The 288,358-nt window shown below is 44.5% G+C and overlaps 2 protein-coding genes across 3 annotated transcripts in view; one reads left to right on the top strand and one right to left on the bottom strand.

Moving 5' to 3' along the window:
- ADA (adenosine deaminase) overlaps window positions 1-97,250 on the top strand; it is a 211,460-nt gene extending 114,210 nt beyond the window's left edge. For both annotated transcript variants that reach the window (XM_082271886.1, XM_082271885.1), the window contains exons 2-11: window positions 46,246-46,307; window positions 47,054-47,176; window positions 48,968-49,111; window positions 49,508-49,623; window positions 70,848-70,972; window positions 80,270-80,341; window positions 81,513-81,614; window positions 86,026-86,093; window positions 88,499-88,628; window positions 96,680-97,250. In XM_082271886.1, coding sequence (XP_082128012.1) covers window positions 47,163-47,176; window positions 48,968-49,111; window positions 49,508-49,623; window positions 70,848-70,972; window positions 80,270-80,341; window positions 81,513-81,614; window positions 86,026-86,093; window positions 88,499-88,628; window positions 96,680-96,784 — 876 coding nt within the window. In that variant the 5' untranslated portion in view covers window positions 46,246-46,307; window positions 47,054-47,162 and the 3' untranslated portion in view covers window positions 96,785-97,250. The remainder of the gene's footprint in view (window positions 1-46,245; window positions 46,308-47,053; window positions 47,177-48,967; window positions 49,112-49,507; window positions 49,624-70,847; window positions 70,973-80,269; window positions 80,342-81,512; window positions 81,615-86,025; window positions 86,094-88,498; window positions 88,629-96,679) is intronic.
- Window positions 97,251-103,506: 6,256 nt separating this feature from the next.
- PKIG (cAMP-dependent protein kinase inhibitor gamma) lies at window positions 103,507-257,424 on the bottom strand. The gene is made up of 4 exons (XM_082271887.1): window positions 257,297-257,424; window positions 160,337-160,395; window positions 106,727-106,904; window positions 103,507-104,362 (listed from the first exon to the last, which is right to left on the bottom strand). Exons 3-4 carry the CDS (start codon window positions 106,872-106,874, stop codon window positions 104,283-104,285), a joined length of 228 nt encoding a protein of 75 aa, XP_082128013.1. The 5' UTR covers window positions 106,875-106,904; window positions 160,337-160,395; window positions 257,297-257,424; the 3' UTR covers window positions 103,507-104,282.
- Between the last annotated feature and the right edge of the window lie 30,934 nt (window positions 257,425-288,358).

Below are 288,358 nucleotides of genomic sequence, written 5' to 3'. Positions count from 1 at the left end.
CTGGGCTAGTATATAGAGAGAAGGTGGATACAATTCCCCTGAAACGCGTTGGCTCTACTTGTATACTTTTATCTTCAACACACTGTGGACTTTTGTAGTCATTAGGCGCTCCTCTCCAATCACCCAAGTGTCCACAACCACCAATCAGAGTTAATTGCGCTCTATATTTTTAATAACCCCCCCTTTATCATGTTAATTGGCTTCTTTATGTTCACATTCTGGTACTGCATAGACAGGGAAAACCAGCAATCTTCATATTTCCCTGCTCACCCTTTTTCTTTCCAGAGACTGCTTTGAGGTGCAGTGTGCATGCTGTATGTACAGTAATATGGAGGCTGCTACCAAAAAAACTACTAGTTGCCTGGCTGTCTTTGGCCTATTCAGAAACCAGCATGCAGAAGAGTCTGAAGTTGGAATGCTTTCATACATCCTTGATTCCAACTCAAAAGCTATTAAAGCTGCTGGATCAGAATGATAGCCAGGCAACTTCTTTTTATAATAAGGTCACCGATGGCAGACTACACATCTCTCCTTGCAGGTCACTCATGCCTATCATAGTGGGCTTTCTGTTCCATAGACGTACTGTAGTGGCGTTTTGTGGATGATGACTGTTTGTTTTTTTCCCCAGTCAGTTTGGTTTTAGGAGGAGGACGTAGTATGTACCTTGTACAGAGGTAATGTGGATGACCTTGTGTACTTGTGCTGTGACCAGGCTATTATTAGCTGCCATGGTGATAATAAGCACTAGCACTTAAACTCCCATTTGGTGATCATTGTTGGTTGATTGTGGAAAAACTGCTTTGTCATAATCAAACTTTACTGACCAGAAGCAGAAAAAGGTTACTACAGTATGGACAGGTTTGTAACCATATGAGAAGAAGAAACGGATGTTAGGAGTTCTTTTCCCACATAGACTATATTACCAAAAGTATTGGGACGCCTGCCTTTCCATGCACATGAACCTTAATGGCATCCCAGTCTTAGACCGAGGGGTTCAATATTGAGTTGGCCCACCCTTTGCAACTATAACAGCTTCAACTCTTCTGGGAAGGCTGTCTTTCAGGGGTTTGTCTTGGCCCCTCTTTATGGACCTGCACTGGTGCGCAGTCATGTTGGAACAGGAAGGGGCCATCCCCAAACTGTTCCCACAAAGTTGGGAGCATGAAATTGTCCAAATGTCTTGGTATGCTGATGCCTTAAGAGTTCCCCTCACTGGAACTAAGGGGCCAAGCCCAACCCCTTAAAAACAACCCCACACCATAATCCCCCCCTCCATCAAACTATTTGGATCAGTGCACAAAGCAATAAATAAAAAGACACGGGTGAACGAGTTTGGGGTGGAGGAACTTGACGGGCCTGCACAGAGTCTTGACCTCAACCCGATAGAACACCTTTGGGATGAATTAGAGTGGAGAATGCGAGCCAGACCTTTTTGTCCACATTCGTGCCTGACCTCACAAATGCGCTTCTGGAAGAATGGTCAAACATTCCCATAGACACACTCCTAAACCTTGTGGACAGCCTTCCCAGAAATGTTGAAGCTGTTATAGCTGCAAAGGGTGGGCCAACTCAATATTGAACCCTACGGACTAAGACTGGGATGCCATTAAAGTAAATGTGTGTGTAAAGGCAGGCGTCCCAATGCTTTTGGTAATATAGTGTATGATACATGTTACATTGTACAATGAATGTGGCCAATGCCTAAAATCCCAAAAAGGCTTTCATGTGTTAACGTTGTGTTTTAGGCTGGGTTCACACTATTGCGAATTAGATGCGAGTTTCCCCGCATCCAATTTGCATGTCAGGAGGTTGTGACTGGCTCCCTATAGAGCCGGTTCCCATATCTCCGGAGCGGCTCCAGTGCGAATTTCACAGGAGTCCTGTGTGCGTCTTTTGGTCTGTTTCAGGTCCGAATTCAGCTAAAAATTCGGACTGAAATCAGACCTGAATCTGTTAAGAGACGCACCGGACCCCTGCTGTGAGGTGCTTCGTGCGGCAGGGTGAACCCAGATTAATTATATCTGATGATCCTGCCATGAAGGTTTGTGTCCAAGCCCTTTATTGAGTGGCAACGCTCTGGCCGCACCACCTGATTGTGCTCCTGCATTGTCAGCCTGTCACATAGACTTCTAATGGAGACTGTTCTATCAGATTTCCCTACCCCGTCAGATTTCCCTACCTACGTATTTTCCGGATGAGATCAGCTGTGGATTCGTCATGCAGCAGCTTGCAGCTGCGTCACACATCCTATTGGGCATGCGCAGAATAGGTAGGGAATTTTGATAACATCGTAAGGGTCAGGCAAAAGTCCTAGTGTGCATGCGCCGGCGCATGCGCATCAACCGGTCGGGCAGCGGGATCTCTTATAACAAACATCCATCCGATCTCCATGGCCCACACTGCGCTGACCCGACACTGCACCGAGCCAACACTGCACCGACCCGACAATCCGATCTCCATGCCCCACACTGCGCCAACCCGACAATGAGACAGTGGGCGTGCGCGTGTGGGTAGGGAATAGGATTGTCCCATTGTCGGCTCGATGCAGTGTATGCCATGGAGATCGGATGTATGTTTGTTATAAGAGATGCCGCTGCCCGATCCGTTGGTGCGCCCGCTCATGGGCAGTAGGACTTTTGCCTCACCCTTTACGATGTTATCAAAATTCCCTACCTATTCTGCGCATGCGCAGTAGGACGTGTGACGCGGCTACAGCTGGTGCATGACGAACCCGCACCGGAAATGACGTAGGTAGGGAAATCTGATGGGGTATGGTTTTCTGATAGAACAGAGACTACAAATGGCTGTTTTAACGCACATTACATAGACATGGTCTACTGTTGTCACCATCCGGAAACCAAGTCAGCAGTTTAACTTCATCTCCTTGCCCAAACTCCACCGTCTCATATCTGTGGAAGCGACAGAAGTGAGGATGGCTTACTTGGCAGATTTGATCTGTTTTGTGGTGTAAATCAAGGGCATTGCTGTTCTGAAGAATCCAGAACTGTTCACTCATCATTAGACCCCCAACTTCCTCTATCTCCAGCAGAAGTGAAAATGCTGATGTTCTCCTATTTTCACATGGTACCCTGTGTCCATACAGCCCCAGCCAAAAGTCATATTAGGTCAGTTAGCAAAACGCCTGCTTGTGACTTTTATGTCTTAAGAGTACAAAGATGAGATCTTACTTGAACTGGCCATACACTTTACAATCTGAATGTACAATCCCTTTGGTAGGAAACAAAAACTGTGTAACCTGAACAGCCCATGCAGTTTGCATGAAGTCAAGCTGGCCCTTCTACTACATACAGTATGTGTTGTAGATGTAAAGAAGATTGTACAATCACATTGCAATATTAAGCAATTTTCTTTATCCTACATACTATTAATTATCCTACTAATAATTACTATCTGGGTTATACGCCACCTATAGGTGAATGGACACTGGCAAACAAAAAGACAGGAAGTCCCCGTCTATATAACCCCTCCCATACAGGAAGTCCCCGTCTATATAACCCCTCCCATACAGGAAGTACCTCCCTTCTTTTGCCAGTGTCTTAGAGGTGATGGTCATGATTGGAGAAGCTCTCCATATTTTTAAATTGAAGAAAAAAAATTATACTACAATCCCGGTTAAGATCTCTGTATCAAGGGGATTGGCAATTAGATCCTTCCGAAAGTGGAAGACTAAAAGGATGGTACCTGAGCCTCGGTAAAGGGAAATGAGGTATTGCCTGTAATGCAGCCTCTTGGGCGCTGAACCTTGGGATCCGGACCCTTGGTAAGACTAACTCCAAAGGCTTTCCGGCAGGATGCCCTACATTTCCAAGGGAGTGGCCCCTAAAATTAGGGGAACCCGGGTCCTTGAAAGTTGACAAGTGACAGAACCCGCCGTTATGGGTGAAGATTGGATTCTAGTTATAGGCAGAATCCTGGGGTGGGAATGGTAGGTTCACTTTACTTATGATGCACTGTTACCTTCTAATGTGCCAGATACCGGGTGCCATGTTTTATGTCTCCACTAGAGGCAGTATGTGTGTTCAGCTGGGGCCTGCATACCTTGGATGCTTTACATTTTTCTGCTCCCAATCCCCCTGATGCCTGGCGGGCAGCGGGACTTCGTGCATCCCGCCCGCGCATCCGCTTACCCTCTGTAGCTAAGCTTCAGGGAGCACCTTCAGTGGCCATCCATGCGGCGGTAGAGTTCAGCCTGTTTACATGCACGAGTGTGCACGTGGAGGCGGGAGGGGGCGTGTCCATGACGCGTTGGCATGCACGTGGCACGCGGACGTGCACAGAGCACGCCACACATGCACAGTAAGGGGCGTGCATTTGAGGAGTGTTCCCGTGGTCTGAGCTTCTGTCAGAGGCTGGAAGGGACACAGCGGGGTGCGTGAGTCACTGTGGGTGGATGTTTACAGGCACTGACAGGTTCTGTTACTATGGGATAACTGTGCTATGTGTGATAACCTGTTACAGCTTGGCACAAGCTTTGAGTACACTAAAGAGTACCTCAAGTTTTCTTGTCTGGAGCAATGTCCTGCCGGAAAAGAAGTGGTGGGTGGACACAGCGGGAAGGGGCACAAGTGTGCCACCATCCAAATTGGAAGATCCTAGCCATGCATCCTCTGTGTAACCTCCCCTGAGAGGCCAGGAGCTACTGGCCAATCTGAGCCATTACAGTTGTCAGGCATAGGAGCCACATCTAGGACGATTTGGCATGAGCTTTAGTCAGCTTTGAGAGAAAAATTGCTGTCATGATTGCTTCAGTGTCACAAGTAGGGAGGAAATTTTGATCAATCCCCCTCACCTGAAAATGTCCGCTCAGATTCAAAAAACCAACCTTTTGTTCGTGCTGCCAGAAGGGCCCAGGGAAGGGCAGGCAAGGCAGCATCTAGGTCTAACATTTCTCACTGGATTCGCCCGGTCATTATCCAGGCATATGGTTTAAAGGGAAGGTTCCACCTTTTCCAGTAAAGGCACACTCTACCAGAAGAGTAGATGCTTCTTGGGCATGTCGCCATCAAGCTTCTATGGCTCAGATTTGCAGTGCTGCTACTTGGTCTTCAGTACATACGTTCACTGGATTCTATCAGGTGGATGTTTGGACCCGGGAGGATTTGGCCGCAGTGTGCTACAGGCAGCTATGTAGATCTTTTCCGTCTGATGGCGGTTTTTCGTATTTAGTCTCCACCCTCCCCTCAGGTGCATTGCTTTGGGACATCCCAGATAGTAATTAATATGGCTGCTCTGTGTCCTGAGATTTACGTTAAAGAAAATTGGATTTTTCCTACAGCTTACCTGAAAAATCCTTTTTTTGGAGTACATCACGGGACACAGAGGTCTGGGATGTTCATTGCTTGCTACAAAACTATAACCGCTTCCATACAGGAAGTACATCATAGAGGGGGGACTTCCTGTCTTTTTGGTTGCCAGTGTCCATTCACCTATAGGTGGCGTATAACCCAGATGGTAATTATTATGGCTGCTCTGTGTCCTGTGATGTACTCCAAGAAAAGGATTTTACAGGTAAGCTGTAGGAAAAATCTAATTTTTCTGAACCTCCATCCCTGGTGATCTGCTTGCAGCGTGTGTACTGTGAGGCCAAAGTGGTTCCAGTCCTCCCCGCACACTATTGGTCAGCTTGGTGTATAGATCACACTGTGTATGGGGACCTCCCTCCTCTCCCTGTATGACCTAGACTGAAATACAAATGGGCTCTTTCTAGTGCTGTATTTTCCTGTACTCTACTGCAGCTGTGTACATAGTCCTGTATTTACATATCGGAGGACTGAACAGACCCCACTGTGCACTATATATACCGTATATTATACCATGGACAGAGAGGGCTTGTGGAGGGGGAGGGGGAGACCATTATGGATTTGTATGGCATTGGACCTCTCTCCCCCTTTCTGTCCCTTACCCTATCCCTTCTTTCTCTTCCCCCTAACTCTACCTTCTCTTTCTCTTTCCCCAGCTCTTTTTCTTTCTCTTGCCCCCGGCTCTTTCTTTTCCCCCAGCTCTTTTTTCTCTTTCTCCCAGCTCTCTTTCTCTTACCCCCAGCTCTCTTTCTCTTACCCCCAGCTCTCTTTCTCTTTACCCCCAGCTCTCTTTCTCTTTCCCCCCAGCTCTCTTTCTCTTTCCCCCCAGCTCTCTTTCTCTTTCCCCCCAGCTCTCTTTCTCTTCCCCCCCAGCTCTCTTTCTCTTCCCCCCCCCGCTCTCTTTCTCTTCCCCCCCAGCTCTCTTTCTCTTCCCCCAGCTCTCTTTCTCTTCCCCCTAGCACTCCTTTCTCTTCCCCAATCTCCCTTTCTCTTTTCCCCTTCTGCTTCCCCCAGCTCTTACTCTTCTCCCAGCTCTCGATTTCTTCCCCCAGCTCTTTTTCTCTTTCTCTTCCCCCTTCTCCCTTTTTCTTCCCCCAGCTCTATATCTTTCTCAAACTCCCATTTTTCTTCTCCCAGCTTTTTCTCTTCTCTCAGTTCTTTTCTCCAAGTTCTTTTCCCCCCAGCTCTTTTTTTCTTCCCCCAGCTCTTTCTCTTCCCCCAGCTCTCTTCTTTTCTCTTCCCCCAGCTCTCTTCTTTTCTCTTCCCCCAGCTTTCTTCTTTTCTCTTCCCCCAGCTCTCTTCTTTTCTCTTCCCCCAACACTCTTCTTTTCTCTTCCCCCAACACTCTTCTTTTCTCTTCCCCCAACACTCTTCTTTTCTCTTCCCCCAACACTCTTCTTTTCTCTTCCCCCCCAGCTCTCTTTCTATTCCCTCATCTCCTTTTTCCTATCTTTTGTTCTCTTTCTGTTCTTCTTTCTCTCGTTCTTTTCCCCAAACTCTTTCTCCTCCCTTATTACGCTTTATTTTTCTTCAATGCTCTCGCTCTCTCTTTCTCTCTCTATTTCTTCCCACCTCTCATTCTCCTCCACATTTCTTCCTCCCCACCTCTTTTTTCTTTTTCTTTCTTTCCACGTTTTTTTTCCCTCCTCCACCTTTTTTTTTCTTCTCCCCCACCTCTCTTTTCTCTTTTTCTTACAGTTCATTAGTGTTCCTTTTTCCTATGGCCATTCATCACTATAGTTCTATATATCTATCCATATATATCCTTTATCTATCCATTCTTTCCTCTGAATAGTTTTACAGTTGGGTACAGGAATGCTCCTGTAATAATGGTTGGCTGATGCTGATGTTCACATACACTTATTTAATTCATGGTTGAGAAATGTACTGAACCTTCTATCACAAAGCTTAGTGACCTACATCCTCTTGGCATCATAAGCTGTGTGTATATCATACACAAACCTGCCGTCTCTGCAAAGTATACCAAGGTCTGAGTCTGCTTTATGATTTATTTATTTATTTTGTGCGTGTTAAAATGAGTTTTGAAAAAGATGCATAAAGATGCAGGGGAAAAAAAAAGCGCAATACAGTAAAACAGAAAAGACAAATAATACAAACATACGAATGTGCAAACGTACCAACAGGTCGGCAGTAAATGGGTCACACAGGATCTTACTGCATGAAAACCTGTAACCCCCCATTTTCTGTTTTCGTTTTCTTTATTATTACCACTGTGTGTGTGTGTGTGCGCATGTGTGTGTTTTTCTCAATAGTTTTGCTGTTCCCCTTTCTGGTGTTCACCAATTGAGAACACATGCCTTTACACACACATGAGCATTAATGGCATCCCAGTCTTAGTCCGTAGAGTTCAATATTGAGTTGTCCCCCCCTTTGCAGCAATAACAGCTTCAACTCTTCTGGGAAGGCTGTCCACAAGGTTTAGGAGTGTGTCTATGGGAATGTTTGTCCATTCTTCCAGAAGCGCATTTGTGAGGTCAGGCACTGACATTGGAGAGTCTCCACTCTAATTCCTCCTATATGTGTTCTATCGGGTTGAGGTAGGCCAGTCAAGTTTCTCCACCCTAAACTCGCTCATCTATGTCTTTATGGACCTTGCTTTGTGCACTGGTCCAAATCATTTGGTGGAGGGGGGATTATGGTGTGGGATTGTTCTTCAGGGGTTGGGCTTGGCCCCTTAGTTCCAGTGAAGTGAACTCTTAAGGCGTCAGCATATTAAGACATTTTGGACAATTTCACACTCCCAACTGTGTGGGAACAGTTTGGGGATGGCTCCTTCCTGTCCCAACATGACTTCACACCAGTGCACAAAGCAAGGTCCATAAAGACATTAAAGAGCGAGTTTGGGGTGGAGGAACTTGACTGGCCTGCTCAGGGTCCTGACCTCAACCCGATAGAAAACTTTTGGGATGAATTAGAGCGGAGACTGCAAGCCAGGCCTTCTTATCCAACATCAGTGCCTGACCTCACAAATGCGCTTGTGGAAGAATGGTGAAACATTCCCATAGACACACTCCTAAACCTTGTGGACAGCCTTCCCAGAAGAGTTGAAGTTGTTATAGCTGCAAAGGGTGGGCCAACTCAACATTGAGCCCTAATGACTAAGACTGGGATGCCATTAAAGTTCATGTGTGTGTAAAGTCAGGCGTGCCAATACTTTTGGTAATATAGTGTATATGACACAGAGTGCATTTTCTCATACTTTCAACAATGTCTCCTTCTTGAACTTCTGAAATTCCAAAATAAGAATGTAATGTTATAAACACAAAAAACTTAGATTTAGATCCACCTTAAGATCCTTCAGTTAAATTGTATCTAAAAAATATCTGTAACACTATGTGCATTGTCAAAAAATATCTTGCAATGGACAACACTCTAGAAATACACTATTTAATTCTTTGTGTTGTCTCTATTATGTAGCAAAGCCCACCAGGGCATTTAGGCTACATTCACACCTGAGCGTAGCGTTTTCATGCGTTTTTTTTACATCGTTATTTACCGCATTTTTACAGCGTTTTACAGGCGTTTTTTGTGCAGGTGTTTTTAGATTGAATAGAGACCAATGGAAAACGCCTGTAATCAAGTACTTTTTTGAGCGTTGGGCGTTTTGCTCACAGCGTCAAAACGCTCAGATGTGAACAGGGGCCATTGAAATGAATAGGATTTGTCTTGTTGGGCATTTTGAGAGCTGATCCTAGAGCAGAAAAACGCCCCAAAACGCCTACATGTGAACGGAGCCCTAATTGTGTAGACTACATAGCTACGTAAACATGTAAAAAAAAAAATTTGTCCTTGGTGGATGAATTTACATTCCGCCCTTGCTCATTTTGGAGCAATAGATAGAAAAGGGAAGCATCCTCATTTCCTGGAACCTAAAAAGGTTACCTTATTTTTGTTTCATAAATGTTGTTCCTATTATTCCACCTCGTATTGTTCTTCCTTTGAGATAGGCTTGCAAAGATGGCATCTGAAGCTCCCTAATCTGGGGATAATTATCTTTGAATATGTATAATGGGAAAAAAAAATCAATTTTTGAAATTGTCTAAAATTTTTTTTTTTTACCTGGCCTGAGAAAGGGCGAAATAGATGGCCAGCAACCATGGTATTTTAGTTTATTGTATGTGGTCTATATATCGCCCTTCCATTATAAAGCCCCTTTCATAGGCAAAAGCTAGTGAAGCTGCAAAAGAGGGTGAAACTATAAATTGTAACAGGAAAGTAACATCTCCTATTGAATAGCAAATAGGAAAATTCCCCTGATTGTGGGACTTTATAGGCACTCATATAATGTAATTATGCATAACAGTTTAAATTTAGTGGAAAATAACATTTTATTTAAAAAAATATACAAAAAGACATATAAAATATCACAAGCTAAGTATAATACATCACCTCAACAAGCAGATAGTGACCACATGTCCCCAGGGTAATGACCCGACGCGTTTCGGAGTGACAGTAATTACTCCTTCTTCAGGGGTGACCTTGGATAGTGGTCTGCAGATACTTAATCAGACACAAAATCATATTATAATGATGACACAATACATCTCCTATTGAATAGGCAAAGGATAACTTTGACTTGTACATGGTCTGTTCAGAGTTCAGCTTTAAGCCCAGGTGAGTGCTTTGGTGTGGAGTGACCATATCCTTAAAATTACCCATTGAAACGTTTAGAAGGTTAATAACAAATTATCTTATGGGCTAGATCCCAAACTAGTAAGTTGGGAAACCGGCATTACATCCAACATGACAGACAGGCAGCAATGGAGTTGTCGTTTCATCTGCCATGTCTGTGGCAACTAGTGAAGATAAAGGGGTAGGGGGCTCTTAAAATGAAATCAGTGTTTTGGTAAATGGTGGTTTTAGCTTGTCCTTCACATATTTATCTTTCTCAGCTTGGGTACCCATAACAGTAAGAGCTCAGTGGGAGCCCCTAGGAAGGATATGTCTTGTTGGCCTTTCGAAGGTCATATTGATGGATATGGCGGTGTGTTTTGTGTATGCTGCTTGAGGGGGTCCCTCTCCACATGACCATATGATTTATTTATTCATTCTTTTCAAGGAAAAACAAAAGGACATGGGCAATGTTTGCATAGCTGGTAGGTCTCCAAACATGCTGACTTGGAGATTGTTTTCTAGCATCTGGATACAAGTTGGATATTCTTATACTGCAGCTTTAAAGCTGCTGCTGAATATATGTTCTTTCAACTTAAACATACAGTTTTGCTCAAAAGTTTGCATACCCTAGGAGAATTGGTAAATTACAGTATGTACTATTTTTAAAGAAAACATGAGTGATCAGGCAAAACACTTTTTTTTCTTTTATTTCTTATGGGTTTCATATTCTGTTACTGTGGGTCATACAAGAATGGCACAAAATATGGCAACAAGTAAACCATGAAATGAGCCCTGTTCAAAAGTCTGCATCCTCCTAATTCTTAATACTGTGTATTTCCCTCTTTAGGATCAATGACAGCGTGCAGTCTATTGTAATAGTTGTCTATTCCCTGAATTCTAATGAAATTATTTGCAGGCATAGGGCTCCGCTACTTTCACACCTATATGTGTGTATGTGTATATATACATATATATATACGTGTGTGTATATATACCCCTATACAGAAGTTCAGATGCTATGCCTGCCTCCAAAGACGCCCAAAAAATGCCCAAAAAAACGCCTGCAACAAAAACGCCCAGGTGTGTTGTTGCAGGCGTTTTTTTGGGCGTCTTTGGAGGCAGGCATAACATCTGAACTTCTGTATAGGGGTATATATACACACACGTATATATGTATATATACACATACACACATATAGGTGTGATAGGAGCGGAGCCCTATGCCTGCAAATAATTTCATTAGCGCAGGCATAGGGTTCCGCTACTTTCACACCTATATGTGTGTATGTGTATATATACATATATGTGTGTGTGTGTGTGTATATATACCCCTACACAGAAGTTCAGATGTCATGCCTGCCTCCAAAGACGTCCACAAAAAAGCCCAATAAACGCCTGCAACAAAAACGGCCAGGTGTGAAAGTAGCAGAGCCATATCCCTGCTCTACTGCAATTCTAAGACAAATGATCTTTTTTTCTATGGCGGTCACCCTGACATGGAAGAGTTTGGTCACCCTGCCATAGCAGTTAGAGTCAGTTCACCCTACACTACACTACAGTCACCCTGACACTTAACACTTTCCCTACAGAAATTAGATTATTAAATCTAACTATAGTGGAAAATAGTACCCTAACTACACTAGATATCCCTTTCCTCACACTAATAATTGCTAAATGACACTTTTGAAGCAGGAGTAACAGAACTGCTTCCACTCTCTTCCACAGCCCCTGTATTACAGTGCTAGATATTTGGCAGGGCTATGTTCTATACTGGGGGGCGTATTCACTACTGATTGGCCTCTGGACCCCCTAGTCACTCCAATCACATTCCTAGCATCCTCCTGCCCCCTCAATTGGCTTTTAATGATGGTTCTGGTCCAATCACAGGCTTTTAAAGCCCAGTTCCTGTCCCATTGCATTTTGGTCGGTTCTGGTTGCCGAATTCCGAACTTTTTCCGCAAAAGGTTCGGAGTTCGGCCGAATTTCGAACAGTTAATGTTTGGGTCGAACCGATAGTCGGCCCGAACCGTTCGATCATCCCTAGTCAGAACATACCTAGGTTCATACAGAGTGCCTCCTGAGCCTTTCCGTACCACCCATAGGTATATATGAATATTTCATTGTCATTTTGTGGAGTAATCTAATTTGTGTTTTTTATACTGTTGATAGGACAACACTATATAGTACTAGGTCCTACTACTACCTTGCTTTTTGATTTGGAAATGTATTATGAAATGGAGATTGTGTGTTTTCACTGACTGGCAGTGTATGATTCCAACTTCTTCTTGATCAGAGAAAAACTACAAATTGCACAATTTTCAGCCACGGTCATACTCTAGCAACTCCCACCAACCATTTGAGAACATCCTCACCTTCCAAGTTCTCAAAGGTACCTCTGGTCTGTGCAGATCTTGGTGAAGGTGGCATTTTTTTAAGCACTTAAAGTTTAGGAAACATCCACCTTCTACATTACATTTGCCCTCCCCCAGGCTACCAGTAGCCTAGAGCATGGGAACCTACCTAAACTATAATCAGTTGTATGCAGTTAGGCAGGTCCTTGAACTACATAGTGGTTGGTAGATCAAGAGATTGCATACTTGGATTGTAATGTGTGATAAACTCTATGGTTGCCAAACACCTATCAATCATTGCATATTTGCTTTTAAAAGTACCAGCAACTTTGCAGTTGAATGGCGGTTGTAGAACAAGATGGTTATGCGTGTGGCCCGTTCTTCAGTAGAGACCTACAGATCTTTATGCATGGTTGTTGAATTGTCCTTGTAATTTCAGTTTAAATCAGCTGGATGGACAGAAATGGAAATCCTTTGGCAGGTAAAATAATCTTTCTGCAGTATGTATTTCATCTGTTCATTTAGCCCTTTACCAGGAATTCTAAGTGCATACAGTGTACAGTTAATTTTCTGTAGAACGCAGCCACAGTCTGTGCAGCCAAGCCTGTCTCCTTTCAAACATACTGCAGAGAAGGACCCTTGCTCTCAGTGCGGAAGCAGTGGTCTCTCTACAGAGGTCTGTTTAGCCTCATAGCAACTGTATAGTCTGGTACCGTCATGCCGGTTTATGACCAGACATTCATGGGGACATCTGTCATATGTGTCAGAGAATGATGGACACCAATGATAGTAAATGCTGAGACCTGCCCACCATGATTTTAATCTCCAACTTGGCTTGTATCCTTTTGTAGCACACATGGTAAGACTCCATTCACACTAGCGCGACTTGTCAGGCGACTTGGTCGCCTGACAAGTCGCGGTTGGTCGCCCGCCATTGAATAGTACAGGACCCGTTCTAATTGGAGCGACACAAGTCGCTCCAACTTAGAAAATGGGTCCTGTACTACTTTGGGGCGACCTGGAGGCGACTTGCATTGACTTCAATTATATGTCCGTGCATGTCCCGCGTGCACCGCGACTTCACAGGACGCCCCACCATGTCGTGTCGCCGCAGTCTGAATGGGGTCTTAGTCTCAATCCCTTTCCTGTTGATGGAAGGGAATGATCACTAAATAAATCCCCCCGTGGAGGAAACAAAATTGGGAGGTGATGTTTAATGTTGAGAAATTACTCTTGCACAACCCAATAGGTGGTAAATGGGTAGACTGGGTTATTGTGATCGTTTTGTAAGCCAAGAGGCTTTGTTACATCCGGAGACACACTGGCTGGATGTAGTATGAATTATCTATAGCTGGCATTAAGTTTCAATGTCTGCCGTTGAATAGGGAGAAGGGTTAACGTGGCGTAGCGTACTGCCGAATCTCTGTGTTGGGCCGGGAGGCTTTGCAAATTAGCCAAAAGGTCAAGTGGATCCCTTACTAGTATTACTTTGCAAATGGATGGAAGATCTCCAAGTGGAGGATTGGAGAGGGAATCGGAGAACATGGCCAATACTGAGAAAAAAATAAAAATTGCTGGCACCTAACTTCTGTGGACCTTTTTTCCGTATTCTGGTATGCTCTGTAGAAACGTGTAATCCTTGCCTTCCATAGAACAGCTTCCTAACCACTTGACTGACCGCACTCACCTCTAGACTTATTTTTATCTCCCATATTTGTCACACTGACAAGTTTACATCACAATTTTCAGAGAACGTAGAAGCAGTTGTATCAGTCCCTCACCTACAACAAGCTCACAGTCTGGTGTCTTTCCAGTGATCATACACAGATCGGCCATAAATTTATGACCACTGACCGGTTAGGTGAATAACATTGATTATCTCCTTACAATGGCTCCTGAAAGTGGGTGGGATATATTGGGCAGCAAGTGAACACGTTGTCCCTGAATTTAATGTGTTGAAAGCAGAAAAATGGGCATCGCAATTTGTTGTCTATGGGGCTCCGTAGCCGCAGACCAGTCAGGGTGCCAATGCTGACCATTGTCCACGGCCTAAAGTGCATACAATGGGCACATATGCATCAGAAATGGACCACAGAGCAGTGGAAGAAGGTGGTCTGCTCTGATGAATTCAAGAGAGGTCTGAGAAACACAACGAGTTTGATGTATTGACTTGGCCTCCAAATTCTCCAGATCTTAATCCTATCGAGCATCTGTAGGATGTGCTGGAAAAACAAGTCCGATCCATGGAGGCCCAACCTCCCAGCTTACAGAACTTAAAGCGGAGTTCCGGGCACAAAAACATTTTTTCAATAAACATATCCCTGGGATAGTCAGGGCTAGTACATTCCACAATGGCTAGCCTCTGATCTGTCCCGGTTCGCACTTACCTGCAAGAAGAAATACTCACTTATAAAATTTCTTCTCTGGCGTTGCCATCTCTGTTGTGGGCAGCTGAAGCCAGCGCGATCCTCTTCTGCGTCCTCTTCCATGTCTTCTTCTCCCAGAATGGGCCTGCACCGGCCCCTCTCGTCACTTCCGGTGCCCAGAAGCCGTATAGCAGGGAATGCGGCATCGCACCAGAAGTGATGAGCGGGGCCGGTGCCGTCGCATTGATTCCTGGGAGCGACTACGTTCAGCTCCCAGGAATCATTGCAAACCGGAAGTAACGAGCGGGGCCGGTGCCGTCGCATTGATTCCTGGGAGCGACTACGTTCAGCTCCCAGGAATCATTGCAAACCGGAAGTGACGAGCGGGGCCGGTGCCGTCGCATTGATTCCTGGGAGCGACTACGTTCAGCTCCCAGGAATCATTGCAAACTGGAAGTGACGGCGAGGGCCGCGGCCACAGAGGGAGGAAGTGGAGAATAGGTGAGTATTTCTTTCTACGAATACAAGGTGAGTAGAAAAAAAAAATAATCCTAACTATCCAATTCCTTTTCAGGTGAAGAAGAGCCAGCGGATGGGCACAAAATCGATTAGGTCGATTTTGAGCCCGGAACTCCGCTTTAAAGGATCTGCTACTATTGGCTTGGTGCTAGATACCACAGCATACCTTCAGAGGTCTAGTGGAGTCCATGCCTCAACGGTTCAGGGCTGTTTTGCTGGCAAAAGTGGGACCTTCTCAACATTAGGTGGGTCGCCATTACAATTATGGCTGATCAATGTTTTGGGAGCAATCTAATCATAATCTGCAACCTGCTCAGAGCAAACAAACTCCATTCAAATATTGTCCCTGCTGGCATGCCAGTGCAGCTGTATGGTAGATTGTTTTTTAACGGTTATCTGTAAATTCTCTCCTACACACAAGCTGCAAGTTAAAATCAGACTTTTAGGGCTTATTTAAAAGCAGGTTGTGCTTTGCCCATGCAGGGTAAAGCATCCGATTCACAATTAAAGCATAGACCCCCCAGCAGGCCTTCATTGGCTGACACACTGCTGTGTTTTTGAGGAATAGCCATTACTTATAGGCTTAAAGCTGGATACACATTATACATTTTTTGTTGTTCAATTTCTTTTAGATTTACCTTCAACTATATAGTGTAAAGGCCTGCCTGATGGCATACAATTTGAAAGTGTTTAGGTTTGACCTCATATTATATGGCTTTGGTAAATCGAAAGGAAAGTTGAACAATAATATTGTATTGTATAGTGTGTAGCCAGCTTTAGAGGAGAAGCATGTAACTTGGCCCGTGTGTCAAGTTTTATGCTTGTTGATTGGCCCAGGACTGTCACATGGGGCAGAGAGATTGTTATCCAGGTGTAAGCTCCTACTTGAGCTTACACAGGACTGTTTTTCCTTGCTTACTGTTGGAGGGAAAGGGGGCAAGTATACTCTACTGGGGAACGGGGAGGGAAAGGGGGAAAGTATATTCTACTGGGGAACAGGGAGGGGATAAAGTGAACCGGTTGCTTTGCCCTGCATGGGCAAAACATGGGTTTACTTTAAGATAGAGAGATGTTAGTAAGCTGGAGTGACTTCTTTAGTCCACCCACCCCTTTGTTTTTGTATTGAGGTGTTAAGCCTATCTGGTCTCCCACAATACACAGAGCATGGAAATGCAATAGTTTTAGTATATATAAATGGATAAATACCTTTTTCTTATCCGCAGTATATAGCAGCCTTGTGACTTCTATCAGTTCCTAGTAAAGCTTGTAGGAGGAGTTTTCATTCTCCACTGATCCTCTGTCTGGATATGTCTGGACAGTGCTGATTGACCCTGTGCTGATCACATGTGCTGAACACACAACTCTTCCAAGAAAAAAAACAACTCTAGCAATACACACCAAACTGAGCATGTGCAGCCCGTCCCCTGGCTCTGTAAATATCAGGTTATTTTTTGGAGACGGTGAAAGAAGAGGAAGATCAGAGAGACCTGATTACTGCATATACAGACTGATTTTACTGTTGTGGGTTTAGTAACACTTTAAGGCACTAGAGTTAAAAAAAAAAAACAAAAAAAAAAACAAAAACAAAAAAAGTTCACAGAAATAAATCCAGGCTCAGAAAAGAGGAGTGTTTTTTTCTTTATGGTAAAGTTAACCACTTCCGGACCGCCCGCTGCAGTTTTTCGTCGGTACTTTGACGTTAAATACTGGTGTTATGGCAGCAGACGGCTGCCATAACTTTGATATTTCCTTACAGGGCAGGCGGTCCTCTTTTACATAAAAGTGGTCCCAGTGGCAGATTCACTGCGGGATAATTTTTATGGGCAGCGGGAGAGGTGCACCCCACCCCCGCCGCTTCCCGGTCATTTTCCCCGCTTACTGGAGTTGTCGGTAGCAGGGAAAACGATCCAGTCCATCAGTGTCCTGTCCTTGGAGGACCGAAGCATGTCATAATTCACTTCCTCCCAGCGGCCTTAACCACTCTAGGACCGCTCACTGTGCTGCTACTGCGGCACAGTGGCTCCCCTGGGTCCAGCAACGTAGACCTACGTCGCTGGACTCCTAGTGTTCTCGGCGGCGCGCGAGCCGCAGGAGGCTCACTCCCGCTGTGTTTAGACACAACAGGAGTCGGGCCGGAGGAGGAGAGGCGGCGATTGCCATCTCTCTAACCTGATCGTCGGGGAAAGTGTGAGAAGATCTGCCTGCTTGTGTAAACAAAGCAGGCGGATCTTCTCTGTGACAGACAGGGAGAGATCACAAGATTCAGCATAGCTGAACCTGCGATCTCTGTCTTTGTCACAGAACCCCCTCCCCCCACACACGTCAGTAAGCATGAGGCATACATTTAACCCCTTGATCACTAACAGTGTTAACCCCTTCGCTGCCAGTGTCATTATTACAGTGCATATTTTTAGCACTAATTACTGTAGTAATGTCACTGCTCCCCCCAAAAGTGTCAGTTAGGGGTCTGATCTGTCCGCCGCAATGTCACAGTCACGCAAAAATCGCAGAGCGCCGCCATTACTAGTAGAAAAAAAAAACAATAAAAATGACAAATCTTTCCCGTAGTTAGTAAACGCGATAACTTTTGCGCAAACCAATCAAAATACGGTTATTGCGATTTTTTTTTTTTTTTTTTTTTTTTTTACCATGTTTTTTTTACCATTTTTTTTATTTGTAGCAGAAAACAAATTGGCCTAAAATGTTAAGAAATTTTGATTTGTACATATTTTTTTTTGGGAATGTTATATATCAGAATGTGAAAGATATGTTTTTTTTTTCAAAATTGTCGCTCTTTTTTTCAAAAATTAAAAATCGCACAGGTGATCAAATACCACCAAAAGAAAGCTCTATTTGTGGGGAAAAAAAGGACGTAAATTTAATTTGGGTACAGCAACGAACGACTGCGCAATTGTCCGTTAAATTAACGCAGTGCCGAATCGCAAAATATGGCCTGGTCAGGAAGGGGGTAAAATCTTACGGTCTTAAAGTGCATAAAAATACGCTCATTGAGAATTTTTTTGTCAAAGACATGTAGCTAAATACATTTTGGCCTAAATACATGACAAAAATTGAATATATTGGATATTTTTTAACAGAGTAGAAAATGTAAATTTTTCGCAAAATTTTCACTTTTTTTTTATTAACATCGCAAAAAATAAAAAGCACAGAGGTGATCAAATACCACCAAAAGAAAGCTCTGTTTGTGGGAAAAAAAGAACGTAAATTTCGTTTGGGTACAGCATTGCATGACGGTGCAATTGTCAGTTAAAGTCGTGCAGTGCCAAGTTGAAAAAAATGGCCTGGTCATTGAGCAGCAAAATCTGCCGGGGCTAAAGTGGTTAAAGAGCCCTTTTTTTTTTTTTATTCTGAAATGAAAAAATACTTTTTTTGACTTTTTAGTGTAGATGTGAGATCTGAGGTCTTTTTGACCCCAGATCTCACATTAAAGAGGACCTGTCCTGCTTATTTCTATTACAAGGGATGTTTACATTCCTTGTAATCGGAATAAAAGTGATCAAAAACATTTTTATTAAAGGGACAGTGTAAAAATAAAAGGTAAAATAAATAATAAAAAAAAGTAAAGCACCCCGTCCCTCCGTGTTTGCGAGCAGAAGCGAATGCATATATAAGTTGCGCCCACATATGTAAACGGTGTTCAAAACACACGTAAGGTATTGCCGCAATCGTTGGAGTGAGAACAATAATTCTAGCACTAGACCTCCTCTGTAACTCTAAACTGGTAACCTGTAGAAATTTTTAAAGCGTTGCCTATGAAGATTTATAAGTACCAATGTGTGTCGCCGTTCCACGAGGGTGCGCAATTTTGAGGCATGACATGTTGGGTATCTATTTACTTGGAGTAACATTTTCCTTTACATTCTAAAAATAATTGGGCTAACTTTACTTTTTACTTATTTTTTAATTTAAAAAAGTGTATTTTTATAAAAAAAATACAGTTTTGTAAGACCGCTGCGCAAATACAGTGTGACATAAAGTATTGCAACGATCTGCATTTTATTCTCTAGGGTCTCTGCTAAAACAAAATATATATAATATTTTGGGGGTTCTAAGTAATTTTTGAGCAAAAAATACTGATTTTAACTTGTAAACAACATGTGTCAGAAATAGGCCTGGCCCTTAAGTGGTTAAGAAGCATGATTGCACTTTACAGACTGGTGTATCATTATATTTAGTAACCCTTAGAAATACCATAAGCTAAGAAATATAAAAAAGAAAAACATTTAAATACAGATTAAATAGTGCAGTGTTCAATTAATAAAACTCTATTGTGTGCACAGCAATCAATTACCCTTTGGCTTCTCAAGGTCTTGCTTGATAACAAATCTTCCATGGTGTTCTCTTTTCTTACAATTCAGCATTCCTTAATGGGTGTTTAAATAAAAAAAAAGGATCATAGTCCATTGGAGGAAAAAGCTTAAATAAGCAAAAATCTGATTTCTAAAGCCGCCTACACCTCTGCAGAACTAATGAGCACCTGAAACGGGTGAAATTAGACTATTTATTATTGTTTAGCTACTACTTGCTGAGTAATATGTAGATAACAGTAGTAGAGTTGTGCTACGAAGTAGAATGGCCTAAAGAGCTTATGTATCAGTAGACAGTCCAAAAAGCAGCTTGGGGTGCAAAGTGACAACAGCTAAATTTACTACATTAGCAGCATCAAAGAATCCTAGGCAGGGTTTCCACACAAAACGCACAAATAAATCCTAGTCTTCTCTGTTATTTAGGGAAAAGCAGGAAGCGCCACCTGAGTGTAGTATTAGTGTAAATGGTTTAATAGCAAATTACAGAACACTCAGAGTAGAAGTTAAAAACAGCTCATATGGAAAATAGTGTCACTCATTTTACTGTGACATAATTTCCATGTGTTCCACGCTGGTTCCAATCAACTTCCTGGGGGCCACAGGACGTGCTACGGACCCCTCTCTACCCAGGCAGCTTGTGGATGCAGTTTGAAAGATTCCAGGAGATACCAGAGTGACACTGTTTTACCAGATGAGCTGTTTTTATCCTCTACTCTGTGAGTGTTATGTAATTTGCTATTAAACTATTTATACTAATACTACACTCAGGTGGCGCTTCCTGCTTTTCCCTTTCTTGCTTCATCCCACAGAGCCAGCTTTCTCTAAGGATAGCTGCCATCATTATGTTTTATTAGAGATATACACTTTTTTTATGTAGACTTATAGACTTTATACTTTAGTTGTATTACCTATGGACTATTTAAATATGCCTTATTATTTACAGATGCAATGTCTTTGTGCCAGTAGTTACTGTATTTTTTTGTCTTCTCTGTTACTTACTATACAGTTCAAGTTCCTTCCTGAGAGGAAAATTAATCTTCTGTCTAGCTCAGTGGTCTCCAAACTGCTGCCCATTAGCTGGACAGGGCCCTTTATCCAGGCCCTTTGGGCACAATAGGGGCATAATTCTTGCCACTTACACTAACCATAGAGCACTATTCCTCCCACTGACACCAATGATGGGCACCCTTCCTGCCACTGACACCAACGATAGGGCCTTTTTTTCCCCACTAATATCAACAATGGGGTACTATTCCTCCCACTGACATCGTAGATGGGGCACTAATTCCTCCCACCGACGCCAACAGTGGGGCACTGTTCCTCCCACTGACACCAGCGATTGGGGTACTATTTCTCTCACAGACACCAACTATGGAGTACGATTTCTCCCACCGACACCAACAGTGAGGCACTATTCCTCCCACTGACACCAGCGATGGGGTACTATTTCTCCCACTGACACCAGCGATGGGGTACTATTTCTCCCACTGACACCAGCGATGGGGTACTATTTCTCCCACTGACTCCAACAATGGGGTACTATTCCTACCACAATATTCCTCCTGACACCATAGATGGGGCACTAATTCCTCCCACTGACCCAAAAAATGGGGTACTAATTCCACTGACGCCAATGATGGGGCACTATTTCTTTCAATAAAGCTGTGGCGTTGTTTACCCCCACTGACACCAGGACATTTTCTACTCCCACTGCCCAAAGTCTGGTCCCCCTAAAGTCTGAAGGACAGTAAATCGTCCTCTGGTTTAGTAAGTTTGGAGAGTGGTGGTCTAGCTTCACAATAGCTTTGTAAATACAAGGCTGCTCTCACACGTTCTCTTTCTGTAGGCCAAGGTGTCTTTTTCTACCCATGGGATTTTGAGACTCCTTGTCACAGCACTTATCAAGACAATCACACCTGCAGCCCAGCTAAGCAAGATGAATCCAAGGTCTTGGTTGGCCTTTGGAAGGACAGTCTCACCCACGTCCTTGCTCTTGTATCAGTCCTGGGCCAATTAACAATTAATGGACACAAATCACAACTGTATTAACTACTTTGCGACCAGTCACGTTGACTGTACTGCGGCAAAGTGGTTAGTTATCGTCCAGCGGCGTAGACTTGCGTCGCTGGACTCCACCCCTTGTGGGCGGCGCGCGCGCCGCCGGAGGCTCGCTCCCACTGTAATCAGTCACAGCGGGAGTCGGGCTAGGGGAGGAGCGGCGGTGATCACTGCCGCTCTTCCCCGATCGTCGGGGAATCGAGTGTGGAGATCCGTCCGCTTGTGTAAACAAAGCGGGCGGATCTCCTAAGTGACAGGCAGTGACAGATTGCAGGGTTCAGCATAGCTGAACCTGCGATCTGTCCCTGTGTCACTCAGTCACCTCCCCCCAAACACGTTAGTAAGCACCAGGCATACATTAACCCCTTGATCACCATAAAAATTAACCCCTTCCCTGCCAGTGTCATTTTTACAGTAACAGTGCATATGTATAGCACTGATTACTGTAGAAATGTCACTGGTACCCCCAAAAGTGTCAAAAATGTCAGTCAAGGGTCCGATCTGTCCGCCGCAATGTCGCAGTCCTGCAAAAAAAATCGCAGATCACCGCCATTACGCGTTAAAAAAAAAAAGCACCAAAAATGACAGAAATCTTTCCCTTGGTTAGTAAACGCAATAACTTTTGCGCAAACCAATCAAAATACGCTTATTGCGATTTTTTTTTTTTTTTTTTACCAAAAATATGTAGCAGAAAACAAATTGGCCTAAAATGTTAAAAAATTTTGATTTTTACATTTTTTTGGGGGGAATTTCATATAAAAAAATGTGAAAAATATTGTTAATTTTTTCAAAATTGTCGCTGTTTTTTGTTTATAGTGCAAAAAGTAAAAATCGCACAGGTGATCAAATACCAGCATAAGAAAGCTCTGTTTGTGGGGAAAAAAAAGGACGTAAATTTCGTTTGGGTACGCCATTGCATGAATGCGCAATTGTCAGTTAAAGTCGCACAGTGCCGAATAGCAAAAAGTGGCCTGGACGTAAGACAGCAAAATCCTCCGGTGGTAAAGTGGTAAACTGCTGGAAAACCTAGTTACAAGCCTAACTAGGTTTTCCAGCAGTTTTACCACAAATACGAGGAAAACCTAGGAATAACCTGAACTTTCCACTTGTAAATATAATATTCGCCTCAAACTATACAGCTAACCTATGGCTATTTCCCCATATTATCCAGCTGTTGTGGTGAACCAGAGGGCTAGTCCCATCCATTGTCAAGATATTTGAAATATCTTCATCACTCACACCCCATGAAAGAAATCTTCATCTTTCTTTGGACATCAGCAGAAAAATATCATAACCAACATTTTGGGGCCTACGCATTGCCTTAAAAAGTCACCATGCATGTTCCTGGAAAACTGGTGATATCCTTTCACTAATGCCAGAGTAAATTTGAAGATTTCTTTCAAAAGGTGTGCTTGTAAAGATTTTCTATACCCTTAATGCTTGTATCTCAGTGTTTATTACGCAGTCAGTTCGTATTACCAGTAATGAAGGATTTTAGGTATTCTGAAGTTATGTTTTATAGGGATAAACTGGTGAATCCAGATTACTTTTGGGATGTTTTGTTTACAAGAAGAGTTTGACCGCAAAGTCAAGCCCCTAAGAGGTTGCTTTTTTCATTCCTCTAATGCAAAGTTAGCAAGTCCCAGTGGACTAGTTGTCATTATTGTTTGTGCTTGGAATGCTCAGTCTGATTAGGCTAAAGTGGGAAAGGATCCAGAGCATGTAATTTTAAGGTTGTGGTAGAACTAGCAGTTTTTAAAGAAAATGCAAGCAGGGTTAGTAATTGGTACCAGAAGACTTGGCTGTGCGGGGTGGAAGGGCGGTTCTGGCTTAGATTCTGATTTGCGATTACCTCTATAATTGCAAAATGTGCAATCATGTGTTTGTAATGTAGAGGCTGTCATGCTCACAAGCCTTGTGTAAGAAAGTGCTAAAGCCTCATACACATGCGTCGAAAATCATCAGGGAATTTTCGTCTGACGACCGATCTGCCGATTTTTGGCTTGTTAGTATGATGCTTCCGACAACCGACTCCGACTTTTCGGCCGAAAAAAAATCTGGTGTGCAGGCTTTAAAATTTTTGTCCGCCGTCAAAACACGTCCGATTTTCGTGCAGTCAGTACAGATTTCGACAGGAAAAAATCTAATAAGCAAGTCTGGGCATGCTCAGAGAAGAAAGAACACAAAGAAAGCAAACCAACACATGACATCACTTCTGAAGTAGAATTTTGTCAGGCGAGAAAATTTGTGTGCAGTCTAGAGCACATTCCAACCAACAAAACACCACTCTGGACAAAAGACGGGCGATCGGTCGGCCGATAATCGTTGCGTGTGTACTAGGCTTAAGATATTCCAAACTTGCTTCTGTAGATGCATCAATGGAGGCTTGTAATTTGTAATTTCACTCACCAAAGTCAGTGCCAATGCAAAATGTCAGGTGACAATTCGTTGATGTGTAGTGTTGGCTTGGCACAAAGCCCCAACAATTCTATAAATGCCTTTTTGTCTCCATTTTTTACATTTTAGCCATGCCTCCCAATTTAAAGATGGGGAAAAGGGATAACTTCTAAACAAAAAATTTTAGGTAAAAGAACATGTCTTTTTCACACCACCAATCTTGTAGACCATAAGGAATTAAGGAGCAAATATGACCCTAGCTAAACTCAAGGGAGACAGAGGGATTTGGTTCCCATTGAGGCACAGTCCTTCCAAATGAGGTGAATAAAGTACAATACAGTATCTAGGTAGAAATAGCAATATTTGCTGACGTCAGAAAGTTGTTAGTCTGTGTGGGGCACTTGTGTGGATGAAAGAGAACTTTTAATAACTAGGAGGTGTTACAGGGCATCAATTCACAGTTTGGACCTGGGCACAGTAATGTTTGGCTACATACCCATATCACAGTATACAGTTTCTTGATATCTTAGTGCTAATGTGATGACATTTAAAGAACCATGGTGATAGGCAAAGTACAGTTACCCAGTTGCAAGTTTTATTGTACCGGTTTACTCTAATCAAAAAAGTGGCAGGTAAATTGGTTCCTTTGGCCTACTGTGGTTTGTGTGCTGCTGTTTATGTTGCACATTGGGAAGGCATACAACCATGTGCTATACAAGCCTTCCTCAGCCTGAAAGTTGACCTGTTTGTGTTGTCAGTATTAATCAACCAACCAGGTTTTATCTCCCACTGTTCTAGGTTTAAATAGAAAAGGAAGAACCTGTTTGTCTGATTTATCCCCAGACAGGTCCCATTTCAAATGCTGATTTCTCTATCATTCATTAAGGACCTATTTCCTTGCTGGGATCATTGGTCCTGGCAATTTTTTCCTTTTTAGTGAATATTTCTATTTTTCCTGTGAGAATCTACAATCAACTGCTGGACTGGGCAACGGGCTAGATATTTTTCAAAATCCAGTGGTCACCCCAGTCTGGCCAGCCAACGCAGGCCTCAGCTCCGCACAAGGTCGGTCGTGACATAGCCCCACTTAACGGGGGGTGGCCTGCGAGTTAAACATCTTGCGAGTTTGCATACAACCTGGCCTCGGCCTGAGTCACAGCGTTACTCCTGGCCAACAGCCCCCCATTTTTATGGAGAGGAGGTTCTGTCTGGAGTTGTGCCCACCCTGTTCCTGGTATGGTAATTAGCTGTCCCCCCATCTCCCCCTAGAGGGTTTTGGGGTGGACATGGGCCCCTCCCTGGGATGGTTCCCCTCCTTTCCCCTCCTTTCCATGCAGCATCTTGATGGTCCCTGCAGACATTTTGCCCCTCATCTGCCAACCCCCCCCCCCACCCCATGGGGTGGCCATACCACCTTTTCAGGTCGGTCAGGGGTGCTAAACTGGCAATGGGGGGGGTGCAACCGGATGATCAGCTTTTCGGAGGGGGGCTATACCTGGTGGGGGCTCCTGCCAGGGCCCCCCTTTCTGCTGGTGTAGTTTTCATGGGTCTTGGGGACCCCCCTGGGCCCTCGGGAGCCGCCATTTTCTTGTAGCCTGTGTGCTGTTGATTCGGCAGTCATGTTTGTGTAGCCTCGGTGGCCATTTTCGAATGATTTCTCATTGCTAATAGCTGCGACCATGACTGTGAAGCATATATGGGTGGCGAATTCCGCAGTGGGAGCCCCTCCCTGGTGCTGACTCCCGGGTCTTTCTCTTTCTGATCACCGCATGAGTGTGCAGATAGCCTGGTGCTGCGGTGCCTGATCGGTGGATGGTGAGTCTGGTGGGGTCCTCTCCCTCTCTGCTATAGGATCAGTTTGTGCTCTGTGCCTGGCAGTCTTTTTACAGCCTTTTTTGTGGGTCCCCCTTTTTCATTTATGGAGTCCCTGGAGCACTTTTCCCCACCTGATCCCCTCTCAGTGGTTGCCAGGCCTTCCGGGTCCCAACAATCTATCATTGCACTGGAGTTCTTGGTGTCCAAGGTGGATTTGGTCCTGAGGAAAGGGGCTAGCAAAAAGCATCCCCTGCCCCATCTGTCTCATCAGATCCTGAATCTGATACGGCCGCTGTGGATGCGAGTAACCCTGCTGGGTCTGTTTCCACACGCCCTGATTTCGCAGATAGTGAGAATGATTCCTCTGCTCCTGTAGCTGCACATGAAAAGACGCTGGTGGATGCACTGATTGTATCTGTGCGTGAGACTTTAAAAAGAGAATGCGGCTGCTGCATCGGAGGCGTTGGTTCCTTTTGGCACCCACAAGCCCTCCAGAGCGGCAAGGGTTTTTCCCTTTCCCGCTTACTTTGACAAAATTGTCGCTAAACAGTGGGGTTGTCCAAAAACGCCCCCTTGTGGTCCCTAAGCATTTTGCTATGCCTCCTTTTGAGGACTCCCTATTTAAAAAGTGGACTGCCCCACCTGTGGTGGACTCTCCGGTTTCTAGGTTAAACAAAGCAACCATGCTTCCGGTTGAGGTGTTCCCGTCCTTTAAGGACCCGGCTGACAGAAAAGTGGAGGCTGTGGCCCGACTTATGTACACTGTGGCTGGTTCGGCACTCGGGCCAGTTTTTACTATTGCCCTTTGCTGGTTTCTGGACCCGTGGACCTCCCTGGTACAGGACAAATGGGTCCACAAAGTCATACGGTCCGGCTACAAGATCGAGTTTTGTTCATATCCAACTTGTACCTGTCTCCAGACTGCTTACTCTTTGGGGCAGTGCAAGACTTGCCGAGCCAAGGGGTGATTGTCCTGGTTCTGACTTTGGAATGTTTTCAGAGGTATTTTTACACCTGTATACAGTCCCCAGGAAGGAGGGAAAGGTGTGTCCAATTCTGGACCTCAAGGCGCAAAACTGCTTTGTGCGGGTGCAGAAGTTCTGAATGGAGTCCATTCACACGGTAGTGGCATCCCTGCATCATTCTTGCTTCTATCGACATCAAGGACGCTTCTCCACACATTCCAATATGTGTTGGTCACCAGCGCTTCCTCTAATTTGCCGTGGTACTCCTGAGGAGCATCCAACTCATGACACTTTCTCTCAATGGGACGCGGGTTACTATCGTAGTAGTTCCAATACTCTCTTGGGACTCCCTAGGTAACTTTTCTGAACTTGCCTCTGCACTAAATTTTTCCCCTCACTATATCTTTTTCTTTCTTAAGTCCATATTTCGTTATGGACTTTTTTTTTCATCCTCTATATTTACTTTACACTCTGGATTCTCTTGCTTCTTGCCATATTTCACTCATTTCCATTACAGCTTTTCACACATTCCTATGTGACTATTTATCCCTATTCACTTGCTAAGCCACTACTTTTACTACCTATCTTTGGCCTGCACATTGGGCACATTGGTTTTACTAATTATATGCATTCTTTTTTTGGCTATGTCTTGTGTTGACATGGGTTGGGCTCTTATTGCCCTTCCCTCTTTTTACTCTTTCTCTATCTGTGAGCACCACTTCTTTTCCCCTTTCCTTTGGGATGTTCACCCTTTTTCCTTTTTCTATTTCACCACTCTCATCATGGTTGGATTAGGTTCCCCATTTCTTTTCAGAAATTTATATTATATTAACATCATAGCAGCCTTAACATGATACTCGCTTTATATTACTTACTATATCATTTTACTATAATTTCTACAGACATTTTGTTTTGCTGCTGTGTGTACACTTTTCCAATTCTCTTTGTTGGGGACCTCCCATTCCTGAGTGATTTTGGTTGTGCTTTGGACTGCCGCTGGCCATACTCCCTCCCGGGTTGGACATCATATTTCTCAGCCACCTGCTACCCTTATTACCATTCCAATTCTGAGTATATTTGTAAGTCATCATATACTTGCAGGTTTTTCCTAAAACTTTTTGGAACAATTTTTATAGATACTCATGCATACACCTTTTTTTGTAGACCCCTGTCCTGGAAGTGCGTTTAACGCATGAAACGCGTCGAGTTTCCATTGATGCAGTTCTATCAATACTACATGATGTATTTTGTTTTTATTAATTATGATATGGTGCCATTTTTGGAATGATGTATTTATTTATCTGCTGTCATGTATTTTATATACACTGGCGTATATTTCTCTAACATGTATTTTTTTTCTGTAAATGCCATGGTCTTTTTGTCTTTATCAGATCATCTAATAAACACTACTGTTATACTTTTTATAAGCTGCATACCATTGCCTCATTTAAAGTCCCAACCCCCCCCCCCCTTTTCTCTTGGTTGTTTGCAGTGGTAGAGGAGCACTATCAGTTTGTGGCATTACCCTTTGATCTCTCCTCTGCTCCTCGGGTCTTCACAAAAGTGTTAGCCCAGGTGCTGGCATTGTTGCGTCAGCAGGGGATCACGGTACTGGGGTATATGGATGATCTTCTGCTGCAAGCGGAGTCTCCGACTGCTCTGGTGGACAACTTGGAGATTACTCTGCGAACTCTATGGGAGTTTGTTTGGATTCTGAACCTTCAAAAGTCTGCTCTGGTTCCATTCACAAATCTGGACTATCTGGGTCTGACTCTGGACTCGGCCTTAGCCAGAGTGTTCCTTCCTCTGGAAAAACTCAAGAAACTGCAGAAAGCAATCCAACTTCTTTTGTCCAGCAGATGGTCATCCCTTTGGACTTCCATGCGGGTGCTGGGCCTGATGGTGTCTGCCTTTGAGGTGGCTCAGTTTGGACAGTTTCACACTGCAAAGCGAGATTCTGGTCAAATGGGACAAGAATCCACAGTCTTTAGACAATCTGATCCGGCTGAGCCAGGGTGCAAGAGGGTCCCTGATCTGGTGGCTTTGTTCTCCGGTACTTCGCTAGGGCAAATCCTTTCTCCCCCTGTACTGGACGATGGTCACCACGGATAACAGCCTGTCCGGATGGGTAGGCTTCCTCAGAAAAGATTCTGCTCAGTGGGTCTGGACACTGGAAGAGTCCAGACTGCCGATCAATGTACTGGAGCTCCGTGCAATCAGACTTTGTCTGGATCATTGGATAGATCGTCTTCAGGGGTGAATTCAGTCAGACAATGCCACGGCTGTGGCCTATGTCATTCACCAAGGGGGCACAAGAAGTGTCCTGGGAGGTCAAAGTAGCCAGCATTCTAAGGTGGACAGAACGTATCGTCTTAGCCATCTCTGCTGTACACATTTCGGGGGTGGAAAACTGGCAGGTGGATTACCTCAGTCGACAGGCGTTGGACCAGGGGGAATGGTCACTTCATCTAGAGGTGTTTCATCAGTTGTGGCTCCGGTGGGGTACTCCCGAGGTGGACCTGTTGGCCTCTCGTCTCAACAAGAAGGTGCAGAGGTTTGTGGCACGGTCTCAGGACCATCTGGCGGACACCACAGACGAGCCGGTGGCCCTGTGGGGTTAGTATTGTCTGATTTACACCTTTCCCCCCTCTCAAGCTTCTGCCAAGACTTCTGCGCAGGATCGAGGTAGAAGGGATTCCGGTCATCTTAGTGGTTCCAGACTGGCCTCGCTGGTCTTGGTACACCTATCTGGTATGGCTGATCGCCATTGTTCCTTGGAGACTTCCTCTCAGGGACGATCTGCTGTCCCAAAGGCCAATCTTCCATCCTGCTTTAGTCGCTGGCTTGAACGGCTTGGCTGTTGAAGGCCAGGTGCTGTAAGATAAAGGTTTGTCTGATTCAGTGATTTCTACGCTGTTAAAAGCTAGAAAATCTACCTCTAGGGAGATCTAGCATCGTACATGGAAGTCGTACATTGCATGGCGTGAGTCTCTTGGGATTCATCCTCGCTCCTTTTCAGTGGTTTGGATCTTGACCTTCCTCCAATGGGGGTTTGAGCAGCGCCTGGCCTTGAGTGCCATCAAGGGCCAGGTCTCGACCTTGCCACTCTTGTTTCATTGACTATTGGCCACACTTTCCTTGGTGCGTAGTTTTATCCAGGGAGTTCGACACTTGGCTCCTCCGTTGGGGTCTCCATTGCCGCCTTGGGACCTCAATTTGGTGCTTTCAGTCCTCCAGAAACCTCCTTTTGAAAATCTTAGGGAGGTCCCCTGTTTACATTATCCCAGAAGGTGGCCTTTATGGTGGCAATCACTTGTGCGCACAGGGTGTCGGAGCTGGCGGCGTTTCACCTTACTTGGTGGTTTACAGAGATAAGGTGGTTCTTCGCCCCCTGTCCGTCGTTCCTTCCAAAGGTTTTCTATGCTGTTCATTTGAATGAAGACATTGTGTTGCCTTCTCTGTGTACCAGGCCAAACATCTTAAGAAAATTACCTTGCATTCCCTGCATGTGGTTCGGGCAATTAGGGTGTACCTGGCAGCTAGGGAGTCTTTTAGGAAGTCAGACTCACTATTTGTGCTCACGGACGGACCTTGGAAGGGGTTGTCCGCTTCCTCTGTGACCATTTCCAGATGGATCAGACAGACAGTGTTTCAAGCCTATTCAGTTAAGGGTCAGGTTCCTCCTTTTCCCTGTCACGGAGAACTCTACTAGGGCGCTTAGTGCCTCCTGGGCCTTCCATCATCAGGTGTCAGTGATGCAGGTTTGCAAGGCGGCTACCTGGTCGTCTGTGCACACCTTTAAACATTTTTATGAAGTGGATGTGTTCACATCTGCATATGCTTCCTTTGGCCGCAAGGTTTTGCAGACTGCTGTTTAGAGGACCTGGTCCTCTTTGAGGGTGTATTGTTTTTTCAGGTGAGCGTCAGTTGTTCTTGGTTGAGCTCCATGTTACCTGGTTGGCTATGTTTAGCCTTGGGGAATTTTTTTCTGCTGTTCCCACCCCTCATTTTTTAACACTGCTTTGGGACGTTAAGAAGATCAGGAGCTGTGTCTGTCAATGAACAATAGAGAAAACTGGATTTTTGGCTTACCTTAAAATCCTTTTCTCCAATGTTCATTGGACATTGGAGCACCACACCCCTCTGTAGAGTTTGATTTCTTCTGACACTGCTTGTAACCATTGAATGGGGGGAGGGGCAGAAGCGCTATCCCACGGTACATAGTCTACAATGTAACTCAGGCAGGCTTGATGGAAAACCTTGAAAAGTTTATTTATAAAAAATATATATAGTGATGATTAAAACATAATAGAATGTGTTCCAAACCAGATCTGTGGCATTGCTGGAGGTCACAGGATGACCGAGCCGCTGGGTGAGCCGGAACTGTGTAGATGATCACAACAGGGAACCAGGCAGGAGGGAGAAGGATCTTATGTGCCAAAAGCAGACCGGACCAGCCGGTAGGGTGGCGTGGCTTCCTCCCACCCGATAGTGTGACTGCTCGCACCGAAGCAGTGTAGACGTGTCGGGGAGCCGCCAACCAGAGATATCCACAGCGGAGGCCGCTCCCCCCATTCACTGACTTATGCTGAATCAGCATTAATTAGCAGCAGCACCACTCGGTAATTTGACTTTATTCATTCCTGAGAGATATCACAGTTAGCGCTGGAAGTCCCTTTGTTGTTCGATTTACTGCTTGTAACCATAGCTGAGATTGGGAGTATACCCCCTGGGACTACCCATAGGCGAAGTTCAGCGTTTTTTGCAGCATAACCCAATGGTTAAGAAGATCAGGAGCTGTGTCAGTCTATGAACATCAGAAAAATAGATTTTACGGGAAGACAAAAATCCAATTTTTTCTAGTGCAAGTTTGAAGGAGAAGTCTGAGAGGTTTCCATGGACCACAGAGTCTTATTAAAGACTAATTTAATTTTAGGCTAATTCCTAGTACACACAATCTGAAAATTGGACAAAAAAATACCACTTTCGGAACGAACGTAAGATAATCTAATCGTTAGTACACAGCTTTCGAGAGCCAATCATGACAGTTCATGCAAAATTATCCAAAGGGACAAGCACAACAATTTTTCTTGTACAATACCAGAACAAATTATTTTCGTTTTAATCAATGCAGTATTCGTCCAAAAAAATCTGAAGATCACACATGCTCAGAAACTAAAGAATACATTACAGTACAACACATTACATCGCTTCTGAAGTTGTATTCTGTTGTACGAGAATTTTTGTAACTTTAACCCCTTAATTTTTGATATGTGACTAGCATGCAAAAAAAAAAAAAACGGGCGATCTTTTATCTGATATTCTCATCGTGTGTGTATGAGGCTTAGGTGTTGTGTGTTCAGGACTTGTTCCATGCAGCCTTTCTCGTGTGATTAATTAACTGCACAAAACCTGAACAGCTAAATTCCCCTTTGTCCTCCATCCCCAAACGATATCATGTCCCAGCTGTTCTCTGTGAAGTCAAGCTGTAATTAATGTTTCCTCTGTGACACAGGCCAGCTGAATCTCTGCAGCATCTTGTTTATTGGCACAAATAATATTACCCATCTGGTTTGCGAATTCCAGCCGTTCCTTCCAAGTGTCAATGTTGCTTATTTTGTAATGTTTTTTTCATATATAACTTGAGAAATTATAAAAACATGTTGAAAGAGGTGGTAGATGTTAGTGACCAAGGGCCCCTGTGCAGATAAATGGTGCGGGCTAATTTTCAGGGCCCCCCAGTGGTTTCCAACTCTTGATATCATGCCTATCTGTTTCAAGATTAGTTACATGTCTCTTTTCCTGCTTTACAGACAGCCAGAGTGCCCCAGCAAACTCTTCCTAAAAGAAATAACCTGACCACCACGTGGTCAGCTATGTCCTAAATATTAGTTTAGGTTTTTATTTCTATGACCTATCTATGATCTATGTCTATGACCTAATTGGAGAAATGATCTCTTGCTTCCTGTTCCTGTGATGCCTTTATAAATGGAGGGAGCAATAGCCCCTTAGTTCCAGTGAAGAGAACTCTTAAGGCGTCAGCATACCAAGACATTTTGGACAATATGCTCCCACTGGGAACAGTTTGGAGATGGCCCCTTCCTGTTCCAACATGACTGCACACCAGTGCACAAAGCAAGGTCCATAAAGACAATGATGAGCGACGTCTGTGAGAGTCCTGACCTCAACCTGATAGAACACCTTTGGGATGAATTCGAACAAAGACTGCGAGCCAGGTCTTCTCTCCAACATTCGTGCCTGACCTCACAAATGCGCTTCTGGAAGAATGGTCAAACATTCCTATAGACATACTCCAAAACCTTGTGGACAGCCTTCCCAGAAGAGTTGAAGCTGTTATAGCTGTAAAGGGTGGGCCAACTCAATATTGAACCCTACAGACTAAGACTGGGATGCCATCAAAGTTCATGTGCGTGTAAAGGCAGGGGTCCCAATACTTTTGGTAATATAGTGCATTTTCTCACTTGCAACAACACAAAAAGTATCATTAATAGTAACCTAGTAAAAAATCTAGGTTTACCATGGGTATCCCTTTGTCGAAATTCCATTTTTGTTTTTTTCCGTCAATTTTTTTGTCATTTCATTACGCTCAATATGCTGTTCTCAAGTGTCAGTCTTTATAAACCCTTCAAAAAAATGCATCCTGAACTTTGAGGCTTCAATATTCAAAACTTTTGTCTTTTGAGCAATCTCTTGAGGTATGAAACTATTGTCTTAAAGAGGCCCCTTAATAAAAGTTTAAGGATGAAAATTATTTGCATGCATGTAGCAAGGTGTTGCTCACATTAGGCTTACGATAAAGGGGTGGCAAGATTATCTCCTTGTCATCTATGTAACTTTTCACATCAAAAAAAGTCATGAATCTCTTGTCTTAGCTCAACATAAATTTCAAAATGTATACTCACTATTACCCTGAAGCTCCACAAACCTAATCAATAGCTGTTTAGTCCCAGTCCTAAACTTTAAGACATCATTTATGTATTTGTCATATAAAAATAGTTGGCTATAGTAGAAGTACCACATCCATCTTATCTATTGCTTAAAAAAAAAAAACTTATTTTGATTTCACTGGTACCATAGAGGGACAACCACACAAAACTATAAAAAATAATACATTTTATTACAAGAGATTATAATTAAAATAGAATTAAAATAGTTAAAATCATGAAAGAACAATATTTTTTTTTTTTACGATAGAAGTCATAACTGTTAACCATACAAGCTTTGCTATATTATCCAAGAGGTTGACACATTTCACATCTACAAGCTTCCTCAGGACCTCCTTATTTTGGCAGCAAAGAAAATGGCCTAACCAAAAGAAAAAACATCAAAATCAATATATTATATATATATATATATATATATATATATATATATAACCACATCATTACATCAATACCATCCTGTGTTCTCTGTGTCAGCTGACACATTGCTTTCAAGGTATAGCTTGAGAATGGTGGTGAAGTATTCGGTGTGGACAAAAACACTTGCATGACTCGGTGGAGCGGCAATTAAAGGACTGTAGTGGTAGTATTTGGTGGTGAGATTAATACTCAAATCTACTGTATATAGAGATAATACAGAGTCCTAAATAACCAAAAACTATACAGGACCCAACCTACTTGAAGGCGGATACTAGAGGAGGTCCACTAGAGGAGGCCCATGTAATTATGTACTTTTGGAAGGTCATAAAAAATAAAGGTGACTGAATGTCCCAAATTTAAAATGCCACTTATCTATATTGATATGGTCTTCTGTGTATATGCATCAATAATCAAGTCAAACAGCTCTCTGACGATGAGTAATAGAAGTCTCTCTCTGATTCATTTTTTTTATACTAGCCTTTTCTGGCTAAAATTTTGTTGCACATTTGTTCATAAAAAGTCTTGCCGATTTATGTTGTTGCTTTTATTAGCTGGTTTTATCTCTGTTCTCATATGGTAACAATTTATCTAAAGCTTTATGTTGTTTTGAAATAAGATTATCTTTTCTTTCTGGAGGGACAAACCTATAATTTAAATCCTTGGCAACACAGCTGATAAAGCTGTAAAATGTACATTTAAAGATAAAGCTGGAAAAATGTTTTGATTTTTTTTCCCCTAAACTGAGTATCGTCAAATTTAGTTTAATTTTTCCCCATTTGAGACATGTCCCTCTTCCCAGAGGTCCATTACATTTTGTAGACCTCTATACTCTTTTCTGCTTGGTTCAGATCAGTCATTTAATGTGACCACCAGAATTAAATACTCCGTTCTTTAGTCTAAATCTGGGGCCTTTACACTTTCTAAAGTAAGGGCCAGTTTACTGTCCTTCAAGCTCTAGGGGGTTGAACTGTGGCCAGTGGGAGAAGAAAATGTGCTTTTGCGGGAGTAAACCCCGCCCCATCATTGGTATTAGGGGGAGTAATAGTACCCCATTGTTGGTATCAATGGGAGAAATAGTGCCCCATTGCTGCTATCAATAAGAGAAATTCTGCCCCATCGTTGGTATCAATAGGAGAAATAGTGCCCCGTCCCTGGTATTAGGGGGAGTAAGAGTGCCCCATTGATGGTATAAATGGAAGGAATAGGGCCCATCATTGGTAATAATGGGAGGCATAGGGCCCCATCATTGGTATCAATGGGAGGAATAGGGCCCCATCACTGATGCCGGTGAGAGGAATAGTGCCCCATCATTGGTGTCTGTGAGAGGACTAGTGCCCCATTGTCGGTGTCAGTGGCAAGAACTATGCCCCACTGTTGCTGACAGTGGGGGGTCTAATGCCCCAAGGGCCAGATAAAAGAAAGCAAGGGGTCAAATCCGGTCCTTGGACCATAGTTTGCAGACCACCGGTATAAATAATGTAGGGGAGCTTTACTAAGAGATCTTCCTTTATGGCTTCAAATTTTAGCGATTTTTTTTTTTGCTGTAGTGCAGATTAGAAGAACTTTCTCAAATTGTTTCATTTAAACACCTTGTGGTCCAATCTAGGTTTATTGTAATTATTCTCTCTTTGTAGGCTTTCCTTATTTACATGGCCTGTCCTTTTCCTTTCTTTGACTCTCCAATATGCTCTTACCAGTGTCAGTCTTTATAACCCTTCCTTAAAAAAACGTATTCCCATTTTTGTCGCTTCAACCTTTAAACTGACACCCAGGGTAAGGTGTGGTTTCCCCTGTTTTGGACATGCTTCTGTCTTTAGCGGGTCGGAATGAGGGATCTGCACTTTTGGTGTGGAGTGTGTGAATCCTCTGCTTCACATATGGTTGACTCATTGGATTGGAGGGGGAGCCAAAATGTTGCTGGATATTAATATAGAGGAAAAAGAATGAGCCCAACAAATGGACATGCCCTGCTGAAAAAGCCACATTAGCGGTGAAACATGTCAAGGTACATGGGTTTTTTCCTAGGGTGCTGCAGCCCTACAACTAAGCACAGTCTATCCACTTGGAAGTCTGAGTTGACCCATATGTACCAGGAGGTGGGAAGTGGCAAGTTGTGGTTGCCATCTCTTTATTATTCCAAACCACCTGCTGACTCTAAGCTATGTGGAAAGTTGTATGACCCATAATGGTGGATGTTTCCTAATTGAGCACAATTCTAATGTTGGTTTTTATGAGACTGATGAATGAATATGAACTATTTTCCAATATTTTACATTTTTGCACACTGAAAATACACGTTAAAAGCAGTGTGTTCGGAACTAAACTTTAGGGATACATTTTTCAGTACGGGCCATGTATTATGTGGATTCTTATATTCCCTGCAAAGCTATCTTTATGAACTGACGTTTCAAAGCTATTTGCCTCCGCAATTTACTTCAATACATGCAAATTCCATGTGAGATGTTATATTTGCAAAGAAAGTAGATTGCAAGCAATGTGTACCACCTTTCCTGTGATTTATACCATTTCTGTTTCATTTTTTTGATTGGCATCAGCATATGGCTCAATCTATTCAGAGTGCACAGGATTTCTTTATATGGGGGCGTGTGAAATGATCACCCCCCTCTAGACATGCAATCTTTCAATTGTACAACAACCCCACACTGGCTAAAGACTATGCTTTAATATATATAGAAAAGAATCATATTAAATATATTTCTAGTGTGCCTAAAGTTTGTCTCCATTACAGTAGATGTGATCTGGAGTATTTTATATGCACATCAAAGGATGCCGTGCAAATTGGACCTTTTATACAGAAACGTCAGTTCTACTTATAATGCAACAGCTATGCTGTACATTTTTAGGGGGAATTGAGTTTGATTATTGAATTTCCAAATTTGGACCAATCCGATTTCAGGATAGAAGGGATATTAATGTTCAATATCTCTAATACTGTTTTGAAATTCTCTTTCTTTATTTGTGATAACTATCTAATAATAATAATAATAATAATCTGTATTAAGAGCCGGTTCACATACAGGCGACCCGACTTCCCTGGGCGACCTGTGAAGTCGCGGTGCACAGCTCGCACCGCGACCTCGGCATGCACAGACTTCATATCCTTGAAGTCAATGCAGGTCGCCCCAAAGTAGTACGGGACCCTTTTTCTAAGTCGGAGCGACTTGTGTCGCTCCTATTAGAATCGGTCCTGTGCTACTCTATGGCAGGCGACCCACGGCGACTTGTCAGGCGACCAGGTCGCCTGACAAGTCGCCCCAGTGTGAACGGGGTCTAATAATAATAATCTGTATAATATGATAATTAATAATAATCTGTATAATATAATAATAGTAATCTCTATTAATAATAAGCTGTATAATAATAATAATAATCATAACAATAAAATCTGTTTTATGTAATAAAACCTAATAATCTGTGACTATCTCATTGATATGAAAATTATATTATTCGTTTTTTAGCAGGGCCCTGCTGGTTATTTTTTAGAAGTTAAATATTTTGTATTTTTGATTTTTCTTCCTTTCTTTATATCTACTGTACATATAAAGAAAGGAAGAAAAATCAAAATCAAACATACTAAATATTTAAAAACTTTTATAAAAAGATAAAAAAAAAAAAAATCAGCAGGGCTCTGCCAGTGTTAATTTTGGCAGCAAATTTCAATTTAGTTTTAGTCTTAGTCTTAGGACTAAAATGGCATTTTAGTTTTAGTCCTATTTTAGTCTTCTGCAAGTGTTTTACTTTTAGTCGCATTTAGTCGACTAAAACTCCAGTATATTTTAGTCGACTAAAACGCCCTACATTTTAGTCGACTAAAACTCATTTTAGTCATCTATAATCAAATGGGTGTAGTTCAATTGTAATTTGTAATGCATTATTTAAGCATTTCTCTACAATTTCCAAACTCATTATATACTACTGCTGGTCCTGGAGTGAAAAATCTAATATGTTATTATTTATTCTTTGAGCATGCACCAGTGTTAATTTTTGGCAGCAAATTTCGATTTAGTTTTAGTTATAGTCTTTTGACTAAAATGCCATTTTAGTTTTAGTCGTATTTTAGTCATCTGAATTGTGTTAGTCGACGAAAACGTTTTAGTCGACAAAATTAACACTGGGCTCTGCTAAACAAATTAATATTTTAATTTTAATGAGATAGTCAAAGCCTCGATAGTTTTTACAAATAAAGGAGAATTTCAAAAGAAGTATTGGAGATATTGATTGAACATTAATATCCCCTTTATCTTAAAATCTGATTGGTCCAAAATTGGATATTCAATAGCCAAATATAATTCCCCCTAAAAATGTACAGCATAGCTGTTGCATCATATTCAGAACTGACGTTTCTGTATAATATATTGGGATGCACCTGTATATGTGTCTTTAAATATGATGGGCTAATAAAGCATTAATTATTATTCTTGTAGCATATGATCTGTATTGGTAGCAACAGTATTATAGGGCTTTTTTTTCCTTGGTTTGAGAAATAAAAATCTGATTTATGATAGAATCTTATTTGTTTGGGGTCGGACTTTAGGAAGTACTCTCTGGGATAAAGTGCCATATATTTTTTTTCTTAGTTCTTATTTAATAAGTAGCAGTGCCTATCAGTAGATACTCAGGGGTGAAAATACCATTTGTGCACTTATAGAAGGGCCCTCTGGAATTAAGGCTCGGTTCACACTAGTGCCACTTTAAAGTCACGCCATTTCCAGTGCGACTTTAATGCGACATAAAGTGTTAGTAAACCCAGGACCCTGCATTCGCAATATCTGGTCTCTCACAGTACACAGAACATGGAAATGCAATTATCTTAGTAAATATAAACTGATAAATACCTTTTCTCATCAGCAGTATATAGCAGTCTTGTGAATTCTATTAGTATTGGTTAAAGCTTGTAGGAAGAGTTTTCACTCTCCCCTAAATGTCCCCTGACCCTTTGTCTGGACAGTGCTGATTGGCCCTGTGCTGATCACATGCACCTTCTCAAGAAAAAAAACTCTCTAGTAATACACACCAAACTGAGCATGTGCAGCGTGGAGCCCTAAGAGATTGCAACCTGTTCAGACAGGTGATGGTGATCCTGTATCAGTTATCAGTTACTACTTGTCACCATCAAACATGTAACCATCAGACAGGCATTGTGTATCAGTAGAACCCGCACACCTCATATGTAGCTCCCCCCTGGGTCTACTGAAGGCAGGGAGTCACCTCCAGAGGTCAGGAGCTAGCTAGCATTTACCCCAGGGCTGAGTCCATGGCTATAATGGGGAGTTTAGAACAAAAATTGGGCGCCAGTCACTTTAGATCTTTTCAAAGCCTTAATGTGGAACTTGAAAGAAGGTAGTAGGAAAGAGGGTTAGGGGTCTCAGATATCAGTAGCAGAACATTTACAGACTCCTTGGATCCAGAAAAAGTACAGCTTCACAGTACCAGAACCCAGAGCCGACCCAAGGCTCTGTTCTATCAGGAGATGGATTGGGGACAGTGGAAGAAGGGGAGGATCAGAGAAGACAGGATCAAACTGCCTTTTTACACAATGCAGAGGATTAACCCCCTAGGTTCCACAGTGAGTATAACGAGCATGGATTACTGCATGCACAGACTGATTTTACTGTTGTGGGTTTAGTAACACTTTTAAGTGTGGCTAATTACACTCTATGGCATTCAGGTTGCAAGAAAGTTGCATCAAAGTAATGCAGGAACCTTTTCCTTTGCAACTTAAGTCGCATGGATTGTAATGGGTGCCATTAAAATAAATTTCATGCTACTTTGTGTCGCACTAGTAATAATGGAGCCTTAGAGGACATTTCAGCTAGTGGGTCAGTCAGTTGTTTGTATCTCTGCTGTTGCCACTGCTGTCTTCCAGGGCAAGGGAGGAGGCACTCTTTATGATGATCAAATCCTTCTGTAGACTATGAAGTGGTATTTGTACAGTACCTGGATGGGGAGCCCAAAAATAGGGCCTTTTGGTACTTTGGTAACGAAGTCTGCCATTGATTCCTCCTCAATAGTCATGGTTGTATCAAACACACCCCAAAACCTGCTGTGTAACGCAATAGGAGCTCTCCTTTGTGTGCCAATCATTATGAGCTCAGGCTTAGACACAACATGAATCCCAATGATTTTGAAGCAAGAGAGGCACAGATAAACACTTATTCTGGGTATGTAGTCTTCTTGCCGTAAAACAAATATGATTGTCCTTCAATCACGCAAGAATGTATCTGAAGACTCCTAAACCTCAATATCCTGCAGGATTAGGCGTTTCGGCATGTAAACCAATCTGGGCTCATAGTCCTATTACAAATAAAGTGCAGATAGCCCAGGACTGACTTTTATACGCTTGGCTCTGTGAAGCTTCGGTTGTGTTGCTGCCAGGCACCTCAGTGATTTACATAAAGGCCAACAGACCGGAGGAAATGCCGGCTCTTTATGGCCCAGGGCACATCTCCAAAGGTCTTTTAAGAAGCTGAGAATCTTGTGTGCCATTTGGGAAGGTCTCTTGCAATGTGGTTGGGAGAGGAGACAAAGGAAGATATATAGTCTGTTTTATAGAGTAGTGCTCAGTTTCATTTTGCCCTCACCTGATTCAAACTTTTTTGTATGTTGCAGACATGCTGCCCACAGATACTAGAGGGCAATGAGAGGTGCTGGCACCCTTCAAACTCTTTTAGGCACTGGGTCTGAAAAAATGAAGCAGGGACAGAGATGGATGAAAGCAGAATGGGGCTCTAGCCAAGGCAGTAGCAGAGTTGTATAAAGTGCTCGAAACCCATACTTGAGTAAAAGTACAAGTGCTCAATCAAAAAGTGACTTGAGTAGAAGTACTAAAGTATTCAACATTTTTTGTACTTAAGTATTGCAAGTAGTTTTTTTAAAAATTTTGCTACTCAAGTACTGAAAGCAAAAGTACAAGTACTGTGTCAGTTTCATTTTGCCCTCACCTGATTCAAACTTTTTTGTATGTTGCAGACATGCTGCCCACAGATACTAGAGGGCAATGAGAGGTGCTGGCACCCTTTAACCTCTTTTAGGCACTTGTGACTTCAACTGGGTCTGAAAAAATGAAGCAGGGACAGAGATGGATGAAAGCAGAATGGGGCTCTAGCCAAGGCAGCAGCAGAGTTGTATAAAGTGCTCGAAACCCATACTTGAGTAAAAGTACAAGTGCTCAATCAAAAAGTGACTTGAGTAGAAGTACTAAAGTATTCAACATTTTTTGTACTTAAGTATTGCAAGTAGTTTTTTTTTTAAATTTTGCTACACAAGTACTGAAAGTAAAAGTACATGTACTGTGTTATGTAGTTATTAAAGAAAGAAGTCAAAAGTTTGAACATCATATTGTTTTTTATTATTTCAAATGCAGCTTTTATGTATACATACAGTAGCTTTTATTTTCCTATGCGCTGATAATACACATGTTTTGAGCTTCATGAAACCTGCCATCTACTGTTCTGGCAGTGGTAATTTTTTATAATAGTAACGAGTAACTATGCAGCACAAAAAAAAAAATATCAGAGTAGAAGTATTGAAATCATTGAAAAAATGTAGTGAAGTAAAAGTGGAAGTAGGAGAAAAAAAATTCTACTCTAGGAAAGTACAGATACCGCCTTTCAGTACTTAATCTCTGGGTAGCAGCTTTGGCTCTCACCATCCATATTGTTGACATTCGATGAGGATTACAATAGAAACAGAGAAGCACTTGCACTGTCTGTACTGACATGGCTCCATTAGACACCCAACTGTCAACAAGTCCATTCTCCCGTATGAAGTGACATTCAATTACACAGCTTTGACCAGTTGTATTATCCTCCTGGTTTATTGCAGGAGCATGAAGGTTGTAGCTGGGCCCCCTGGACATCCACAAAGACCCAGTCTCCTGCTTAGATTGCCTTATGGGTGATCTGTTGTGTTTATCCTGTTCAGAGTGGCAGGAGAGGGGTGACGTAAGCTCCAGGTTCTGCTTATCATGGGAAAAATGCAGAGTTGTATAAAGTACTCGAAACCCATACTTGAGTAAAAGTACAAGTGCTCGATCAAAAAGTGACTTGAGTAGAAGTGGAAGTGCTCGATCAAAAATTTACTTGAGTAGAAGTACTAAAGTATTCAAAATTTTTTCTACTTAAGTATTGCAAGTAGTTTTTTTAAAAATTTTGCTACTCAAGTACTGAAAGTAAAAGTACAAGTACTGTGTTATGTAGTTATTAAAGAAAGAAGTCAAAAGTTTGAACATCATATTGTTTTTTATTATTTCAAATGCAGCTTTTATTTATGCATACAGTAGCATTTATTTTCGTATGCGCTGATAATACACATGTTTTGAGCTTCATGAAACCTGCCATCTACTGTTCTGGCAGTGGTAATTTTTATAATAGTAACGAGTAACTATGCAGCACAAAAAAAAAATATTGGAGTAGAAGTATTGAAATCATTGAAAAAATGTAGTGAAGTAAAAGTGGAAGTAGGAGAAAAAAATTCTACTCTAGGAAAGTACAGATACCGCCTTTCGGTACTTAAATACAGTAGTGAAGTAGTTCTACTTAGTTACTATACATCTCTGGAAAAATGTAAAGATTTTTGCTTAAAACTGAAGCAATTAAAAAAATAATCTAAATGTCCCACCTTGATCTGTGGTCACAAAACATGCTGGGTCCTGAGTCTCCTCTTTTTTGGACTGCAGGGAGTTATGTGGATACTTTCTATTTTGTTCATTGACGGGGTGCTCACAGGGTCCTGAAAACTCCAGTGGTTGTGTAATGTCACCAGGCAGGTCGGTGACTGTCACAGAATGCAGGATCGCCAGTCTTCAGTCCTGTCATAGGTGTTGCTGAGGGTTGTGTGATATCAGTGAGTAAGAAAAGGGCAAAGGAAGAGTGGGGGCAATAAGACTGTGGTCAATTTGCATCAAGATTGGGTTTAAGCCTTTATACACAGGTGGTTTCTTGTATAAGAGTAGTGCATACAGCAAGCAAATGCATCCTATTTGTAATGTTATTTTAAAAATGCTGCCAGCCAAATTTTAATAGATTTTAGATATTGCCAATGTTTAAATTTAAAATATTATCCAATTTTCTGGAATGCAGGATATACAGGGAGGAACAATGTAGCATTGAATCGTTACAGTTTGTGAACCTATTAGAGTTGGCTTTAATTGTCCCTATAGATGTCCTCATTGTGCTTAATCATCGCTGCATTCAAAAGTAAAATCTTTGGGTTTCCGATTTGCAAAATAGTTTAAAGGGTGGACCTATAGACGTTTGTTAACCTAATGGTGAGTTATGCATAGCTAAAGAAAAAGGGTAATAGAGAGGATGAAATACTTTTCCAGGAGAAAATTCTGCATCGGGCTCCCTTGTGCTGATTTGTTCAATTTTAACAGCCTTTACTATATAAAATACTAAGCCTGAGATATACTTGTATTAGAAGGTACCAACATCCAGCATAGATAAATTAGAGGGGGAAGGGAAACGAGGACCATTCCTCCCCATGTTGGGTCCAGGGGGAATAGGGGAATGGGAAGATTAAATAGGACTTTACTATATACAGTCGGTAATCATTGTTAACCTGTATATACTATTGTAGGGGGGGGGGGGTTAGTATCTTTCCCATATATCACCAGTTTGGTCCTGTGCGTCAATGTTGGTCATAGTTAACCACGTGGCGGTCATACGTCTGTCATCATCACTACTTATCAGGCTATGTCATGTTGTCCTGCCCATCCCATTCAGGACTGGTGTGTGTGGACAGAGATAAGGCCATGTCAGGACTATGTACCCTCACTTGTAAATGGTATAGCTAGTTCTGTTCTGAATGTGAGGGTAAAGGGTATCGGTCACAAACAAAGCACTGCATGAATAAGTGGCAGTTTACTTGTTGCATTGAATAGATTTGCGACTGGGCAGGGAATATTTATAAAATGGCTAAATTTGATTTCTACTGTTTAATTTTGCAGCCCTTATCGCTTTGTCCAAATGTAATTGGGACGGTCAACTTTTTAAATTTGACGACTCTTTTTGTGCTCAGTCCTGCTCGCTAGTACTCATTCGGTGCCCTGTAAATGGGAATTTTAGTGTAAAATACTTGTTTGCAATGCGCTAGCTTCCCCACCGCAGAGTCTTGTGGTAAGAGAATATAGAGGGTGATTGCTGGCAAATATTGGCTATTCCCGGAACACAACCAAGCCTGCATTCAACTATTGTATGAGTATGGTCTTGTTGGAAGTGCTGGCTTTGCTAAAAAAAAAAAAAAAAAAAAAAAAAAAATCATTGATTGTTACAGTGAACCTTTCACTGGGAAAATGTCGCTTTTCCACTGCATGGAACCGAACGGTTCGGCTCGCTTTTGTGCTTTTCCACTGCTGGTACCGCATGGTACGGTGTAGGAACGGTTCGGTACGGCGGCGCTTTTCCTCTGCATGGAACCGAACGGTTCGGCTCGCTTTTGTGCTTTTCCACTGCTGGTACTGCATGGTACGGTGTAGGAACGGTTCGGTACGGCGGCGCTTTTCCTCTGCATGGAACCGAACGGTACGGCTCTCAAAAACAGTACCACCTTGATTGTGGTTCCAAGAGGTACCATACCGGTACCATATCCCACAATCCTTTGCATGCAGTCACTACTAGCCACTGATTGGTCAGAGAATCGTTGTTATCCCACCCACTTAACTTTAGTACTAATTTAGTGGAAAAGCAAACCATACCGTACCAAACCGTTCCAACACATTACCATGCGGTACCAGCAGTGGAAAAGCAAACCGGGCCAAGCAGGGCCGAGTAGAGCCGAGCCGGTACTTGCAGTGGAAAAGTGCCATTAGTCCAGGCAGAAGTCACACTGCTAGGGAAACAATTGTAGATTGCAAAGAGAGGTTTAATACTGTGGAAAAATGACTTTTGCATGAAAGTGGGCCTTTATTTTTGGTCTGGAATCTTTTTATATAGTATATTTATCACTGATAGTGCACTGTGTGTTGGTCACGGTACCTCAATGGTTGGAGCATTGATTTGGGCTAATTTATAGTATTACCACTTAAGGCATATGGTGGAGCTGCAGATGGTCAGGACTATGGAACCTCACCTCAGCTGTATTTTACACAAATTGTTTGTGAATTTGAATGGGTTTCAAACAACTGAATGTGTGGTCCCTGGAAGGCACAGCTGCTTTTGTGATATGAATTTCTTTAGAGGTCGGTAGCACCCAAAATTGATATTTCAGTTGTAAGCCTTTTTGTAGACAGTTGACATGCATACTAGATATTTATATGGCTTGGGGAATACAGTGGTAATATTTATCCACCAGAATCCATGCCAGTGCCTCATATGCAGTTATGCTTTCGCCCTCTTGCAGCAGATTCTGTATGATATTGTAGAATAAACATATCCTTGGGAATCCAGTTGTCAGAAATGACTGAAAGGAAATCTAACTACCCGGCATCTACAGAGGTATAGGAGGCCGGCAGGTGGCTCTGCTGACCGGTGGCCTTATGTTAGGTAGAGACGGTCTTTAGGTTGTTTGATTATTGACATCTCTGTTATGCCTCGTTTCCACTGAGTGGAACGGTTCGGGTGGGTACAGTTTGTAAGGGTTAGAATGGTCCGGTCTATTCAGGTGAGCGTTTCCACTGCAAGTCGGGCCACCAGGGACCATGCGGGGTTTACACCACATGAGGTGTTTGTTTTGCTCTTTCATTTGACGTGAGCATTGAAGTTTTCCTGTCCGCCAATCAGTGGAATCTATCGTGTGACGCCAGTAGCTCCGCCCTAACCGTACCGTACCATTTCCTATGGCCCTACATCTGAAGCAGGACCAGGATTTGGTTCGGTTGTATGGGCCACTTTCATAATGGAAACGCTCAAATTAGCACACCATACCGAACCGACCCGAACCGATCCGCTCAGTGGAAACGAGGCTTTAGAGAACACATGAAAACCATTCCATAAAGTTTCAGTTCACTTTCCAAACAACTTTATGGTATTGCTTTATTCCATCCATAAGGAACAGCTGGAGAGAATTCGATCCTCAGGAAGGTAGACACTAATTGCAAGTTCCGTTCTTCATAAATCTTCCTAATGTTGTTCTTCTTATTTTCTGCAGGTTGAACTCCACGTTCACTTGGATGGCAGCTTCAAGCCAGAAACAATCCTCCATTTTGCAAAGTAAGTAATTTTAGGATCCTGTCCATATAAATTATAGTCAATTTAAAATACATTAAAATGTATAAAATATATTGTGATTAGGTTGTGGGAAATCTGGAATTGCAGAGGTGGAGAGAGAGTCAGGGAGAGATGGAGCAGAAGAATGGGAGGGGGGGGGAGAGAGGTAAAAAGAAGTGAGGGACAGGGAAGCATGCATTTGTGTGTGGGGAGATAAGTGGGAGAGAGCAAAAGGTGGATGGAAAAGAAGAAGTTAGAGAGAGGGATGGAGATTGTTGGAGTTAGAACTTACACAGGGTTAATGACCTTCTTCCTCCCAAATGTGACACAATTCAGCTGTGGCATTTGGCTGCCCATGCCCAAGGACTGTTTATTGGGAGGAAGAGGAAAAGTTCACATGCTTCCCCATACCTGGAAGTACTGGGTATTTTTTAGGACTCTTACGGTGGGGGGGGGGGGGGGGGGTTAAGGCCAGCAAGAGAACCCTGAATGGTCAAAATGATAGATTTTCTTCAAGGGCCAGTCCACCCTAAGTTTCATTTACTTGGGGTGACCTGTTGACTTTCTATATAACGATATAAAACAAAAAGCCTCAGTTTATCCAAAATGAAATTTTTAGGAAGGAACAACTCACATTTGTTTGCCTTTCTGACCAGTGCTGGGGTGGGAAGTGTATGGATATCACGATAATGCTGTGCATTGGTGTCTTACTTCTCTCCTAATTCCAGCTCTTCTCTTGTTCTGTCCAGGAAAAGAAAGATCCAACTTCCAGCAGATACAGTAGAAGGCCTCCTGCAAATCATATCATATGAGGAACCTATCAGTCTTACAGAGTTCTTGGCCAAATTCAACCCTTACATGCCTGTCATTGCGTGAGTCACCCACCGGCTCTGCCAGATCCCTTTTTTTGCCAGACGTCAAGCAGATGTTTCCAGATTCCAGAACTTGGCTATGGGGTGATAAGCTGGGGTTGCAGGCAGGGAAGAGGTTCCTATAGTAAACTTTTGGCTGGGAGGACTCCAGTGTATTCTTTATCCTCTGTGTAGCTGTGAAAACAAAGACACAACTATAGTTGTAATAGGCTGCTTTGGGCCTGGAAGCATAGGGGTCTGAGTACAGAGGATATATTTTATTAAAGCGCCTGACCTGAAAAAATACATAGACTGGCATTAAGTCAACTCTCTTATTTATAATGCAATTTGCCTTGCTGTTATGTTGCTTCAAGGGCTTCAATACTTTGACTCTGTTTCTCAACCGACTTCAAGAACTGCTTGCTGGTTCTGGGTCATTGCCTAAAAAAGTATGAAAGTTGGGCAGATTTCCTTTAAAGTGGAACCCCACTATCTCAATCAACATCGACTATTTCTAATCCTTATGCTGCTAGCATTCGTAAATAGATAGAAAAGTATGTCATATTTACTTGTTTTAAACTAGGGTTTTTTTTACATTTCTTTAGTTCCTTTCTAGTTTCCATGCCTAGGCAAATGTCACACATCCCAGGAGTCTTCAGGAGGGGAGGAGTGGTGTACTCAGCTAAGCACCCCCTCCTGACTGCATACCTGAGCCAAGGGCAGATGGATTCCGGGAAGTAAATGCTACTTGAATCATCTGCCCTTACTCAAGATGGCCACGGCCAGAAATGCTAGGAGGGTGTTTTTCTAAGCATACAGACATGGATGAATGGGGGAGCTTGCTTTGATTATTCAAAATGAATTGAATAGCGCTTTTAGTGTGTGGTGCTCAGATACTGTGTAGTTCCGCTTTACGATGAAACTCCAGAGAAAATGAGAAGTCTTTGCTTCATAGATTCAGCTAGACCAGTCCACACATCTTAAAGGACAAGTACTGCAAAAAGTTATATTTTAGTAATAGGTGAAGTCTGGTGGGATGAGTCATTCTCCTTGCTTCTTATATGTCCAGGATACTCCAACAAAAAGAGATCACCTTTCTATAATATCTGACTCGGTTCTTGTCCACCTCTGAGTTTTTGGTGTTCATGCCTGGTTTTATGTGTCCAGCTCCTCGTGTTACATTATATAGAAAACTAAATCAATCAGGGATGGTGGGAGCCTTTAATAATGGGCAGAGCTGGTGTGAAGCCCTGGGAACTCAGCTAAGAGATCTCGCCTATAGAGTGCTCGAGGGATGGAAGAGACTGCCAATGTGGTTTACCATTGACATTTGGGAAGCCTTTACCAGAAAAAGAAAGCTGAGATGCAAAAACCCTATATGTGTCCGTGCTGTGGCCTACTCTAAGTCTCCATTCACACTGGTACGACTTGTCAGGCGACTTGGTCAGCCTGACAAGTCGCGCACCGTTGCGTCCCATAGTGTAGTATAGGACCGATTCTAATAGGAGCGACACAAGTCGCTCCGACTTAGAAAAAGGGTCCTGTACTACTTCGGGGCGACCTGGAGCGACTTGCATAGACATTCATTTTATGAAGTCCGTGCAAGTCGCGCCGAAGCCGCGCTGCACGCGACTTCACAGGTCGCCCCCTAAGTCGGAGCGACGTAGTGTGAACGGAGTCTAAGAACTGGTTGTACACAATGGGGGACATTTATGGAAGCAAGAAAAAAAAAAAGTGCTGTTTGTTTTTCTGTCTTTTATGCCACTGTGGCAAATAAACTGCATTGACATACATACTTGTTTCCCTCTTTAGGGGTGACAGGGAGGCAATCAAGCGAGTGGCCTATGAATTTGTCGAGATGAAAGCCAAAGAAGGGGTGGTGTACGTGGAGGTCAGATACAGCCCCCACTTACTTGCCAATTCCAAGGTGGACCCCATCCCGTGGGGACAGAAAGAGTAAGTGATATCCAAAAAAGGGACTTTAATCTGAGACCTATGCAGAGGGGCAGGCACAATTAAATCTGTCTAGTGTGTCAGTCTAATGAGCTGTCAATTATTGCAAAATAGCATGTAAGCAGGCATGTGTACTGGGGTTGTCAATGCCTACCGGACTAAATCCAAAACTAAACCAAATGTGGCTTTAGATACAATTTAATGCCCAGCAAAAAGTTGAATTATGGTCATGTTGGCCGCAGACGCCTGTACAGGCAGGAAGGATCAATGTTGCCATTACAGTGCTGATTGTGTTTCTGTCCTGTCTTACATTATCAAGAAGCTGAAATGAGCTTTTAGCTAATGTTGGATAATAGGATGTATCCCATGTCCTTTATGTAATGGGCTTTGTCTCCGCAGGGGTGACGTCACGCCTGACGATGTGGTGAATCTCGTGAACCAAGGGCTGCGGGAAGGGGAGAAAAAATTCAACATCAAAGCCAGGTCTATCCTATGCTGCATGCGGCATATGCCAAGTAATGTATTCCAGCCTCCGCTTGCCACTCTCTTTTAATTGTTTGCCTTGTGTTACTGATAACGAATTAACAAGCTTGTGTGTTGTAAAAAAGAGGAGAGAGTTTGTGTAACCCAAAGCAAGTCCAGAGTTGGACTCCCTATTGCGGGATAGAATGTGTTGAGGAACCCTGTACTGAGACAATGCCATTGCTGAGCTCCATCTGGCTATCTGTGACTTCTGAGCCTCAGACCTGGAACTAGAATGTGGCAAGTTAAGGCAGAACTCTGGATCTGCATGCTGGTTGTGGGTCAGGGATTTGGAGAGTATTGATGCTTTTGGATTGATGTGACAAAATGGAGGATAACAATGGCAGCCCCCATACTTTCCGCATGACAGAGTCACTCTGAGTCTATGCAAATGACAGATTAGCCGCTTTTGTTTGCAACACCATCATTTTCTAGTTCTCCAATATGTATACATCTGTAAGGAGAACACAGGCGCCACTCTAAGTGCAGTATTTGAAATGTATTTAATAAACCAAATAAGAGGAACTCACAAAGGAATATATAAAAGGCATCGTGGTATATAAAGTTGATAAGGTTCAATCGCTCCGGTGTCCAGGTCAGGATGGCTGAGCGGTCTCGATACACAGGCTGTGACCGGTGGATGTTGGCACTTCCTAGTCGTGGGGACTCGTGGCTGCCCTCCGCCGTCACTTCCGGGATTGCGTAATGGCGCCGGCGACGCGTTCTCGGAGCATGCGCTCCTTCCTCAGGCCGATACTGCGCCATTTTGGATGTGGTACTTAAGTAGGGCAGGAGTCCAGACCAGCTGGGTCCTAAGGCCTACCAAATCTGACAGACAAGTGGCTGAATATGGAGGCAGCTAATATCCATTGTATATATATATACACTCATAAAGCTGCTACATGTTAATATAATACAAATAATACATAAAGACTATATATATAAAAAAGGAAGGGGGAAATAATAGCGATTATTTCTACTATTACCAATGTGTATTAAAGCGGAGTTCCACCCAAAAGTGGAACTTCCGCTTTAGGGAGTCCTGACCCCCCGACATGCCACATTTGGCATGTCATTTTTTGGGGGGGGGAGCGGGTACCTAGTTTTGACAGGTACCCGCTCCCACTTCCGCTCGGAGCGCCGCGGCGCCCTGAGCGGAAGTTCTCCTCTCCCCCTCCCTCCCTGCAATCTTCTGGGACACGTCAGAGGTCCCAGAAGATTGCCGGCCAATCACGGCGCGCAGCGCGACTCGCGCATGCGCAGTGGGTACCCGGCTGTGAAGCCGCAAACTGTAACAGCCGGGTGCCCACAGCAGTGATGCCGGCGCCGAGGGAGAGGATCGAGGCTTCCGGCGGCCGCATCGCTGGACCGTTGGACAGGTGAGTAAATGGCTGGAACTCCGCTTTAAGCTGTATGAGCAATGGTTGAAAAATGACATAAACATAAATAATAAGTTTGAATAAAAATAATAATAATTTACCCCAGTTTTGTAAACCTTGTTTTAATATGTATACATCAATCCCCTATGTTCTCCTTTCCCCCCTTTAATTGCCATTAGCAGACAACAGAAACAATAGGGATATGGGTCTTTTAGAAGGTGGTGTTCCCCTTTACCTATACATTCACACATCCTAAAATTGGAACTAAACCCTCATCCTTTACAGCCAAAGGAGCTGCCATGTTGACCTCTGATTGATATGCATATGCCATGGTGCTGCAAATGTGATGGCTTGGCAGTTCTGGTTATAGCATTAAAAACTGTTCTCATCCACAGTGTGCATTGAATGCAGTTGTTTTGGGGAACAGCTATATCGGTGGGTTTAGTTCCGCACTGCAAGGGGTGAATTGTTCATGTCTCTGCGTGTCTTCACATACAATGAAAGACTATTATTCCATCAGTGCTGGGATAGGGGGCCCCTATGCAAGAGTATTTGTTTTTCTGGTGTCAAGAATTTGGCATTTTTGTAGCTTTTTAAAGAGTGTCTTGCATTATAACTAGTAAAAAAAAAATACAATCTAAGTGTTACTATCTCTACAAAATGTTCTCTAGATTTTCTAAAACAATGTAAGTAAGGATCTAAGCCAGCCTTTCTCAATGTTTATACCCTAGAGCAGTGGTCCTCAACTCAGGTCCTTGGGGCCCACTAACAGGCCAGATTTTAGGTATTACCTTGGGGAGATTGCAGACTAGACTACTGCAATCACTGAGTTGCAAATGTGATCACCTGTGATGTCATTCAGTTATCTTGCAAACCTGGCCTGTTAGTGGGCCCTGAGGACCGGAGTTGAGGACCACTGCCCTAGAGCAAACCTTAAATTATTTTCAGGGGGAACCCCTAATTCCAATTCATTTGGGAACAATGGGGAAAAATGCGCCTTACATTGGTGATCAGCAGGAAGAATGCCACCCTTAAAGACCGCTAAAAAGATCATTGGCATCAAGCTGCTGGTTTTGCCAAGTGGCATGGGCCTTGGAACCATGCAGGCACCATCAGATGGAAGGTCAATCAACAACAGCTCAAGGAACCTCTAGCAACATCTGGAGGAACCCTAAGTTTCTGTGCATCCTTGGTTGAGAATGGTTTAAGCAGTCCTTTTAAATCTTATCCAGTCACACAACCCTTCCCATGACATAGCTGTTGGTAGACCTAAAGTCAGATCTTTAATGTGTATGGTTAACATTACTCTTCCTGCTGTGGTATGTTTGGATAGTAGGGTGGATGCTACAAATGTCTTGTTATGTTGGTTGGAAATGTGTCTGCTTTGAGCCTTTTAGTCCAACTAACAGAATGAAAACTCAGATTGTGTTTTTTGACAAGTTTCCAAAGAAAATACTTGTTTAAATTTTGATGCGTGTTAAAGGTTTTTAGAAACTCATCCTTAAAGATGCTGTTAGATTTGAGGGCCGGGCCCAGGTATATACAAGCCCTGTAAACCAGTTTACCATCTTGACGTTTCCACTTTCAGTGAAAGCCTATGGAGCACTCTATCAGTAGAGGGTCATGGAGGCTGCAGAACCCTTTCCATTTACTAAAGGAGTGAAGAGATTGCACACACCACCACAATTGCAAAATAATCACTCACCCTGCGCTCTAGTTTTCACAGAGATCTAAATATATACACATATAAGACCTATACGGTCTCAGCTGCTGTTATATTCAAGAAGTTATGACAAAGGTGTAATAGACAATCTAAAAGATTATGGATAAATCCACAACACTAACAGCGCTAATGAATAAGTCTGCTAATATCAAGGTGACTCCCATGTGGGAGGACTGATGTCAAACAGAAATTAATGCAGTTTTCAATCACAAGACGGTTTCAGTAAATGACAGTCCAAATCCCAGGGAAAGGGTGTGAAGGATTTCTTATTCATCCACCATAACTCCACCAATCACCAGTGCTCCCCCCTCTCTCCTGGAACTCACCAGATCAAAGATCAAACAACTCCCTCAGAGTATACTCCGATCACCATGTGGACGTCTCCAAAATCGTAAGATCGAAACTCCATATAAACCTTATTAGCCTTCATATAAAACTCCATTCATGGTAGCATGTAAATGAAGAGTAGGGGCACATAGTGTAATTCCGCAACTTTAATAGATAAAATATGACACACAAAGCCCCGCTCCCCTCAAGATGTCTACTTCCAGCAATTGATTCAAATGAAGGCATTCAATAAAACATGCACGCTCCATGACCCATCACCCGATCGAACCCGTATTTGCCAGGAGACCGTAGCGTGGCCAAGCGTGACACTGGTATGAGGCGACCGCGCACACACGCCCTGACGCGTTTCGTCGATAAGACTTCCTCTGAGAGCGTGTGTGTGCGGCGCGGTCGGCCAATATTTATCATCCATACGGCGCAGGCGCACTCGGCACCGTCGCCGTGACCCGGAAGTGAGCGGGACACGCTCACTTCCGCTTTCCTGACGTCACTGCCTTTCCATTTACTGCTTGCTGTCCAAATGACAAATATTTCACGTGGTATATACTGTATATCCATAATAGTAGTAAGGCTACATTTACCCCTCTGCATTAGATGGGTGTCACCATTTATCCAAATAAAAGATGCATTTTGCTGAAATACTGCACCAAAAATTATTTTTTTAACACACCAAAGCACAGAATTATTATTTTGGCTTCATTCAGCAGAGATGTAATTGCACTGCCTGACATACATATAGCCACTAGAAGGAGCACCTACAGATATGAAACCTGTAAAAATATGGCTGGGATGTAAAAAGAAAATGGCTTGCAGGTACATTTTCCAAACAAATTTGAATAAATGATTTCAGAAATTGTAGCCTTATCCAGCGTGAAGGTTAAGAGTCATGACTTTGTTTAATTACATGAATTCACAGTGACGGCGTGTTGGCATAGTTTGTGGGGACCTGTGACCTTATTTTGTGGTTGTAGATTCGTGAGGCTGCACATCCAGGTTACTGAACGGCGTACAAACACCGGCCTTCTATTTTATGTGTTGACTTTGGCAGGTTATGATTCCACATTTCTGACATAACTGCGCTCTGCTGTTAGTAAACACGGTCTTTCACCTAAAAAACTTTCCCTACAGAACAAGGTAACCAAGGCAGCTCTCCGAGGCCTTATCTAATGTAAACAGAACTGTGCTTTTTCATGGTAGGTTCCACGTGACCATTCTGGTGGCCATTGTTAGTGGAAGGTCATTCTAGAGCTGATTTGCTGAAAATCGGTCCATGTATTGACTTGTATGACGGACAGATATTTCTTCTACAATGGAAGATGTAGTCAAGTGACCATGTCGGTCATTTCCTGCACAATATAGATGTTTGCAACAGTATGCAAACTATCATCCAGAACTTTTTCTGCACTTGATTGTTCATAGAAAAAAAAATTTAGTTGGTTGCCCAGAAAGTATATTTATATATATATATATATATATATATATATATATATATATATATATATATATATATATATATATATGTAAGGGGTCTCCAAACTACGACCCACAGGCCACATGTTGCCCGCTTCAAGATTTTATTTGGCCCGCAACTAGGTTCAGTGCTGTATCTCTGTGTACAGACTGAAAATTCACATCAGCTGGTCTTTGCGTCTAATGGGGACCCTGATGTAAGAGGGGATTCTGATGAGGACCCTAATGTAAGGGGGGATTCTGATGAGGACTCTGATGTAAGGGGGGATTCTGATGAGGACTCTGATGTAATTGGGGATTCTGATGGGGATCCTGATGTAAGGGGGGATTCTGATGGGGACCCTGATGTAAGGGGGGATTCTGATGAGGACCCTGATGTAAGGGGGAATTCTAATGAGGACCCTGATGTAAGGGGGATTCTGGTGGGGACCCTGATGTAAGGGGGGATTCTGATGAGGACCCTGATGTAAGGGGGGATTCTAATGAGGACCCTGATGTAAGGGGGATTCTGGTGGGGACCCTGATGTAAGGGGGGATTCTGGTGGGGACCCTGATGTAAGGGGGGATTCTGATGGGGACCCTGATGTAAGGGGGGATTCTGATGGGGACCCTGATGTAAGGGGGGATTCAGATGGGGATCCTGATGCAAGGGGGGATTCTGATGGGGACCCTGATGTAAGGGGGGATTCTGATGGGGACCCTGATGTAAGGGGGGATTCTGATGGAGATCCTGATGTAAAGGGGATTCTGATGGGGACCCTGATGTAAGGGGGGACTTGAATGGGGACCATGAGGTAAGGGGGGATTCTGATGAAGACCCTAAAGTAAAGGGGGACTTGGATGAGGACCCTGATGTAAGGGGGACTTGGGTGGGGACCCTTATGTTTGGTTTGACTCAGATGGGGACCCTGATGTAAGGGGGGACGCTGATGCAGAACCACTAGTCCTGCATTGTATGTTGGGGCAGAGAGGGTTCCCCACAACCTGGAGCACCAGAGAGAAGAGGAGAGTGCTGGAGCCTGCTGGAGGGAGGAATAAGACAAGTATTACAGTTTATACCTCTACCCCTAGACCTAACCCTTGCATGTTTATTTATTTATTTAACAATCGCAGGGTTCAGCTTTAAAAACACATAAAAATGACTTCACTGCAGCAATATGCATTGAAATAAGTGTGCACCTACCTAACCTAAGTGTTCTAGGTGTTTGTTTTCTTGTACTGTCTTATGGATAAGATGTATAAATCCAATTGTTTATTGGCAATATGGCCTTGTTAAGCCTTGTGTATGGATGTACAGGTTCTGTTTATTTTCCATTATTAAAAGTTTGATGTAATGAAATGTAAAATCCTGGACAGATGTTGGGATATTTGCTCTCCTTATGTATTACATGGTTACAACATTGACTGGTTCTTGGCAGGCCGGTGGAAGTGATCTCACTGTGCGGAATTGGCACTGTCAAGTCTTTTGTTGCAATACGCTGTGTCATAATATTTGTGAAACCACAACCCATATTTCAATCCTAGTGATTCATGACTTGTTGTCTAAAAAAAAAGAGGAGGGAAATCCAGTAGATTGATAGAGTTGCTGTGACTGGCTTATCTTTTCCTTGTTGGTCTGCAGTCTCTAATGATGTGAATCAAGTCCAATGCTCCCGAAAGCATGTGACCTAAACTTTAGGGGGTTCTGGGACAACATTTTTTTTAAATTAGATAAACCTTTTTTTTTAACTGAGTGATAAATGGTTTGGTAAAAGTTGTGCCTTGTGGAGCCATGTGAAGTTTGAAATGTCAATGTTCGCTAGCAGTTGACTTGGTTAAGAGGTTATGATTATCGAAAGCCGTTACCAAAATTTCATACATATAAATTATTTACTACGACTATAAAAGCCATGAATAATATAAACATCGAAAATGTGGACCATTGTGTATGCAATGAAGGTATTGTGATCTACTAGTCCTCATCCATATGAGTTAGGACTACATTACCTTCACTTCTTGCAACCATACGCACTACATGGGTGTCTGTGATTGGTAATCGTGTTCTAAACACACCACAAAAGCATTTCTGTAAAACTGAATCATCTACTATGCAAACACAGAATATTGATTATGAATCAGGACTGTTATCATAGATCATTGGAGGTCCCTTAGTCACGCCATTGCCTATCCCCAAGCATTTGTTTTTGCCTGGAGGGATGTAATAGTTATACTAGTTTTCAGCTCAGATCTAACACAGATCCACATCCACACAATCCACTTTAATGGCATCCCAGTCTTAGTCCGTAGGGTTCAATATTGAGTTGGCCCCCCTTTGCAGCTACAGCTTCAACTCTTCTGGGAAGGCTGTCCACAAGGTTTAGGAGTGTCTATGGGAATGTTTGACCATTCTTCCAGAAGCGCATTTGTGAGGTCAGGCACTGATTTGGACAAGAAGGCCTGGCTCACAGTCTTCGCTCTAATTCATCCTAGAGGTGTTCTGTAGGGTTGAGGTCAGGACTCTGTGCAGGCCAGTCAACTTCCTCCACTCCAAACTTGCTCCAAACTCGCTCATCCATATCTTTATGGACCTTGCTTTGTGCACTGGTACGCAGTCATGTTGGAACAGGAAGGGGCCATCCCCAAACTGTTCCCACAAAGTTGGGAGTATGAAATTGTCCAAAATGTCTTGGTATGCTGACACCTTAAGAATTCCCTTCACTGGAACTAAGGGGCCAAGACCAATGCATGTGGTCATTGTTGGATGGGATTTTATGTCTGTGGGCACTCCAGACATCCTTCCTCTGGACAAGAAACTATTAGATAAGTGGGATTCCTTGGGCAAATCACTTTCATCTTCCCTGATCAACTCTGCCTTTTCCCTATCCATAGGCATACACATGCATTTGGTCATACTGGGAAGTGGTCATATGTCTGTGGGCAGTCCAGACCAACTCTTACAAATCTCAGGAGAAGAAACAATCAGATCACTTGGATTCCTTGTGCAAATCACTATTGTCTCCACTGATAACCCAACTCTATATTTTTCTCCTCCATAGGCATGTACATGCATTTGATCATATTGGGGAAGTAATTGTATGTCTGTGGGCACTCCATACATCCCTCTGACTGATCTCGGGAGTAGAACAGAAGCAATTAGAAAAGTTGGATTTAGCAGGTAACTTGAGATGACCCTCGATATCCAACTTTGCCTTTTTCTTCCACCATAGGCATAAACATGCATGTTTGACTGTTCCAAGCATACATGTTTATAAAAAGATCTTTTGTTGGAATGATCTCAGTAGGACATCTGCAATTCTGAATAATTAGAATTGTGGAGGCTTCCATATAAACAATTTGCAAGTTCCTGAGTATTTAAAACTTCTGCTGGCATAAACTGGGTTGGTGCCGGAAACCTGGTTGGTTGCAGAAACAGTTGGAAATTGATTACTGGGTGTGGTAATGTGATGGTTCCAGCTGATCCCATGAGGATGTATAGAGATGACTCACTGCTTGGTGTAAATCTCCTTGGCTTATCCTACTCTTCTAATTCTAGCGTGAGTCAGTTGGGGTGAGATGTGACTTTTGGCCTCTGTACAGATGATAACTGATCGACAGGTTTTTCTTTTTTTGTTTATATGCAAGAGTGGGAGTTATTGAGCAATCCTTCACTTCTGTGGTTGTCAGGGATTGTGTACCGAGATTATGGAACAGCCTGGAACCATTTATGAAATGTTTTTGTGAATTCCTCACTTTTTCATCAGATTGATTCTCCCCTCCCCTCCTCTTGTTTATGAGCTGCATATCTAAGCTGCATTATGTGTTGGAGTATCTTAAGGCATCCCGCAAGGCTAATATGCAGTCAGGAGTCCTGGTGCAGTTGCCCCCCCAACCGCAAATTCCAGAAGAATTTAACATGGTTCTGGGAAGGCAGATCCTGGAGCACTCCGCTTGCAGTTGCTCCTGCAATCATTCTGCAGGTTATCACAGTAATGCCCCGTACACACGCACAGATTGTTGGCCGTAAATTTTCGGCCAACGTTCGATCGGCCGATTGTCGGCTTGTTAGTATGATGCTTCCGACAACCAACTGCGACTTTCCGGCCGAACAAAATCTGGTGTGCAGGCTATAAATTTTTTGTTGGCCAACAACAGAACGGCCGATTGTTCCTCAGTCAGTACAGATTTCGGCAGACAAAAATCAGTTGAGCAAGATTGAGCATGCTCAGAGAAGAAAAAACACTGGGAAAGTCAACCATCACATGACCTCACTTCTGAAGTTGGTTTTTGTTGGCCAACAAAAGTCCAGTGCAAGTCTAGAGCACATTTAAACCAACAAACACTGGACAAAAGACGGCCGATCGGTCGGCCAACAATCGGTGTGTGTGTACGAGGCTTAAGCCATATTGACCCATCCCTAGCATATTAAAGCTCCCTCTGGTACCTGGCTGCGTTCCAGACTTTGGTTTACTGCTGTGTCCATCACCACATCACTGTTGTAGTATCTATGTGTTATTTCTAGTAGACTTTAATCAACTACTCCTAGGCCGGTTGGCCAGTAAGGGTCTCACTGTGACCCTGAACGCTTGTCCACTACTGAACTAATTAATAACTGTGATATAGTTATTGGCTACAGAATGTTTTATCGCTAATGCAGATGGCGGCAAGGGGCTTTCAACCCCCAGGGGAGTGGTAATAAACACCACACCAGTATTAGATGTTCTGCACTTGTTAAACGTAACTTTCCAAGTCTGTCATTTGGCCTTGAGCACTGAGCAGACTTTATGGTGTGACAAAACTTTCTGTACTCCAGATTTAGTAACCTTGGTAAATGCCTATATTGGCGCTTTTCCACTGCATGGAACCGAACGGTTCGGCTCGCTTTTGTGCTTTTCCACTGCTGGTACCGCATGGTACAGTGTAGGAACGTTCGGTACGGCGGCGCTTTTCCACTACATGGAACCGAACGGTACGGCTCGCTTAAACAGTACCACCTCAGTTGTGGTTCCAACAGGGCCGTACCGGTACCATATCCCACAATCCTTTGCATGCAGCCTTGACTGTTTGTCAATAATAGCCACTGATTGGTCAGAGAATCATTGTTATCCCACCCACTTACTTTAGTACTACTTTAGTGGAAAAGCAAACCAAACCGTACCAAACCGTTCCAACACCGTACCATGCGGTACCATGCAGTGGAAAACCAAACAGGGCCAAGCAGGGCCGAGTAGAGCCGAGCCGGTACTTGCAGTGGAAAAGTGCCATTTGTGTACCTAAGGTAAGGGAGCACTGAATTGCGGAGGGCAAGTGGTTTGGGGGGTTGGATTTTCACATGTTCCACATAGCCACAAGTAGCACCTCCTTTTTTTTTTTTTTTTTAGCTCAAGCGGACATTTGGGTGGTAGTGCAGTTTGGGTAAGTGTTGGGTATCACAGGGTGTTAGCAAGTCAGACTGTATTGAATACACCTTTCATTAAGGCTCCATTCACACTTGTTTGACTTTTCATGCGACTTTGGACACTAAAGTCACATGACAAATCACATCCCATGTTTTTCCAATGACAACCATTCGAATATGTGCGACCTAAAGTTGCTGCAACTTTAAAAAGTTTCCTGCACTACTTTGGTCCGACCTTCATTAAATTATAGTGTCATGGACTGTAATATAAAGCTTCCAAAGTCACATGAAAGTTGCACCTGAATGTTCTACATGCAACAGTTGTCCATTATCATTGGTTACCCACTTCCCCCTTGGAGGACATTTATGTACGTCCTCGGGTTTCAGTGGTTATACTAGAATGATGCCTGCATCTACAGGCATCATTCTGGTATGTATCTCTTCAGCCGGCGATTCATTTTCAGGCAGAAGTGATCGGAGTGGCTATTTAGCCTCTCGATCGCTTCTGCGGGTGGAGGAATGGGGTCCCACCCCCCTCCCGCGGCCACCTTTCCCGGCTCTACCATGCCATTGTGGAGCCTGGGAGCGATGTGGCCGACGGCGATGGCTGCCCTGAACAGGGAGAGAGGTACTGGCTACATTCCACTCTCTCTGTAACCCTTGAAACTTGGAGCAGCGAGTAGTTTGTCACTTCTGGTTCCGCCTCTTTGTTTACCTGGCCACCAGTGGCCAGTGAAGCAGCGGATCAGACCGATCTCAGTCTGATTGGCTGTATGAGAGGCCAGAGGAGAGATTTGGGGTCTACGAGACCCCAGATCTCTCTATAAAGAGGACCTGTCATGGACTATGCTGTCACAAGGGATGTTGTTCATCCCTTGTGATAGCAATAAAGTTGATCCCAAAAAAAAGTGTAAAAAAAAGTTTGTATAAAATAAATAGTAATAAAAAAAATGAAGTATCCCTGTCCCACCATGCTTATGCGCAAATGTGAACGCATATGTTACTCCCACACACACGTGTGAACTGTAATCACATGACACATGTGAGGTATTGTGCCGAACATCAGAGCTGGAGCAATAATTCTAGCACCAGACCTGTAAAGACATGGAAAGCGTCGCCCATGGAGAATTTTTAAGCACCATAGTTTGCCCCCATTCCAGGGACAGACGCAATTTTAAAGCATATCCATGTTGGGTATCTATATACTCAGCGTAACATCATATTCACATTATAGAAAAAAAGTTGGGCTAACTTTAGTGGTTTTTTTTTTTTTTTTAAATAATGAAAGTTTTTTTTTTTTTTAATTGCGTTAGAAAAACTGCTGCGCAAATACCATGACATTTTATTCTATAGGGCCTCTGCTACAAAAAAAAAAAAAAATGTAATGTTTGGGGGTTCGAAGTCATTTTCTAACGAAAAAAAAGTAGATTTTTACATGTACAGTAGGAGCGAGGTGTCAGAATTTACCTGGGTGGGAAGCGGTTAAAGTCAAAGTCACATCCAAGTTGCACCCATCCAAAGTTGCACTCTAAAATAACGCAACTTTGGAGTTGTAGAAGTGTGAATGGAGCCTTAGTGTTAGATGGCACCTGTACTAAGAGATATATGGAGGCTGTCAAAGCTGATTTCCTTCTCGGAAAATGTGAACTGTATGTACAAGGTACAGCTTTGGTAATCCTATTGTAAGTCTGTAACCACTGGCCTGTCTGCAATGACATTGAATGTTAGATAAGATGCACAGGTTGACATGCAATAGGTAAATAAGACTTGTAGATGAAAGACTTTGATTTCTGCAATCATTATTACAATGCTTTGGTCTTTTGACATTGATACTCCTATGACAGATGGACTTGCTGGTTATCTGTTTATTGAATATAAGGCTGCATATACATAAGGCGTTTTGAATCACAAGCAGATTTGCCGCGATTCTGCTGGCGATTTCAATATGCTCAGAATGACAAATCGCACAATGCACATTTCAGATGCCATTTATTTTAATGCCTCCTAAAACACAGTGCGGCTCTGCCACTAATGAAAAATCACGCTGCAAACACGGCAAACCGTATCATGTGAGCCATGTCACCCAAAAGAAGCTCCTGAATTTTGGGCGACCAGCTTCACGCGATGCGGTTAGCAGCGTGATTTATTGCACGACAATCTTGGAAGAACTGCATCGCATTTTTTAGGTGCCATTCAAATGAGTGGCATCTGAAATTTGGTTTGTGCAGTTTATCATTTACACCTGGGCATTCTGATATTGCTGAAAAAATCGCGGCAAATCTGCTTGCGTTTCAAAACGCCCAGATGTAAATGCAGCCTAAAACCTATAAAAACAGATTGGGAAAAAGAAGAAAGAAAAGGTTAACAGCCCAAAATAATAAAGCGGTCATCTTATGATTATTCTATGAAATAGCTCAGTTAATAAGTTTCTTTGTTTTCCTGGAAAGCTTCCATTTCACTGGTGTCACTGGTTCATACTGGACACGGTGTTCTCATTGGTGTGTCATTATCTCCCCTCCTGTGTGCAGTGACAGGTACACTTTGTTTGCCTCTCATGACTGAAATATAAATGTTTATTGATGGTCTCCTCCACCCCTGATTGGCCATGCTGGCACAGATCATGATGTAACATGTGATGTTTCTGTATTCTGCCATTTTGGGAGGGTGCGATTGTGTACAGGGGAAGTCTCCAGGGAAGTTTACTCAACAAAGGGTTTTTTTTTTTGTTTTTTTTTTTGTAAAAAGGGAAATATAAGCTGGTTGATGATGATTACAGCACAGTTACTACACTCCTCCAGATAGCAGCAACACAGATGATGATGAAGATGATGGTGATCGCTAGCACACAGAGCACAGTCTAAAGCCCAGATCAGATTATCGAAAGATCTGTCGTCCGTTTTTTGTGGCATGCTAGTCTGATGTGGAAAGTGAAGAGGTTATTTTCATACGAATCTTCCCGTACGACAGAATTCTACTTCAGAAGTGATGTCATGTGTTGGATTGCTTTCTATGTGTTCTTTCATCTCTGAGCATGCCTAGTCATGCTCTTAAGATTTTTTTCCGTGGAAATCTGTACTAATGAGACGAAAATCGGACGTTGTATTACAGACAACAAAAATTTTATAGCCTGCACATCAGGATTTTGTCAGCCGAAAAGACGGCTGTCGAAAGCACCATACTAACAATCCGAAAATCGGCAGATCGGTCGTCTGGCGAAATTTCCCTTCAGATTTTCTTATTGTGTGTACGGGCCTTTAGGCGGGGGGTCAGCAACCTGTAGATCGCGGCCAGGTGACTGGTAGATGGTGGTCGGGGCTTGCTCACCCCCCATTCCAGAAGATCAAACAGTGTGCAATGTGGATTGACTACTTGTAAAGTTGGAGCTGTAGTAGACAGCAAGAGCTGATAAAGGCGATGTCTCTTCTGCAGTGCGGACTCCTGTCCCATGCGGAGTGATACCAACTGCACTCCACCTCTTATCCCGGCTAGTGGTCTCCAGAATGGTGCCAGCACCAGCAAAGAAGAGATCTTCAGGTCCGTGTGAAGCCATACACTGGGCATAATAGTATAGGGCTACTTTCACACTGAACCGCGACTCTACCACAGGGATTTACCACCCAACTAAGGGCTCATTCACAAGTGAAGCAGGCACTGCTGCTCCTCTGAAAAGCAATCTGAGTGTATTTGACATGTGGTTAGGAGGCAATATGATGTTGATTAAAACCCATGATTGCCATGCAATGCATGCAGTTGCAATGTGGTAGTACAGCAATTAGATGTTTAAATCAGGTGTGAGGAGGCGACACTGCTTGGTAATCTTTGACTTCTCACATGTTGTTCAGGTAGATCTCCACCTCTTTAAGGTTTCCTACCCCTGGTCTAGGGGATGTCTTTTTGTGGTTTTATTGTTGAATAACTTGGATAGGGTTTAGGGTAGTATGGGATAATCCAGGACCACTAAAAGAAATAAGAGGACACTCTTCTCTATGTTGTAGAATTTAGGAATGATTCTTCTGTTCGGATCATAACACAATCTTCCCGTGAGAGATTAGCAGAAGCCAGAGATGTATACTCCTCAAGAGGGGAACTAATTGACCCAGCTTTAAAGGATAGTCCTCCCATGAGAAACTAGAAGAGAGTAATGTATGTACCTCTCAGGAGAGGAACTATAAGGCCCAGTAGTACCCCGGCCCTAGGATCTTGCAGAAAAACAGATACTCATGAGGCCAGGTGAGCAGCTTTGCACACTCAGATTTCCAGGTGCCTTCCAGTGAAACTATGCAGACTAGATCTTTAGGTGATGACTCAGGGTGTCCTATAGCCTCTCAGATTCAGACCCCATCCCCCTGCTCTGCCACAGCTGGGATCTTGCTGAACAGCAACTTGAAACAGCAGAACAGCTGCAGGTAGAGGGTAATCACCCCCAACCTAAACAGGTGGAATCCCTGGACAGGAAGCCCTGCTGTTCTACAGCTCAGGCTATTTATGGGCATCTCAGCCACCTTCTGGGCACACCTCCTCAGGGATTGGCTGCAGCACCATAAATAGTCATGCTGCCCATTTGCCTTGCGCCACTCCTATGCTCCAGAACTTAATGGAAGGCAGGGAAGAACAATCAAGCCTGTGAAACCCAGAACAAAAGAAATCAACTGCTCCAATGATTATAGAGGAGCCAAAAAGCACTACATTTACCTAGCAACCTAAACAGGGGGTGCTACAATAGGTATATTAGAAAAGCTGGGCATCTTCACCATTATTGAACAAGTCCAGTTGCATGTGACTACTGCTAGCTAGGATTTGGATATATGAACCATCACCAGTATTGCTTTTAGCTTGCTAGCTATTTACTATTTTCTATACGAGATCCGGTGTGATTTCAGGATTAGTGGTCGTACTCCCAGCAGCTTCCTTGTTTAGCCTAAAACATACATGGCGGAGAAAATAGACTGATGATTACTAGCAAAGGGGCCAATTCAAATATCTGAAGAGAGCTGGGATAGAGTTGGTACATATATTTTATGTCATAAGATAAATTAAATGACCTGTTATATGTTGTTATCTGTTTACTTGGTGTCTCCATGTTTCAGGGGCCCAACTGCGAGTGCATGCTTACTGTGGGAGCCCCACTGTTGGCCTCCCAGAATAACAATGTATTGACTGTATGGCTGTCACAACAAGGATGAATTTGGGTTCTCCAAAGAAAAGAATAATGACCCAGCTGGGCTCCCAGAGCAAGTATGCACTGACAGTTGGTCCCCCAAAATGACCATGCACTGACAAGTTGGGTTCTTACATTAAGCACACTTAGTTAAGGAATCCATGTACTGGGAGCCCAACTGTCAAATGCTTTTCTACTCAAAACTTGTCAATGCATCATTGCCGTGGAAGGCCAGTGTCAGTGCACCCTTGTTGTTGCAGGGCCTCTGTTGGCATTTCATTGTGCTGGCAGGCCCATTGTCAGTGCACCCATTTTTTCACAAGCCCATTGTCCGCATGCCCCTCTCCAGGCAGGTCCACTTTTGAGGCACCCTTTATCTTTCAGACTTATCTTGTTGGAGTGCCCTCTTTCTCACAAGCTTACTGTCAGCATGTCCTTGTTCTTACAGGTCCATGGTTAGTCTCCTGGCAAGCCCACCCTTGGCACCTCTATGTTCTGGCAGGCCCTCTATTGATATTTCCTTGTCCTGGCAGGTCCACTCTTGGCACACCCTTGTCCTGGCAGGTCCACTCTTGGCACACCCTTGTCCTGGCATGCCCACTCTTGGCACACCCTTGTCCTGGCATGCCCACTCTTGGCACACCCTTGTCCTGGTAGGACCACTGTCGACCTGTAAGAACAAGGGCTTAACAGACTGTGTGGACCTGCAAGAAAAAGGCGCGCCAACTGTCAGCACACCAGGGCAGGTCTACTATCGGTACACCCTTGTCCTGGCAGTCCCACTGTTGGGGCACCTTTTTTCTAGTAGGTCCACGCAATTGACTTTAGGGTCTTTCATGTACCAATTGTGCAGTAAAACTCCACTTTACAGGTTCTGGGTCTACAGTTGACACCTTCAAAGGTAATTTGTGAAGGCTTTTGACCCCGATAATGTCCCCATGCCATAGTCCCCATGCCATAGTCAATGCTCCTTAGAAATATTTGGAGGATACACCCCAGAGCAGGGGACCAGGTTGTCCAGGTTACAGCAATGCTCCCATAGTCACATGCTGAGGAAGTGTGGGGAAATTACTTGCAGACCCACAACAGGGACAGCAGTGACAATATTGTTAATTTCTATAACCCATTCTATATTCTAAATCCCCATAAAATGTAGATTGTAACATCCACCATTCACCACACACATCTGTGATAGCTTTATATTGTTTAATATTCTGCAGGATGGGGCCCCTTAAATTCCATCTATGTCTCAGGAGGGATTTCCATCCGCACTGCTGTCAAAAACAGATGTTGTTTTAGTCCCTAAAATATTTCCATCATCCCCACAGTACGCAGCCAAGAATCATAAATTGAAAACGTGACTTGCAGTGACTCGTGTTAGCACATTTCAGGCTTTTGCATTAAAATCAAAACCCGTTACATTGTGAACTAGCTGATTGTCAATGGATTGTTTCAAGGATCAACTTGAAGGTATATCAAACCCCAAGACAGAAATATATAAGTTTACCAATCCCTAGATGGAATGGCTACCTTGTGTGTGTGCTTTTTTTTATTTTTTTTTAGACTTTTTTCCCTTCATTTTCACCTGGTGATCCTGCCAGCATGTCTGTTTTTAAACTTCCTGTAGCAGACCAGGCTCTTTATTAAAAATGGCAGAGCGTTGAGACAAACCATCTACCACTAACAGGGGTGCTTACAATGGTCAGCTTTTATTCATTTATGTAAAACCTTTATCCCAGCATTTAACACAGTGCTTCTCAACTCCGGTCCTCAGGGCCCACTAACAGGCCAGATTTTAAGTATTACCTTGGGGAGATGCAGACTAGAGTACTGCAATCACTGAGCAGCAAATTATATCACCTGTAATGTATTTCAGTTTTCTTGCAAACCTGGCCTGTTAGTCCCGGTTCACACTGAGGCGACCTGTGAGGCGACCTGGTCGCCTCACAGGTCGCCACCCATAGGGAAGCTGCGGACCCGTTCTAATAGGAGCGACACAAGTCGCTCCGACTTAGAAAAAGGGTCCGGAGCTTCTTTGGGGCGACCGCCATAGACTTCAATGTTATGAAGTCCGTGGCGGCCGCTCCGAGGTTGCGGCGCGCTGCTCGCACCGCGACCTCGGAGGTCGCGGTACGAAGTAGCGTCGACCCTATGTGAACGGGGCCTATGTGTGCCCTGGGAACCGGAGTTGAAAAATACTGATTTAACACTATCCACCCCCTCTAGACTGGCAATGCTGCTGTCCAAAGGTGTCTGTGTTGTTCCTCCATCCATAGTGGAGACATCCTTAGACAGTAAGTGTGTTACTGGCAGGATGCCCTGGTGAAGATAAAGAGGGGAAAAAAAGAACTAATGCAGCACCGGATTGATAAGCTGCAGTTTATTTAGGTTTTTATGTTTGGGTTTTATTACTGATCTAACTTGAATACAGTTAGATTTGACGGCTGATAAAACTTCACATTCTCTCCTTTCACAAAGCTGTCGCTCTCTACATTCTCTCTAGGTTTTTTTTGTATATATTTTGCTTTGTTTTATTATGTTACTATGTTTATTAGACTTTGTGGTGCATTCTGACATAATAAGCACTTGTGAGAGTCCTAGAGACTCGAGAAATTGATTGTGATTGATTAGTGAAGCTCCTGCGGCTTCATGGGACTGGTTCAGGACCTGTTTATCTGTGATGTCAACTGGTCATGTATACATGCATTTTTTTTACTGGTCATGTATATATATACAGTATATATATATATATATATAAATCTATTTTTTTTTGTTTTTACTGGTCATATATAAATCAATTTTTTTTTTTTTTTTTTTAAGTTTTACTGGTCATATATAAATCAATTTTATATAATTCTATTACTAGTCATAAATCTTTTTTATATAATTTTCTTTTACTGCTCATTTATAAATCTATTTTATAACATTTTCTTTTACTGGTCATTTATAAATCAATGTTTTATCTTTTTTTACTGGTCCTAATATAAATCTATTTTTTATCTTTTTTTTTTTTTTTTTTTTTTTTACTGGTCCTATATAAATCTATTTTTTGTCATTTTTTTTTTTTTTACTGGTCATCTATAATTCAATTTTTTATCATTCTTTTACATGTGTATAACTATGGAACCAAAATCACCCCGTAATTGAAAAAGCAGGGTGGTTCCCCATAATTTGCATCAGTGTTACATGGACAGCTCAAATGCAAGATATACACTATAATACCGAAAGTATTGGGACGCCTGCCTTTACACGCACATGAACTTTAATGGCATCCCAGTCTTAGTCTGTAGGGTTCAATATTGATTTGGCCTGCCCTTTGCAGCTATAACCGCTTCAACTCTTCTGGGAAGGCTGTCCACAAGGTTTAGGAGCGTGTCTATGGGAATGTTTGACCATTCTTGCACAAAGAGCATTTGTGAGGTCAGGCACTGATGTTGGACGAGAAAGCCTGGCTCGCAGTCTCTGCTCTAATTGATCCCAAAGGTGTTCTATTGGGTTGAGGTCAGGAATTTGTGCATTCCAGTCAAGTTCCTCCACCCCAAACTCGCTCATCCTTGCTTTGTTCACTGGTCCAAATCATTTGGTGGAGGGGGGATTATGATGTGGGGTGGTTTTTCAGGGGTTGGGCTTGGCCCCTTAGTTCCAGTGAAGGGAACTCTTAAGGCGTCAGCATACCAAGAAATTTTGGACAATTTCATGCTCCCAACTTTGTGGGAACAGTTTGGGGATGGCCCCTTACTGTTCCAACATGACTGCACACCAGTGCATAAAGCAAGGTCCATAAAGACATGGGTGAGCGAGTTTGGGATGAAGGAACTTGTCCTGACCTCAAGCCAAATGAACACCTTTGGGATGAATTGGAGTGGATACTGCGAGCCAGGCCTTCTCTCCAACATCAGTGCCTGATCTCACAAATGCGCTTCTGGAAGAATGGTCAAACATTCCCATAGACACTCCTAAACCTTGTGGACAGCCTTCCCAGAAGAGTTGAAGCTGTTATAGCTGCATGGGGTGGGCCAACTCAATACTGAACCCTACGGACTAAGACTGGGATGTCATTAACCACTTTACCGCTGCTCACTAGAGCTCTACTGCGGCAAAGTGGGTCTTGTAGGTCTGACGACGTAGACATACGTCGGCAGACACTCCCCCCTTCTCGGCGGCGCTCGCGTGGCGCTGGAGGCTCGCTCCCGCTGTATTCAGTCACAGCGGGAGTCGGGCCAGGGGAGGAGCAGCGGCGATCACCGCCGCTCTTCCCCGATCGTCGGGGAATCGAGTCTGGAGATCCGCCTGCTTGTGTAAACAAAGCGGGCGGATCTCCTAAGTGACAGGCAGGGTCAGATTGCAAGGTTCAGCATAGCTGAACCTGCGATCTGTCCCTGTGTCACTCAGTCACCTCCCCCCACACATGTCAGTAAGCACCAGGCATACATTAACCCCTCCTTCTCCAACAAAATTAACCCCTTCCCTGCCAGTGTCATTTTTACAGTAACAGTGCATATTTATAGCACTGATTACTGTAGTAATGTCACTGGTAACCCCAAAAGTGTCAAAAATGTCAGTCGAGGGTCCGATCTGTCCGCCGCAATGTCGCAGTCCCGCAAAACAAATCGCAGATCGCCACCATTACTCGTTAAAAAAAACAACAGAAATCTTTCCCTTAGTTAGTAAACGCAATAACTTTTGCGCAAACCAATCAAAATACGCTTATTGCGATTTTTTTTTTTTGGCCTAAAATGATAAAATATTTTGATTTTTACATTTTTTTTGGGGGGAATTTCATTTAAAAAAATTTGAAAAATATTGTTATTTTTTCAAAATTTGTCGCTCTTTTTTTGTTTATAGTGCAAAAAGTAAAAATCGCACAGGTGATCAAATACCACCAAAAGAAAGCTCTGTTAGTGGGAAAAGAAGGACGTAAATTTTGTTTGGGTACAGTGTTGCATGACCGCGCAATTGTCAGTTAAAGTTGCACAGCGCCGAATCGCAAAAAGTGGCCTGGACATAAGACCGCAAAATACTCCGGTGGTAAAGTGGTTAAAGTTCATCTGCGTGTAAAGGCAGGCGTCCCAATACTTTTGATAATACGGTGTACTTGTGGAATGTATGTGGAGTTTCTCTCTAAGTCTTACGTTTAGTCTGCTTTATTACTTGTAATTTTCAAGAGCTTAGGATATCCAATAGTGAAATTGCAGCTACAGTTCGATGTTGTTGAGTTCAGCCAACTAGCAGTGGGGAGATCCGTCCACCTGAGTTCCCATCTCTGGCCCCTTTGGTCCTCCAGGGAGGTCCTCCCTCTCCAAGTTGATCTACTATTTTTACAATAATAAAACCTCTGATTAAAAAGGGAGTCTGAAAATGCTAAAGTCTTAAATGATCCAACTCAAAAAGCATCCACACATAAGCAAAATATCGGTTCTGAATGGACTGACCCTTTAGGGCAATGGTCCTCAACTCCGGTCGTCAGGGCCCACTAACAGGCCAGATTTTAAGTATTACCTTGGGGAGATGCAGACTAGAATACTGCAATCACTGAGCAGCAAATTATATCACCTGGGATGTATTTCAGTTATCTTGCAAACCTGGCCTGTTAGTGGGCCCTGAGGACCAGGGTTGAGGACCACTGCTTTAGGGCAGACATTTTTGTAAACACCTGTGTGATATATTTCCTCCTTGCAGTGTTAGGCTGTTCTGTGCCACATCTGGCACTGCCTAGGCAACACGTATACATAATCTAAATGTCGTCTTTGCTTTCTGATGAACAGGCTGGTCGATGGAAGTGGTGGAGCTCTGTAAGAAATATCACAACGACACCGTTGTGGCCATTGACCTGGCTGGCGATGAATCCCTGAATCTCAAGGCAGCTCCCGGACATCAGAAGGCCTATGAGGTAAGAGCTCCTATATGAAGGCCTGACATTATAATGGTGATCTCAAGCATTACACAGGAGCTGGTCCATGTAGTGGAAGCTGAAAACTAATCTTTGGCTCAGTCATTTATTAAAGTGAACCTGTCAGACATTTACATTTTTAACTGCAAATCTCCCAGTTTAAAACGGAAACCACAAGGCCAGGAAAACTACTGTATATTCTGTGGGCCCCTCTGATCCTGCATTTACTTCCCCGACTTGAGGTCCTGGGCTGTTATTCGAAATCATGGGACCCCATACAGCCTTCTTGATGAGCCCCCAACCCTGCCTACACCCCACCCACCCCCCTGGGGTGCAGAAAAACCACGGCACTGACTTTCTCCCCTTACACTCCAAAAATGAAAAAAAAGTCCCACCTCTCTTGACCTGGTGGGGCCCAGGGAAATGTAATTTAAGCATTGGTAGGAGCATGGATGTGATCCAGTAAAATCCATTTATGCAGAAATGAACAATAAAATTGCCCTGGGTCCCCTTGTTTAGCTGATGAGGCCTGGGCCCAGTACAACAGAACCAATTGTACTGCCTTATCAGTAGCCTTATTGAGGCCTAAGCCTTGGGAAATTAGGATTGGAGGGTGACACAGGTCAAAGCTTCGGACCTTGTATACAGGGGCGTAACTACAGGGGTTGCAATTGCTACTGGGCCCCGGTAGCAAACCAGTGGGTGAACTTCCAGGATCTCAAAGGTCACACTTGCGACCGGGCCCTGGCATTGCACCACTGTGGGGAGGCCCCAAGATTGCAGGAAGGGGGCCCACTGCAGAACTTGTGAAAGGATACTGCTGCGGGACTGTAATAAAAGGCCATGCAACGAGAGTAAAGAGCCCCAGGATTAGTGGGAAGAGCCCCAGGCTGGAAGGGCCCCGGGCCAGGGGTCTGGGGGGGCCCTTCATGGTTTCTTGCATCGGGGCCCTGAAGGTTCTAGTTACGCCTCTGCTTGTATATATTCAGTATTGGATGGTGACAGAGCATACGTATCCGTTCTGTCACGTGACAGTTTTTGGGCGTGCCAATTGGCCACTGTGCATTATGAAAAGAGTTCAGGTGCTCCCCAACAACGAAAAGCCTAGATGTTTTGCGAGGGCTGCAATGCAGAAAGGAGCAAGAGGAGAAGAGGACAAAGATGATGATAGGTGGGTTAGAGGGTGATCTTTAATGGACAAGTTCAAAATGGGTGAGTGGTTTGCTTTAGGGCAGTGTAAGGTGTGGCAACTATGTGCAAAATATAGTATTCAATAGCTCTCAATACCTGTACAGGATGTATTGCAATATCATGGTTGGATCTTTTAAAAAAGTAGTGTGTTCCCATATTCTTGCACAGCCCACTAAACCACAAATGGTGGACATTGGAAGATGGGTGCCCAGCCTAGATTGTCAGGTTCAAAGACTTCAATTTCCTACAAAAACCCTGGAAAAGCTGGGGATGTTGGTTGCAATAGATTATGTAAAGCTGATGAAACTGCTTTAGGGTCTATATCAATGGGCTTGTCTTGATGGGTAAATGCAGCTGGCCTTTCAGTTTGGGATGCTTCCGAGATAGCTCAGAATTCATTGACGGTTGCCGTTGACCTCCTTTCGGACCTCAGGCTTGCTTCAAACTGCTTTTGCATTCCCATAGACTTGTATGGGGAGAGAAGCAGTGATTTGAACAGTAGTCCCACCTTAATACAGGTGCAGTACATGGCTCCCCAAATCATCACTGACTGTGGAATCTTCACACTGGACCTCATGCAACTTGGATTCTGTGCCTCTCCTCGTGTCCTCCCAGACTCTGGGACCTTGATTTCCAAATGAAATGCAAAATTTACTTTCAGCCGAATTAGGACTTTCCCATAGACTTCTATGGGGAGAGAAGCAGTGATTTGAGCAGATGCCCATTGTCCCATCTAAATACAGGTTCAGTCCTACTCAGATGGTGCTGGAGGGGATCCATTTGGTTTTACCGAGTTCCTTATCTTAGAATTTTCACAGATGATTATGATACTTAAAATATCTGTCCAAGGCGCCGGCAATAACTGAAGCACTTCTTAGGATTTAATACTGCCCACACTGATAGGAATCAGAGTTACAAAGTCATTGCAGTCAGGTCCCTCCCCCTCCAATTTTGTAAATTGTTCTGGCCCCCCCATATCTAAATGTCATGCTAGGCAGGGGCCGGCGCGCCGCCAAAGCGCTCTTCCAGTGTTCCGAGGAATTTTGGCAGCTTTGTAAGGCCTGATGCCATAATCCATATGTACAAGACCTCCTGAAGGTTGGCTTCCTGTGATGATTACCCATGGTGGCCTTCTTTCATTTGGAAAAGAAAAGCAGATTTGTTCTAGGCTCTGTTCCTAAAGAGCTTTTTACTACAAACACGTTTTGCTAAGGTGTTTTTTTCTTTTTTTTTTTAAACCTACGCCAACAACAATAAATTTCGTTTTATTCAAAGCGGTAGATCAGGTTTTATGTAATCCAGAATGGCATGTTTGGTGACGCGTACAGCTGTCTCTACCTGTCTGAACAGCTGCCTGGTGCAGAGAGAGAATAATGCTGGGACGTCATTCTTCTCATGAACATTTTACTATTTTATTAGGATATTGTATGGTTGTTCTTGCTTGCTGAATGTCAGTATGGAAGCATTAGTAGATTAGGATGAGGGAGTTAGGTGTGAGGGGACTTGGCTGTCCTATTTTAGATTGATGAGTGACCCCAAACCTTCATAGTCAAATGTTTTGTGAGCAGACATAAATGGTGTGGAAGGTTGGCTTATCATTCTTCAAAAATAAAACCTTTTTTGTGTTTAAAAACTTTGCTAATTTTTTTCTTTACAGGATAACATTTCATCTTACAGCTATTTCATGCTATTGTTTGCTAGGCCAACCCTGGGAGCTTGGGTTATTTAAGTTAGGTGCCCAAGCACAGCAGTTCTCCAGCAGTATACTGGAAGGGGGTTTAGCTAACTTATTATTATGGGCAGCAGTGGCGTAGCGTGGGGGGTGCTGGGGGGGCCAGCCACACCGGGCGCAAAATCTGGGGGGGGGGGGGGGGGGGCAGTATCATGCTGCCATTTAGGAGCCTGCTCAGCCATCCTTAGTGTAGGAATCGGGTAGGTCTCTGTAGTGGTCAGTGTAATTGTCAGGTAGGTCAGTGTAGTGGTCAGGTAGGTCAGTGTAGGAATCAGGTAGGTCTGTGTAGTGCTCAGGTAGGTCAGTGTAGGAATCAGGTAGGTCTGTGTAGTGCTCAGGTAGGTCAGTGTAGGTGTCAGTATAGAAATTTGGTAGGTCAGTGTAGTGATCAGGTTGGTTAGTGCAGGAATAAGGTAGGTCAGTGTAGGTGTCTGTTTAGTGGTCAGGTAGGTTTCTGTAGTGGTCAGGTAGGTCTGTGTAGGTGTCAGTATAGTAATCAGGTAGGTCAGTGTAGGAATAAGGTAGGTCTGTTTAGTGATCAGCTAGGTCAGTGTAGGTGTCAGTGTAGTGGTCTAGTAGATTTGTTTAGGGGGCGCAAATTACTTACCTTGCCCCGGGCGCTGACAACCCACGCTACGCCACTGATGGGCAGCACTGCGGCTTAGTAGTTAGCACTTCTGTCTTGCAGCACTGGGTTCCTTGGTTTGAATCCTCTATCTGCATGGAGTTTGCGTGTTCTCCTTATGCTGGCATGGCTATCTTTCTGGGTTTTTCCACCAACACTCTAAAGACAAACTGGTAGGTTAATTGGGTCCTGTCTAAATTGGGTTCTAGTATGTGTATGCATACATGTAAAGTAGGAATCTTAGATTGGAAGTTCCTTGAGGGTGTATAGCCCTGCACTGCATGTGAGGACGCCAAGGGACAGTCCACTGCCACATAGTGGGGAATCACCACCTACCAGGGGAATGGAACATCAACTGTTTCTCCTCTCCACTATGAAAAAAAAAAAACAGGCTTTTATCCCTTGCAATGTTGATACAACCCCCACTGCAAGGGATAACATTTTATTTATCTGGAACTAGGCTTTAAATCATCATCAAAATATATTTTACTGGAATCTGCCAACGCCTCTCTAATTAGCAGAGGTGTAAATGAGGTCAGTGTGGCACTTTACTAATCCTATTTAACAGTGCCACCTAGTGACCATAAATGGGAACAGTTTTGAAATTCACCATGTGCACACCTAAAGGTGCGTCTCAATAAATTAAAATATCAATAAAAACGTTAATTTATTTCAGTAATTCAATTTAAAAAGTGAAAGTCATATATTCTATAGATTCATTACACACAGAGTGATATATATTGCAAGCATTTATTTAGTTTAATTTTGATGATTATGGATTCCAGCTAGTGAAAACCTAAAATTCAGTATCTCAGAAAATTAGAATATTACATAAGACCAATAAAAAAAAAAAAAGGATTTTTAAAACAGAAATGTTGGCTTACAGAAAAGTATGTCCACGTACAGTATAGTATGCACTGAATACTTGGTCATGGCTTCTTTTGCATGAATTACTGCATCAATGCGGCATGGCATGGAGGCGATCAGCCTGTGGCACTGCTGATGTGTTATGGAAGCCCAGGTTGCTTTAATAGCGGCCTTTAGCTCATCTGCATTGTTGGGTCTGGTGTCTCTCATCTTCCTCTTGACAATACCCCACAGATTCTCTATGGCAGTGATGGCGAACCTTGGCACCCCAGATGTTTTGGAACTACATTTCCCATGATGCTCATGCACTCTGCAGTGTAGTTAAGCATCATGGGAAATGTAGTTCCAAAACATCTGGGGTGCCAAGGTTAGCCATCACTGCTCTATGGGGTATAAATAAGGCGAGTTTGCTGGCCAGTCAAGCACAGTGATACCATGATAATTAAACCAGGTATTGGTACTTTTGGCAGTATGGGCAGGTGCCAAGTCCTGCTGGAAAATGAAATCCGCATCTCCATTAAGCTGGTCAGCAGAGGGAAGCATGAAGTGCTGGTAGAGGGCTATACTGACTTTGGAATTGATAAAACTCAGTGGACCAACACCAGCAGATGACATGGCTCCCCAAATCATCACTGACTGTGGAATCTTTACACTGGACCTCATGCAATTTGGATTCTGTGCCTCTCCACTTGTCCTCCAGACTCTGGGACCTTGATTTCCAAATTAAATGCAAAATTTACTTTCAGCCGAAAAGAGGAATTTGGACCACTGAGCAACAGTCCAGTCCTTTTTCTCCTTAGCCCAGATAAGACGCTTTGGATGTTGTCTCTGGTTCAGAAGTGGCTTGACACAAGGAATGCGGCAGTTGTAGCCCATGTCCTGGATACATCTGTGTGTGGTGGCTCTTGAAGCACTGACACCAGCTGTAGTCCACTCCTTGTGGATCTCCCCCAAATTCTTGAATGGCCTTTGCTTTACAATCCTCTCAAGGCTGTGGATATCCCTGTTGCTTGTGCACCTTTTTCTACCAAACTTTTTCCTTCCACCTACCTTCCCATTAATATGCTTGGATACAGCACTCTGTGAACAGCCAACTTCTTTAGCAATGACCTTTTGTGACTTACCCGCCTGGTGGAGGGTGTCAATGACTGTCTTCTGAACAACTGTCAAGTCAGCAGTCTTCCCCATGATTGTGTAACCTACTGAACCAGACTGAGAGACCATTTAAAGGCTCAGGAAATCTTTATAGGTGTTTTGAGTTAATTACCTGATAAGAGTGTGACACCATGAGGCTACAATATTGAACTTTTTCACAATATTCTAATTTTCTGAGATACTGAATTTTGGGTTTTCACTAGCTGAAAGCTGTAACTTAAAGGCCAAGCCTATTTCTGACACATGTTTACAAGATAAAAATCAGTATTTTTAGCTAGAAAATTACTTGGAACCCCCAAACATTATATGTATTTTTTTTTAAGAAAAGACTCTGGAGAATAAAATGAAGTCTTTGCAATATGTTTTGTAACGCGGTATTTGCGCAGTGGTCTTTCAAATACATTTTTTTGGGGGAAAAATACATTTTACTTCATAAAAAAATAAAAAATAAACAGTAAAGTTAGCACAATTTTTTTTTGTATATTGTGAAAGATAATGTCACGCCAAGTAAATAGATATCTAACATGTTACGTTTTAAAATTGCACACACCCGTGGAATGGCGACAATCTACGGTACATAAAAATCTCCATAGGCGACGCTTTAAAAATATTAACAGTTACCAGTTTAGAGTTACGTATGTCTTTTTTAGAATTATTGCTCTCACTCTGGCGATAGCCCACATGTGTGGTTTGAACATTGTTTTCATTTGCGGGCACGAATTACGTATGTGTTTTCTTTCATGCACAAACTCACTGCGAAAGGGGCGCTTTAAAAATATTTTTTTTTCCTATTTATTTTATTTTTAGCATTGTTTTTTTAAAAAAAAAAATCTGATCACTTTTATTGCTGTCACAAGGAATCTAAACATCCCTTGTGACAGTAATAGGCAGTAAAAAGTGCTCTTTATGGAGGGATCGGGGGTCTAAAAGACTCCAGACCCCTCCACTGCACTTTAAAGTATTCAAAATGCTGACAGTTTTTTTAAATTTGGTGCCGTTAGCCGCCGAGTAAACTGGAAGTGGCATTATGACGTTGCTCTTGGGTTAATACACTGGAGACCAGATCAAAGCGGAATCTGGCTTTGTTCGGGATTCTAACCTGCTGGCAGACGTGGCGGCTGGTTGCTCGGTTCTCCGGGGGGGGGTTTGGGAACGTCCCCTCCCGCCCGCTGGGATGCTGCCAAGCTGCATCGGCTGTTATCTTCTGAAAGCCGACCACTGGCTCTAAAGAACGGTACCGGGTTGATGCCTGCAGCTGCATATCATCCCGGTACAACCACTTCTCTGAGCCGGCGTATGGGTACATCGATTCGCGGGAAGTGGTTACATTGAATTACTGAAGTAGATTAACTTTTTGATATTCTAATTTTTTGAGATACACCTGTATATTGGGGAATAGTGTTGTCCGCAGCAACCAATCAAATTGTTGCTGTCATTTTTTCAGCCTATAGCAGTGGAAATATGGCTGCTTGTAGATGACACACCCCTTTTCTATACCAAATCTTCAGTAAAATAAAAGTGATAGTTATTAGCATGCAGGGTGGATAGATTACATTGCAACCTGTTTTTTTACGTTTGTGTTTTATGTGATAGCAATAAATTCCTCTGTATACTAAAGGTGACAAGTTAGGGACATTTACAGCACCGATAATCAGTGATTGTGGGTTTTATGGAACTACTGCTGTTCCAAAGGTCAGATGGCGATTGGAGACGCATTGCTTATTACATAACTCAGCGTGACAAACGGTCTCTCCCCGACTCAAATCTTCCTCCCTCTTTTTCCCATGTAGCTAGCCTTGTTTTCAGTCTGACATACGAGTTGTCTTGGGTAGCATAGGAAAGAGTTATGCTGGCCATACACTAGCCGAATAATCGTTCGAAAATCTGTCATTTGGTCCATTCGTTGGCACAAATAGAAAATCGGTTTTAACTTTTCAGAGCTGAAAAATCAAAGGAATAGTGTGGATAATTCTGCCGAACGAACGATAAAATGAAAGGTTATGTGTTTCCCACCCAAACTGTTTGGCATATGTGACAAAACAAACTTTATTTATGTCAATTGAATGATTTATCGATCAAAACATGGTCATTACATGATGGCAAAATCGTGGCCGAGTGTTTGTTATTCGAAAACAAGTTCGAACTATTTTTCGGCCATTGTATGGCCAGCATTAGACTTTGTCAAGTTATTTTTTTTGCTATGTCCCCTGTTGGGAAGATTCATTCTACAATTTGTCTTGGTGACCATTCTCACTGACATTCTCCCCTCTTGGGCAAAAAATATTGGTGTCACCAGCGTAGGGACATCCGTGCTGGTGAAAATCGGATAAGAATTCTTTTTGGTTTGGAGAAATTTTCTCTCATTTCCTGTTGTGTCTTCAGGACAGGAAGTGATGGGACTCCCACCCAGCAGAAGACAGACAGCTAAAACATATACTAATTGTGGGTTTTAGCCCCTCAATACTCTTAAATAACAAAAATGTTTTGGGTTTGCATACACTTTAAAGTAGAAATAACGTTTTTTTCCCCATGTTAAGAGTAAGGGAGGGTTATAACCTTTTTTGTAAAGTGTTTTTTTTTTTTTTTTTTGTTATCCGTGTCCCATTGGGGAGATCTTCCTGCACTTCCTAAAACAGGAAGTAGGAGGAAATGCATCCAAAGTGACAGAATCTCTGGTTTTCCCCAGAACTAGTGTCCTCTATTACTAATCTGGGGACAGCCCAAGGAAAGGTATAACCCTTGTCATTTTTTGACACCTGTCTTTGAGAAGATTTGCCTTCACTTCCTGTCCAATAGCCCAAATCGGAATTAAGAGGAAATGACTCCAAAGTGAGGGAATCCCTTGTTGTCCCCAGAACTTGTGTCCTCGAATCCCTTGTTTTCCCCAGAACTTGTGTCCTCTATTTCTAATCTAGGGGACAGCCCAAGGGAAGGTCAATACCCCTGTCTTTTTTTTTTTTTTTTGACACCTGTCTTTATTGAGATTTGCCTTCACTTCCTGTCCTATAGCTAAAACAGGATTGTAAGTGGAAATGTCTCAAATGTGAACTTTAGAACTGGACTGCTGAGCAATGGAAGAAGGTGGCCTGGTCTTATGAATCGCGTTTTCTTTTACATCATGTGGATGGCCGGGTGCGCGTGCGTCACTTACCTGGGGAAGAGATGGCACCAGGATGCAGTATAAAAAGGCAAATCGGCAGAGGCAGGGTGATGGTTTGGGCAATGTTCTGCTGGAAAACCTTGGGTCCTGCCATTCATGTAGATGTTACTTTGGTGCCCATGCCTCAATGGGTCAGGGCTGTTTTAGTCAAAAAAAGGCCATACTTAATATTAGGTAGGTGGTCAAAATGTTATGGCTGATTAGTGTATATGCCAGAATTTTAGGCTGGTATTGGGCCACCTCTGTGAAGTCACTTAATAAGGGCACAAAGGGTATATAGATGGTTCTCCTTTCTCTAGCTTGATAGTCTCTCATAGAGTCGTATGATTAATGGGTGACCACCACGCGGACCCATTGACTCAAATCATCAGGATTGACAATCCAGTAATCAAAAATGACTGCCTTCATGCTGTGTATATGACAGATATACTTCAAAATGACCCATTACGTGATTTCATGTGCGTAGATGTTCTTTACAAAGCTAAACTTTCTCTAGATCTTCTGCATTGACATGTATAGTTTGTGTGTATTTGGTGTCCTGATTTTATATTATTAAATTGTTTGCAGGAAGCCGTACGATGTGGGATACACAGAACAGTCCATGCCGGAGAAGTGGGCCCACCAAGTGTCGTCAAGGAGGTGAGAAAATCACAGGAGAGATAAATTGTTGATCAAATCTGGTGGTTTCCTAAGTTGTGCCCCTGATTCACACACTTAAAGTGGTTGTAAACTTCAGACCAGAAATCTGAACAAAGCATATTCCTCTACAGTGTGTACTTGTCTCTATTAAGAGCACTAAGTGTAATTTCTGTCTGTTGCCTCTTTCTCTGCTATCCGTATGAGTCGCTTCTGTCAAGTTTTCCTGACACCAAGAGAAAAATGGTGACAGGGGAGGGACCTCCAGCTGATTGACAGCCTCGGCTCTGTTCCTGTGTGAAGGGGGTGTGTGTCCCTTCCCTCCAATCAGCTCTCCTCCTTGAGCTCTGCAGAGTGCGACTTCAGCTCTCCACCCCCCTTTTTTTTTTTATAACAGCTCAAATTCTGGACTTTGAACAGATGTAGGGGAAGAGAAGACTGCAGATAAACGGGTACATCTTATGTAGGAGGATTTTTTCATCTCTGTGTATCACCTGAGGCCAGTCGTTCACTGGGTATATGGAAAGGTTTACAACCACTTTAATTGTTTCAAAGTATTCTTTGTGCTTCGTTCCATTGACATTGGTGCAGACTATGAAGGAATATAGAGCTGAGTAATGTTCATAGAGAGGACAGGACAGTGTTGGGAACAAATGGGGCAATTCAGACTTGTGGGTAGGGTTTGGGGTCTTAAGTATATTCTAGGCATGCAGACTTCATGGGTTTGAGACATGGTAACCTTCCAGCAAAACTGTCACATCGACTGCTTTTGGGTTTTACCAATTTTGGGTTTTAATACCTGGTCTTCAAAATGTGACCAAATCACAATGGACTGCTTGTCAAATCTAGGCAAAGACCTATTTGCATTTTTAACCCAAATGAAACGGGTCACCCATGTGATCTAGTTAGAAAATAGATATTGCAATAGAGAGCTTCTGGTGGGAAACTTTTTCAACTGTTTCTCACTGCAGCTCTTCGACTTTTAAAAAAAAAAAAATCAGTAAAATAAATATTGCACAGTGTATAGGTTCTAGTAGGTCAGGATCTGCAATGGTCTGTTTCCCGTGACTGCTCTCTCCTGGGCTGGTAAAGACACCTGTTTGGATGCTGTGTACTGAGTCAGTTCTTACTTTGAGTATAATTCTCAGTGTGGATTTTTCTTTGAACATCACAGGCAGTGGAGGTGCTGAAAGCAGAAAGAATTGGACATGGATATCACACCACTGAAGATCCCACCCTATACAAGGAGCTGCTGAACCGTAACATGCACTTCGAGGTGAGCTGTGTACTACTAACCAGTGTTGGGGTAGTTACGCAAAAAATTTAACTAGTTACTTCTGTAAATTGTAACGAGATTACTTTACTAGTTACTGCATTTGAAAAGTAACTTCACTACTTATTACTTTACTTTCCTCTTTCTTAATTGACTGTGTAGAAGAAGATACGTGACACTCTTTCTGCATAGAGTTTATTGTATAAACACAGGCTTTGGGAAACATGAGAACAAAACCTGAAAAAACAGAATAAAACATAAAGTGCAACAAAAAAGTCATAAACTTCATCCCTCTCTATTCTTCGAAATAACGATTGTATCGCACGGCTTGGGTAACGCAGGAAAGCGCGTTCCTATAGCCTAGTAAAGTAGTGTAGTTACCAATATTAGTATTGTAACTAGTTACTTTACTTAGTTACCAAAAAAAGTAATGTAGTTACTGTAATCAGTTACTTTGTAACTAGTTACCCCCAACACTGCTACTAACAAAGGATTGGTTGGTGTGAATATGTCCTTCACATCAGAATAGCTAGAAGAGATTTAAAGGGTCAGCCCACCCAAAGCCAATCTTTCAATGTTTGGTAGATGCCAGGGAGGTAAGAGTAGTATGGCCAAAGCTTTTCTTTTACCACTTCAATACCGAACACTTTCACCCCCACCCCCTTAGCTGTCACACCTTGAATGACAATTACGCAATCATGCAACACTGTACCCAAACTAAATTTGTATCATTTTGTTCGCACAAAGAGTTTTCTTTTGGTGGTATTTATTCACCACTGGGTTTTTTACTTTTTGCTAAATAAACAAAAAAAGACTGAAAAAAAAAAATGGGTGTTTTGACTTACCATAAAATCCATTTCTCTGATGTTCATTGACAGACACAGCTCCTGATCTTCTTAACCATTGGGTTATACTGCCCCCCTACAGGAGTAGGACACTAGGCAGAATAAATGTCTGGCTACGCCTATGGGCAGTCCCAGGCGGTATACTCCCTCTCTCTGCTATAGGTACAAGCAGTGACAGAAGAATTACAACTCTACAGAGGGGTGGGTGCTGTGTCCATCAATGAACATCATAGAAATGGATTTTAGGGCAAGTCAAAAATCCCGTTCTCTTTCATTAATTGCGGACACAGCTCCTGATCTTTTTAACCATTGGGATGTCCCAAAGCAGTGGTAAACATGAGAGGTGGGAACCGCGAAAAAGAAATTCCCAAGGCTATACTATAGCCAACCAGGTAAACAGGAGCTCAACCAAAACAACTGGAGCCTACCTGAAAAAAAAAACAATACACCCTTAAAGAGGACCAGGTCCTCTAAACAGCAGCCTGTAAAACCTTACGGTCAAAGGAAGCATCCGCAGATGCCAACACATCAACTTTGTGCACACTTTCACAAAGTTCGCTAGACAGCTAGGTGGCCGCCTTGCAAACCTGCGTTACTGATACGTGATGACTGAAGGCCCCAGAGGCACTGAGTGCACAAGTAAAGTGTGCCTTGACAGGGAAAGGAGGAACCTGACCCTTGATGGAATAGGCCTGAATCACCCTCTGTCTGATCCATCTGAGAATGGTTGCAGAGGAAGTGGACAACCCTTTCCGAGGCCCATCAGTGAGTCTGACTTCCTAAAAGACTCCGTAACTGCCAGGTACACCCTAATCACATGGACCACATCCAAGGCATGCAAAGCAATTTCCTTTGGATGTTTTGGCCTGGGACAAGGGAAAGGGAACACAATGTCTTCATTCAAATGAAAATCAGAGACAACTTTTGAAAGAAACAACGGACAGGGGCGCAGAACCACCTTATCTCTGTGAACACCAAGTAAGGTGAACGACAGGATAATGCCGCTCTGGATGGCTTGTGAGTGCCAAAGGGAACCGAAGCCTCCGTTGTAGATTCAGCTGCGTCCTCCATTATTGAGGTCTTACACACAGCTACAATCAGTGCATCCTCACTATCTGGGAACTCAGGGCGTGTGCTCACAGACCCAGCAGAGTGAACCATTTCCGTGGCGGACAAATCCGATTCAGGATTTAAGGAGACAGATGAGGCAGGGGGTGCTTTTTGCTAGCCCGTCGCCCACAAAACTCCTTCACCAGGGACAAAAAGGACTCCCAAGACCACCGTCACTTCATCAATGGATGGTTGGGACCCAGCGGGCCCCCGCAGCCTCTGAGAGGGGATCAGGTGAGGAAATGTGCTCCAAGGACTCCATGAGTCAATAGGGGACTCCACAAAAAAAAAAGGTGTAAAACACTGCTAAGGGACACCCCCAGCGCTCCGGCAGCACCACCCGGTCGCCAGTAACAGAGCATCTAATTGATCCTCAGCAGAGAGGGAGAGGACCCCCCACCAGACTCGCCACCCACCAGAAACAGGAACCTGCAGCCACCAGGATAATCTGCACTCGATATGCAGCAATCAGGAAGTGAAAAGATCCTGGAGTCAGCACCAGGGTATGAGGAGGGGCTCCCACAGCCGAAATCGCCGCCCAGGGGGCTCCACTGTCATTGCTGCCGCTATTTTCAATGGCAAACCACCGCAAAATTGCGGTTGGACTACACAAACATGGCCGCTGTGTATTGAGCTCACAGGCTATAAGAAAATGGCAGCACCACAAGGCTCCCAGGGTCCCAGGAGGGATCCCCTAGGCCTCAGAAAACAGCACAGGCAGAAAGGGGGGGGGGCCCTGGCAGAAGCCCCCCCCCCACAGCTGATCGCTTGGTTGTCGTTGGTCGTCCCCATTATCAACACAGGACCCTGCACCCACCCCAGGAGATAGACCAAACCACCCCACAGCCCCAGCATAGTGAAGGAGGGGGGGGGGGCAAGATGGCCCACAGGGACCACCAGACCGATGAGGGGGGGTGCCTAACGGGAAGAATGGGAACCCAGGGGTCCGACTGTCTAATGGAGGGGCCCACGTCCACCCCAAAACCCTCCAGGGGGAGAGGGGGGACAGTAACTTACCATACCACGAACCAGGCGGGCACTGCTTCCATCTAAATGGGGGGCAGTCGGCCAGAAGGAACACTGTGAGACCCGGTCGTATAAGACTTTGTGAGGCAATTAAATTGCAGGGCAGCCCCCGTCTGGGGGGGCTATGTTGCTGCCGACCTAGCATAGAGCGGAGGTCTGCGCGCTGGCTGGCCAGACTGGGGTGACCACTGGATCTAGATTATCCAGCCCGTCGCCCAGTCCGGCAGTTGATTGTAGATCTCACAGTAAAAAAAACAGGAGACAAAAAAAATCTATCTAAAAATAAAAAATTGCCAGGACCAGAAAACCCAGAAGGGAAGTAGGGCCCTTACTCCTGACTCGGCATAAAAAAAAAAATCGGAGTACCTATAGCAGGTAGAGGGAGTATACCCCCTGGGGCTGCCCATAGGCGTAGCCAGACTTTTTTTCTGCCTAGTGTCCTACTGCTGTAGGGGGCAGTATAACCAAACAGTTAAGAAGATCAGAAGCTGTGTCCGTCAATGAACGAAAGAGCATTTTTCTTCGTTTTGCAAACAAATAATTGTTCTCCATAAATTTAGGCCAAATGTATTCTGCTAAATTTCTTTGGTGAAAATACCCCAAATCAGCATATATTATTTAGTCTGTAGGAACGTTATAGAATCCACAATCATATATATATATATATGAAAATTGATCACACCTGATGTACTGACTGTACTGTCCTGACTTTTTTGGGCCTCAAGAAATTAGATTGGCAGATATCCCCCACATGACCCCTTTTTGGAAAGTAGATAGACCAAGGTATTTAGTAATAGGCATGGTGAGGCTTTTAAATTGTAATTTTTTTTTGTCATAATTCTTTGGAAAAATCAAGAAATTAAAAAAAAATGTTCACCGTTTTTTTTCTTCTACATGCTGTCAGTAGTGCAGTACAGTGTCATCCTATAACTGGTGTGGCAGTGATCAAGGACACTGACTGGTGACAGTATGGATCTGAAATGGCACAATTTTAAAGCTGCATTTCTGTGCGAGTTCAGGTGGGACCTGACAGACATGTGTGCAGCTTCATGCATGGAGGTCTATTGAAGTCGTACCCGAAATCACCAAAAGTAGTGCAGAAACTACTTTTGCAAATCTGAGCGGCGCCGCAAAGTCGCCGTCACACCGATTGGAACGGTGCCATCGCCGTCAAATTGCACAAAAAAATTGCTCCAATGTGAATGAGGACTAAAGGTGTTATCCAAATAGAACTGCAAAAGTGGAAATACACATTAAGATAAAGGTGGGGTTGAAGGACTGGAAAGATGCTATTCGCTTTTCTGTCCTTGCTGATGATCCCACATGATGGATGTATGATAAGGAACCCTTTTACAAAGAATTATTGCTCCTTTCTTCATTATACAGAACATGTTGGGTATAAAATTTGTGCTGATTGTGTCATTCTGTTACAGACATGTCCATGGTCCAGTTACCTCACAAGCGCTTGTGATCCCGATTTTACCAAACATCCTGTCATACAGTAAGTTATGTATACATGATACAACCCCCAGTATGCTCTTTTTAACAGGCTGTCTAGGTCAGAGGTGCACAAACTTTTGAAGAGCAAGGGTTACTTGGATGATTTTGTAACCAGTCTTAGCCCACAATGAACTGTGGGGTTTTTCCGCCCCCTCAAACCGCAAATGAGCCCTTACTGTCCTGAGCCCTCTATAGAGGCTGTTTTCAAGCTGATGTGCTGTGGTTTACTGCAATATATCTTGTGGGTGTGATGCACTTTATGAAAGCCCACCAAACCTGCAGGATATTATAGAAGTCTATGGCTCAGTGCAGCTAACCCACAGGAAAGCCGTAGTGTGTTGCGCCTATGGATCAGTGTGAAAGCAGCTGTTTTATAAGTGCTAATAAGCCCCATAGGCCCCATTGCAAAATGCAGAGTATGTGATGTTTAATACACTGATCTTTTCTTCTGCCAGCACCTCTCTCCAGGCTGCTAGAAAGGTCCCAGGTGAAGTGCACTTGGTATTACTGCGCCTGGGACAGTAGCTGGCACTACAGAGTAAAGCCTCGTACACACGCATCGAAATTGGACCGATCCGCCGATTTTCGGCTTGTTAGTATGATGCTTCCGACAGCCGACTCTGACTTTTCGGCCGAAAAAATTCTGGTGTGCAGGCTATAAAATGTTTGCCCTCCGTCAAAACACGTCCGATTTTCGTGCAGTCAGTACAGATTTCGACAGGGAAAAATCTTATGAGCAAGACTGGGCATGTTCAGAGATGAAAGGACACAAAGAAAGCAATCCAACACATGACATCACTTCTGAAGTAGAATTTTGTCGTGCGGGAAAATTCGTGTGCAGTCTAGGCACATTCCAACCAACAAAACACCACTCTGGGCAAAAGATGGACGACCGGTCGGCGGAAATTCGTTGCATGTGTACTAGGCTTAAGCCTCGGCTTATGCAGCTCCTGCTCCCTCTGCGACTGACTCCATGCACTATGATGGTCTGGGATGGCAACACCTTGATTGCTATCTGGGCTTGCCAATCCACCATTCCAGATCATGGGCATAAAGTCAAGGGCAACAGGTTGAGCACCCCTGGTCTAGATGGCTCACTGCTCCTGGATGGTTATTTCAGATACTTTGATAAATGACACTAGGAGTGTTATGATAAGCAGCTGCTGATCTGTACATGTTATTACTAATAATGGGTTGGGTTACAACCTTTGTTCGATTTTATTTAAGCCTGTGCATTGGAAAAACTTACCCTTCTCTGCCTGTCTTGGTATCAGAATCTCAAAGACTTGTGATGGTATATCTTCCCAATGTGTTAAGGATGCCTCTAAAGTCCCATGGGGGAAATGTAAAGTTTTAGATATCTCTCTGATGGTGGGGACATCTGTCGGGGATTTATTGCTGGCCATCTTTCTGTCCTGGTGACCCCCCCCCCCTTAAATTCATATCCTGCCAATTAAAAGGGGGACAGTATGGGAAGGCACTCCCACAAGGATTGTAAATAAAAACCTGATAGAAGTTCTAACTCTTACCACCACCCTATCGAAGACCTAATCATTTGGTCAATAGTTGGCCTTTAAACACCCAAGTTGATGTGTTGCCCATAAAGCTGGTATAAAGCATTCCATCCAGTCTGATTTCTGCTATAGTTACAAATCTAGTGGGTGGGTAGTGCTTTGATGGCATGGTGCAGAATGATGGGGATGTTCTTAGAGAGGGTGTGTGAAATATGTTGTTCTTTGACCTTAGCCGTAAAACTCAAACCTCACATGCACACTAGTGTAAAACCACTTTATGAAAAATATCACACATACTAATGTACTGAAATCCACTTTGTAAATTATATTTATTGCACACCTTGTTCCCTAGCCCCATATCAGGATATGCCATGTACCCAGTGGAAAGTGTCCACATTTTGTGGAATGTGGACTGCAGAGGATCCCTTTGCTCCATATGTTTACACAGATGTAGTATTCTACGTAGGCAAAGCAGCCCCAGGGGTCCATAATGAAGCTGTAATCTAGCTGTTGGTGCTGTGGGGTATATGGACCATTACTGCCCCCCAGTGTTACCTACCATTACAGAGACTGTGCTGAATGAGTGCATCTGTCATGGTGGAGCTGGGCACAGCACAATAATCATTTCCCATGTCTTCTCTCTGCTCAGTCTTGTGATAACTGGGATGGGGGGTGTAAGTCTCGCAATGCCTTATCGGACTTATTGTTCCAGAACAACTAGAGTGCCAAGGTTGCCAAGCCCTCACCCAGTAGTTTATACTGGAGCATCTGCTTACATAGCTATATACTAATTTCTAAATGACTGCCAGAAAATGCTTTAAATTTTTAAGTTTTTGCCACCCTTGTAAGCATACTGTACAGGACCACTAACCAGGGTTCTTCTCTTCCCCAGATTTAGGAAAGACAAAGCCAACTACTCTCTGAACACAGATGACCCTCTGATCTTTAGATCTACGCTGGACGTGGATTATAACCTTGCAACAAAACATATGGGCTTCACACAGGAAGAGTTTAAGCGAGTGGTAAGTGTACTCTGGATGACGCCAGGAAAGTGTACCAAGAGGTGTGTGTGATGGATGTGTTGGCTCCATCAATATTGATACATTCAGTACAAGCATACTGTAAGAGCCCTTACACACTGATGGACAGTTTTTTCAGGTGGACCATCCATTGCTCTCTATGACAGATACCTGCCAACATCAGATCTGATCCTATAATCTAAAAATAGGCGTTCAGCTGGTTGGCTTGGATGACAATCAGATGGAAACAGACAGGCGGTCCTTTTCCATTCGACAGCCCCATAGAGAACAGTGGGCTGTGTCCCTGTCCACTCAGCAAATGACAGGTCTGTGTCTGTTCCACTGATGCAATCTCAGCAGAGAGATCCCCCACTGAGCAGGGGGATCTGTTTAACTGAGTCCACGCCGTGTGAAAGGGGCCTAAGGCCTCAAAAACATCACCGGGCATCGAAAACGCAGCTGTCAAGGGCGCTTGACTTTTTTTTCTGCCTCTAAATACCCCTCAAAGTTGCCTATGTGTGCATGGACCCATAGGCTGTTTGAAGGCAGAAGGAAAGGACATCACTTGTGCATTCAGGAAAAGAGTATTTTGTCAGAAAAAACATCTAATGCGTCTAAACATGTTTAGTGCTTGAGCCTTCATATATTTCAATGGCCAGAGTAAATGAATATACTGGCCAATAAAAAGAATAAGCGCCTAAACACATTTGCAAAACATGGCTTTCGGCGCTTTTTTTACCACCAGGAGAAAAGGCATTCAGAAGAGCTGGAATCCCAGTCTGTCTAAGTGTTCTGATGCAATGTTTCTCAACTCCGGGCATCAGGGCACACTAACAGGCCAGATTTTAAGTATTACCTTGGGGAGATGCAGAGTAGAATACTGCAATCACTGAGCAGCAAATTATATCACCTGTGATGTATTTCAGTTTTCTTGCAAACCTGGCCTGTTAGTGTGCCCTGAGGACCGGAGTTGAGAAACACTGCTCTGATGGAAGGCAAGATCTATAGTTTTGGTCTATATCTTGGAAAAGTTGAACTTTGCCCCAAAATTGCATTAGTTTGTCTATGAATGAGACAAGCTGGTCCAAACACACTATTTTCATTACTAAACCATGGGTGTGCTGGTATATTGTAGTGGCATTAGATACATACAGTAATCAGCGCCGTGTTCCAGCCATATCTTCTATTTACACCAATCTGTGAATGGGAAACCTACAAGTCCCATCTGCCACTGTAGTAGAGGGACTCGCAGATCTCAGCAGAGCACAAGTGCAGTAATGTCACTGTAATTGTAGTCCATTAATTATTTCTAAACTCCTTAACCAAAGTTACAGACCTGGGGCTGGAGAATTGGTCTGGAGGAGCCTGTGCATCTGTGATCCACAAATTATGGCAGCAGAGCTTTGCAGACTCCAACCCAAAACATTAATAAATTGCCATTTTTTTTTTTCAAAAGGTTGACTATGCCATTAAAGCCTAGCATCCAGTTTATTGTGCCTTTTAAATAATTCAAACTTCTTCCTTTACTAACAGGTATGCTGGGCATGCTGTATAAACAGTATATAGCCTTGCCTTAGCTGCATGCAGTATACAGAGCTGTGTTCCAGCAGTGGTCTTGCTCTCAAAACAAAATCAAAAAGGATTTAGCACTGCTCAGCCATTCTTGGAAAGCTTTGTATTCAATGAATTCAAATGAGGCGAAAATTGTAATGTCATCTGCCTGCCTCTCCACCTCCAGCCAATCGGAGGAAGCTTTGTATTCATTCATATGCATAGAATACAAAGCTTCCTGAGAATGGCTGAGCTGTGCTCAATCCAGTTTGATTTTGTTCCAGGATCGGGACAGGAACCTCTGCGGGATCACAGCTCTGTATACTGTGAGGAGCTGCGGCTCTATGCTGCTTATAAAGCTTGTTGAGGAGGCACATCTGTTGGTGAAGGAAATGGTTCGAACCATTTCAAGACACAGTAGGCTTTAATCCTAATAACTAGTATTAAAACTATATATATTTATTATTGAAACAAATAAATAAAAGAACCCTATATAAGCATAGCATGGGTCCTATATACTAGGTATGTGATCATTTATACAAAGGTACACAGAATTGCTATCTATTGAAATCATCCATATCTAAAAAAAACATTGGTACAGGACTGGCTTCCTGATAGCAACAATGGTGGACCATACCAGCATAATAGCAGCATAACCACTTGTGGTCTCCTCCAAGGACCCATGTGACAGGGTGACAATGCAGAACAACAGACTTGGGGACAGGGATAGAGCTTTGTTACCCTATTACAGGAAGTGACTGAACAAGGACCTTCATGGCAGGATTGCCAAGTATTCGTTTTTAATGAAAGCTGCAGGTTTTAAAAGGTTGTAGAATAAGTTTGATATGATATTAACACGATAAAGCTGAACTCTAGGTTTCATTTACTTTTAAATAGTTTGTTTGGCCCAAGCCGGTCCAAACTATTTCCTTCACTAATGGCTGGAAGTGCTGTATATTCCATATACAGTGCTGTGTTCTGGCAGGAGGACAAGACCTCCCCATCCAGCTCCTGGAACCAAATCGAGTCGGGGTGAGCGCTGCTCAGCCAGTGGACGGGAGCTTTGTATTCTATGAATGAACACAAAGCCTCCTCTGATTGGCTGAGGAGTGTGTGTGATGTCTTCAGCCAATCAGAGGAAGCTTTGCAATTCATTCATAGAATACAAAGGTCCTGGGGAGTGACTGACCTTACTCAATTTTGTTCCAGTCCCTGTACTACTGACGGAGCACAGCACTGTATGTAGTGGGGGATACATACAACTTGTATAGCACACACAGCCGCTGCAAGTGTTAGTGAAGGAAATAGTTTGTTTGGTCCAAACTATTTAAAGGTAATTCCAATTTCATGGGAAAAAACATTTCTCAAAAAAAAAAAAAAAAATACAATTGCGACACAAGTCATGTAGTAATATAATGTTATTAAAAATGACCTTTTGAATTCTGAATCTCTAGCACTTTCATTTTCTGTAACATTCAATGTAATATGGCAACCTGGAGGCATTCTGTAGACCGTTGGTATAAGGAACGCCCCCAGAAATGTCATTTACTGCTTGTGTGATTGGCTTACTGATTTTTCCAGAAGTCTGCACTAAGATACAAATCTGATTTTAGACATTCTCTACAACAAAAATGTATTTTTTGGTGAGATACACCCAAAGGGAATTCATGTCTAAAAAGATGCAGACCCTGCCACTTTCTGCATTGAAACTTTACAAGTTCAGCAGCTGATTAGTAATGAAAAAGTCACTCCCAATGACATTCACTCTAATCATGGACACATTCACTCTAATCGTGGACACAGCTATTTCTTCAGAACAACAAAAGGCAGGAATCTGAAACAAAGGTTATAAAATCCTTGCAATGTACATAGATCACCTAGGGGAGAATATTTTTTTCCTCAACAAAAGTGGAGTTAAGGCTTGTACACACTATAAGAAAATCGGGCAAACATTTTCGTCCAAAGAATTTTCGTATAGTGTGTACAGAACTTTCTACAGACAATTCAGAATTTTCTTACAAAAATTCTCGAAGGGACAAACTCCAAAATTTTTCTTGTACAGGAAAAAAACGAATGATTTTTTTTTAATGTGTACCGTTTTCATACAATTTTTGTACAAGAAAAATCAGAAAAGAAAGAATGTGCATGATCAGAAACAATAAACAACAAAAAAAGCCTTTGTCGTACGAGAATTTTCATACAAATTTTCGTAAGAAAATTCTTTCATCAGTTCTGATTTGCTTTGAAACAACGAGGAAAATCGGACAATCATCATTCGCCCGATTTTCTTATAGTGTTTACCCCACTTTACTCTTCACATAAAACCTGGAGATCAGCTTTAAGGCTCGGTTCACACTTCTGCGATGTGGGAACGCTGCGAATATGCAGTCTGTTCCCGCATCGCATCCCCACATCTGGCAGTTCACACAATTAAATGTTAACGACACCCCCAGTTTGATCGCATATCGCAGTGCGATCTGACAGTACGCACAGGATCGGATTCTAAAGGCGGCTCAAAAAATGCCTCCTGTGCGTGTTTGCTGCGGATGCGCTGCGAATTCAGCCATACAAAGTGTATGACTGAATTCGTATCCGCACAGGAGATTGCATGTAATGAAGGAGCAGTGCACTCCGAATTACATGCGATCAGCGCATCCACAGAAGTGTGAACCAGCACTTAAGCTTGTATAAGATTTTGACTGTAAGGTTTCCAAATCTGTTTTTCCCCCCCCCCCAAGAAATGTATAGTCACTATTCATATTTAAAGGTCCCTGTATAATAATACCCCAGAGAATATTTTTATCCCCCAGAGTATATATAATGAGGATGTCTGGGTGAGAAAAAAATAAATAAAGATGATCCATATGGTTTACAGAGAACATTCCCAAACTTTCTCCACCATCCTGGCTTATTGGATAATATGTGAATATTTTTCTCACCCTTCATGCGCTCTGAAATACTACTTGTATAAAAGACCTTTAATGAACAGTGACTATACAACACAGGAACTTTTTGAAAGCAAAAAAACGAAGTATATGTAAAAGTGATTACTAACATCTCATATCCACTTTAACACTTTGGTTGTTTCAGAAGTAATTTTCAGTAATCCCAAAACTACAGCTTTCAGAAAAATATTACCTGGTGATCTTGCCATGACGGTCCTTGTTTAGGTACTCACTGTTAAAGTGGTTGTAAACATCCATGTAATGTTTTTACCTATACAGGTCCCTCTCAAATATGAGCATATTGTGATAAAGTTCATTATTTTCTGTAATGTACTGATAAACATTAGACTTTCATATATTTTAGATTCATTACACACAACTGAAGTAGTGCAAGCCTTTTATTGTTTTAATATTGATGATTTTGGCATACAGCTCATGAAAACCCAAAATTCCTATCTCAAAAAATTAGCATATCACGAAAAGGTTCTCTAAACGAGCTACAGTATTAACCTAATCATCTGAATCAACTAATTAACTCTAAACACCTGCAAAAGATTCCTGAGGCTTTTAAAAACTCCCAGCCTGGTTCATTACTCAAAACCGCAATCATGGGTAAGACTGCGGACCTGACTGCTGTCCAGAAGGCCATCATTGACACCCTCAAGCAAGAGGGTAAGACACAGAAAGAAATTTCTGAACGAATAGGCTGTTCCCAGAGTGCTGTATCAAGGCACCTCAGTGGGAAGTCTGTGGGAAGGAAAAAGTGTGGCAGAAAACGCTGCACAACGAGAAGAGGTGACCGGACCCTGAGGAAGACTGGGGAGAGGGAAATGCCAAAATGCCTGAAGTCCAGTGTCAAGTACCCACAGTCAGTGATGGTCTGGGGTGCCATGTCAGCTGCTGGTGTTGGTCCACTGTGTTTTATCAAGGGCAGGGTCAATGCAGCTAGCTATCAGGAGATTTTGGAGCACTTCATGCTTCCATCTGCTGAAAAGTTTTATGGAGATGAAGATTTAATTTTTCAGCACGACCTGGCACCTGCTCACAGTGCCAAAACCACTGGTAAATGGTTTACTGACCATGGTATTACTGTGCTCAATTGGCCTAACAACTCTCCTGACCTGAACCCCATAGAGAATCTGTGGGATGTTGCGAAGAGAAAGTTGAGAGGCTCAAGGCCTAACACTCTGGATGAGCTCAAGGCCGCTATCGAAGCATCCTGGGCCTCCATAACACCTCAGCAGTGCCACAGGCTGATTGCCTCCATGCCACGCCGCATTGAAGCAGTCATTTCTGCAAAAGGATTCCCGACCAAGTATTGAGTGCATAACTGAACATAATTATTTGAAGGTTGACTTTTTTTGTATTAAAAACACTTTTCTTTTATTGGTCGTATGAAATATGCTAATTTTTTGAGATAGGAATTTTGAGTTTTCATGAGCTGTATCCCAAAATCATCAATATTAAAACAATAAAAGGCTTGCACTACTTCAGTTGTGTGTAATGAATCTAAAATATATCAAAGTCTAATGTTTATCAGTACATTACAGAAAATAATGAACTTTATCACAATATGCTAATTTTTTTAGAGGGACCTGTAGATAAGCCTTAAATAAGACTTACCTATAGGCACTGTAAATATCTCCTAAGTTTGAACTGTTGAGGAGACATTTACATTGCATGCAGCCGATTATATCATTGACGCATGCGCTCTGAAGGAACAACCACCCATGCCGTATATTCAGAGCCCTGTGCCATGACCGACGGCTCCCACGCATGTGCAGGAGTGACATCGCACGGCTCAGGCCAGTAGAGCAGCTGGAGTCCGCAGACCTGGAAGTAAAGCCCCGTACACACGCGTCGAAAATTGGCAGGGAATTTTCGGCCGACGTCCGATCTGCCGATTTTCGGCTTGTTAGTATGATGCTTCCGACAACCGACTCCGACTTTTCGGCCGAAAAAAATCTGGCGTGCAGGCTATAAAATTTTTGTTGGCCGTCAACACAACGGCTGATTTTCGTGCAGTCAGTACAGATTTCGACAGGGAAAAATCTTATGAGCAAGATTGGGCATGCTCAGAGAAGAAAGAACACAAAGAAAGCAAACCAAAACATGACATCACTTCTGAAGTAGAATTTTGTTGGACGAGAAAATTCGTGTGCAGTCTAGGCACATTCCAACCAACAAAACACCACTCTGGACAAAAGACGGATGATCGGTCGGCCGATAATCGTTGCGTGTGTACGGGGCTTAAGACGGGTGAAGATGGATGCGGGCTTCATTTTCAGGTGTCGCATAATGTACTAGTTTGCATTACATACTTTGCCGGTAAACAAAAATAATTTTTTTTTTCCAGACTTTACTTCCTTTTTTAAGTCTGGTACACACTATAGTTTTTTTTTTCTGTGCAACCCAGTGGATTTACACTTTGGATACAGATTGTAAGTGGTGTGTTGATGCACAGGCATGGTCCACTGTTATTATCAGGAAGCCAATTCTGAGAAACGCCAACACCATGGAGGGCGTATAGACACCAAGTCACTAAAAAAGGCTGCAAAGTAGAAGTCCTGAGATGCAACAAAGGATGGAAAGCGGTGAAGATGGCAATTGTTTGATAAGCAGCAAATAATAGTAATAGTTATTTTGAATATCACTGGATTTAGTGGATATATAATATATCCTTGCATACATTAGTATCTGAATGTTGGATGATACTATGGGGGCCCTATAGGTGTTTTTTTTTTTTTTTAGATAAGAACTATAAATGTATGGAGTTTTAATATGTGACCAGGTATTAGAATTAATTGCAACCCTGAGATATATTACCTTTAGAATAATATATGAGGGGTGAACACAAATATACATTTTTTTTTTTTTAAAGGCTATTATTTCCTATTGTGCCTTTTTACATAATCCCTATTAAAAATGAAGAAATTCCAATGACTAAGAGCCGGTTCACACTGGGGCGACCTGTCAGGCGACCTGGTCGCCTGACAAGTCACCGTGGGTCGTCTGCCATAGATTAGCACAGGACCCGTTCTAATAGGAGCGACACAAGTCGCTCCGACTTAGAAAAAGGGTCCTGTACTACTTTGGGGCGACCTGCCCTGACTTCAATGATATAAAGTCCGTGCATGTCGCTCCGAGGTCGCCCTGGCAAGTCGGATCGCCTCAGTGTGAACCGGCTCTAAATGTAGTATTTACCTTTTAATTCTAAAGCACAGTGGCTAAGTGGTTAGAACTCACACCTAACAGTATTAGGGTTGTTAGTTCGAATCCCAACCATGGCACTACCAACTTGGAGTTTGCATGTTCTCCCTGTGCCTGCACTCCTCCCTCACTCCAAAGACATGCTGGTAGGGTAAATGGCACCTGTCCAAATTGGCCCTAGTATGTGTATGTAAGAATGTGAGTTTCGGGACCTTAGATTTAAGTTCCTTGAGGGCAGGGACTGATGTGAATGTACAATATATATGTAAAGTGATGCATAAATTGACAGCGCTATATATAAGTACCTGTAATGAATATAACAAAGCATGCTGATTTTGTATTTCACAGAATATTAATGCAGCCCGATCCAGCTTCCTACCTAAGAAAGAGAAGGAGGAGCTCCTGGACAAGCTGCATGAGGCCTATGACATGGTGCTCTCCACTGCGCTCTGAAGGTGACGCCGAATCACATCACAGACTCGATTTTTTCCAACCGTGGCCATCTCTTCCACAGAGACCCCTTTTAAGGATATCTGTAAAGCACATCACGGCAGCCATGGCAGATATCCTTAAAACATGGCCGCCAGCTGAGAATATCTTAAACTGAAGAGGAGCTCTCAGCAAGACAGGTCTTCCTAAATACACTCCAAATGTATTTGAATCAGGTTATTTGCTATCTCACTATACAGCCTTATTGTACCAATAGAAATTGCCTTTCTCATGCTAGAAGGTGGATATAACCATCAATATGCAGAATTTATTATCAGGCACACCTGATCCTTTCTCATAGATGGGTCAGACAAGGTCAGGATATTCTTATGGTGATCTGTCATTAATTCACCAGGTATGTTTTCTATACTTTCTTTGCCAAAAATGCCTATTTGAGAGCTACCCCTTTCCATAGACCGTTGATCAGGCTCTTGACAAATTCTGGACTAAAGGATCAGTTTGCCACTTGCGGCCCTTTTCACACTTATGGGCCCTTGGACCCACCAATCTATAGTAGGAGTGATAGCATTCATTTAAAATGGGATGATAGCAATAATCTGTACCAGCCCCGTAAATCATTACCCCTGGTCCCTTGCGGTCTTCTGTAGGTTGTCCACCCAACCTGTAACGTGTCCATACTCTTTGACCACTACTTCCTCTATTATGTCCTTCTCTCCAACCATTATTCTTTGCTAGTGTTTCACATACAGTATACTAAACTAATAATGCACTCTGGGGCCACAGGTTGACAATTTCTGCTCTACATTATCTGCCTTAGCAGTGCTTACTATATAAAATGTAGGGGAGGAAGTGGATTTCCTATTGAAGAAAACCTAAACTAGACCCTACAGACCTGAACTATATTGGCATTTAGGTCAACCGTCTTTTGGAAAGAGGCAGCTCCAAACATAACTTTGGAAATGTTCTTATACTTTTATTTGCAAGTAAACAAAGTGACAGTTCCTCCCTCAACCCCGACCACTGGCAAACCTTATTGTTTTTGGATAGAACTTCTCTCAGGTCTTCAATGCTATGTATTTCCCCAATCTGGAGTTTAGTCACCTAGACTGGAAATGTGAAATCTCATTTACAGGGACACTGGAACTAGTAGAGAGGAGAGATATGTAGAACCTGTGAATTTTCAAGCTGTGTCCCTGGGGAAAGGGGGGGATTTGTTCTCACTTCCTGTTCTTACTGATGTTTATCATATAGACCAGTGGTCCTCAACCCTGGCCTACAGGGCCCACTAACAGGCCAGATTTGCAAGATAACTGAAATACATCCCAGGTGATATCATTTGCTGCTCAGTGATTGCAGTACTCTAGTCTGCGTCTCCCCAAGGTAATACTTAAAATCTGGCCTGTTATGGCACTTTTCCACTGCATGGAACCGAACGGTTCGGCTCGCTTTTGTGCTTTTCCACTGCTGGTACCACATGGTACGGTGTAGGAATGGTTCAGTACGGTACGGCGGCGCTTTTCCACTGCATGGAACCGAACGGTACGGCTCTCAAAAACAGTACCACCTTGATTGTGGTTTCAAGAGGTACCATATCCCACAATCCTTTGCATGCAGTCACTACTAGCCACTGATTGGTCAGAGAATCGTTGTTATCCCACCCACTTAACTTTAGTACTAAAGCAAAAAAGCTGAAAAGCAAACCAAACAGCACCGTACCGTTCCAACACCGTACCATGCGGTACCAGCAGTGGAAAAGCAAGCAGGGCCGAGTAGAGCCGAGCCGGTACTTACAGTGGAAAAGTGCCATTGGTGGGCCCTGAGGACCGGAGTTGAGGACCACTGATATAGACCATAAAATCTCTCAGATGCAAACACACACAAAACAAAAAAAACACTCAAAAGAGAGGTTCAGTCCTCCTACATTCTACCACAACTAAACATAAGGTTTATAGTTCCAATCCTGGTTCACTTAAAAAGGTGCTGATTTGTCATGTGTACCTCTAATGGGAGACGTGTGTCTTTAAATACAGTATTAAATTCAGTGTTTACAATAAAGACAAGCTCTTCATCAACGATAGACTCTCTTATACACAAAGATCTGTGCTTATAGTGATATCTGTAGAAATGAAGCTTCGTAGATGGTGTATTTGCTGGCCTCTACTGAAAATACTAGTGGTCTGCTGTCTTCTCTAATTTGGCTACCCTCGTCTTTTTCAAGACCGATCCCGAAAGAAGCAATACTCTTCATCAGGCCAAGTAAATAGTTTACAAATATGATTTGGTGTGGAGTAAAGGGCCATGGCACACTAGTGATCCTGCCACTGCAGGGCCGGTGCTAGACTATTTTACGCCCTAGGCAAGACCAGCTACACGCGCCCCCCCAAAACAATAAAATAAAATAAAAAGGGATGGGTTTAAAAACTCCTGTATGTCATATTCAGTGACCCTGATCTGATGGTTCCTCCATGTAATGCTTTCATACCCAGTGACCCCCATATTCCTCCATGTCACCCCTGGGGACCCTGATTTCCCCCTATGTCACACCCAGGGACCCTAATGTTTTCCCATGTCACACATCCTGAGACCCCAATATTCCTCCATGTCGTGCTGTCATACCCAGTGACCCCAATGTTCCTCTATGTCACACCAGGTGCCCCTGATGCTCCTCCATGTCATACCCGGAGACGCTGATGTTTTTCCATGTCACACCTGGGGACCCTGATGTTGCTCCGTGTCACACCTGGGGACCATGATGTTCCTCCATGTCACACCTGGGGACCTAAATCCTCCATGGCATACCAAGGGGTCACAATTCTTAATTGCACACCTACTGACCCCAAACTCCTGTTACACTCGTGACCCCTATCCCCCATGTCATACCTTTATGACTCCGATTCCCCATGGCACACCTGGTGACCCCAATTCTCTTTCACACCAGGGATCCTCCATGTCACACCCAGGCACCCTGATCCCCTGTTCTGGGAACACTCACTGGGCAGTATGAAGAAAGTGATCCACACTCTGCCCTCCTTCACTGTGATCCTGCTAAATTCCTTCTTCCAGGATGCTCCTCTCCTGGACCACAATGCTCACCACAGCTCCAACCGGCTCCTGGTGGAGGGAGAAGCAGCAGTCAGAGAGCGCTGCACATCCGCATCACCAACCTCCTCAGACCATTCCGGTACCTCGTCGCTTCCGCTCCAGTAAAGGTGCCACCCTCCAGTGCCGAGCTCCGGCTCAGGTTCAGCTCTCCTCCGCTCCCTGCTTAACACTGACCCCGGGAAATGAACGGCTGCCCACCAGCTCAGTGTAGAGAGTCACGTCCTGCCCAAGGTTTAGGCCGCTCAGCTCCAGATGAAGAGGATCATTATGCAGGCAGCACTCCGGTGGGCTCCCTTTCTGCCTCTTGGAGCCCCCCCAACAATGGTGGAAATCCAGGGCCTGGTAGTTCCGCCATTGCCCCAGACACCTGGCATCTTCCTCTGTCCCTTCTTCCTCCCCCACTGCCACACCTCCCCTCAGCTCACAAGGATCATTTATGATGGAGAGAGAATGCTGACTCGTGGCTGCGCCCCTAGGTGTCAATGCGCCCTAGGCGTCTGCCTAGTTTGCCTAGTGGAAGCACCGGCCCTGTGCCACTGGTGACAACTCTGTGGAACGTTAATTATGCAGCCAATGAGACAGCGACTCGTGCATAGCAATCCTGTCACTATCATGCTGTTGAAATAATGTACATGCACATTATAAAGGGGCTCTTTTTTTTGGAGTAGCGGTGTCTTTGCATGGTATATATATGGTTACATTGGGCCAAGTTAGGACATTGTAAACTATGTAAAAATACCATACCTGGAATTCCTCTCTAAAACAGCGGAGCCAGCATCCCTGCAACAGCTGCTTCTGCATAAAGTTAAAGAACAACTTCACCCAAAATTGATTTCTTTGTTCCAGGTAGAGTGGGGTAGTCTTTTTATAGGACCCCGCTGAGGACACCCCCCACTATGTTAACCCTTAAAGCTTCATTTTTTGTGCAATTAAAATAACAAACATGTTCTAGTTACCTGCCTTGTGCAGAGGTTTTGTAGAGAGCAGCTCCGATCCTCGCCTTTGGGGGTCCCCCCCCCACTGGCACTCCAAGCTCCTCTTCTTTGGCAAGTGCCCTCAGGGAAAGCTGCTTTCCATGGGGGGCATCTGTGCGTCCTTGCTCCTGAGCCGCCCCCATCTGCTCTGCACAGCATTTGATTGACAGCAGCGGGAGCCAATGGCTTCCACTGCTATCAATCTGCCAAGGGAGGAAGGGAGACAACAGCGAGAGCCACTGCTCTCGTGCACACTGCTGGATTGGACTGGGCTCAGTTAAGTATAAAGGAGTGTGAGGGGGGGGGGGGGGGTTACCAGCACAGAAGGTTTTTCACCTTAGTGCATAGAATGCATTAAGGTGAAAAACCTTAAGGCTTTAGAACCACTTTAAGGGTGCTTTCACGCAGCGTGTTGTACTTGCTGTTTTTGTGTGGGTTACCCACACTCTCCTATAGACTTCTATTAGATTGGGCTTTTTATGAAAGTGAATCAAAATTCCTGCATGCTGCATTTCTGGTGTACTTTTAGACAAGCACTAAAAACACCTGATCTAATACAAGTCTATGGAAGTGTGTGGGTAACCTGCACAAAAATCACGGGTACACTATACTGTGGGGAAACTCCAGCCAGGCAGTGTGAAAGGAGTAGGGAAGCCCCTTTTACATGGGGTGGACTTGGTTTTGATCAGCAGAGCATCTGTCCACTAATCAGAGTGGGGGCAGATGACAGGTCTATGTCCACTCAGTTTCTGCAAAGCAGACACAGACAAAGCCTGCCACGCTCTATGGGGTGGCCACAATTCCTTTTACACCCGCCAGTCCATAGGAGTGAATGGACCATCCAATAGGCCTGCCTGAAAGACTGACAGGTGGGCCTGATCAGACCCTTCCTGTGAAAGGGGCTTAAGAGGTCCCTTTATTCAGATGATCTACCTGTCAATTATCAGTCTACAGAGAACCCTCAGGAGGGCACCTAGACCGCGTGGCCATGCAGGAGGGTTAGAGAAGACATCTTCAAAGGAGTCCCGTAAAGCAGAAAAGACCAGGCAGGTGGTTGAACCATACTTTAATTCTGGGTAAAGTTGTTCTTTAAGTAAGTTTTCCACTATATTAAAGGCAACTAGCCAGGATAGAAATATGGGAACTGCCATAGCAGACCTGTTTGAATTTGGCCTTCATCTTCATCCTTATGGCGCTTTTCCACTGCATGGAACCGAACGGTTTGGCTTGCTTTTGTGCTTTTCCACTGCTGGTACCGCATTGTATGGTGTAGGAACGGTTCGGTACGGTAGCTATTTTCCACTTCATGGAACCGAACGGTACAGCTCTCAAAAACAGTGCCACCTCAATTGTGGTTCCAAGAGATACCATACCCGGTACCATATCCCACAATCCTTTGCATGCAGTCACTACTAGCCACTGATTGGTCAGAGAATCCCACCCACCCCGTTGTTATCTCACCCACTTAACTTTAGTACTACTTTAGTGGAAAAGCAAACCTATACCGTACCGTACCGAACCGTTCCAACACCGTACCATGTGATACCAGCAGTGGAAAAGCAAACCGGGCGGAGTAGAGCCGAGCCGGTACTTGCAGTGGAAAAGTGCCTTTAGTGAGTCACTGATTCTGAAGCAGATTCAGATCAGGTATGCTGAAAGATAATGACCCCTTCACACAAGGCACCTTCAAAAACTCACTGCATATCTCTTGTCATCCACCTACAAAAATGCTGCTATTGCTGGCTGCACTGACACTATAGCCTACATCTATATATGCTTTTTGGTATATTAACTGACCAATCTGCAGACTTTATGACCTGCTCATGTGGATCCCACTGGGAGCGATCTATGATGCAGCTCTCACAGGGACTATGAAACAAAGAAGACACATTGACCTAGCATTCACTGTACACATGCTGCAGCTTTTGAAGACCTCATATATAAAAATGCCTTTACATTGCCACTACTTGGCTTCTTTTGACATGTGTAATCTGATTGGTGGCTATGGGCAGTACAGACACTTTCATATCTGAAGCCATTGTGTATTACAGTCATACTTACTGGGGAATCAACAATCCCAGGAGCAAGCAGACCATGATGGGTCTTGTAGTGCTTCAATGGCTAGCTTAGGCCAACTGCTTTATAAAGTCTAAGATAAGACAATGTACTGCAATTATTACTTATAACTCATGTATTTCCTACTCTGCTTTGAATAAATTTCAGTTATCAGTCTCTTTGCAATTTCTAATGTAAAAGGAAGCCTATGACAACACGGGCAATTACACCTCTTTGCACAGCAGCACCACATTGATTTAATGGAGGATGCTGCCAACAGTGCCCAAAGTATGCAGTCATACACAAAGAGATTGGTTCCAATTTTTTTTGCAAATGGTAAAAATACTGACACAAGTAAATCCAAAGACCTGGAAATGGCCCAGAAATGGTTCCATGACATGTCACAAATACCATCAAGAGCCCTGAAGCAGGGGGAGGCCAAAGCTCCCCAACACGCATTGGATGTTCTCTTTTTTTTTTACCAACCGACAAAGTCTGGAAATGAACTCTTTCTGTGTATAACTATTAACTCAAGGAGCTCCTCGCCACAAAGTACTGTATAATCACAAATAAAGCCTTCATGTTTTCATGGTGTTTATTCATTCACACAAAATCATAACCAGGAGAAAAGAAGTGTACTTTTCAAAATGAAAGAAAAAGGGTTTAAAAAAAAAAAAAAAAAAAACACACCATTTTTCATGTAAGTATTAACCATCCATTCTATGTAGAGCCAACAGTAACTCTACACCAGATATAGCAATAAAATGTGGATTGAAGAAAAAAATAACAAAAAAAAAAACAAAAAAAAAACCATAGTGTTGGCAGTTGGTAATATACACAGGGCATTTGTACCTGGTGTCAGTACACAGTTTGGTCCGTTCTGGTTCCGTAAGGCATTGCTCAAAGTCACGTCATAATGCCACACTGTACCTTGGCTGGCCTCCATTGTTTTATGGCAGTGGGTCACCAAAACTGTTTAAGAGTAGGCAAATAAATTGCTTTCTGTAGTCTTACAATAAATATCTGCTTCCCTAGAAAATAGAAAGGGTAAGTGGGCAGTACCGTCATCAAAATATCACGCGTTGGTTATGTATTTGCATATCGTTTTACGTTTCTATAAAGGGATAAAATCGCTAAGGCAAGTTTTGGTCAGGTGGAGACTGAAAAGATGCAATGAGCAAGTTTGACCACAAGGTGGCAGATTGGAGTCATGCATCCCGATTTGACATTCTTGGGCATGTGCGTGAGCTGAAATAGCGGAATCCAGTGTACTCTTCAGACTGGAGCCCCATAGAAACCGTTTGGTGCTTGTTCACAATGGTCTCTTTCTGTAGGAAAGTCAGTATGGATGTCTGCAAGACATAAGTAATTCATGACGGTGAGCTACCATCTTGTGCTTTCGGGCTCTGCTCCTGCCCGGTGTCTGAAGATGCTGCCTCTGCTTGTCCTTCTGGAATTAGAAAAACAGATGTGTTCACATTCATGGAGCATGAACGGTAAAATTCATTCCCATTAAAATGGCTATAAAACAAGAGCTGGCTCTCTAGCAGTTGCATGCCTGACTGTCTGTACACGCTGTAAAGTGACCGACAGCTTCTATCACACTTCTATGACTGTTATTTCCTTCTATAGAAAACATAATTTCAAATTTGAAATAGATTTCATTAAACATTTTAGAAGAAACTGTCTCACCTACAGCAATCAACCAATTTCTTGAATCTGATGACTTTATAAAAGGAGATATATTTTCACCAAGGGTAACATATACAACAAAAAAAGAAAAAGCCCAATTCCCCATGCAGGGGTGACAGCACTCAATGCTCCATCTTGAATAACTAAGATAAATAGGACAAAATACCCCATATTTAATCAACAATGTAGTACTTTGATTGCATGATCTGTGCTAAAGGGAAAAATAAGCCAATCTGAACTTTAATATTGCTCGTCAGTCAAGGTCACATGACCAAGTGCCTCCTACTCAAATCAACCTAGTGCCCCAGAGATCACATGACCCAGTGCCCCAAACGCAAGCCAATCTAGTGCCGAAGAGATCACATGACCCAGTGCTCCAAGCCAGCCTGGTGCCGAAGAGATCACATGACCCAGTGCCCCCAAGCCAACCTGGTGCTAAAGAGATCACATGACCCAGTGCCCCCAAGCCAACCTGGTGTTGAAGAGATCACATGACCCAGTGCCCCAAACCTAAGCCAACTTGGTTCCCCAGAGATCACATGACCCAGTGCCCCAAACTCAATCCAACCTGGTGCCTCAGATATCACATGGCCCAGAGCCCCAAACTCAGCCTAACCTGGTGCCCCAAACTCAGGCCAACCTGGTGCACCAGAGATCACATGACCCATTACCCCAAACTCAAGCCAACCTGGTGCTGAAGAGATCACATGACCCAGTGCTCCAAGCCAGCCTGGTGCCGAAGAGATCACACGACCCAGTGCCCCCAAGCCGACCCAGTGCCCCAAGCCAACCTGGTGCTAAAGAGATCACATGACCCAGTGCCCCCAAGCCAACCTGGTGTTGAAGAGATCACATGACCCAGTGCCCCCAAGCCAACCTGGTGTTGAAGAGATCACATGACCCAGTGCCCCAAACCTAAACCAACTTGGTGCCTCAGAGATCACATGACCCAGTGCCCCAAACTCAAGCCAACCTGGTGCCTCAGAGATCACATGGCCCAGTGCCCCAAACTCAGCCCAACCTGGTGCCCCAAACTCAGCCCAACCTGGTGCACCAGAGATCACATGACCCATTACCCCAAACTCAAGCCAAACTGGTGCTGAAGAGATCACATGAGCAAGTGCCCCAAACTCAAGCCAGCCTGGTGCTGCAGAGATCACATGATCCAGTGTCCCAAAATGTAAGCCAACCTGTTGTAGTATCTTCCTCAGGTAAGTATTTTCAAGGCCTTCTGTTACTATGTATCTGTCCATACCCCCAAGACCTAAACATAACTTTGTTAGCATTTAGGTTCAGGTGTCCTTTAAAATGAATAGATCACATGTGACACAATCTGTTATTGTGCTATGAATTTTGGCAGCTTCGAAAGACAGAAATGACACCGAAAATAATGTGTGCCTATACATTGGGCCTGAAGCCCCGTACACACGGTCAGATTATCGAATAATCTGTCGTCCGCTTTTTGTTGCATGCTAGTCTGATGTGGAAAGTGAAGAGGTAACTTTCATACGAAAATTCCGGTACGACAGAATTCTACTTCAGAGTGATGTCATGTGTTGAATTGTTTTGTATGTCTTCTTTTGTTTCTGAGCATGCCTAGTCTTGCTCTTACGATTTTTTTCGGACTAAATCTGTACTAATTAAATGAAAATCGGACGTTGTGTTGACGTACAATAAAAATTTTATAGCCTGCACATCCAGTTTTTGTCGTCCGAAAATTCGTAATCGGCTGTTGAAAGCACCATACTAACAATCCGAAAATCAGCAGATCATTCGTCGGACGATATTTCCCTTCAGATTTTCGTATCGTGTGTACGGGCCTTTAGTGTGTTGCTGACTATCTGCATGGAGTTTGTAGGTTTCATCCAGATACACAAAACTGTCCCTGCTTTGTTTATGCATATGGCAGAGATTGTAGGATTTGTCAGTTCTGAAGATCTACAATATCAGAGGAGCCTCTATAGAGAAAGTGAGAGGAATAGGATAAAAAGGTGTGTGCTCCTGACCCCTGATTCTTGGAGAGGTCCTGGAATATAACAATGGTGCAGATAAACCATTCAGCAGCAATGCAGTAAGTTTTGCTAGTCATAACACAATTACCCTTAAACTTTGGATGACTAACCTGCTCCTTGAATGGACAGGTCTCCTATGTCCTCTGAAAGGTCTCTCACCCCCGTGGAGCTGCATTCCCCCTTGATGTCAGGCACTGCGTTGCGTCTGCCCGTTCGGTCACACGATATAAATTCGCCGTAAGCCGACTCTACGTCCATAACGTCTCTATCATATCAAATTCATTCGATCTGCAGAGAGAGAGAGGAGTAATAGTCAGAGAGGAGCTGTGCATAAGTAGCCGCAAACAGCTGACCTGCATACCCATATGAAAGCTACATCTGGAATCTCAATAGATTGCTAGAGGGTAAGACATTTTTCAGGCCCACACTTTTCATTGGTTGACTGTGGTGTTATGCGAATGCAAGGACCAAAACCCTCCAGCAGATGGCAGCAGATTTAAAGAAGTTATATCGACCAATGAGTGAATTATCTGAAGGTGGTGATGGATGATTATAGAACAAATGTATTCATCGATCCAGGATATCAGCTGCAAGGGTTTGCAGTGCAATGTGGATTCATAACATGTCATCAGCAGATATATAATGTACGGGAGTGTGATTTTTGACATACAGCTCTGGGAGTATCTCTTATAATTTACTATTCATGGACCAAAAAGCTTTCAGCAGTCTTTTCTACATCTCAGGATTAATGATAATGAATATAGGTTTCTAAGTGGTGGCTATGGGCAATAAGAAAGACATCAGTCCCAGGATGACTAATGTCCAGTTGGAGCATACTTTCTATAAGGGGTCTACAAACCTTTCACTACGACGGACACATTGTATATTTTACAAATATTCCTGGGCCAACTTATAAATGGTCAAATCATAACATGAATGAATACATAATAAGAATGATGGTGTAGAACAGAAAAAAAACTTCAGTACATCAGAGACCCCTTACAGGAGAAGTCCCCATCAGCCCCCCTTACATCAGAGTAGTCCTCATCAGCCCCCCTTACATCAGAGTAGTCCTCATCAGCCCCATTACATCATAGTCCTCATCAAAGCCCCCCTTAAATCAAAGTTCCCCTTACATTGGAACACCCCTTTCATGAAAATCCCCATCAGAGTCTCCCCTTACATCAGAGCCCCCATCAAATTCCTCGTTGTGCAATATACGTAGTTGGTACAATGGGATAAAGTACTCCACAGTCCCTCTTCTCTACAGTCCCTCGTTCTCAGGCAGAGATCACCATTGGTCAGCTCCCTGAGGATTCCAGGATCCAGAAGGGCCCGGGAAAGCAGGGGTACCTCACCCATTCCCCATTTAGGAAAAATTTTCCATGACGCACCATAAACATCATGCTTTAGGAATGACACTGATGATGATGCCAATGTGTATGTGTTGTGGTGACTGGGGCGGAAGAGGAACTGAGTAAGAGCGCCAACATTCCAACATGACCAAATATCAAAAGAAGAACTTCCCTGGTGAAGTATGGAAATATTCTTTACCTGTCCAGTAATCTTCTACTGGAGACAATTCTGCTGAATAACTCCTACTGTTTATTGACTGAAAATAAATTCATGACTAAGTAAGGATCACAGTCTCAGCAAAAGCTCAGTGCCAATCTGCGTGTGTGATATAATTCAATATTTACACACCCTCATCACAGGATAAACCATAGTGTATACCCCATCCTGTCAATGTAATATAACACATCGTCCTGTAGTCATGGTATAATGCAGTGTACACACTATGAGCATTGTACAATCCTGTGACTGTGGTACAGTCCACACCCCCTCCTGTGACCGTGGCACAATCCACGCACCGTCCTGTAGCCATTGAACAATCCAGGCACTGTCCTGTAGCCATGGGACAATCCACGCACCGTCCTGTAGCCATGAGACAATCCACGCATCGTCCTGTAGCCATGGGAAAATCCACGCACTGTCCTGTAGCCTTGGGACAATCCACGCACCGTCCTGTAGCCTTGGGACAATCCACGCATCGTCCTGTAGCCATGGGAAAATCCACGCACTGTCCTGTAGCCTTGGGACAATCCACGCACCGTCCTGTAGCCATGGGACAATCCACGCACTGTCCTGTAGCCATGGGACAATCCACGCACTGTCCTGTAGCCTTGGGACAATCCACGCACTGTCCTGTAGCCTTGGGACAATCCACGCACCGTCCTGTAGCCATGAGACAATCCATGCACTGTCCTGTAGCCATGAGACAATCCATGCACTGTCCTGTAGCCATGGGAAAATCCACGCACCGTCCTGTAGCCATGGGAAAATCCACGCACCGTCCTGTAGCCATGGGAAAATCCACGCACCGTGCTGTAGCCATGGGAAAATCCACGCACTGTCCTGTAGCCATGAGACAATCCACGCACTGTCCTGTAGCCTTAGGACAATCCACGCACCGTCCTGTAGCCATGGGAAAATCCACGCACCGTCCTGTAGCCATGGGACAATCCACGCACCGTCCTGTAGCCATGGGACACAGTCTCAGCAAAAGCTCAGTGCCAATCTGCGTGTGTGATATAATTCAATATTTACACACCCTCATCACAGGATAAACCATAGTGTATACCCCATCCTGTCAATGTAATATAACACATCGTCCTGTAGTCATGGTATAATGCAGTGTACACACTATGAGCATTGTACAATCCTGTGACTGTGGTACAGTCCACACCCCCTCCTGTGACCGTGGCACAATCCACGCACCGTCCTGTAGCCATTGAACAATCCAGGCACTGTCCTGTAGCCATGGGACAATCCACGCACCGTCCTGTAGCCATGAGACAATCCACGCATCGTCCTGTAGCCATGGGAAAATCCACGCACTGTCCTGTAGCCTTGGGACAATCCACGCACCGTCCTGTAGCCTTGGGACAATCCACGCATCGTCCTGTAGCCATGGGAAAATCCACGCACTGTCCTGTAGCCTTGGGACAATCCACGCACCGTCCTGTAGCCATGGGACAATTCACGCACTGTCCTGTAGCCATGGGACAATCCACGCACTGTCCTGTAGCCTTGGGACAATCCACGCACTGTCCTGTAGCCTTAGGACAATCCACGCACCGTCCTGTAGCCATGAGACAATCCATGCACTGTCCTGTAGCCATGAGACAATCCATGCACTGTCCTGTAGCCATGGGAAAATCCACGCACCGTCCTGTAGCCATGGGAAAATCCACGCATTGTCCTGTAGCCATGGGACAATCTACAATTCACACAATGTCCTGTAGCCATGGGACAATCTACAATTCACACAATGTCCTGTAGCCATGGGACAATCCACGCACCATCCTGTAGCCATGGGACAATCCACGCACCATCCTGTAGCCATGGGACAATCCACGCACCTTCCTGTAGCCATGGGACAATCTACAATTCACACAATGTCCTGTAGCCATAGGACAATCAATGCACTCTCCTGTAGCCATGGGACACAATCCACGCACCGTCCTGTAACCATGGGACAATCCAAGCACTGTCCTGTAGCCATGGGACAATCCGAGCACCGTTCTGTAGCCATGGGACAATCCAGTATAATCCACGCATCGCCCTGTGACCACAGTATAATCCACGCACTGTGACCATGGAATAGTCCCCACACTGTCCTGTGACCAGAGAATAATCCACACACCCTCCTGTGACCATGGAATAATCCACACACTCCCTTCTGTGACCATGGAATAATCCACACACTGTCCTGTGACCATGGTATAATCCCGTGCACACACTGTACAGTGGCCATGGTATATTACAGCACACGCTGTCCTGTTGGTATGGCCAAATCCAGTGCAAACACCATCCTGTGGCCATGTTCTAATCCAGCAGACACCATCCTTTGACCATGGTACAATCCGGTACACATCATCCTGTTGTCATGGTACAATCCAGTGCAAACACCATCCTGAATACATACATATAGGTGAAAATTTACTAAAACTGGTGCGGCTGTACATGCTAACCAATCAGCTTCCGACTTCAGGTTGTTCAATAAATCTTTCACAATAAATCCTGGAAGCTGACTGGTTACGATGCGTAGCTGCACCAGATTCTGTGTGCACCACGTTTAGTAACCCCCCCCATACTGTCATATATTGACTGCATTACAATGAGGTAAGGAATGTACTAGCGATCCCTACCCTTGGTATGTTGTATGATGCATGGTGTGAGGGAGGGATCCCAGCTAGTGTCCCACCTCCTGCCTTCTGACTGGTGAAACACTAACTAAACCCTGATCTACTGTATAGCCCTTTAGCAAGCCTACTCAAGTACCTCCACTCCTTTTTGTCAGTCTACTACCTGTACTGTACAAGCCTGATTTCAACATTCAGATGGTATACAGCAAGCCAGTATAATGGCAGGTTTCAGATAATTATTCTAAAAAACTTTAAAAAAAATTCACAATTCTGAAGTATTACACTAGTACACTAGAGGTTGTTTCTAAAATATAAAAAACGCCTCAGACTATGTCTACTTGATGACGAAACGCGTTAGCCCGGACCTAACCAACGATGCAAGCACACTACGAGCCGTGGCCTTTTTGACTGATCTTATTTGATGACTGTTTTTATTGGATGTTGTGCAAGTTCAATTTTAAAGCATCTGCCATTTGTGAACGTACTTAACTATGCAACTTTTTATGTTCATTACATCGCTTGTGATCAGGGAGCCGATTGCGTACTTGATCATGTTATCAGTGGTGTAAACTGGGAATCCCTATACACAGCCTGAGAGATCTTGATAGGAGTCGTTTCACCTGTCACTTGTGCTGTTGATTGGGACAACCTTGTAACATATACTTATTTGACCACTCTAAAACATGAGGGTCCAACTCCTCCGGTAAGGAGAACTGCTGACAACACTGTGGTGTGGTGTGTTTCAACCTTCACATTGAAGCTGGTGCAGGGTGTTCAATCTGATCATGTTATTATCTTCTATATGGACTTTATCCACCTCTATTAGATTAGCGCTGCATGCTGTTATTTTAGGTTTCTAAAATATGCCTGAAGTTCTTCTTTAAAGCACAGATCTGGCTTGGACAGGAGAAGTATATTCATAAATAGTAGTTTCCTTCAACTGTTTGTCATAAAAAAAGAACAGACGTGGTTCCAAAATTCCCTGGCAATCAGCACAAAGCCCCGTCATGTCCTGAGTATACAGGGACATTCCTCTTTGAAGTGGGCTGATGAGCGGGCGGCCTTTTATGCCGGTGGCACTGGGGGCTTTCCTTGGGATGTGTTGATCCCTTATCCCATGGTTACCTAAAATTCCAGTGTTAATTATACTGGCCCGACTGTAACCCTGTTAAAACATTAAAATGAATAAAAATCTATTTAATGGAAAGCTAATTTGCCTCCTGGAGTATGGAGGTCTGAAACGATGAAAGCATTAACGATGCTGGGGCACTGCTTTGTCTACAATGTTGATGCTCAAAGGGGTCCTTGTTTGCCCCATCCCAGAATACACCCTTAAGTGTCCATGTTAACTTTAGCCATTTTGAAATTTTACACACCCCCCCCCCCTAATGCTAGCCCTATATGCATAGATTTCTCGAATTCCGCCCTCTACACTAAACCACATGGATAGAGAAACCTCCGCTGCCGGCTATTGCATTTCGGGTGCTGCGGCTGTCTGATTACCTCAACACCAATGAAGAAAAAATATCCAAGAGGTGCTGGGACTTTGATGTGAGTTCATACAAAGTACTGAGAGGGCAAAAACATTTGAAGAGCCCACTGGCCCAGGTTAGGGTGCTCACAACAGACTCACCCAGCTGGTTACCAGAAGAAAGCAAACACAAATGGAAGGAGCGCTATACCAAAGGATAAGAGAGTCCAAATTAATTTATTCGTTTCTATTTACAGTAGAAGTTCACCCTAAAACCTAAAATCCCTGCGTATATAGACATCCATAATCTAACACTAACCAAAAAAAAAAAAAACCACTAACCTATCTAGCCCCATAAAGAAGAAAATGGGATTATTGTACTTACCGTAAAATCCATTTCTCTGAGCTCATCGATGGGTACAGTGCTCCATAAATCATAACTTCATAACTACTGGGTTATATTGCCTCCTCCAGGAGTAGGACTAGGCAGAACAAAAACACCTGGCTACGCCCATGGGCCATCCTCAGCTTGGTAAATAAGCCCCCTTCTCTGCTCTAGGTAATCAGTTTAGTAGCAAGCAGTATTAGAAGCATCAGAACTCCATAGAGGGGTGGGTGCTGTGTCCGTCGAACTCAGAGAAATGGATTTTACAATAAGTATAAAAATCCCATTTTCTCTTTCCTTCATCGACGGAAGCTCTCCATAAATCATAACTAGTGGGACGTCCAAAAGCAGTGCCAAAAGGGAAATGAGGGGTGGGGAAAATAACCCAAGGCTAAACATAAGAGCCCTTAACCAGGACACAGGAGCCTTACCTGGGTCACAGGAGCCCCGTCTGAAAAAATAAAAGTTTTAAGAAAAACACCCCTCAAGAGGGAACAGCCCCTCAAACAGCAGGCTGCAAAACTTTGCGGCCAAAAGAAGCATCTGCAGATGCCAAAGTATCTACCTTATAGAATTTTGTGAAGGTATGCACCAACGGCCAAGTGGCCACCTTGCAAACTTGCGATATTGATGCCTGATGACGGAAGGCCCAAAAAAGCACTCAACGCCAGAGTAGAATGCGCCGTGACAGGGAAAGGTGGAACCTGACCTTTAATGGAATAGGCCTGAGACACAGTCTGTCTGATCCATTTGGAGATGGTAGCCGAAGAAGCAGCTAGCCCTTTTCTTGGCCTTTCTGTAAGCACAAAAAAGCGAGTCTGACCTCTGAAAAAACTCAGTAGCTGCCAGATACACCCGAATCACATCCAAGGTATGCAAAGCAAACTCCTTGGGATGAGCCGGCTTGGGACACAAGGAAGGCAACACAATGTCTTCATTCAAATGGAAGTCAGAGACAACTTTGGGCAAGAATGATGGACAGGGACGAAGAAACACTTTATCCCTATAAACCACCAAATAGGGAATGCAACAGGATAATGCCGCCAATTCCAATACTCTGCAGGCCGAGGTAATAGCCACCAAGAATGTCACCTTCTGGGATAACATAGACAAGAGAATCTCCCGAATATTCTCAAATGGAGGTTTCTGGAGAACGATAACACTAAATTTAAATCCCATGGTGGTAAAAGAGACCGTACAGGTGGAGCCACATGTTGTACCCCCTGAATGAAGGTACAAACTAAAAAGAGTGTGTGGCTAGGGATCGCTGAAAGATTGCCAAGGCAGACACCTGGCCCTTGATGGTACTCAAGGCCGACTTGTGAACAATGCCCCGCTGAAGACAGGTTAACACCAAGAAATGTACGCTTTCCAGGTACGATGGTATATCTTCCTGGAAGACTACTTCCTCACCTTTACCATAGTAGGGATCACTGATCCAGACAAACTTCTATACCGCAGTACTTAGCTTTCAATAGCTAAGCCATTAAAACCAGCGACTGTAAAGCAGGATGGAAGATTAGCCCTTGGGACAACTGGTCTTCTCAGAGAGGAAGCCCCCAAGGAACGTTTACGGCCACCAGGATGATTGGAAGATCCTCGTTCTTGATTCCTCACAGGAACTGCGGAAGAAGCCTGAGCTGAAGATGATACTGGCCTTACAGTGGCCCTTGGATGCCTGCAGCGTCTGCCAGAGGAACCCGTGATCTCGTTACAAACTTCGCTATCCTTCTGTGGAGCCGAACCTGCTACAGGAGCTGCGTGTAGGATTGTGCAAACAGAAATGTCTTGAAGGTGGATATCACCAGACTCAGAAACTGTATGCAAATCAGGAGAGAGAACTATCTGTGTGACAGCAGCCGGTAAATAACGGCCAAAAAAAAAACATATCGCGGATCTCCTTGACGCTCGCAAAAGAACTCCACGGGGCCGGAAAGCAGCGAAGATGTCACCCCCACCCCAATAATGAGTGAGGGCAGACCTTCATGCTGAATGGGGTCTGCTGGTCCAGAGAAGATAGCTCTAGGCTTACCAGACCAAGGTTGCTTGGATACTCCCGGGGAATATTTGAAAAATTGTCTGTGTTTTTTTGTTCATAAAAAAAAAGATGCAGAGGAAAAATCATCAAAAGAAAGCTTTATTTGTGGCAAAAAAATTACAAAAATGATGTTTGGGTACAGCGTTGCATGACCGCACAATTGTCAGCTAAAGTAACGCAGTAACATTTCGCAACAAAATGTCCTGGCCACAAAGGGGGGTAAATCTTCCATCAAGTGGTTAAGCAGGGACCAGATGACATTTGATCCATGTTTGGCTGTGTCTGACAAATGTTGATGGTTAGATCGACCTTTGTCAAATGGACTTGTTGGACATTTTTTCTTGATTAGCTAGCTGCAGCCGCCGATCAGTGTATTCTGACAGAGGAGAGTCCTGCTGTCAGAATACAATGTCCCAGTGGGGAGGATTCCTCCATCCACCTCGTTTTTATTTAATCAACCCACTGAACAAAAATAAAACAAATCATCTATGGCCAGCTGTGGTCCCAAGCCAAGCCCATAGTGGTTATGCTCAATACTTTCAGTGACTATCAGTGCAGATGGAGTGTTCCTGTTGGTCACTTCCATTTTTTTTATAAAAGTATGGGACATTTGGAAGCTGGTCACTGCTGTCAAAGCTTAACCCACATTTCATAGAACACAAAAAGCTATACTTTGGGAAACAGATACCTGGTTTATCACCTGATTTTAGTAGCAGTCTCCCCCACCCTATTTCTCTCCATCTTTACAGAACCTCAGTAAAAAGAACACTGTCTTCTCTTGCTGGGCCTGGAACAACTAGAAATATGTGCACATAAAGTATACATACCTTTCGAAGCCTTGCTAAAAAACTCCCGAAGATGGCATCATCCTGTCTTGCCTTGTTGCTAGGACTTTGCTAAGACACTCCCAGCCATTACTGCTTGCCCCCACCATCACAGAAGCGAACTCTCAAACCCCAGCTCGTGTGGTTCACTATCTCATCTATCGTAGTATCACTAAGCTCAGAGCTACGGCAACAGGGGGCAGATGTGAGGAGGTATTAATTAGCTGGGAGTGTCTTTGCAATGTCCTAGTAACAAGGCAGGACAGGATGATGCCATCTCGGGGAGCTTTTCAGCCAGGCTTCTGGAGGTATGTAATTGGCCTAATAGCAAGGACATTATTTTAACTTTTGTAAACGCTGCACAGTTTTTGTCTGCAGGCATTCCTCACCTGCTTAGGTAGTTTTTTGTGAGGTAAGCTAACAATTTACATTATGTATTAAAAGGGGTGGAGCTTAACTGTAAGTCGGTCTAACATCTTTCCAAAATATACTAAAACCTTCACAGGTGGGGAAAAAAAGATGCCTAGCTTACCTACAGCCCCAGGGCTTGCTCCAAAACCACAGGTGTTCTTGAACTGAAAGAAGACTAGAACCTGCAGAACCCATAATGAAGAACAGCTGAGGTCATCTATTCAGAGACACGGAGTCCATATCACTGAGAGTGCTTTCTTTTTTGGACTGCTCTTTACATTTTAATTAAACAACACGCAGATCAAACAGGCCTTTCCAAAGCAGGAGAACAATGTCGTGCTCTCGGACTAATCCCAGAGCTTTTGTGCTTAGCAGTATTTTCAGAGTGATCTGGTAATAGCGGCATTGTGTATGGATCAGGTGACAACACTCTTTATACACACACAACAATTAGAACATTGGACATCTGTAGTCCAGGCAGAATTAACAAGTAGTGATGTGGAACGAGGTACTCGGATACATGTCTACTCAGTACACTTACCCACAAAGATTAATTTCAACAGTGTGTCCGTGTGGCCATTCTTCTCCTGATCTTCATTGATGGGCTTTACTCATTACCACCTCTATGTATCTATGTCCCTACTGCCTCCATGTATCTATGCCTTTACCACCTCTACGTATCTATGTCTTTACCACCTCTACGTATCTATGTCTTTACCACCTCTACGTATCTATGTCTTTACCACCTCTACGTATCTATGCCTCTACGTATCTCTGTCTTTACCATTTCTATGTATCTGTGCCCTTACCAACTCTACGTATCTATGCCTCTACGTATCTATGTCTCTACTGCCTCCATGTATCTATGCCTTTACCACCTCTATGTATCTATGTCTTTACCACCTCTACGTATCTATGCCTTTACCACCTCTACTTATCTATGTCTTTACCACCTCTACGTATCTATGCCTTTACCACCTCTACTTATCTATGTCTTTACCACCTCTACGTATCTATGCCTTTACCACCTCTACTTATCTATGCCTTTACCACCTCTACGCATCTATGTCTTTACCACCTCTATGTATCTATGCCTCTAAGTATCTATGTCTTTACCACCGCTATGTATCTGTGCCTTTACCAACTCGATGTATCTGTGCCTTTACCACCTCTACGTATCTATGTCTTTACCACCTCTACGTATCTATGTCTTTACCACCTCTACGTATCCATGTCTTTACCACCTCTTCGTACCTATGTCTTTACCACCTCTACGTATCTATGTCTTTAACACCTCTACGTATCTATGTCTAAGTAGTGATGTGGAACGAGGTACTCGGATACATGTCTACTCAGTACACTTACCCACAAAGATTAATTTCAACAGTGTGTCCGTGTGGCCATTCTTCTCCTGATCTTCATTGATGGGCTTTACTCATTACCACCTCTATGTATCTATGTCCCTACTGCCTCCATGTATCTATGCCTTTACCACCTCTACGTATCTATGTCTTTACCACCTCTACGTATCTATGTCTTTACCACCTCTACGTATCTATGTCTTTACCACCTCTACGTATCTATGCCTCTACGTATCTCTGTCTTTACCATTTCTATGTATCTGTGCCCTTACCAACTCTACGTATCTATGCCTCTACGTATCTATGTCTCTACTGCCTCCATGTATCTATGCCTTTACCACCTCTACGTATCTATGCCTTTACCACCTCTATGTATCTATGTCTTTACCACCTCTACGTATCTATGCCTTTACCACCTCTACTTATCTATGTCTTTACCACCTCTACGTATCTATGCCTTTACCACCTCTACTTATCTATGCCTTTACCACCTCTACGCATCTATGTCTTTACCACCTCTATGTATCTATGCCTCTAAGTATCTATGTCTTTACCACCGCTATGTATCTGTGCCTTTACCAACTCGATGTATCTGTGCCTTTACCACCTCTACGTATCTATGTCTTTACCACCTCTACGTATCTATGTCTTTACCACCTCTACGTATCCATGTCTTTACCACCTCTTCGTACCTATGTCTTTACCACCTCTACGTATCTATGTCTTTAACACCTCTACGTATCTATGTCTTTACTGCCTCCATGTATCTATGCCTTTACCACCTCTACGTATCTATGTCTTTACCACCTCTACGTATCTATGCCTTTACCACCTTTACTTATCTATGTCTTTACCACCTCTACGTATCTATGCCTTTACCACCTCTATGTATCTATGTCTTTACCACCTCTATGTATCTATGCCTTTACTTATCTAGGTCTTTACCATCTCTATGTATCTGTGCCTTTACCAACTCTACGTATCTATGCCTCTACGTATCTATGCCTTTACCACCTCTACATATCTATGCCTTTACCACCTTTACGTATCTATGTCTTAATCAACTCTACGTATCTATGTCTTTACCAACTCTATGTATCTATGTCCCTACTGCCTCTGTCTATCTATAACTTCACCAACTCTATGTATCTATGACTTTATCACCTCTTTGTATCTATGCCTCTACGTATCTTAGCCTTTACCACTTCTTTGTATCTATGCCTCTATCTCCCATATATATCTATGCCTTTGCCACCTCTACGTAGCTATGTCTTTACCACCTCTATGTATCTATGTCTTTACCACCTCTACGTATCTATGTCTTTACCACCTCTATGTATCTATGCCTCTTAAGTATCTATGTCTTTACCACCTCTACGTATCTATGTCTTTACCACCTCTATGTATCTGTGCCTTTACCACCTCTACGTATCTATGTCTTTACCACCTCTACGTATCTATGTCTTTACCACCTCTACGCATCTATGTCTTTACCACCTCTACGCATCTATGTCTTTACCACCTTTACGTATCTATGTCTTTACCACCTCTATGTATCTATGCCTCTACGTATCTCTGTCTTTACCATCTCTATGTATCTGTGCCTTTACCAACTCTACGTATCTATGCCTCTACTGCCTCCATGTATCTATGCCTTTACCACCTCTACGTATGTACGTCTTTACCACCTCTACGTATCTATGCCTTTACCACCTCTACTTATCTATGTCTTTACCACCTCTACGTATCTATGCCTTTACCACCTCTACTTATCTATGCCTTTACCACCTCTACGTATCTATGTCTTTACCACCTCTATGTATCTGTGCCTTTACCACCTCTACGTATCTATGTCTTTACCATCTCTACGTATCTATGTCTTTACCACCTCTACGTATCCATGTCTTTACCACCTCTACTGTTTACATGTCTTTACCACCTCTACGTATCCATGTCTTTACCACCTCTACGTATCTATGTCTTTACCACCTCTATGTATCTATGTCTTTACCACCTCTACTTATCTATGTCTTTACTGCCTCCATGTATCTATGCCTTTACCACCTCTACGTATCTATGTCTTTACCACCTCTACATATCTATGCCTTTACCACCTCTACATATCTATGCCTTTACCACCTCTACTTATCTATGTCTTTACCACCTCTACGTATCTATGCCTTTACCACCTCTATGTATCTATGTCTTTACCACCTCTATGTATCTATGCCTCTACTTATCTAGGTCTTTACCATCTCTATGTATCTGTGCCTTTACCAACTCTACGTATCTATGCCTCTACATATCTATGCCTTTACCACCTCTACATATCTATGCCTTTACCACCTCTACTTATCTATGTCTTTACCACCTCTACGTATCTATGCCTTTACCACCTCTATGTATCTATGTCTTTACCACCTCTATGTATCTATGCCTCTACTTATCTAGGTCTTTACCATCTCTATGTATCTGTGCCTTTACCAACTCTACGTATCTATGCCTCTACGTATCTATGCCTTTACCACCTCTACATATCTATGCCTTTACCATCTTTACGTATCTATGTCTTTACCAACTCTACGTATCTATGTCTTTACCACCTCTACGTATCTATGTCTTTACCACCTCTACGTATCTATGTCTTTACCACCTCTACGTATCTATGTCTTTACCACCTCTACGTATCTATGTCTTTACCACCTCTACGTATCTATGTCTTTACAAACTCTATGTATCTATGTTACTACTGCCTCTGTCTATCTATAACTTCACCAACTCTATGTGTCTATGACTTTATCACCTCTTTGTATCTATGCCTCTACGTATCTTAGCCTTTACCACTTCTTTGTATCTATGCCTCTATATCCCATATATATCTATGTCTTTTCCAGCTCTATGTCTCTATGTCTTTTCCACCTCTATGTATCTATGTCTCTACCTCCTTTATGTATCTACCTCCTATAAGTATCTATGTACGTATAATGTCACAGGGATTACTATGTCCACCCCAGGGGTTGACCCTTTCAGAAGATATGTTGTAGTTAGACATGTGCAGTTCCTTTGGCTACAAATCTAAATTCAGATAACATTTTTTGCCATTTAGAGATTCGGATGTATACGAAACTTGAAATTACAAAAGTAACAAATTTCAACTAATTGAAAATAAATAATAACAAAACAACAAATGTATTCATATTCATTTGGATGACATGATGTGATAGTTTGGGCCTAAGGCTCCATTCACACTTGTTTGACTTGGCATGCAACTTTGGACATCAAAGTTGCATGACAAGTTGTTCCCCATGTTTTTCAATGATAACCATTCATATACAGTGGGTACGGAAAGTATTCAGACCCCCTTAAATTTTTCACTCTTTGTTATATTGCAGCCATTTGCTAAAATTATTTAAGTTCATTCTTCTTCCTCATGAATGTACACACAGCTCCCCATATTGACGGAAAAACACAGAATTGTTGACATTGTTGCAGATTTATTAAAAAAGAAAAACTGAAATATCACATGGTCCTAAGTATTCAGACCCTTTGCTGTGACACTCATATATTTAACTCAGGTGCTTTCCATTTCTTCTGATCATCCTTGAGATGGTTCTACATCTTCATTTGAGTCCAGCTGTGTTTGATTATACTGATTGGACTTGATTAGGAAAGCCACACACCTGTCTATATAAGACCTTCCAGATCACAATGCATGTCAGAGCAAATGAGAATCATGAGGTCAAAGGAACTGCCTGAAGAGCTCAGAGACAGAATTGTGGCAAGGCACAGATCTGGCCAAGGTTACAAAAAGATTTCTGCTGCACTTAAGGATCCTAAGAGCACAGTGGCCTCCATAATCCTCAAATGGAAGACGTTTGGGACGACCAGAACCCTTCCTAGAGCTGGCCGTCTGGCCAAACTGAGCTATCGGGGGAGAAGAGCCTTGGTGAGAGAGGTAAAGAAGAACCCAAAGATCACTGTGGCTGAGCTCCAGAGATGCAGTCAGGAGATGGGAGAAAGTTGTAGAAAGTCAACCATCACTGCAGCCCTCCACCAGTCGGGGCTTTATGGCAGAGTGGCCCGACAGAAGCCTCTCCTCAGTGTAAGACACATGAAAGCCCGCATGGAGTTTTTCCTAAAAAACACCTGAAGGACTCCAAGATGGTGAGAAATAAGATTCTCTGGTCTGATGAGACCAAAATAGAACTTTTTGGCCTTAATTCTAAGCGGTATGTGTGGAGAAAACCAGGCACTGCTCATCACCTGTCCAATACAGTCCCAACAGTGAAGCATGGTGGTGGCAGCATCATGCTGTGGGGGTGTTTTTCAGCTGCAGGGACAGGACGACTGGTTGCAATCGAGGGAAAGATGAATGTGGCCAAGTACAGGTATATCCTGGACAAAAACCTTCTCCAGAGTGCTCTGGACCTCAGACTGGGCCGAAGGTTTACCTTCCAACAAGACAATGACCCTAAGCACACAGCTAAAATAACGAAGGAGTGGCTTCACAACAACTCCGTGACTGTTCTTGAATGGCCCAGCCAGAGCCCTGACTTAAACCCAATTGAGCATCTCTGGAGAGACCTAAAAATGGCTGTCCACCAACGTTTACCATCCAACCTGACAGAACTGGAGAGGATCTGCAAGGAGGAATGGCAGAGGATCCCCAAATCCAGGTGTGAAAGACTTGTTGCATCTTTCCCAAAAAGACTCCTGGCTGTATTAGATCAAAAGGGGGCTTCTACTAAATACTGAGCAAAGGGTCTGAATACTTAGGACCATGTGATATTTCAGTTTTTCTTTTTTAATAAATCTGCAACAATGTCAACAATTCTGTGTTTTTCTGTGAGTATGGGGTGCTATGTGTACATACATGAGGAAGAAGAATGAACTTAAATGATTTTAGCAAATGGCTGCAATATAACAAAGAGTGAAAAATTTAAGGGGGTCTGAATACTTTCCGTACCCACTGTATGTGTGACTTAAAGTTGCAACAACTTCAAAGTAGTTCATACACTACTTTGGTCCGATTTTCATGCAACTTGAGGGCCATAGACTTCAATGATAACTCACAGAAGTTGAAGTTGCGTTGGAAGTCATACCTGAATGTTATAGAATGCAACACTTGTCCATTATAACTGGTCAAAGCCAAACTCGTATCCAAGTTGCACCCATCCAAAGCTGCGTAACAATTGTGTCAAAGTTGCACTCCAAAGTGGACGCAACTTTGGAGTCGTACAAGTGTGAATGGAGCCTTATAGTTATCCGAAATAACATAAGGAATGATCCAAATTGCATTGGATCCATTTTGCGTTTATGTTTTATTATTTTAAAAAATGCACTACATATGCAATGGAGACATATTGCAGTAAATATAGTAAGGTATAAAAGTGAAATAAGATTATGATTTCTACCTATTGTGTTTGGGTTGGATGGAGGTAGATCCAGCAGAATCTCTGAATCATAACATAATGAATGAATCGAAAATGTATTTCGTTCTATTCATTATGTTATGATTCGGAGATTCTGATGGTTCCACCTCCATCCAGACCAAACAGAGTGCATAAGTAATTTACCGAAATAATGAATTACCACATTAAAATGAATATAGCCAATCGTCCAAAGTAACTTCAGAAATATGAATCGATTTGGAACAATAAATTATACGAATTGAATCCGAATATATGTAAGGAAGCCGAATATACAAAAAGAATTCCGAAAACAAATCATTTCAACATAACGAATATGATGAAACTAAATAATTACCTTGTATGCTGTTACTGTAGATATGTTACAGGCTATCGTATTTCTTGATGAGCAAACATTTTAAAGGATTATACATGACATCAACTGAGCTGTGATACCACGTGATAACACCAAGTACAAAAAAATAACCACACTTTATAAAATCGAATTTGTGCTCCAGAGATTGCCCAAGATACCAGGTAAAATTCATTATCTGCACTATGCCTGCAGAGGAGGACCCATACCGGTGACATTACAGTCATTACCCCCTTTAGGACAAAATACCGCCATGTAAACGGTCAGATTTTAGCCATCTACATACGTTTTTGTTTTCAAATGTGATCTGTCAGATAAGAACTCATCAGTTTATTCCGAGCTCTTAGCAGTGGCATGGCCCTTCAATTTCCATTTTTTGTTACATTGCACAATACTCAAAGAGACCATGGAGATCCTCTTCTGGGGTGTAGAAGTTGTCTGCCGGGAACCAGATCATTTACATCAACAACAATACTTTACCACTTCAGATCCAGACCTCCCTTCATAACCAGACCATGTTTTACGATACGGCACTGTATTACTTTAACTGACAATTGCGCGGTTGTGCAATGCTCTACCCAAATAAAATATCCTTTTTCCCCCCAAAAATAGAGCTTTCTTTTGGTGGTATTTGATCACCTCTGCGGTTTTTATTTTTGTGTGCTATAAACAAAAAAAGAGCAACAATTGTGAAGAAAAAAAAAGAGAAAAAAACAATATTTTTTACTTTCTGCTATAAAAAACATACAGTATCCAATAAAAACATTTTTTAATAATCTAAATTCTTTATAATTTTAGGCCAATATGTATTCTGCTAGGTTTTTGGTAAAAAAAAAAAAATCCCAATAAGGGTATATTGATTGGTTTGTGCAAAAGTTATAGCATCTACAAACTATGGGATAGATTTATGGAATATTTAATTTTTCTTTACTAGTAATGGCGGCATTCAGCGATTTTTAGCAAGACTGCGACATTGCGGTGGCCAAATCTGACACCAATACAGTGATCAGTGCTAAAAAAATGCACTGTCACTGTACTGACACTGGCAGAAAAGGGATTAACATCAGGGGCGATCAAATGGTTAAATGTGTTCCCTGGGAGTGATTGCTTACTGTGTGGGGGATGCTTTGACTAAGGAAGACAGAGATACGTGTTCCTGCTTAACAGAATCACAATATCTCCATCTTCCCCTCTGACAGAAAGGTGATCTGTCTTGTTTACATAGGCAAACCGCCGTTCTGCCTCTCTCAGGAACAATCATCGGGTCCGCATGCACGCCCCGGACACGGAAATGACGTACATGTACGTGATTTCGTGCTGAAGGGCCGCCCTGCTGCAGTATATGTACGTGGAGCGGTCCGAAAGCGGTTAAGATAGCAATACCAGTGAAAAACAACCCTATGGGTCCAGAGCTATTTTTACACTTTCATCAACAGTTTAGTGTCAGGTCCTACCTATATCATTCATTCAAATTAGACCCAATCATGTAGACCTCTGGTGCCCAACCTGCAGCTTCCCGGCAGCACAAAAAGGACTGCATGTGGTCCTTGGGTAACAAAGGTCTACATAAGTGGATATCATTTGAATTAGAGAATTGATTTATAAAGTGGTAATAGCAGTGACCTCTACCGGCCTTGTGTAATCTGTCCCTAGTCTCAGCATGTCTTCAGTCTCCAACCAAACCTACAGTATGTCCATGCCCATCATTTGTTCTGGTATGGCTGCTATCTCTAAAAGGCCCCTTTCACATGGGCACCTCCGTGAAGCGGGATCTCTCCGTTGATCGCTGCTGAGCAGGCGGATAACAGGTGTATGTCCGTTCCGCTATGCAGAGCGAACACGGACACAGCCCGCTCTTGCCTTTAGGGCAATCAGATGGAAAAGGTCCGTCTGTCCGTTTCCATCCGCCAGACAGATGGGGAATAGGTCCATTATCCATCTGTTTTTGGCGGACAGGATTGGATGGCGATCGGTGTCCATTGACATCCGCTGCTCCATAAAAGAGACTGTAGGGTCCGATCAGGTACGCCTAAAAAAATTGACAGGCAGACCTAATCCGATCGCCAAAGGGACCACTGTCTTTTCAAGTCTTACATATAGTTAATATTACATGTTGCCTTCTGGTTATGTCAAGGGCAGCATTTGAGGTCCCTTATACCTCATAAGTTAACAACCACTGACATAGACCCTTACACTGCATAGTTCTTGGTACATTTTGTAAATCTGACTTAAAGTAGAACTATAGGCAAAACTTTTGTTTTCCATTTTGGATACCGCACGGGAGGGTTTTAACCTGTGAGATTTTTTTATGCCCCACTGAAGAGATTTCCCTTCACTTCCTGTCCCATCGCCAAACAGGAAGGGAGAGGAAATCTCATTGCAAAGTAGGGAAATCTCTTGGGGACCCTCAGGTCCCCAGAACTAGTGTCCCCATTGGAAGATTTCCCCTCTATAACTTTTCTGGGGACAACCCAAAATTTGGGATTTTCTTTTACTTTCACTTTCAATGATAACGATAAACAGGACAAATAGAGAGGAGGACTCTCCTTAACCAGGGCACAGACAGCAAAAACTGGCAGGTGTTCTAATCCATCTCCACCCTATCCAAAACTTTAAAAGTTTTGCCTTTAGTTATACTTTAAATTCTGATTGTGTGTAGCCAGCACCAGTGTAACTGGTCCCACATTTTTTGTTTAAGCAACAGAAATACCTACACTAAAAGGAAAATCTCAAATTCCTGTTACAAATGTTGCATTTCATTTGGAAATCAAATTGCATGAGGTCCAGTGTGAAGTTTCCACAGATGGTGATGATTTTGGGAGCAATGTCGGTCTTTATTTTTGTTTATAGCACAAAAAAATGGGATGACTTACCGTAATATCCTTTTCTCTGAATGTTTTTTGGCGGACATAGCTCCTGATCATCTTAACCATTGGGTTATACTTCCCCCTACAAGAGTAGGACACTGGACAGAAAAAAAGTCTGGCTACGCCTATGGGCAGTCCCAGGGGATATACTCCATCTCTCTGCTATAGGTAATCAGTTTTGTTACAAGCAGTGTCAAAAGAATTACAACTCCATAGAGGTGTGGGTGCTGTGTCCGTCAATGAACATCAGAGAAAAGTATTTTACGGTAAGTAAAAAATCCCATTTTCTCTTTCTTTCACTGACGGACAAAGATCCTGATCTTCTTAACCATTGGGACATCCCAAAGCAGTGTTAAACAGGAAGGGTGGGAACAGCGAAAAATAAATTCCAAAGGCAAAACTATAGCCAACCAGGTAAACAGGAGCTCAACCAAAACAACTGGAGCCTACCTGAAAAACAATACACCCTCAAAGAGGATCAGGTCCTCTAAACAGCAGCCTGAAAAACTTTGTGGCCAAAAGAAGCACCTGCAGATGCCAAAACATCCACTTTATAGAACTTTGTGAAAGTGTGCACCGATGACCAGGTGGCCACCTTGCAAACCTGCGTCACTGACACCTGATGACGGAAGGCCCAGGAGGCACTGAGTGCCAGAGTAGAATGCACCTTGAAAGGGAAAGGATGAACCTGACCCCTGATGGAATAGGCCTGAACTGCTGTCTGTCTGATCCATCTGGAAATGGTCGCAGAGGAAGCGGATAACCCTTTCCGAGGTCCATCCATGAGCACAAATGGTGAATCTGATTTCCTAAAAGACTCCGTAGCTGCCAGGTACATCCTAATCGCCCAGGACCACATCCAAGGCATGTAAAGCAATATCCTTCGGATCTTTTGGCCTGGGACACACGGAAGGCAACACAATGTCTTCATTCAAATGAACATCAGAGACAGAATAACGCCGCCAATTACAACACCAAGCGCGCAGAGGTGAAAGCCACCAAAAAGGCTGACCGTCCCATGGAGGGGTCCACGTCCACCCCAAAACCCGTCAGGGTCACTTACCATACCAGGAACCAGGTGGGCACTGCTTCAGAGAGAACCTCCTCTCCAGAGAGAACCTCCTCTCCATCGGGTGGCTGTTGGCCAGGAGGAACGCTGCGACTCGGGCCGAGCCAAAGTCGTATGCGACCTCGCGAGGCATTTGACTCGCAGGCAAGCCACCCCTGTCCAGTCGACCTAGCGCGGAGCTGAGGTCTTCGCATGCTCGCTGGCCAGACTAGGGTGACCACTAGATCTAGATTATCCAGCCCGTCGCCCAGTCCAGCAGTTGATTGTAGATCTCACAGGAAAAAAACAGGGGTAAAGATTCTATCTAAAAAGAAAATTTTCAAGAACCAGAGATCCAAGCAAGGAAGTAGGTCCTTACTCCTAATAACAAAATAATGCAGCGCCAAAGGTAAATAAATATTAATAAATAAATAATGGCCAACACCAATTCGTTCCCAATAATCAGGTGTAAAACAGTGGTGATTCCAAAAAATTAATAACAATAGTAATCGTGCAAAATAGATAAGTAAATATGTTTACATAAATAAATATTCATAAATATATATTAAATATGTGAAAAAAATCCAGAGTGAAAATAGAAAAAAGATGTATAAACTTGTCAAATAAACGATCCTTCCGTGCCGTGCAAATATTAAATATAAAGTGCTGGTTCTCCAATCCACACACAAGTGCTCTGTGTGCTTCAATAAGTGCTCACACTCTGACCCACATATTCCAATGAGTCAGATAGGCTGTTACACTCAATGATGCTATAAATATAATGGAATGACCTTCTCCTCCTTCCTCCTTTAGATCTCAGGAAATGCAGACGTAAGTACAGATCCAGGCACTTGAGCAGTGCGGGCTTTCATAGGTTCAAACAATGATACTGGATACAGCGTCTCTGCGCAGGCTCCGCCCCCGTACGCGTTGCGTCACTTAATCAACTTCGTCAGCAGGGGCCTTACTTCTGACTAGGCAGAAAAAAACTGAGGACCTATAGCAGAGAGAGGAGTATACCCCCAGGGACTGCCCATAGGCCTAGCCAGACTTTTATTCTGCCTAGTGTTCTACTCCTGTAGGGGGCAGTATAACCCAATAGTTAAGAAGTTCAGGTGTCAATCAATGAACGAAAGAGAAAATACAAAAAAGCAGAGGTGATCAAATACCACCAAATTTGTGGGGGGAAAAAACTATATTTGTGGGGGGGATATACATTTTATTTGGGTACAGTGTCGCACAACCGCGCAATGGTCAGTTAAAGTAACGCAATGGCCTGGTCATGAATAGGGTAAATCTTCCGGAGGTCAAATACTTTATCCAAAAAACATATGGCAACCATGGGTAAAATCTCCTTTCAGTTGAAGACTGCAGAAATGCAGCTTAACAGCAAGGAAGAGTACTGTGCTCTATTAAGACAGTCAACTGTAACTGCGGCACACACTGATAGGGTACAGCAATCCACAGCAGTCTACGGGGGGGGGGGGGGCACTAATGTTGATGGGAAGCCAGCCACACTGCTTTAATAATAATAAAACACTGTGACATAAAGATCTGGCTGTAACCCCTCCTTTACATTTGGCCAATCTACATTCTACTGGAAGCAGGAATGAAGGAAATCAAGGGCACACATCAATAAAGGAGAAGCCGCCGTACAGACACAATCGCTGACAAGGGTTGGTGGCTTCCTCCCTTCACATGACATGCTTGTCCTCATCTCTCGCTGTAGGCTGCCTGTTCTTTGTGCTGAGCAGTTGCCTGCACAGCTGACTGCATCAAAGCCCCTTCCAGCAGGAGAGCAATCAATAGGACAGAATTAGCATTCTGAAGTGCGCCCGGCCAACACATGCACATAATCACCTCCGAGCCTCCAATCGTTTGTACAGACGCGTTTCAGAACTTCTCTAGATTCTGCACACTGGTTTACAGAAGGGGGGTGGGGGAGCCTAGACCAGAGGGTCACAACCCTGCTCCCATCAGGATACAGAACATTCACAATTTAACAAGGCCTTCCTCAATTTTTATCTTTTAAAAGCAAATGTAATGCTTAAAGAGAACCTGTCAGCACACCACTCATTCCAACATAATTTAAATGTTACAAATGTTATGCAGGTTATTTAGCTGTAAAGGTCTCCCTTGTGTAGATATCCAAAAGCCATGAGCCTGCTGCTGGGTGCCGCCATCTTGTAGTTGTCTATTATGCGATTCCCAACCTTAGTTGAGACTAGGGGTGAACCGATCCGACTTATCTTGTCCCGATACTGATATCTGGCATTGTGTATCTGCCGGTACCGATCCGGAACTACACACATACACAATATGCATGTGGCTGCAGTACAGAGCAAAGCCGCTGCTTCATGTGTATGGCTCCTCCATTCACAGACGGAGTGCATCTGATATCACTCCGCCTGTGAGCCGGACCTATACAGGAAGTAGCGGCTCCCATCCCATACTACTACTACACCAAGTGAGGGATGGCTGAGCCGGGACTCAGCAAAACCGGATCGGCCCGTGGATTGGCGGCTCCGTGCATGTAAGGGATGGCTGAGCCGGGACTCAGCAAATCCGGATCGGCCCGTGGATTGGCGGCTCCGTGCATGTAAGGGATGGCTGAGCCGGGACTCAGCAAATCCGGATCGGCCCGTGGATTGGCGGCTCCGTGCAAGTAAGGGATGGCTGAGCCGGGACTCAGCAAAACCGGATCGGCCCGTGGATCGGTTAATTTTACCAATCCAGCTATTGTGGCAGTATCGGCGCCGATATCCGATTCTAATATCGGATTGGTGCATCCCTAATTGAGACCAAGATTCAGGTACGTTCTGCAAAAACCTTCCATGCCGCAACAGGTAACTTACTTATACTTGTCCTGTACAATAACGTACGTGAGGTGGGGTTCATTGGTGGGAGCTGCAGCAACACACCCTAAAAATGCGATTTGCTGCTAGAAAATACAGTCTGTGTTTTAAATACCTGGTTTGCATTGTACGCGTCGTACAATACAATCTGGGAATGCAAACTAGGTATTTATACACAACACACACAACATTGGAGCAGACTGTATTTTATAGCAGCAAATTGCACATTTTTAGGGTATGTTGCTGCAGCACTTACCAATGAACACCACCACATTATTGGACTTGTCCAAACATTGTGCGACATATTGTAATGTGCGCGGCCAGAATAAGGCTGGATTCACACCTTTTTGTTTTTCCTTGACTGAAATAAATGGAAATGCATGCATTATGACATGCGTTGGCCTTCAATAAAAACTGCATCGCAACCAAGTGTTTAAAAAAACAAAGCAACATGATTTTTGATGCGTTTCCACTGAGGAGTGGGGCTGTGCTAGGTGGTTGACAACCCCTAACATAGAAAACAGGAGAGCTAATGCTGCTTGCTTATTCATTATTGAAAACAGACGCACAAACCCTTTGTAAATCAGGCATGGAACCTGCAACAATCTCGATTTCATTTGAAAATAGAAACTGGTGTGGGTGGTGCAGACAGACCTCATCTACTTTGGTAATATGGCGCACACCACTCGCACCAGTTTCTATCTGCTTTGGTAATGTGGCGCACACCACTCGCACCGGTTTCTATCTGCTTTGATAATGTGGCGCACACCACTCTCACCAGTTTCTATCTGCTTTGGTAATGTGACGCACACCACTCGCACCAGTTTCTATCTGCTTTGGTAATATGACGCACACCACTCGCACCAGTTTCTATCTGCTTTGGTAATATGGCGCACACCACTCGCACCAATTTCTATCTGCTTTGGTAATATGGCGCACGCCACTCGCACCAGTTTCTATCTGCTTTGGTAATAGGACGCACACCACTCGCACCAGTTTCTATTTGCTTTGTTAATGTGGCGCACACCACTCTCACCAGTTTCTATCTGCTTTGTTAATGTGGCGCACACCACTCGCACCAGTTTCGATCTGCTATGTTAATGTGGTGCACACCACTCGCACCAGTTTCTATTTGCTTTGTTAATGTGGCGCACACCACTCGCACCAGTTTCTATCTGCTTTGTTAATGTGGCACACACAACTCTCACCAGTTTCTATCTGCTTTGTTAATGTGGCGCACACCACTCGCACCGGTTTCTATTTGCTTTGGTAACGTGGCACACACCACTCGCACCAGATTCTATCTGCTTTGGTAATATGGCGCACATTACTCGCACCAATTTCTATCTGCTTTGGTAATAGGATGCACACCACTCGCACCAGTTTCTATCTGCTTTGGTAATGTGGCGCACACCACTCTCACCAGTTTCTATCTGCTTTGGTAATGTGACGCACACCACTCGCACCAGTTTCTATTTGCTTTGGTAATGTGACGCACACCACTCTCACCAGTTTCTATCTGCTTTGGTAATGTGGCGCACACCACTCTCACCAGTTTCTATCTGCTTTGGTAATGTGACGCACACCACTCTCACCAGTTTCTATCTGCTTTGGTAATGTGGCGCACACAACTCTCACCAGTTTCTATCTGCTTTGTTAATGTGGCGCACACAACTCTCACCAGTTTCTATCTGCTTTGGTAATGTGGCGCACACCACTCTCACCAGTTTCTATTTGCTTTGTTAATGTGGCGCACACCACTCTCACCAGTTTCTATCTGCTTTGTTAATGTGGCGCACACAACTCTCACCAGTTTCTATCTGCTTTGTTAATGTGGCGCACACCACTCGCACCAGTTTCTATTTGCTTTGTTAATGTGGCGCACGCCACTCGCACCAGTTTCGATCTGCTATGTTAATGTGGTGCACACCACTCGCACCAGTTTCTATCTGCTTTGTTAATGTGGCGCACACAACTCTCACCAGTTTCTATCTGCTTTGTTAATGTGGCGCACGCCACTCGCACCAGTTTCGATCTGCTATGTTAATGTGGTGCACACCACTCGCACCAGTTTCTATCTGCTTTGTTAATGTGGCGCACACCACTCTCACCAGTTTCTATCTGCTTTGGTAATGTGGCGCACACCACTCTCACCAGTTTCTATTTGCTTTGTTAATGTGGCGCACACCACTCTCACCAGTTTCTATCTGCTTTGTTAATGTGGCGCACACAACTCTCACCAGTTTCTATCTGCTTTGTTAATGTGGCGCACACCACTCGCACCAGTTTCTATTTGCTTTGTTAATGTGGCAAACACCACTCTCACCAGTTTCTATCTGCTTTGTTAATGTGGCGCACGCCACTCGCACCAGTTTCGATCTGCTATGTTAATGTGGTGCACACCACTCGCACCAGTTTCTATCTGCTTTGTTAATGTGGCGCACACAACTCTCACCAGTTTCTATCTGCTTTGTTAATGTGGCGCACACCACTCTCACCAGTTTCTATCTGCTTTGTTAATGTGGCGCACACCACTCACACCAGTTTCTATCTGCTTTGTTATTATGACGCACACCACTCGCACCAGTTTCTATCTGCTTTGTTAATATGACGCACACCACTCTCACCAGTTTATTTCTATCTGCTTTGTTAATGTGGCGCACACCACTCTCACCAGTTTCTATCTGCTTTGTTAATATGACGCACACCACTCGCACCAGTTTCATGCACAGGAAGCTTTTTTTAATTCCCTCCAATGTGATCTTCACCCCTTCCAAAAGCATCACCTGTACCAAAATTGCATATTAGTGGAAACATTTTACATGAAATCATCATTCTTGGCAGTAGGATTCAGTCATCTAATGTCTACATAGGGGTTGTTGTGGATGGGACCAAAAATAAATTATGAGCACCAACATCCCAAAAGGCTATAGCTCAAAAGGGGTGTGCAATACGGGACTTTTAAGGTGCTCAGACACGACGACACAAAGTTTTTATATTAAAAGTATATTTGCTAAAAAAGTGTATAAAAACATGTTATACAGCCAAATATTCCATATATAAAAGTAGTATTAGTGCCCATTCACACTACCGCGACTTGTCAGGCGACTGGTCAGCCTGACAAGTCGCGGCCCATGCAGTGCTACGGGAACCATTCTAATAGGAGGGACTCAAGCCGCTCCGACTTAGAAAGTAGTTCCTGTACTACTTCGGGGCCACATCGGAGCGACTTGCATTGATATTCATTATATGAAGTCCGTGCAAAAGTCGCGCTGAAGTCGCGGTGCATGCGAATTTCACAGGTCGCCCCCGAAGTCGGTAGTGTAAACCGGCACTTAATCACCGCGCCCTTCTTTCCAACAAGTTTTGCCATAACGGCTTTTTCAGGGAAATGTTTGAAGAGTTTATACTACTAAATAAACAAAAAATGGTAATGAACACCAAATACATATATACATCATTACAGTGTTGTAACAATTCCAGATACAAAGAATAAAAGGCTGAGCTAATGAACCCTGCAAAGGTTCCTAAATGATAGCTCCATACCTGTATGCTGTACAGAGCAATGGAATCAGTTTAGAAGTGGAATTCGGTCACCCAAGGCTACACACAATAGTGGAATTCAGAGAAAAGTCCGCAAAACGGGTCTCCTGGAGAGGGGGTAAATGGCCACTAATTTAACAGTTAAACCCGCATCGACAACAGTGTCGCATCAAAACAAGGCCTCAAGGCACTTAAAAAAAAACACTTATAACTCACAATTTTGTTCATAATTTAGCTTTTATGGTTCACTTACATGTTATAGAGGCAGGCGTATACCGTGACCTCCACTGGATAGCAACTGCTGATCAATTGGAGGTAATCACTTTACTCAGATTTCAAGGTACACCAAACACTAAGGCATTGCTAATTAGTTTGCCATTCCAAATCTATGTGTAAAATAAGAAGAAGAAGGAAGGCAAGTAATAAGAAAAGTGAAAAATTCCCAGATCACAAACCACATGTGCAAGGGGTCATCTATCACCCATATAGTGCCCATATAGGGGTCCATATAACTTGGTGTTGAGTTATTCACTTTAAACTCAACACAGAGGACAAGGGGGCACTCTTTACGTCTAGAGGAAAACAGATTTTGTCTCCAAATGTGGAAAGGTTTCTTCACAGTAAGAGCTGTGAAAATGTGGAATAGACTCTCTCCAGAGGTGGTTCTGGCTAGCTCAGTAGATTGCTTTAAAAAGGCCTGGATTCTTTCCTGGGTGTACATAATATAAATGGATACTAATATTTATAGGTAAAGTTGGTCCAGAGAATATCCGATTGCTTCTCGGGGGATCAGGAAGGAATTTTTTCCCCTGCTTTAACTAATTGTATCATGCTTTGCTGGGGTTTTCGCCTTCTTCTGGATCAACTGTGGATATAGGATTGTGTATATGGGATTGTATGGTTGGGTTTTCTTTACTGTTTTTTGTTTTTTATTGGTTGGGAAAGATGGACTCTATAATATATAAGTGAACTAAAAAAGCTAAATTATAAACAAAATTGTGAGTTAAGTGTTTTTTTTTTTTTCTTAAATGCCTTTAGGCCTTGGTTTGATGCAAAGCTGTTGTGGATGTGGGTTTACCTGTTAAATTAGTGCAGCGTTTACCCCCTCTGCGGGAGAACCATTTTGCAGACCTTTCCCTGAATTCCACTAGCCCTGGGTGACAGGCCTAATTCCACTTCCAATCTGACTTCATTGTTCTGTACAGCATACAGGTATGGAGCTATCATTTAGGAACCTTTGCAGGGTTCATTAGCTCAGCTTTTTTGTTCTTTGTATCTGGAATGGTTACAACACTGTCATGATGTATACATTTGGTGTTCATTACCATTTTTTGTTTATTTAGGAGTATAAACTCTTCACGCATTTCCCTGAAGAAGGCATTACGGCGAAACCTGTTGGAAAAAAAGAAAAAAGGCGCAGTGATTAATACTACTTTTATACATGGAAAATTTGGCTGTATAAAATGTTTTTATACACCTTTTTGACAAATAAATGTTTATACTTTTGTAGCACCCTCCTAGGTAGGTGCTAGGTAAAACATATATGTGACAGTGTTCTGCTGATCAGGAGGGTCTGATCTGTCAGTTAACCTGTCACATGTTTCCAGGTGTGCTCTGTTGAGTCTGGGGAGTCTCCCCACTGTATCCAATGAGGGACCTTGTTGGACAGTGGAGGAAACCTAGCCAATCGCACACCAGGGTTTATGACTGTCCCAGTAGATGGGCATTGCTGCAATGCATCCTGGGATTGGGAATAAATCTGGAGGAAGCATGTGACAGGGTGCCTTTGGGCGGGAAGCCAGGTCCCAGGAGGAGGGTGACAGCTGTCTCTCCTCCTGCTGCTGAGAAGGGTGGTATAGGCAGTCAGCCTAGGGACCAGGGGATGAGCTGTGCTGTAGAGCAGTGGTCCTCAACTCCGGTCCTCAGGGCCCACCAACAGGCCAGATTTTAAGTATTACCTTGGGGATATGCAGACTAGAGTACTGCAATCACTGAGCAGCAAATGATATCACCTGGGATGTATTTCAGTTATCTTGCAAACCTGGCCTGTTAGTGGGCCCTGAGGGCCAGGGTTGAGGACCACTGCTGTAGAGGATCCAGTGTGTGCTGACCAAGTGGAGCTGTGGGGCAGGATTCTTCTGGAAAACAGTACTGTGAGTACCTAAGCATCTACCCAGGGGTCCACCTAAGAGAGGGGACCACTCAAGAAAGGTCAAGGGGATCCAAGAGCTAGCTAACCCGGAGTGTTACTGTAAAAGGGGGTGCCAAGTTGTAGAGCCCTGAAGATTAGGGGGTAGAGGGGGCACCCGGAAGGGCCCTGAAGTTGCTCAGCAGTGCAGTCTACTATAAAGGACAGTTACCTCAGGAAATGAATGCCTTAGGAAGCTAAAGGACTCTTTCTCAGTCAAAGGCAAAGTAAATTAAGCGGCCTAGCCGTGACTAGCTTAACTCAGCGTTAATCAGCATTTAACCAGCGTTAATCGGCATTTATGAGATCGTCCCTGCTTATTGTGCATAGTTTAGTTCCGCTGGAGAATCCCATTCATCCCTTCTCCGATCCAAGTTCCTAATAAAACCTAAAAACCCAAAGAAACTGGACTGGTCCTTGTCTGAGGAAAAAACACTTGGAAACATGCCAGAATGTTCTACTGTTGCTAATGGTAACCCAGGGGGACCCATCTTCAGCAGCTCCCATGGGAATAGTGCTACACTTTTAATATACAATTTTGTGTCGCCACGTGTCTGAACACCTTAAAAGTCCCGTATTCCACACCACTTTGAGCTAACGTCTACATACGTTAACCCCCCCATTCCCCGTCTTATGTCTGTGATTTTCACAGCATTCTTCAAAAAATGAATCAAACGCACGAAACGCGAGGCAGACTTTGGAAGATCTGACAAATCATTGCAATATTCAGTGTGCATCGTCCTTTATGACCCTGCAGAGGAAATCTCTCCTTCCTCTCATTACTATTCAGGATCGGTATACGGGGTATTTACATAACTCACTGACTCAAGACGCTGCCTAGCGAGCATGCATCCTCTATAATTAGAATTTCCCTAATGGGACAATATCCATAACAACAGCGAGCGCATTAACCCGACGGTGACCTCGGCCGCACAAAATATTCCGGTTATGTGCCTCTGAAATGTGCGGCCTCCGCTGTTCACCGAACAAGAAACCATGGCCAAAGAAAGCCCAATCTCAAATACTTGAGCTAGGGCTCTTATATGGATTTCTCTTTCTTGCTTTTTCTCTCTTTTCAACATTTCCATTTTATTGTTGATTTCCAGCATCAAAGTGACAGTATTACTCAAGCAAGGACAGGATCTGGTCAGCCTATAACAAGGACCTTTATGGCAGGATCAAAATGTATTATTTAAATATACTGTGAGCTGGCGGCGGGTGCAGGCTCAGCAACGTACTTGGCTTGCTTCACAGCTGACCTGTGCAGTGATTGGACACAGCATGAGTTTGGCAGCAGATATCAGCTGTGCCCAATCACAGCAGAGTTCGGTGTTTACAAACACGCAGAACTCTGTGTACAGAGAACAGCAATCTGGCTGTTTCTTCTCCCTGAAAAGCAGGGGACAAAATCAGCCAGATTTGTAGGTAAAAGCAGTACACATTGTTAGGCACATAGTTAACCACTTGATTGTCCCTAAAAGTTAACCCCTTCCTTAGCCAGCGTCATTAGTACAGTATTATCACTGATCACTGTATTAGCGTCAATAGCGATGTCCGTGTCAGTTAGCGAGCCTCCCAGCGAGGATCTGTTCATGCCAGGTTGTCCGCCACACTATCACAGTCACACTATAAGTCGCAGATCACCGCCATTACAGTATAGTGTCTATAGCCATGTAAATGCAGTATATTTATCAGAATTTGTGGATGCTATAACTTTCAGACAAACCAATTTATGTAGTTATTGGGATTTTTTTTTTTTTTTTTAACAAAGATATGTAGCAGAAAACATGTTGGCCTAAATTTATGAAGAAACTTGATTTTATTGGATATGTTTTATAACAGAAAGTAGAAGAGATTGTTTTTTTTTTTTTTAAACTATTTTAGTAATGTTTTATTTATATAAAAATAATTTTTGTATCTTAAAGCCCCGTTCACACAGGGGCGATCCGACTTGGGGGGTGACCTCTGAGGTCGAGGTGCGACCTCGGAGCGGCCGGCACGGACTTCATAACATTGAAGTCTATGACGGTCGCTCCGGGTCGCCCCAAAGAAGCTCCGCACCCTTTTTCTAAGTCGGAGCGACTTGTGTCGCTCCTATTAGAACGGGTCCGCAGCTTCCCTATGGAAGGCGACCTACGGCGACCTGTGAGGCAACCAGGTCGCCTTAGTGTGAACAGGGACTGACACTACTATTTTTAAATAATGTATTAATAAAAATATAATTTTTTAGAATCATTTATTCAGTGTTTGAGTACCAAGATAATCCATTTTCTCCTTTGCTCTCTGGTGTCCATTGGGGGTGGTCTCCGCTTTCAGTTTATTTTTATAACGGGATGATGGTACACCTCTCTTAAATGACTTGATCATCTCCATCTGAGGCCTCATTATTTATTTTGATATAATAAGAAATAAAAAAAAACCCAGTGGTGATCAAATATCACAAAAAGAAAGCACTTTTTGTATGAAAAAAATTATGTAAATTTTTATTCAAGTACATTGTGGTCAAGTGGTTAAAGAAAGCTTTGAGATTTAAAAAGGTTGAAAATAGTTTATGAAATGACATAAATATGTCAAAACTCATTAGAGATTTTAGTGATTTAGTGATTCAGCTGACTGAACACCACCACAAATATACTAGATAATACCAGTTGGTAATGTTGGCCTACGAAACTACACAAATATGGTCTCAGTTGCAAAGATTGGCCTTCTTCACTTCCTACAGCCTTTCAAATCTCTACCTTTTCCTGCCTAAAAAGTTTGAGAATGCGGACATTCTGTAAAACTTACAACCATTAAAAAAATAAATCCAACCATAGAGGCTGACATCCGTTGGTGATTGATGTCTGAAATGATCCTTCCTTTCTCAACACGCACTTTGGACACTCTTCCGCTATTGTCCATGGACACCTTTCAAACCTTTTCAGCTGCCGACAACACGGAAAAGCTTTTACGAGAGTAGGAGAACGATAGCACCATTTGGTAGAAAGAGACCAATAAACTCATCATGCGGATTGTACAGGAACCAAGAGCGGTGGAAAACAATAGAAGAACAGCTTAATTGCACTTTAAATCCATAATAAGCACATCCATACGAGCTCCACTCCCACAGCTCATCATTTCCAGACACTCAGATGGTGTAAGAGAGATTCACGTGTCACTAGCGGTACCACCCAACTCCCATCCTAGTTGCAGCCAGTAAGACTACAGAGATCTCATGTTTACCACCTCTGGGGAAATGCTGGGCTTTATGGCTGCATTTATACTACTGGGTTGCAGTAATGTGTAGTAAAGGTCCATTCACAGCTAAGCATCTTGGCAATGTGCACTTAAACATGTAAAACACACATTGCCCCAATGCATGCCAAAGCATACGCTGTAGACCAGCCTATGGCTCAAGATGGCTATAAATGCGGCCCAACACAAAATCATAAGCTTAAATTATACTGTTGATTTATTTATTTTTTTGGGAACACGTGGCCTAAGAACATTTTTATTTTCCCAAATAAAAATCTCCCACTCTTCACAATCACGGCTTATTCACGTCATCACTTTTAGGCAGCACCTTTATTTGTGAGCAACTATTTTCAAGGATGAAGCACATGAAAGGCAACATTAGAACCAAAATATCTGATGAGCACCTTGAGACAGTGACGGCCTGTCCATTGGGGGTGCAGAAGTCACCGCCCCCCCCTATCCATGCGTCCGGCCCCCTAATCTACATGCAGGGCAACGGACGCATGGGTTGCAATAGGGTTTTTTTTTTCTGAAGTACGTGATTAGAGCCAGAGGCTCTATCTAATAGGCTTCAAAAAAGGGTGGGTTCGTCACAGCTCTGACGAAACCAGCACGGCTTGGCTGGTGAAACGCGTTATTCCGTTTAGCACCAATCAGGGTTCCCGGTACGGAGCATGCCCAACAGCCACAGTAACCGCAAGCCGAGGTTCACGCTGGAGTGAAGACTTGCAGCTGAAACCCGCCCCCTCCCCTACACGCTTGCGGAAGCACAGGAGGCAGCGAGGATACGCCAGGCTGGGCAGCCGATACTGTTACAGGCAAACAGGTTACCCTGGACCCCCCCCCAAGTGAACGGCATCTGAGGATAACTCTACTGTCTTCAAGGAGGTACTGTTGCTCTGTTCTCCACACTGAGAGACTGTGTATTCCTGACAACCATTATCTAACTTATCCTCCCTTGCATTGGACTGCCTTTATCTGCCAGTCTCTCTAACTGCTCACACTGGGACACTTGCTTCTGACAGCTCAGTGCTATCTGCATACACTACAGAAACTACCATTCCTACCTTCAATCTGGGCTGATCGATCTATCCATCCAAGGATCCAGGCTTCCTATCATTATGGGGAATTATCAAATGCTTAGTTAGCTGATCATATGGTCTGCTTAGTGGATGGCCTTTCCACACATAAGATCATTACACTAAATGCCTTGTAAATCCCTTTGCATTTGTTTGCTGCAGCAACCCGTCAGTTTTTTATCATATGTGTTTTTTATCTAAAGTGTGGTCTGTACTGTGAGTCACGTTGGTCAGAATTAGTTAATTAATAAAGTTGAACTTTTTTCATGATTGTGTGTCCTTAGTTGACTTCTTTGAGGAGAACTCTGTTTCTCCTCTAACTTCTTGGTATACATGTTCTTTTTGTCAACGGACACTAGGTAGTACCATTGTGAAGAGGGGGGACCCACAGGGAAGAGACCTCTGGTTTGGTCATCTCATAGGACCCCCTCCACTTTTGGAAGCAGGCCGACCAGAAGGAGTTTCCATGTGGTTTTGTAACATTTTACAGGTAGTTCTCTAAATAGTAGGGAAGATCAGATTAAACATACTGCCTACAGACTAAAGCCAGCCATAGATGAATCTTGACCAGTTCAGCAAAGACCCATCTATGGGCAGGCTGGTTGCACCCATGTCAATCCATCAACTAACTTTGATACAAGCTGCCGGTTTGTCTTTTTACGTGCGATTACTGCCAGCGGCTATAGCTGGCAGTAATCATTGTGTTTTGATGGCCTGGAAGGCTGTCGGCAGAACACAATAGCACTGCAGCAAGGATTCCCACATCAACACTGACTGTGTTGATGTGAGAATCGAGCGATTTTCTCTTTCTTTTCACCTGTGGTTGCAGGAAAGAAATTCAAACCATCTATGGCCTGCCTTAATTAATGGGGGGGGATACAACATTTCTATCTCTCCAATCAGAAATAAACCTGCCTGGTACACATGGTCTGAATATTGGCCAGTATTGGACGATTCAAAAGAAACTGGCTGACATTCCGCCATGTGTACACTAGCCTGTCCGACAGAAGCCGGTTTCTGTCTAACAGGCATACTGGAAAACCAGCTTTCGATCGGCATCTGATCAGTGCTGGCAGCCAATGGCTGGGAAAGCTGATCGCTGTCTGTGGAGGGCAGTCTCCCTGTCAGAACACAATATTAGAGAGCATACTTGCATACTGCTGGGCAAGACTGCATACTAGCTGATTATGCCTTTGTCTTGCAGGTTTTTTTTTTTTTCGGGTTTACAACCGCTTTAACTTCTGTGGATGGCCTGGACATCTCTCTGAGATGGTTGCAGTTCCATGTTTGTTAAATTTTTGTATCACTTTTGCTACAGTATTCTGACTGATGAGTAAAGCTTTGCTGATCTTCTTGTAGCCTTCAACTTTCTTGTGTAAAGAAATTATTTTCTTTCTCAGGCCTTGTGACATTTCTCTTCAATGTGGTGCCATTGCTGACAGCATAAAATGGGAAGGGACTTTCCTTGTTAAGCAACGCCCTTTTATAATCAACTATCTGCTGGAAATCTGTTTAATGCATTATTAGACTTACCTTTAAGTGGGGTACACACTAGTAGAAAATCTGCCGAAAATTCCCGTCCGAGGTAAAATCGTACGATTTTCGCCTAGTGTGTACACAACTTTCAGCAGCTGACGCAGACATTTTCAACGAAAAAAAACGGAGGGACAAACACCAAAATGTTTAATGAGTAGGCAGTACGTCCGTGAAAAATCGGATACGAAAGACCGCGCATGATCAGAAGTTGCTGACAACCCGGAAGTCTAGGAACAAATGTCCCAAAAACAAAAAAAATCGGACGAGAAATTTTGTGAACATTTATACACTGTCAACTAAAAACGGTTATGAACGCTGAGCAAGAGAGAGAAAAATCGGAGGATATTTTGTCCGATTTTCGTCAAGTGTGTACGGCCCTTAAGTTACATTCTTGTTATCTAAAATTTAGCTTTGCTCTTAAAACTTTCATTGGGGTGTATCCATTTTAAAACATGGTCTTGAATGATATTGTTAGGAAAAATAGTTTTTTGTGTGTGCAAATTAACAAATCTTGGTTATTACCAATGGCCCGCATATGTGGGAGTATTTTGTAGTATAGTGTCCCATAAAAAATGTTGATTCTGAAAGGAAAGTAAGGCTGGGTTCACACTTGAAGCGAATGCGGCTGACAGCAGGAGTCCGGTGCGTCTCCGTTCTCCTTTTCGGGGGGCGAAACCGAACCAAAGACGCACAGGACTACTTTGCAATTTGCTCAGCAGCCGTCCCACAGATGTGAGAACCGACTCCATGAAGAGCCGGTAACAATCTCCTGTCATGCGAATTGGATGTGCAGAAACCCGAACCCAATCCACATAAGTGTGAACCCAGTCTAAAGGTTTTCTGACACATCTGTTGGGGTGTACTCATTGATGCTGAGCGCTGTAAACTTTTAGAAAAAAAATAAAATCATCCCATACCTTTGCATTTTTTCACATGTAAAAACTTGGAAACCCACTGCAATAATTTAGAATTGGCCATCATCTGATAACCTGCACTTGAAATATGGTGGCTGGAATATGGTTTTTGGAAACAATACCCCCACCTTCTTATTGATTGCTATTGGTGTCAACCAGACGTCACTGATCATCGCCCACCACTAACATCAACTGTCCCTTGGAATTAAAGTAAATACAAAGCCGAAACCTTTTTTGTAGTTTCGGATAGAATAGGAATGGGTGAGAACCCTTGTTAGGCTCTTATTGCTGTCTGTGCCTCTGCTGGGTAGCGTTACCTTCTCTATTGTTCCTGGTGACTCACTGAATCACTGAAAACAAAAGGGGATGGGAAATCCAAAAATGTACAGTTGTCACCAGACAAAAGAAGATGGGAGGAAATCTTCCTGTGGAGACCTGTTGTGGTGACAAACATCTAAGAACGAAAATCCCCTAATTTTGAAGACATAACCTCACTTCCTGTTACGTCTCCATAGCGGGAAATGATGGCAAATTTAACAGAACACAGGTTGTGAAAATACAGTCTTTTACCCTTCCCTACACTACCACAAAACTTTTAGCTACACATACACATTACCTTTGTAGATTCCAAAAAGCCATGGCTGTGACTGCAAACATTTTGTGGTAAAATGGATATTAGCATAAAATATTAATTTCGGAAGAGGAAAGGATGGTGGTAACTTACCAATACAGCAATATTTCTGCTCTCTACTATCATATAGAAGGACATGGCCCTTATATAGCCCCCCCCCCCTGATGTCATTGTGACATGTGCTGTGGCTGTGAAGTACGTCACTCTCTCCGGAATTTGACTAATGGGAGATTTTTGGGGATTGGGCAATTGTTGACTTCCTGATACACTGCCGCATTCCAGTAGGTCATTAGCTGCTCATCAGTTATATCAGCAGAGGTGCATGTGAAAATCATCTGTTTTCTGCCTAGTATCTCCTGTACACAGTCTGACAAACACTGAGCAGGATGAAAAAAGGTCTAGTGGATGGTAGAAAGCTGGCCACTGGCAGTGGGCAGAGGGCATTTTGCAAACTTGCTTAGAGCAGTGTTTCTCAACCTTTTTTCAGTTGCGGCACCCTTTAAAATTCTAAAAATCTCGAGGCACCCCATTCTAAAATGTAAAAAAAAAATAAACTAAACGAATAGCTTTACATATAGCAGCAACATCCATACACATGGACCATCCAACGTTAGAAGTGATTTGTTCCTCCACTTTTGCAAACTGGTACTGACTAGTATTCTAGCATTTATTTTCTCCCTAAGTTTCTCTTCTTCTGCTTGCTAATGTGACCCCAGTGTTGATTGAGAGGGTAAGAGGAGGAGTAAACAAAGATTCTTTGCAAGCACCTGTCATTCTTATCAACCAGGGATGTCATTGGTGGTCAGGATGCCAGTGGCTTGACCCGTATGGTGCCCAGGATTGTAATGCTGCAATGTAAAAACCTGTTTCAATTTGTTGCAATTTTTAGTCATTTTGCCGAGGCACCCCTGAAGAACCCAGGAGGCACACCAGGGTGCCGCGGCACCCTGGTTGAAAAAGGCTGGCTTAGAGTATATACCTGTCCCTTGCAAGGCATGCTGCAGTTATGAATACCATACAGCCATTGTAATATATTATGTCCAGCTAAGGTAAGAGATCTACTCTACAGGAATTTCAGGTAACCTATGCTGTGTCTCCAGGCATATCGGCTGAAGAATTCATTTGCACAAGTGCAATGGTTACTGGTACGTAGAAACATAGCAAACCTGAGCAACTTTCTGCTGAATTCACAAAGACAAAGGGCTCACAGAATGAATAAATAGACAGGCAAAGCGCGTTATAAAAAGACCCACCTAACAAAAAGCACTTAGAAATCATACGCATTTTAAATGCAACTACTATAAATACCTGAATTTGATTTCATCCTCTTGTAATCCGCTGTAGAGCAGAGCTCAGACTAGAAGAGGCTTTCAAATGTGCTGACAAGGAACATGCTTACAGGAAGAGAGAGCAGAGGGATGACTAGGGATGCACCGATCCGACTTTTTTGGTCCCGATCCCGATCTTTTGCTCTGTGAAATTGCCGATTCCGATCCGGAAGTACTGTTTTGTGAGCTTGTAACAAAATAATACTTCCGGATCGGGATCGGCAGATACCTAGGAAATGTCCACATCACACAGCCAGTGATGTGGATACCGAAAAAAAGACGACCCCCCCTATAAACAGAAGAAGAATGCCTGCAACTGTAGAATTAGATGAGTAAAAGCTTTTTTTTCTCCTATTGAAGTGATTGAGGGAGGGTCAGAAGCCTGGAGAGTAGCGACGCCCCGGATCGGCCTGTGGGTCTGCTAAATTTTACCGATTGCCGATCCAGCTATTTTGCCAGTATCGGGGCCGATATCCGATCCAAATATCGGATTGGTGCATCCCTAGGGATGACCTTATCAGTCTGCTGCGGCTCCTTCAATGTTCAACCACAAGCTGGTGGCATGGAGGTAACTGCAGCAGGAATAGGGTCACCAGGTTGGCTGTGCTGCCTGTCGGAGCTATATAAATCTCAGGACTGGATAGACAGAATTGCAAATCCTTTGGATGGTCAGAAAGCTCCCAAATATGTATTTGAACTGTGCATTCAGCTATATGCTTGGAATCAAACTATAAATCGGGGTTTCTTTCATAGCTTGCCTAAATTATCACACTAAAGCTAGATTTTGGAAAGGAGGCTACAGGCAAAAGAGAGGCTTTTTATAGACAAGGCGGAACATAAAACGACTGAAGGCAGACGTGGCACAATTCTGTAATAAAGGAGACACAGCTCCAATCTTCCAGTCCATTAAATAGGAATGGGTGATGTTTCCGTGCAAGGAATAATAGACTGCCTGAACTGTACATGTCACTACGTTTCCTAAACCCTCATTATCCCGCCAAGGATTCTGGCAGCCACAGACACTGACACCGCCAAAGTCTCAGACAAACATGACTGTAATCTTCCAAAAGAACTGCTAAGAAGTAAAACGTTGGAAAATCTTTGGAGAGAGCTGCCGCTTCAACGACATCTCACAAATCAGAAAGGATTCACTTTCCTGACTTATATAATAGGGTGTAAGCTCGAACAAAGCGGGGTTTACACCTCTACATTACGAAATACAGCTATAGGATAACCTAAAGCAGTGATGGCGAACCTTGGCACCCCAGATGTTTTTGAACTTCATTTCCCATGATGCTCAACTACACTGCAGGGTGCATGAGCATCATGGGAAACGTAGTTCCAAAACATCTGGGGTGCCAAGGTTCGCCATTACTAACCTAAAGGGTTAGTCAACTCCAATCTAATATTTTATCTGTAGGTGGAGGCTAGCAGGTCTATTTCTCAAAGGATTGCAAAGAGACGTAGGCTTTCGTTTTTAAAAGTCAAAAAGGTGGATGGCAAGATGGGTTCAGTTTAAGCTCTTTTGGTGGAAGACCACCAGCCAATCAAGGATCTAAAAAAAAGAAACGAGTGATACTAAGCACCCTGCTCCTGCGCTCCAAACCAGGTCCTCAAGCTGTTTCAATCTGGGAACCTACACTTGGCATCCCGTATGGCTACGCCTTGCTGCCCTTAACGACCGGGGTGGTCAAAAACACTGAAAAACAAACACAAAAAACAAACACAAAAAAGGGCGCACCAGCCTAGCGCATTATCCTCAGCAAGCTTTTAATAATGATAGTATAAAATCAACTACTCTGAGGCTCTGAGGAAGAGGCAAGGCCTCGAAACGCGTTAGCCTTCCGTTCATATGGGATATTGGATTCTTCTATTTTGATGCCGTTCTGTTGGAATCTATATGCTGACCTACCACGCATGTTTGTGAGTAGTTGATTTTATACTATCATTATTAAAAGCTTGCTGAGGATAATGCGCTAGGCTGGTGCGCCCTTTTTTGTGTTTGTTTTTCAATCAAGGATCTAACCAGGAGCAAACATCTGTGGTAGCATACAGCTCATTGCCAGCTTTGAAATGATGGTAGTCATTGAGACATGGATTGTCATCTATCCTGACAGGCTTGCATTACACCACCAAGGCAGTTGAAAAGGGGACCATGATGTCCCAAAGGCAATTGCTTTTATTGCCATCAGACTTTCTTATCCACTTTTCATCCTTTTAACCCTTGAAATAATTCAAAGAACTCCTGCCAGTAATAGCAATATATACAGCTCAGGTTACATTACCATGATGGTCAGTGGGAAGGACGCTTCTTACTTTGGTAGTCCGTGGGAAGAATGACCCCCTTAAAGCTATCACTGAAAAGACAGGCGCCGCTCAGTAATACAATCAAGGTTTATTTGAACAAAACGTAGCACACTTACATTAAAATTAGGCAAGATTTTAACATTATGGCATTAGAATTCTTGTTTGCCCCACCTTTTTATCGCAATTAGTGCAGTTAGTCTATATATGACCGCACTTGCCGGTACTTTGAATCGTCTGAGGAAGGAGTGCTGTGCGCATGCGTTACGTCATCAAAGGTTGACAAGCGGCTTACCGCCGTCTCCGGTCTGATCCTGCTCCCCCATTGGACTCCATCGAGGCGGCGTCATCTCCCGGCTGCTGGTCCGGCTGTGAGGAGGAAGCGCTATGCCACGGGGTAGAGAAACTATCAGGAGAAGCCCTTGCCTAATTTTAATGTAAGTGTGCTACGTTTTGTGCAAATAAACCTTGATTGTATTACTGAGCAGCGCCTGTCTTTTCTTGTTTCACATGTGCCAGCGGGATTTTGGCTTCTGCCTGCTCACAGTGCTGCCCTCAGGAACCAATCTTGGACTTTTGCTACATTTGGATTCACTTCACTCCATCTCATTGGCATCCTAGTGCGGGTCCTGTCTGTCGGCACAGGCGCCCAACGCATCTCTCTTTGTTTAAAGCTATCACTGGTTCTGCCACTGGTTATACACTGAAGGGCCACAATTTGATCTCTTCTCAAGGAACCAACAAAAACCTCTGGAGGAGCCTTAGGGTTGGTTGGTCTATATCTTATACAGGCCTCAGTTTGTTTGGATTCTACTTTTGGCTGCTATGTAGACCCAACTAACAAACAACGTGCCATATTATCTTCATCTCTGAGGATCACACATTGTTGTACAAGATAAAATTGCTAAGATGTTTATTGCCTGCATTGCCAGATGGAAGAGCTACAGTGCATGAACTCAATTGGCATCCACTTCTGACCAATAGTAGATTCCTGCACAGGTCTGGGAGGAAAAGAATAAGAGAACACATGGACTACATTTCTATGGACCTTGTCAGGCTCAAAAGCAACAAAATCTCGAAGAGACCACTTACCATTTTTATGGAGTGGCTGCCTGACTGGACGGTCCAGTGAGATGTTGCTGCCTTGCAGGTGTAAGGCCTCGTACACACGCAACGATTGTTGGCCGTGAATTTTCGGCCAACGTCCGATTGGCCGATTTTCGGCTTGTTAGTATGATGCTTCCGACAACCGACTGCGACTTTTTTCGGCCGAACAAAATCTGGTGTGCAGGCTATAAAATTTTTGTTGGCCGTCAACAGAACAGCCGATTTTCCGTCAGTCAGTACAGATTTCGGCAGACAAAAATCAGATGAGCAAGTCTGGGCATGCTCAGAGAAGAAAAAACACACGGAAAGTAAACCAGCACATGACATCACTTCTGCAGTTGGTTGTTGTTGGCAGAGAAAATTCGTGTGCAGTCTAAAGCACATTTCAACCAACACAACAACACTGGACAAAAGATGGCCGATCGGTCGGCCGATAATCGTTGCGTGTGTACGAGGCATTCGATTATGCTGCTTTCCATGGAAGAGAGGTGGCCCCACCTCTGCATCTACCGATGAGCCAGGGGCAGAATCACCTGTCTAGAATAACCCTTGAGTCAGATGATATTTTGTCCCTCCACCCTACCGATAGACTTTGTACTCCATTTTGTTTACATCTCAAACAATACATTATACAAGGTGAATGTCACATAATATGAACCCTTTATGTTATCCCCACACCCAGTCTGATGATGATGATGAGTGTCCCATTATGATGGGGAAGCTTCATTTTTTTGTTGTGAGTGCAATTGGGTCAACAAGTCGCTAAGTGATGCTGAAAATGGCAAATGTTATTAGGGAGTTGGGTTTGTGATGCAAAATCATATGACGTGACTATCTTTTCTGAAATCTTCCAATTCCAGCCCTGCAATAAGGCAGAATCACCTACAATCCAGAACTAATGTATTGCAGCTCCTGCACCTTTGATCTCTAAGCAGCACATCAATAAAGCCGCTTACACAATCGTCAGCTTCTTATAGTGTCAGTCCTTCCAAATGTGGTATCTCAATTTTCTCTAGATGCCATTCAATAAAAGACATCCATTCCAGGTCCGCACAGATGGAACAGACAATGAGAGAAGGTAATAGCCCAACTCTAGCCAGAAAATAACACTTTTGTAGTTAGGTTAAAATCCTTCCTTTAAGGAACAAAGGAATTCAGAAACAGACGGGGTATACTGTCACTTACAGGAGGTTGGGACATTGGGAAATAGAAAAGTCTTAAGCCTCGTACACACGCGTCGAAAATCGGCAGGGAATTTTCGTCCGACGACCGATCTGCCAATTTTCGGCTTGTTAGTATGATGCTTCCGACAACCGACTCCGACTTTTCGGCCGAAAAAAATCTGGTGTGCAGGCTATAAAATTTTTGTCCGCCGTCAAAACACGGCCGATTTTTGTGCAGTCAGTACAGATTTTGACAGGGAAAAATCTAATGAGCAAGACTGGGCATGCTCAGAGAAGAAAGAACACAAAGAAAGCAAACCAACACATGACATCACTTCTGAAGTAGAATTAACAGAGGGGTAGGAACCGCGTTCCTCAATGGACTTGAAATAAAAATGTTTTGTCTCTCCACCCTTCCGTTAGACTTTGTACTTCATTTTTTTACATCTTAAATAATACATTATACAGGGCGAATGTCACAATATTAACCCTTCATGTTACCACCACAAAAATCCTATTTTCTCCATCGTTCCATTGAAAAACGCAGAAATTCAAAAACTGTTGGGATGTCAAAAGGCGGTCCAACTGAGAGGTGAGAACAGCCCTGGCAGACTCACATATTGGCAGACCTTTAGAACACAGAGGTGCCTGAATCTGAGTCTAATGAGGAGAGCCATAGAAGGACATGGGGAACTCCTACAGCCAAAGGGAGACCCCAGAGGATCAACCTTCAGAACAGGATACAGATGCCATCACCCAGGGAAAAGGAACACTGAGCCAAAACAAGTGCAAGGGAACCCACCAGTAGCCAAAACAAAAAGGTGGAACCAACATAACTTGAAAGGGAACTAAACTAACAAAATAGTGTGGCTAAGAGGAAAAAAAACTTCTTGGATAAATCCAGAAGAACAGATGCCCAATAGGAATTTTTGAATCCAAAAAAAAAAAAAGGGCAAGAAGTTGGAAAGCTAGAAAAAAATTAGAAGCAAGCTTGGTAGAGTAGGGTTATCTTGGGCTGGCTTTTGATTCTTCTGTTTGCCAGTGTCCCAACCTCCTATAGGCGGCAATATAACCCAACCATTTATGAATTCCTATGTCCCTCAAAGGACCATGGAGGAACTAGCTTTGTACAGAGGAGGGGAGAGTATGTATTCCACCTGTGTCTACACTGGGTTGATATAACTTCACTTGCTGTCCCAGTGACAAGAAAAGTAAGGGATGTTTCACTAATGTAAAAAGAGACAGCAACAAAACCTCAATTAATTTAGTAGCATCAGGCAGGGTTGCAACATTTGTCACAACACTATTGCCTTATATCAGGGGTATTGAATTAAAATTCACAAAGGTCCAATCAGTAAAATATTCTTCCAGCAGAGGTCCGAATCGCATGTTTGTGCAATGATCGCCCTGTATCCTCACAACCAATCACCTGCTTGTTAACTTTGGTAGCCCCGCCCTCTGTCCATAGCTGTCCTGCCTCCAGCTGTTAGCTCTGTCAGAATGGCCGTGGTGATGGCTGTGGGCAGAAGGACTCTAAAGGGTGGGACTGCAGGGGTCCGGATGAGACATTAACTGGGTCCGGACCCGGACCGCGGTCCGCCATTTAGTGATGCCTGCCTTATATCTTCCTGTCCCGGTGATCCCAGCACCCACATTTCTTCCCGTGTCACCAGGATAGAAAGTGAAGGTAAATTTCGACAATGAGGACACAGACAGAAATTTTAACTCTAGCCTGCTCTAGAAAAAACTAAAAAAAGGTTTTGTCAGGAACTGGGTTTTGACTGATTTTATTTCACAGGTGTAGTGGCAACACCAAAAACTGAAACACAGCCAGGAACAGCAGACATTTCCCCACTGGAGTCCATGAGTAACCCACCAGACTCCATTTACAACTGAAATACCACATTTTGGTGTACTGCACCGTAGTATGGGGGCCTGCTTGTATTTTCCATGATCTGCTGTAACACATCTGTTCATTAGGATAACACATACAGATTTCACTTATGGCCCATGCACACGATCCGGAATTTGGACGACAGATTGTCCGTTTTTTTTTTCTCTCAAAAATGAAGAGTTTACTAAAGTTACGAAAATTCACCTACAACAGAATAAAAAAAATCAGGAGAGATGGAATGTGTTGTAGTGTATTTTCAAATGACAACTGTATTGATTAAAGGAAAATTGTACGATCTGGTATTGTACAAGAAACATTTTCATGCTTGTCCAATCAGATAAGATTAGATGAACTGTTGTGAATGGCTCTCGAAAGCTGTGTACTAATGTTCAGATTAGTGATCGACTATTGATCGAATATTGGTTTTTCGTTGCCAATACCGATATTTTGGCTAATGCATATTGGTATCGGCCAATATTGGCCGAAATTTTTGTACATTTAAAAAAAAAAATTATATATTTTTTTTTTTTTTTTGACAGGTACTTTTGTGGAGGGATCTGGGGGTCTAAAAGACCCCAAACCCCTCCTCTTTACTTAAAAGCATTCAAAACACCAATGCCGTCATTCAGGACGTCACTTCCGGGTTTTTGCATGGAGACCCAATCAGAGCTGAATGCAGCTTTGATTGGGACTTCGGCGGCCGTGCAGGCTGGTTGCCCGAGTCTCCCGTCCCACCCGAGACCCGAGCGAGCCGCGGAAGGGGGGGTGGGGGACGTCCCCTCCCGCTTCTTGTAATGACAGCTGAGCGGCTTCTCAGCCGCATCGGTTGTCATTACAAGACAGCCGACCGTCGGTTATGGACGTCGGTACCGGGGTGATGCCTCTAGCTGCAGGCATCACTCTGGTACAAGCACTTTCTCGAAATATCGGCAACATTGGTGACCTCCGGGGCCGATTCCAATATATCGGGAAAAGTGCATATATCAGCCCTCGATATATCAGCTTTGCCAATAATCGGTCAATCCCAAATTCAGATTATCGAAAAATCACTTTGAAAGCGGTATTTTCCGTCGGATTTTGGAATTGTGCGTACGGGCCATTAAAAGCAGCAGCATTTCCCCCCACCCGCCTCCAGAAGTACCAGTATGGTGGGTCAACTGCCACCTTTACACCCAGAGCACACCGGAGAGCATGTGCACTGTGCTGAGCCTCGCTCGACTCCTACAAGGGTTAACCTTTTCAGCAATTCCTACAATAAGAAAAAGATTAGGCAGTAAAACAGGTTTGTGTCAGAGGCAGGATTGAGTTATTAAGATGTAATTCCAGTGACTCACAGCGTACAGCAGCTGCATGTGGGGGGGGGGGAATCCCAGAAGACTTGACACACGTCACTCACAATTCACACATTACCGCATAGCAGGCCTAAGGATGAGTGTAGTGCTGCCAGCTGACGGCACCCAGTGCCAGTCCATTTATTACCCTACAGGACTTCAGCCAAATAAGCCCGAGCAGCCACACGGCATCGCAGACGGCCTCTGTCTATCCCAATTTGTCAGCGTTGTTCCCAAGATACTGGAATGGTCATAGTAGCCGGTGAGCCTTTAAATGGGAAATCTAGCTTATATCAAGTTTTCTAACAATACAAACGTGCCATAGACCCATCTGTCATTACCCTCGCAGCCAGCCGTCTATGTTTCACAATCTATATTCTATAGCAGTAAAAAGAGCTCAGAAAATCATAAATCCGGTGAGTGTGCAATACAGCCGTACTAGAGCACGGAGAAATCTTCACTTGGATAGTCATTTGATGAATTTTATTGGATTATCAAATTATTTATCATAACTCGCTGACCTGAGAAGCTTGATATTCAGCGGACGTACATATAATATGATCACTGTTTTTGATTATTTATATTATTGAACTTTTGCACGTAATTAAATTTTTTTTTACGCATAATTTATGGTAATTAGAACGCTGCATTTCTTATGATTTTGTAAGAGACCAGAAGGTGTTTCATCTGTCAGTTTTTCAGGCGGATATGATCGGATGCTCTATGCATCCCTAAGGGGCAGCGGATATCAGCTGAGACATCTCCGCTGACACCCACTGCTATCCGATCTGATCCGATCCTGTCCGTGAAATCCGGATGGATGGAAAGAAACCCTATTTTCCATCCATCTGGAGGATCGGATCAGATGAGAACGGACAGGTGGTCCGTTCTCATCCGATCTCCCATAGAGGACAGCGTGGATCTGACAGCTCCGTCTCCGCACACAGAGCAGAGACAGAGCTGTCATCCGCCTGCTTAGCGGGGATCGGCGGATCGATTCCCCCGCTGAGCAGAGAACGGACCTTGCCGGACGGTGCGCCATGTGAAAGAACCCTAACACTGGTTGGATTTTCTTTCGGGTTGCAGGAAAGAAAATCGCTCGATTCCCCCATTAAGCCCTCGTTAACACTGATGTGATTTGTCATGCAAATTGACAGATCAAAATTGCAAGACAAGTCGCACCCCGTTGTCGGCAATGGAACCGTTCAAATTGCCACAACTCATGTCGCAGCGACTTTGAAAAAGGTTCCTGCACTTCTTTTTTCCTATTTCATTGTGACTTGCACAGACTTCTGTGAAATGAAGCCAATCTGAGGTGAAAATCGCACTGATCTGCAGCTTTGAAATTGCTCTAAAGTAGTACGATTTAAAAGCCGCACCAGTGTGAACCAGGGCCAACAGTCAGTGTTAATGGAGGAATCTCTCCCACAGAGCTATTGTGTTCTCCTAGCGCAGGTGGGGGGGGGGGGGGGAGAAAAGGGAACTCGGGAGAACACACAATGATTATTACATAGTTAGTGAGGTTGAAAAAAGACATCAGTCCATTCAGTTCAACCTATGATGTGTGTGTGTGTTTGCTTTTAACCGTACATTGTATACCCCTGTATGTTGTGGTCTTTAAGGTGTCCATCTAATAGTTTTTTGAAACTATCGATGCTCCCTGCTGATACGACTGCTTGTGGAAGAGAATTCCACATCCTTACCGCTCTTACAGTGAAGAACCCCTTACGCACTTTAAGGTTAAACCGCCTTTCCTCAAGTTTTAGCGAGTGGCCACGTGTCTTATTGTATCTCCTCTCTCTGAAAAGTTTGTTCTTTATGCTCGGGTCACCAGTACAGTATTTGTACATTGATATCATATCCCCCCTCAATCGTCTCTTCTCCAGAGAGAATAGGTTCAGTGCTTGTAGTCTTTCCTCATAGCTGATGTCCTTTATTCCCCTAATTATTTTTGTTGCCCTTCTCTGGACTTTCTCCAGTTCCAGCACATCCTTCCTGAGGACCGGTGCCCAGAACTGGACAGCATACTCCAGATGTGGCCGGACCAGAGTCTTGTAGAGTCGGAGAATAATCTCTTTATTTCTGGAGTGAATCCCCTTTTTTATACAACCCAGTATTCTGTTGGCTTTGCTTGCGGCGGCTTGGCATTGCATGCCACTGCCAAGCCTGTTGTCTACCAGTACCCCCAAGTCCTTTTCCATCCTAGACTCACCCAGAGGTTCCCCCCCTAGTGAGTAGCTTGCTTTCTGGTTTCTGGCCCCCAAGTGCATTACTTTACATTTTTCAACATTAAATCTCATCTGCCATGTAGTTGCCCACCCCATTATTTTGTTCAGGTCCGCTTGCAAGGTTTCCACATCCTGCATAGAAGATATTGGCATGCTTAGTTTAGTATCATCTGCAAATACTGAGATTGTACTAGATATCCCTTCCTCCAGATCATTTATGAATAAATTAAACAGGATTGGTCCCAGGACAGAACCCTGGGGGACCCCACTTTCCACACCCGCCCAATCCGAGTACTCCCCATTAATCACCACCCTCTGGACTCTCCCCTGAAGCCAGTTCTCTATCCAGGTACTCACCTTATGGTCCATACCTACCTTCCTTAGTTTGTACAGTAAGCGTTTGTGGGGAACGGTGTCAAAGGCCTTTGCAAAGTCCAGATACACCACATCCACAGGCTTACCTTTATCTAGGTGGCAGCTCACTTCATCGTAGAAGGTTAATAGATTGGTTTGGCACGAACGATTTTTCATGAATCCATGCTGATTACTACTTATAATACCGTTTTCATTACTAAAGTCTTGTATGTGGTCCCTTAACATCCCCTCCAAAATCTTGCAGACTACTGATGTTAGGCTGACCGGCCTATAGTTACCCGGGATATATCTCGGCCCCTTTTTAAATATTGGTACCACGTTAGCTTTTTTCCAATCAGCTGGCACCATACCCGTCTGTAAACTATCCTTAAAGATCAAGAATAATGGTCTGGCAATCACCTGGCTGAGCTCATTAAGAACCCTCGGGTGCAAGCCATCCGGTCCCGGGGATTTATTTATGTTAAGTTTCTCTAGTTTAGCTCTAAGTCTATCTTCTGTTAGCCATGGCGGCACTTCCTGAGGTGTATTATTTAGTTCGGCCTTACAAGCAAGGTTCGTGTAGCCCCCCGATTCCTTTGTGAAGACTGAAGAAAATAAATTATTTAACACTTCCGCCTTTTCTCTGTCCTCAGTGGCCATTTTTCCTTTATCATCTTTTATGGGGCCAATGTGTTCTGGCCTCGCTTTCCTACTGTTTATATACTTAAAGAACTTCTTGGGGTTCTTTTTACTCTCCTCCGCTATATGTCTCTCGTGTTCTATTTTAGCCGCCCTGATTTCGTCTTTACATTTCTTATTACACTCTTTGTAGTGCTTAAATGCTGCCAATGACCCCTCGGTCTTGTATTTTTTGAAGGCCTTTTCTTTAGCTCTAATATACATTTTTATGTTGGAGTTTAGCCACCCAGGGTTTAGTTTTGCTCTTTTAAATTTATTTCCCTGTGGAATGCACTGGCCCACCCCCTTGTTAAGTATGCTCTTGAAGCACTCCCATTTTTCCTCCGTGTTCTTTGTTCCCAGGGTTCTAACCCATTTGATATTTTCTAGCAGCGAGCGCAGTTTAGGGAAATTGGCTCTTTTGAAATTCAGCGTCCTTATATTACCCTTGTGTTTCCTATTACTGCAATTATTACTGAAACCAATTGACCTATGGTCACTGTTCCTAAGTTTTCCCGTATTTCTATATCCGTGAGCAGGTCTGTATTGTTGGTAATCAGTAGGTCAAGTACCGCATTGTTTCTTGTCGGTGCATTCACCATCTGACCCATGAAATTGTCCTGTAAAACATTTAGGAACTGCCGAGCCTTGGCTGAGTGCGCGGTTCCTTCTGCCCAGTCTATATCCGGATAATTAAAGTCCCCCATTATAATGACATTTCCCATCCTTGCTGCCAACCCTATCTGTAACATGAGGTCCGCCTCACCCTCCTCCCTCTGGTTGGGGGGCCTATAGCATACGCCCAATATTACCTTCCCCACCGTGCCTTCCCTTTGAAGCTCTACCCATAGGGATTCTGCCTCGTCCTTAGCTCCATTATTAATATCATCCCTCATATTTACCTGTATACTGTTCTTAATATACAGACATACCCCTCCCCCTTTTTTACCCTCTCTATCCCTGCGATAAAGGGAATACCCCTGAATGGTCGCCATCCAGTCATGAGAGCTGTCAAACCAAGTCTCAGTTATCCCCACAAAATCTAAGTCCTCCTCAAACATCAGCAGCTTCAGCTCTCCCATCTTGTTGGCCAGGCTTCTGGCATTGGTATACAAGCCTCTTAATTTTGATCGGTTACATTTATCCTCATTTGATGTTTTTAGGCTGCTCTCTTGATTTTTCCCCGTACCCACCCTGGGTTTAGGAGCTCCGAACACTCTATCGCTAATGCCCCCATTTCTGCCCTCTGAAACTTGCTTTCCACTGGCTAATTCTACATCTGTACCCTCCCCCCCCATTCCCTAGTTTAAAAGCCCCTCTAACTTTTTGGCCATCCTCTCACCCAGTACGGCTGCACCCACCCCATTTAGGTGCAATCCGTCCCTACCAAAGAGCCGGTGGCTGACTGAGAAGTCAGCCCAGTTCTCCAGGAACCCGAAACCCTCCTTACTACACCAGCTCCTCAGCCACTCGTTAACTTCCCTAATCTCCGCTGCCTCTCTGGTGTGGCTCGAGGTACAGGTAGTATTTCGGAAAATACTACCTTGGAGGTCCTAGTCCTCAACTTAGCGCCTAAGTCCCTGAAATCGTTTAGGACTCTCCGTCTTCCTCTGCCTATGTCATTGGTACCCACGTGTACCATGACAGCTGGGTCTTCCCCAGCCCCACCCAGTAATGCATACTAGCTCATTATGCCTTTGCCTTACAGGGTTTTTTTTTTTTTGGGGAGGGTTTACTCCTCTTTGAAGTAAGGCAGTGCCGTATCGCAAAACAATGGCTTAAAGGATAAGGGGGAGGGTAAATCTTCTGGAGGTCAAATGGTCAGAGCAGAAAATAGCAATGTTTCAAAGCCACGCAGGACCCCTTCATCAGGCATGTGACCAGGTCCTGTCTCAGAGCGGGCGGCACTGCAGGGGCTTCGTTCATCAGGCATGTGACCAGGTCCTGTCACTGAGGGGGCGGCACTGCAGGGGCTTCGTTCATCAGGCATGTGACCAGGTCCTGTCACTGAGTGGGCGGCACTGCGGGGGCTTCGTTCATCAGGCATGTGACCAGGTCCTGTCACTGAGGGGGCGGCACTGCGGGGGCTTCGTTCATCAGGCATGTGACCAGGTCCTGTCACTGAGTGGGCGGCACTGCAGGGGCTTCATTCATCAGGCATGTGACCAGGTCCTGTCACTGAGGGGGCAGCACTGCGGGGGCTTCGTTCATCAGGCATGTGACCAGGTCCTGTCACTGAGTGGGCGGCACTGCAGGGACTTCATTCATCAGGCATGTGACCAGGTCCTGTCACTGAGGGGGCGGCACTGCGGGTGCTTCGTTCATCAGGCATGTGACTAGGTCCTGTCGCAGAGCGGGCGGCACTGCAGGGGCTTCGTTCATCAGGCATGTGACCAGGTCCTGTCACTGAGGCGGCAGCACTGCGGGGGCTTCGTTCATCAGGCATGTGACCAGGTCCTGTCACTGAGTGGGCGGCACTGCAGGGGCTTCATTCATCAGGTATGTGACCAGGTCCTGTCACTGAGCGGGCGGCACTGCAGGGGCTTCGTTCATCAGGCATGTGACCAGGTCCTGTCGCTGAGCGGGCAGCACTGCGGGGGCTTCGTTCATCAGGCATGTGACCAGGTCCTGTCACTGAGGGGTCGGCACTGCGGGGGCTTCGTCCATCAGGCGTGTGACCAGGTCCTGTCGCTGAGCGGGCGGCACTGCGGGGGCTTCGTTCATCAGGCATGTGACCAGGTCCTGTCACTGAGGGGTCGGCACTGCGGGGGCTTCGTCCATCAGGCATGTGACCAGGTCCTGTCGCTGAGCGGGCGGCACTGCGGGGGATTCGTTCATCAGGCATGTGACCAGGTCACATGTCAGATGAAGGGGTCCTGCGTGGCTCTGAAACTTTGTCTTTTTAAAGTAAGGGAAATCATTTCTTCCAGGTGACAGTGGTCGGATGACCTCAGTTGCGGAAACAGGCATCAGCTCCAACCCCTCCCTCTTATAAGGGCTTTAGATATACCTTATTTATCCCTTTCCCCCTTTTCATGTCCTACTCATTATTTTTCACATTTGTCCTGGGTGATCTGTACACATGTAAAGACCCTACATACATAGAACCAAACTGCACCCTAGAATTGTCCCAACCTGACTGCAACTAAACAGTATAGCTCACATCATCATCTTGGTGAAGGAAAGGATGTGATGAAGAAATACATGTAAGTAAAAGCCCAACTGAAGTTTAAAGCAGTAGTAAACCACAATGTGCTAGTATGCATCACATACTAGCACATTATGAGAAACTTTCTTAGAAAGGAGCACTTCAGTCGGCGCGCTGTCCCCGATGAGGGCTGACATTTTCCCCAGGTCTTCCTCCTGGGTTTGCAGCCTCTGATTACATGAGTGGCAGGGGCGTGATGACGTCATTCCCGCACAAGGGCGTGGGAGCCGTCGTTTACGGCACAGGCTCTGAAGGTCTGGCACTCAAAGCCGGACCTTCAGAGCACATGCACCGGTGAGGTCACCGGCTGCATACACTCTAAATATCTCCTAAACTGTGCAAGTTTAGGAGATAATCACAATTTAAGGCTTACCTGTAGGTACAAGTGGTGTAACAGAGTTTACTACCACTTTAACATCTTTTTATAGTCCTGTACCAAACCGATGTCTGCTATGATTTCTGACCAATTTGTCTTTGAAACTATTATCAATGAAAATGCTCACACTGCAGTGGTCTATGCTGGCAGAGCTGAGTAACAGCCACACCCCTTATGACTAGTGTTCTCAGTTTTATTGTATTGTAGAAGAGAGGGGGCGTGCATCTGACCACTCCAGTTATTGCGTGCTAATTACTAAAAGCACGGGGTCTAAAGCCAGCCATAGACGGTTCGAATCTCATCCAGTTTAGCAGAGTCCGGCTGAGATTCGGTCCATGTATGGGCAGACTTATTGTACCCAAGTTGATCTATCCAGCGACTTGGGTACAACCAGCATGTCGGATTTCTAGCATGCGATTATTGCCAGTGACTATAGCCCCTGGCAATCATTACTGGGTTCATAATGGCTTTGCAGGAGGGATTCCCCATCAACAGTTACTGTGTTGATGGGGAAAACTAGCAATTTTCTTTCCTGCAATCCGTAGTTGCAAGGAAGAAAATTGCATCATCTATGGCCTGCCGTAGTCTGCTGTTTATTGAGCTGCACAGACATGTTTATACTCCATGATGAGGCTAGGAAATGAAATTTGTTGGTACAATGTCCAACTGCATCTGGATTTCTGTAACTTCATTTGGGAATTACATGCATCACCATGGGACAAGTCATTGTTTCACACACATTTTTAAAGAGAACCTGTGTGACTTGGTACACAGAGGGTGCCCTTGTTCACCTTGATTTAAGGGAATACATTCCAAGGTTGTTATCCTGGTCCTGATCGCTCTATCTAGGGTAGGCATGTCCAACCTGCGGCCTGGGGGCTGCATTCAGCCCAGGATCGCAAGCAATGCGGCCCACTGCCCCCTGACAATTTTTTATTTTTTTTTTGATAGGGAGGAAGGAAGTCGAGTCAGGGGCACGGCCACAGAGGCAGCCTCGGAGGGGATTATCCACTAGTTGTGTTAAATTAGTGCTGGGGGGTGCGGCAGCACGGGAAAGGCGCGGCGGTGTTTTATTACTTATATACCTTAACTAATAGTATATATTTTATATGCAGCCCGAGAGAATTTCTGTACTCTCAATGTGGCCCAGAGAAGCCAAAAGGTTTGACACCCCTGATCTAGGGCATCGCTGACCTGGAACAAGCATGCCACCAGTGAGGGCTGAAAAGTCTGACATCCTAATTCTTGCTAGTTCCCAGTCAATAATATACAGTCTCAGAGCCTTTGAGTACTGGCAGCTCCCATACTGACATTTTACAGGTAAAACTGGAATTTGAAAACGGATTGTATTACCAAAAAGACATTAATGTCTTACCATATAAATTCTGTGTCTTTAGGAAGTCTTCTGTCATTTGTAGCAATTTGATCAGCAGCCTGCAATAAGAGAAGAAACAGATTATTACAGTACAGTCTTGATATTTATTATATGAATACGATTCCCCTAAACCAAACTCCTGTAATAAAAACTGCTGCTAATAATGGACCCAAAAACAGTAATGGGCCTGCAGTGTCACCCCAACCATCCTGAGAGCTCACAGCATTATTCTCAATTTTGAAGTTATGAGTAGAGAAGATACACCACCACCTCCCCCTCACCACACACACACTAACAAAATGCAGTGTGGCCCATCACCAAGCTCAACTACTGTGCCAGGGAGAATGGAGGGGCATGGCCAAGTCTATGTAGATACCACACAAACTGTTAAACACTAAACGGCCAAAAGTTTGTGGACACCCCTCCAAATTTTTGGAGTTCAGGCATTTCCAGTGAAGGGTACCTCCAATGTTACATCATCTGACCTTGTGGTAACACTTTAGGGAAGACCCCTTTATGTTCCAGGATGACTGTGCCTATGTGTACAAAGCCAGCTCCATAAAGACATGGTTTGGTGTGGAACTGGAGAAGCCTGCACAGAGCCTTGATCTCAACCCTACTGAACATCTTAGATATGAATTGGAATGTTACTTGTGAGCCAGGTCTTCTCATCCAACATCAGTACCCCACCTCACAAATGTGCAAAATCCAAACAGGCACGCTCCCAAATCTTGTTGAAAGTCTTTCCACAAGTTCAGAGGCTGTTATTGCCCCAAAAGGGGGCCAAATTCATCTTAACATGCATGGTGTTGAAATTGCATGCCCAAAAAATTCATATGATGGGATGGTAAGAGGTCTACATATTATTGGTCAAATGGTGTAACTTTTGGAGCCTCCATTGATAAGATATCCAGTCTCCACCTGCTCACTCCTTTCATCATACACACTAAGGATAGCGTAAAAACTCCTAACCGATTCTCAAGCAAAAATAAATATTCTAGGACGTAACAGTAAAATAATTACCTTCCCTGCAGTCTTGTGAAAAGGGATGGAGCTAAAAACAGCCATGGTGAAATATTCCCACTGGACTCTGCAATGGTTTAGAGCAGTTCAAACTGCGGCCGAATGTGGCCCTTTGACTGCCTTTATCCGACCCTTGGGACACTACTACTCCCACTGATACAAGACACCCTTTTACAAACTGACACCAGCAATAAAGCACAATAATAGAGCACTGACACCAATAATGGGGCACTATTTCTCCCAATGATACCAATAATGGGGCACTATTTCTCCCAATGATACCAATATTGGGGCACTACTTCTCCCAATGATACCAATAATGGGGCACCATTTCTCCCAATGATAAAAATATTGGGGCACTATTCCTCCCAATGATACCAATAATGGGGCACTATTTCTCCCAATGATACCAATATTGGGGCAGTATTCCTCCCAATGATACCAATAATGGGGCACTATTTCTCCCAATGATACCAATATTGGGGCACTATTCCTCCCAATGATACCAATAATGGGGCACTTTCTCCCAATGATACCAATATTGGGGCACTATTTCTCCCAATGATACCAATAATGGGGCACTATTTCTCCCAATGATACCAATATTGGGGCAGTATTCCTCCCAATGATACCAATAATGGGGCACTATTTCTCCCAATGATACCAATATTGGGGCACTATTCCTCCCAATGATACCAATAATGGGGCACTTTCTCCCAATGATACCAATATTGGGGCACTATTTCTCCCAATGATACCAATAATGGAGCACTATTCCTCCCAATTATACCAATAATGGAGCACTATTCCTCCCAATGATACCAATAATGGAGCACTATTCCCCCCAATGATACCAATAATGGGGCACTATTCCTCCCAATGATACCAATAATGGAGCACTATTCCTCCCAATTATAGCAATAATTGGGCACTATTCCTCCCAATGATACCTATAATGGGGCACTATTTCTCCCAATGATACCAATAATGGAGCACTATTTCTCCCAATGATACCAATAATGGAGCACTATTCCTCCCAATGATACCAATAATGGAGCACTATTCCCCCCAATGATACCAATAATGGGGCACTAGTCCTCCCAATTATACCAATAATGGGGCACTATTTCTCCCAATGATAAAAATATTGGGGCACTATTCCTCCCAATGATACCAATAATGGGGCACTATTTCTCCCAATGATACCAATAATGGGGCAGTATTTCTCCCAATGATACCGATAATGGGGCACTATTTCTCCCAATGATACTAATATTGGGGCACTACTTCTCCCAATGATACCAATAATGGGGCACTATTTCTCCCAATGATAAAAATATTGGGGCACTATTCCTCCCAATGATACCAATAATGGGGCACTATTTCTCCCAATGATAAAAATATTGGGGCACTATTCCTCCCAATGATACCAATAATGGGGCACTATTTCTCCCAATGATACCAATAATGGGGCACTATTTCTCCCAATGATACCAATAATGGGGCACTATTTCTCCCAATAATACCAATATTGGGGCACTATTTCTCCCAATGATACCAATAATGGGGCACTATTTCTCCCAATGATACCAATAATGGGGCACTACTTCTCCCAATGATACCAATAATGGGGCACCATTTCTCCCAATGATAAAAATATTGGGGCACTATTCCTCCCAATGATACCAATAATGGGGCACTATTTCTCCCAATGATACCAATATTGGGGCAGTATTCCTCCCAATGATACCAATAATGGGGCACTATTTCTCCCAATGATACCAATATTGGGGCACTATTCCTCCCAATGATACCAATAATGGGGCACTTTCTCCCAATGATACCAATATTAGGGCACTATTTCTCCCAATGATACCAATAATGGAGCACTATTCCTCCCAATTATACCAATAATGGAGCACTATTCCTCCCAATGATACCAATAATGGAGCACTATTCCCCCCAATGATACCAATAATGGGGCACTATTCCTCCCAATGATACCAATAATGGAGCACTATTCCTCCCAATTATAGCAATAATTGGGCACTATTCCTCCCAATGATACCTATAATGGGGCACTATTTCTCCCAATGATACCAATAATGGAGCACTATTTCTCCCAATGATACCAATAATGGAGCACTATTCCTCCCAATGATACCAATAATGGAGCACTATTCCCCCCAATGATACCAATAATGGGGCACTAGTCCTCCCAATTATACCAATAATGGGGCACTATTTCTCCCAATGATAAAAATATTGGGGCACTATTCCTCCCAATGATACCAATAATGGGGCACTATTTCTCCCAATGATACCAATAATGGGGCAGTATTTCTCCCAATGATACCGATAATGGGGCACTATTTCTCCCAATGATACTAATATTGGGGCACTACTTCTCCCAATGATACCAATAATGGGGCACTATTTCTCCCAATGATAAAAATATTGGGGCACTATTCCTCCCAATGATACCAATAATGGGGCACTATTTCTCCCAATGATAAAAATATTGGGGCACTATTCCTCCCAATGATACCAATAATGGGGCACTATTTCTCCCAATGATACCAATAATGGGGCACTATTTCTCCCAATGATACCAATAATGGGGCACTATTTCTCCCAATAATACCAATATTGGGGCATTATTCCTCCCAATGATACCAATAACGGGGCACTATTTCTCCCAATGATACCAATATTGGGGCACTTTCTCCCAATGATACCAATATTGGGGCACTATTTCTCCCAATGATACCTATAATGGGGCACTATTTCTCCCAATGATACCAATAATGGAGCACTATTCCTCCCAATGATACCAATAATGGAGCACTATTCCCCCCAATGATACCAATAATGGGGCACTATTCCTCCCAATTATACCAATAATGGGGCACTATTCCTCCCAATTATACCAATAATGGGGCACTATTTCTCCCAATGATAAAAATATTGGGGCACTATTCCTCCCAATTATACCAATAATGGGGCACTATTTCTCCCAATGATAAAAATATTGGGGCACTATTCCTCCCAATGATACCAATAATGGGGCACTATTTCTCCCAATGATAAAAATATTGGGGCACTATTCCTCCCAATGATACCAATAATGGGGAACTATTCCTCCCAATAATCGGGCACTGCTTCTATCTCTAACACCAAATGTGGCAATGTTTACTTCCACTGATGCCAGGAAAATTTCAACTACCACAGGCCATAGTTCGGCCCTCTAAAGTCTGAGTGCCGGTTCACATTTGTGCGATCACAGAGATCGCATGTAATTCGGAAGCGCACTGCTCCTAAAATTACATGCGATGTCTGTGCGGTGCAAATTCAGCCATACACTTTGTATAGCTGAATTTGCACCCCAATCGCACTGAAACATGCACAGGACCCTTTTTTTGGTCCGCAGCAGAATCGGATCACATAGTGGTTCACACTAGTGCGATCCGATTCTGTGCGAACTTTCAGATCGCACTGCGATATGCGATCTGATCTTGGGGTGTCGTTCACTTTTAATTGACACCCCCAGCGTATCGTATATGGCAGTGTGAACTGCCAGGGGTGCAGATGCGATACGGGAACGTGCTGTATATTCGCAGCGTTCCCGCATCGCACAAATGTGAACCGGTGTAATGTTAAAAAACCCTACCTCGTGAAAATTCCCTACCCTCGTCACTTCCTGTCATATACGTAATGGAACAGCTGAGCAGCTTAGCAGTGCGCATGCTCACAGCTCCGGATACGTCATTGAACAGCTGAGGAGCTTAGCACTGCGCATGCTCGGAGGGTAGGGAATTTTCACGGTAGTGTGTTTGTCAGCTGTTGCCGCGGTTACATTAAAACATCTCCGCTGCAACATGAATCATCTCCGCTCCTACCCCTATGACTTCCCTGATCTCGGCTACTAAATGTAAAAGCGGCAGGTGTATGAAAATATAAATCACGGAGATCTCTGCTCCGTGATTTATATTTTTATAGACCCGCCGCCGCTTTTACATTTAGTAGCCGAGATCAGGGAAGTGACAGGGGTAGGAGCGGAGATGATTCATGTTGCAGCGGAGATGTTTTAATGTAACCGCGGCAACAGCTGATGCGGTGTAACGTTACAAACACACTAACGTGAAAATTCCCTACCCTCCGAGCATGCGCAATGCTAAGCTCCTCAGCTGTTCAATGACGTAGGTGCACCGGAAGTGACGAGGGTAGGGAATTTTCACGGGTATGGTTTTTTCACGGAACACGGGCACTGAAGGACAATAAACTGGCCCTTTGTTTGTAACGTTTGGGAACCCCTGGTTTAGAGAGTAAGTACACTGTTGTGTTTTAATGCATATGTTGCAAAGTTCTAAAACGTATGTGTCCAATTTCCCTATAATAAATAAAAGTGTCTGGTCCTACCTCTATGTACATTGTTCGTTTTAGTCTGAAGGGATGCCCATACCTTGAATGGCAACGCATCAAAATACATGAGTTTTGATGTGTTAGCAAGCCTTGGTCAATGAATCCTATCAACTCCAAATTCTAAAATGCACTGAAAAAGGATTTGCTCGTTGCTGCATGCAAAACCACCTTCCTGATGCTATAAAAGAAAACACACCGCTACGAACACACATGGATTTAAATGGGCCCTCAAAGAAGCTGGTGGCTGAACCACTTCACTCACAACTGAAACGAGTGAAAAAGTTCACAAAGGGAATTGATAAAAAATTTAGATAATGCAGATGGTCATTCCAGCTAACAACACAAGAAACTAAATACATGTTTTTCATGAAAAAGTCGCAAAGAATATTGGCAACATAACAGTGGTGGTCTTACAGCTTACAGTTTCTGCTACAAAACGGGCAGGATCCATGATTGTAACTACAAAATGGTGTGTTATATGACTACAGACGCTGATCAGTAAAATCGGAGTATTCCCATAATAGCAAAAGCACTTAATGTCCACATCCGCCGCCAAAACCACAGTCATAAAATCAGTCGCAAAAGGTCAATAAATTATGGAAGGGGTTTTATTTCAATTACTGCCCACATGACAGCAGTGCTACCTATTATCCTGTTAGTAAAGTCATGTCAATGGACACTGGCTTGATTTCACATATTGGTGATCAAAGAATGGCAGGGTAGCTTAAAGCGGAAGTCCGGTCAAAAGCTAACCAAGCCTCAACCTGTTCCCATCCTCATTCTAAGCCCTATACTACTGTGAAAGGCAGTGGTCTCCTAATAACTTTGGCTCTTTGCCTGCTTTTACCCAGCCTTGGGGCACTAATTTTACCCACTATTAAGAACAACGGGGCATATTTTCCCCCATTTACACCAATGAAAGGGTAACATTGCGCCCAATGACACCAACGATGGTGCAGAATTTGTCCCAGTAACACCAAAGATGGAGCACAATTCCTCCCAATAACACCAACAATGGGGCCTAATGATAGGTTACTTACTATTACTCCCAATGACATCAACGATAGAGCACAATTCTTCCCATTGACACCAAAGGTGGGGCATTGTTTATTCCCACTAACATCAGGACCTCTTCTACTACCAATGGCCACAGTCCCGCCCCTCTAAAGTCTAAAGGACAGTAAACTGGCCCTTTGTTTAAAAAGATTGGAGACCCCTTGTGTAATGGAAAGATGTCTTTACTTACCTAATCTTAGGGAGCTGCGGTCCGGTCACATCGTCTTCCAAGAGGCCTGCTTCAGGGGAGAGGAGAGCGCAGCTACAATGGATGAAGTGGTTGGGCGATGTCGTCACCCATTGACTTACTATGGGGCATCTGTTGTCCGCTGTCTCTCTTCTCCCCAGCAGCTGGCGCTGGTAGCCGATTACATGACTGGACCAGAGTGCCCATAGATTGGGTAAGTGTACACATCTTTCCCTTTACAGGGTAGTTAGTATAAGGCTTAGAATGGGAATGGGAGCAGGTTTAGGGTTAGTTAGGTTTTGACCGAACTTCCCACTTTAAAGCAAACTTGTGCTGTTTTCATGCAGGGCAAAGCAATAGGTTCACTTTAATGGAAACCTCTACGAATAAGCCCCTATTGTGTGAAACATGTTAGAGGGGGTTCTCCCATGGGTAGGAGACCAAGCTGAAATCATGTTTTACTAGGAGCTCACTATATGCCAAGGCAGTGTGCGGACGAGCACCATTTTCTTGTATGCTTTTTTTTTTATTATTAAACAGGGACAAGTATAAGAAGGATTAAATGTACCCCCCCCCCCTTTTTTTTATCTTTATATGTACCTCTTTCACATGTGTCTTTGGTCCAGTCACATTATCACCACATAATGGCATGGCATCACTCTTTACAGTGTTCTCCTGTGAATCCATGATGGCCTTATGACATAAGGTCAGTGGCTTTAGGACATAAGGTTAGTGGCTTTATGACATAATGTCAGTGGCTTTAGGACACAAGGTCAGTGGCTCAGCATTACAGCCAAGGAACTGGCGTTCTCCAAAGAGTTCAACAATGGCATGTTCAATCTTCTTGTACAATTTTCCTTTAGATTTACCTTAAACAATGTAGCACAAGGGCCTGCCTAATTGGATACCATTGAAAGTTGTTTATTTTGACCTCATAATTTATGTTTTTTGGTAAATCTAAAGGAAAATTGTACAAGGCAATTGAACACGTATGGCCAGCTTAACACACAATCTGTGGATGTGTGGGCAGCAAAAACAAGGAGAGAACAAACTTTATTCAGTGATACAGACAGAATAATCTATTGGAGGCTGGAGATTAGAATGGACAGCATAGGGGATGAAGTGGGTTTAGTGGTTCTAACCAGCAGCCAAATGACAGAACATCCCATATATGGAAGTATTTCGATGTACATCCTTCCCGTATGATCCCCAATGATATAAAACAGTGCTTCTATCCCATAGATATGGTCACACACAACTACTCTGTGAGATATATCCAACATACACTGGTGGGGGTGCTACAAGTGGGCACACTGCTAACTCACACACAAGAAACATAAGAAAATTGGGGCAAATTTTTGTCCGAGGAACGAACGTGCGCTTTTCTAACGGTGTGTACACAACTTTGGACAGCCAATGCCGACCTTCCCAATGAAAGTTTCTGAAGGGACAAACACCAAAATATTTCTCATACGGGAACAGAACAAAAGATTTTCATTTAATGTGTACCGTTTCGTAGGATTTTCCTAGGAGAAATATCAGATACGAAGGACTGCGCATTATCAGAAACAACAAACAAAAAAAAGCCTTTTTCGTAGAACTTTCGTACATTATTTTTATTGTTAGTTCTGACTTGCTGTGAAACATCAAGGAAAACCAGCCGATTTTCTCACAGTGTGTATGGGGCTTTACTTTCATGTGTAGAAATGTTAAAAAGGATATCAGGGAACTGGAGAAAGTGCAGAGAAGGGCAACCAAACTGATAAAGAGGCATGGAGGAGCTCAGCTATGAGAAAAGATTAGAGGAACTGAATTTATTCTCTCTTGAGAAGAGGAGATTAAGGGGGGAAATGATCAACATGTATAAATACATAAGGGCTCCAAATAGTGAACTTGGTGTTGAGTTATTCACTTTAAGGTCAACACAGAGGATAGGGGCACTCTTTAGGTCTGGCGGAAAATAAATTTCGTCTCTAAATTCGGAAAGGTTTCTTCACTGTAAGAGCTGTGAAAATGTGGAATAGACTCCCTCCAGAGGTGGTTCTGGCCAGCTCAGTAGATTGCTTTAAAAAAGGCCTGGATTCTTTCCTGGGTGTACATAATATAAATGGGTACTAATAAATATAGGTAAAAGTTGATCCAGGGGATATCAGATTGCCTCCATGCTTTGCTGGGGTTTTTTCGCCTTCCTCTGGATCAACTGTGGGTATAGGATTGTGTATATGGGATTGTATGGTTGTGTTTTCTTTACGGTTTGTATTTTTTATTGGTTGAGCCAGATGGACTTGTGTCTTTTTTCAACCTAACTATATCAGAAACGTGATCCAGCGGAGTGATGCCGCTTTACTTCTAAGTGAGGTGGTCGGCAGCCGGATATACAGTATATCCTCTGGATCAACGGTGGGTATAGGATTGTGTATATGGGATTGTATGGTTGTGTTTTCTTTAACATTTTTTTGTATTTTATTGGTTGAGACAGATGGACTTGTGTCTTTTTTCAACCTAACTATGTAAGTCAATGAAGGTGTCCATTTACAACTGATCAAGTCTGAATCAGGAGGAAAAAAAAAGACAGCTCCCATAATGCAACACAACTTGTTTCTGCTCCACTTTGTGTAAGCTCTGCTGCCAATTATCATGATGCAAAGAGGAGGCACAGAGTGGAAGGGTTTCAGCTGCCAGGTTTTCATAGAAGAGCCTTTTTTTTTTTTATTACATGGACAGTGTGTAGAGGTGGTAAGGGGTTAGGTAGCAACACCTACCTTTGTGCCCATTTACAATTATTGCCCCCCCCCCCCCCATTAACATGCACTGCGTTAAAGACGGCTCATTGAAGATAATGGGTTGCCAATGCAATAAAATGTCCCAAAATTTGGGTGTAACCTACATTTTGTAACGCAATGCCCGGTATTAATAACAGCATTGCAACGTGCAAAGTGCATCACAGTAATGCAGTAGTGTAAACAGGCCGTTACCTTCTGTTCAATATTTGCAGAATATTAAACTGATAATCAAGATGTATTATCCATGGAGTCACATACATGAGTCATTTACTTTTTCTATCAGCTCACCCCTCACAGTTATTATCTTTTGTACAGCATGCCCCTCCCTAGAAGATTGTAAGCTCTCACGTGCAAGGTCCTCCTAGCCCTCATGTCTTGAATTGTAACTGTACTGTCTCCATTTATATTGTAAAGCACTGTGCAAACTGCTGGCACTATATAAATCCTGCATAATAATTATATTAATTAATAATATTAATACGATCCCTCATTGTACTTTCTACCCTTCTAAGAATAGTCTTACAATCCTTTTGTGGTTCAGCACCATATCTCTCTTCTATATCTTCCCACATTTTGTGACGGTAACATCTAGTCATGTACGGTATTCTGCTGCCAGAATTACACACAACCAGCACGACCTATAAGCCCCCGTTCACATGCAGGCGACGCTACCTCGCACCGCGACCTCGGAGGTCGCGGTGCGAGCAGCGTGCCGCGACCTCGGGGCGGCCGCCACGGACTTCATAGCATTGAAGTCTATGGGGGTCGCCTCCGGGTCGCCCCAAAGAAGCTCCGGACCCTTTTTCTAAGTCGGAGCGACTTGTGTCGCTCCTATTAGAACGGGTCCGCAGCTTCCCTATGGGAGGCGACCTACGGCGACCAGGTCGCCTCACAGGTCGCCTTAGTGTGAACGGGGGCTAAAGCTACAGACCTTTGATCAGCCCTTACCCTTGAGCCGCCGGTACTAACTCAATGGAAGAGGAGAGAGGTGATCCCTGGTGTCGCACATCCGTGATCCTTTGGTGGTAATAAGAGTGACAACCTCAGCCTGACTTCCAGAAGGGCATTTGTGAGGTCAGGCACTGATGTTGGACAAGAAGGCCTGACTCCCAGTCTCCGCACTAATTCATCCCAAAGGTGTTGGTTATCCAGTTGAGGTCAGGACTCCCATAAAATTGGAAGCATGAAATTGTCCGAAATATCTTGGTATGCTGACGCCTTAGGAGTTCCATTCACTGGAACTAGGGGGCTAAGCCCAACCCCTGGAAAAACTACCCCACACCATAATTCCCCCTCCACCAATGATTTGGACCAGTGCTCAAAGCAAGGTCCATACAGATATGGATCAGCGAGTTTGGGGCAGAGGAACATGACTGGCCTGCAGCTTGATTTGCCCCTTGGTTCCAGTGAAGGGAACTCTTAGCATACCAAGACATTTTGGACAATTTCATGCTCCCAACTTTATGGGAACAGTTTGGGTGTGACCCTTCCTGTTCCAATATGATTGCACACCAGTGCACAAAGCAAGGTCCATAAAGACATGGATGAGAGAGTTTGGGGTGGAGGAACTTGACTGGCCTGACCTCAACCCAATAGAACACATTTGGGATGAATTACGGCAGAATCTGCAAGCCAGGCCTTCTCTCCAACATCTGTGCCTGACCTCACAAATGCGCTTCTGGAAGGAAGGTCAAACATTCCCATAGACAAAGCCTTCCCAGAAGAGTTCAAGTTATTATATTATTATAGCTGCAAAGGGTGGGCCAACTTCATATTGAACCCTACAGACTAAGACTGGGATGCCATTAAAGTTCATGTGTGTGTAAAGGCAGGCGTCCCAATACTTTTGAAAATATAGTGTATAACTGGGTACTTCATGGACTATTGTAGCGCAGTCCCATCACAAGAAGCCTTGTTTCCTACCTGGACAGTTCACACCACCACGCTGCAGTGGTGTGCACTGAAAATAAGTACAGCATGCAGTGCTGTGCAACAAAACCCATTGCCAAACACTGTACAGCAGCCAACAGAACTTCATAAAATGTCAATATATGAAATTTAAATACAAGTTTTAAAAAAAAAGTGCAATGCGCCACAACTGGCGCATCAACACTGCTGTCATCCTACTGCACTTCATCCACTGGTGTAAACCAGCACCTAAAGGGGTTGTAAAGTCAGAAGGTTTTTTTTTTTTTTGTAAATTCGTTTATTGAAACAGAGAAATAAGGCACATAACAAGCCACCAGATAAACACCGTAATCAGTAACAGCGTAAATGTAGGAAACATAGCTCTCGATTGATACAGACATCATGGAGCAACAGGATAATAACATAGTGGAACTTGGGGGCATACAGCCCCTGATATTCAAACACAAGCATTCCGACCCCCTAGAACCCAGCCCATACGGGAATATGATACTAAGGGTATAGTCAGGAGCCCAAAGGCCATCACGGGGCCAACCCCGGGCACCACCGGCATCTAACACATGGCCGGCATCAGGCGCGCGGGGTCCGCCCCCCAACAGTCAGAAGGTTTTTTATCTTAAAGTATTCTATGCATTAATCACTTAAGCCCCGGAGGATTTGGCTGCTCAATGACCAGGCCCTATTTTGCGATTCGGCACTGCGTGACTTTAACGGACAATTGCGCAGTCGTGCGAAGCTGTACCCAAACAAAATGTATGTCCTTTTTTTCCCACAAACAGAGCTTTCTTTTGGTGGTATTTTATCACCTGTGCGATTTTTATTTTTTGAGCTATAAACAAAAAACAGCGACAATTTTGAAAAAATAACAATATTTTTCACATTATTTTATATGAAATTCTCAAAAAAAAAAATGTAAAAATCAAAAATTTTTAACATTTTAGGCCAATTTGTGTTCTGCTACCTATGTTTGGTAAAAAAAAAAAAATCGCAATAAGCGTATTTTGATTGGGTTGCGCAAAAGTCATTGCATTTACTAACTACGGGAAAGATTTCTGTCATTTTTATTGTTTTTTTTTTTACGAGTAATGGCGGCGATCTGCGATTTTTTTTTTGCGGGACTGCAACATTGCGGCGGACAGATCGGACCCCTGACTGACATTTTTGACACTTTTGGGGGTACCAGTGACATTACTACAGTAATCAGTACTATACATATGCACTGTTACTGTCAAAATGACACTGGTAGGAAGGGGTTAACTTTATTGGTGATCAAGGGGTTAAGTGTGTCCCTAGGGGCGTGATTCTAACTGTGGGGGGCGTGGGTTGTGATGTAATCACAGAGACATACGATCCTACATAGCAGGATCCCATAGTCTCTGTTCTTGCATCAGGGAGAATGACAGACGGCTTTGTTTACATCAGCCGTCTGCCTTTCTCCCTCTCCAGCGGGAGATTGCGAGTGGCCGGCGGACATCGGAGCCGCCGGTCGTTCGCACGGGGACCTCAGCGAACGAGCCGGAGCGTGCCTCCGGCGGCGCGCGCTCGCCCTCTACAGGCGGCTGAGCGAGTGACGTACCCCTACGTCACTTTGCCCAGCAGCGGCTATATATATCTGCGGTGGGCGTTCGTTATGTGGTTAAGATAAAAAACCTCCTGTGTTTAGCAGCCTCCCTCAGCACCCCCTAATACTTACCTGAGCCCCATCTCTAACCAGCAATGTCCACGAGTGTCTCAGCCGTCCGGGACTCTCCTCCTCATTGGCTAACACACAGCAGCTGCGCCATTGGCTCCCACTGCTGTCAATCAAAGTCAGTTAACCTAAAGAGAAGAGAGAGGGGGTGGGGCCGAACCGCAGCCTTGTTTCTGAATGGACACAGGGAGCTGTGACTCAGCTCGTGTGCCCCATAGGAAGCTGCTTGCTGTGGGGGCACTCAAAGAAGGGGGGGGGGCTAGGAGAGCCGAAAAGGGACCGAAAAAAGAAGGATTGGGGCTACTCTGTGCAAAACCAACTACACAGAGGAGGTAAATATAACAGGTTTGTTTTTTTATTGAGAAAAACAAAAGGAAAATTTACAATCACTTTAAAGTAAACTTTGTGCATTTTCCTACTTAAAGTGGTTGTAAACAATCACCTTGTAAACCAACTAATTCAGATTAAAATAGGAATGAAAGACAAAATATTTGTGTATAGATATAAAAAAAACCATTATAAATACCCTTTAGCCATTTTTTTTATAAACGATCACATTCCCTCTGTTCTCAGCTGCATAAGAGCTGGGGGGAGGAGAAGCAGCAGCACACTAAGCTTCCCAATGAATGGCTGTGCAGCGGGGACATGTCAGGACAAGTCTGATCATTGAAGAGTACACTGAGTTCCCAGCTAGAGAATGGACCATGCTGTGTTCTACTGATTAGAGTGGTCAGTTATTAATAGGAAAGCAGAGGGACTGGCAGGAACACCAGGGATTTCACATAAAGGAAGCAAAACAAAGAGAACAGGAGACTTTGTCATACAAGTAAATGGTATAGCAGGCACATTCCCGGAATATGAAATGTTGGGCTAACAAACGCTTTAAAAGTATGGCCCTCCAGTTGTTCAGGAACTACATTTCCCATCATGCCTAGTCATGTATGTGAATGTCAGAGTTTTACAATGCCTCATGGGATGTGTAGTTCCGCAACAGCTGGAGAGCCGTAGTTTGAGGATCTCTGCCTTAGAGTAACAGCAGGCAATAAGTAATGTCAGCCAGTGAGCTGCTAATTCTATCCAACTTAAAGTAGAAGTAAAGCCTAAAGCAGGCATGTCCAACCTGCGGCCCAGAACCGCAGGCAATGCGGCCCACTGCCCCCTGACTATTTTTTTTTTTTTTTTGCTGGGGAGGAAGGAAGTCGAGTCGGGGGCACAGCCACAGAGGCAGCCTCGGAGGGGATCATCCACTAGTTGTGTTAAATTAGTACTGGGGGGGGGGCGGCAGCACAGGAAGGGGGCGCGGTGGCGTTTTATTACTTATATACCTTAATTAATAGTATATATTTTATATGCGGCCCGAGACAATTTCTGTACTCTCAATGTGGCCAAGAGAAGCCAAAAGGTTGGACAGCCATGGCCTAGGCTAAGTTCACATGTAGGCGTTTTGGGGCGTTTTTGGGGAGTTTTTCTGCTCTAGGATCAGCTCTCAAAACGCCCAACAAGACAAATCCTATTCATTTCAATGGCCTCTGTTCACATCTGAGCGTTTTGACGCTGTGAGCAAAACGCCCAACGCTCAAAAAAGTACATGAGCTTCTTTTTGGGCAGATTACAGGCATTTTCCATTGGTCTCTATACAATCTAAAAACGCCTGCACAAAAAACACCTGTAAAAACGCCTGTAAAACGCCTGCAAAAATGCCTGAAAAAACGCCCATAAAAACGCCTGTAATAGCAACGCCAAGATGTGAACGTAGCCTAAAGTATAAACCAGCTTTGAGATGATGCCTCCCCATTGCCCCGCTCACATTTCCTAAGAAAACTGCAATTTTAATAACGGTTCTCTGCAGTGACGTGACCACAAAGCTCCAGATCCTGTGTAATGTGCAGGGCCGATAACGGGGCTGAGTGACACAGAGCTGTGACATCACCCACCACTGCTCGCTGCTCTAGGCGTTGTTGGACGGAAGTCCCACCAGACACACAGAAAAGAATGAGATTCAGAACTTTACCGTCACATGACCCATGAAAAAAAGCCATGTACATTTCAATTCATTAGAAAATGGAATGCGGGGCAATAGGGAAACATTTTAAAGTTGCTTTATAGTTCAGCCTTTCCATCTGGATAGAATTAGCAGCTCACGGATTCATATGACTTGTTGCCTGCCATTGCTCTAAGGCAAATGACGTGTAAAGAGCAATGTTATCATTTCGCCTCTCCATGGCCCCTTTAGGAAAAATGTGAATATACAGAGTATAAATTATCACTCAAAATCATAATTATGCCCAAGAGACAGAGGCAAAGGAATTCAAAATATGGGAAAGACTAAATAAACTCATATGTTTAATAAAAGCAGTGAAGTTCTATAACAGCTTTTTCCAACCAGGGTACCCAGGAACCCTGGTGTGCCTTGAGGTTTCTTCAGGGGTTCCTTGGCAAAATGCCTAAAAATTGCCCAAAAATTGTATACAACCAGACGTGTGGATGAAGCCTGCCTTTTAGTTACACAAAGCTACAGGTTTTCATTGTGGACCATTACAACCTTCTAGCATCCTTACTGACCAATCACATCATCATTTGATATGAAGGATGTCAGTCCTCTGTACAGCATCCTTGTATACCCCTCTTCTGCCCCTCTCCATCGGCTTATATTAGTTGAATGATGGAGAAAAACCTTGGAATACTAGTCAGTACCAGTTTGCAAAAGTGCATTCGCTTTGGAAGAATATTTTCCCTTTAACATTGGGTGTCCTATTTGTGTGGATGTTGCTGCCTTATGTAAAACTATTAGAAAGTTTTTACATTTTAGAATGGGGAGCCCTGAGACTGTCCATCATTTTTAAATGCTGCCTCAAGATTGTCCATCGTTTTTAAAAGGTTGTCTCAAGATTGTCCATCATTTTTAAAGGGTGCCTCGAGATTGTCCATTTTTAAAGGGTGCCTCGAGATTGTCCATTTTTTAAAGGGTGCCTCGAGATTGTCCATCGTTTTTTAAAAGGTTGTCTCAAGATTGTCCATAATTTTTAAAGGGTGCCTTGAGATTGTCCATTTTTAAAGGGTGCCTCGCGATTGTCCATTTTTAAATGGTGCCTCGAGATTGTCCATTTTTAAAGGGTGCCTCGAGATTGTCCATTTTTAAAGGGTGCCTCGAGATTGTCCATTTTTAAAGGGTGCCTCGAGATTGTCCATTTTTAAAGGGTGCCTCGAGATTGTCCATTTTTTAAAGGGTGCCTCGAGATTGTCCATTTTTTAAAGGGTGCCTCGAGATTGTCCATCGTTTTTAAAAGGGTGCCTCAAGATTGTCCATCATTTTTAAAAGGTTGTCTTGAGATTGCCCATCATTTTTAAAGGTCGCCTCGAGATTGTCCATCATTTTTAAAGGGTGCCTCGAGATTGTCCATTTTTAAAGGGTGCCTCGCGATTGTCCATTTTTAAATGGTGCCTCGAGATTGTCCATTTTTAAAGGGTGCCTCGAGATTGTCCATTTTTAAAGGGTGCCTCGAGATTGTCCATTTTTAAAGGGTGCCTCGAGATTGTCCATTTTTTAAAGGGTGCCTCGAGATTGTCCATTTTTTAAAGGGTGCCTCGAGATTGTCCATCGTTTTTAAAAGGGTGCCTCAAGATTGTCCATCATTTTTAAAAGGTTGTCTTGAGATTGCCCATCATTTTTAAAGGTCGCCTCGAGATTGTCCATTTTTAAAGGGTGCCTCGAGATTGTCCATTTTTTAAAGGGTGCCTCGAGATTGTCCATCGTTTTTAAAAGGTTGTCTCGAGGTTGCCCACCATTTTTAAAGGGTGCCTCGAGATTGTCCATCGTTTTTAAAAGGGTGCCTCAAGATTGTCCATCATTTTTAAAAGGTTGTCTTGAGATTGCCCATCATTTTTAAAGGTCGCCTCGAGATTGTCCATTTTTAAAGGGTGCCTCGAGATTGTCCATTTTTTAAAGGGTGCCTCGAGATTGTTCATCGTTTTTAAAAGGGTGCCTCAAGATTGTCCATCATTTTTAAAAGGTTGTCTCGAGGTTGCCCATCATTTTTAAAGGGTGCCTCGAGATTGTCCATTTTTAAAGGGTGCCTCGCGATTGTCCATTTTTAAAGGGTGCCTCGAGATTGTCCATTTTTAAAGGGTGCCTCAAGATTGTCCATTTTTTAAAGGGTGCCTCGAGATTGTCCATCATTTTTAAAAGGGTGCCTCAAGATTGTCCATCATTTTTAAAAGGTTGTTTCGAGATTGCCCATCATTTTTAAAGAGTGCCTTGAGATTGTCCATCATTTTTAAAAGGGTGCCTCGACTGAAAAAAGGTTGAGAAACACTGTTCTATAAAAGACATGCCTAGCAACCAGACAGGACAGCACTCCTCAAACTGAGTTTCTTATTGGTTGCCATGAATGAACTCCTTGGGGCAAGAAATTATGTGAATGGTTGAAAAAAAAATTATTTTCATGAGTATGGCCAGCATAAGGTAGGTGGGGATACAGCAGTGATTCTCAAACTGTGTGGTGCGAGTGATTTCCAGGTGCGCCGTGGGAGTTTTTAAAAATATTTCGGGGAACCATCAGCGAAGACCGTAACAGCAGTCAGACCCACGGGGCCAGGGTGGGAGGACTTAATGGCAGTCTGAAAGTGTTGGGAGTGCAGCGTGACACGCAACACCTGCCGGAAGTGGATCACCGGGAGGCAATGACAACGCGTTTCAAAGCATGCACGGCAGTCCATAGATAGGCGGCAAGGCCGCAATGCTCCTTTCTGAAGCTCTCCGTGCAAGCCCTGTGCCTTTTATGATGTGCTTGTATACTTCCTCCCTTATGTGAGTAGATATCTGTTACAGTACAGTTAAGTCAAATCGAAAAAGAGAGAGAGACGATGTTTATCGACTTTGGAGCCTCGCTTCAATCGGATTTGCTCTCGAAAGCAGGCACATCCTTCACATTAAATTTAAAATTAAATATATATGGAAAAATAAATAAGTTCTTCATCACAAAAAATTTTCAAATCTTTTCAGCTGTACTGTGAAATTTTTTTAGATTTTTGGTGGGCTGCAAGACAAACAAGTTTGATAAATACTGGGATAGAGCTAGGAATATGCTGGTGAAATTCTCTACCTTGTTTTAGGAACGGTCACACATACACGCAGTAACAGTTAAGAAATAAACAGTCAAGGCCGGATTAAGAGCATCATGGGCCTGGTGCTGGCGGCAGTGGAGTAGATTTAGGAATGGAAGGGATATGATGTAACGTCTGATCCCAGCTCTCTCTTACGGGCCGCCCTCCTGCATTTCCAGGAGCATGTGCTGGCGTGTGCCCAATAATTGAAGGGTGCAGCCACACAGGTGTAACGCAAAGGAAGATTGGCGTTAGATTTGCCAGGCTTCCATAAGGTATAAATTAAGAATTCGGTCGCACACCACCAGGAGATTCAGTGAAGAAGAAAATCTTTATTGTACACGCAAAGGTACAAGGTACAGCAGGATGGATATGGTAGATGCGTTTCACACAAATTCCACTTGCTTGTTCACTAATGTACAATAAAGATCTTCTACTTCACCAAATCTTCTGGTGGTGTGCGACCAAATTCTTCATATATGCTGTTTGTGGGGGTGAGCCGAGGTCCAGCACCCTCCTTGGATTGTAGACACAGACTCACCTGAGCGGTGTTACTCCTCTCTAGGCTTCCGCAAGGGCTATGTGTCGGTGTGCACCCTGAGGTGAAAGGGTGCAGCCGGGCAACCCAACGCTACAGAAGCCCCCCTCTCTTACTTTAGTGTCCCCTTCTTACTTTAGAGGGTCCCCCCCCCCCTTACATCAGTTTCTCTCTTCATATCAGTGTCTTCTTGTACCAGTTCCCCATCTTACGCCAGTGTCCCCCCCCCCCTTACATAAGTGTTCCCCTTACAATAGTGCCTTCCTTGCATCAGAGCTGCCCCTTACATCAATGTGCCCCCACCCCCTTTACATCAGTTTGCCCCCCTACCTTAACCACTTTACCACCGGAGGATTTTGCTGTCTTCCGTCCAGGCCACTTTTTGCGATTCGGCGCTGTGCGACTTCAACTGACAATTGCGCGGTCGTGCGACGCCGTACCCAAACTAAATTTACGTCCTTTTTTTCCCACAAACAGAGCTTTCTTTTGGTGGTATTTGATCACCTGTGCAATTTTTACTTTTTGCGCTATAAACAAAAAAAGAGCGTTTATTTTGAAAAAATAACAATATTTTTAACATTTTTTTATATGAAATTCCCCCCAAAAAAGATGTAAAAACCAATTTTTTTAAAAAATTTTGGCCAATTTGTTTTATGCTACATATGTTTGGTAAAAAAAAATCGCAATAAGCGTATTTTGATTGGTTTGCGCAAAAGTTATTGCGTTTCCTAACAAAGGGAAAGATTTCTGTCATTTTTGTTTTTTTTTTTTTAACGCGTAATGGCGGCGATCTGCGATTTTTTTTGCGGGACTGCGACATTGCGGCGGACAGATCGGACCCTTGACTGACATTTTTGACACTTTTGGGGGTACCAGTGACATTACTGCAGTAATCAGTGCTATATATATGCACTGTTACTGTAAAAATGACACTGGCAGGGAAGGGGTTAATTTTATTGGAGAGGGAGGGGTTAATGTATGCCTGGTGCTTACTGACGTGTAGGGGGGGAGGTGACTGAGTGAGTCATGGACAGATCGGATGTCCAGCTATGCTGAACAGTCCGATCTGTCACTCCCTGTCACTATGGAGATCCGCCCGCTGTGTTTACACACAGCGGGCGGATCTCCAGACTCGATCCCTGACGATCGGGTAAGAGCAGCGGCGATCGCCGCTGCTCCTCCCCTGGCCCGACTCCCGCTGTGAATGAAAACAGCGGGAGCGAGCCTCCGGCGGCGCGCAAGCGCCGCCCAGAAGGGGGAGTGTCTGACGACGTAGTACTACGTCGTCAGACGATAATGAGCCACTCTGCCGCAGTAATATTACTGTGAGCAGAGGTAAAGTGGTTAAAGGGTTTGTTACCCCAACATCCCATATTCCTCTTATGTGACTGCTGTACCATGTACTTGTATGAGAAAGTATCCTGTTCTCTTTATATTGCTTTCTTCAAGTGAAATCCCTGGTGTTACTGTCAGTCCCTCTGCTTTCCTATTAAAAACTGACCACCCTAAGCAGGGGAGCACAGCATGATCAGTTCTCTAGCTATACTGGGAACTCAAGTGTACTCTTCTCCAATGATCAGACTTTTTCCTGATATGTCCCCGCTGCACAGCCATTTACTTTGAAGCTCAGTGTGCTGCTGCTTCTCCTCCCCCCAGCTCTTATGCAGCTGAAAACAGAGGGAATGTGATCACTTATAAAAAAAAGGGATAAAAAGTATTTATAATGTTTTTTTTTTATATCTATATACAAATATTTTGCCTTTCATTTCTATTTTAAACTGAATCAGTTGGTTTGCAAGGTGGTAGTTTACAACCACTTTGAGTAGGAAAATGCACAAAGTTTACTTTAAAGGAGAAGTACAGCCAAAGCTTGTTTGGCTGTACATCTATGGGTCACAGGAGTGGAGTTCATTCTGCACTCCTGTGACTCGTTTTCAGCAGAGAGTGGGCTGAAGTCCTCCCTGCTGACACCACAGAAGTCCACTCTTTGCGACCACGGAGTCGGGATTCACCAGGTGCCTGGACCAACACTCGGCTCTGCCTCTCAGCAAGGCACTGAGAGCTTGAGCCAGCCCCTCCCCGTCCCTCCACAGCCCAGCGCTCCAATGAGCGAGGTGGGGGCAGAGCGATGTTACCGGCATGTATGTCCGTTTGAACGTATCTGCGCGCATTTTCACGTATATGCGTTCGTGCGCAAGTGTGCGAAAACTTATTCTCATGTTTTTGTTCTGCACAATATGTAAACAGACATTTGCTTACAAAAGGGAAGAGTTGGGGTAATCCGCCAGACATAGAAGGAGGTAAAACTATTAAAAAGTTAAATTTTACCATTTCTATAATTCGAATATCTTGGATCCTGTGTCAGTCCCTGAAAACTCAGGACAGGTGGCAGCACTGAACTCTGACGGACACCCCTATGGACACAGGTCAGCATTCAATATCCACCAAGCCTTTCCTGGATCATGGAAATTATGTTCAGCTGCTCCACAACCCACAACCACTCCATGCCAAAGAGCGCTACAACAATTATCTTTGTGGTGGAAACATCTGCTGCAGGAAGCTAATCTGATACATTGTAACCTCCCATGATGCCTTGCTAAAGCAGCTGCTGGGTGTAGAGAGAGGGATGACAGTCTTTTAACCCCTTCAGGGCCAACCTCCAGAGAGAGACAACTATTCATTTTAAAATGTTCACTTTCTTGTCTAAAACTAAAAATGTGACTTGTTTCATTGTGATCTGTCATCTACAGCTTTATGGATGTCCCCTCTAGTGGCTATCTGTATGAAAGGCAGTGCAATCAGCACTGACAGAGCAATCTGTTACACCACCAGATAAAATGGCATTGTGAGCCAACTGGAAAGGTACAGTATTTTGTTAACAAAACAGCGTTTCAAGATCTCTGCGATCACCACTGTAACATTCACTCATTATACACTATAAAAGGGACACCATTATCCAAATGCTGAATGTATTTACAATATGTACACAGAACACCTTATATAGCCTGATACGGTGATTATATAGATGGAAACGTATGATAGCATCATCAAGGTGGATTTGATTTAAATCAAGTCCATTTAAATCACTAGTAAAAAGGCTTGATTTAAATCAACTCGATTAAACTCATAATTCTTAAAGAGCAACTGTCATCTCTGTCCCACAGTGGCTTCTCCTTTGACCCGCCGACAGTCCCATTCACTTTATTGGGACGGCTGGTGATGTGACACAGCAAGGGGAGGGATGTGGCGGCAGCAGGTGAGTGGATGCCCGCTAACAGGCGCTGCCATAATGGATCTGAAATGACAGGTGCTCTTTAAATGTAAGGAATAATTCTTGCTGGTAGTTAGTGTGAAATGATGTGAATGCATCAATGCAGTGCATGTTATCTCAGCTTGGATTCATGAATGAGTTTACCAAAAATGTAAATATTGCAGAATATACAGCCTCATGCTACATTATTATTATTATTTCAGGTTCTTATATAGTGCTGCGCTTTTACATATACATTACACATTCACATCAATCCCTGCCCTCAAGGAGCTTACAATCTAAGGTCCCTAACTCACATTCATACATACATAGTAGGGCCAATTTTTTTATACAGGATCCAATTAACCTACCAGCATGTCTTTGGAGTGTGGGAGGAAACCCACGCAGGCACAGGGAGAACATGCAAACTCCAGGCAGGTAGTGGTTGGGATTCGAACCAGCGACCCTCTTGCTGCTAGGTGAAAGTGCTAACCACTACACCACTGTACCGCCCTAAACTAAGCTCCATTTCATGCTGAATAAACTAAATTAATAAAAGGAGAAGTATAGCCAACGCTCGTTTGGCTGTAAATCTCCTATGGATCACAAAAGTTTGTTCTGCACTGCTGTGATCCGTTTTCAGCAGAGAGCGGGCTTAAGTTCACTCTCTGCTGAGGTCACTGATGTCGGTCAAGGCACCGTGTCCACAGAGTTGGGATCCGCCAGGTGGCTCGACTGACACCCGGCTTAGCCTCTCAGCGAGGCACTGAGCCGGAAGCTCCCCGCCCCTCCACAGCTCAGCACTCCAATGAGCGAGGAGAGGGGCAGACCAGAGAGCGGTGACTGACAGGCAGCAGCTCTCTGCTTGGGGAGCTGTCAGAACCGAGTGATCAGCGGTGTTTGATCGCTCGGTTATCAGTGCAGAGGCGCCGGGGGATGCTGCATCCACCTAGGTAAGTATACATGGGGAAAAAAAAACAAAAACAATACTTCTCTTTTAATATAGCTTTAGATAGATTTTTACTCCATAGCATTTTATTAAAGTAAATTTGATAAAAATAAAAATAAAAAATCCGAATTTAAAATAATTTAAAAAAAAAAATCTGGATTTAAAACAAAAAATTGAATTTACCATAAAAAAAAAATCAGATTTAAATAAAAAAAAAACAGATTTAGAAAAAAATAAATAAATAAAATCCATTTTTTTAAATGAGAAAAAATAAATAATTATCGATTTTTATCCACCCTGAGCAACATAATCTCCCCCCCCCCCCTCCACTTTCTGCTCCCTCTGCCCGCCCTTCTGACACAATCTTGCTTCAAGCCTGCTGTAAAACCAGAAGACCCCCCTGCTGGTTTTCTAATTGAATTAGAACAATCTATCACAAAAGGACAGCCGAAACCTTTGGAAAACAAAAGCATCAGATTTGTTACATCTTCCCCTGCCCTCTACATAGCGCAGTCAGACCTAACCACAGTACATTGTAATAGTGTATGGTACAGTATATAGCTACATGGAAGGAACATGGAAGATCCCATAGATGTGGGATCTCTAGATAAAGGTGCTCCACAAGCCATGTGTGTGGATTTGCTCTGCTTATAAAGTAATGATTGGGCCAGAGGTCAGCGCTCCTTTAATAACACATGCTCTGCTCTCAGAATAGCTCAGCCACTTGTAATATAAGATAAGGGGACTGTGTCCCCAACCTTATCTCTATGGGAAAGCAGCAGCTCTGTCTGGTGTCGGTTAAAAAAAAAAAAAAAAAAAAGTAGAGCTGTTGGTATTGAAATAACCAGCGTATCATGGTAATCTGAGTATTTCCTAAATCCTTTTATTTTTTAATTTATTTTACCTGGAAGAAGTTGGGAAGATGTGGGACCTCAGACAGCTGAAGCAGAGGTAAGTACCGTGACTTTAGTTTAGTTGAGCTGCACGATTCTGGATAAAATGAGAATCAATATTTTTTTTTGCTTAGAATAAAGATCACGATTCTAAAAAACTTTATTTTAAAGATTTACAACCCCTGGACATTAGGTTATCAATCAATAAAATAAGGACACAATACTCTTTGCTTCAATTAAATTTAAAGACGTGTGATGAAAATTAATGTAAGGTGTAAAGTAATTTAAAAAAAAAATTACCATTTAGTTATATTCAGGTCTTTTTTTTTTTTTTTTATTCGCCGATACCAATTACCAACCGCAACTTTTTTGTTTAAACTTAGTAGCAATAGTACAAAGCAATGAACAGTTATTTTTACAAATGAAATCATTTTTTTTTTGCGTTTTTTTTTTTTTTTTTTCAATGTGAAACGTGTAAAGATATGTTAAAGATGTAAAAATAATAAAAGACAAATCAAACAAAAAAAAAGTCTTAAGTATTAATAGTTTATGAAACAGAAGTAAATTTGAAAAAAAAAATTAGCAGGAAAATAATTAAATGGAGAAGGAGAATAAAGAGTTAAAAAGGCTGATTGAAGTAAATTAAGGGTCAATAAGGGTTTAAACAATTTAATAGAAAAAAAAAATAAAATAAATAAAAACTTTATTTGCAGACCGAAGTTCATCCCTTTGATCTGTAAATGAACAGAAAGATACATTTCTTTTTATCTCTCTCTTTCAGCACTGAGCAATGTTGTTAATAAAACAATAATAATAACATTGCCAGCTGCTTTTTTTTTTTTTTTTTACAGCTGTGAGCAGAGAACTGCTCTGCACTTGGTACATGAATCGTGGAAATGCTGGATAAAGATCATGTGGGGGGTTGAACTGTGATTACAATGTTTTAACGATTAATCATTAAGCTGTACTTTCCATCCGCCAAGCATGCAAACATAACAGTACCTTCATAATCCATTCATTAGCTATTTAAAACATTTTCCTTCTAGCCCCTTAAAGCAGATCTTCCCCTGGTTTTTGTATAATGTGAAAGATGATGTTACGTCAAGTAAATTAATACCTAACATGTCACGCTTCGAAATTGCAGAAAACTACAATATTTAAAAATCTCCATAGGCAACGCTTTAAAATGCTTTACAGGTTACCTGTTTAAAGTTTGCAGAGGAGATCTTGTACGAGCATTATTGGTCTCACTCTAACGATCGCAGCGATACCTCTCACATGTGCGGTTTGAAGTTGAACACCGTTTACATATCTGGGTGCAACTTGCGTATGCGTTCGCTTTTGCGCACGAGTTTGGAAGGGCGGGGTGCTTTAATTTGTTTTTTCTTATTTGTTTTCCTTTTCAATTTTTGTTCACACTGTCCCTTTAAATCTCCATTCACACTAATACGACTTGTCAGGCGACTTGGTCAGCCTGACAAGTCGTGCACCATCGCGGTCCATTGTGTGGTACAGGAACGGTTCTAATAGGAGCGACACAATTCGCTCAGACTTAGAAAAAGGTCCTTTACTACTTCGGGGATCCCTAGTACATCCCTAGTAATAGAACTAAGCAGGACAGGGCCTCTTTAATGTGAGAGCTGGGGTCATAAAGACCTCAGATCTCACATCTACACTAAAAAGCAAAATAAATAAATACATATTTTACTTTGACTTTTTTTCTATAAAAAAAAAAAAAATTGCCCTTTAAGGCCGTTGGACGGAAGTGACGCATAGAGTTGAGTAGGGGCCATCTTGCCCTCACTCAACTCTGCCTGCCCATCCCTCCACTCGGATCATTTTCGCCACTACCGACGGCTCTGGTAAGCAGGGAAAATGACCGGGAAGAGGCGGGAGGGGGCACCTCTTCTGCTGCCCAAAAAAGTGGTCCCGTGGTAATTCCACCGCCAGGACCACTTTTATTGCCTGCTGTACAAAAAATACTGTGGTTATGGCAGCTAGCTGCTGCCATAACCCCAGTATATAATGTCAAAGTACCAAAGTATTTGCACGGTGGGCGGTCCAGAAGTGGTTAATACCATAAAGGGTAAATAGAAAAAAAAATAAAAAAAGAGGTCGCTATTCATGTTGGATTGGAGGGAAGTTCCCTCATAGGGGGACGATCTACTGTATCTTGTGGCCTAAAAGCCCCCGTAGATGGCTCAAAATTCACCTGACTCCTGCTGAACTGGCCAAAATTTGAGTCGTGGGAGGTCGGCCTGCAGTGGATAGCAATCAGAGGCAGTCATTGTTTTGGAGAAACCCCCAGCATCTATTTTTTTTTGAGCAAGCACAGCACCAGCGACTGTCTGATCATCCAAACAGTGACTGCATCTGATTGGACGCGTTCACCGTTCAGACAACAATTTTCCACCCAACTCCTTCGATTTTTTAGTTGAAGTTTGACAAGCTGGGTAGTTTTGACGGGGATATCCATAGCTCGCATTTCAAATGATTTAACCATAATCTGATGAATTTGAGCCAACTTTACACTGTCTTCCTACAGCTAAACCTTCACCTCCTGCCACTCCTCTGGCCCTTGACACACTCACTCTGTCACAGGTGGAACAAATGGGTCTGGGCTGTGATTGACAGCCTGGCTTCACCTTCCTTATGTGTAAGTGGTAAGATGGTGGCCCTTAATGAGGGAACAACAGTAACTCTTGAAATGCTCAAAAAAACTGAATTTTTGTAAAATCTTACCGTAAAATTCCTTTCTCTGAGTCCTCCGACAGTCGCCGCCCACTCATACAGTCTTCACTTATGGGGTATTAACTTCCTCTCCTTAGGAGTATAAGGAGAGGAAGTCAATACCCATAAGTGATGACTATATGAGTGGGCGGCGACTGTCGGAGGACGTAAGAGAAAACTGAATTTTTGTAAAATCTTACCGTAAAATTCCTTTCTCTGAGTCCTCCGACAGTCGCCGCCCACTCATACAGTCATCACTTATGGGTATTGACTTCCTTTTCTTATACTCCTAAGCAGAGGAAGTCAATACCCCATAAGTAAAGACTGTATGAGTGGGCGGCAACTGTCGGAGGACGTAAGAGAAAATAGGATGTTCTACGTTGTACAGCCCCAACCACCAGTGTGCATGAGGCCTACTTCAAAGATAATTTCTTCTGCATTCAAATAAACTAATGCCTCGTACACACGCAACGATTATCGGCCGACCGATCGGCCGACTTTTGTCCAGTGTTGTTGTGTTGGTTGAAATGTGCTCTAGATTGCACACGAATTTTCTCGGCCAACAAAAACCAACTTCAGAAGTGATGTCATGTGCTGGTTTACTTTCCGTGTGTTTTTTCTTCTCTGAGCATGCCCAGTCTTGCTCATCTGATGTTTGTCTGCCGAAATCTGTACTGACTGATGGAAAATCGCCCGTTGTGTTGACGGCCAACAAAAATTTTATAGCCTGCACACCAGATTTTATTCGGCCGAAAAGTCGGAGTCGGTTGTCGAAAGCATCATACTAACAAGCCGAAAATCGGCCGATTGGACGTTGGCCGAAAATTCACGGCCAACTATCGATGCGTGTGTACGAGGCATAAGAGCACGAGGTTCATGTGACTGTAGCCTGGATGTAACCAAATAATTGTCAGTTCCTGACACTTAGCACGAAGCCCTCAGACTCCTTCGGCTTGGAGCTATGGAATGACTAGTTGGCACCCAAGAACCCAATGGGTGAACTTCAGTGGCTCTCTGTTGGTTGCAGAGGCCAGGGGAGTACCTGGAGCAATAACTGGACATCGGTCAACCACAACAGGCTAATGTTATTTGGGCCTGTTTCTAAAGAATCCCTTCCAGGCCAGTTCAGTCCTTCATTATTACACATTTTATCCAGAAACAGATAACACTAGATAAGGAAACACGTAATGAGGTAGATAAGGAAATGTGTAATGAGGTAACAGATAAGGAAATGTGCAACATGCAAATGATGTGTTCAAACCACAATACGAGCCCCTGGTGGCGACACTTTAATTGCTGACCCACAACTACAGCCATATTTATTATTCCAGCTGCCGAGGTAAGCCGTGGTATTGTCCTGACTAATGCCTCTTGTCATTGTAATGTGGAGAAAGATCAGTCAGTGAATGGACCGCAGCAGCAAAATGTTATTATTACCCAGCTGATGACACATTATGGTGAGGGGGGAGGTGAGGACAGGCCACTTCCTGGAGATTTTCTATGGCTCTGTCCCAAAACCACACTTTACAGGAGAATTTAACTTCACAATATTTGTGACCACAGTACGTAATGCAACATAAGAAGATCATTGTAGAAAACGTACAGCCCTTTCTCTCAAAGAAAAAACAGCTGACGTATGGAATAGTTGGGTCTTAGAATCACGGTGGAATATAAATTCCTAAGATGTATATGAACTTCACTCATCAGTGGACCAAGAATAAAAAACATGCAAATTAGTGTGCCGTACCCATGGACGAGAGAGGAGAAACGTTGCGGGTGTCGTCTTAAAGGAAATAGCAACTGGCCAAAAAAATCCATCCCAGACATTCAACTTTCCCCCCTGCAGGTCCAATCGTAGCAAGGGACATTCTCCAATGTCTGTAGGAACCTTCAGTCCTCTCAGCTGCTCCCTGAGGAGTTGTACATACCATATTGACAAAAGTATTGGGACGCCTGCCTTTAGACGCACATGAACTTTAATGGCATCCCAGTCTTAGTCCATAGGGTTCAATATTGAGTTGGCCCACCCTTTGCCGCTATAACAACTTCAACTCGTATGGCGAGGATGTCCACAAGGTTTAGGAGTGTGTCTATGGGAATGTTTGACCACTGCAGCGTACCAGTCCCGGCAATGTCTCTGCGCACCAGCCCCAGCAATATTACAGCCCACCAGTCCCAGCAATGTTGCAGCTCACCAGTCCCGGCAATGTTGCGGCTCACCAGCCCCGGCAATGTTGCGGCTCACCAGCCCCGGCAATGTTGCGGCTCACCTGCCCCGGCAATGTTGCGGCTCACCTGCCCCGGCAACGTTGCGGCTCACCAGCCCCAGCAATGTTGCAGCTCACCAGCCCCAGCAATGTTGCAGCTCACCAGACCCAGCAATGTTACAGCTCACCAGCCCCGGCAATGTTGCGGCTCACCAGCCCCAGCAATGTTGCGGCTCACCAGCCCCAGCAATGTTGCGGCTCACCAGCCCCAGCAATGTTACTGCTCACCAGTCCTAGCAATGTTACAGCTCGCCAGTCTCAGCAATGTTTCAGCTCACTAGTCCTAGCAATGTTGCAGCTCACCAGCCCCAGCAATGTTGCAGCTCACCAGCCCCAGCAATGTTACAGCTCACCAGCCCCGGCAATGTTGCGGCTCACCAGCCCCGGCAATGTTGCGGCTCACCAGCCCCAGCAATGTTGCGGCTCACCAGCCCCAGCAATGTTACTGCTCACCAGTCCTAGCAATGTTACAGCTCGCCAGTCTCAGCAATGTTTCAGCTCACTAGTCCTAGCAATGTTGCAGCTCACCAGTCCCAGCAATGTTGCAGCTCACCAGCCCCTGGAAAAATCTTCCAGTTACACAAAGCGATTGGTCTACTCTCTGCTCTACACTCTGGTGACTCTGGCTGTCAGCACATTTGGACTTAGCACTCCAGGTCCCACTCTTGCTTCCATTATGCAGCAATTACGGTGCACACTGGACAGCAATGTGCGCTCTCCAGGCACCCTCATGGCAAAACAGAAGAGAAATACAGCTCTTTTCTCCATCTCTCGCTAGGAAGTGTGGTCCAATGGTCCGTAAGTGTCCATAGCCTTCCTGAACTTCAAATCCCACATTCCATGGAGGCCAGTATAGAGGTCTCTAAAATTCCTTAGGTATGTCTGCTCCCCCTACTGGCTGGAGGCAGGCAATGTTGCTAGGTCAAACATGAACAGTTCAGTGAACGCATAGAGAGCAGCTGCAGCCAGTGTTTCTCTCACGGTCATTCTCAGCCAAGCACACCTGATTTTTCTGCCTGTGCCGGGTTAGTGGTTCAGAAAGAACTGAAGCCAATGGATCAACATGACCGCCAGAGAGAAGGAGTTGCTAGCAATGGCAGCTGGTGTATTTCTATCAGCACATTTCCTTTAGGCATGCAGAGCTGCGAATTTAGTAATGTACGCCCCCCCAGAGGTGAAGTATTTTAGATCTACTGAAATTACTGCCAATTTTGTTTATCCCTGACAGCTTAAACTCCATCAGCTGCTGTCCATCACCGTGGCACGTGGATAGGGCATGGCACAGATGCCTCACTGAGTTGCTGTAAGTCTCCTCCAACACATGGATAGGGCATGGCACAGATGCCTCACTGAGTTGCTGTAAGTCTCCTCCAACACATGGATAGGGCATGGCACAGATGCCTCACTGAGTTGCTGTAAGTCTCCTCCAACACATGGATAGGGCATGGCACAGATGCCTCTCTGAGTTGCTGTAAGTCTCCTCCAACACATGGAAAGGGCATGGCACAGATGCCTCACTGAGCTGCTGTAAGTCTCTCCAACACGTGGATAGAGCATGGCACAGATGCCTCACTGAGCTGCTGTAAGTCTCCTCCAACACGTGGATAGGGCATGGCACAGATGCCTCACTGAGCTGCTGTAAGTCTCCTTCAACACATGGAAAGGGCATGGCACAGATGCCTCACTGAGCTGCTGTAAGTCTCTTCCAACATGTGGATAGGGCATGGCACAGATGCCTCACTGAGCTGCTGTAAGTCTCCTCCAACACATGGAAATGGCATGACACAGATGCCTCACTGAGCTGCTGTAAGTCTCCTCCGACACATGTATAGGGCATGGCACAGATGCCTCACTGAGCTGCTGTAAGTCTCCTCCGACACATGTATAGGGCATGGCACAGATGCCTCACTGAGCTGCTGTAAGTCTCCTCCAACACATGTATAGGGCATGGCACAGATTAGTTTCTGCCTGAACTTCCACTTTTTTTACAAGGTTGTTATTCATAAAAAAGTAACTAGAGGGGGCTCTCATTAGCTCAGTGCAATCACTATGTATCTCTATTAACTGCTGATAAATATTGTTTTTACCTGATAGTATTATTGCTGCAACAATATATTATATTTAATTAAAATATGGCAAATATTTGTTGATACGCAGTTTAGTAAATAAACTCAGGGTGTCAGCGATAAGTTTGAGGCAAGGGGTCAGTTACTATTCCTTTTTCCAACACACCGCTGACCAAAACTGGTGTGCCAAAGTTTTTGGAACTGAATCAGCCACAATAATTTTAGAGGCCACATATAACGCTCCGGGCTCCCCGAAACCCAGCACAAACAAATATGGGTTTTGAGTGGAGTTCGTTTTGCTGGCGTCTTAGTACTTCACTGCAGCTGGATTCAGCAACCCACACCAGAACCGCACACCCCAGCCTGTTCAGAGATTTCTAACTTGGCTGCTGAAGAACAAATCCTTAAATTCCTTGTCCAGGGGCCAAACACAATAGACTAGACCATTTACAGGCTTATTTCATATGTGCTGGCTGATGGTACTGATTGTGTGAAAGTACAGGAACCCCTAGCAACCAATCAGCAACCAGCCTTCTGACTACTAGAACAATGAGAGGAGAAAGTTTATTGGCTGCCAAGTGCTTATGGCAAGTCCTTATTGCTCTCTGCACCGTTGCATTAAAAAAGCAACATATCAATTGTTATGGAACTACAAACCCCAGCAAGGAGCCTGACAACTACAAACCCCAGCAAGGAGCCTGACATCTTATCAATTGTCATGGAACTACAAACCCCAGCAAGGAGCCTGATAACATATCAATTGTCATGGAACTACAAACCCCAGCAAGGAGTCTATAAACTACAAACCCCAGCAAGGAGCATGGCAACTGATCAATTGTCATGGAACTACAAACCCCAGCAAGGAGCCTATAAACTACAAACTCCAGTAAGGAGCCTGACAACATATCAATTGCCATGGAACTACAAACCCCAGCAAGGAGCATGGCAACTTAATTGGCATGGAACTATAAACCCCAGCAAGGAGCCTGACAACATATCAATTGCCATGGAACTACAAACCCCAGCAAGGAGCATGGCAACTTAATTGGCATGGAACTATAAACCCCAGCAAGGAGCCTGACAACATATCAATTGTCATGGAACTACAAACCACAGCAAGGAGCAAGGCAACTGATCAATTGTCATGGAACTACAAACCACAGCAAGGAGCAAGGCAACTGATCAATTGTCATGGAACTACAAACCACAGCAAGGAGCAAGGCAACTGATCAATTGTCATGGAACTACAAACCACAGCAAGGAGCAAGGCAACTGATCAATTGTCATGGAACTACAAATCCCAGCAAGGAGCATGGCAACTGATCAATTGTCATGGAACTACAAACCCCAGCAAGCAGCATGGCAACTGATCAATTATCATGGAACTAACCCCCCCCAGCAAGGAACCTGATTACATATCAATTGTCATGGAACTACAAACCCCAGCAAGGAGCATGGCAACTGATCAATTGTCAAGGAACTAAACCCCCCCCCCCCCCCAGCAAGGAGCCTGATTACATGTCAATTGTCATGGAACTACAAACCCCAGCAAGGAGCCTGGCAACTGATCAATTGTCATGGAACTAACCCCCCCCCCCCAGCAAGGAGCCTGATAACATATCAATTGTCATGGAACTACAAACCCGCCAGCAAGGAGCCTGATAACATATCAATTGTCATGGAACTACAAACCCCAGCAAGCAGCATAGCAACTGATCAATTGTCATGGAACTACAAACCCCAGCAAGCAGCATGGCAACTGATCAATTGTCATGGAACTACAAACCCCAGCAAGCAGCATGGCAACTGATCAATTGTCATGGAACTACAAACCCCAGCAAGGAGCAAGGCAACTGATCAATTGTCATGGAACTACAAACCCCAGCAAGGAGCAAGGCAACTGAACAATTGTCATGAACTACAAATCCCAGCAAGCCACGTGGCAACTTGTCAATTGTCATGGAACTAAAAAGCCCAGCAATGAGCCTGATAAGTCCTCAATTGTCATGGAACTACAAATCCCAGCGAAGAGCATGTATGACAACATATCAATTGTCAAAAACTACAACCCCAGCAGGGGGGCTGACAACTCGTCAATTGTCATGGAACTACAAATCCCAGCAAGGCAAGCTGTGCATCCATCAGCTGTGATCCCATAAATGTCAGTGATCCACATATCCCAATATAACATGCAAACCACAAATATGCCAAATATTATAGATCCTGGATATACAAAACCCAGAAAATGGGGACGTCCTGTTCACATACCCGAGAACCCTTCTGATTCTGCACGTGTCCAACCACAAATCCCAGCATGCCGTGACACTTCAGGGTAGGAGCACTATAAATCAAGATTCTCCAACCATGGCTGAACTACAAGTCCCAGCATACAGGGTGGCTGCTCAGTGATCATGTGTATAGTGGCACTGAGCAGTCCATGATGCCAGCCTATCAGAAATCAGCCCCCAGCAGTGCAAGGAAAGTCTACAGAACCTCACATAAAGTTCATGAACTCCAAATCTGAAGAGAAGAGACAGACAAGGAAGGATACCATCTGGTGCCCTATGGCCTGTGTACTCACCCCTAGAGCTGGCACAGTGACTGGGGGAACTTAGCAGTGCCAGGAAGACAGGAACCAGAGGAGCCAGGGCCACTGTGCTGGGGATCCAGCAGGCAGCAGCCTTGTAATGCTGGGCTCTGGCTGCAGTGGGTGGATCCCTTCATCTGTTGTAATCCAATACCAGAGCCAGTGATGTCACCCAGCCACTTACTCAGCCTGCACAAAGGATTCCTTCTCTGCTTTGTTCACATGCTATAGTCACCTCTCTGGACACATTTCCAGGAACCTGGCCTGTGTTATATGGGGATTAGATGGCTTTCCTTTCACTCCCTACAATACATCACACACCGACTATTGTTGGCCCTCTGGCTGTAGAGAAAACACAAGCCTCGGTGTACATGAACAAAAGCTGGGATCTGTAGTCCTCCAGCAGGTGCAACCCTCGGAACACCCATCAGCCTGATGGAATTGTCCCAATTTTACATCTGCTGAAAGGTAGCTCACAACTAGTCCTGGTGGCACAGTCCTGCTTCCAGATCATCTGACATCTGGCTGACAACCCTACCTGACAGGGACAATCCTGGTGGCACAGTCCTGCTTACAGATCATCTGGCATCTGGCTGACAACCCTCTCTAACAGACAGGGACAATCCTGGTGGCACAGTCCTGCTTACAGTCTTTCTTATACTTAGATGACAATGCTCTCTGACAACCAGGGACAATCCTGGTGGCACAGTCCTGCTTCCAGTTCACCTGACATCTGCCTGACAACCCTACCTAACAGCCAGGGACAATCCTGGTGGCATTGTCCTGCTTACAGTTCACCTGACATCTGGCTGACAACCCTACCTGACAGACAGAGACAATCCTGGTGGCACAGTCCTGCTTCCAGTTCATCTGACATCTGGATGAAAACCCTCTCTAGCAGACAGGGACAATCCTAGTGGCACAGTCCTGCTTACAGTCCTTCTTATACTTAGATGACAACGATCTCTGACAAACCGGGACAATCCCGGTGCCACTGTTCTGATTCCAGTCCTTATAGTTAGATGACAACCCTCCCTGACAGCCAGGGACAATCCAGATGGCACAGTCCTGATTGCAGTTCTTCTGACATCTGGCTGACAACCCTCACTGACAGCCAAGGACAATCCTGGTGGCACTCTCCTGCTTCCAGTCCTTATGCTTAGATGACTACAATCTTTGATAGTCAGGAACAATCCTGCTGGCCCAGTCCTGATTCCAGTCCTTATATTTAGCTGACAACCCTCCCTGACAGCCATGGACAATCCTGGTGGCGCAGTCCTGCTTTCAAGTTTTTCTGACATTTGGCTGACAACCCTCCCTAACAACCAGGGAAAAGCCTGATGGCACAGTCCTGCTTACAGTTCATCTGACATCTGGCTGACAACCCTCCCTAACAGCCAGGGACAATCCTGGTGGCACAGCCCTGCTTACAGTCCTTCTTATACTTAGATGACAATGCTCTCTGACAACCATGGACAATCCTGGTGGCACAGTCCTGCTTCCAGTTCATCTGACATCTGGATGAAAACCCTCTCTAACAGACAGGGACAATCCTAGTGGCACAGTCCTGCTTACAGTCCTTCTTATACTTAGATGACAACAATCTCTGACAAACCGGGACAATCCCGGTGCCACTGTTCTGATTCCAGTCCTAATAGTTAGATGACAACCCTCCCTGACAGCCAGGGACAATCCAGATGGCACAGTCCTGATTGCAGTTCTTCTGACATCTGGCTGACAACCCTCACTGACAGCCAAGGACAATCCTGGTGGCACTCTCCTGCTTCCAGTCCTTATGCTTAGATGACTACAATCTTTGATAGTCAGGAACAATCCTGGTGGCCCAGTCCTGATTCCAGTCCTTATATTTAGCTGACAACCCTCCCTGACAGCCATGGACAATCCTGGTGGCGCAGTCCTGCTTTCAAGTTTTTCTGACATTTGGCTGACAACCCTCCCTAACAACCAGGGACAATCCTGGTGGCATTGTCCTGCTTACAGTCCTTCTTATACTTAGATGACAATGCTCTCTGACAACCAGGGACAATCCCGGTGGCACTGTTCTAATTCCAGTCCCTATAGTTAGATGACAACCCTCCCTGACAGCCAGGGACAATCCAGATGGCACAGTCCTGATTGCAGTTCTAAGGACATCTGGCTGACAAACCTCCCTGTCAGCCAGGGACAATCCTGGTGGCACTCTCCTGCTTCCAGTCCTTATGCTTCGATGACTACAATCTTTGATAGTCCGGAACAATCCTGGTGGCCCAGTCCTGATTCCAGTCCTTCTTATATTTAGATGACAACCCTCCCTGACAGTCATGGACAATCCTGGTGGCGCAGTCCTGCTTCCAAGTTTTTCTGACATTTGGCTGACAACCCTCCCTAACAACCAGGGACAAGCCTGGTGGCACAGTCCTGCTTCCAGTCCTTATACTTGGATGCCAACCATCTCTGACAGTCAAGTACAATCCAGGTGGCACAGTCCTGCTTCCAGTTCTTCCTATACTTAGATGTCAACAACCTCTGACAATCCTGGAGGCAGTGTCCTGATTTCCAGTTAATCTGACACTTAGCTGACAACCATTACTTAAATCCAGGTAGAATCCAGGTGGCAGAGTCCTGCTTTCGGTCCTTCTTATACTTAGATGACAACCGCCCCCAACAGCCATGGACAATTCTGGTGGCACAGTCCTGCTTATAGTTCTTCTAACATTTGGCTGACAACCGCCCCCAACAACCAGGGACAATCCCGGTGGCACTGTCCTGCTTTCAGTTATTCTTCTACTTAGATGACAACTTTCTCTGACAGCCAGGAAAAATCCTGGTGGCAAAGTCCTGCATCCAGTCCTTCTTATACTTCAAAGCCAACCATTACTGACAGCTAGGTACAATCAAGGTGGCACAGTCCTGCTTCCAGTCCTTCTTATACTTAGATGCCAACTTTCTCTGACAGCCAGGAACCATCTTGGTGGCACTGTCCTGATTCCAGTCCTTCTTATGCTTAGATGACAACCAGGTACAATTCTGGTGACACAGTCCTGCTTCCAGTCGTTCCTATAATTAGATTACAACTATCCTTGATAGACAGGGACAATCCTGGTGACACTGTCCTGTTTCCAGTTCTACTGACACTTGGCTAACAATCATCCCTGATAGCCAGGGACAATCCTACTGCAGGGCTGGTTTCAGATCAATTGGGGCCCCAGGCCCCATTCAAACCAGGGCTGCCTTGGCTGGAATACTGCAGGCCCTCTGACACAACCCAGTTCATAAGGTACACTTTCCCAAACATCTTTCTACTTTTAACTTTCCGAAAAGTTACAACTTTTCATTGATAGCCAGGGACAATCTTGGTGGTACTGTCCTGCCTTCAGTTCTTCTGACACACAGCTGATAGCCAGGGACAATCTTGGTGGCATTGTCTTGCTTTCAGTTCTTCTGACACATAGCTGATAACATCCAGATAGCCAGGGACAATCTTGGTGGCACTGTCCTGCCTTCTCTTCTTCTGACACATAGCTGATAACATCCAGATAGCCAGGGACAATCTTGGTGGCACTGTCCTGCCTTCACTTCTTCTGACACACAGCTGATAGCCAGGGACAATCTTGGTGGCACTGTCCTGCTTTCAGCTCTTCTGACACGTAGCTGATAACACCCAGATAGCCAGGGACAATCTTGGTGGCACTGCCCTGCCTTCACTTCTTCTGACACATAGCTGATAACATTCCCTAATTGCCACCCAAAGTGGCCAATTTGCCCTATCTACATACTGCTCACAAGGTATTTTAAAGCACAACTCTGGTCTATTTTGTATGTTTTGGCAGGGTTTGATACTTTTAACCACCCTCAATGACCGCAGAGGCATCCCGAATGGGCAATGACAGCCTGGGCTATGCTACAAGTTGAATTTCCTAATCTGCCTTCTACCAAACATCCACTAGAATGCCAGTGACACCATGATGCTGTCACTGCATGGATATTCTATATTGAAAGATGAGGGGGTGAGAAACTGCACCAGGGACACTGAAAGTCATAATGGACTGGCAGAAGAGCAAAACCTGCCTTCAAGTCTTTACCAATAAAATATCCTTTTTTAACATGAAAGTCCCGTTTTGAAAACCTCACACGAACACTATTGTTTGCATGCAGTATAGAATATCTTGGCGCAGAGAATTTTCCATGTGATATACGCTATGTGTTGAACTCAATCCATGTTAATCCACCTGCTTCCCACAGCCGCAACCAAAAGGAAGTTGGAGACAGCTGGGAGAATTCCCGGAGGAGTAACTGGAGAGGGGTCACTGGATCTGGCAGGCATGGTGGATGAAAGGACTCAGCAAGTTCACTGCTGACGACACACCTCCGCACACAGCTTATGCTGAATGATGACTTCCAGTTTACTATGGAAAGTTCACACATCCAGGGGTGCTCTGAGATTTCTCCTAGGGCAACAGGTTCACAGGAAGAAATGTGTATTAAAAATCTAGCAATAACCTTTGAGCCTTCAGCCGGACTCTGTGGAGCGTCTGCTGACGTCGCGGGTGCTGGAAAAGCCTCTGTCTTCTTTCGATCTTTCGACTGGCGGAGGCACATGCCTCTACTTTAGCTAAGATGATAAGTGGAGGGGCGACATTCCCAACCTTACTGGAAAGACTGTAGACACCTATGTTACTACTATGATTTCCCCTAATGAAAAATACGAGGGTATAGTCAACGGGGTAGTCAGGCCAACATCTCAAGTAAATGGAAAGAAAAGGAACAATCCTCTAGTGGAGGGGTGTCGAACTCAGATTCATCGCGGGCCGCATCAGCATTATGGTTGCCCTCAAAAGGGGCGGTTATATCTGTAGGATTCGATGTCCAGAGCACCCCACGCCCCCTTATACCTTACATGAAATGTCAAGAGCCCAACCACCATCAGAATTCAAGAGTCACCCACCCTTCCTTACAACACAATGCACCCCCTTACCTTGTGCTGCTGCCAGGAAGAAGATGTGGGTGGATCTGGGAAGAAGTGCAAGGTCTGGAGGAGAACCAAAGGAAGGCTGGAGTCAGCTTCCAGAGTCTGCTGAATGCTGAGACCAGGGGAGGCAAAGGCAAGGTGATGTTGTGGCTGCAGGATCTGTAGGAGGAGTTCTGCCCTCCTCTCTGCTGTGGACTGCTGAAAAGGGGGGGAGGGGGATGGGCAAAGACAAACCTTTCTGCAGCTGCACAGAGGAGTTCTGTCCTCACTGCTGCCGACTACAGAGACAAGGTGGGAGCAGACAAGGGGGATGCCGCAGCTGCAGGAGAGGTGCGAGAGCCACATAAAATGGCCTGGGGTGCCGCATTCAGCCCGCGGGCCTTGTGTTTGACACATGTGCTCTAGTGGGACTTTAAAGGCCTACAGCAAATTATCATGCTGGGTAGCCAGCAGCACCGAATTCTGGAAGGAGCAACAAGTGGGCTTTAGATGTCCACACACCGAAGATGGGAGCTCCCTCGCTAGGGACAGCAGAGTGAGTTTTCTTTTAAAAAGAAAAGGATCTAAAAAGCCTACATTTCCTATTCATACCGTTATTTATAGCATTAGGCGCGACCAATTATGGCGGTGTTTAAAAAAAAAAAACTGGAACGCCGCTTTAATTGTAGCCCCCCCCCCCCAAATGATTTATTGTGCTGTAGCAGGGGATGGAAGCTGGGAGGGTTGGAATATTGGGATATCCTAATGCCACCTCCTGCCACACTGCTTGGGGTGGGTTGGAGTATTGTGATATCCTAATGCCACCTCCTGCCTCTCTGCTTGGGGTGGGTTGGAGTATTGTGATATCCTAATGCCACCTCCTGCCTCTCTGCTTGGGGTGGGTTGGAGTATTGTGATATCCTAATGCCACCTCCTGCCTCTCTGCTTGGGGTGGGTTGGAGTATTGTGATATCCTAATGCCACCTCCTGCCTCTCTACTTGGGGTGGGTTGGAGTATTGTGATATCCTAATGCCACCTCCTGCCTCTCTGCTTGGGATGGGTTGGAGTATTGTGATATCCTAATGCCACCTCCTGCCTCTCTGCTTGGGGTAGGTTGGAGTATTGTGATATCCTAATGCCACCTCCTGCCTCTCTGCTTGGGGTGTGTTTTTGGAGGTTTTTTCGCTCCTCCTGACATCACTCTATTTAGCGTGAGTCCAGAATGCATTCTGTCTCTGTTGATTTGCAGTATCCACATGATCTAGCTATGTTGCTTTTAAGTGTTTTGCACCTGTATTGTTCTTGTCCTTTTAGAATGGAACATGTTTTTGTGTAGTACTGACTGTGATTTGTCAAACCAATTAGTCTGAGATTTCAATAAACCAATTTCAGTTAAAAAAAAAAAAAAATCCAGCAATACCCAATTAAAAAGCTAAAATTTAAGAAATACCTTTTGTTGGCCAGCAAGATTTCGGGGTGCAAACTCACAAAAATGTCCATTACCATCACTCATGGTCACGTAGTTGGAGTATTTTTTAAAATCTTGAACACAAAATATTTTCAGTTACCCATTGAATGGTTATGACCTACATTTTTACTACCGTCTATAGCTACATGGTACAATGCTATCTAAAATCTGTAAGAACAACTTGTACCTCTCAGTGCAGACATGATATAAGAAGGAATATGCCATCCTTTGTTCACATAGATCATAGGTCTGCAACCCGCGGCTCCGGAGCCGCATGCGGCTCTTTTGAACCTTTGCTGCGGCTCCGGGGCGGATGATAGCAAGGGGAGGAGGCGCACTGTGCGCCCCGACACTCCCCCGACACTCCCCTCTGTGGCGCTGTCCTGGCTGTGACGTTGCGTGGGGGGCGGTGCGTGCGTTAGTCACGCACCGTCCCGACGTCACCTTACCGCCCGCTGTCGGAGAGGAGGGCAGCGGCGCGCATGCAGGACGAAGAAGACGTCAGCAGCAGCAGCACGCCAGGCACCAGTGTGAGGTAAGTGAAGTGATGCCCTGGGGGGGGGCACACACTGCTTTGAAGGGGGCACGCTGGTCTCTGCATTGAAAGAGGGCATGTATGCTGGTCACTGCATTGCAAGGGGCATGTATGCTGGTCACTACATTGTAAGGGGGCATGTATGCTGGTCACTACATTGAAAGGGGCATGTACGCTGGTCACTACATTGTAAGGGCATGTATGCTGGTCACTACATTGTAAGGAGCATGTACGCTGGTCACTACATTGTAAGGGGGCATATATGCTGGTCACTACATTGAAAGGGGCATGTATGCTGGTCACTACATTGTAAGGAGCATGTACGCTGGTCACTACATTGTAAGGGGGCATGTATGCTGGTCACTACATTGAAAGGGGCATGTATGCTGGTCACTACATTGAAAGGGGCATGTATGCTGGTCACTACATTGAAAGGGGCATGTACGCTGGTCTCTGCATTGGGGTATGATCATTGGGCATAGCAAATTTTGCTATGGGGCCCTGTGATTTCTAATTATGTCCCTGTTTTCGACCCCCCGGTAGGTTTTTGTAGGTTTTGCGGCTCCCAGTTTTTTTTTTCCTTCGGAAACGGGTCCAAGTGGCTCTTTATGTCTTAAAGGTTGCAGACCCCTGACATAGATGGTGGTGGCAGGAGAAGTTCCAGCAGCTCAGAAGCTTCGGCCTTCATTTGGACAGGCTTATAGAGAAGCTATTGAAGTGAATGATTAGGTAGAGACTCTTCAGATCCTGATCTTCAGGGGCGACTGACAGGTGTTGAACACGCTTGCTATGCTTTCCATCTAGCACTCTTGTAACCAAGGCCTTAAAGGGCAACTCCAGTCACAAAACTGAATCAAGTAAATGGGATACTAGTTTAGAGCCCCCCCTAATTTGCTAGTTGTTGGCTGAATTTAGTCAGCTCCCCTGTAGGCAGAGGAGCGGGGGTAAATTATGTTTAGAGGCTGTGCAATGCATCACAGGTAGGGATGATCGAACTTTTCAAAAGTTCGGTTCGGCCAGAACATCCGAACTTCCCAAAAGTTCGGCCCGGATTTCAGAACCCCATTGAAATCAATGGGACCCGAACTTTGGTAATCAAGAAACACCATTTTGAAGCCCTAAAACCCAATAAATGCCCCTAAAAAGTGCATAGGGTTCTGGGTCATACCCCAGGGACTATTAATCACACAAAAAAAAGTTCTTACAAATTGTCATTTTTGATAGAGAGCCAATTATTGGAAAAATTAAAAAGAAAACAAAATCTTTGGATTTAGTATCTGGGGGGTCTAAAAAGTGTACCTGTGAAGTTTCAGCTCTGTAGCATGTCCAGAACCATAAAAAAAAATATAGTTTGTATTAGGTCACTTATAGAACAGGTTAGTGGCTTCTCGCTTTTCACACCAAGCGTTTTTTTGGGTTCTTTGGAGGCAGGCAAAACATCTGAACTTGTGTATAGTGGTCCAAAGAACCCAAAAAAAATGCCCAAAAAAACGCTAGCGTAAAAAAAAAAAAAAACGCCCAGGTGTGTTGTTGCAGGCATTTTTTTGGGGTTTTTGGAGGCAGGCAAAACATCTGAACTTGTGTACACACACATACTTATATGTATTTTACACTTAGACATATATAGGTGTTATAGGAGCGTAACCATATTAATGTAAATGATTTCATTAGCGCAAGCATATATTTCTGCTACTATCACACCTATATATGTCTAGGTGTGTATATACATATAAGTATGTGTGTATATATACCCGTATACATAAGTTCAAATGTTTTGCCTGCCTCCAAAAACCCCCAAAAAAATGCCTGCAACAACACACCTGGGCGTTTTTTTTTTTGGCGCTAGCGTTTTTTTTGGGCATTTTTTTGGGTTCTTTGGAGGCAGGCAAAACATCTGAACTTGTGTATAGTGGTATACACACATACTTATAACGGAATTTTTGTAAAATCTCACCTGTAAAATTCCTTTCTCTGAGTCCTCCGACAGTCGCCGCCATCTTCATATTCGTCACAATGGGGTATCAGACTTTGCTCCGAAGGAGTAGCTAGGCAACAGAATATGTTAACATTAAAGCTTTTAACATATCCCACCCCCAGGGAGTGGTCCCCTCAGTCAATACCCTCCTACTTCCTGTATCCATATCTCAGTTTCAGTGGAATAGCAGTAGAGTATATAACCAAACCCCAAAAGAGGGGCGGGGGCGGCGACTGTCGGAGGACTCAGAGAAAGGAATTTTACAGGTAAGATTTTACAAAAATTCAGTTTTCTCTTACGTCCTCCGACAGTCGCCGCCATCTTCATATTCGTCACAATGGGGACGTCCCAAAGCAGTGCAAATATGAGGGGTGGGAAACGCAGCCGCGCCGTAAGGCAACGCAGTCTCCACATCAAAGAAAGGAACCTTACCAAAGGAAGGAAACCAGCTGGGCAACATGAAAAAAACTTGCTCAACAGGAGCAACAACCCAGGAAAAGCAAATAACCCAGGGATAAAACACGTATCCCAAAACAGCCAGGGGTCCAAAACAAGGGACCCTAAGGAACTGCCGCACTAAGAACCTTGCGGCCAAAGGAAGCATCTGCCGATGCCTGAACATCCACTTTATAGAATTTTGTGAAAGTGTGCACGGTCGACCAGGTCGCCGCCTTACACACCTGGGCCACAGAAGCCCCATGACGACAGGCCCAAGACGTACTCAGAGATCTAGTAGAGTGCGCCTTCACAGGCATAGGGGGAACCTTTCCCTGCAAAGCATATGCCTGTTCAATGGTCTGTCTGATCCATTTGGCGATGGTAGAAGCCGACGCCGCCATGCCCATCCGAGGACCTTCCGGAAGAACAAACAAAGAGTCCGTCTTGCGAAAGGACTCAGTCGATTTAAGGTAAACCCTTATCGCCCGAACAACATCCAAGGAGTGCAACCTCACCTCCTTCGGATGCTTAGGCTTCGCGCAAAGCGAAGGCAAAACAATATCCTCATTGAGATGAAATTCCGAAACTCGCTTCGGAAGAAAAGAAGGGTTAGGTCGCAAGACCACCTTATCCAAGTGAACAACCAGATACGGAGACTTGCAGGACAAAGCCGCCAGCTCCGACACTCTACGAGCCGAAGTGATCGCCACCAAAAAGGCGACCGTTTTGGACAACATAGACAACGAGATCTCCCTGATCTGTTCAAAAGGAGCACGTTGTAACACGGAGAGAACGAGATTCAAATCCCAAGGAGGCAGAGGTTCCCTCCTAGGAGGGACCAGATGTCGCACCCCCTGAACAAAAGTGCCAACCAAGGGGTTAGAAGCCACAGGACGTTGAAAAAGGACGGCCAGCGCAGACACCTGACCCTTGACCGTAGCCAGCGCCAAACGCTGGTCGACACCCGTTTGAAGGAAGGACAACACTCAAGAAACCGAGTACGTGCGAGGTGAAAACCCCCTGGACTCACACCAGGCAAAATAGGCCTTCCAAGTACGGTAATAGACCTTCCCCGAGGAAGGCTTCCTCGCGTTGATCAAAGTGTGAATGACCTCAGGGGAGAGACCCCTATCCTTCAGGAACTCGGTCTCAACAGCCAGGCCGTCAAAGCCAGCGACTGTAAAGCAGGATGGAATATCGGCCCTTGAGACAGGAGATCGTCTCGAAGAGGCAAACGCCACGGGGCGTCGACCGCCAGATTCACGAGGTCCGCGTACCAGGACCGGCGAGGCCAGTTCGGTGCCACAAGAATCACCGCGCTGCGTTCCGAGTGCAACCTGCGAAGGAACTTGGACAGCAATTGAATCGGTGGAAACGCATACATCAGTCGGTACTGATGCCACGGGGCCACCAACGCGTCCGACGCGTCTGCCCGAGGGTCGCGCGTCCTTGCCACGAACTTTTTCACCTTGTTGTTCAGACGAGACGCGAACAGGTCCACATCTGGAAGACCCCACTTCGCGCACAACATCTGGAAGACAGCCGGATGGAGAGACCATTCCCCCTGATCCAGGGTCTGGTGACTCAGATAGTCCGCCTGCCAGTTCTCCACCCCCGGAATGTGAACTGCCGTTATCGCCGGGACGTGAGTCTCGGCCCAAGATAGAATGTCGGCTACTTCCCGAGCCGCTCGGGCACTCCTGGTGCCCCCTTGGTGGTTGATGTAGGCCACCGCCGTGACATTGTCCGTCTGCACCCGAACCGGACAGCCCTGCAGCCGGTCCGTCCAACGACGAAGGCAGAGATTTATCGCACGCAATTCCAGAATGTTGATCGGAAGGGAGGACTCCCCCTCCGACCAAGTTCCCTGGGTGGACAGAACGCCCAGAACACCACCCCAGCCCGACAGGCTGGCATCCGTGGTGATCACTGTCCACGAGAGAGGACGAAATGACTTGCCCCCTGACACCAGCGGGGACTGGAGCCACCACAGAAGATCCCTTCTGGTGCGATGGCTCGACGAGATCTGAAGATCCAGAGATTGCGGTCGCCCATCCCACCTGGACAGGATCTCCGCTTGGAGACCCCGCGTTTGGAACTGGGCAAAGGGGATCGCCTCGAAGGCCGAGACCATCAACCCCAGACATCTCATGCACGTCCGCAGTGACGAGTGTGGAACGTCCCTGAGGGACCTGACTTCCTCCTGAAGAGTCCTGAGTTTGTCGTCCGGCAGGAAGACCTTCGCCTGGACCGAGTCCAGGATCATTCCCAGGTAGGGAAGACGAACCGACGGACCCAGCGTCGATTTTTGAAAATTTATCGTCCAACCAAACTCCTGTAGAGTTTGCATCGTGACGGACAGGTCCTTTTCCAGACCCTGGCTGGTCGCAGACCGAACCAGAATATCGTCCAGATACCCCAGGACAGAGATGCCCTGGGCTCTCAACAAAGCCAGAACCGGTGCAAGCACCTTGGTGAAAACCCGTGGAGCCGAGGCGAGACCAAAAGGTAACGCCACGAATTGGTAATGATCCTCCGCAATGGCGAATCGCAGGTACCTCTGGTGACCCTCGAAAATCGGGATGTGAAGGTACGCATCCTTCAAATCGATGGAGGCCATGAATTCCCCCGGAACCAGGGCAGCCACCACCGACCGCAGGGATTCCATGCGGAACTTGCGAACCCGCACAAAGCGGTTCAGAGCCTTCAAGTCCAGAATTGGACGAACCTTGCCCTCCTTCCTGGGCACGGTGAACAGATTTGAATAAAACCCCCGAAATCTGTCCCGATGAGGCACCGGAACCACCACTCCCTGAGCCCTCAGGTCCCGCACCGCTAGGTGCAGATCCCGCAAACGCTCTGGAGACAGTTGAAGATTTGAGGGAAAGAATCTGCTCTCCGGCCGAGAGAGAAACTCAAGCTTGTAGCCAGATCGAACGATCTCCTGAACCCACCGGTGCCGAACGCGGGCCAGCCAGGGTTGAAGAAAACCGAGCAAGCGTCCCCCCACCCCAGAACTTGGTGAGGGCATCCCTTCAGGCCGCATTGTTATGGGCAGCGGGTCCGGACTGACCGGACTTCTGCTTACCAGACCACGGCTTCTTTTGGGAGCCGTGACCCTTGAACGGTTTGCCCTTGTAGTGCGACCGAAAGGCACGAAAGGCCGAAAATTAGTATGCTTCTTACCAGGAGCCCCCTTAGCCTTGGGGAAATGGGGCAAGAGTGTGCTCTTACCGCCCGTGATCCCCTTTATCAACGTATCCAAGGATTCCCCAAAAAGGCGAGATCCATCATAAGGCAGATTGGCTAGGGTCTTGCGCGAAGATTGGTCCACAGACCAACACTTTAACCAAACCAGGCGGCGAGACAACACCGCCACGCTGTGTACACGTGCAGCCAACGGCACTAGATCCAAGTCCGCATCACACAAATACATGACACCTTGATGGATTTGATCCACCATATCCAATGTCGCCGGTGAGGCCGAATCAGCCACTAGGACGCGCCTAAGCACCTGCGTCCAACTCGCGACAGCCTGGGCTGCCATAAGAGAGGCAAACAGAGCTTTAAGCATCGAACCCGTAACAGAATAAGTATGACGGGCAAGAGACTCCAGTCTCCTATCCATGGCATCTCGGAACACCGGAGTATCCTCTGCAGGAATCGCAGTGGATTTATTCAAAACCCCTATCGTGTGATCCACCGGGGGTGGCACACACCACCGTTCATCAGTGGTAGGCGTGAAAGGATAACGCAGCTTGAACCTACTTGGTACAGCAAAAGGTTTGCGTAGATTGCGCCATTGTTCCTTAACAGCGCGCTGAAAATCATCAGTGCAGGGAAAGACCTGCGATGTCTTGCGTCTTTTCTGTGTCCCATAAGCCGCCAGGGCAGCAGGAGGACACAGTTCATCCTGCAAACGCAGCGTTTGTTTAATAGAAGCAACCAATTCATCCATGATTGCAAGCTCTTCAGGCGAGCCAGGGGGAGAATTATCAACCCCCTCAACCTCAGCCTCCACCTCGGACCCCACGAGATCCAGGGAGGAACGGGACCCCGATAAGGAGACCCCAGCCATAGCAGCCCCATCACCATCACCCTCTGAATCACAGGACATTGAAACTCTGGGTCTTTTAGTGGATTGAGCAGCCACAAGCATCTGCACCTGAGCAGCAAGGTTAGCCACCACCTCAGCCAAATCCCCCCCTGGGGGGGAAACAGCAGTCCCCTGGCTACCCACCAAGGTGGCAGGAAATTTGCCTTCCTGAGAATCCATTGCCCCAAAAAATATGCTGGAGAATAAAGGGTTAACTGCCCCTTTAACAAGCGCGGCGAGCGCAGCCCACCGCACACACACACACACTAGCACAAGCAGACCCCCACAGGGATAAAACTGAATACAGGCAATGGATATAGGAAGAAGAGAGGATTAAACCTGAAGAGACCACTGCTGCTGCTGCCGCCTCGATCGGTGCACCCAGGAAAAAGGAAGTGATGAATCAGGGCGCTCTATTAAAGCGTATGGAAGGCTACAAGAAAATGGCCGCCCGCAGTGCAAACATGCGGCCGGGACGAGCGCAGCCAAAATGGCGCCGTTTGGCGCCGAAACCGCCGCTCCCCCACTACTGTGAGGACCGCAGTATAACACTACAGCATGTAAAAAAACATGGCGGACCGCCGCAGCGATCGCTGTATTGTGCCCAAACATGACAAAACATGCCCCACAGCACACAGCCTGTCACACATCCCACAGTCTGACACAGATAGTGCAGCACAGCCCCCCCCCCCCCCCTGCAGCCCACAGCATACAGCCAGAGCAATAGGGAGCTAAACAGTGTGAACAGAGGCAGGTTACACAGTCCCAGACTGACACCCCCCAACAGACAGGTCCCCACACAGATACACTTACCTAAATGGCGTGGGGAACCCGCACAGGCGAACAAGCCACTGCACATGTGGCAGGGAGAGTCGCATTCAGGATGCAGAAAAATCGGAGTTAAGAAACCGCACAGCGTCCAGTGAGGTAGCCACCTCACCAAGCATCCCTGCACCGAACAGGGATGGGTCGTTCACTGTGCCAGGAGCGTTACCTGGCCGAACGCTCGATGGCAGGCTGGGAAGCCACTGACCCACAACCTGAGACCAGGGGAATCAGCCCGAGACCCAGCCCGCACGAATCCTCTTCATCAGAAGAACTAACTAATGCTGACAAAAAGAACAGCTAAGTAAAGAGAGAGAAAAAACTCAAAGAAAAAATCAAAAAAGAAGATAAAGGCTGAGGCAAAATGCCCCAGCATAGAGAGATCCAGCTACTCCTGACAAGCTAGACATTGAAACTGAGATATGGATACAGGAAGTAGGAGGGTATTGACTGAGGGGACCACCCCCTGGGGGTGGGATATGTTAAAAGCTTTAATGTTAGCATATTCTGTTGCCTAGCTACTCCTTCGGAGCAAAGTCTGATACCCCATTGTGACTAATATGAAGATGGCGGCGACTGTCGGAGGACGTAAGAGAAATGTATTTTACACTTAGACATATATAGGTGTGATAGGAGCGTAACTATATTGGTGTTAATTATTTCATTAGCGCAAGTAGTTTTTTCTGCTCCTTTCACACCTATATATGTGCAGGTGTATATATACAGACATGGGTGTGTATATATACCCCCTATACACATGTTCAGATGTCATGCCTGACTCCAAACATGTGCTCAAAAAATCACTATAGACGCCTGCAGCCAAAAAGCAAGCTACACTACATTACGGTCACCCTGATATGGAAGGGTTTGGTCACCCTGCCATAGCAGTCAGTTAACCCTACACTACATTACGGTCACCCTGACACTTCACACTTTCCCTACAGAAACTAAATTTTTGAAGCTAACTAAAGTGTAAAAGAGCACCCTAACTACACTAGATATCCCTTTCCTCACACTAATAATTGCTAAATGACACCTTTAAAGTAAAATTAACAGAACTGCTTCCACTCTCTTCCATGTCCCTGTATTACAATGCTAGGAATTTGGCGGGGGCTATCTTATATACTGGGGGGCGTATTCACTAATGATTGGCCTAGGGACCCCCTAGTCACTCCAATCACATTCCTAGCATTCTCCTGCCCCCTCAATTGGCTTTTGCTAATGGTTCTGGTCCAATCACGGGCTTTTAAAGCCCATTTCCTGAACCATTGCATTTTGGTCGGTTCTGGTTGCCGAATTCCGAACTTTTTGGGCAAAAAGTTCTAAATTCGGCCAAACCTCGAACACCCAATGTTCGGGTCGAACCGATGGTCGACCCGAACCGTTCGATCATCCCTAGTCACAGGTTGTGGCTCTGTTACCTCCCCCTGTATTCTGGAACTCATTGAATGTTTCCAGAACATAGAGGGAACATTCATGGAAGTTCCACCAATCCCTGGGGAGGCAGATGCAGAAGGTAAGGAAGTAATACATAAATATTCTGAAACCCGACAGTTGTAAACAGAATCCAAGGTCTAGTCATCTGGAGGGACCCCTGTGCTGGGGGCTCAGTTACTGGGGCAGAGAGGAGAAGAAGCAGAGAGAGAGAAGAGGAACAGGAGAGCTCCAGGAATTCACCCAGCTTAGGTCTCAGCTAAGCCTAGCTGCAGACTCACAGCCAAGCCAGAAGTAGCCTGTCCAGCAGAGGCCAAGACAACAACTATTCTGGACCCTGGGACCGAGTAACAAACCAGCCATCAACACTAAGGGAGGGAGAGGACAGTGGAGTGCAATACCTCTTTTATCTGGGAGAGAGTGTAGCTCAAGTGCAGTGCAAGACAGCCAGGAGCACACCAATTGTCCAACCTTGTGACTAGAGCAGCCAGGTGCCGCACAATACAGCCAGGGGCTGTCTCTTTAATAAAAGTTTTTTGGAATGGTTTCTTCCTTTTTTTTGCACTTCTACTCCCACAGCTGTGCAATACAACTTGCATCCTGAATTAGAGCAGCCAGGGACTTAGCAGGTCCTGAACTGTTTGTACATAGTTCCACAGTGTTTCTTCAGTTTGGGGTATCCCATGCACCCCCATTCCCCATCAAATTTCATGGTTCCTAAAAATAAACTTCAAAAAAACAAAACCCCTTGACTGTTTATTGCGCCGTCTGAAAGCGTGTGAAAATGTGATTTGCCTGGATGTGGGTGCTGTAAAGGGGAAACGGCCCAATCACTAGCGGCTCCTTCTGGGGGTAACGCTACACTAGTTTCTTCAAGCGAAGCACATAATGACACACGGAAGGTAAAAACTGAATTTTTGTAAAATCTTACCGTAAAATTCCTTTCTCTGAGTCCTCTGACAGTCGCCGCCCACTCATACAGTCTTCATTAATAGGTATTGACCTCTTATCCACAGGAGCAAGCTAGGCATAAGACTTGTTAAAAACAAAGTAATTTACATAGACACACCTGTAGGGGGCTGTCCCACTGGTCCAATACCCCCCTGCTATCAGCATTCCCAACTCAGTTTGGTAGCAAGCAGTTAAAGTCCAAAAAACCCCAAAAGAGGGGCGGGGGCGGCGACTGTCAGAGGACTAAGAGAAAGGAATTTTTCGGTAAGATTTTACAAAAATTCTGTTTTCTCTTACGTCCTCTGACAGTCGCCGCCCACTCATACAGTCTTCACCAATGGGATGTCCCAAAGCAGTGTAGGCATGAGGGGTGGGAAGCGCAACCGTCACAAAGGCAACGCAGCACCCAGGTCAGAGAAAGGAACCTTATTTGAACAGAAAGGTAAACCCTCTGGGTAACAGAAAATAAAAGTAATAAAATAGAAGAAAGGCCGTAGCCCCAGCACAGGTATAGCCTATCTTACTCCTTAACTAGGCAGAAGACAAACTGAGTTGGGAATGCTGATAGCAGGGGGGTATTGGACCAGTGGGACAGCCCCCTACAGGTGTGTCTATGTAAATTATTTTTTTTCGAACTAGTCTTATGCCTAGCTTGCTCCCGTGGATAAGAGGTCAATACCCATTGGTGAAGACTGTATCAGTGGGCGGCGACTGTCAGAGGACGTAAGAGAAAACACTTTTCACAGCCTCCTGCCACTACCAGAACTTTGCCTTTGTACCTGCTCTAGCAAAGTCACCACAGTAGAGACGCCCACCCTTAACTGCCCTGCAATGACACCTCTGTACTTTTTAGTTTACAGAGCGGGACACTAGAAGCCTGATGAAAACTTTTAGGTGGGTAAGGCTTTTCATTATAACAGATTCTGGGTGAATTATACTTGCTGGAAAGAAAAAAAAAAAAAAAATTCCCTTTCGATTTTACTTTTGACCCCATGATGAGAAAGCACAGACCCACAGACTGTATGTAACATGAGCAGGGAGATGCTTACACTGCAGGTCCTCAGGTGCAGCTTTCTCTCCAGCAAAGAGAACATTGGGAAGCACAGTACTGACATCTCCAAATCTCCAGAAACCAGCAGTAAGAGGTAACCTTGTCCTAGATACGCTCACACTGCAGAACAACAGCTATGAGGCTAATGCACATAAATCTAAAGGCACAGGAAGGAACTCCTTTCCTGGAACTAGCACTACTAGCAATAGAATTTGCACTACCGGGTGTTGTCTACCTCCATGAAACAGGTTCCATAGCTCGCTGTAACCCTGGAGGCCATCACTCTAGTCACTCTGTAGACCTTTATTTTGCAGGTCAGCTGTCTTGGCTTGATGGGACATTGTACAGACCTGCAGGCCTGTGTTCATAAGCACAGCTCTCTCCAGCTCTCTATTTTTATCTCCTTGTATGCCTTTGGGATCATTTTTCAGAGTGTCACTTGTATACAGAGTATGCCTCTGCTTTGGATCTGTGGGACCCGTCATATGTCCACACAAAGCTTCAGCACAACTAAACAGACAGCTGGCCTGTTATCAACATAAGAGCTGTCTGTGCTCCTACAGCCACCAATCCATTTAAAGCTTTACGGCTCCACCTGTCAGGATTGGTGACTGTGGGCAGGCTCACTTTAATGAAATGTGTCCTTTCATTGTTATCTGACAAAGTTCCTAAAGCAGAACTCCAACTTTCGTACTACTTTATCCTATAAAGCAGATCAGACAGGAGACTTTGCAGTCAGCACTCCTGGTCTGCTTTGTAGTTGTAGGCCATCTCCTCCACTCAGTATAGGTGTTTATTGCGGCTAATGGGCTTGTCTACAGGTAAGCTCCCCTTGTCCTTATTTTAGGTGAAGCAACGTTCACTTTAAATCTTCTAAGCAGCAAACAGACATGCATTGCTTAGGTGCCTGCAGGTCTACTTGCATCCTTTGATGTTCCTTTTTGTACATTGCAGGACAGGTTTGCTTTAACAATAACCTGTGCTTACCCTGGGAAACAAAACCAGTTTCTTGAACAGCTTCCCCTCTCCAGCAGCACTCGCCTTCCTTGTACGTCTTTAAGTAAAGAGAAATACATAGTACATCTCAGCATGAGGGAGCAGGTTACATTGCTTTGCCCTGCAGGGTCCCCTAAGCATGCCAGATTGCTTTTTAAAAGCTAGGGTACAAAGCATGTTGTACTGACACAATATTGTCATAAGTATTGGGACGGCTGGCTTTTTTTTGAAAAATAACAGACATGTTATACTTACCTCCTCTGTGCAGTTGGTTTTGCACAGTGGCTCGAATCCTCCTCTTCTTGGTCCCTCCCTTCTGTTGAGTTCCTCCACAGCAAGCAGCTTGCTATGGGGGCACCTGAGCCGAGTCACAGATCTATTTAGACATGGAGACCTGGCCCCTCCCCCTCTCTCTCCTAATTGGCTGGCTGACTGACTTTGATTGACAGCAGCGAGAGCCAATCACGCCACGCTGCTGTCTTAGTCAATGAGCAGAGGAGTCTCAGGCAGCTGAGAAACTCCTGCAACATCGCTGGATAAAGATGGACTCAGGGTGGCTCAGGGAGGCTGCTGCACACAGAAGGTTTTTTATCTTAACCTTCTTAGCGGTATTCCCGAGCGTGGCTCGGGATTAAGTTTCAGAGCCAAAAGCGGTAACCCCCGAGCCACACTCGGGGTACCGCCAGAAGCATCGTTGGATCCTGTAAAAGAGGTTACTTACCTTGTCACCGGGATCCAGCGATGTGCCCGGCGGTGTCTCGTGGCGGATCTTCCTCCCGATCATCTCCGTGCCCCGGCTTCCGTCTCCTGCGACGTGACGTTCGCAGGGGGGTGGAACCGGCGGCAAATTCAAATGTAAAAACACACCAAACACACTGATACCATTCAAAATAAAAAAAATCATATTAGTTTGCCCCCCAGTGCCCTTTCCTGCAGTTTTACTGTACTTTTTATGTATATATATATATATATATATACGTATATATGTGTATGTATATATATATACGTATATATGTGTATATATAGATATATATATATATCTATATATACGTAATTCTTGTGAATGAGCAGCCCAAACCAACTGTATACATATTACATATATATATATATATATATATATATATATATATATATATATATATATAAATAATATGTATACACACACACACATATATATATATATATATATATATATATATATATAAAATAAATGTATACAGTTGGTTTGGGCTGCTCATTCACAAGAATTACATGCAAAATAATGGTACTGCTTTCAGCACCTAAAATCCAAAAGAATCATACCGCCAGGGAGGTTAATGCACCTTCTTGCTTAAACAATCCCTTTAATGGCATCCCAGTCTTAGTCCGCAGGGTTCAATGTTGAGTTGGCCCACCCTTTGCAGCTATAACAGCTTCAACTCTTCTGGGAAGGTTGTCCACAAGGTTTAGGAGTGTGTCTATGGGAATGTTTGACCATTTTTCCAGAAGCGCATATGTGAGCTCAGGCACTGATGTTGGAGAAATGGCCTGGCCTACAGTCTCTACTCTAATTCATCCAAAAGGTGTTCCATCGGGTTGAGGTCAGGACTTTGTGCAGGCCAGTCAAGTTCCTCCACCTCAAACTCGCTCATCCAGGTCTTTATGGACCTTGCTTTGTGCACTGGTGTGAAGTCATGTTAGAATAGGAAGGGGCCATCCCCAAACTGTTCCCACAAAGTCGGGAGCATGAATTTGTCCAAAATGTCTTAAGAGTTCCCTTCACTGGAACTAAGTGGCCAAGCCCAACCCCTGAAAAATAACCCTACACCATAATCTCTATCCCTCCACCAAATGATTTGGACCACTGCACAAAGCAAGGTCCATAAATACATGAATGAGTGAGTTTGGGGTGGAGGAACATGACTGTCCTGCACAGAGTTTTGACCTCAACCCAATAGAACACTTTTGGGATGAATTAGAGTGGAGACTGCGAGCCAGGCCTTCTCGTCCACAGGTCAGGTATCTGACCTCACAAATGGACTTCTGGAAGAATGGTTAAACATTCCCATAGACACACTCCTAAACCTTGTGGACAGCCTTCCCAGAAGAGTTGAAGCTGTTATAGCTGCAAAGGGTGGGCCAACTCAATATTGAACCCTACAGACTAAGACTGGGATGCCGCCAAAGTTCATATGTGTGTAAAGGCAGGCGTCCCAATTCTTTTGACAATATAGTGTATGTCAATGGCAACCAGCTCACATGGCCACTGGCTCTCAGTCACTCCCTATGCGCTATTGGTTAGTGAGGCCGCCCATCAAAAAGAAGGCAGAATTCAGCAGGGGAGGTGGGAGCTGGAGACAGAGAGACCTGGTGTTACAGAACACTGCTGCTGGTTTGGCTGGATTCACACTGTTCTGTGTGCATTGTAGTGCCCATTGTAACGCACACATGTATGGGCCTATAGAGTTTCCTTTTCACACTATACCGCGGAGCTGTGAACTAGCCACATAGGAAACAATGGGAATTCTACGTGTAATACATTTTCATGCAGCCAAGTACACAAGTTTTGCTGCAGGATAATGGAGAAGTGTGAATAAGCCCCGATCTGCAGCAGAAATGCACACTATGCCTGAAGCTGGGGGTTCTGCTTATTTCATGTAAATGGAAAGTTTATCAGCCCTTTGTATCCACATCTTTACTTTACAACCATTGTTCCCTATTAAATCACAACCACTCATCTCTAACTTCAGATAGCCAATAATATGTGATGGGAAATCTCTGACCGGACTGACACTGCACCGAATAACAAGCATGTTCTACTGCTGGGTTTCACTGAGCAATGCCCAAATCGTTTGCAGAACACTGGGCTGTTTATGGCTTCCTAACTATAATGCTCAATTGAGTTAAAGCTAAACTTCACAAAAATGAAAAGTCCTCCTTTGCAGTGGGGCTACACCGACACCGCAAGAGTTAACTGCGCATGTATGTTTAGGGCACCAGGTAAAGCAGTTTTACTTACCTGATCCTCTGCTCCTGCAGGCTCCTCTGCTCTGCTAGACCGGTCCCTACAGCCCTTTGTTCCCTACACAACAGTGGTCAGATGCCCCCTGACATCATCAAGACCAGGGCAGGGCCCATAGTTCTGCACTGGATATGAGGATGCCAAGGGACAGTTCACTGCAGAAGCATAGGGGACTGTGGTCTGCAAGGGCAGCAGAGGATTGGGTAAGTAAAACTGCTTGAACATTTAGGCAAGACCACGGGGGAAAGAAAAGAAAATCGCTCGATTCCCCCATCAACACAGTCAGTGCTGACAGGGGAATGTCTCCTGCAGCGTATTCTGTTCTGTGGGGGGTGGGGTGCGGGGAGCCTTCTCAGCCAGCAGAACACAATAATTACTGCTAATGGCTATGGCCACCAGCAGTAATCGCGTGTATAAAATCCAACAGGCTTGACTTGGGTACAACCAGCCTGTTCAAAGATGGACTGAATCTCAGCCAGTCCCTGCTGAACCAGCCCAGATTCAATCCAATAATGGCCGGCTTTAACCCTTGTAGTGTTGGCTCAGCCCCTCTGTAAGGAAGGACTTTTACTTTTCCCAGAGTTAGGCTACATTGGCACGGGCGATTTAGTAAATTCCGGCTGTGCTGTAAGTAGTTAGCTGTGAGCGCTGAGCCTGTTCAATATAATGAAAGGTCACTGGCGGCTGCAGCTGGTCACGGCTCTTGGCACACCTGTTGATCGCTGTTGGACGTGCACAAAGTTAACCAGAAGGTTTTACCCCCTTAATGACCAGGCCATTTTTTGCAAAACGGCACTGCGTTACTTTAACTGACAACTGCGCAGTCGTGCGACGCTGTACCTAAATAAAATTGATGTTCTTTTTTCCTAACAAATAGAGCTTTCTTTTGGTGGTATTTGATCACCTCTGCGATTTTTTTTTTTGTGCTTATTTTACAAACTAAGAGATAGATTTATGGTATTTTTTTTTTGTACTAGTAATGGCAGAGATCAGCAATTTTTAGCGGGACTGCAACATTGCGGAGGACAGATCGGGCACCTGACACTTTTGGGGGGACCAGTGACATTACTACAGTAATCAGTGCTATAAATATGCACTTTTACTGTACTGACACTGGCAGGGAAGGGGTTAACAGCAGGGCGATCAAAGGGTTAAATGTGTCCCTAGGGGGTGCTTTCTAACTGTGTGAGGGTTGGACTTGCTGGGTGAACACAGAGATGTGTATTCCTAAATATGAGGAACACGGGATCCCAGTGTTTATCTGTGACAGAAGGGCAGTCTGCCTTGTGTTTACATAGGCAGACCGCCGTTCTGTCTCTATGTGGAGCGCCCCCACTGGCTATTACACAAAACAATGTACAGTTACGTCTTTTTGCGTGATAGAGCCGACCTTCCGCAGTATATGTGCGGCGGCTGGTCGGCAAGTGGTAACAGCTGCGGCCCCCAGCGACTTGTCATTAAAGTGAACAAGCTCGGCGGCCACAGCTAGCCTTTGACAGCAGCAATTAGCAAAATCTTGCTACTGCAATTTGCACCAGGCTAACCTGCCCGTGTTATGGTAGCCTTATGCCTGGTACACACAATGAGAAAATTGGATGAAAAAAAGAAAATCACATTTGAAGCGATCGTCTGATAATCTAATCGTTAGTACACAACTTTCGAGAGTCGATCACAACAGTTCATGTGAGAATATCTGAAGGGACAAGCACAAAAATTTCTCGTACGATAACAGAATGAACAATTACGTGTAATCAGTGACCAAGACCGCATATGATCGGAATATAAGAACAACCCAGAAGGAAAAATGGCAGCGAAAACAATCTTCATATACAATGAAAATGTTCTTCTTGTCTTCTTTTTAAGGATATTCCTGATGGTCAAAACTCCAAGGACAGCAATTGGAAGCAGGGCAGCGATCAGAGAGGGACAGCCCATACACATGTAAGGGGCCATGCGTCCTGAGGGCCCGGTTGCCTGGGCCCCAACCAACAAGACCAAGTTGTTCCTGTTGTAGTGACCAGCAATTGCTAAAGTAGAGTGGCACAGAGTGAGCCTATGTAGCTCACTTAGTTCCGACTGCAAGGGGAAGGTGGAGTGATAGAATTTGCACTCCGCCTCTCCCTGCAGACCGGATGCTGGTTTGGGGGCCATGCCAGTCACCATGCCAGTCCCAGCTCAGCCGCGTGTAGCCTGCAGGACTGCTTAGTGATCACTAGGGATTGGTCTGGGGACAGTTTGTTAGACATCACAATGGTAAATTGATTGATAATGTTGCTGGAGGTGGGCCTGTGCTGTGTGCTCTATTTCCTGAATATGCGGGGGGAGTCTCTTTGCTGGATTGGATTTATTTTCATATATTAAGTTGCAAGAGTGTTAAAATAAAAGTGGGTGCACTGAAGGACTCGGAGGGATGGCCAGCGGGTGGATGCGGTGGGACAACCAGTGCGTGGGCCCTGGTGAATGCTGGTGGTCAGGCCCAGGGGGGGGACTCAGGCCTAAAGTTGTGTAAGGGGCCCCAAAATTTCTGATAGCTTCCCCGATTGGAAGTCCTGACTCTCGCATTCCTTCAGTAAAGTGCTCCATTTGGAAGAAGTGACTGTTGACTAGGAATGAATCTACGTGGAGAGAACGAGTCTACATGCAAAGACCAATGCACGAATACGCCGCTACTCTCTGAACGGGTATAGCCGAAGGCGTGGCGTGCAGAAAGGGGCCACAAATACATCACTTGTGATTACATGCTGGTATGTAGCTACGCACACAAGAATTTGTACTGGATCCTTCGAGAATTTTTGTATGCTTAGTAGAAGTCTTGCGTTCAATAAGAGATAAGGACACAAAAAACTCCAAATGATCATTCGTCCAATTTTCTCATAGTGTGTACCAAGCATTAGCCTGTAAAGTTGAACTTCAAATAGCTAAAAAACCCAGATGAAATACATATAAAAGAGTAGTGTTCCCTGACAAAGAATTTTGTATTTTATCCATGCACTCTTGAGATTTGCACAGCCTTGCCCAACAGTATAACTCTGTCTGGCAGAACAGGAGACCCGCTTTGTCTATGCTGCAGTTATGTAACACTTTGGCCGACCATACATAGTTTTAGATTCGAACCGTTAATGGGCAGGCGAATGTACCAAGTTGATTGATCGATCAACTTGGCTACAACCAGCCTGACGTGTTTTTCTTGCGATAATCGCTAGCGACTGCTATAGCTGCTAGCAATATTAACAGTCTTCTCGCAGGGACGGCCTCCCCCTCCTGGAGAAACCAATTGCTGTTTCCTCTGTCAACACTGTGTGGATGGGGGAACCATGCAAACTTCTTTCCTGCAACCAAAATAAATTTGCATTGTGTATGGCCAGCCTTAGAGGTCTGGTCACTCTCTCAACCTGAGATAAGACAGCAAAAGGAGAAGCAGCAACTGATGAGCTTATCTCTAGGTCACTCTGCTCTTACCCCCTATCAGCATGTTCTTGTTAGTAAATGCGCAGTGCAGAACAACTGACAGGCTCCATGTGCGGCTTCTTCCTCTCCCAGGATGAGCTCTGCTGTACAGGGGATAGCAGAAGGCTGAAAACAAATCATATTCACTGCTTGCTTTAAAAACATTTAATTATGTACTAATGAATACAGATCTGAACTAATTTGTGTCTTTTTTATCTGCATGGAGTTTCGCTTTAACCAAACAAATTACATAAAGATAGCAACTTAGCTCTACTGGGCATCATGATCTAAAGTGTAAAGGAAGATCTATTTTGCTTGCGCCCATAGCACCATATCAGAGTCCCTCCATGTTATGTAGTGCATTAGGGGTAATGGCAGGAAGACTTGGAAGAACAGACTGTTTGATCATCAAGCCAATGGCATCAACATGTTTCCCCAGACCGAGTGTCCCTGTGCAAGACGAGTATTCTCCATGAAAGCATTTGCATGGGAAAGCTTCTGGCTACACATCTGGGGATAAAGGAGCGTTTTAATTGGGAATTAAACCCTTCTATTTATAGAGGCCGGACTGGACTGTTTTCAGTTGAATTGCTCGTTAGGGGCCTGCCGGCTGGAACATTCACTTTGGCTTCTGATTAGACATAGCGTGTGCGTTACCCAACTCCCTACACAAATATTAACATGACTGGCTATAAATATAATGCGGAGATCGGAGGAGAATTCACAATCCAACTGCCAAACAATCATTCTTCTTACAGCGAGGCGCATTAACACGCACACCCACATCAGGCACTGGTGTATGTTTTCAGCACAAGGCTCCCGATACCAGAACAGGTGTTCACCAGCTACACTACGGCACCCATACAACACTTCAAGAGACCTTGTCACCAACTCCGAAAAATCAAGTGAATTAAATATAGCATTTCTTCATTTCTCTTAGGCTGGGTTCACAGTTTTAGCCAAGAGAAGGGTAGAAGAGGCAAGCCAAATGAGAGAGAGCGCAAAATAAACACGTTTTTAGGCATTTTCCAGGTCCTCCCATTGAAGTTCCTAGGGACCAAAAAGAAGTGAATCTGAGGCTCATGTACTTTTTCGAGGTTCAAGTGTCAAGCTTTAAGCGACATGGCACTATTGAATATGATGGGAATCTTGATGTTGAGCATCGGTAGTTCTTCAGGAAACATTTCAAATCACTGACTTGTGAACTAGACTTAAACTATTTTATTACCATTATTAGTCAATTCCATAGCACAACCCCCTCCGTCCTCCCATATCATAGCCCTCTCTTCTTTTGGGAATGGCAATTACTGCCAGTGAAGGACCAGCTTCTTGTCTCACCTCTTCCCTTTCCACATAACTTTTTAGGTAGCCACCATGAGAGAAACGATGGGCAATACTGTAGAGTCTGCTGGGGCTGTGGTCATCACATTAAAGATGGTGCCCAGCAGTCTTAAGACTTTCGGATGTCTACCCAAGAGAGGCTTTTACAGGTAAATAACACGCCTAGAAAAGAATGTTAAATGCACATATAAGCTTATGGGAAGGTTACTGTTTAAATTGTTTAGTGACAAGGTCTCTTTAAGCTTCCTTTTCTGAACACTTATCCTTTAAAATTGATACCTTACACACCCAACACTTAACCTCTAAAGCAGGGGTCAGTGCAAGGGCCAAACTGTATATTTTACAAGTATTTGTGGGCCCATAAAATCCCCATCAGAGTTCTCGCCTACATCAGGATTCCCATAAGAGTCCCCTCTTATATCAGGGTCCCTATGAAGAGTCCCTTCTTACATCAGGATCCCCATCAGTCCCCACTTACATGAGGGTCCCTATCAAGAGTCCCCTTATCTCAGGAGAAGGAGACCATAGGCCGCTTCTGCTGACCTTAATCCTCAATCAGCACACACTGAAGATAACGCCACTGACCCTAGCTGGGGGCTGGATAAAATCTTGTAGCAGGCCAAAATGTGTTCAGTGGGCCATAGTGTGGAGACCCCCTGCTCTAAAGTCCCATCACCCAGAACACTTACTTTAACCCTAAAACAACTCTTAAATTGTATCTGTAGCCAATTAAATTCCCAAAGAGTAGGGATTGGTTAAAACCCTTACCAGATTTTTTTTTTTTTGTTGTCTGTGTGACAACAGGAAGAGGAAATCTCCAAAAAGTGGGGGTATCCCCTCAGGTACCCCCATTAGACAATACCCCTCACCTACAGTTCTAGTGACAACCATAACATTATGGATTTCCTATTCTCTCTCTCCCAGTGATAATGGTCATCAGGACAACAGAGAGGGCCAAATTCACCAGCCACAAGGATTCCATATATTACCTACATGATTCAAAACTACAAAGATACATTTTCACTATAAATGTACTTTAACACTTATTTTAACCCCAATACTAAACCCTTGAAGGGAGCCCTAAACCCCTCAAATCAGACCTTAACACTTAACCTAACTTCTAAAGCGGACCTAAACTTAAAGTGATATTAAAGACTTCATTTATTTTTTAACAACCAACAATACATGTTATATTTACCTGTTCTGTGTACAGTAATCCCCCGCTCCATTGCGGTTCAGTTTTTGCGGTCCCGGTAATTCGCGGTTTTTTTTGTAATGTTATTTTACTATATAAATCATTAAAAATGAAATATTTTTGTGTTTTCCATAGCTCTTGCTCTGTCTCTCAGTATCTTTTATGTGTTTAAATGAGTTTCTATTGTTTTAAAAGTGTGTTTAAAGACCTTAAAATGCTTTTACACGTACAGTGACAGTAAAAAAAACATGCCTACAATGCATTTTAATAGGGTTTTTCTATTTTGCGGAATTTCACTTTTTGCGGCTGGGTCCGGAACGTAAACCCCGCAATGGAGGGGGGTTTACTGTAATGGTTTTACACAGAGCAGCCCCGATCCTCCTCTTCTCGAGCCCCCACCAAGTGTCCCTATAGCTTGTGAATGCTCGCTCCTGACCAGTTCAGGCCTGGACTGGGACAAAAAATAGGCCCAGACACTTTAGACTGAGCAGCCAAATTTTCCAGGGATCGGGAGGGAGCTCTGCACAGTTTACTATGCTTCAGTGATGAATGAACACAGTGAATGATTGGTACCGATCACTGGCTCTGTTCATTCAGAAAAAGAAGGAACCAGAAAAAGACATATTTAATGGCCCCTTCCTCCCTCTCCATCCTGAAGATCCACTGCAGAAGTCAGCGGCAGAGGATAGGAAGAAATCCAGCAGCGCTGCTGCGGGGCCACTTTTGTCCATACCGCTTGCCTATCTTCTTTGCACCACCTTCCGCTTACTTTGTTCACTACCTTCTTCCCACTTATCCCTCCTCACCTTCTACAAGCTTTGCCCATAACATATTTCTTTCATATCGTGCGTTCTATCTTCTTACCATTCTGTCCACTTCAATACAATCATCTGCCCAGTTTGTCCACACAAACTTCTACACACTGTGTACATCAAATATTCCTTCCGCTTTGTGTATTTTATCTTCTTTCCATACCATGTTCTGCCTAATTTTCCTAAAAAATCATCTACCCGATTTGTCCACATCATCCTCTATATAATTTTTCCACTTTAAATGGATGTTATACATGTCTACACCACCTTCTGTCCAATTTCTCTAAACAATCTTCTGTCTACTTTGTCCACTCTAGCTTCTGTCCTGTCTGCTCCACCTTCACACCACGTTAAAAATCTGCTCATTTTGCCCATCTGTCAACTCTACCTACTAGAATGAAGGGTAGAGGTAGAGCTGCAGCCAAAACTTTCTCTGCAGACAGCTCGGCAACTGGCGGGTCCTGAAAAACGCGGATTGGATTTGCCTTTCATTCATAGGCCCAATTACACCATCATCCAGGGACCGCCCCACCTGGCTGTTTAGCAATTACGCCCCCTGAAGACACAGGCATGGCCTCCCACTATGCAGCCTGGTCGAAAACAGGCCATGGACTGGGTGGCCCCAGCCCTCTGGGCCAATGCCCAGTGTGCCCTATGGCCAGTCCAGGCCTGCTCCGGAGCCCCACTCTGTGTGTCCGTATTAAGGGGGTCTTTAGATTTGAGGCTTCACAACTACTTTAAGCAGCATAGTGGTAAAGAAGTGGTTAGAGCTTTTGAATTGCAGAATTAGTGCTCCATGCTCAAACCCCACAAGGAGCCCCATATGTCCTCCTTGTTTCTGTGTAGTCTCCACTGGTTGACTCACACTATCCAATATGTTCACATGGTCTGATGTCAGTGGTTCCATGTATTCTTTAAAGTGCCATGGAACATGTTGGTGTTGTATTAATGTGGTTTACAGATGAGCTCCAGGCAGATAAAAAAACAAAACAAAAAAAGCACAAATTATTTCAGTTCTGTACTCAATATTACATCCATAAATATATTTTTCATTTGAATTTGCCTTGTGTCCACCTGTTTCAATTATAACTGTGCTGCAGTGCTCGTGTGCAAATATGTAACATGATGATAGGAGGAGAGAGCACAATGACAGTGATAATTCTTTGCTTAGGTGCACACCTATGCAGTGCAGAGATCCCTGCGTGCCCTCCCACACTGCATTGCAATCGCACTGTGTTTACGATCCGTTGCGGGTGTCAATACAAAGTTAACGACACCCCAAACGCCAAACACAGTGCAGTTTGCCTGCACCGGATCGTATGGTATAAGACGAACATGCTATCCGGTTGCGGTGCAACTCCAAAAAAAGGTACCTGCATTTCTTTGGTGTGATGTGGTGCAATTTGAGCCCATTCAATACGAATCAGTTTAAATTACACGGTACGGAATTGCAAAGGAAAATGGTGCGGTTCGAGAGGGATTCATATTGGAGTTATGGTGTGAACCGGGGCTTCTAGTGTGAACTGGGGCTTCAGTCTGCTGTTGGCGCTACCACTTTCCAGTCACGAGCTGGGGGAGGAAAAATAACAAAAAGGTACTGAACTGCAAAAAAAAAAGAAGAGTCCCGCCAGAGAGAACTATGATGTGTAGTAAATCTCAGAACTGGATAGGCAGAATTACAATTCTTTTGGCAGGTAACACTTTCCACATACGTATTTTTCCATATACGTATTTCATCGAATCAGCTATTTCTCTGGAGTTCAGGACGTCCTTGGGTTTCGGTGGTTATATCAGGATGATGCCTGCACCTACAGGCATCATCCTGGTATGTAGCTCTTCAGCCAGCGATTCTCTTTTTTGCAGAAGTGATCTGGGTGACTAATTAGCCAATCGATCACTTCTCCAGGTGGCGGAAGGGGGTCCCACCCCCTCCCGACACCACCTCTCCCGGGCTCTCCGGTCCCATCGGTGCCAGCAAAGCAGCCAATTAAATCGTTCTGGGTCTGATCGGCTGCATGTGAGCCAGAGGAAAGATTTGGGGGCTAATAGACCCCAAATCTCTCCATAAAGAGGACCTGCCTTGACCCATGCCTTCACAAGCTATGTTGTTCATCCCCTGTGATAGCAATAAAGTTATTACAAAAAAAGTGAAAAAATTTAAATCTGTATAAAATAAACAAATGAATGAATAAAAAAATATAAAGAGCCCCTGTCCCACGGTGCTTACGCGCAAATGCGAACACATACAGTACCTTACTAATGAATGCATATGTAAATAGTCATCACACCACACATGTGAGGTATTGTCACGAACGTCAGAGCGAGAGCATAAATTCTAGCACCAACTCTAAACTGGTAGCCTGTAAAAGGTATTTAAATCATCCCCTATGGAGACTTTTAAGCACCTTAGTTTGCCCCCATTCCACGGGCAGACTCAATTTTAAAGAGTGACATGTTAGGTATCTAAATATTCGGCGTAGCATCATCTTTCATATTATACAAAAAATTGGGCTAACTTTAGTGTTTTTGTTTTTTTTAATCATGAAAGTGTTTTTTTCCCCACATAAATTGCATTTGAAAAACAGCTTTGCAAATACAGTGTAACATAAAAAATTGCAACGCCCACTATTTTATTCTATAGGGTCTCTGCTAATATATATATATATATATATATATATATATATATATATATATATATATATATATATATATATATATATATATATATATATATATAATGTTTTGGGGTTCTAAGTAATTTTTTAGCAAAAAAAAGTATAATTTTACATGTAGGAGAGAATTGTCAGAAATGGGCCGGATGGCAAGTGGTTGAATCACTAAAGTAAAAGGAGAGAACGGTTTGACTATGACATATTGGCATTGTTCAATAAAGGAGTTGCTTTCTAATGCGCTTTGGTTATTAGCAAGTCATCGCAGTTCAAGCACAGATATAAAAATAGCTGTCATTTTAATGCTTCTATAAAGCAGGTTCAAAGGCTCACAATGCTTATCCTCAATTATATTAAAGGCGTTACCTGCAAATACAAGGTTTAGGAGTTTGGTCACCTATTAAAGCCATTCAAAGGGTCCGCCACCCATAGATGAGGAAAGAAGAACTATTAATGTAATCAAAGAAAAACAATCTCATCCACTGACTCAACGGGCCTGTAAACATCACTTATGTGCCTTCTTTTATAAATGTATTTTAATAGAGGTATACAACTAAGGGCACTCGGTAAAAATATAACCTTGACATTAAAAAGAAAACTTTACCATTATACAGTTAGATTTATAAGTGAATGTGACCAAATTAGCATAAGAAAACTTATCAAAGCATCTAATCCCTTTGGACCAGAGGACATTAATGAGTAGTTGCCCAGAACAAAATTTTGCAGCGCCAGTTAATTTGAAAATAACTCTATGACTAATTTGCCTAGGATATCATTTTTACACAGTTGAAAGTTGGAGCCTGGAGAGGTTTAATTTACTAACATACGTCATGGGATCATATGTCATAGCTGTCATGGTGGTCACATGATCTCAGCCTACAGTGCCATCAGATTACATAAAACGTTATTAATCCCAAAGGGAAATTGGGAAATTGTTGCGACACAGAGTCACTTAACAAAGACAAAAAAAGATCACAACAATGAACAGAACAAGATACAAAAACACAACACAATTACCAACAACAGCCATTAGCACCAAATAAAACAAAATAAAAAAATTCACTACAAATAAAACATCCATACAAAAATTACAACATAGAATAAATAAGTGCCGACTCACACTGAAGCGGCACGACTTAGGGGGCGACCTATGAAGTCGCGTACACCGTGACTTCGGCGAGACTTGCACGGACTTCATATAATGAATGTCTATGCAAGTCGCTCCAGGTCGCCCCGAAGTAGTACAGGACCCTTTTTCTAAGTCGGAGCGACTTGTGTCACTCCTATTAGAACGGTTCCTGTAGCACACAATGGACCGCGACTTGTCAGGCTGACAAGTCGCGGTAGTGTGAATGGACACTAACGAAGATTAAAATAACTGAAAAGCAAACTACCAAATGCAAATATTCACCACTTTTTCTAACATTATCCCAAATAATAATGAACATAATACCAACATACTATAAAAACAACATAAAATCTTGATCATAAACCAAAATTAAATCTTCCCCTCCAGCCCTCACAGAGAAGAATTATAGAACTTGATGGCCACAGGCAAAAATGATTTCCTGTGTCGCTCTATGGTGCATTGTGGTTGTAACAATCTGTCACTGATGTTACTCCGCTGACTGACCAGCGTATTGTGGAGTGGGTGGAAGGTGTTGTCCAAGATTGAACGTACCTTGAACAACATTCTCTTCTCCAACATTGTTGTTAAAAACTCCAATACATATTGGAGGCTTACCTATAGGTACTGTAAATATCTTCTAAACTTGCACAGTTTAGGAGATATTTATTGTATATTCTGCTGATGAGGTAACCGGCGCATGCGCTCTGAAGGAACAGCAGCCTGTGCCGTTTCTTCAGAGCCCTGTGCCACGACAGGCGGCTCCTAAGCGCATGTGCGGTAGAGACGTCACGCGGCTCCAGCCTGCAGCCCGGACCAGGAAGGAAGACGGGTGAGGATGGATGCGGCCTCCAATGGGGACGACAAGGGCTTCGTTTGGAGGGAGAAGTCACATAATGTGCTAGTATGCGAGGTAACAAAAAAAGAAAATAATAATGTGCTAGTGAACAAAATCGGCGCTAATTCAAATAAATATGTCTCAAACACAATCTAAAAATGCTGAAAATATCTCAAATCAATCGTTCTATATGTAAACCAATGTGAACCAATAATGCTGCAATAATCCTGACAGTGTCCAAATCCATACATATATGGTGCAAGTGGGGAAATAATAGTAAATGACGGCGTGCAAAAAGTTCAAATAAATGTCCAAAATAAATCGTGCTGAAACATCAATCCTATGTGTGGAAAGAAGTCTTCCAATATGACATCAAACTTGGTGGTCAATTTAAATAGATGCAAAACAAATCTTCTTATCGCTCAAGTACAGATAGGTGTGTAGTGAATAGTGTCAAAGAGCTTTCGGATTACACACACACGTGTTTTTGGTGTGTATTGAGGTAAGTGGCCACTACACACCTATCTGTACTTGAGCGATAAGAAGATTTGTTTTGCATCTATTTAAATTGACCACCAAGTTTGATGTCATGTTGGAAGACTTCTTTCCACACATAGGATTGGTGTTTCAGCACGATTTATTCTTGACATTTATTTGAACTTTTTGCACGCCATCATTTACTATTATTTCTCCACTTGCACCATATATGTATGGATTTGGACACTGTCAGGATTATTGCAGCATTATTGGTTCACATTGGTTTACATATAGCACGATTGATTTGAGATATTTTCAGCATTTTTAGATTGTGTTTGAGATATATTTATTTGAATTAGCGCCGATTTTGTTCACTAGCACATTATTATTTCACAGTGGGGACACCGATTAAGATTGGCAGCTTTTTCTGGTTCATTCACCATTCACGTTACCTACTTTTGTTATATCACTATCGTTATTTAGCGTCAGAGCCCTCTGGTAGCGCACTGGTCCTCGTTTTTCACAAAAAAAGAAAATAAAATTACTATTTCCTCTTTAACACAGATCCCTTTGTGCAATCTGTTGTGATTTTATTAACATTGATTACTCAAGATTTAAAGAAGGGGGAGGCTCCCCCCCCCCCCCCGTAATGCATTGGCGGTATCTGATGCTCTTAACTATTAAATGTTTCAAAAGGTCCATTAAGCGAGGTGAACTATCTGTACTGGACAACATCACAGATTTACTTTACAGTAGATCCATTAAAACCAATTTTTTACCTCTATTGGTCCTGCTCTATCACACACGCATCAGGTCACATGATCAGGAAGCTAATTGGCTCTTAATTGTTAGTTGGGACCAGAGCTGCCAGATAGCGGAGTATGATGCCTTAGAAAATACACCAGCAGCATGTGCATGCTGCTAACTGTCCAACGAGGAAGGTAGATTAGGAATGAGGAACCTTCTTCTAGTAAATGTAGAAGATAGATCAGATATGAGGAACCTTCTTCCTGGGAAATTAGGATGGTAGAGCTGTAATAAGGAATCTTCTTTCTATCCAATAAGAAAGGTACATCAGGATAAGAAACTTTCATCCTGTCAAATAGTTAAAGTAGATTGGGAATGGGGAACCATCTTCCTGATAAAATGAAGAAGGCAGATCAGGAACCCTCTTTTTGTCAAATGCGGAGGAACCTTCTACCGGTCAAAAAGGAAAGGTAGTTTAGGAATTAAGCCTCGTACACACGCATTGATTATTGGCCGGGAATTTTCGGCCAACGTCCGATCGGCCAATTTTCGGCTTGTTAGTATGATGCTTCCGACAACCGACTCCGACTTTTCGGCCGAAAAAAATCTGGTGTGCAGGCTATAAAATTTTTGTTGGCCGTCAACACAACGGCCGATTTTCCGTCAGTCAGTACAGATTTCGGCAGACAAAAATCTGATGAGCAAGACTGGGCATGCTCAGAGAAGAAAAAACACACGGAAAGTAAACCAACACATGACATCACTTCTGAAGTAGATTTTTGTTGGCCGAGAAAATTCGTGTGCAGTCTAGGCACATTCCAACCAACAAAACACCACTCTGTACGATCGGTCGGCCGATAATCGTTGCGTGTGTACGAGGCTTAAGGAACCTTCTTCCGGTCAAATGAGGAAAGTAGATCAGGAATCAGAGACCTACTTTATGTCAAATAAGGAAAGTAGATTGGGAATAAAGACCCCTTATCCTGTCATATGAGGAAGGTAGATGAGAAATGAGGAACCTTTTTCATGGTGAATGAGGAAAGAAGATGGGGGACGAGAAACCTTCTTCCTGTTAAATTAGGAAGGTAGATCAGGAATGAGGAACCCACTGTCAAATGAGGAAGGTAAATCTGGGATGAGGAACCCCCTTCCTGTCAAATGTGGAAGGGAGATCAGGAGCGAGGAACCTTCTTTGCTTCTAACAAGGAAGGTAGATCAAGAATGAGAGATCTTCCTGTAAAATGAGGAGGGTGGATTGGGAATGAGGAACCTTCTTCCTGTCAAAAAAGGAAAGAAGATGGGGAACAAGGAAACCTTCTTGTCAAATGAGGAAGGTAGATCAAAAATGGGGAACCTTCTGTCAAATGAGTAAGGTGGGTCCATCCATAATGAGGAACCGATGTAAATGGGGAATGGGGTGAGATTCAAACCTTATTATGTATAATATGCTAAGACACTATCCCTCATTTGTGACATAAAAGTGGGGAACATTCACCCTCTTACTCCATAGGAGATAAGGGATGAGTGAAGAGGGATTTCAATAGTGTCTGGCATAGAAAGACATTACAACTCACATAAAATTTAGTGTTTATTAGTATCAAAATAGTTATGTAAAAGGTACAACAAATAACTATAATATGGAGTACATCATATCCTATAGTGCAGTGGTCCTCAACCCTGGCATACAGGGCCCACTAACAGGCCAGATTTTAGGTATTACCTTGGGGAGATGCAGACTAGAGTACTGCAATCACTGAGCAGCAAATGATATCACCTGGGATGTATTTCAGTTATCTTGAAAATCTAGCCTGTTAGTGGGCCCTGTAGGCCAGGGTTGAGGACCACTGATATAGTGTATCTCACAGAGTTAAACATAAGATGTGGGTCAATCTGAGGCTGGATCGGTGATATTTAACGGTTTCTGTGAGATACATTATATAATATGATGTACTCCATATTATAGTTATTTGTTGTACTTTTTACATAACTTTTTTGATACTAATAAACACTAATTTTAATGTGAGTTGTAATGTCTTTCTATACCGGACACTATTGAAATCCCTCTTCACTCATCCCTTATCTCCTATGGAGTAAGAGGGTGAATGTTCCCCACTTTTCCATAACGAGGAACCGTCTTCTTGTCAAATTAGGAAGGTAGATCAGAAAAATAATGTCAACGCGACTTATTCTGCCAATTACATTGCAGGATTTTGAGACAGAAATCCTACATATCTTGATACAAAAATATAGAACAGCAAATACAAATGATAAAGTGACTTTTACCTTTATTACTCAATATACGTATTCACTGAAATTATGCTATCATTTCCTCTTCTCACATGTGCTTATTTTATAAATATCTTACTGTTTTATGAGTTTTTCCTATTTTCTTGCTATCCCCTGCTGAACCATATTCACGTCTCCTGATACACGGCTTTCAGAAAGTGTGATTCATAGCGAGTCTTGATGAAGTGCTTGAGTGCATGAAACAATTGTAGGCGTTCTGTCCCTCGCCTCCCTATCTCACCTCTTTTTTATTGATGTTGTGAGTATACACCTTTGTGACAGAAGCTTACAATTAGACTTCTCGGTGGATTTTAAAAGTGGACTTCGCACAAGACACATTTTGACATGTTATTTGAACACTGGATAAGAACACTTCCAGGTATTTATTACGTTTTACGAAGAGTCACAGTACTCCCCCATATAATGATTACATCTGCCTTTCACTCCAGAAGGAAAGAGCCAGCTTTGTTAAAGTGAAATTCCTATCTAACGTTAACTAGCTTTAAAAATGTCCCCTTGTCCTTCCTACTAAGTATACAGACTAACCTGCAGGGGAGAGGAGAGCGCTTGACAACCGCTGGGAAATCGGAGAGCGGTCATCACACTTATATGCTCCTATGTCCCTGCTATTGCCAATGATCCCATCTCAGTTGAATGCAGACTTTTAAAGTTACTAAAAAGTTCATTTTAAGCGTGGGCTCCTCGAAAGGCCAGAACCATCTTTATTAAAGCGGAGTTCCGGCCACAGAATCTTTTTTTAATACCCCCCAAACAGTGACCCTCCGACCTTTATATATCCGCTAATCCTGTTTTATACAGTTAAATAAGAGTTAGGCAAGCATAAAATCTTACTTTATATAATGTCTGCAGAGCGCCGCCATCTTGGTCCGGGTTAGCCCAGTCCGCAGTGGGGAAATGTCTGCCCTGCTTCTAGTGGGAGGAGGCCGGTGAATCCAGCGCGAAATCTCGCGCATACCCAGTACTATGCGATAGGCATAGTATGTGTTTCCATAGGGACGGCAGCATCCGCAGTGGGCTCCAACTAACATTGCGTCATTTCCTGTTTGAAAATAACGAGATGAGAGGAGCGGCCGGCCGTCTACGTCACTGCCATTGCATCCTGGGAGCGACGAGTAAGAGCTCCCAGGATGCATTGCGGGACAGGAAGTGACGGCGCGGGCCGCGGCCGAAGAAGGAGGAAGTGGATGTAAAGGTGAGTATATTATCTTCTGAAATAAGGTAAGTAAAAAAAAAAAAAAAAAAAAAAACGGGAATATCTAATTCTTGTACAGGTAACGATAAGGAAGCGGATGCCATAAAATCTAAAGCCATGATTTTGTGGCCGGAACTCCGCTTTAAGCCATCACTATAGGCCAGCTACTACTTCCTGGACAAATATATTTTTCTTAGTGACACAATCATTTAAATCATGTTACTAGTGTTCTGGGACGCATGTACATGTCTTACCCAGATTAACCACCTACATGGCACATGTTAGCAAGTTACAGTAAAAGCGACCATTGGATGAGAGCGTTTGTAGAAATTTAGAGGAAAGGACCAGTTTTTCATTGCCTTCATCAAACTGATGACATCATTGTCTACATTGCATCCCCCAGCCTATCAATTGGGCCTAAAACAGCTAAAAATGCAGGCAGCTTCATGTTTTTGGCACACACGACCATATAAAGTTGTGCTGGCACCATAGAAAATGACTGGATTCCCATTCAGTAAAAAAAAAAAAAAAAAAGCCCTTGGCATGCAGATCAACTGCTAAATATTTCCTATTTTTATTCCTGGAATCCCCAAGATATATTTATTCTTAGAACTTTACCAGTGATGGAAACCCTATGCATTCTCAATTTCAGATGGATATAATCCAGATGAAATAGCCACACTGACAAGCTGCTTAAAATACAAAATGTCTCTGTCCCGGAAGGGTTAAAAAGAGTCCTTTGTGACGCAGTTTATTTATCAGCGCAGATAGCGAGTCGGCCGCCGACGGATATTTTTAGAACAGCATAGAAGAATTCACCCACAGGCAGAATGCCTTTTCAAGACACGGGCCTCTGTCATGGGTACAGAATGAGCCTCCTTAACGAAGTCGGTACTGACATACGACAGATATCCTCAACTGGTACAAAGGCATCCACCACATGGGACCTACTACTATTGAGAGATCAGTGCTGTAGATACAAATCAACCCAGGCAGGCATTTACTGTATGTAGAGATTGTCAAAGACCGACAAAAAATCTCAGTCAAACAGTTAGGGCAGCCAATCAGATACAGTCTTAGTTCAGGTATTCTGCCATGGAAGCAGCAGCTGTCAGAAAACAACTGACAGTGAAGACTCCTCCACCCATGCTGTTTAGTATAGATGGGTGTCTTGTTTGTGCTGTAGACCACGCTGCACCGACTGGATCAGTCATCAGTCATTGGTCATGGGTGGATAGTTGTGTGGGCAAGTAAGAAGGAGCTGCGGAGCGGTGGCCAAGACATACCAGGACCTTGTTACAGGAGTCTTTGTTTATGGCACGTAAGGCCATTGCCCTCAAGTGGATTCAACCCGCTCCTCCCTCAGTACGTATGTGGTTACAGTTGGTTAATCAGGTATTGCCATATGAAAAACTCGTGTTTGAACATAGGGGTTGCCCAGCCAAGTATGATAAAGTTTGGGGGACATGGTGCTCCTCTGATCTTACCAACTCTACTACCTACTGTAGGCTTGGCTGTATGAGACTGGACCTTTTTGTGTATTCCGTTCCCTGCATTGTTTTTATATTATGTTTGATTATTTTGCCTTATGCCGTGCTGGACTGCAGTATACTGCTGGACTTCTAAGACAACATGACCAGACACATTGTATCTCATGGAATTCTCTTTAAAGTGGAGTTCCACCCTAAAATTACACTTCGGTCCATCTTCTTGCTCCGGGTCACCTGAAAAACAAATGGATAATCGCAATTTTTTTTTTTTACTTACCTTGTTTTAGAAGAAAATATACTTACCTTACTTCCTCTTCCTCCCTCTGCGGCCACGGCCCGTCGTCACTTCCTGGCTTGCAATGATTCCTGGGAGCTGAACGTCATCGCTCCCAGGAATCAATGCGCCTGCACCGGCCCCGACGTCCGTTCCGGTGCAGGCGCGTCATACCTTGCTAAACAGCTTCTGGGCATGCCCAGAAGCTGTGCGGGGATGACGCTGTGGCACCGGAAGTGACGGCGGGGCCGGTGCAGTGCATCATAACCGAAGAGGACGGAAGAGGACGCAGAAGAGGATCGCGCTGGCTTCAGCTGCCCACACCTGAGATGGCAGCGCTGGACAAGACATTTTTAAGGTAAGTATTTCTTCTTGCAGGTAAGTGCAACCTGGGACAGTTCAGAGGCTATCCATTGTGGAATGCACTGGCCCTGACTGTCCCGGGGGTATTTTTATGTATTTTTTTTTGTTTTAGGTGGAACTCTGCTTTAATGTAAGCCTTTGTGATTTGATGTACCGTTTCTGTTTGTACTTTATTTTCTCTGTTGGCATTCCTACTGTGTGCCTTGTTGCACGTACTTTATGCTTTTTCTCTGTTAATAAGAGTTTAAAAAAAAAGTAAGGAGCTCCTTCAGTGGTTTGTGCCCAATATTGGATAACGCCGATGGACTCTCTTGGGGCTTAGGGTATTGTCTTTTGGGTACGGCCTTATGTAAAAGTAGGAAAAAAAGGAGGGCCTGGTGGCCAAAGGAATGCAAACGTGAAGATAGGTTAAAAGGCGTTAATGGAAAGTACATCTAGCCAATGCATTTCAGGGTAAAGGACTCCCCCCTTCTTCAGGGCTGTTGCTGTACCTGCAATCACAGCTGTCACTCTGCCAGTCAGCTCTCTGATACTTCTCAAACACACCTGGCTTTAGGATTTTGATTCATTTCAATACAAGAAAGAAGGAAAGGGGGGAAAGCGCCACCTAAGTGCAGTATTAAAACATAGGAGGTATTGTGAACGGTAAAAAACAATGCAAGATTAAAATCAGAAACACGCTTATTTAGTAGTGTTTAAAAGGAGCAAGGAGCTCAGAGTGGGTAGCCTGAACTCTCAAGCGACCTCTTCCTCTCCTAGTGACGTCACATACGCCAGTGCATTCCACGCTGGTCGGCGTGGACTTCCTGGTTTCCAACATCTATTCCTCCTTCCTTGCTCTCATGCAGTCCGGATCCAAACGGCGCCTGCAGGACAGAGGCAAGTGGCGGATACTACACTACACGATAAGCTTTTTTATGATTTTAATCTTGTGAGTGGTTTTTACCGTTGACAATAAATCCTAAGTTTTAATACTGCACTTACGTGGCATTCACCCCTTTCCTTCTTTCTTGTATTCCTACAGAGCTGGCTCAACTCTGAGGACAGTAGCCACCAGTGCCCCACAGCACATGCCCTTTGTGTATAGACTTCCTTTTTAATCAAGGACTTTAAAGACAATTACAGCTTTACCTGCTGTACACCCCCTTGAACTGTTCTCTGCATATACTCCTTGCGCTTCAATTTGATCTTGATTCAATTTAATACTTTAATAATAATTTAAAGGATGAGTCCTTTCCCTCGAAACGCATTGGCTCAATGTACTTACCAATACTTTTTTTTTTTTAACAGTTAAACTTTATTAGGACAATTACGGCATTACATTTGACAAGATAAGTAGCAAATTATAATTTCACATGAGCATACATTAGCCGTGAATAAAATAGCAGTTACTTAAACTTTTTAATTTATACCATCTAACACATATTCAAATTTCCATCAAAAGCTATAACCCAAGCCTCTATTACCATAAAAATAAAAGGAAAAAGGGGGGACGACGACAGGCGTGGGCAAATAGTAAAGTAGAATAAGATAGGAAGGGGGGGGGAAGAGTAGGCCGGCCAGGACTAACCAAAAAAAAAAAAAGAATAAGAGTGAGGGAGGCAAGAAGGAGGGGAAGGCAGACAGAAGAGATAAGAGGACTGACATCAACTCCAATAAAGAGTAAGACCACCTCTAACCGTCAAAGGTAAGACTTCATCAACGCAGCTCGATCAGATCTTGTCAAATTTCTTGGGACAATTACGCCCCATGTAGGTAAGCCGATAAAGAGGAAGCACAACATTAATCATTGATCTCCATGCCACCACTGTCAGGGGATCAGCTAATTTCCACTTGGAAAGGATTGTCTTTCTAGTGTAATAAGCTGTGTAAAATATAAACAGCTTTTGATCCGTGGAAGCCTGGAGATTATCATTTATACCCAACAACAGAATTAAAGGGTCTAACGTAATCCGTATCAACCCCAGTTTGTTTATATAAGCGACTACCTCTCCCCAGAAGTCCTGAATACATGAACAGGACCACACCATATGAATAAAACTTCCCACTTTCATTTGGCATTTGGGGCAGTTGGCTCGTGATGTAGTATAGATCAGTGGTCCTCAACCCTGGTCCTCAGGGCCCACTAACAGGCCAGGTTTGCAAGATAACTGAAATACATCCCAGGTGATATAATTTGCTGCTCAGTGATTGCAGTATTCTAGTCTGCATCTCCCCAAGGTAATACTTAAAATCTGGCCTGTTAGTGGGCCCTGAGGACCGGAGTTGAGGACCACTGGTATAGATGATAGACAGTGTCTGAGGGGTATAGTAGCAAAACTTTACTTCCACTAGCCGATCTCTGGCCGAAACCATCAGAGGACGATACTGTTGGATCCCTGCATCCCAATCATCTCTGGTTAAAGTGGGGAGGTCCCTACGCCACTTCTGAAATAATTGATCAATGCCCAAGTCATTAGAAACAATGAGTCTAAGGTAAATTAAAGACAACAGCCTGTCAATGTTACGAGCTGTGAGCACTTTTTCCACTGAGTGAGAGGTCAGGGCAACCGAACCAGGAAACATTGCATGTCTTAATTGTAAAAACCTGAAGAACATCCAGGAGGGCAGTTGAAATTGGCATTTCATCTCATCAAAAGATGACCCTCAGGCATATGACGCAGAGTCCTGATGCCGTGTCCAGCCCACACCTGTGGATCCGGAACAGATCTTAGATGAGGTAGATTGGGGTACTCATAACCGAGTATGGGCGATACAGTTTGGGCTTCTCTTAGCGCCTTAGTCACCTGTCTCCAAACAAATATAGTGATCTTCATGGGAAGAGTGATGTTAGGATTAGACCAGGGGCCCCTACAGACCAAATTGCTGAGCTCCGAACAAGACCCCAAGAGTGCCGCCTCTAGATTGACTGGTTTGATTGATTGGATTTAAGTTGCTCGAATCCCCACTGCAGAGTTACCACAACCGTGGCCCAATAATACTTCTTAAAACTATGCAGGGCCAGGCCTCCCTCAGTCAAAGGTAGTTGTTAAGTAATTTTCGCCACCCTGGGGAGTTTACCTACTAAGATAAAAGATGTAATGGTCCGCTAAAGTTTCAGGAAAAATGCGTTCGGCACCGTTACAGGGGTCTGTCTAAAAATATATACAAATTTGGGAAGATAGGACATCTTAACCAGATTCACCCTCCCAACTAAGGTAAAAGGGATGGACTTCCAAATCCAACCTTTTTTTGTAAAAGTGATGTAAAACGGGTATAGGTTACCCTCCAAATTTTTGGAGAGGTCAATTTGAATCTGGATTCCCAGATACTTAAAATCGGGATACCCATTCCAGTGGGGCCAGCTGGGGGGATCGCTGTAGGGATCAAAGGAAATAATACAGACTTACCCCTATTTATTGTAATACCGTAAAAGGAATCAAAAAAATATAAATCGGTAAGGCTATAGCCAAGGATTGTGGGGCATTCTGAAGATACGGCATAATAAAGTGTCATCGGCATAAAGTGACACTTTTTCCATCAGCGGTCCAATCTGTATACCCTAAATACTGGGAGATGAATCATGATAATTATTGTAAGAGGTTCAATGGCTAAGGCGAAGAGGCCCGGGGAGAGTGGACACCCCTGTCGCTTTCCTTGATAGAGTGGGAAAGAGTCTTACAGAAAAACTTACCAATACTTTTAATAAACACCTTTTAACCTACACCGGGCGCTCCTTCCTCCCTACATTTCCTAGTTCTTAGTCCTAGATGGGGAATCAACTGAATTCCTAGTCCTAGATGGGGAATTGACTGAATTTTCTTGTTCAGCCCTAGGGGTGGAATGAGAGAAATATGAATGTGTATAGCTAGCCTAAGGCTTATCAAGAACAGATTAGCTCATGGAGCTGAGAATAATGCTCTGACAAAGGAAGCAGCTCACTGCTCCTGAGAACTTTATGAAACAAATGTTAATGACTTCCGCAGGGGAAGGATGTAGTGACAAGCAAGGGCACCCCTGTGACCTACAGGAGAAAGAAGACTAGGAAGGTTTGCCCATACTTTCATTTTAATGTTGTTATATTACATACACAGCTACATTTGTATGTGTCTTATAATTGCTTCAAGTTTAGCTTTAGGCAGATTTCTTTTAGGCCTTATGCCTATGGGCGGTTTGAGACATCGGATGTAATTTTCGGGCATGTCTCTGTGACCCGGGAAGACAGCTGCAGGGTGCAAATGCCCATGGCTATGAAAGTGGGTTTACACTGAGCTTGCAAACACGCATTTGCACATTCCGTATTTTCCCGGCGTATAAGACGACCCCTAATTTTCAAGTTAAAACAAAGGTTTTGGGCTATACTCGCCGTATAAAACTACCCCCCTTCTGAGGCAGCCCGAAAAAGAATGTATGTACCGTAGCGGAGTATAAAATGTGAGGACTACTTTACATGGCCCAAAACGGACGTCCCTAATAATCTCTCAACCCGCTGGATGTGCGGTAATAATGTATGTACCATAGCGGAGTAAACAATGTGATTGGCTCAGCGCAGTATACTGTATGTTGTCGAAGCTACAGTACATACAGTATTAACACATTTCCAGCCCGTTATAATGGGGACGTTCATTTGGGCCATGTAAAATACTGTAGTCCTCACATTTTTTACTCCGCTATGGTACATACGTTATTACCGCACATCCAGAGGGTTGAGAGATTAATAGGGACATTCGTTTTGGGCCATGTAAAGTAGTCCTCACATTTTATACTCCGCTTATAAGGCGACCCCCCTATTTTTGGGGGAAGGTTAAAAAGTCGTCCTATACACCGGCATATACGGTAAATTTACACCTGTTTACCCGAGCAGGGCACAAACCTACGTACAGTCATTCATTGCTATGGACGTCGGTACGTTGCAGTTGTCTCTTCTGGGCATGGACATTCGCCCTCAATTTACATAAGAAAACTCAAGGCGTCAGTGGCAGGATGCATACAAAAATTAAAAAAAATAAATTGGAAAATGTCCTTGAATATATGTATGCACACTTCTGGATAAACCACACACGCCAACTAGTGCATGGTTGTTTTTTTTTTTTTTCTCTAGATGCATTGAGATTTTTCATTTTGTACTTTTTGTTGCTATATGGTCGGTGAAGTGTACTGGGCATTGGTTCCGGATAGTCTGCACCTGTGTGTGCTGGGCCACCTGGCTGTAATGTTTTATTTTAATCCATGCTGAAAATCTATAAATAAAAAAAAAAAAATCATAAAAGTGCAATTCCAAGCAAATCTGTACTTGGCTAACGGAGGACAAAGCAGCAGGTTAGCTGTTATTATCCCTACAATTCCTTTTCTTCATTCTGCTCTGAGCTTTGCCACCCTGTCCCCATGTATCAGCAGTGATCCAATCACCAGCACTCCACATGGGCACAAAGGGGGGTGGGGTAACGGTGACTTACATGCTCCCCCATACTTGGAAGTACTAGGTATTTTCTTCACCCTCAGTAGGCACTGAGCACAGATCACCCATTCTGTGTGCTTTCCATCCCCACCTGGTACCTTGTTCTGAGAAGCCAAACCAGCCTACAACATGGAGGCCTGCACAGCGTATGGGCGGCAGCTGCAAACCAGGCACACTATATTCCTTTCTCTGTTCCGTTTAGGAATTTGCATTTTCACAGATGCATCCGAACTAGTTTACATAACAAAATCCAGAGAGGGGACTGATGGCCAAGATCCATCAGGACACGGCGTCAGAGAGTAATTATTTGTTTTAATCACTGGAACATCCAGCAAACAAAGTAGAGGCAATGTTCTTCTCTCGTAATTCTCAGTATTTCATGAAGTTTTCATGTGGACTTTTCACAGTAAACTGAGACCTTTTCTTTTAGGCAACAATTTCAGATAAGTATATATTTACTGTACATTCACCGGCCACTTTAAGTTCACCTTGCTAGTACCGGGTTACCGGGATCCCAGGTTCCCCCCCTTTTGCCTTCAGAACTGCCTTCATTTTTGGTGGCATAGAATCAACAAGGTGTTGGAAACATTCCTCAGAGATTTTGGTCCATAGTGACATGATGGCATCACGCAGTTGCTGCAGGTTTGTCGGCTGCATATCCATGATGTGAATCCATCACATCCCAAAGATGCTCTATTGGATGGGATCTGGTGAGTGTGGAGGCCATTGTAGTACAGTGATCTCATTGTCATGTTGAAGAAACCAGAGGCGAGATGATTTGAGCTTTGTGACATGATGCATTATCCTGCTGGAAGGAGCCATCAGAAGATGGGGACACTGTAGTCATAGAGGAATGGACATGGTCAGCAACAATATTCAGGTAGGCTGGTGGGGTTTAAACGATGCTCAACTGGTACTAAGAGGACCAAAGTGTGCCAAGAAAATATCCCCCACACCATTACACCACCAGCCTGAACCGTTGATACAATTCCGGATGGATCCATGCTTTCATGTTGTTTACACCAAATTCCGACCCTACCATCTGAATGTCGCAGCTGAAATCAAGACTTATTAGACCAGGCAACGTTTTTCCAAACTTCTATTCTCTAATTTTGGTAAATCTGTTGTGCATTCAGAAATGGTATTCTGCATACCTTGGTTATACGAGTGGTTATTTGAGATACTGTTGCCTTTCTATCATCCATAACCAATTTGCCCATTCTCCTCTGACCTCTGACATAAGCAAGGCATATTCCTCCACACAACTGTTGCTCACTGGATATTTTCTCTTTTTCGGACCATTCTCTTTAAAACCGAGAGATGGTTGTGCGTGAAAGTTGCAGTAGATGAGCAGTTTTTGAAATACTCAGACCAGCCAGTCTGGCATCAACAACCATGCCACGTGCGAAGTCACTTAAATCCCCTTTCTTCTCCATTCTGATGCTTGGTTTGAACTTCAGCAAGTTGTCTTCACCACATATTGATGCCTAAATGCAATGAGTTGTTACCATGTGATTGGCTGATTAGCGATTTGTGTTACCAAGCAATTGAACAGGTGTACCTAATAAAGTTGCTGCTGAGTGTATATACAGTGGGTACGGAAAGTATTCAGACCCCCTTAAATTTTTCACTCTGTTATATTGCAGCCATTTGCTAAAATCATTTAAGTTCATTCTTCTTCCTCATGAATGTACACATAGCACCCCATACTGACAGAAAAACACAGAATTGTTGACATTGTTGCAGATTTATTAAAAAAGAAAAACTGAAATATCACATGGTCCTAAGTATTCAGACCCTTTGCTGTGTCACTCATATATTTAACTCAGGTGCTTTCCATTTCTTCTGATCATCCTTGAGATGGTTCTACACCTTCATTTGAGTCCAGCTGTGTTTGATTATACTGATTGGACTTGATTAGGAAAGCCACACACCTGTCTATATAAGACCTTCCAGATCTCAATGCATGTCAGAGCAAATGAGAATCATGAGGTCAAAGGAACTGCCTGAAGAGCTCAGAGACAGAATTGTGGCAAGGCACAGATCTGGCCAAGGTTACAAAAAGATTTCTGCTGCACTTAAGGTTCCTAAGAGCACAGTGGCCTCCATAATCCTCAAATGGAAGACGTTTGGGACGACGAGAACCCTTCCTAGAGCTGGCCGTCCGGCCAAACTGAGCTATCGGGGGAGAAGAGCCTTGGTGAAAGAGCAATATATGCTCTCATCCTGACGTTGTCTCTTTCAGGGAAGACCTTGCATTTTCCAACCTGACAATGCCAGACCACATACTGCATCAATTACAACATCATGGCTGCGTAGAAGAAGGATTCCGGTTACTAAAATGGCCAGCCTGCAGTCCAGATCTTTCACCCATAGAAAACATTTGGTGCATCATAAAGAGGAAGATGCGACAAAGAAGACCCAAGACAGTTGAGCAACTAGAAGCCTGTATTAGACAAGAATGGGACAACATTCCTATTCCTAAACTTGAGCAACTTGTCTCCTTAGTCCCCAGACGTTTGAAGAACTGTTATAAAAAGAAGAGGGGAGGCCACACAGGGACAACATGGCCGTGTCCCAACTTTGAGATGTGTTGATGCTATGAAATTTAAAATTAACTTATTTCCCCTTAAAATTATACATTTTCTCAGTTTAAACATTTGATATGTCATCTATGTTGTATTCTGAATAAAATATTGAAATTTGAAACTTCCACGTCATTGCATTCTGTTATTATTCACAATTTGTACAGTGTCCCAACTTTTTTGGAATCGGGTTTGTAGTTAACCCTGAAGATTAGGAACAAAGGGGGTGCCAGGAAGGGCCCTGAAGTTGTTCTGTAGTACAGTACAGTTTACCTCAGAAAGTTCATTCAGTCCTGGGTCACAGCTTGTGACAGACTGAAACAGCGGCCTAGCCTTGACTAGCGTTACTCAGCATTTTCAAGTCGTCCCATCCTATTATGCATAGTGTATAAAGTTGGAGTATCCCACTCATCCCTTCTCCCATCCAAGTTCCAAATAAAACCTAAAAACCAAAGCTACTGGACTGTTTCCTGACTGAGCCATAATCACTTGGAAAATGCCTAATTGTCATGCTATGGCTAATGGCAACCCAGGGGAACCCATAACCAGCAGCTCCCATGGGAGTGGTGCTACATAAAGATGAACTGACACCCCCCCCCCCCCTCATACTATCAGCACCGACCAATCAGAATCCTTCTGGACTGTCCTGGAAGTGCTGATGGAAAAGAGAGAAAGTAAACACTTTAACCACTTGCCGACCGTTCACATTGAGCGTACTGTGGCAAAGTGGTTCGTTATCGTCCAGCGACGTAGGTCGACGTTGCTGGACTCCTCCCCTTGTGGGCAGCGCGCGCAGGAGGCTCTCCCCCACTGTATTCAGTCACAGCGGGAGTCGGGCCAGGAGAGGAGCGGCGGTGATCACCGCCGCTCTTCCCCGATCGTCGGGGATCGAGTGAGGAGATCCACCCGCTTGTGTAAACAAAGCGGGCGGATCTCCTAAGTGACAGGCAGGGACAGATTGCAGGGTTCAGCATAGCTGAACCTGCGATCTGTCCCTGTGTCACTCAGTCCCCTCCCCCCACACACGTCAGTAAGCACCAGGCATACATTAACCCCTTGATCACCAATAAAAGTTAACCCCTTTCCTGCCAGTGTCATTTTTACAGTAACAGTGCATATTTATAGCACTGATTACTGTAGTAATATCACTGCTACCCCCAAAAGTGTAAAAAAATGTCAGTCAAGGGTCCGATCTGTCCGCCGCAATGTCGCAGTCCCGCAAAAAAAAAAAAAAAAATCGCAGATCGCCGCCATTACTAGTTAAAAAAAAAAAAACCAATAAGAATGACATAAATTTCCCGTAGTTAGTAGCTGTGATAACTTTTGGGCAAACCAATCAAAATACGCTTATTGCGATTTTTTTTACCAAACATATGTAGCAGAAAACAAATTGGCATAAAATGTTAAAAAATTTTGATTTTTAAATTTTTTTGGGGGGGAATTTCATATAAAAAAATGTGAAAAATATTGTTATTTTTTCAAAATTGTCGCTCTTTTTTTGTTTATAGCGCAAAAAGTAAAACAAAATGCACAGGTGATCAAATTCCACCAAAAGAAAGCTCTATTCGTGGGGAAAAAAGGACATAAATTAAACTTGGGTACAGCGTCGCACGACTGCGCAATTGTCCGTTAAATTAACGCAGTGCCGAATCGCAAAATATGGCCTGGTCAGGAATGTGGTAAAATCTTCCGGTCTTAGAGCGGTTAAAAATACGCTAATTGAGAATTTTTTTGTCAAAGACATGTAGCTAAATACATTTTGGCCTACATATATGACAAAAATTGAATATATTGGATATTTTTTAACTGTCAAAGTAGAAAAATATTGTTATTTTTTCAAAATTGTCGCGTTTTTTTATTAATATCGCAAAAAATGAAAAGCGCAGAGGTGATCAAATACCACCAAAAGAAAGCTCTGTTTATGGGGAAAAAAAAGGATGTAAATTTCGTTTGGGTACGGCGTTGCATGACCGCGCAATTGTCAGTTAAAGTCGCACAGTGCCGAATCGCAAAAAGTGGCCTGGACGTAAGACAGCAAAATCCTCCGGTGGTAAAGCGGTTAAGAGGAGATTGTCTTCATGGTAAGACGTAAATTTCATTTGGGTATGGCGTTGCATGACCGTGCAATTGTCATTTAAAGTCGCACAGTGCCGAATCGCAAAAAGTGGCCTGGACGTAAAGCAGGAAAGTCCTCCGGTGGTAAAGTGGTTAACGCATCATTAAATGTCTTTTCAAATGCAGTCAATACCTGAAAATGATCTGATATCAGTCCCTGCACAGCAGGGCTGGGGTGTGAGAGGTAGAAGCAGCACGAGAAGCTCATCACTTCATCTGCTGACAGAAAGCATGCGGATAGGTAGGAAATGCAGAATGACAGAGAGATGATCTCATCACTGTGCTGCTTATCCCTTTACTGTCACATATCACAAACTGGAGGCAGGACCAGGGTGACCTGGGATCAGAGGAAGTGGGTTAAATGATACTGGCCAGATATCAGACTGTGGATATCTGGCTGTATAAAGAGTTTTTCTTTTGTTCAAACAGAACGGGTAGGAGTTAAAAACTCCACCCTTTTTTACGTTTTGATGGAGTACAGAAAGATTAGTTTCTACTTTTTCCGGTCCATTACCTTAGTGGAAGCCAGGCCTCAGCAATGAACGTTCTGTTCTTGGATTTGTAGGGCGTTCTTCATATATTGCTATGGACAATCCGCTAGGGGCTGTGACCTACTAGCTTTTCCATAGCAATATATGGACAATTCATATTGTAAATGGAAGCGAAGCAGGCAAACAAAGCTTAGAACTGATCTTTCCTCTCCCTATCATCTGCTCTTGGCGAGGCACAAAGGAAAAGGGAGGTAGGTCTCATTTACACCATTTGGGATGGGTTGTATTGTTCCATCTGCCAGTAAAGGAGTGCAGCCTTCTGCTGTGTGCTTTGATGTGGTTGACTACAAGCTTTTAGGGAAAGCAGATAAGGAAGCCGCAATTATTTTGCATGCAGGTATGCAAAAAAAAAAAAAAACGTGTATGCTTACATAGCTCCGAGGCTGACTTAGGAAAATGATAAGTGCTATATTTAGAGAGGTGCAGTAATTACTTCCAATTTCGGAAGGAGTTAGTGAGACTTCTGAAAACCACAATAACCCAATCTAATGGCCTTGTGCGCTGAGGCAAAGAGCAATATACACAGTGCAGCCAGCGGAATGACCCATTCCAAATCTACAAAATGCTCTGCTTCCGTAACAGTCTAATTCTTCTCATTAAAAATAACCTGATATTCAAAGAGAACCTATGGGACCAACAAGAGTGTTAATGAAAATACCGCCATTCATTGAAAGGTGGGAAAAAGAATTAGGAACACGTTTAGAAGAGCAACAATTAGGCAAAGTATTGAGCGCTGTATATGGTTTAGCGACGAATATAAACACAATAAAAATGAATTATAAATGTCTGGCAAGGTGGTATATAACTCCCGTTAAAATACAAAAATGCCAACCAGAGAAATCGGCGATGTGCTGGAAGGGTTGTAATCAGAAGGGCACCATGGCCTACATATGGTGGGATTGCCCAAAGATACAGGGCGGCAATATATATATATAAGGTGCGGCAATTTATAGGCGAGATCACAGGCACAGATATTCTCAATGACCCTTGGTATTGCTATTTAATAATACAAAAACTACAATAAAACAAAATACAAGAATGCAGTAATACCTTATTTAACCACTTTCCTGACCAGGCCCTATTTTGCGATTCAGCACTGCGTTACTTTAATGGACAATTGCGCGGTCGTGCAATGCTGTACCCAAACAAAATTTACGTACTTTTTTTCCCACACATAGAGCTTTCTTTTGGTGGTATTTAATTACCTGTGCAATTACTATTTTTTTGCGCTCTAAACAAAAAAATAGCGACAATTTTCTCTCAAAAAAAAAATTTACAAATCAACATTTTTTAACATTTTAGGCCAATTTGTTTTCTGCTACAAATTTTTGAAAATAAATAAATAAATAAATCGCAATTGTGCAAAAGTTATCGCGTCTACTAACTACGGGAAAGATTTATGTCATCTTTGTTGTTTTTTTGTTTTTTTTTACTAGTACCGGCGGCGATCTGCGATTTTTTGCGGGACTGTGACATTGCAGGGGACAGATTGGACTCCTGACTGACATTTTTGACACTTTTGGGGGGACCAGTGACATTACTACAGTATTCAGTGCTAATAATATGCACTGTTACTGTAAAAATGACACTGGCAGGGAAGGGGTTAACACTATGGGTGATCAAGGGGTTAAATGTGAGCCTAGGGGAGTGATTCTAACTGTGGGGGGGCGTGGCTTCTGATCTCTATGATCATTTCAGGGAGGATGGTCGGCTGTGTTTACAACAGCCGACCGTCCTTCTCTCTCAGCGGGGAGCGATCGGCTTCCATGCTGCATAGACCTACGTTGCTTTGCCCAAGAGCGGCTGCATGTCTGCGGTATCTGCGGTAGGCGGTCGTTAAGTGGTTAATAAAAGCTGCAAAAGGAGCCATACCAAAAAGGTGGTTAGATCCAGAAAGTCCTACAGTTTAAAAGAGTACAATATATATATATATATAAAGAAATGACACTTTGCTACAATGTAAAGTAGTGAGTGTACAGCTTGTATAACAGTGTAAATTTGCTGTCCCCTCAAAATAACACACAGCCATTAATGTCTAAACTGCTAGCAACAAAAAGTGAGTACACCCCTAAGTGAAAATGTACAAACTGGGCACAAAGTGTCAATATTTTCTGTGGCCACTAGGCCTGCACGATATTGGAAAAAAAATATATTGCAATATTTTTTTTCCAACGATATATATTGCGATATTGTGGGACCCGTCCTTTATATGGAGAAATATAAAGGAGGTTGGCTGCAGCCCACTTCAGAATATAACCCTGGAAGGGGTTATATAATAGATTTTAAAAAGGAAGAGGAAGTGATTGGTGCTGCCAGTATATATGTGAAATACAATAAATAATCTATATTGACATGGTGTGTATAAAAAAAAGGGAAAAGTAGATGTATGTAGAGGAAAATAAATTATTAATATATAAATCACCTCTGAATTATTAATAATTTATTTTCCTCTACATACATCTACTTTTCCCCTTTTTGTATACACACCATGTCAATATAGATTATTTATTGTATTTCACATATATACTGCTACTGGCAGTGGTGGTAGGAGGCTGGAGCGGTGGATTAGAAAGGAGCACAGCCGCATGCCATATATTACATTACTCACTCGTCTCGTGCAGGCTGCAGCCCGCTCCACACGTTCAGTGAGTCTCACTCTCCGCCCTAGTTTTCTCAATGGCACATTCAGGGAGCCAATCACGCCGTGAGTAGCGGCACAGCGAACCAATCAGGTGTGCAGGCACGCGTGATTGGTTAGCTGTGCAGCTGCTCACGGCGTGATTGGTTGCCTGAATGTGCAATTGAAAAAACTAGGGCGGAGAGTGAGACTCACTGAACGTGTGGGGCGGGCTGCAGCCTGCAGTGGATTGGATGTGTGAGTTCTCCTCCGACCCAACACGCCTAACACGGAAGTCTGCGAGTCCTCCTCCGAGTCCCTCCCCCTGCCTATGCAAATATCGTGACCTCGGCGATATGAATATCGCCTACGGCCACAGAACGATAGTCGATATCATATCGACTATCGTTCAGCCCTAGTGGCCACCATTATTTTCCAGCACTGCCTTAACCCTCTTGGGCATGGAGTTCACCAGAGCTTCACAGGTTGCCACTGGAGTCCTCTTCCACGATGACATCACAGAGCTGGTGGATGTTAGAGGCCTTGCGCTCCTCCACCTTCCGTTTAAGAATGCCCCACAGATGCTCAATAGTGTTTAGGTCTGGAGAAATGCTTGACCAGTCCATCACCTTTACTCTCAGCATCTTTAGCAAGGCAATGGTCATCTTGGAGATGTGTTTGGGGTCATCATGTTGGAATACTTCCCTGCCGCCCAGTCTCCAAAGGGAGGGGATCATGCTCTGCTTCAGTATGTCACAGTACATGTTGGCATTCATGGTTGCCTCAATGAACTGTAGCTCCCCAGTGCCGGCAGCACTCATGCAGCCCCAGACCATGACACTCCCACCACCATGGTTGACTGTAGGCAAGACACACTTGTCTTTGTACTCCTCACCTGGTTGCCACCACACACGCTTGACACCATCTGAACCAAATACGTTTATCTTGGTCTCATCAGACCACAGAACATGGTTCCAGTAATCCATGTCCTTAGTCTGCTTGTCTTCAGCAAACTGTTTGCGGGCTTTCTTGTGCATCATCTTTAGAAGAGGCTTCCTTCTGGGATGACAGCCATGCAGACCAATTTGATGCAGTTTGCGGTGTATAGTCTGAGCACTGACAGGCTGACCCCCCCCTTTAAGCTCTGCAGCAATAATGGCAGCATTCAAATGTCTATTTCCCAAAGACAACCTCTGGATATGAAGCTGAGCACGAGCACTCAACTTCTTTGGTTGACCATGGTGAGGTCTGTTCTGAGTGGACCCTGTCCTGTTAAACCGCTGTATGGTCTTGCCCACCGTGCTGCAGCTCAGTTTCAGGGTATTGGCAATCTTCTTATAGCCTAGGACATCTTTATGTAGAGAAACAATTTTTTTTTTCCAGATCCTCAGAGAGTTCTTTGCCATGAGGTGCCATGTTGAACTTCCAGTGACCAGTATGAGAGAGTGAGAGCGATAACACCAAACTTAACAAACCTGCTCCTCATTCACACCTGAGATCTTGTAACATTAACGAGTCACATGACACCGGGGAGGGAAAATGGCTAATTGGGCCGAATTTGGACAGTTTTCCTTAGGGGTGTACTCACTTTTGTTACCAGTGGTTTAGACATTAATGGCTGTGTGTTGAGTTATTTTGAGGGGACAGCAAATGTACACTGTTATACAAGCTGTACACTCACTACTTTACATTGTAGCAAATTGTAATTACTTCAGCGTTATCACATGAAAAGATATAATAAAATGTTTACAAAAATGTGAGGGGTGTACTCACTTTTGTGAGATACTGTATATATATATATATATATATATATATATATATATATATATATATAAATGGAAAACTTGATTTGTAGTGAAGAAGACCAGATAGAGAGATCCTCTATTAATTGGGGAAAATAGAAGAAAAAGGGAGGAATACAAAAAAACAAGAACATTTGCTGAGATATGGAAAAAGTAGAGGAAGTTGGAATGGAGAGGGGGAGCTGGAGGTAACTTAAGAAGAAAGAAGGATTAGTAGAATAGAGTACGGGGGGGGGGGGGGGGGTTAAGAGAATGAGGGTAGAGGAGGGTAGGGGAGGGGGTGGGTACTTTTGTGGGAATATTGTTATATGACTAATAAGTATGTGTTTTTAAGATTTGGAAATGGAAAATCAAATGAAGAAATAAGAACGAACAAAAAAAAAAAAGTGCCAACACCCAAAACTGGTTAAATTTAAATAAAACAGTCCCCCAGTGAATGCTAAAAGGAAAAGGCAGCTCAGGCTGAAATACCGTATTAACCTTCAATCTGGAGCGGTCAATTGCAGTGATACAGTTTTACCACCAGATGTCCTCAGTACTCCGGGGCTGAAAGATACCCAGTGTTAGCCTGGAACACAGAGGATTTTAAGGTATCAAGGACCTGAGTGTGTGTCATCACCCTTGTCTGGGCTCAGTGTGCTTCTGTAAAGGAAGGCCCTCATACATTATTAGGTGAGTGCTCCTTTGTCCATGAATAAGGACCACTATTGCCAAAGCCATGGAGAAAAGGAAGGACCCACTACATCATGAGAGTGTCCATATCACTGCAGGATTTAGGGGATGTATAAATGGGATTTTTAAAAGGTAAGAAAACTGAGGACAGGGGTGAGTGTTTCTTAAAACCTAAAAGATGGGTGAATTTTAATGTGCTGCTAGCAAGCTTCAACAAGTAATACTGAAGATTGCTGACTGCCAGATGAAGACTGCTAGCAGCTTCTTTATAGCAACATCCAGTGCCTACCTATTTGTGTTAACAATATCCAGCTCACTTTAGATTAATATGCACGCACTATCGTATGCACAAACATACATACATATAGCAAGCAGATTTTAGCTGAAATTTTTACAATGTGTGAAGGTGGGGGTTGGCAACACTTCCATCACAATCTACATATCCATTGTGGTCATGTGGCTGATAAATCACGACCCCCAGTCATAGGCCTTGCAATACTGGGAACCCAGGGCACATGCCTGGCATCTCTTGCCTGGCTGTATTAGATGGTTGCCTTAAACAGGGCATAAGCCAACAGGCCGTTCCACCTCAAGACCACTGCTTTCACGCTTTCCCACTTGCAGGAACAGGGACAAGAAACTGGAGGGACAGCAAGCCATGCCAGCAGTGGGACTTCAGAGAGAGAACGGTAACTGACAGGTGGTGTGCGTATGTGAGTATGTATGTGGGTGTGAGAGTGTAGGTGTATGGATGTGTGCAATGTTGAAATGCCTCATAGTGGGTAATGCTGTGCTATGAATAAAGGGGGTGGAATGAATCAGAGGGTGCTGGGCTATATACTATATATATATATATATATATATATATATACACTTCTGATCCTGCACTATATACTGGATGTCACCTGTTCACTGGGCCGTACGTTAGCTTTACTCCTCACCCCTGGCCTCTATACATTACAAACTCCTGACCCCTGCACCCTGTACATAACACACTCCTTAACCCTACCCACTATATGTTACTTTTACTCCTGACCACTGCCCTCTGTGCGTTACTGTTACTCTTGGCCCCAGCCCTCTATACATTGCACACTTCTGACCCCTGCACCCTGTACATAACACACACCTGAACCCTGCCCTCTATACGTTACTTTTACTCCTGACCACTGCCCTCTGTGCGTTACTGTTACTCCTGACCCCAGCCCTCTATACATTGCACATTTCTGACCCCTGCACCCTGTACATAACACACGCCTGAACCCTGCTCTGTATGTTACTTAACTCCTGACCCCTGCCTTCTGTAAGTTACTGTTACTCCTGACCCCAGCCCTCTATACATTGCACATTTCTGACCCCTGCACCCTGTACATAACACACACCTGAACCCTGCTCTGTATGTTACTTAACTCCTGACCCCTGCCTTCTGTAAGTTACTGTTACTCCTGACCTCTGCCCTCTATACTGTACATTGCACGCTACTGACCCCTGCACCCTGTACATGATACTCCTGAACCCTGCCTTCTGTACATTCCTTTACTCCTGACCCCCACCCTCTGTACATTACAGTTACTCCTGACCTCTGCCCTCTATACATTGCACACTCCTGACCACTGCAATCAGTACATTACAAACTCTTGAACACTGCACTCTGTATGTTACATACACCTAATCCCTATTTTCTGTATGTTATATACACCTGCATTCTGTAGGTTAGATACTTCTGACCCCTGCACTCTATAGGTTGAATAATGTGGACCTGGCACTCTGTACATAGCACACTCCTAACGCCTCACATCAGACGTTGGATGACAAATTACTCTCCAGACATGAAAACCATTGTGTATGAAAGTGAATGCCAAGTTGAAGCTACAAAGGTACTATAAGTGTAGATTTTTACAGCGATATTTGAATTATAGTTTTCATCAAACCTTCCTTCCTTTTTAATGGGGTCTTGCTAGGTTATCCCCCAAAAAACTGCTGCACCCTGGTGATCTTTGCCCTCTTCCATATTGTTCAGGTAGATCTCCACCTGTCCAGGGTTGCCTACCCCTGTGTTACAGAATAACAATGCAGGTCTGTCTGGCTGCTATACTTTCTATTTTCAGATTCTTTGGATAAATCAGCCCTGCTATTGCAATACTCTTGGGTCTGTCAGCTCCACGATGCACGTATCCGCCTCGGTCAAACTCCTTTATGAAACAATAAATTTAGTTGTCATTTTTATTGGCCCAGTCAGAAAACAAATATGGTCCAAAAATGTTCTAGCTGTCATACCGTTATGAGCTATGTGTGTTTGGAAAGGGTGCTGGAATGCCTGCGAAGAGCTTCACATGCTTCGATCTGCCATTTCCATTTATCAGCCATGACACTTTGGGGCAGGATTTGTTTACACGATGCTAAAATGTAACTGCAAGGAAGCAGCCCAGGTCCTGCTTCATATCATGGCATCTATAGGTTTCCAGACTGCATGCTACACTGTATGAACCAAGGGGAATATCATGGCATCTACAGGTTTACAGACTGCATGCTACACTGTATGAACCAAGGGGAATATCATGGCATCTACAGGTTTACAGTCTGCATGCTACACTGTATGAACCAAGGGGAATATCATGGCATCTACAGGTTTACAGACTGCATGCTACACTGTATGAACCAGGGGGAATATCATGGCATCTACATGTTTACAGACTGCATGCTACACTGTATGAACCAGGGGGAATATCATGGCATCTACAGGTTTACAGACTGCATGCTACACTGTATGAACCAAGGGGAATATCATGGCATCTACATGTTTACAGACTGCATGCTACACTGTATGAACCAAGGGGAATATCATGGCATCTACAGGTTTACAGACTGCATGCTACACTGTATGACCAGGGGGAATATCATGGCATCTACAGGTTTACAGACTGCATGCTACACTGTATGAACCAAGGGGAATATCATGGCATCTACATGTTTACAGACTGCATGCTACACTGTATGAACCAGGGGGAATATCATGGCATCTACAGGTTTACAGACTGCATGCTACACTGTATGAACCAAGGGGAATATCATGGCATCTACAGGTTTACAGACTGCATGCTACACTGTATGAACCAAGGGGAATATCATGGCATCTACAGGTTTACAGTCTGCATGCTACACTGTATGAACCAGGGGGAATATCATGGCATCTACAGGTTTACAGTCTGCATGCTACACTGTATGAACCAAGGGGAATATCATGGCATCTACAGGTTTACAGACTGCATGCTACACTGTATGAACCAGGGGGAATATCATGGCATCTACATGTTTACAGACTGCATGCTACACTGTATGAACCAGGGGGAATATCATGGCATCTACAGGTTTACAGACTGCATGCTACACTGTATGAACCAAGGGGAATATCATGGCATCTACAGGTTTACAGACTGCATGCTACACTGTATGAACCAGGGGGAATATCATGGCATCTACAGGTTTACAGACTGCATGCTACACTGTATGAACCAAGGGGAATATCATGGCATCTACAGGTTTCCAGACTGCATGCTACACTGTATGAACCAAGGGGAATATCATGGCATCTACAGGTTTACAGACTGCATGCTACACTGTATGAACCAGGGGGAATATCATGGCATCTACAGGTTTACAGACTGCATGCTACACTGTATGAACCAAGGGGAATATCATGGCATCTACAGGTTTACAGACTGCATGCTACACTGTATGAACCAGGGGGAATATCATGGCATCTACAGGTTTACAGACTGCATGCTACACTGTATGAACCAGGGGGAATATCATGGCATCTACAGGTTTCCAGACTGCATGCTACACTGTATGAACCAGGGGGAATATCATGGCATCTACAGGTTTACAGTCTGCATGCTACACTGTATGAACCAGGGGGAATATCATGGCATCTACAGGTTTCCAGACTGCATGCTACACTGTATGAACCAGGGGGAATATCATGGCATCTACAGGTTTACAGACTGCATGCTACACTGTATGAACCAGGGGGAATATCATGGCATCTACAGGTTTACAGACTGCATGCTACACTGTATGAACCAGGGGGAATATCATGGCATCTACAGGTTTACAGACTGCATGCTACACTGTATGACCAGGGGGAATATCATGGCATCTACAGGTTTACAGACTGCATGCTACACTGTATGAACCAAGGACCAGGATCAGCACATTACAAGAGAAGCCCCGACACTCGATGCCTGATCACAAAGACTCTATGCAAGAGATGGCATATATATATATATATATATATATATATATATATATAGTGATTTATTTATCACATCCAAAGCAAAGATATACAGAATATTGAGACAAAAAGTGGATATAAAATATTGGGGGAAAAAAAACGGATGTGTGACTCCTCAAAATGTCCTTATTAATCCACATATGTGATACAGTTTATAATGCACTTTAGTGATCCACACAGTTATGCCGTTACATAAAAGATGTTCAGTGACTCCCACCACTGTTCTATATTGCGCTCACCTCCACATTTGGCCTGTTGTAACCAGGTTAAATAAACGCTTTCCCCCATTCTAGGGCACAAGAAATAAGCTCCCCTGTACTCCTCCTCCAATGCACTCCAAGGTGTCCTGGGTGACTTCAAACAACCAGGTGTAGGGCCCTTTAAATCCGTGGTCCCACCACTGCATACGAACGCATGCAACAGAATGCATCCTCAGTGTAGTAAGTTTTGTAAAGCTTTCCTCAGCGGACCCCTGAGGAAGTCATGTGACCGCGACGACACGTGTTGGGTGGAGCCGGGTGACACTGCTGATATCAGAAGTGACGCAGGTGCCTCTGAGCCCGGGTGTCAATACCAGCTTTTTTAACCTTAATGTAAGTGCAAAAAACTTTTAATAAATGTTTTACAAAACGTACTACCCTACAAGGATGCATTCTGTGGCATGAGTTTGTATGTAGTGGCAGGACCGCGGATTTAAAGGGTCATACACCTGGTTGTATAAGCAACGCAGGACACCTAGGAGAGCATTGGAGAAGGGGAGAGTACGGAGGAGCTAATTTCTTGTGCCCCAGAGTGGGGAAAAACGTTATCTGACCTGGTTATAACAGGTCAAATGAGAAGATGAGCGCAATATAGAATGGATGGAACGTGGGTGGGAGTCACTGAACACCTTTATAGTAACGGCACAACTGTGTGGATCACTTAAGTGCATTATGAACTGCATCAGTGGATATCAGTGGTATAAGTGGATTAATAAGGACATTTGAAGGGTCGCACATCAGTTTGTTTTTTTAATCCACTTTTTATCTCAATATTCCGTACATCGTTGCTTTGGATATAATAAATGCATCAATATTATTTTATATAATTATATATATATATATATATATATATATATATATATATATATATATATATATATATATATATATATATATATATATATATAATATAAAATATATAGCACATTCACTGGGACACTAAGGAAGTCTTTGATCATATATGCTTACAATTTTTATCATTTTGCACCATCAGCACACCAATTGCAACACCAGGGAAGCTTTAAATGGATTATATTTTATAGTAGGAGGTATAATCATATGCACATGTATAAGAATAGGCATAGCAACATTTATTATAAAGGCAGACCTTGTCTTGTACTAATGGAAATTCCCCTTACCCATGATGACCATCCACTGGCCAATGCTAAGGCACTGGTCACATTGCCTATGCTTTTGAAATCTTGCCCAAAAACAGAAAAAACATAGTGCCAGGCTGAACAAGAGTAATCAGTGGATTCCCCCATTCACATTAAATAGCATGGATGGAGTACACTCCACTGTCAGCTATTACATCCAGGCAAGCTCTTTACCAGCGACTGTCTCAATACCCAAACAAGTACTCTGGTAAGGTGCAGCCACTGCTCAGCCTACAATTTCCCACCCAGCTCTGTTGATTTTGAGACTTTTATCAAGCTGGATGGTGCTTGCAGGGCTACCCATGGCTCAAATTGGACCAGTTTCAGTATAAATTGGTAAAAATGTAGGCTATCAATGGCCAGCTAAAGGGGTTTGTAAACTCAACACGAGCCAAGTGGTTGTAAACCCTTACATAACCTCTTACCCCCGATTGTACTATTTCTTCCACTAAAACCAATGATGGGGCATTTTGTACTCCCACTGGCCACAGTCTGGCCCCCCTAAAGTCTGAAAGAAATTAAAGAGGAGCTGCTGACTTTTAATATTAGGATACGTACCTGCCCTGGAATCCACCCCACCCCAGCAGAAGTTTCCATCAGCTCTCGGGTGCTGCCACTGCCATTGCCTGTAAGGGAAACCGGCAGTGAAGCCTTGCGGCTTCAGAGCTGTTTCCCTACTGAGCATGCCCAAAGCGCGATGCGTTTTGTGAATGGCCCGGCAGTAGGGGAAGAAGGAGAGGTGCCGAACTTCAGGGGGGCCTCGCTGCATCTCACCGCAGCCAGGTCTCCTGGAAGAGGGGATGGATACCTGTCAAAAACAGGTACCCGTTACCCCCTCCCCCCCGAAATTTGCCAAATGTGGCACCAGAGGGGGGGGGAGCAGATAAGCGGATATTCCACTTTTGGGTGGAACTTTGGTAGGTTTAAACTAGCCCTTTTGTTTAGAAAGTTTGCAGCCCCCCATATAGAGGTTTTAGTTATGTGTTTAGAGCAGGGATCCTCAAACTACGGCCCTCCAGCTGTTGCTGAACTACACATCCCATGAGGCATTGTAAAACTCTGACATTCACAGACATGGCTAGGCATGATGGGAGAGCCACAGTTTGAAGACCCCTGGTATAGAGCTTAGCCCAACCTTCTGAGAATTCCCCCATAATAAAGAGAAACCAGGATCAGAGGAGCGCGCAGAAGAGACTTTCCGGGCCAGCCAGACTGGACGCCCCGGACGACGTCACGTATGACGTCGACGTCACGTATGACAAAACCGGTCGGGCGGTACCTGACGCTCAACTACCACGCCCCTTGAAGCCTGGTTCGTATACTACACGCGGGACGCCGCGGATTTTACATGCTATATCGATGCGATTCCTTTACCTACTGGATGTAAGTGCAACCTTTAATAAATCAAACTGCTTATCTTTACTGGTGTACACTATGGGTCTTCGGGTCTCTTTTCCAATATATGTGGCTTACATGTACTTGGATCGTGCTTAACCTGACCTGGGAGAGATTGATTGCCCCACTTAAGGATCATACTAAGAGGAGTGTTTCAGATATATATCCCAGCGTATATGGCCTGACCATTAATTTGGGGGCCGATTCTTCTGGTAAGCAGCCATTATAGCAGATTTGTCACAGGTGTTTTTCCAGTTATTTTTCCTCTTGGGAATTCAACGTCTTCCTTTACCATTCACTTTGGATCTTGCATATATACCTTTGGACGTTTGGACTTTTTCACTTTATATGCACATTGATTATTGATCATATGTGCACTTTTTGGTCACCTTATTAATTTGGAGTTGCACCAATTGTTGTGTAATTTTTGGCAATTGCTTTGTATTAATTTATATATATATGTTTCAATTTTCATGATAGCGCTGCACTATTTGTTTTTCCAGCCAGACTGGATGGCCAGATTTAGCCTACAGAAGGTGCACTTGGACTTTGATTATGATGGTCCACTCTCTCCTGAATGCAACCATCTTGCTTTTCCGGTTTATCTCTACCTTGTTCTTTATTATACTCTGCCGCTGTGCTTTCTTCTCGTTTCCTGTGCTTGGAACAACACCACTCCTAAGTAATGGGCAGGAACTATATCCGACATAAATGAAGTCATGTCCCTGGAGATGTGACAGTGGCACAAAGGGATGAAATCAGAGTCCTGGGATAACAACACCCCATCATTAGCAGATAAGAGCAGACTTGTATACAAACACTGAGAAGGAGGTGATCCAGGATCTGGAGATATGTGAGATATGTGCAGGCTGGGAAAAGTTCCTATAAGCATTTGGCTGTGTAGAATCAGACGGAGAGGAAAACAACAGCTGTTCCCACTCACATCAGTATGACAGTAGAATACACAAACCTCTTCTGTGCACACAGACGCACAGGCAGCTTTCTTCTATTACATTTCTCTCTCATCCAGTCCAAATATTCCATTGCTTCTGGACACTATTTCTCAATCAACCACAAAAGTGTTTACACATTGCTGGTTGTTAGGTTTGTTATTTAATAGGAATCATCAGACACTCAGAAAGTAACATGTTTGGACACCATTAGTCCTCCATTTTATTTAAAGACCCTAATGCAGCCCAATTAAGCACCTTTCTCACGGTGCACCTGGGCAAGACTACAGAGGACAGTGAAGAGCGGTGACTGTCCGTTATCGCTCTCTGCTCAGTTCCTCTGGATCTCACTGGAGCACAGGGCTGTGGAGGGGGGCGGGAGTGGCCGGCTGCGATTATCAGCCGGGTGCAGAAAGGCGGAGCCAGCTGTCAATCAGGCAGCAGGGTGGTTCCTGAAATTATTGTTAGAAGCCTTCCTGAGCCTGGCACGGCTCTGCCCTATCAGCTGATAGTGGCTATACCCTGCTTAAAGTGGTTGTACAGGCACAAGGTTTTCTAACTTCATGCATTCTATGCATGAAGGTAAAAAATCTTCTGTGTGCAGCAGCCAATATAATACTTACATGAGCCCCCTCTCGATCCAGCGATGTTCACAAGAGTCTCGCCTCTCCGGGTACTTACACTCCTGATTGGCTTTTTGCAGCAGCAGGAGCCTCTGGCAATCGCAGCCAGTGAGGCAATCAGGAGATGGAGGGGGCGGGGGCAAGCCACGGGTCTGTGTGTGAAAAGCCAAGCTGCTTGCTGTGGGGGCACCTGGCAGGAGGGAGGAGCCAGGAGGGAGAGAGTAGCTCAGTACACTGTCCATACATGCAGTGCTGTATCCTGGCCTAGGCCGACAAGGCCCAGGCCTAGGGTGGCACTTTGCAGGGGAGCAGCAAAAAAGCTGCCCCCGCCTCCACCTGATACTCTACTGGGCACTGGTTGCTAGAGCTACTTGGTGTCTAGCAACCAGTGGCGTTGCGGCTGCGACTCCCTGGCCCTGCCCATAATTCAAAGCAGAGCAGAATTTAACTTCCTCCTCCTCTGCGCCTAGTGCTTGTGGGGCCTAAACCAGCTGCCAAGTTGAGTCCCTTGTCATAGAGGGTCCTACCTGTCCGGTGGCAGCAGGGCGCAGGGCAGCAGAGCTAAATCTGCCAATCCGGTGCCAACAGCACCCGCTGCTACTGAGCAACGGCGTCTTACACAGCGAGTGGGCGGCCCTGGAAAATGCCTAGAACATACGGCTGGGAAGGAGAAGACCTCCACCACCACCCTGACCTAACAAGCAGCGGGCGCAGCATTCCACCTCCCAGAGCCTGCACTTCTTCTCCAACCTTCTCTCCACTCCCAGCTGTGACATCAACAGGAAGACAGGCAGACTGAGGGCCCAAAGGGCAAGAACGGGCGAGAGGTATTTGCATCACAAAAACACAACCCACCCACCAACCCACCCACAGACAAGGGGGCACAGGATGGACTGCAGGCAGGGCTAGGGGGTCTCCCACCCCCCTCTCTCTCTTCCAGCCCTCCTTCACCCACCCCCCTCTCAACCCCCCTCACCCACCCCCCTCTCGTCTCCTCTCTCTCCCACCCCCTCCCCCACCCCCCTTATTTCTCCGCCCCCCGCTCTCTCACCCCCCCCTCACTCACCTCTCACACCCACTCTCGTGAGATCTCAGGGGTTCATGCTAGGACTTGTAGTCCTTTAATTTTGGAAGGAGTCACATCCATTAAACAGGAAGGGGTGGAGCAAATTTAGATAGGAGGGGGGCGCCCAATTTTATTCTTGCCTAAGGCAGCACAAAATCAAAATACACCACTGCATACATGTCAGAAGACAAAGTGCAGCACACATACAGCTCAGTACACCATCCATACATCTCAGCAGTACCTGAGAACTTGTGAATGTGTGAGGAGCAATGCCTCATGGGACATGTAGTCCTGGGCAGGAAGTGAGTGGTTCTAAAAAGCAGAAGTTTTTTTTACCTTGCTATAGGGGCACTCTATACTATACTTTGCAGCTTGCTATTGGGGCACTCTGAAGGCAGGAGGAGACAGAAGCAATGGTGGGGGACCCGAAAAGAGGAGAATCCGGGCTGCTCTGTGCAAAATCAACTGCACGGAGCAGGCAAGTATAACTTGTTTAATATTTAAAAAAAAGAAAAAAAACAAACAAGGCTTTACTATCAGTTTAAGTTCCATTTCACACTATAGCGATGTCAGATGTGATTCTCACTGCATTGCTGTGAAAATCATATGCGATGTCTGTGCGATGCGAATTCAGCCATACAAATTGTATGGCTGAATTCGCATGGCATCCGGACCACAGTCATGCAAGACCCTGTTTTTGGTAAGCACCAGAATTGGATCGCATGGGTGCGCCAGAAGCTGTCCAATTTGACAATTCGCACTGCGATATGCGAATTAATCTGGGAGTGTCATTAACTTTGTATTGACACCCCCAGTGATTCGCATATGGCAGCGTGAACTGCCTGCGAGTCAGCTGCGATGCGGAAACCGGCAGTGGATTCACAGGGTTCCCGCATCGCACCAGTGTGAACCGGCCCTAAAGCTGACTCTGGGTCGCAGGAGAACCAAAGTAAAACGGAATTTTTGTAAAATCTTACCTGTAAAATTCCTTTCTCTGAGTCCTCCGACAGTCGCCGCCTCTTCATATTCGTCACATATGGGGTATTAGACTTTGCTCCGAAGGAGTAGCTAGGCAACAGAATATGTTAATAAAGCTTTTAACATATCCAACATATCCCACCCTCAAGGGGTGGTCCCCTCAGTCAATACCCTCCTACTTCCTGCAACCATATCTCAGTTTTAGTGGAATAGCAGTAGAGTATACAACCAAACCCCAAAAGAGGGGCGGGGGCGGCGACTGTCGGAGGACTCAGAGAAAGGAATTTTACAGGTAAGATTTTACAAAAATTCCGTTTTCTCTTACGTCCTCCGACAGTCGCCGCCTCTTCATATTCGTCACATATGGGGACGTCCCAAAGCAGTGCAAACATGAGGGGTGGGAAACACATCCGCGCCGAAAGGCAACGCAGTTTCCACATCAAGAAAGGAACCTTACCAAAGGAAGGAAACCAGCTGGGCAACAGCAAAAAACAAGTGCTCAACAGGAGCAACAACCCAGGAAAAGGCAAAAACCAGGGGATACAAAACTTATCCCAACAGCCAGGAGTCCCCCACAAGGGACCCTAGGGAACAGCCGCACTAAGAACCTTGCGGCCAAAGGAAGCATCCGCCGATGCCCGAACATCTACTTTGTAGAATTTTGTGAAAGTGTGCACGGTCGACCAAGTCGCCGCCTTACACACCTGGGCTACAGAAGCCCCATGACGACAGGCCCAAGACGTACTCAGAGATCTAGTAGAGTGCGCCTTCACAGGCACAGGGGGAACCTTCCCCTGCAAGGCATAGGCCTGTTCAATGGTCTGTCTGATCCATTTTGCGATGGTAGAGGCCGAAGCCGCCATGCCCTTCCGAGGACCCTCCGGAAGAACAAACAAGGAGTCCGTTTTACGAAAAGACTCAGTCGATCGAAGGTAAACCCTGATCGCCCGAACAACATCCAAAGAGTGCAATCTCACCTCCTGTGGATGTTTAGGCTTCGTGCACAACGAAGGCAAGACAATGTCCTCATTAAGATGGAATTCCGAAACACGTTTCGGAAGAAAGGAAGGATTAGGTCGCAAGACCACCTTATCCAAATGAATAACCAAGTACGGAGACTTGCAGGACAAAGCCGCCAGCTCCGACACTCTGCGAGCCGAAGTGATCGCCACCAAAAAGGCGACCTTTTTGGACAACATAGACAACGAGATCTCCCTGATCTGTTCAAAAGGAGCACGTTGTAACACAGATAGCACGAAATTCAAGTCCCAAGGGGGCAGAGGATCCCTCCTAGGAGGAACCAGATGCCGCACACCCTGAATAAAGGTGCCAACCAAAAGGTTGGATGCCACGGGACGTTGAAACAGAACGGCCAGAGCAGACACCTGACCCTTTATCGTAGCCAGCGCCAAGCGCTGATCAACACCCGCTTGAAGGAAAGACAGCACACGGGACACCGAGTACGTGCGGGGTGAAAACCCCCTGGACTCACACCAGGCAAAATAGGCCTTCCAAGTACGGTAGTAAACCTTCCCAGAGGAAGACTTCCTCGCGTTGATTAAAGTATGAACGACCTCCGGAGAGAGACCCCTCTCCTTCAGGACCTCGGTTTCAACAGCCAGGCCGTCAAAGCCAGCGACTGTAAAGCAGGATGGTATATCGGTCCTTGAGACAGTAGATCGTCTCGAAGAGGCAGACGCCACGGGGCGTCGACCGCCAGATTCACGAGGTCTGCGTACCAGGACCGGCGAGGCCAGTCCGGTGCCACAAGAATCACCGTGTTGCGTTCCGATTGAAACCTGCGAAGGAACCTGGACAGCAACTGGATCGGTGGAAACGCATACATCAGTCTGTACTGATGCCACGGGGCCACTAACGCGTCCGACGCGTCTGCCCGAGGGTCGCGCGTCCGTGCCACGAACCTCCTCACCTTGTTGTTGAGACGTGACGCGAACAGGTCCACATCTGGAAGACCCCACTTCGCGCACAACATCTGGAAGACAGCCGGGTGGAGAGACCATTCCCCCTGATCCAGGGTCTGGCGACTCAGATAGTCCGCCTGCCAGTTCTCCACCCCCGGAATGTGAACCGCCGTTATCGCCGGGACATGAGTCTCGGCCCAAGACAGAATGTCGGCCACTTCCCGAGCCGCTCGGGCACTCCTGGTGCCCCCTTGGTGGTTGATGTAGGCCACCGCCGTGGCATTGTCCGTCTGCACCCGAACCGGGCAGCCCTGCAGCCGGTCCGTCCAGCGACGAAGAAAGAGACTTATCGCACGCAATTCCAGAATGTTGATCGGAAGGGAGGACTCCCCCTCCGACCAAGTTCCCTGGGCGGACAGAACGCCCAGAACACCACCCCAGCCCGACAGGCTGGCATCCGTGGTGATTACCGTCCACGAGATAGGACGAAACGACTTGCCCCCGGACACCATCGGGGACTGGAGCCACCACAGAAGGTCTTTTCTGGTGCGATGACTCAACGAGATCTGAAGATCCAGAGATTGAGGTCGCCCGTCCCACTTGGACAGGATCTTCGCTTGGAGACCCCGCGTGTGAAACTGGGCGAAGGGAATCGCCTCGAAGGCCGAGACCATCAATCCCAGACATCTCATGCACGTCCGTAGAGACGAGTGCGGAACGTCCCGGAGGGACCTGACTTCCTCCTGAAGAGTTCTGAGTTTGTCTTCCGGCAGGAAGACCTTCGCCTGCAGCGAGTCCAAAATCATTCCCAGGTAGGGAAGACGAACAGACGGACTCAGTGCCGACTTTGGAAAATTTATCGTCCAACCAAACTCCTGCAGAGTTTGCATCGTGACAGACAGGTCCTGCTCCAGACCCTGGCTGGTCGCAGACCGAACCAGAATGTCGTCCAGATACCCCAGGACAGAAATGCCCTGGGCCCTCAATAATGCCAGAACCGGTGCAAGCACCTTGGTGAAGACCCGCGGAGCCGAGGCGAGGCCAAAAGGCAACGCCACGAACTGGTAGTGATCCTCCGCAATGGCAAATCGAAGGTACCTCTGGTGACCCTCGAAGATGGGGATGTGAAGATACGCATCCTACAAATCGATGGAGGCCATGAATTCCCCCGGAACCAGGGCAGCCACCACCGACCGCAGGGATTCCATGCGGAACTTGCGAACCCGCACAGAGCAGTTCAGAGCCTTCAAGTCCAGAATCGGACGAACCTTGCCCTCCTTCCTGGGCACGGTGAACAGGTTTGAATAAAACCCCCGAAATCTGTCCCGATGAGGCACCGGAACCACCACTCCCTGAGCCCTCAGGTCCTGCACCGCCAGGTGTAGGTCCCGCAGGCGCTCCGGAGACAGTTGAAGATTTGAAGGAAAAAATCTGCTCTCCGGCCGAGAGAGAAACTCGATCTTGTAACCAGACCGAACGATTTCCTGAACCCATCTGTCCCGCACACGGGCCAACCAGGGCTGAGGAAAACCGAGCAAGCGTCCCCCCACCCCAAAACTGGGTGAGGGCGCCCCTTCAGGCCGAACTGTTATGGGCTGCAGGTCCGGATTGGCCGGACTTCTGCTTACCAGACCAGGGCTTCTTCTGAGAGCCTTGACCTTTGAACGGCTTGCCCTTGTAGTGCGGCCGAAAGGCACGAAAGGACCCCTGAGGGGGCCGAAAATTAGCATGCTTCTTCCCAGAAGCCCCCTTAGCCTTGGGGAAATGAGGCAAGAGAGTGCTCTTACCCCCGGTGATTCCCTTAATCAACACATCCAGGGACTCCCCAAAAAGGCGAGACCCATCATAAGGCAGATTGGCTAAGGTCTTACGCGAAGATTGGTCCACCGACCAACATTTTAACCAAACCAGGCGGCGAGACAACACCGCCACACTGTGCACCCGTGCAGCCAACGGAATCAGGTCCAGGTCCGCATCACACAGATACATGACACCCTGGTGGATCTGATCCACCATATCCAGGGTCGCCGGCGAGGCCGAGTCCGCCACCAAGACGCGCCTAAGCATCTGCGTCCAACTTGCGATCGCCTGGGCCGCCATGAGAGAAGCAAACAGAGCTTTAAGCATAGAACCCGTAACAGAATACGTATGACGGGCCAGAGACTCCAGTCTCCTATCTGTGGCATCACGGAAAATGGGTGAACCCTCTGCAGGAATCGCAGTGGCTTTGTTCAAAACCGCAATCGCATGATCCACTGGTGGAGGCACGCACCACCTTTCATCAGTGGCAGGTGAAAAAGGATAACGCAGCTTGAATCTACTTGGTACCGCAAAAGGTTTGCGCAGATCGCGCCATTGATCCTTAACAGCGCGCTGAAAATCAGCATTGCAGGGGAAAACCTGAGGCGTCCTGCGTTTCCTCTGCGTCCCATAAGCCGCCAAGGCAGCGGGGGGACACACTTCGTCCTGCAAACGCAGCGTTTGCTTAATAGAAGCAATCAACTCATCCATGATTGCAAGCTCTTCAGGCGAGCCAGGGGGAGAATTATCAACCCCCTCAACTTCAGCCTCCACCTCAGACCCCACTAGATCAAGAGAGGAGCGGGACCCCGATAGGGAAGCCCCTGCTAGAACAGCCCCATCACCTTCACCCTCAGAATCAGAGGAGAGCACAACTCTGGGCCTTTTGGTAGATTGAGCAGCCACCAGCATTTGCACCTGAGCAGCAAGGCCAGCCACAATAGTGGCTAAATCCCCCCCTGGGGGGGAAGCAGCGGTCCCCTGGCTTTCCACCAATACTGTAGGAAATTTGCCCTCCTGAGAATCCATTGCCCCTGTAATGCCAGACAACCAAGGGTTAACTGCCCCTTTTAGCAAGCGCGGCAAGCGCAGCCCACCGCGTCACACTCAAGCACAATGAGACCCCCACAGGGATATGTAAACTGAACACAGGCAATGGATAGCAAGAAACAGAAGGATAAAACCTGAGGAGACCCTCGCCGCTGCTGCTGCCTCGATCGGTGTTCCTGGGAAGAGGAAGTGATGCTGCTAGGGCGCTCTATGTAAACCTATGGAGGCTACAAGAAAATGGCCGCCATGCATGTAAAACATGCGGCCGGAGCGAGAGCAGGCAAAATGGCGTCTTTTGGCGCCGAAACCGTCGCTCCACAGTGCAGTAATGCACACATGTCTGTATGTAAAAAAACAGAACCGATCGCCGCAGCGATCGCTGTAAGTGCCCAAACATGCCATAAAACATGCCCCACAGCACACAGCTTTCCACACTGATCATGCTGACACCCATAGTGTCACACAACTCCCCCCCCCCCCCCTTGCAGCCCACAGCATGCAGCCGAGAGATAGGGAGACAAACAGTGTGCATAGAGACAGGTTACACAGTCCCAGACTGACACCCCTCCAGACAGACAGGTCCCCACATAAATACACTTACCTCACCATGGTGTGGGGGACCCGCACAGGCGAACAAGCCGCTACACATGAGGCAGGGAGAGTCGCATACAAGACGCTCCGAACGTGGGTTAAGAAACCGCACAGCGTCCAGTGAGGTAGCCACCTCACCAAGCATCCCTGCACCGAACAGGGATGGGTCGTTCACTATGCCAGGAGCGTTACCTGGCTGAACGCTCGATGGCAGACTGGGAAGCCACTGACCCACGACCTGCGACCAGGGGGATCAGCCCGAGACCCAGTCCGCATGATCCTCTTCGTCGGAAGAACTAACTAACGCTGATAAAACAACAGCTAAGTAAAAGTAGAGAGAAAAACTCAAACAAAATATTAAAAAGAAGAAAGAGTCTGGGACATAAAGTCCCAGCACAGAGAGAGCCAGCCACTCCTGACAAGCTAGACATTAAAACTGAGATATGGTTGCAGGAAGTAGGAGGGTATTGACTGAGGGGACCACCCCTTGAGGGTGGGATATGTTGGATATGTTAAAAGCTTTATTAACATATTCTGTTGCCTAGCTACTCCTTCGGAGCAAAGTCTAATACCCCATATGTGACGAATATGAAGAGGCGGCGACTGTCGGAGGACGTAAGAGAAATGTACTCTTTTGACCGACAAGAGAAGTACAGCTTAAGACACTTTGCCCTTACTTATCTTTTTTTTTTTTAAAAGGAATCTTTATTTAGTTTTGCATGTATAACACATATAAAGAAACAACAAAACAGAAAGATAGAAACAAGGGGGAGGCCAAACAGTGCCACACATCCATGGACACAACATATCAGGCCAGAATACAAGGCACAAAGTGGCAAGTAGCATAACCGTAGCAGCACAGGACAGAGGACCGATTGCCGGCAACCAAAATCATGTGGCAACCGCGGGCAGCCACAAACGCCATCCATGACCCCGAGGGAGGGGGCCAATCAGCCTCCATCAGACCTCGCCCAATGCGGCCCCCCGCAACCAGGGACCCCCCCAATTCCGTCCCCCCCTACCCAAGACGGGCAGAAGGGAGGAGCGCAGTAGCAGCCTGGATCCCAGTGGGAAACACAGGCAGCCCCTCGCAGTACAAATGGAAGGCAATCGAAGCGCCGGCAAGCCGCCCAGCGAAGTCCACAAACAAACCATCTTTAGGTAGTATAAACATCATAAAATGGAGGGGAAAGAAATGGGAAGAAGGGAGAAAGAAAGAAAAAAGGAAGCAAGAAAAGGAAAGGAGGAAAGTGTTGTACCAGTCGACATCCGGAGCCCTCCGAGTGCCGCACCCCACCATCCCAAACATCTAGAAGCTCATGATACTGTACTGCAGATGGTCTAAGTAGGAGGCAAAGAGGGCCCACCCAAGGACAGGTCAGCCAGCACCAATAAGGCCTGGTCAAGGCTCAAGAGCAGCAGGACCGAGTCGCCCGCATAGTCGAACCATGGACGCCATTTATCATCGTTACGCTCCCATGTCCCCCTACATTTAGCTCTCCAGTCTTCCGCATCCCTTATACTGTCCACCACACGATTCCACGCCGACCTGACCGGGACCTGTGGCCGCTTCCAGTAAATCGGGATCAGCCTCCTAGCAGCATTGAGGAGGTGAGGCAGTATGCTACGCCGGTAACGGCTGAGCGGCATGCAGGGAACATGGAGAAGGAAGTGGAGGGGACTGAAGGGGACATCAAGATCCAGAATGGACTTGATCTGGTCCCTAACGTCGCTCCCGAATGGGGCAATGACTGGGCATTCCCACCACAAATGGAGCAGGGTAACACGTCCCTCATAATTCCTCCAACATGCGGCGGAGACAGAAGGATAGAGGCGGGCCAAGTCTGCCGTTACATGGTACCAACGTGTCAGCAGTTTGCAATTTGTCTCCTGCATTTTAGAGTCGACCAAGCTCGAGTGGGTGAGCTGGTACAGATGGTCCAACTGAGTATCTGAGAACCTCAACCCTAGGTCCCTCTCCCACATCCGAATACGTGGGCTCAAAGGTGGACAATGCTGCACCCAATAGTTGATACGCTTCAGAGACCATACGGGGGACGGGAGCATCCTGTATGAACAATCATTCAAAAGGCTTGAGGGAGGCAGGTGGACACATAGAGGAGCCATGGACCATAAAGAAGTGATGCAACTGTCTGCATTTCCAGAGGTTCATGGGGGAACCGCCATGGCGGTCTCTCAAGGTCTCATAGGGCAGGAGCCTGCCCCTCTCAAGCAGCTTGCCACAACTGGCGTTTCCATCATCCACCCAAGGGCCAAAAAAGGCCATCTGTTCCCCAGGGGGGAACCAAAGGTAGCCCTCCCAGTTGCGCCAATGGGGAAACAGGGGGCGCCAGGTCCAGCAGCCTCTATTCACCCGGTCCCATAGGGCAAGCGCATAGACCGCAAGGGGAGAGACATACTCCGACAACCCCCTGAACTGGAATGGGTGTGGAAGCGCCAGTTCAGGATACGCTAAAGGACGATCGCCCTGTAATAACATTGGACATCTGGCAGGCCAAGACCCCCCAGATGTTTGGGACGCTTCAATGTCGCTAGAGCTATGCAGGGACGTTTTGCATTCCAAACGAACCCCGTGATCAGGGGCAGAGGGATAGGCAGAATTTGCAGATTAATCAATACCCGTGGAAGGACATTTATTTTGATGATATTCACCCTGCCCAACCAGGTAAAGGCCGTTTTGGTTCAATGTAGAAGGTCCCGTTTGATAGCGCTCAGTAGACACGGGTAGTTAGTCGCGTACAGTGTGTCAAAACGGTCAGTAAGTTGAACCCCAAGGTACGTCAGAGAGGAGATGGTCCAAGTGAAAGGGATGGCAGCCCGAAGGGATCTAGATAAAGACGAAGGCACACAGATAGGGAGAATCTCAGATTTAGTGAGGTTAATTTTAAAATTCGAGACGTGTCCAAATCATTCTAGTTCCTGCATCAGGACCGGCAAGGAGACCAGGGGGTCAGTGAGATGAAACAGCACATCATCAGAATAAGCTGAGAGCTTGTGTTCCGTCGTGCCAACGGTCATGCCTTTAATGTCCATATTCGCACGCACTTTGTTCAAGAAGGGTTCCAGAACCAAGGCGAAGAGGAGAGGCGAGACCGGACATCCCTGTCTGGTACCGTTCCGGATTGGGAACGTTGCGGATAGGCATCCGTTAACGCGGACCATAGCACTAGGATCTGCATACAGCGCCATGATCCAGGTCATCATGTGGGAGCCAAAGCCCAGTGACTCCAACACCCCGCTCAGGTAGCCCCAATCCACCCAGTCAAATGCCTTTTCGGTGTCGGTCGAGAGGATCAGGTAGGGTGGAGAATCGGGGCGGGAGTGAGCCCAGTGTATGAACTGCACCGCCCTGAAGGCGTTATCCCGTGCCTCTCTACCAGTAATGCAACCGGTCTGATCGAGGTGGATGACCTGGGGCATGAGATGCTTCAAATGATTTGCTAGGATCTTTGCCAGTATTTTCACATCTGTGTTGATCAGAGAGATATGACAGTAACTCTGCAGGGCCACCGGATCCTTGTTGTCTTTCGGGATCACTGTGATATGGGCCAACAATGCCTCCGAGGGTATCAACCCACGCATGGCCAACGAATTGAAGTGGAAAAAAACAGGCGCCGCTGAAGTTAGCAAAGGCTTTATTGCATAACAAACATAATATAGTGACTTACATGTGAGATTACTCTAGTCCATGTTCCGTATGGTGGTAGTTCCTAGGATGTAGTCTCCGGTGTTCCGGCCGTCCAGCAGCCAGGAAGTGACGATCCAGGAAGCTAAACCACGGAGCTGGTTAAGTCGGAAGCCGCGATGAAACGCAGGTTAACTTCAGCGGCGCCTGTTCTTTTCCATTTAATGCCAGCAGGATTTCCTGTCTTTTGCCTGCCAGTGCTGCCCTGAACGTTGGCTATAATCGGAAAGGTCTGCAAGAACCCATTGGTCATCTGTTTGTGCATTTGGTGGACATTTCTTTGGCACTAGCGCCCAACACCCATCTCCTTGAACGAATTGAAGTAGTCACACATGGGCTGCTGTAAAGGAGGAAAGAAAATCTTATAGTAGGCCTTAGTATAGCCGTCAGGGCCAGGGCTTTTGCCGTTGAGCAAAGAGAGTACCGTGCGTTCCAGCTCGGCTATCGTGATTGGGGAGAATCTAGGTCAGAACGCTGGTCAGCAGTCAAGGGGGGAAAGGCATGGTCCGATAAATAGTGCTGTATCGCGGTCGTTCTCGCCGACTGGGAGTCCCCGGTGGCATGGCCCTGACAAGTCATAAAGATCGGCGTAGTAAGCGCAAAACTGTTCCGCAATCTCAGATGGTTTAAAAACCAGTCCACCTGAAGGGGATCGTATCTTGGGCATGCACATCTGAACCCATTTCTTACGCAAGGCCCCGGCAAGCATCTGGCCGCACTTCTTGCCATGTTCGTAGAATTTATGAGACACGTAGCACAGTCGGGCGTGGGTATGTCGGTCCAGAAGACGAGAGCAGAGCAGCCGCAAGTCAGTCAGTCACGCCAGGGTCACCCGCCTGCTTATGGGACAGTTCAGCCCGGTGAAGGGACGTCACCGCTTTGTGACACTCCCACACCACTCCCTCAATCCTCCGACCCCGTACTTATCTTTTAACCACTTGCCGCCATGCTCCTCCAGATACACCAGGGCAGGGTGGCACAGGCAGCCTTGGTATATATATATGATAGATAGATATATATATACACATACACACACACACACACACACACACACGACTGAGCCTCTTCTGTGTTAGGAGTGTGCAGTGACCCTGCTCGGGTGCACAGCACGCTGCAACTGGTCCAAAGCAATCACACGGTACCTACCTTTACCATTTGATTAGCTTAGTTAATCACAGATCACAGCCATGAGTAAGCTGTTCATGAATAGTTAACCCATTCATGACCGCTAAAACGATTGCTTATACAGTAATCATCACTGTATAGGCAATAGCAGTCTAAAAAAAAAAAAAAATCCCTGATCACCGCGCCAGAGTAGTACAGTATCACTATGGTGACACTAAGTAAAAATAATAGTAAAAAAAAAAAAAATGTATATATACATACACACACACCCACATATACATAAACATACTGTATATACACACAACTTCAAAAAACTTGCCATGCCTCTTACTAAATACCTTTCCAAAAAGGGGATATTTGTAGGGAGCTGGAATTTTGGGGCCTCAAAGAAATGATATAGGCCGTTAGTACATCAGGATTGATCAATTTTCAAATAGATATATACCATACTTTGTAGACGCTATAACTTTCACACAAACCTAACAATATATATTATTGGGATTTTTTTTCACTGAAGACACATAGCAGAATACACTTTGGCCTAGATTTATAAAGAAATGTGATTTCATTGGATAGGTTTTATACCAGAAAGAAGAAAAGAAGTTTTGCATTAGTTCCATTTCCCCAATAGGCTGTAGAAGGTTCCTGATGATGGTGTACCGTGCAGCCTGTGCACATCTATACTGTAGCAGCATCGCAGGGTGTAAAAGGACCACAACCTGGTTGTAGACGATTTGATAAAAGCTGTGCGAGACGTGACTCTCGGCCAGAAAACTTTTTACAATGGGTTATTGATTTTCTGTCCACATCCAATCCTCCTAGCTAGGCTATTACAGCTACAGAAGCCATGTAAGCATTTCTCCAGCGATAGATGTGAAAGAGCAAGACTTCCTCCATCAGCTTGGCTAGCCTCCAGTGAACTTTTTACACAAGATAAGGACTGTGGAGGAAGCAATTTACAAGACCACATTCACTCATCACAAAACTGCTCGCAGACACTGGAAACATGACATCGATGGGAAGATTCAAATTACCATTAAAGCAAAAAAGGAAGTCCACATAGAAGACTGAGAATGGACTGATCATCCTTTGCACATATTTGGACAAAGTAGAGTCTTATTTTACTCACAGGCTGGAACCTACCTTATAACTGGTCAGAATTTCTAGGAGAGTCCCGATTCTTGGACTGCAAATAAAAAAATTACAGTTTAGAAATATGGGTTTGAGCAGGATTAAGTAGTAGTAAATGGGCTTATTGCAAGATATTATGATTAAAAAACATCCATACGATATTCAGCCTAAAGCACATCCGTTTTGTTTAGCCTTTCCCATTTTGGGGTTTGCAGATGGGACTTTGGCTGCCAAAATGGTCATGTAGGACATCAGTAGGGCTGTGTTAAAACTACCAATGCCACCAAGGAGGGCACATTTCTCCAACCTTGCCCCATGCATTGTGATGCCCCCACATCCAACACTCTGGATCAACTAAAAACAAACCTGTGCAGGGTAAAACAACTGGTCCACTTTAATGTCCCCCTCCCCTTCCTAGCAACACACACCTTGTATGGTGGATGAGCCCCTGTACCAGGGCTGTGACTGGCTGTGATTAAGCCCCACCTATTGAACCAGGGAAGGAGGAGGAGAGCCAACGCTGCAGTACTGCATCGTTCCAGGAGGAGGAAGAAAAATGGTAAGCTATTGCACTCTGCCTCACTACTGACATCTGAACTCTGGCATTTACTCTTGACCCCTGAACTCTGTTAGTAAGTCAGACATCCCAACCTGCAAAAACTCATTTCAGGGAGGTGAGACACCCCCCCCCCCCCCCACACGCCGCCGCCCCCCCCCCCCACGCACGCGCCGCAACCCCCCCCCCCTTTCCAATTTAACACTACCAGAGAATAATGAAATGAAATGTAATCAGTATACCTGGTCACTGGTGCTGGTCACTGGTACTGGTGCTCGTACTGGTCTCTGGTACTGGCCTGGTCACTGGTGCTGGCCTGGTCACTGGTGCTGGTACTGGTGCTGGTCACTGGTGCTGGCCCTGGTCACTGGTGCTGGTACTGGCCTGGTCACTGGTGCTGGTCACTGGTGCTAGTGCTGGTCACTGGTGCTGGTACTGGTCACTGGTACTGGTGCTGGTCCTGGTACTGGTGCTGGTACTGGCCTGGTCACTGGTACTGGCCTGGTCACTGGTACTGGCCTGGTCACTGGTGCTGGTATTGGCCTGGTCACTGGTGCTGGTACTGGTCAGGTCACTGGTGCTGGTCACTGGTGCTGGCCCTGGTCACTGGTGCTAGTGCTGGTCACTGGTGCTGGTACTGGTACTGGCCTGGTCACTGGTACTGGCCTGGTCACTGGTGCTGGTACTGGCCTGGTCACTGGTGCTGGTACTTGCCTGGTCACTGGTGCTGGTACTGGTGCTGGTCTGGTCACTGGTGCTGGTACTGGCCTGGTCACTGGTACTGGCCTGGTCACTGGTGCTGGTACTGGCCTGGTCACTGGTGCTGGTGCTGGTACTGGCCTGGTCACTGGTGCTGGTACTGGCGCTGGTCATAGGTGCTGGTCATTTGCTGGTACTGGTCTCAGGTGCTGGCTCTCTGGTGCTGCTCTCAGGTTAGGTCACTGTGTCTGTCACAGAGTGGGGTGTCACGATGATTGGTCCCCCCGCGCGCCAAAATGCCTCCTGGAGTAGAAGATGTGGCTGTAGTAGAGAGCAAAGCCTCTGCTTGCTCTCTGCAGCTCCTCCCACAGGCGGAGTGCATGACTCATATCACTCCGCCTTTGAGCCGGATCTACTTCGGCTCCGTGCAGGCTTGCTGACACACTCTTCTGCCTGCATCGATGAGTCATCTGACTCACACACAGAGCCGGGATATTGCCCTGAGCTCGCGGGTGTCCGTGAGCTCAGGGCGGAAAGCGGGAGTCTCCCGCGACTTGCGGGAGACTTGAGATGTCTGGTAAATGTGTTCATGCAGATTTCAAGAGTCACTAGTGGCAGTGTTCAGAGGTCAGAAGTAATGCAGAGATCAGTAGTAAGTGACAGAGTTCAAAGGTCAGCAGTGATACAGAGTTTAAAGGTCAGTAGAAAGCAACAGAGTTCAGGGGTCAGTAGTTGTTAGTTACAGAGTTCAGTAGTAAGTGACACAAAGTTCAGAGGTTAGTAGTTACAGTTCAGGGATCAGAAGCAAGCGATGCAGAGTTCAGGGGTCAGTAGTGACAGGGTTAAGAGATCAGTTGTGACGCAGAGTTCAAAGGTCAGTAGAAAGTGACACAGAGTTCAGAGGTCAGTAGTGGTGTAAAGTTCAGGGGGTCAGTAAAAAGCCATGCCAAGTTTAGTAGTAAGCGACGCAGAGTTCAGGGATCAGTAGTATGTGACGCAGAGTTCAGGGATCAGTAGTAAGCGACGCAGAGTTCAGGGATCAGTAGTAAGCGACGCAGAGTTCAGGGATCAGTAGTAAGCGACGCCGAGTTCAGGGATCAGTAGTAAGCGACGCCGAGTTCAGGGATCAGTAGTAAGCGACGCCGAGTTCAGGGATCAGTAGTAAGCGACGCCGAGTTCAGGATCAGTAGTAAGCGACGCTGAGTTCAGGATCAGTAGTAAGCGACAGTAGTAAGCGACGCTGAGATCAGGGATCAGTAGCATGCAACGCTGAGTTCAGGGATCAGTAGTAAGCGACGCCGAGTTCAGGGATCAGTAGTAAGCGACGCTAAATTCAGGGATCAGTAGTATGCGGCGCTGAGTTCAGGGATCAGTAGTAAGCGACGCCGAATTCAGGGATCAGTAGTAAGCGACGCCGAGTTCAGGGATCAGTAGTAAGCGACGCCGAGTTCAGGGATCAGTAGTAAGCGACGCCGAGTTCAGGGATCAGTAGTAAGCGACGCAGAGTTCAGGGATCAGTAGTAAGCGACGCAGAGTTCAGGGATCAGTAGTAAGCGACGCAGAGTTCAGGGATCAGTAGTAAGCGACGCAGAGTTCAGGGATCAGTAGTAAGCGACGCAGAGTTCAGGGATCAGTAGTAAGCGACGCTGAGTTCAGGGATCAGTAGTAAGCGACGCAGAGTTCAGGGATCAGTAGTAAGCGACGCTGAGTTCAGGATCAGTAGCAAGCGACGCTGAGTTCAGGATCAGTAGTAAGCGACGCTGAGTTCAGGATCAGTAGTAAGCGACAGTAGTAAGCGACGCTGAGATCAGGGATCAGTAGCATGCAACGCTGAGTTCAGGAATCAGTAGTAAGCGACGCCAAGTTCAGGGATCAGTAGTAAGCGACGCTGAGTTCAGGGATCAGTAGTATGCGGCGCTGAGTTCAGGGATCAGTAGTAAGCAACGCCGAGTTCAGGGATCAGTAGTAAGCGACGCCGAGTTCAGGGATCAGTAGTAAGCGACGCCGAGTTCAGGGATCAGTAGTAAGCGACGCCGAGTTCAGGGATCAGTAGTAAGCGACGCCGAGTTCAGGGATCAGTAGTAAGCGACGTCGAGTTCAGGGATCAGTAGTAAGCGACGCAGAGTTCAGGGATCAGTAGTAAGCGGCACCGAGTTCAGGGATCAGTAGTAAGCGAAGCAGAGTTCAGGGATCAGTAGTAAGCGAAGCAGAGTTCAGGGATCAGTAGGAAAAGACGCAGAGTTCAGGGATCAGTAGTAAGCGATGCCGGGTTCAGGGATCAGTAGTATGCGACGCTGAGTTCAGGGATCAGTAGGAAAAGACGCCGAGTTCAGGGATCAGTAGTAAGCGACGCTGAGTTCAGGGATCAGTAGGAAAAGACGCAGAGTTCAGGGATCAGTAGTAAGCGACGCCGAGTTCAGGGATCAGTAGTAAGTGACGCCGAGTTCAGGGATCAGTAAGCGACGCAGAGTTCAGGGATCAGTAGTATGCGACGCTGAGTTCAGGGATCAGTAGGAAAAGACGCCGAGTTCAGGGATCAGCAGTAAGCGACGCCGAGTTCAGGGATCAGCAGTAAGCGACGCCGAGTTCAGGGATCAGCAGTAAGCGACGCCGAGTTCAGGGATCAGTAGATACGGAGGCTGAGTTTAGGGGGGAGTAGCAAGTGATGTAGAGTTTAGGGGTCAGTAGTAAGTGATGCAGAGGTCAGAAGTGACACAGGGTAGGGAGGTCAGTAGTACGCAATACAGTGTACAGGGGTCATAAGTGACACAAAGTTCAGAGGTTAGAAGTGATGCAAAGTTCAGGGTCAGTAGCAACTGATGCAGAGTTCAGGGGTCAGTAGTGAAGCAGGGTTCAGAAGTCAGGAGTATGTGATACAGAGTTTAGTCACTTACTACTGACCCCTGAACAGATGCAGTAACATCTAATGATGGGCCCTGGCCCCTTCATTGTATTTCCACATATACCATGCTGTACATTCCCTATGTCCTATTCTATAGTCCGTAAGTCAACTGAGACTATTTATCCACACCTTTATAAGCCACACCCAATAATCACCCAATAATATAACACGCCCATTTTGATGTTTGCAGGCCAGGGAGCTGGACTTATAATCTTGCACACAGGCCCACAGCTTTCAGAACATGCCCCTGAAGGCAGAGTTAATTTAGTCGACTAAAATATTTTCGTCGTCTTAATACTATTTTAGTTGACTAAAATACGACTAAAACAATGTCAGATGACTAAAATACGACTAAAACTAAAATTACATTTTAGTCAAAAGACTAAAATACGACTAAGACTAAAGTGGAATTTTAGTCAAAAGACTATGACTGAAACTAAATTGAATTTATGTCACAACAGCTAAAGCAGTGTCTGCAGTGCATGTTTAAACCTTAATACCATAAATAATAAGCATGTTATTATATTTTTACTCCAGGAGTATATAATGTTTGGCAGTTCTAAAGTATATATAAATAATGCATTCAAATTTAACTAAAACCATTTGATTTTAGTTGACTAAAATACAACTAAAAACAACTCAGATGACTAAAATACAACTAAAACGGCATTTTAGTCAAAAGACTAACTAAAATAAAAATTGATGTCAAAATTAACACTGCCTGAAGGAAGGTGCTTTTTTTTTTTTTTTTTTTTAACATGGCACTTAATCATATAAAGCACATATGTCAAACACAATTCCCACAGGCCGAAAAATGGCCTGCCAGGCCTGGTTATGTGGCCCTCACACTCAGTTTTGCAGCCATAAACGTGCAACTATTTCCCCACCTCTGGCCCTCACCCTCTGCTCCCTGCTGTCACTTGTAAAACACAGAAGCCTTCTGTGATTACAAGGGACAGCTTTGCTCTCAGCGGCTCCCAGATCTAACAGATCCCTGCATGCACTCAAGGCAGGGAACAGCAGGGGCAGATCTCCAGAATGTGAGAGGGAGAACTATCTTTTTGCAAGATAAGGAAGAGCCGCCTACACAGGGAGGTACTAGGAGGTGGGGCAGGTAGGAGAGAGATGCGAGGAACTCTGTACATAACGCATCTCCGAACTCTGTACCTAACGCATCTCCGAACTCTGTACCTAACGCATCTCCGAACTCTGTACCTAACGCATCTCCGAACTCTGTACCTAACGCATCTCCGAACTCTGTACCTAACGCATCTCCGAACTCTGTACCTAACGCATCTCCGAACTCTGTACCTAACGCATCTCCGAACTCTGTACCTAACGCATCTCCGAACTCTGTACCTAACGCATCTCCGAACTCTGTACCTAACGCATCTCCGAACTCTGTACCTAACGCATCTCCGAACTCTGTACCTAACGCATCTCCGAACTCTGTACCTAACGCATCTCCGAACTCTGTACCTAACGCATCTCCGAACTCTGTACGTAACGCATCTCCGAACTCTGTACGTAACGCATCTCCGAACTCTGTACGTAACGCATCTCCGAACTCTCTACGTAACGCATCTCCGAACTCTCTACGTAACGCATCTCCGAACTCTCTACGTAACGCATCTCCGAACTCTCTACGTAACGCATCTACGAACTCTCTACGTAACGCATCTTCGAACTCTCTACGTAACGCATCTACGAACTCTCTACGTAACGCATCTACGAACTCTCTACGTAACGCATCTACGAACTCTGTACGTAACGCATCTACGAACTCTGTACGTAACGCATCTAAGAACTCTGTACGTAACGCATCTACGAACTCTGTACGTAACGCATCTCCGAACTCTGTACGCAACGCATCTCTGAACTCTCTACGTAACGCATCTCTGAACTCTCTACGTAACGCATCTCTGAACTCTCTACGTAACGCATCTCTGAACTCTCTACGTAACGCATCTCTGAACTCTGCACTCTGTAATAGTGCACCCCTGAACACTACATTCTGTACATAGGACATCCCAGATACAACCAGACCTTTGAGGGCAACTGTACTGCTGATGTGGCCCGTGATGAAATGGAGTTTGACACCCCTGATGTAAAGTGTAAAAACTGTTGCACACATTGTTATAAAAGCACAGGTCTCAATCGTCATCTGTATCTGTATATAAAAGGTGTACATACTTAGCAGGAGTTTCACCTTTAACTCATGTTCAAGATCAGAACAAGACAACTACTGGGGTAGCTTGTAAGTGCTATGTAGCTTCCAAGATTTCTGTTTTTGTTAAATTAATATACAGGATATACATAATATCGACAGTTTGCGTGGTGCTTTCCAACACAAAGGGAGACAGTACAGTTATAATACAACTCAAGACAAGGTGGTAAAAAATAATATACTCTAAAAAGGGACAGGCAACTGATACAAAAGTTAACACCTGTCAGAGGCAAGATTTGATGGAGAAAGTAAAAGTTCAACTTTTAGGAAGAGACAGGATAGGCTTCCCTGAAGAGAAGAGTTTTCAGGGACTACGCCTAAAAGGTAAGAAGAGTAGGAAATAGCCGTACAGATTGGGGTAAGAAGTTTCAGAGGATGAGAGAGGCTCTGGAGAAGTCCTGGAGGTGAGCATGGGAAGAGAGGACAAGCTAGCTAGAGAACAGGAGGTGTCAGGAGGAGTGGAGAGGACGGTTTGGTTGGTATTTTAGGATGCGGTTGGCAGTGTGGCTCAGGACAGAGATATGGATGACTTTGTATGTTGTTAGCATTTTACATTTTATTCATGGGGCAAGTGGAGACCAGTGCAAGGACTGGCAGAAAGGGGTGGAGGACACTGGATAGATAGTGAGGTGGAGGAGTCTGGTAGTATGATTTATGATAGACTGAAGGGGGATAATATGTGTAGAGGAAAGTCAACAGTGAGGGAGCTGCAATAGTCAAGGTGCGAGATATCAAGGGAATAAATTAGTAACTTGGTGGTATTTTTGGATAAGAAGGGGCTAATTTTGGAAAGGTTATGGAGGGGGAGGTGGCAAGATTTGGACAGGGATTGATCTGAGGCTGAAGGGATAGGTCAGAGTCCAGGATTACACCCAACACCCTGGTATGAAGGGAGGAAATGACCGTTGTGATACTGGTCTTGATGGAAAAGTCTTTGGGGGGGGGGGGGGGTAAATACATTGAGCTCAGTTTTAGGATTTAGTGACATCCATACTGATATGTCGGTTAGTACATTAACAATGTGCCAGGAGACTGATGGGGTGTGGTGGGGGGGTAGAGAGAGAGATTTGTGTGTTATTAGAATACAGATGGGATTATAGGCCACACCTTCATCCAATTAAACTATAACTTAAACTAAAGAAATAACCAAACAGATCCGCAGTATTTGGCAAGAAAAATGGCCGCGGCACACTTTATTGGTTTTTAAACATGAAAAGCAAACATTTAAAATGATCAATAATAATACTTAAACCAAACTCACTTAATGAAACCATAATTGTAATAGCTCAGTTTTTTAGAACTCGAGCAAATAGTAAATCTCAGAATTAACCAACAAAAATACAGTCCCCCCTAGAATACTAGGGTGACCCAACCACACAAAAGGTGCACGTGACAAAGGGAGGGGGGGCGGGGAACTTTCCTTCTAGCTCTTCAGGTGCAAAAGGAGAAACTCCAGACTGGCACTTGCTTTTATCACCTTGCACCTGTAATCCAGAACCTTCCAAGCTTACTCATTGGTTGACACCTGCCCCACACCAGAGGGGGAATTAACCCATTAATGGCCCACCTGTAACAAACACTGCTACTAAGCCTAAGGCTCCATGTACACGGGACGCTGGAAATGGCCGTTTAGGAGCAGTTGGGCGTTTTTTTCAGAAGCCCCTAAACCCATCTACATTTTATCTTATCTGTCCATGTACACCAGGTCATTTACAGTCATTTGCAGGCAGTTTCGTTCAGGGACTGTTTTTTAGAACGCAATTATTTGCGTTCGAACGTGTGTTTCCCGGCGTTTCAAACGCACAAACGCATCCGAACGCGTCTGAACGCGATGACCCGCGTTTAGCGGTCGCGTTTTTCCATTTTAAAGGGGAATAATTTTTTTGACCTCTAGGAACGCTTCTAAACGCAAACGCCCGCAAACGCCGCTAAACGCCCGCTAAACGCGGGTACAAACGCGACCGAACGGACGTTTCAAAAGTCCTAAAAATTCCAGCATTCAAAGGGACTTTTAACAACGTCCCATGTACATGGAGCCTAAGGCTATTCTACCATATATTATACTGAGGGAGGCCACAATCCCATGCAAGTGGGTGCTAAAACGCACCCCCTTATTTATGGTATTGTAAGCCATGAGAGGCATAATTGACCAAGGAAGGTGGTATAGAGAAGAGAAGGGGTCCGAGGACAGAACTTTGGGGACCCCTAGACAGAGTAAGTGGTGAAGATTAGATGGAGTTGTAGGTGACACTGAAGGAGTAATTAGGTAGGAGAACCAGGAAAGAGCAGAGTCTTAGAGGACAAGGTAGTGGAGTTTTTTTGGGGATGAGCGGTGGTCAACTAGATCAAAAACAGCATAAAGGTCTAATCGTAGGAGTCCAACGTAGTGGGCAAATGAGGTTTAAGGTTCATTTGCTAGCTACTAGCCTAACTTTGTTTCCTGCATTTGCAGTGGATTGCTCCTTCTGTGTCTTGTTCCCTGGTCAGTAAAAAATGAACTCAGGCACATCCAACACTACGAAGTACCGAGTACAGGCTGTGTACAGACCTTATTTATTAACGGGTCAGTGACATGAAGAGCCCTTATTACATATAGGGGTGTAATTATAAAAAAAAATGCGGAGCTATTTGTCTGTTGAAGCTTCATTCTGTGAGAATGGATGCAAAATCAAATATTAGGCTATTTTTTTATTCCAGGTTGAAGGCTTTTCATAGAGTGATTCCAGAAAATTCAGCCTCATAACATTTGATTTTGCCCTCATTTGCACAGAAGGAATGTCCATGCAGCTTTTACGGGAGGAATAGCTCTGCAGATTTTAGAATTATACCCCGTAGGATGCCTGACCAGGCTGTCAGGAGGTCCATCTACACTACTTGTAGATACACCCAGGCAGGGGCTGACTGGCAACTTTTGGCCCAGGGGGCAATTACAAACCAGAGGCCCATGGTGCAGCGACTTGGCCCCCCCTCCCATTCTCCCTCTTCCCGGCCTCCTACTGACCCCCATTCCATGCTGAAGCTTCACTCCTGGTACTCTCTACTCACTGGCCGAATCCGGGTTCCCGACCTGACCAGTGGAGGCTGGTTGGGGGGAGATGGGACAGCTCGGTTGAGGGTGGCCAGGGGAGGAGAGTCTCCAGTGGGGCATGAAACTGGCCTCTGCTCAGACACAGTTTACACCTTCCATGCTGGGGGGAGGCCTGCATTCTGTCATTGTCTTCATCCCACATTCAGTAGGCAAGCGGCGGGGACTTTTTACTTCCCTTCACCAGGAATTCTTTAAGCACGTCTGTGGCAGAAGCAGTACAGCCTTTTTATGGGGCAATTGCCCCCCTGGCCCAGTCCTCCCCTGCACCCAGGTATATTCTGAGTGCCCCAAGTGACCTAGAATAATTGAATATGCTAATGCTGACTTCTGTTGGGAAGCTTACATCCAGCCGGCCTCACTCTCCTTGCCATTGGCCTCTAAAAAGGAAGCCACCATATTGATGGGCCCATTGTGAATTACAAGAGGTAGAAGTCAGGCACTGCTGGATGAGAACATTCTAATATCTTACCGTTATAATGGAAAGATGAGATTCCAGATTCCTGTATCCTCCTACTGTCCTACCAACACTCAGAGACAACTAAACTATGAGTAATCCAGAGCTAATAATATCATTTTGTTCTAGGTTTCTTGTATACTGTATCTAATAACACCCCTGGCTGTGTAATTATCCTGTGTAATTACAGTCACGTCAGACAGGAACATGTATGTCTTCTGGGTATAGGAGCACTGGTCGGGGTGCTGGGAGAAATCTATCGCACTCACACAGTATATTGTGGTGCAGAAGGGCAAAAGGAAGTGCATTGTGTGTAACGGCTACTATGTTTACTAAAAACAGAAGGATGTTACAGACTACATAAACAGTTAGCAAATCTTATAAACCCATATTTTATTCACTATAGAAAACATATCAATTGTTTAAACTGAGAAAATGTACCATTTAAAGAAAATACAATAATAAAAATTACATTTTGAAACTGATGGCGGCAACATGTCTCAAAAAAGTTGGGATATTCAGCCACATTACCAGACACCCCCCTGTACCCCCTCCTTACCTACAACTCACAGACACTTACCCACACTGCTCTTGGTTTGAGAGCCAGATGCCTGCACTGACAGCAGTGTGCCAGCACCGACAAGCCATCTGCCTGCACTGACAGCAGTAGGTCAGCACCAACAAGCCATCTGCCTGCACCAACAGCATTACGCCAGCACAGACGAGCCATCTGCCTGCACCGACAAGCCATATGCCTGCACTGATGAGCCATCTGCCTGCACCGACAAGCCATCTGCCTGCACCGACGGCAGTGTGCCAGCACTGAAAAGCCACCTGCCTGCACTGACAGCAGTATGTCAGCACTCACAAGCCATCTGCCTGCACTCACAAGCCATTTGCCTGCACCAACAGCAGTGCGCCAGCACCGACAAGCCACCTGCCGGCACCGACAGCAGTGTGCCAGCACTGACAAGCCACCTGCCTGCACTGACAGCAGTGTGCCAGCACTGACAAGCCACCTGCCTGCACTGACTGCAGTGTGCCAGCACCGAAAAGCCATCTGTCTGCACTGACAGCAGTAGGTCAGCACCAACAAGCCATCTGCCTGCACCAACAGCAGTGCGCCAGCAGTGACAAACCATCTCCCTGCACCGACGAGCCATCTGTCTGCACTGATGAGCCACCTCCCTGCACTGACAGCAGTTTGCCAGCACTGAAAAGTCACCTGCCTGCACTGACAGCAATATGTCAGCACTCACAAGCCATCTGCCTGCACCACAGCAGTGCACCAGCACAGACAAGCCACCTGCCGGCACTGACAGCAGTGTGCCAGCACTGACAAGCCACCTGTCTGCACCGACAAGCCACCTGCCTGCACTGAAGAACCATCTGCCTGCACCGGACAGCAGTATGTCAGCACTCACAAGCCATCTGCCTGCACTGACAGCAGTAGGTCAGCACTCGCAAGCCATCTGCCTGCACTGACAGCAATATATCAGCACCGAGAAACCATCTTCCTGCACTGACAAGCCACCTGCCTGCACTGACAGCAGTGCGCCAGCACCAACAAACAATCTGCCTGCACGGACAACCCCTCTGCCTTTACTAACAGCAGTGTGTGTGCACTGACAAGCCATCTGCCTTCAATAACAGCAATGTGCATACACTGACAAGCCATCTGCCTGCACTAACAGCAGTGTGCATGCACTGACAAGCCATCTGCCTGCACTAACAGCAGTGTGTGTGCACTGACAAGCCATCTGCCTTCAATAACAGCAATGTGCATACACTGACAAGCCATCTGCCTGCACTAACAGCAGTGTGCATGCACTGACAAGCCATCTGCCTGCACTAACAGCAGTGTGTGTGCACTGACAAGCCATCTGCCTTCAATAACAGCAATGTGCATACACTGACAAGCCATCTGCCTGCACTAACAGCAGTGTGCATACACTGACAAGCCATCTGCCTGCACTAACAGCAGTGTGTGTGCACTGACAAGCTATCTGCCTGCACTAACAGCAGTGTGTGTGCACCGACAAGCCATCTGTCTGCACTAGCAGCAGTGTGCGTGCACTGACAAGCCATCTGCCTGCACTAACAGCAGTGTGCGTGCACTGACAGGCCATCTGTCTACACTAACAGCAGTGTGTGTGCACTGACTAGCCATCTGTCCGCACTAACAGCAGTGTGCGTGCACTGACAAGCCATCTGTCTACACTAACAGCACTGTGCGTGCACTGACAAGCCATCTGTCCGCACTAACAGCAGTGTGCGTGCACTGACTAGCCATCTGTCTACACTAACAGCAGTGTGCGTGCACTGACTAGCCATCTGTCTACACTAACAGCAGTGTGTGTGCACTGACTAGCCATCTGTCCGCACTAACAGCAGTGTGCGTGCACTGACTAGCCATCTGTCCGCACTAACAGCAGTGTGCGTGCACTGACAAGCCATCTGCCTGCACCCCATAGACTCTTTCATCCCTGCTGTAAAATTGGGCTGTCAGTGGGTTGCCTGTCCCAGTATGACCCCCCTATACGCTCTTCTGTGAGTCAGACAAATGAAGATCCCCGATCCCTCCAGTGCCTGGCTCTGTGTATATTAAACTGTAAAAAGACAAGAGCTTCCTTCCTGCCAATAACTAGAGGGAAGATTTGCTATAAGGTGTATAGGAGGTTTAGAACACAATACAAATTCCTGGACCTGAATATTTCATTACATTCCCAGCACTACAGAGTAATTGCTTTGCAACATAATATTCTTTTGTCTGATGAGCGGGGTGGTTGATGTTTCATAAACTCTATGGGGTTAACCTATAGACTGTGTGGGAGAAAGCTAAAAGAGCTCAGGGATATAAATTGTATCTTGTGCAACCCTGAGAAGAGGATAGGAGGCCTTCCGAAAGCACTGGAGGCAGAGAAGAGCCAGCTTAAAGTGATACCGTGTAAATATTTCAGGTGCTGGCTGATGACTGATAACATTAACCACTTAAGCCCCGGAAGATTTTACCCCCTTCCTGACCAGGCCCTATTTTGTGATTCGGCACTGCATGACTTTAACGGACAATTGCGCGGTCGTGCGACGCTGTACCTAAATGAAATTGACGTCCTTTTTTTCACACAAACAGAGCTTTCTTTTGGTGGTATTTGATCACCTGTGCGATTTTTTGATTTTGCAAAAATAACAATATTTTTCACATTTTTTTTTATATGAAATTCCCCCCCCCCCCCCCCAAAAAAAATGTAAAAATCTAAATTTTTTAACATTTTAGGCCAATTTGTTTTATGCTACATATGTTTGGTTAAAAATAAAAAAAATAAAATCGCAAAAAGCGTATTTTGATTGGTTTGCGCAAAAGTTATTGCGTTTACTAACCAAGGGAAAGATTTTTGTCATTTTTGTTGTTTTTTTTTTAACGAGTAATGGCGGCGATCTGCATTTTTTTTTTTTTTTGCGGGACTGCGACATTGCGGCGGACAGATCGGACCCTTGACTGACATTTTTGACACTTTTGGGGTTACCAGTGACATTACTACAGTAATCAGTGCTATACATATGCACTGTTACTATAAAAATGACACTGGCAGTGAAGGGGTTAACTTTTTTTGAGAGGGAGGGGTTATGTGTGTCCCTAGGGGCGTGATTCTAACTGTGATTGGCTGTGGCTTGAGGTGTAAGAACAGAGATTAATGGTCCTACATAGCAGAACCGTATGATCTCCATTCTTACACAGGGAAGAAGGGAAGAATGACAGGCGGCTTCGTTTACATTAGCAGCCTGCCTTTCTCCCGGTGTAACGGACAACATCGGGTCCCGCCGGGCTCACGCGCGGGAGGGGTTTCCGTGACCGAGCAGGAGCGCGCCTCCGGCGGCACGCGCTCACTCCCTAGAGCCTCACAGGCTAGCAACGTAGTCCTACGTCGCTTTGCCTGTGAGGGGCTGACTGCCGCAGTAAATAGTCGTGCGGCGGTCGGCAAGTGGTTAAAGAGCACCTGTAGTCCTGATGAACACTGCAGCAAACAGGGCAGGTACAGCAGGTCATCAGAACTCTTAGGCCCCATGCACACAGGGCATCAGAAAAAACGAGCTGCAGAGCCACTTCCAATGCCAGGAAAAAGCAGCTGTTAAACGTGCTTTCAGTAGCTTTTTCCATTGGCGTTATTGCACGTTTGGCCACGTTGCTTTTAGCAGCGTTTTTTCTGCCTCCATTCAAAATCAATGGTTCCCTATGGGAGCCTATTGATTTGAATGGAAGGCACATCACAAGTCAGATCAGGATGATCCGACTTGCGATGCGACTTGCGCTCTGAGAATCTTCAGGGGGAACTCCACGCCAAAGCACCTTGCCCCCCATGTTGATGAGGACAAGGGCCTCTTCCCGACAATCCTGGCCGGTGGTTGTGGGGGTCTGCGGGCAGGGGGCTTATCAGAATCTGGAAGCCCCCTGCCCGCAGACCGATCTGACTTGTGATGTGACTTCCATTCAAATCAATGGGCTCCCATAGGGAACCAATGATTTTCAAAAAAAACGTATAACGTGGCTCGATGCTGTATAAGCAACGTTAATCAACCATTAGCAGCGCCAGACGTATTTACAGCTTGACGCTGCAGCTCCAGAACGCACTGGTCCTGGGTTTTTTTCACAGCTCAAAAATGCCTATGCCACTTGGAGCTCCTAAAAGCCCTGTGTGTGTGTGCGCATGAGGCCATAGAATAACATGGAGGGGTGTTTTTAAGCTGCTAAAAAAAACGTTTGACGCTCCTAACAGCAGCTGCAAAAACGCCCTGTGTGCATGGGGCCTTAAGGTGTTGGGCTGGCTTTACACACACGCTTTGCGGCAATGCATGTTACTGCGATCCATGGTGGGTGGTGGCTCCATTCATTCTGAAGAATAACCTAACGTGCATGCCAGCACAACGCAAGGCAAGTGTATTTCAGCACACCACACCTATCTATGCATTGTAGGGGCAGTGTTACAACGGTGCATGTCAAGTTTAAGTGCATTGTGGTGCAATAGTAGCCAATTCCAAATAAAACGGCTTCTGTAACACACTACCATGAATGTAGTAATGCACTGCAACACACCACGGAAATATAAGGTGGGGCCTAGCTGTCACTTACCCACCTCACCTACTCTCTAAGTCTAATAAAACCAAAAACTTCTGGGATGTTAAATTACTGCTCTCCTCCCTGCAGTACAGATCAGTACTGAAATAATGACGCTGCTACTTTGAGACCTTGCGTCCCGAAGTCATGACGTCACTGCTTTAAGACCTTGCATCCCGAAGACATGACGTCACTGCTTTAAGACCTTGCATCCCGAAGACATGACGTCACTGCTTTAAGACCTTGCATCCCGAAGACATGACGTCACTGCTTTAAGACCTTGCATCCCGAAGACATGACGTCACTGCTTTAACCACTTTAGGACCGGAGGATTTTACTGCTTTATGTCCAGGCCACTTTTTGCGATTCGGCGACTTTAACTGACAATTGCGCGGTCATGCAACGCCGTACCCAAACAAAATTTATGTCCTTTTTTTCCCCACAAACAGAGCTTTCTTTTGGTGGTATTTGATCCCCTCTGCGCTTTTCATTTTTTGCGATATTATTTTAAAAAAAAGCGACAATTTTGAAAAAATAACAATATTTTTCTACTTTGACAGTTAAAAAATATCCAATATATTCAATTTTTGTCATATATTTAGGCCAAAATGTATTTAGCTACATGTCTTTGACAAAAAAAATTCTCAATGAGCGTATTTTTAACCGCTTTAAGACCGGAAGATTTTACCCCATTCCTGACCAGGCCATATTTTGCGATTCGGCACTGCGTTACTTTAACGGACAATTGCACGGTCGTGCGACGCTGTACCCAAATTTAATTTATGTCCTTTTTCCCCAAAAATAGAGTTTCTTTTGGTGGTATTTGATCACCTGTGCGATTTTTACTTTTTGCGCTATAAACAAAAAAAGAGCGACAATTTTGAAAAAACAATATTTTTCACATTTTTTTATATGAAATTCCCCTAAAAAATGTAAAAATCTAAATTTTTTAACATTTTTGGCCAATTTGTTTTCTGCTATATATTTTTGGTGAAAAAAAAAAAAAAAAATCGCAATAAGCGTATTTTGATTGGTTTGCGCAAAAGTTATCGCAGCTACTAACTACGGGAAATTTATGTCATTTTTATTGTTTTTTTTTTTTAACTAGCAATGGCGGCAATTTTTTTTGCGGGACTGCGACATTGCGGCGGACAGATCGGACCCTTGACTGACATTTTTTTACACTTTTGGGGGTACCAGTGACATTACTACAGTAATCAGTGCTATACATATGCACTAAAAAGGCTTGACGTGGCTTCATGCTTTATACAGCGTTAACACACGTTTAGCCACGTCAGGCATTTTTACAGCTGTAATGTTGCTGCTCCCGAACACGCTGGCTTTGCAGCTTGGAAACACCTATGCCACATAGAGTACAGCTCCTAAAAGTCAATGTGTGCGTGGACACATGGAATAACATGGAGATATGTTTTTAAGCTGTAAAAAAAAAACTGCCTGTGGCACCTTAAAGCGGCAAGAAAAATGCCCTGCGTGCATGAGGCCTTAGACCTTACGTCCAGGAGTCATGACATCACTGCTTTAAGACCTTACATCCTGAAGTCACTACTTTAAGACCTTATGTCCTGAGGTCATGATGCCACCTCTGTAAGTCCTTGTGTTCTGAAGTCATGACATCACTGCTTTAGGACCTTGCACCCTGAAGTCATGACATTACTGCTTTAGGACCTTGTACCC

Source organism: Pelophylax lessonae (assembly GCF_965119305.1).
Source record: "Pelophylax lessonae genome assembly, chromosome: 11".
NCBI classification, from domain to species: domain Eukaryota; kingdom Metazoa; phylum Chordata; class Amphibia; order Anura; family Ranidae; genus Pelophylax; species Pelophylax lessonae.
This window is presented reverse-complemented; position numbering and strand designations above follow the sequence as displayed.

Bases quoted from the DNA above. Each gene is read 5' to 3' on its own strand.
- PKIG (XM_082271887.1), bottom strand. From the start codon at position 106,874: ATGGACGTAGAGTCGGCTTACGGCGAATTTATATCGTGTGACCGAACG. The intron at 104,363-106,726 runs GTTAGTCATCCA...TTCTAATTCCAG, and splicing joins CCTGTCCATTCAAGGAGCAG to AAGGACAAGCAGAGGCAGCA.